This window comes from Vulpes vulpes, chromosome 3 (assembly GCF_048418805.1).
Source record: "Vulpes vulpes isolate BD-2025 chromosome 3, VulVul3, whole genome shotgun sequence".
Classification (NCBI taxonomy): Eukaryota; Metazoa; Chordata; class Mammalia; order Carnivora; family Canidae; genus Vulpes; species Vulpes vulpes.
The window spans coordinates 122298011-122586368 of record NC_132782.1 but is presented as its reverse complement, the minus strand read 5'-3'; the positions used below and the strand labels follow the sequence as shown (position 1 = coordinate 122586368).

Genomic DNA, 288358 nt, shown 5'->3' with positions numbered 1-288358 from the left:
AAACTGAGGAGCTCTGGTGTGGCCTTCATGAGTGCTTCAAAGAGGCTGATGAAATCCCTTTGCTAAATTTTGGACTGAGAGACAGATAAACGAGGTTTGTAGATGGAAAACAAAATACCAATTGTTACACAGATAAAATCTAGATTAGAGAACATGCCACAGTTTTGATACTACTATGGTACTTTTAATTCAGCATACTGCTGTACCACTTCACAGTACAGCACTGAAAACCAGCATTTTCTCTGTAAGGACATAGCTCTTTTGCTTTGAATCAGCAGATCCTCTTCCTCAAACTAAAAATTTGAAATTCACCAGTAAGATAAGTCACTCTTCTTATCCAACAGAGAAATAGAAAGAGGGCAACAATATTCCTCCAATCAAGAGTCTTTCATATGGAAGGAGACATTAAGAGTAGAAAATTGGCTAACAGAGAGGTAAGAATGAAGAGGACATTCATCAAATACTAGTGACCACCTATATTCTTCACCTAAAGCTGAATTCATCTCCATTTCTACTTGCCCCTGAGTTCCCCAAGCTCCAGTTCCCTCCAATCTTAGCTCATAGCTAAAGTTACATATCAAGCCTTTCCTGATTCATACTTCCCTGTTGGCACATAAAACTCCTTATATCCTGTGCACTTGGACTTATCCTGTCTTCTTATATGTGTTTTAAATATGTTTGATATATTTTATACATATGTTTGGTATATTTTGGGCACACATGTGTCTGAGCTCAATGGGCCCAGAGAAAATATAATGTAATGATTAAGAACTATGGATCCACATCCTAGCCAAGATCACTTCATAAATATGGGATTTCAAACAAATTATTTGTTCTTTTGTGTGTCTTTTTCCTTATATCAAAAATGCCAATGAATATTAGTTGTCAGGATTTTCATGGGTATTAAATGAGAGCATGTATGTATAGATAACAGCTTTCTAATATTCTAATATGTAACTATTGTGATTAATATTAGATTGCAAATTTCTTCATATCAATATCAATCTTTTATATTTCCTTGTAGTGTCCCCCCCTTTTTTAAGATTTATTTACTTATTGGAGAGAGAGAGAGACAGAGGGAGCATGCCCGCACAGGTGTGCACACACAAGCAGTGGGTAGGGGAGTAGAAAATCTCAGTAGACGTCCTTCTGAGCTCACAACCTCATGCAGGGCTTCATCCCATGACCCTGAGCTCATGACCTGAGCCAAAATTAAGAGTCCTATGCTGAACTGCCTGAGCCACCAGGCACCCCCATAGTGTCTCATTTTTGTATACAAGGAGACTTGCTTATGGAAAGTATTTATGAAATATTTTCTAGAGTTAAAAATATCAGAGCTTTAAGGGTTCATAGGGGCCTTGAAATCTAGTACCCTTATTTTATAAATTGGAAGCTTATATACTGAACATGCAGTTTACTTGCCCAGTGTAACACAGTTGATTGATAATACATGCAGGAATAGATTTTTGGGCCAAGACCTACCAGATCCAGATTTTAATTAATGATTTACCTAAGAAAAATCTGGCAAGTTGCAGATAACTCAATGTTTTAGTTTACTGCCAAAGTAAGCATCCCTCCTGGTATAGGGGTAAATTGCAAAAACGGCCCCCAAATTCTTATGTCCACATCCTCTGAGTAACTTTTTGTGGTTTCCCACAATCTTGCATCAGCCATGTGACATGCTTTTAAAAATAAAATGTTATTAAGTACAAGCAGAAGTTTGAAGAAAATTTGAGAGTAGAACTTTTCTCTCCTCAAAGCTCTTAGAAAATGTTCACACAAGCTTGGTGAGATATGAGAGACCACAGAAAGCAGAAATGAAATGTTCCAGTGTAGCCCCCCCCCCCCCCAGAACAGCCTGCCCTAGCCAACCTGTCGACCAACCAAAGAGCATGAGCGAGTGAGGCAGAGGATTCATCATTTGAGCCCAGCCCACATTTCTGACCAACTGAATCATGAGGTAAATGAAAGGTTGTTTTAAGCTACTAAGTTTGGGGGTGGAGTGTACACAGCAAAAGTAATCCAACTGAAACTACAGTGTGGATTAGTTAGTAATTAAATGTTTTATGAAAAATAGGCAGATACTAAGCCTGCTCAGTTCAAGTCCCCTCATACACAAGAAGAGGTTACTTTCCTCTAAACAAAGTTATTGGGAATGGGAAATTCCCAATAGTTAATGGGAATTAACATCGACCCAGATATCATAAAATTGAGTATTTTTGTCCTCAACACTTGTCAGTTGTTTCTTCCATCAGAAGATTTATTGTCTTAGCAGCTGGGACTCTTTGTTGGTGTTCTCTGTGACTAATTTTTCAGTTCACCTACTGACTCTGGCACGTTGTGTACCTTAAATAAAGTGTTCTATGACACAAAATATTTTTTGACAGCGGCCATGAAAAAGTAACTGTGGCATTTGAAAGCCATCTAGCACATTCAGAGAGGTTTATAATACAACATTCTACCTCTAAGAAAAAGAATCAGCAATTTCTCCCATTCCCTAAACAATAAAAAACTTTTTACATCCATATTGTTAAGCACCAAAAGGTTACATCATAGCTTTACACAAAGAAATTTACATAGATTTTCATAATGCTCTTGGTAGGTAGTAAGATAGAGAAATATCATTTGAAGCAGATAAGGGATTATTTGATTTTTTCCATTTAACTAATATCTCCATGAAAGCCTAAGAAACATTTGCTTAAAATTAGCATTGATTGTATTGATGAATGCTTACCAAGGACTCTTAAGGTATATTTGAGAATGTAATTTATTCTTGAAATACATATATCACAAAAATATCTAGTCTGTATTTTGCATATTGTTCAAAATACATACATATATATAAATGGAAAATAAATGTCTCTATTATCTCCTGAATTTTAGACATGCTTATTCTTTCCCCATGAAATTTGTTAAGCTATATATAAATATATAGGGTGATATATTTTTCATTGTGCCCAATGAAAGTATACAATTTAACTTTGGTGGTAGTCAGAATTTATAAAATCACTCAAGAATTTCTGTCAGTCTTATGGCTGTGGATTGCATCAGGTAGCAGAGGACTGGTGAACCAAAGCTATGAATAAGAATAGACAGGAGAATTTTTTAGCTTTTGGATAAGCGATCAAAAACAAAGAATATAAAGACGCCAGAGACAAACTGTACAATCGTTTCCAGTTATACAAGCAGTCACGAAGTAGGAGGGTATATTCGCCAAAGCAAGTAAATAAATGACAGAGAAGCAAAAAAGGAACAAGTGACCATCAGGTGAAGAACACTCAGACAAGACAAATAAGTGAATATGTATGAGACACTAGTACCAAGATGATATCGATTCAGAGGTAAGCTTCTGTGTACTCTTGAATTTGTATCTTAAGTGATGTATTTTGTCAGGAGTGGAAGCCAATCTTCATATTGCAGCCATTATAGGAAGATTACAGGATATGATCCTAAAAGTTTGGACTACATTCGGGCTATGTGGGAAAAAGTATGAAACAGGAATGCAGAAATAAAATGATCGAGAATAACTTCTTTGTCAGTTAACACATCTTTATGGAGAGCCCACCCATATACAGGGACATCACCTTGTTGACTAGCGGAGGACTATTGCACACCATCTATAATGGACAAGGAATTAGTTAAGAAATAGTAAATACAATAACAATTCTTTTTTAGCCTTTACAGTTCAGGTAGTTATTTCACTATATGTAATTATTCATATTATGCTAGCTAATTACTTTTTCTAACTTGGTAGACCTGTTCAGTATTGACTACTAAATTCCTTAATTGATATATCTTGGTTCATATATTGCATGTGAAATATCCATCAACCTCCTAGCATTTTTCTCCCCACCGTTTATGGAATCCAAGAAACTAAAAACTAATAGATTTCATTTTGTTTTCACAACTCAGTGAAAATAAAACCCTCACTGTGCCAAAGTCACAAGCTCACATTCTAAGGTTTACCATTAGAGTAAACCCTTTCTTTTCCAGAAAACAAAACAGGATATTTCTTTGGGTCATAGAAACTATTAATTGGAAATTAGACTATTTTGTATACTTAAAAGGCTGATATAAATAAATAAATAAATAAATAAATAAATAAATAAATAACTGATTCTTTGGTGGAATTTGAGCTGTAGGGAACAGAATCAATGTCATTTAATTTCGGTATCTGCAGAGTCTACACTTATGTTTGAAACACATTGAATGGGGCAGTCCCAGTGGTGCAGCAGTTTAGTGCCGCCTGCAGCCCAGGGTGTGATCCTGGAGACCCAGGATCGAGTCCCACATCAGGCTCCTTGCATGGAGCCTGCTTCTCCCTCTGCCTCACTCTCTCTCTCTCTCTCTCTCTCTCACGCACAATGTGTGTGTGTCTCTCATGAATAAATAAATAAAATATTTTAAAAAAATAAAAAAAGAAACACATTGTTCTAAAAATTTGTGGAATATATAAATTATGGATAAATGAACCGTAAGGCTAGCTCTGAGTACTCCCTATTTTCATAATGCTATCAACTCCAAAAGAGTAGACAAAGATAAAGCCAAAAGGAGAAAAGAGAAAAAAGCCAATTGTCTTTCTTTTTTTGGACTCAAGAGTTAATTACATTCAGTTTTGTTATCAGGACTGTACGGTGACAAACACAAGGCTAAATAAATAAAATCACATCACATGGTAAAGAATATAGCCAGCAAACATGTTGATTATCCAGAACACTCAATTTAAGAAAAAAAAATAGGTAACTTTGCATAGTATAAAAGAGTTAATTTGGGGGGTACAGTGGACATCTATCAGAGTTATTTTTTTTTATTTTTATTTTTATTTATGATAGGCACACAGTGAGAGAGAGAGAGAGGCAGAGACACAGGCAGAGGGAGAAGCAGGCTCCATGCACCGGGAGCCCGACGTGGGACTTGATCCCGGGTCTCCAGGATCGCGCCCTGGGCCAAAGGCAGGTGCCAAACGACTGCACCACCCAGGGATCCCTGTCAGAGTTATTTTAATTAATTTTTTAAAGATTTTATTTTTAATTAATCTCTACACTCAACATGGGTCTCGAACCCACAACCCTGAGACTTGTGTCCAGAGTTATTTTAATTTAAACTCCTCTGATTTCACTAGCTTGAAACTTGAATGTCCTTATTTTCCCAGAACTAACAAAAGTTCTAACTGTAGGTCAAGGTTGATTGGCAAAAATGCTTGGCAACAGTTGAGAAAACTATAAAACGGAATTAAGCTTCAGTTTTTTCATCTTGGTAATGATATATGTACCCAATGCCAAGTATTTAGCAATATTAGTTAATCAGGGAATCCATTGTGAATGATTAAAGGCACATTAAATATGTAATTCGTAATGCAGGCTCAGGGCTACTATTGCATTTTTGCTCTAATGAGTTAATGTGTTTAAAGAAATGATGGTGTTAAGCTAAAGTTGTTTTAACTTTCAAAGAAAAGGGTTTTTAATTAAAATAATCATAGACTCTCCTTGAAAAACTCATTGTCTTTGTAAGGAGAATTAAAGAATTGCATTTTGTTCTGCAATTAAGTTTTCAAACCACTAATGAAAAATGGCACAAAATGACCAGTATGGTCATGGAAAAAAAAGCTTGATTTCATTATAGCTGATTTGGAATCTGTTCAAAGTGGAGAACAAGAGGGGCAGCAGGAAATAAACATCCTTACAAGTCATGCACAAGCTGAAATAACGACATTCGGCAGAGTGTTGCACAAATTAACTAATACCTGTACAAGGAGAATATGTTAGCTCCTTGCATTCAATTCAAAGAGGGAAAGACCATGTCACCTTATGAATTGAAGTGCATCTGACACATAAAGCTATTTTAGGGAAAAACTACTTTTAAAGTTTCCAATATCATCAGGAAACCCAGACATAGGTACTATCAAGATCTGACTTGTGTTTAAGATAGTCTGATATGTGAAATCTTATGAGTTAATACTTTGGGATTATTTTTTATCAATTCTTTGCTGTAGGTAAGCTACCTGAAGATAAAGAAATAAACATTATCTATCTCTTCTGAACTAGTGATTTTCAATACCTACCAAAATGATATTTTAAAGCTTCTTTATAAATGATAGGTCAAGGGCTTTGTACAGAAGGTAGATCATATTTTAAAAATGAGCCCTCATTGAATAGTGATGCTATTTCTGACAAAAAGAAAAGGACACATCAAGAGAGAAGGTTTTATCTTTATTATTATCTTTATTACTGTCATCATGACAATCATCCAAAGTATTTTTCACTATAATTGTCCACAGCATTTATACTCAGTGCCTGTCAGTGTAGGTTGCTCTTCTAACATTGTCATAAACAAGATAATAAAGGTGTTATTTCACTTTCATCCAATCTAAGAGTTGTCATTCTTGTTTGGCTTTAAAATATAGTAAATGTGGATGATAATCTGGAGAAGAAACTAGAGAATAAAATATTAGATCATATCTTAATTTTCCCTTCAAATTTGATAATTCACCTTTTTACCTATAGCTATGAATAAAATTAGCACTTCTTCAAATTTGAATAACATTCAGAGGAAACAAAATATTCCATAACATTTGCAACACTTTTTAGAGGTATGTTTATAGTAGGTATTTATTACCATCTCATCTGATTTCAACCTGAAAAGTCATAGAGAAAATCATTGGAAAGTGCATTTTATATTTAATTTTTAAATAACTTAATTGAAAATTCAAATAAGATAATAAAATACAGAATTTATATATCTAGAAAAGCAAATATATTTGGTTTTGATATTGTCCTCGAAGAGGTATTTCTCACACATCTGACTGATAGAAGCCAGCTGGCAAAGGTGAAGGAAAGCACAGGGGGTTTGTTTCCTACAAAGGCAATGATGACAAGGGGCAGCAGATATCATTATTTCTTACGCTTATTAACTGGAGCTCAGAGAGAATTTAGAAGACCATGAATTCCTAGGGATGTAAAAAAGCAGAACAGCCATTCTCTATCCTATTGCACTCCTTTTCTAGAAATTCTTCATGTGATGGGGTATTTTTTCAACTTTCTTATATGTTATATAATATTTTAATGCCTCATAATAGGAAACCAGGATCTTTGAAACTATGGACATTTTTAAAATTTTTCTTTTTTAAAAAATTTTATTTATTTATTTGAGAGAGATAGCACATAAGTGGGGGTTGGGGACAGGCAGAGGGAGAGGGAAAAGTAGGCTCCTACTGAGTGAGAATAGCCCAACTTGGGGTTTGATCCGAGAGCCCAGAACCTAAAACCCAGGATCATGACCTAAGCTGGAGGCAGATGCTTAACCAACTGAGCTACCCAAGCACCCCAAAACTATGAACATTTTAAATATTCCCTAGGACTCACTCAGTTAATAAGCAAACAGAATGCTTCAATTATTTCACTTGAAAAATTCAACTTTATAAAATTTTAGAACCAGCACAAAGTGTTAAATATGACCACATAATACAAAATAAAGGGGAGAAATCATAGACTGAATGATTTTTCAGAGACATTAAAGGTAGATTCAGTGAAGCACTGAGCAATGATGTGAGCAATGATCACTGAGCAAACAATAAGATAGAGATTAGTTTAGCTAGATAAATAGAGGCTTGTGGTAGATGAATATAATAATCTGCAAATTATTTTTCTATTCTGTGTCTATAATAAATAAGTAAGTACATGAGCATTATCAATTACAGCAATAAAGAAACATCAAAATATTCATAACTAGCATTGCCACTTGGCAGTCTAAAAGAAAATGAAAGAGGTAGTAGCATATAAGGAATTGCAAAAAAAAAAAAAAAAAATGAGGCACAATTATTCGCAAATGTTTGATTCTCAGATGCAACATCATAGTGAACTGTTAAAAGAGAAGCAAAATTTAAGGGATCCCTGGGTGGCGCAGCGGTTTGGCGCCTGTCTTTGGCCCAGGGCGCGATCCTGGAGACCCGGGATCAAATCCCACATCAGGCTCTTGGTGCATGGAGCCTGCTTCTCCCTCCGCCTGTGTCTCTGCCTCTCTCTCTCTCTGTGACTATCATAAATAAATAAAAATTAAAAAAGAAAAAGAGAGAGAAGCAAAATTTAAAACGGGGACATTCTTATAAAGAAAGAAACAGAGTAAAAGTTTTCATTATAATTTAAGCACTTCAGACAATACAAGCAATAAAGTTCTTAGCCTGGGAATCATGTTTTATTTTTCCACTTGCCAAGTTGATTTTTAAATTCTATTCATAATAATAACACACCAATAATTTTGGCAATGCCTATAAATCTATAAATAAATATATCCACCTCATTTGAGAATTTAAGTTTGATAATAAATAAACTACGTTAGTACCATTTCTCAAAATGTCAGGACATTTAAAATAGATTCAGAAAGAAAAACCTTCCACTAAACTCATAAAGCAAGAGTTTTTTGCTTCATAAACACAATTTAATTATATATTTATTTGATCATGACTGTTAATTCAGGTATTTTTAAAAACTTTCATCCAAGAGAAATTTTCCCCTAAAGACATTTTTTTTGGTAAAATTAAAAAAAATATGATGTACTTCATTTCTCCAATTAAAATGTCTATTTTTCTTTTTTTTTTAATTTTTTAAATTTATTTATGATAGTCACAGAGAGAGAGAGAGGGAGGCAGAGACACAGGCAGAGGGAGAAGCAGGCTCCATGCACCGGGAGCCCGACGTGGGATTCGATCCTGTGTCTCCAGGATCGCGCCCTGGGCCAAAGGCAGGCGTTAAACCGCTGGGCCACCCAGAGATCCCCAAAATGTCTATGTATAAAAGTTTAATGACTTTTATTTGCTAAACCTTATTTCTTAAGGGAAAACAACTAAGAATTCTTTTTAATTTAACTATCACATACTTTTATTTTATTTTTCTTCAAATAATTGTAAGAGGCCTGACTCTCTTTCTTTTTCACATGGTACAATTTGACTCCTCTTGCCTAATTTCATAAATGTATGGCTGATTACTTAGGGAGATTGAGTGTCCTCTTGAAAATGTGACCAGACCTCTCTATTCCTTTTTCAATGTCATACTGGAAGTCCTTGCTAATGCAAGCAAGAAGTCAAGAAAAGGAAATGAAAGATATACAGATTAAGAAGGAATACATAAAATTGTCTTTGTTCTCAGATGACATGATCATCTATGTAGAAAATCTAAAAGAATTTCCAAAAATAAAGACCTCCTGGAACTAGTGTAAATGATTTTAGCAAGGTTCCAAGATACAAAGTTAATATACAAGTCAGTTGCTTTCCTGTATGCTAGTAATAACAAAGTGGAATTCGAAATTCAAATCATATTTATATTAGCACCCCTCCCAAAATAAAATACTTAGGTGTAAATCTAACAAAATATGTAAAAGATCTATATAAGGAAAACTACAAAAATAAACAAAATCAAAGAGCTAAATAAACGGAGAGCGATTTCATGCTCATGGATAGGAAAACTCAATGTTGCCAAGATGTCACTTCTTCCCAAATTACCCTATAGATCCAATGCACAACTTACTCTAAAGCTATAAAAATCAGGAGAGTGTGGTGTTAGTAAAAAGAACTAGATAAATAGATCAATGGAACAGAATAAAGAGTCCAGAAATAGAGCCACATAAATACAGTCCCCTGATTTTTGACAAAGGAACAAAGGCAATACAATAGGGCAAAGATAGTCCCTTCAACAAATGGTGCTGGAACAGCTGAATGTCCACATGCTAAAAATATAAATATTGACAAACCTTATAACTTTACAAAGATTAACTCAAAATGGATTATGAATTTAAATGTAAAACCCAGAATTGTGAGATTCATAGAATATAGCATAGGAATGACCAGGATCACCATAGGTATGATGATGCCTTTTTAGGTACAACAAAAAAAAGCATGATTTGTGAAAAAAACAATTAAACTGGACTTCATTGAAACTAAAAACTTCTGCTCTACAAAAGACAGTATCAACAGAATTAGTAAACAAGCCATAGCCTGGAAGAAAATATTTGGGAAAAAAAAACCCTCATCTGATAAAGAACTATTATCCAAAATATACAAAGAACTCTTAAAACTCAATAATAAGAAAATAATTAATGACCCAAAGACCTTAACATATACCTAAGCAAAGAAGATATGCAGATAGTAAATAAGTATATGGAAAGATCAGATGTCACTAAGGAAGTGCAAATCAAGACAGCAATGAGATACCACCACACAACTATAAGAATGGCCCAGATCTGGAACACTGACAGCATCAAATGCTGATGAGGATGTGGAGGAATAAGAATTCTCAGACATTGCTGGTAGGAACACAAAATGGATCTCTCTAGAAGACAATATGATAGTTTCTTACAAAACTAAGCATACTCTTAATAAGCAATCTAGCAATCACTCTCCTAGGTATTTAACCAAAGATAGTGAATAATTATGCTCACATAAAAACCTGCACGCAGTTTATAACAGCTTTATGTATCATTGCCAAATCTTGGAAGCAACCAAATGTCCTTTAGTAATGAATGGATAAATAAACTGTGTTATATCCAGATAATGAAATATTATTCACTTCTAAAAAGAAATGGGCTACTAGCCATGAAAAAAACATGGAGGAATCACTAATGCATATTACTAACTGAAAGAGGCCAATCTGAAAAGGCTATTATACGATTCCAACTATATGACATTCTAGAAAAAAGCGAAACTATGGAGAAAATAAAAAGATCTGTTGTGGCAGGGGGTGGGGGAAGGGAATGAATAGGCAAAACAGAGGATTTTTAAAGACAGTGAAAATACTCTGTGACATTACAATGATGGATATATGTCATTATACTTTTGTCCAAACTCATAGGCTGTACAACACCAAGAGTGAACCCTAAGGTAAACTATGGGCTTTGGGTGATTATGATGTGTCAATATAGGTTCATCCTTGGTTAAAAAAATGCTATGGTGACTAATGTTGATAACTGGGGAGGCTATGCACAGGTGAGGGCAGGGGATAAAAGAAATATATCCATGCCTTCCTCTAAAATTTGTTGTAAGCCTAAAACTGGTGTAATAAAACTCAAAGTCTTAAAAAATAAAATCTCCATTTACTGTAGAGAACAAACTGAATGTTGTTGGAAGGGAGGTGGGGGGGGGGCGGTGGTTTGAATGGCTGATGAGGATTAAGGAGGGCACTTGTTATGATGAGCACTGGGTGTCCCATGAAGTGATGAATCACTAAATTTTGCTCCTGAAACTGATATTACAATACATATTAACTAACTAGAATTTAAATAAAAACTCGAAACAAACAAAACAAACAGAAAAATCTCCAGATACCTTAACCAAGACTTACTTTTTACCTTTCATTTCTTTCCCCTTATTATTATAACTTTTTTATTATTAAAAATACTGAGTTTTTTCTTCAAGGCTGCTTTTCCTTAAGCATGCCTAAGAATTGCCTAGATGGATATTTTGAGATGTTGTTTTTAAAATACAATTAAATCAGGAAATTGATTAATATTTCAGGAGCCATTCAGGTACATGAATTATGATTAGTGGGGTCGTAAGTCAAAATAGAATTTGTTGTAATAAAGAAGGAGAAAAGTGTCTATTCGTCTCAACTTTACCTATTAAGGCAGGTCTTCTGGAGAATGCTCATGCAAAGACAGGATTTTGATGCCCATAAAAAACTTTGAACTTGATTCAGATGATATGGGACATTAAAGCAAGTCTGAAATATTTGTTTTAATAAATATTAATTTCCATTTTTCCTCTAGATATAGGTCAATTCATTATATGGAAACAGAATGCAGTCTTTTAAATTCCATTGCCCTCAAAAAAATTCCATTGCCTTCAAATTTCATTATCTTACAATTTTGATTTTTGATTATTTTTTCTTAACAAAGTAAATGAGATGCCATCAATGCCACCTTGCATTGAATCTCCCTAACCTTGGAGATGTTCATTCCCCCATTTGCTCCACTTTTACTTTTTCCAATCACACTTACTAATTCCTAGAATGTAATACAATTTAACTGACTTTATTACTTCTTGTTTGTTTTTTCCTATTAGAATGTAAGCTACTTGAAAGCAGTGATTGTGTGTGTGTGTGTGTGTGTGTGTGTGTGTGTGTGTGTGTTTGGTAATTAATGTATCTGTAGTTCCTAGGGACTCTGGCCCAAAGGAGAAATATACTTAATGAATAAATATTTATTGAGACTATGTTTAGACAGTGATCAAAATAAAACTAATAATATTTTCTATTTCCATAGGATGAAAAGTTTCAGTGTGATATCAAGGATCAGGATACATTTGCCACCTACTCAGCACAACTTAAATTATGTGTCAAAAAAGCTTTAGCTTTTTTATTGGTTATGTTGTTGCTGTTGTTACCATTTCAGTGATGATTGCAGTTTAAATCTCATCTAAGTTTGCAATAAAATTCCACCATCTGGCCACATTCCTAAATCTGTATTACATGTTTGGATAGCATAGAAATTGGTCATAGTACAATCTGAAAAAAAATCAATATTATGGGTTCTTAGAATTAGAAATGATAGTTGAAATCATACAATCTCTTATTTACCTGTGGAAAAACTATATTTACATAGCAAGTTAGGGACAGATAAAAAAGAATGAAACAAATATATTTTCTGTATGTATAAAAATGTATTTGGTTTTATTGTTTCACTATAAGTTTCTGTAATCTATGTGACATGTGTGTAGCTTATATCATACAAAGAAGTTATGTTTGATGACTGTACAAGGTAATTTTGAACTTTAAAACTGAAATTTGTATTTTCTTGCAGGTTCTTTCACTACTTGAAATTTATAAACCATTTCTGTAAATTATAAATTCAGCTTATTAATAACTCCCTATCAGACATTAATAGAGCAGATCATCTTTTCATAAACGTCTCCTTAAATATCACAGTATCATTTTGTAAAGAGAATTGTGAGACTATTTTGGCATTATTTCTCACATCATTGCAAATCTATAGAACATTAACTTATGGATCAGTAGCAAGAAAAACAACTTAAAGTAATTCTTGTGTTTAGTCACTTAGTCAATTTTATCCAATTAAAAATAGTCATGAAAGGAGTCTAGTGAATATAGGAAAAATGGAATACAACTTACTTTGCCAAATAACAAAGTCTATATAGTCTATGTATTTAACGTATTTGCCAATACATAAATAAGTAGTAATTACCTTGCCCAGGGCTTTCCCACCTTTTTGAGGGGGAAGTGGTTTAGATGTTTTACTAAGAGACATTCATACTCCTGACAGATTCATAGTCAGAATAATGATGGGAATACAAAGTAAATCATTATTTTATGCCCCAGACTTGTTTATTCTTTACATAAGAGAGAGAGTATATGTGATTGAGAGGGTGGAGTGTGTTCTTGTCATTGTTCCTGAATCATTTTGGTTAAACTTCCAGTAGGAAAATTGCACATTCTCTGAAAAATAGGGACCAAGGAAACAAATAATGGAAGAACCCTTGTTTGGAAAATGAAAAAATGGTCAAAGAAAGACAGAAAAAGAAACAGGGAGATAGAAATAGAATCAAGAAGTGCTTGTAGCAAAAAGTAGAAAGTGTACCACTCAGTCAGATACACCATGAAATTAAATAATCCATTGTGGCATTAAATCTCCACATGACTGGTTTTTGTACAATCTAGTTTATAGTTGACATTACTAAGTATTATGCAAGAAATAAGCATACATAATGTAACAGGCTCGCCAAACATTTGTATTATGCAGAAACTTTGGTTTTGATTCAAAGTTACAAAAACACAAAACAAAAATAAAACAAAAATGAGAATTCTAGTACCCACCTTATTTATTTCTGTCAATGTGAAGATAGTTTGATATGCCATTCATAATCTGGCACTGTTGAAAGTTTTTTAGCCTTGAAATACTTTTGGAGCTTTAGCAGTAAACTACTTTTAATATTTTTCATTTTTTTTTTCTGTGTAACATATCTTCCAGCTGAATTTTTAGGTATTACTTTTTTTGTAAATTATTTGCTAGAGGGGCAGCCTGGGTGGTTCAGTGGTTTCACGCTGCCTTCAGCCCAGGGCATGATCCTGGAGACCCATGATCAAGACCCTGCATGGAGCCTGCTTCTCCCTCTGCCTGGGTCTTGGCCTCTCTGCATCTCTCTGTGTCTCTCATGGATAAATAAATAAAATCTTTTAAAAAAATTATCTGCTAGAAAGTGCACGAATTAAATTTTGAGGCCTTTTAAGATTGTTAGATTATTTCCTTCTCCACATACTACTTGTGGCTAAATTTAATGGTCTGACAAAATTCAAAAGTGATGCTGAACACTTTTCTAGAGAGGAAATGGAAATGTATGGCTCAATTCAAACAAACATAAATAATGTAATTGTTCAGTCAGGTATTAAAATACTAGCCACCACTCAACATCTTTTCTTTCTTTTTGCCTCAGAAAAACAGTTTATTTTGGGAAGCAAATCACTCAACCTAAGGATTACACTTTCCAGGCTTTTTTGCGATTAGTGATTTCCACATTTCTAAGTTCCAGACAAAGAGATGCAAGTGAGAGTGTTGTATAGGCCTTCACAAACTGGTTAATAGAATCCTGAGGTTCTTGCATGCAATCTTGGGCTTGGAGTTTATCCTGCTGATATCTGATGACTTTCTAGCCCTAAGATCTGATGACTTTCTTGAGTAGCCATATCACCAGAGAATGCTTTCACTCAGGGTTCTCTTAGGTAAGAGGATACAACTTTCTATGTGTAAGCCACAACTGATATATTGTGCATAAGCCATTGTATATAACACATTGTGAGTCACTGTTACAGTTCTGAGATTGCCACTCAGGAGGACTGCACTAATAATTGCCTTCAGTAATACTTTATATATGATATATTTATTAGAAAAATAAACGTGTTTTATAGAATTAATAGCTAGCAATGTATACCTTAATTCATTTTTTTCCAATTATATACTGAAGATGTAATTAACTATGAGGAAAAGAAAGTTGAAAAAACTTTTTAAAGATTTCATTTAATTAATTAATTAATTTATTTATTTATTTATGAAAAGGCAGAGACACAGGCAGAAGGAGAAGCAGGCTCCATGCAGGGAGTCCGATGTGGGACTCGAATCTGGGTCTCCAGGATCACGCCTTGACCCAAAGGCAGTTGCTTAACCACTGAGCCACCCACGTGTCCTGGCAGTTGAAATTTTTAAGAACCTTGAAATATTATTTGTGTAACCTTTGATTCAAAGACTTCCCAACTGTATATAATGTTTAAGTAGTATAAATCTATCTTTATCATATAACATGTGAAAATAAGTAAAGACCTAAGAGTCTTTTATTTATATCTGATAAACAATTCACTGGGAAACATCAGTCAACAAATTTTTTTTAAAAATCCTTTTTATACAAAGCATATGCTATCTCTTTTGAATATATAAGACAGTAGGAGGGTCATTTATTAATTTAACTGCTTTATATGTGAGATTAGGGTCAGATTTTAAATGGATACAAATAAAGCTCTTATGGAAAATTCAATTTCCTAATATGAAAAAAAAAAAAAAAAAAACGAGTACTTTGAGGCCAGTGGTTAAGTGGATAGTTTCTTTCATGGATGGGTCCAGATTCAGATTCCAATAATTAATTTGCAATGTAGAAAAAGCAGGTTTGAGGAAGCAAACTAATGAGTTTATTTTTACACATTCTGAATTCGAGGTGACTGCAGGACACTGAAGGTGATGAGGAGGCAATTGATTACACAAGTCTAAAAGCCTTGACAAAAGAGTCTTGAGGACAAAGACTGCCACAGAGGTTTGAGAGTCATTAGCATATAGATGAGAATGTGGCTATCCAAGCGGGCTGTAAAGTTGAAAGAGCAGTGGGCCAAGAATTGCATCATGGAGATTGGCAGGTGAGGAGATACCCATAAAGAAAAGTCAGCATGGGCAGGAGAAAACAAGGAGAGTTGAGTCACCTCAGGCAAGAGAGCAGAACTTTTCCAGAAGGTAGTAGCCAGTGGTGTTAAACATGCCAGGGAAGTCTAGTAGTACAAGATCCAACAAAAATCTATTGGCCCCGAGACAATTGAAGTTATGGGGGAAACATCTTGTGTCTGAGAAAAGCTGAAGATTGGAGACAGTCAATGATTAAGTGCATGATGGGAAAATGGAGGTATGTAGTTGATCCTGTCACTTATGAGTAATGTTAATTTTCTTCTTTATTTCTAATTCTTATAATTCATATTTCTTGTTCTACTGACTGCTGCCATCAGGGTAATACTAATAAAACTGCTTATATCCACGGGTTTTGACTTGTTTTCTACTTTGAAAGAACTACTTCTAAATTTTCATCATTTTGCTTGAAATTTTTTTTGAGTTTTTGATAGAAATCTTTGTTGGCCTATGATACCCTGTTCAGATCCCCATTTGGGAATGAGTGGCTCATTTTCCTAGCCTCTAGGAGTGTTGCTGGCAGATTAGTCTCACCTGTCAAACTCCTATCTGGCTTGTCTGGTTTATGAAAGCCACTTGGCCCAAAGTATTTCCTCCTGGAACATCCTGCACCAAAAGTTACATTATAGGGTGAATCATTATAGGGTGTAGATGTTAGACTTGCTCACGTTCCCATCAGGAAGACCTTGACAAGAGATCTCAGCTTCAGAACTCATCATACGATCAGCTGAAGCTTCCTTCAAGATTCCACAGCTCAATTTTTCCCTTTGCCTGATCCCAGTTTCTTCTCTTCTTTCTGTAAGAACTAATTATAGGAATTCACCCCTAACACGATCATCTCTGTCCTGGAGTTCGCTTCCTAAGGAAACCCAAGCTACAACAATATTCTTTATCAGATTATCAATTTTTCTGTTATTACTAGTTTCCTAAATACATCTATTATTTCTTTTTTACATGTTAAAAACTTGTGGGTGATTCTTAGACCAACCGGCAGTATATATTCAAACTTCGCTTCCTGTTATGGTAAAGTTCTGGAGTTGTGCTATTTCACAGGAAATAAATAGGAATTGATGAAAGGGACTCCATATTTGCTACCTAACACTTATGGGTTTAAGGCACGCACATTTCTTTTTTTAATTTTTTATTTAAATTCAATTTGCCAGCATATACTATAAACAACCAGGGCTCATCCCATCAAGAAGGCATGCATATTTCTGACATGGGAATTTTCTCTTTGCTCTTTCATGTACAACTCTATATTTAAATGATTTTAGTTATATTTGATCCTGTATGTTCATACTAGGGCAGAAGCTTCTGAATTATTTCAGTCCACCATATGTTTCAAACCATAAGTACCAATATTCCCTCCTGGTCTGTCTTTTATGTGAGAATGTAAACACACACACACACACACACACACACACTCAGTGGGTTATCTATATAAAAACATTTTTTTTTTTCTGTATCATGGTAAATTTTGAATAGTTATAGAAAACTTTGAATAGCTACTCCTTGCTTTAGGTGAGATTCCGTAGAAGCAGATCCTGATACTGGATATGCCAGTGATTTATTAAAGCAATGCTTCCAAAAGAAATTGGGAAGAAGTGGGGAAAGCAGAAAAAGGAAGCAAAAGTCAAACAACTGTGAACTTTCAGGCAAAAATCTCAGCTTCAACCTGATTCCATGCTGAACTCTGAATTACCCCACATTGTTTGAGCTGCTCAAAGCAATAGAGTCAGTTGGACTTTCAAAATCAGTAACCTGTTAGTTACTTAATTGAAAGCCATCCAGAAGGACACAAAAATCCCAAACTCCCAAACACTATTCACTCTCTATAGCACAGGAGTATTTCTCCAAGAAATGTGCGGGTGTAGTCCAAAAGGAAAGCATACAGAAGTTAGCAGAAAAAAAAAAAAAGTTAGCAACAATAAGGTTAGATAGATAGATAGATAGAGATATGATATAAAATAAAATCTAAGTATATACATAAATATAAAATGCAATATAAAAATGAATATATATAAATTTATATAAATAAATATATATTATATATAAAATACCAAATTTTACATATAAAAATGGAGCTCATGTTTTCTAACTAAAGAGAATATTAGTGATCTTAAGATGATGAAGAAAAGAAATTAGGTGTTCTTATCTATATAATATAAACTGCAAAACTGTAGTGGGAAGATTAAACAATTATTAACATGCTCTCAATATAATCTCTGTCTCTCTTTTAAAAAATGGGAGTAAGATGAAATTCAGAATATTATGAGAATGAGATTGTGGCAGTAATATATACCCAAATTTCAGGTCCTGTATGTGAATAGTGCCTGAGGGGATAGGGTGAGCACTATGGCTGCTTCGACTGCTTTGGAAGTTTCTAGGAAAGTGAAGAGGAGATATCAGAAACAAAATGGTAGGTCGACTGACCCATGGTTTGATCAGTGGTCTGCAGGTGTGGCTCAGAGTGTAAAAGTATGATGAGCAGTAACCTTGGTCTCCCGACTGAGGTCGTGGAAGATCCATACCTATATGATCACATAACGAATTTACAGAATGAGATCATTGATTTCTCATCACTAAAAGAAATCAACAGCAACACATGTTGGCTCTGAGTACTTCTTCCATATGCAATATTTAAATTAATATGTTTATTACTATATACACGCACACGAACTTAATAATTTAATGAAGTTTGTAATTAACAAAAAATTAACAAATAGCATCGACTATGGGGATCCCTGGGTGGCTCAGCAGTTTAGTGCCTGCCTTTGGCTCAGGTCATGACCCTAGGATCCAGGATCGACTCCCACATTGGGCCCCCTGCGTGCAGCCTGCTTCTCCCTCTGCCTGTGTCTCTGCCTCTCTCTGTGTGTGTCTCATGAATAAATAAATAAATAAAATCTTTTTAAAAAAAATAGCATTGACTAAAGTACCCCCTGCAAGTTGTGATTTTTGCTTCTAGAAAAATATTTAAAGAAAAGTCTGCATTACTGATTTTATATTGAGATGGTCTATAGTCAATATCTATCATGTACTACTGAAATGAAATGTATTGAATTTTCTTCAATAACTTTGAACATAATAAGGTCTTTTATTTTATATTATATTTTTTAAAGATTTTATTTATTCATGAGCAACACAGAGAGAGGCAGAGACACAGGCAGAGGGACAAGCAGGCTTGACGCAGGGAGCCCCATGTGGGACTCGATCCCCAGACCCTAGGATCACGCCCTGAGTCAAAAGCAGATGCTCAACGGCTGAGCCACCCAGACGTCCACATACTAATGTCTTTTAAATTAAGGGTTAGTGGGCAGCCCCAGTGGCCCAGTGGCTTAGCACTGCCTTCAGCCTGAGGTGTGATCCTGGAGACCTGGGATCGAGTCCCATGTCAGGTTCCTTGCATAGAGCCTGCTTCCCCCTCTGCCTGTGTCTCTGCCTCTCTCTCTCTCTCTCTGTCATGAATAAATAAATAAAATCTTTAAAAAAATAATAAATTAAGGGTTAGCTATATCAAATGTCCAAAATACCAAGTGTTCCACAAAAAAATTTAACTTTAAATCTCAAATTTTTCTGTGATAGAAATACATGTTTCCTCAAATAGATTAAGTGGAGTAGAATATTAAAATTCTAACCTCATCTTCCAATCCCTCAAGGTTCCTGAGAATCGGCTCTTTAACTAATAATAAGACAGAAAATAAATCATCCTCTTTATATATATATATATATATATAAAAATGAAAATCATATTTTAAAATGAGATAGCTGAGAAAAGTCTGTCTTAATTTTTAAGCATAAACTCCTAACAGAACCTTTCTCTCAAGGTCACTCAAAATTATATCACAAGAAGTTAAAAACCATATTTAAACTCTTAAGAAATCTGAGAGCAAATTCTTGTCATCTTATTTGATATAATTTCATAAAGCAGCAGTGCCCCCTGGTTGCTATTTCATCCACCACTTCTGGCTGGAAGTGAAACATAGTTGGTCTTTGAACAATATTAGGGCTAAGGGCACTGACCCCCTGCACACTCAGAAGTCTATGATAACTTTTGACTTCCCCAAAACTTAACTGCTAATAGCGTACTCTTGACCTTACTGATAGCATAAACAATTGATTCACACATATTTTATATGTTAGACATATTATGTTCTCTGTTCTTAAAATAATGTAAGCAAGAGAAAAGCAAATGTTATTAAGAAAATCATAAGAAAAAGAACATGTATGTACAGTAAGGTACTGTAAAAAATTCCATGAGTAAGTGGACCTGCACATTAAAACCCGTGTAAAGGGTCAACTATACTTTTAATCCTACATATTAGATAAGCTTCATTAAAAGAGACACATTGCATTGGAATGAATGCATTTGGATTATAAATGTTTTAAAAGTTGGCAATAGTCTAAGCATTATAGCATGATGGCTGGAAATTATTGGTTCATTGCATATTTAATTTTTTTTGTATTGGAGATAGTTTGCTTTAAGTATTGAATTTCAGAAAAACAGTTGTTTCCAATTTTACTAATGACTTCCACATTGATGAATACGGATTACTGTAGATTTTGGACACAATTAAAGCACTGATAGTTTTCAGGATAATTCAGTTCTTATTTTACTTTGAACACCTTGTTTTATTCCTAGAATATGAGAAAGATTAACATCACAAATAGGGACTGATAAAAAGAGAAAAAGTATCACTTTTTAAAATTGTGCATTAAATACTTGTATTGTCAAATAAAAATAATAAAGTAATGCTTCACATAAAGTGAACAAATAAAAAAGTAGACCATTAATATGAATTCTGTTAATCAACAGAATTCTAAATTAATAGGGTTAACCATAAAGATTATCTGAAAATGTGTTAATGAATTAATCATGCTGTCCATTAAGATAAAATAATGAATTGAAGAAATATCAGATGGATTATTGTGCTCATTTTTCATGTTAAATAAAATATTGCTCATTTATTAACATCTCCATTTGAATGATAGAAGAAAGATAATTTTAGTAGACCTCAGGAAAACAAAAACAGAGTAAAAGATTCATGCAACCTTAAATTAAAGCTATTCTTACTATCACACACACATACACAAACACAAACACAAAGTAAGCTTTAAAAACAGAATTCAATAAGCAACAGACAAAAGTAGACTGCAGATAACTGTCTCATGGACACTTATTTAACATTTGAAATGTTCCTTTCTGAAAGTATATATCCAATTAAATCAATATTATATCTGTATTTCCTTTTTGATTTAAAATCATAGCAATAAATATGTCAAAGTTGTTAAAATATAAAAGAGGCCATATTCAATCAACTCCATTTCTTTAGGACCTTAGTAATTTCAACATGAGCTTATATGACTAATTAAACAATAATATTCATTGCTAAAAATTCACCAGACTCCAGACAATAAACAAAGAAACAAACTAGCAAACCAAAATCCCAGTCAACAACCTGTTCTACTTCAGTAATTTACCCTCCTGGAGTTTGTAAACCCTTTATTGAAATACCTGCAATTAACCAGTTCTCGCCCAATGACACTGATCAGAAATATTAATGACAACAGTAAGCATGCAAAAGAACCCCAATTACTCATCTGTAGTATAGCAGATATCAAAGTGAAAGATTCTAAAATGAAATAAAGATAAATAAAATAATTTATTATAAACCTTGAAAGTATGTGACTTGAAAAAACTTAAATTTCAGAAAGTTTGCTATGTACATTGAGCATATTAAAAAAGAAAACTTTTTACTTGAAGTATCAATTAATTAATATTCAAATCCTATTCCTGAATGTTGTATTTTCCTCCAGGGTTTCCTTTAGATGAAAAGGCAGTTGTTAGACAAAAATGCTAACAAAGTGTTATGATAAACCCATCTGTGAGAATTCCTCAGTCGCTAGTACAAGAACAATTAGAAGAGCTCACGTGAGCAGCTCTGCATCATTTTTTGGCTTCGACAAGCAGCCGTGCACACAAGATTTCAACAATATCCTCAGAGGGAGTCATTTCAGAAACAACTGGGAAATACTCACCAAAGATGAAAGTCTGGCAAGAAAGTACTCCAATCAGGAACTTGCTGCTTTAGACTTTGAGGCATAAAACATTTTCAGGACTGGTTTGACAATTATAGCATCAAAAAAAGGAGGGGGACATGTAGGAGAATACTTTTACCATGTCATTCATCATCTCCAATTAATTTATTCTCCTAAGTCCTAAGTTATTCATTTCAAGGTGCATAAGAATAAGAGAAAAAATAATCGATAAATTTATTTTCCCCCAAATCAAACTCCAATTGTGCAATGAATTATAAAGAGTAGTGATATGCTTAGGACCAATGAATAATAGAAGTGTAATAAAGTGAATAAAGAAGTTTTTACAAATGAAATGTTTATGGGATCATGTGGTAGAGAGAAATTAATGCTTTTTCTTGATCTGAAATGGCTCTGCTGATTTTTTTTCAACTATCAATGGAGTTGCTCATCACACCCTCACCTTGTCTCATACGTCCTGCTCTGGATTTTGCAATTTACTAGAATCGGGAATATCATCACCATAATCAGAAGGTGAAAATAATTTCATTTCATAGAGTGCAATAATATATTTTATAGAGGATAAAGTACAGGGTCAGTTTTGTGTTATATGATGAAGAGAAAGACTTATAAATTCATAGAACTGTAAATTGAGGGTCAAAGCCAGAATAAATGAGTAAGACTAAAGTGCTAAAATGAGCTCTGAGGTGACTGAGCATATTATGTTTGCTAAATTTTCCTATCTCAGTTTTTTAAAATGATCTGATAATAAAGCCAGTCTGTAGTATAATATACACATCAAATGCAGTAGATAATTCCCATTCACATAAGCCCAATTTATTTAGGCCAAGATTATACTCAATCCTCTTGCTTAATCACCCAGACCTCTTAGTCAATAACTAGTATTATAGATAAGGAAATAGCAAAACCTAAAAATTGTAGATCTTTCCACGATGAGTCTTGGGTGGCCGGTTTCCTGAAACATACTATATAGGAAATGGAACATTTGTATTTCATTGGAAAGTTCACTTCGATTAAATTTTATCCATTACTTGCATTTGTCATTTCCATGATGACTTCTGTTATGTTTATGTATTTTCTCTCTTTGGCTTCTGTGCCAGCTCTCCCTGATTTCTGTTGACAGTGGATTAAGGTAGCCCACATTCTTGTTAGCACCAATAAGTGCTACAGGCACTTGGGGGCAGCCTTAAATGAAGACGGATCACCCTCTGCAAATGCAGTGTCTCTCTAATCTGCAAAGCACAAAACTGTCTTAATGTTTCAAATTGAAACAAGAGAAAGTTTAGGTAATTTGTCTGCAATTCAACGTAGGTGAACTGACTGAACTATCTTAGTGTTTGCTTAAGGTACCATCTTATTACCATTTCAGCTAAGATGACACTTTTAAAGGCTGACTGCATTCAATATCCCTAAGTGGAACTTATGCCTGTAAAACATAATTTTACCTCTAGATATTAATTCAGTTTAACTTATTTCCTGTAGGATCTGGTCAGTAAAGAAAATACATACATTACACATTTGGTATATAAGTCGTTTCGAAAAATCAATTTCTTAAAACTACTATTAAAACATATCAGCCAAAAAAAAGAAAAAAACATAAAAAAAAAACATATCAGCCAGATCATGAAAACTTCACACACTGATTTTCAGTGTGATCTGAAATATTTCATTACCTTCATTAAATCAAAATGGAATTTTAATTTATCACATATTCATTGCTTTTACCACTTAAAACAATCGTAATCTAATCCTTGAAAAATAAAATATAATAAAATCACAAAAGATTAAAAAAAAGTGACTTTGGTTTATATTAGTTTTTTTTTCCAAAAAAAATAGATCAGATTCTATTGATCTACAGAAAAAAGCAATGGCTAGAGGGAAGACCCTGCCAATGTAAAAGGTAAGAAATTAAGAACAACATCTTTTTCTACTATTTAGCTAGTATCTGGGGACAGGAATGAGAAGAGTTTGCTGTGGAAATTAACAAAGATTAGGAGAAGGTTTCCGGAGAAGTAGAAAAACAAGGTGCAAAGATTAGGAGAAGGTTTCCGGAGAAGTAGAAAAACAAGGTGCAGTCATACAGTAAGACACAGAAGTACGTTATAAAAAATTAAAGAAAAGCAAGAAGGCAGAAAATAGTTAAAAGCTTTTTCAAAAAAATTCTATAATGATATATGGTGATGGATTTTAACTAGACTTCTTGTAGTTATTTCACAAATATCAAATCATTGTTTGATATAATAATATCTATTACTGATAATATACTATTAATATACTTTTTGCATCTCAATTTTGTCCCAATTTTTTTTAAAAAAGTTTTTATGTGTGATGATCCTATTGAGGAGGATGAATGGGAGTAAATTTTACTCAATCTTTCAAAATCATTTCTTCAGAATGTAGTTTCCAAACTTGAGTTAACTGGATTAGCCTGCATTATATGCAGCTCTTTGAAGGAATGGGCTAAAAATTCTGAAGCTACACTATATGTATTAAGAAATTAAACAATTGCTTGGTTGATATGATAGCCAGGATTCTCAATGTTAGAAAATAGAGTTACAAGTATGGAAGGGAAAAAAGGTTAGAATAAATATTGTCCAGTTGAACATGAATTAGAAATATGAAATTATGATGTGTGTGTATATGTATGTGATACATATATCATATATACCATACATCCATATTTAATATAGATATATGTTCCTTTTAATCAAAGAATAAAAGAAAAAGACACAGAAGTCAGCTTGTAAAGGACCCCATTGGTTAAATATAGGGTGTTGGAGCAACAAAAATAATTATAGTGATATAATCCATAGAATAAAATAAGTATGTGTGAGTTTACATTGATATAAAAGATAAATGGAGGATAGAGAATGCTCTTATAGAAAGCACAATAGAAACAGAAAGTTGTAACTTGGGAACCACTAGGGCAGTATTAATTGTTTAGATCAAAATCAGCAATGGATGCTAAGATTAGTGGGGAAAAGCATGATGAAAATGGAATATTTGCAGGGTTTTATAGTATCTCCCCACAAGATAATTATTGACATAGTAATTTTACATTAGAGAAAGAGGGTGGATACCAAGTTCACAAAGTATCACAAACATTTCAAGTGATGGGACAAATGAACACAATGTGTCTCCTAGAAAGAACATTGCACCACTTCCATGACATTCTTGGCAAATATGCCTCTACTGAATGTAATTATAAACACACACCCAAATTGTGGGGCAAAATATCTGCTCTGAATTCTCCCAAAGTTCAAGGTTATAAAACACAAAGAAATGTCGAGTAATTCTTTCAGGTTAGAGGAGATGGAGACCAGACAACTAATATGATCCTGAAATAATTGGTGACATTTTAATAAGGCTGGTGGATTACATATAATAATGTATCATTGTTAATTGACTGACTCTTATAACGAACGTCACTGTACTTAAAAAGACAATACTCTTATTTTTTAGAAAATCACACAAAAGTGTTTGCAATTTGCTCTGAAGTGTTTCAGGAAGGAAAAAAAGCCAGTGTTTGCCAAGAGTCAGAAAACAAATGCCCTTGGCAAATCCGTGCCCTCTTTATTTTATTTTTATAAATTGAAATTAGTTTTTACAAAAAATTTTAAATAAATAACATCCTAGGAGAGTGGAATGGTTGTACCTTGGACCCTGATCCCTTGGCAGAATTAGGACATGGTTGGGGAAAGTCCTGAATGACAGTGTCCCAAATGCCACGTAAAATGAGTTCCTGACGGAACACGTATGAGTAATTATCAACGAGTAGAGCAAATGACATTTCTCAGGCCAGATGGCAGATGTCTCCCATAGAGAAGATTTCTTGACTCAGTAATTTGGTGATCATTCTCAAGATAAACTTGTGGACAAGGTAAGGAAATATATTTACAGATAAATGCCTATCTGCAGCTTATTAAAAACAGAATTGTAATGGGCGCTGTTTCTTAGAGCAGTTGTTATCTAAATGTAGCCTAAATTTAGAGGAAGACTCTTGTCTGTGAGAAAAAAAAAACTTTGATTTTAACACAGAGCTGTGGAAGCATTTTTACAATTTTGATGACAAGAATGAAGGTACAGCTATCACAGTGGCTTCTGACAAAAGTTTGAGATAGCTAATATGTTTGATGACAACACATTTTAAAGAATTAGAAGATTGAAGTGTTGAACAAAAAAAAAGAACTATGATAATAGAGATTAATTATTGTTTTCACCTTCAGTGTAAGAATAAATACAGATAGGACTACTCACGAGATCCTACTACAAAGATGACTCAGGAAGAGAGAAGAGGTTTTGAAGAGGTTAATGTGGCTCATTTTAGAATACCCAACAAGGCCATACACATTACTCTTAGTTTCTCTTACATACACTCATGGCCTCCTGGATTCCCGGAAAAGCTCCACAAAAGACAAAGGCCGACCTGGCTTCTAGATGCAAGAAGAGCTTATTAATCTTAATGTGTTTCTACTAACCTTGTGAAAACAGCCTGTTTCAGAGTGACTGATTGCATCTGAGTTCAGATGGTGCAAACTTTTAACCCTCAGTTCTATCCTCTTTCACTTTTCATGGAACTGGTCACTTAAGAGCTTCTGTACTCTGGCTGTCTTGGCGGGAGTCTAGGTATTTGAATGCAACATACAAAATGGGAAACAGGTTATACAATGTTTCCTCTTCTCACCTGATTTCTTGGCCTTAGCCCAGATATCTCCAAAGTTTATTAATATTTCCAAGGCGGAAAGGGTGGATGTGAGGTAAATGTCAGAATAAGTACCAGGAATTATTGATAAGTAGACTCAACTTTCAGCGGAAACTTTGGAAAGAACAAGGAACACAGCCTTGTTTAAGCCTTCACATCTGATGATGTGCGCACGCCCCCCACACACACCCACACACACCATAGATTTAGCACCAGATAACCATACCAAAAAAACCTCTGTTTATTCTATCTCACTAAGGCCAGTTATCTCATCTGCTGTATGAGAACTTTTTTTTTTAAGATTTTATTTTTTTTTATTCATGAGAGACACAGAGAAAGAACTAGAGACACAGGCAGAGGGAGAAGCAGGCTCCATGCAGGGAGCCCAATGTGGGACTCGATCCTGGGACCCCAGGATCATGACCTAAGACAAAGGCAGATGCTCAACCACTGAGCCACCCAGGTGCCCCTGTATCAGAACTCTTTAAAGGCAAACATTTCTGTCCTAAGATATAGCTACTGGAAATAGTCGCAAGATGCCTACCATTATCAGCTTTTAATAGGAAGTCACTGTCAACATAATTTAACCATTTAGGAAATGTTATTTATGACATTTTTTTTTCTGAAATGCCAATTCTGGCAGCCAGAACTTATATTAAAATTTATATATTATCATACCAGACAATTGCTATTTACCAACCTAATGTTTAGTGATATTCATATTAAATGAAAGGAAGAGGAGAAATATCTCTATCTCCTTAGCCTGAATAGGACTGAATTATTTGTTTTGTAGAAGTGATAACCTCTTAGTCTGTCCTTCTCTAATATCCTGATAATGACTCACCAATGCCCAGATCTGCAGGCATCCTGGTAAATGTTTGCCTTATTGTCACTGTGAACTTGCTCTCTGCTAAATCCTAGGTCATATGATATTTCCTAAAAGTATGATATTTTTCTTTTTTTTTCAGTTCCTCTATTTCCAACTTCAATCAGAACCACAGATTTTAACAGCCTCCTTCTTCCTCTCTCACTATCAAAAGTGGGAGAAAAAGTGTCACAAGTGGGAGAATATGACTCATTAAAAGTAAACATTTAAGAGCTTGGTACAGCAATTTTCTATTTTTTCACAAAAGTTATGTTTCCTTGGAGTTTAATGGACAGAGGTATAAGCAGCACTGTGGAGCCCCTCCTTTGAAGATCGATAACGTACAACACATTAGATGACCTTCTACGTGACTCTGTCCAAACATCAATAGAGATGGAACCCGGAGTATTGTCTAGTTGTGACAGTTGTGAAAATGGAATAGATTATAATTAATGCCACTGAAATCATTCTGTCTTCTGCTAAAAGCCTGCCAGCCTCCTAAGAGTGTCACTGATTCTGAGTGTTCAGATTCTCTCTTCATTCAAGTATAGAGATATTTGATGCTACAGATTGCTATCCAACCAATGTGATGGAAAACTATCACCGGACCTCCTGAAGACATTAACATATTATAGAATGCTTACAATTTAAGGATAAATATGAAGTTTATAGCTCAAAAGCATTTACCTTTGGAAGCATAATTTATGGAAATCCACACATCTCAAACTTTGAAACCCATTTGTGTACCTAGGAACTAATTAATGGAACTAAGATAAATGAGTCCAAGAAAAATGATATTTTGATCTCTTGCAATACAGTAGTCCACTCAAATCCATTAGAAAATGTTTTTGCCCCAAGAAAATGCATCCAGCCAATGACGTAGCAAAGTTATGATGAGGAATAGTTATTTCTGAAATTATGTAACAATATACTCCTGTTTTGCTTGTAAATAAAAGATAACATAGCACAGCTGATGCTTGTTTAAACTTTGCATACAAATATGCATGATGCCAACTGGATTCAATTTATCCTGTCTTAATTTGAATTAACTTGACAGATCTTTTGACACATGCTGAACAGACTAATTGTTGCTTATTTGGGTGCACTGAATCAGTGAACATGGCAATCAGAATCCAAGCAGATGTTCATAGTTTCTGTGATTGCCCGGAGCCTGAGGGTGGAAAAAGATGGAGAATCATTTTGCTGATTTACTTTTGTTAGTATCTGTCAAGACATGGGCTGCATTACAAATACTATTGTTAAAATAAGCAGACTCTGCTAAAGACTTGTGAAGAGCAGATATGAATGCTAATGATAATTTTACCTTTAGATGCATTTGAACTTACAAAGTCCCTGTAATCAGAATTCGCTAAGGGTAAGATTGCAATAGCACATTTTTCTTCTTCTAGCCTTTCCCCCCAATATCTTTCTTTTCTAAATGTCATTAATTTGTTATGATTAGTTTCAGGAACACAGAAAATTATGGGGGAATAAAGCAAACAAAAGTATAGTTGCTACCCTTACTGCCCACTTTGTCAAATCTTGTGTTGTGCCCTATTTACTACGTTATTTTTTAAGAACAGGAATGTTACAGATCCCACTGAATCGTCCTGTGAGTGAATGGAAGAGGTAACAAGAGTTGGATCAACTTCACACACCCTCTAAAATTTTGTTACATTGTTTTGTGTTATCAATTTTCAGTAAAATTTACCACATACATTTTCAAAAAATAACAATGAATTAATGGAGTAAAATTTAACGGAGTAGAAGTCTAGAGTTAAATAGTTCAGAGATTTTTTTTTTTTTTTTTTTTTTTTTTTTTAGTTCAGAGATTGTTAAATGACTTCTTAAAATGGTTGAGGTTCCATTTTGGACATACTTCTGGTTCATTTGTGTTTCCTATTCTATAATTTTTTCTACATGTCTTGTCTATTTTCTACTGGAGATTCCATCGCTTTGTTTAGAATTGATTTGTAGAGTATGCACTTTGGGCACTAATCCTTTGCTAGCCTACATGCTACAAATACAGTCTTCCAGACTATGGGGTTCTAATTTTTCTTTGCATAGAAATAATAAATTGCCCTATCAACGTTTTGTCACTATTTATTTAACATTGCTTTTTGTTTTCTTTTCTCTATCCTCTTCTTCTAAATTTCCTATTAAAATATATGAGATTGTCTCATTCTTTTTCTCCATATCTATTGGCATTTTCTTTTTTCTCATCATTTTACCTCTCTATTCTTTATTCAGTGTAGTATTATCACACCTAATTTCTGGCTCATTGATTCTTTTTTTCGACTGTGTTCATCTGATTATCTTTCTATCACTACATAAATATGTGAATTATATAATTATATTGAGTTATAGAATTAATTCTCATGACTTGTGTTTCTAGAAGTACCATTAAGTCCTTTTTCAAATCATTTTTGTTATATCTTGTTCTTTCTTTTTCCTTTAAGTTTAGGCTTGATTTTACTTCTTTTTTTCCTGGGAGGAGAAGGAAGTAAGAGAAATTTATTTGGCATCAGTGATCTATTAGGAGGTCTCCATCTAAAGTTGATTTTTTTTTCTTTTGTAATCACAAACTATAATTGGCTTCTCATTATTATCTAAACCCACACTACATTCTCCTTGGTCCTCTGCCTTTTTTAATATGTGCAAATTACTGTCACTTAAAGTAATATCTGAGAAAAAATTTACCTTAATTTCCCCAGAAATGTATCCATTTCTCTCCCCTATACTGATTTCACCCCTGAAACTCTTCACAAAACTACCTTCAGAATTAAGTCCTCAACCCGGTAAAGGCCACTTGGAGGCTATTTTGGGGGCCAGTCAGACACAGAAAGTCAGGCCCCAAATCTATAAGGCCCCTGATGAGGGGAAGTGGCCGCAACTCTAAAGGAGGCAGATCTAGGAGCCTCCCCAGAGTCTGGGCCACAAGACAATGGGTCAGTGGCTTATTTGCTGTGCTACGTAGCCTTGTAGTTTTTGCCAAGTCATCTACACACTATATACCTATTTCTTCATTGATAAAATGAGGATAAAATCACCAATCTCAGTGATGATATGAAGGTTAAAAGAAATGACAACAAAGTGTACCGGCATATAAGAATCCAAAAGTTATAACTTTATTTCACTTTTTTATAGCCCTGCCATCTTAGTTCTGTGGCACTAATTCTACTGTTTATTTTCATTTATGTCTCTCACTCATCTTGGTATCTTTCAGGAAATTTCTCTCTCTTTTTTTTTAAAGGATATTTTTATAACTTTGGAATGACAAGTCATTTTCCAGAAACTCTTCCTTGTGAGAATCATGTATACTGAAATGAGAATGTGTCCCATAAGTCAACTGTTGTATTTCTTTTTGGCAGGTCAGGTGAATTACTGGTGTAGATCAACTCAATAGTAATAAATCCCTACTGGGGAAAGTCCATGGTTTAAAGTCTCATGAAAGGTTTTTGTTATTTTCCTTGTCCTAACCAAAGCTCAAGCCAAGACAGACAGCTTTCTGTATGGGATGCTTTTGCCAACAGGACATTTTTAAATTGTCTTCTTCTCACAGAAGGTGTAACATTTAGAGAACCTAACTTCATGTAATGATCTCAACTCTAAACCCCTAGCTCAGACTGGTCTAAGTCTGTATTTCTTGATTCCAAGTGAACATTAAGACTGTGTTACCATTTTAAAAGAAACAGAAACAACTGACTTTATGCTGATATAAAAATGTGCAACACATTTTCTTTATTTTGGAAACAACATATATTGTTTCCATATCTTGGCTCTTGTGAATAATACTGCAACAGGCTATAGAAGAGAAGATGTATCTCTGAGATCCTCATTTCAGCTTTTTTAGATATCTGCCCAGAATAGGATTGCTGGATAAAATGGAAGTTCTATTTTTAGCTTTTTGAGGAACCCTTAAATACGGGTTCAAATTTCTCTTCATCTCACCAACATCTCATTATTTTTAGGTTATTTTTAGAATTGCCATCCTAGCAGGTGTGAGGTGATATACCTCATTGTGGTTTTGGTTTGCATTTCCCCAGTGATTAGAGATTTTGAGCATCTTTTCATATACCTATTGACCATTGGTATGTCTTTGTTAGGGAAATATTTACTCAGGTCCTTTGCCTATTTTTAAGTCCCTATTTATTTATCTATTTATTTATTTATTTATTACTACTGAATTGGGGAATTTCTTATATATTTAGAATATTAGCAGATATGTGTTGGTCAACTGACTTCCAACAAGGGTACCAATAATAGACAATGGAGAATAGTCTTTATCTTATTTGTATTTTAGTTGCTTTTATAAATAATATTATTTGTGTCTCTATGATATATATATATATGCATATATACATCTCATAGAGATGTATACACATCAAATATATATATTTGATATATATACACATTAAAAATATAAAATTATATTGCACTTATTTCTTTTAAACCTTGCTTACTATAGTCAATACCATGTGTATAAGATGAATCCACAATGGGATACCTGGGTGCCTCAGTGGTTGAGCATATGCCTCAGGTCAGGGCGTGATCCAGGGTTCTGGGATCGAGTTCCGCATGGGGCTCCCTGCAAGGAGCCTGCTTCTCCCTCTGCCTATGTCTCTGCCTCTTTCTCTGTGTCTCCCATGAATAGATAAATAAAACCTTAAAAACAAAAGATAAATCCACAATGCTGTGTAAAGGTGTTATTTGTTTGTTTTTATTGATTTATATTATTCCACAGCATATTTATTTACTCTATTTTTAATGGTCTTTTGGGTTGTTTCCCACTGGAAACTAATATGAACAATATTAGTATAATTTTCTGGTAAATTTTTCCTGGTTTCACTGGGGAAGAGATTCATTAAGATTTATATACAGGGCTAGAATTGTGGGCTATATACATTTCCTGAATTTTATTTGATATTACAAGATAATTTTCAAAGCAGCTGCACCAATTTTCACTATCACCAATAGTGTATGAGTGTTCCACATCCTTGCCAATAAGTTAATTGGATATCTTTATTCATGTTTATTGAAAATTTATATTTAATCTCTTTTTGGAGAACATATTTAAGCCACTGGCTTATTTTTCAATTTATTTTTCCACTCTCTTAATGATGTTTTGAGAATTGTTTTATACATTATGGATATGGGTTCATTTTTGTGTCCAGAAAGAAGAAATGAGTTTTAGTCCATAGATAAGACAGGTCTCACCAATCTTTTCATTTAAAATATTATTTTTCCTCTTTCCTCACTTCAGGCACACACACAATTGTTTATTTTGTTTCTTTGTTCATTTTCTTGGGAAAATAACATCATTAAACCGGTCTTAAACATACCGCTGAATCAATTGTTTAACTTTAAAACCTTAATATCCTTGGCTTTCTTTGTCTTTAAAATCCTATTTCCCCCTATTTGGGGGTACAGAAGGAATTTGGCAGAAGGAATTTGTGGTTTCAAATCTGCAAGATCCCAAACTTCAGAACTCCACCTTTGCATTTCACTGAAAATCAGTTACTTCTCTCTCGAATTGCTTAATTTCTTAATTTCTTCATATAAGTAGTAAAGAACAACAATTTGTATTTTCATTCTGAGTCTTCCTGTTTCTCTTGGAGATATGGGCTTAGGGAGGACTTGATCAGCTTTCCAAGTCATCTCAGGCAACATGTTATTGAATAAGTTGACATCATCATATTGCACAGCTCTCAAGCTTGCCAATCTGTTGCTTTGTCCCACCACGCACACCCATCCACTACTCCAGATGCTCATATTACTGTTAGAGGTCCCTCAGTCCTGCATCTTTGTTACAGTTTTGGTAGTTTTTTTAGGACAGGGATAGCTGTTGAAAAGGACCTCAAACAGATTAGTCAAACACAAACATATTATCGGTTGCAGGCAAGTTGGTAGGAGACTTTTCTCCACTTGGTGATTCAGAGATTCAATCTCCTCTTACCAGTGGCAAAATTATCTGGTAGGAACTTGTTATTTTCTGCATCTGGCCTGCAAAATGACAAAGAGCATGTGGTGAAGAGACAACACTTCTCAAATTTTAGGACCATAATTGATGTGCATTAATTTTGCTCATGTTCCACTGGTGAGACTTCAGGCACAGAGAAACATACAAATGCAGATGAGATGGAAAATATAATCTGTGCACCCAGAAGGAAGAGGAAATGGATTTTGTGTCAATGGATAGCAGTTTCTGCCATAAATTTCTCAAAACAATTTGTTTGTTTATTGGTCTTTTGCTGGCGGTTTGCAATTCTTCTTCATATGTACACAGGGCTGTTGAGAGTTCACTTTTATGTTCCATTTGTCTATTTGCCTATACTCTAAGCCAGAACCACATTATCCTGTTTATTATACTACTTATTGTAAGTCTTGATAGCTACTAGGACAAATTTTCCTATCTTCTACTGAATTAAACCCTAGCTATTCTCAAATATATTGCTATGTGAAGTTAGATGAATATTGCTAAGTTTTACAAGCAAAACAAGTTAGGGTTTTAAGTGGACTGTCATTGAGTTTATAGATTATTGAGAATTAAGAAATTTCAAAACATTAAATAGTTCTTTAAAATATTGGCTCATCAACCTAAATGTTATAACTCTAAATTTGTTTAGGCCTAATTTGAAATATCCCAGTAGAGTTTTATATTTCCCATAAATATGTCGCACTGCTGTTGTTGCATTTATGTTATTTTTAAGCAGAATGCTTGTTTTATTTTCTAATTTTTGCCATTATATAAAATACAGTATTTTTGTATATTATTTTATATGCAATGACCTATTATAATAAATTAATGGTGGATTCATTTGATCACCTAAGTATAAAATCTTATCACTTGAAACACTGAATTTTTTTTATCTTATGTGTTGTTTGCTCATTTATTCAGTTTTTTAAAAAGATTTTATTTATTTATTTATGAGACACAGAGAGAGAGAGAGAGAGGCAGAGACACAGGCAGAGGGAGAGGCAGGCTGCATGCGGGGAGCCCAACGTGGGACTCGATCCCGGGACCCCAGGGATCATGCCCTGGGCTGAAGGCCGCGCTCAACCCCTGAGCCACCCAGGCGTCCCTAGTCAGTTTCTTCTATAATGTGTCCTGGCTTACTTGCTGGGGAATTCCAGGACAAGAATAAATTGTATTGTATATGCTTTGACAGGTTAAGCAACATTCATTCCATTCTTAATTTGCAATATATAATTATTAATAGACCTTAAATTTACAGGAAATGAATTTTTCTTCCTCAGATTGAAGAAATCATATGGGTTTCACCTCTAATATGCTAATGGTATTGATGCATTAGTGGATTTTGAGTATTAATAAAATCTTGATTTCATGAAATATAACTTATTATGCATATTACATATAATATGAATTTGGTTTTCTAAAATTTTCATTCGGGATTTTGCATTTATATTCATAAATAAGATTGACTTGGAACTTCCTTTTTAATGTTTTTTGTCATATTGTTGTGGTTTCAAAATTTTGCCAACAATTTTTAGAATTACTACTTCTATATAATAAGTATGGAAGTTTTGGCTGAATAATCTGATTCAATTTAGTTTCTTTCATTGTTATTTGAGTATCCTCATTTTCTATTCTTTATTGAGTCATGTAAATGTATGCATTAATTTTTATTTTGGAATCTGATTATTTTGAAATTTTAAAATTAATTGATAAAATATCCCATAATATTCTACTAATGAGTACCTGAAGCATCTGTATTTTTTGTCTCACCACCCTGCCCTCTTTTCTCTTTCTTGAGGTTGATTATCAGAGGCTTCTTCATTTAGTTGTTCAAAACAATAATGTAGCAATCAGTAGATTTTATTCATCCTTTCAAAGAACCAACATTTGCTTGCATTGAGCGTGAAATCGTCAAAAAAGATAAATATTGGTCTCTGCCCCTGATTCCTGACACACAGTCCTTAAGACCTTTGTAATTTCCTGAGTGACAGGGTCTGACACAGAGGTCCTAAATCCCTTGGAATTTTTTGGGTGATAGGAATACCTTTTTTTGTAAAGAGGCAACCCATGGTGTATTCCTGGATGTGGGCTGGTCACCAGAAAAACTAAGCCATAATGAGAAGCTTGAAACTCTTAGCCCTATCTCCCATTCTCTGGAGAGGGGAGTGAGGCTGGTAATCAAATTAATTACCCATCATTCCTATGTGATGAAGTTTCTATAAAAATCCCAAAATATGGGGTCTGACAGCTTCTGGATTGGTCAGTGCATCCATATTCTGGGAGAGGAGAGCACCCCAACTCCACAGGGACAGAAGTTTCTGAGCTAAGGACCCTTTTGAACCTCACCTGTGAGAATCTTTGCATCTCTCCATTTGTCTCTTCATCAGTATCCTTTATTATATCCTTTATAATAAGTCACCATTTGTCTCTTCATCAGTATCCTTTATTATATCCTTTATAATAAGTCAGTAAATGTGTTTCTGTGAGCTCTGTGAGTCATTCTAGCATATTATTGAATCCAAGGAAGGGGTAATAGGAACTCTAATTTATAGCCAATTAGCTATAAATTAGAAATACAGTTGACAACTGGGGACTTGCCATGCCAAATGTTTCTGGAATGGGACAGAAACCTTAAATGGTGGGATCTGACACTAACTCCAGGTAGTGTCAGAAGTGAGTGTGAACAGAGAAAATTGTTTTCTTCATATGTTGAAGAATTGCTTTTTAATTAGTCAAATTGTTTCTTTGCTTATTTGTTTTAACTTACTGCTGTTTTTTGCTAACTGCTCAGATGGATGATTGTTCATGGATGATTGTTCATTAATATTCATTTGGTTTTTTCTAATATAACTAATATACTAATATACTCTACTATGCCTGGGTAAGATATAAATTTTTCTTAAATATAACACTAGATATACCTCACAAGTTTTGCTATGTAATATTTAAATTATTACTCAATTTGAAATATATTTTATTCCTTATAATTTCCCCTTTAGCCCATGGGTATTTTAGAAGCGTGTTCTGATTCCAAATATTTAATCATTTTCTAGGTCATCTCTAAATTAATTCCCAGCTAAATTTCATTTTAGTAAGAAAATGTACTCCGTCCGTAGGTATCTAAGTGTACTTAAAAATAATGTATATTCTGAGGTTGTTTGTGTGGTGCTTTATTAGCATCCATTAGGTCAAATTTCTAGCGTATTCAAATCTCTTTACTCTTATTTTTTGAGAGCACGCTTCACCTTACAACTATGGATGTGTCCTTTTCTCCTAATTCTGTCAAATTTTTGCTCTCTGCATTTTGTATTATGTAAAAGCAAATTTCAAAGTATTGTTGCTCTGGTGATTTTAAATTTCTGTCATTTTAAAATAACCCACTTTATCACTAGGATGCTTTTGGCCTATATCTATTTTGTCTGAAACTAATAAACTAATTCCTACTTTTTTTGGCTAGTTTTGAATTGTTTATATTTTTCAATCATCTACTTTCAACCTTACCATTTAAGAGGGTCTTTCACCTCAATATACATCTTAATTTTTCACTTAGTTTAACTTCTTTCTGTTTTTAAATGGAACATTATATCAATTCCAAATTGCCATAATGAGAAACATACTCATATTCCATGCTATTCCTTCAAATCTCTTCCATATTTCTTTTTCTCTCTTGGGCTTTCTCCATCTTTTCCTCTCTAACTAACATGGAATTTACATCTATTTCTTAGGGTTATCTTACAAATTAACAAATCTCACTTGTCTTATCATGAATGAGATTGTTCTATGATTTTATATCTTTTAATTGTTTTTGCCAGGTTGTTTATATCAAGGTCATACGGTCTCATCAAGCATATTGGCAAATGTTTTTCTTCCCCCTTGATTTTCTTAAAGCCTTTGTGTAAAAGTTTCTCAAATGTTTGCTAGTGTTCAGCATTAAAAAATACCTTGTTCTTGAGATTTTGTTTTCATTTTGAAATTAAATTTTCATTCAATTTCTTTAATTAGAGATAAAAAAACTCAGATTTTGATTTACCTTAGGTCTGTATTTGTAAGTTTGTTTTTCAAGGAATTTATTTCCTAAGTTGGTGAATTCATTGGTTGGTATAAAATTGTCCTTATATTCCCTTGCTTTCTTTTTAATTTCTGTAAGATATGTAATGATGTTCCATTTAACTTTTCTAATGTGTGTAATTTCTTTCTCTACTAAAGTTTTTAGATTTATTTAATATCTTCAAAAAAACTTAACTTTGCAATCTGCTTATTTACTCCCCGGTTTTTTGGCTATTTTCTAATTGATTTATACCATTATCTCTAGTTTGTCCTTCTCTCTACTTGCTTTGGGTTTAATTACTTCCTTTCTTATTACTTTTTAAGGTAGAGACTCAGGTCACTAATTTTTATGATTTTCTTTTCTATTATAGGTATTTAAAACTACAAATTTCTCTCCAAATCAAGCATCCCCAGAATAAATTCCACTTGGTAATGATGTGTATTATCCATTTCATACATCACTGGATATTGCCTGCTAATATTTTTCAGAATTAAAATGTATATTTTAATCTCTGTTTACAAAAGGAATACATATATGTAAATGTAAATATGTACTTATTAACTAGGAGTGAATAAAAGGAAATGATAAGCTTGTAATACTTAAATTTTAAAGTATAGTGGAAAGTAATTAAAATCTTCATCTTGTTCAAGAAAAACTGATGATAAGAAGAGTATGTTTTGTTTTATTTTTCTCCAGGGACCATCACTAGTCTTAGGTTTCTTCATTTAAAGAACATTTCCAGGGGCTCCTGGGTGGCTCAGCTGGTTAAGTATCAGACTCTGGGTTTCTCATGATCTCAGGGTCATGAGATTCAGCTACTTGGCAGGGCCCCGGCTGAGAGTGGAGACTGCTTGAGATTCTCTCCCTCTCCCTCTTCCTCTCTCCCACCTCTCCCCTCCTCTCCCATAAATAAATAAATAAATAAATAAATAAATAAATAAATATTTTTCTTTTAAAAAGTCATTTCCAATCTGTCCACCGCTGGAACCCAGGAGGTACTAGCAGACTAAAAGTTTCATATGTCATCCTTCATGTATTTTAGAAATGGGCAAAAGAGGGACAAAAAGAATTGTCCAGGAATGTATACAGTGTTACTTTTTCCAACATTAAATGGACTATCAAGTTATAAAGCATTAAAAGTTGCATAATAACACTGATTTTCCATACATCTGTTTATATCTTTAGCTTATGATTTCAAGGAGATCTAGAGCACCTCTGTGATGCTTTTTGTAGATAATTTTAACATAATAATTAGAGTTAATGTGTAACTACACCAGATCTCAGCTGCTCCTACATGGTACACTGGTGTACCCTGTAATTACAACTTAAACACGCCAAATGAACACATGAAAAATTTATATGTAATTTATTATACAAATTCCATTTAATCAATTTTTTTTCTAAAACTAGGCAATATCTGTTTCTAAAAGAAAATCAGGGAAATAAAACTATCAAATGATATAGTTGCGACAAGTGGAATTTCCAATTGTGAGTGTTTAATAGTTTTTTTTTAAAATAGTACAATATAGTCCTTTGTGGTTACAAAGGTAATTGTGGTTACAATGAGTAATTGTTTTCCATATACTCCCATATTCTGGGTGTCAAGAAAAGCCTTTAACTATATTTGCACTACTAATGCATTATAAATATTGGTTACCTAATTATCATGTCAATTAACTATATGGCACTTCTTTATGGTACGGAGCATATTTTTCTCATAATTGAACACCCCTATCCCCCAATGCCTTGCTAAGTGCTGGCAGAAATTAAGTATTGAATAAGAGTCTTGTATGAAGGAGGAATTAACAAAACAGGAGAAGGTGGTTAATCATGTCCTGAAAGCCTAGAAACTCTTCCAGGCAGAGAAATGGACCAAGGGTACTTGAGGTAGAGAAAATTGTTTGCAAAGGCAAGTAGATTTTATTCATTTAGTCAACAAATATTTATTGAGTCTATTACACATGCTAGGCTGTTGGGATATAATCTAAGGCAATTACATATATGGTCCCAGCTTCCATGAAGCTTATGGCTTATGAAAAAAATGTGTTCAGCTAATAAATCACTCAAAAATGTGTTCCTATAAGCCAAAATAAGTATATAAAGCAATATAAGTGTATGTAATAAACAGAATTAATGCCTTCTTCTGAGTTAATTGAGCATGTTTTATAATCCTAATTTGTCTCTACTCTGGAATTATTTATAAACTTAAAAAATTAGTAGTCATTCCTATGGTTGAAGCCCTTGCATATAGTGTTACATTATATGTTATGTAACATTAATGCTGTCTACTTATGTATATTATATCACTTAATATGTAGAGCAAGATGCTTATCGCTAAAAATATCAATTCTTCCCTCCAATCCCATGTACTATTTAGGTCATATATTTTACTTTTAACATATGCTTTAAGCATACAATATATCACTATTTTTGCCTTAGACAAAGCTATCTGTTATAGCTCCTAAAAGTAAGGGAAAACAAACTGAATTCAATGTTTTTATTCATTTATTCCATATCAGGGATCATCCCTCTTTTTAGTTTAGCCACCTTTATGTCTAGTTTTATATTCTTTCTGCCTAAAGAACTTTGCTTTATATCTCTTGGAGTGCAAGTCTACTATAAATAAATTGTGTGTGTGTGTGTGTGTGTGTGTGTGTGTGTGTGTGTGTGTGTGAAAGCAGGTATTTTCCTTCACTTTGACAGCTATTGGGGCGAGGTATAGAATCCTATGTGGGCAGTTTCTATTTATTTTTCAACCCTCTAAATACGAATATTCATTGTATCTGGCTTGCATGATGCCAGATGAGAAGTGTGTTGTAGTTCTTTGGTCCTCTTCATGTAATGTGTCCGCATTTTCATGTATTTTCAGTAGTTTGAATATAACTGGGAGGCATGGGATGTGTCTGTTTGTGTGTATGTGTCCCAATTTCAGAAAACCTGTTGCCATTATTTCTTCAAATATTTCTCCTCTTCTTTTTCTTTTTCTTCTCCTTCAGGGATTCCAAGAATACATTTATTAAACCAGTTGATATTGTCCAATAGTCCTTTAATTCTCTGTTACTTTTTTTTGTTGTTTTTTACCTATCTTTGAGGTCATTAATTTTTTTTCTTTTATTCTTTTTTTAGGGGAGGATATATTGAGCACAGGGAACATTTTTAATTGGCTGTACTGGGCATAAGCATGTTCAAAGCATTCCTTATCTTCATTACTAATTTTTGTTTGCTTCTAGCATTTTCATTTGTTTCTTTCTTATAGAGTCCACTTCTCTGCTAAAATTACCCATTTCATCTTGCATGCTGCCCACCTTTTTTTCATTAGAGGTTTTATCACATTACAGTTGAATCTTGAATAAGTTGAGAGCCAACACCCTGTGCAGTCAAAAATCCACACATAACTTTTGACTCCCCATAATAGTGTATTCTGCTTTTTTTTTTTTTTGTAAATTCTTTATTTTGGCTAATATTGACTGCAATCACTACTACCACAGACTTATAATGGCTGAGAGGACTTATTCACTAGATATTCTGTAGTTATTAAACACTAAAAATTAAGAAAAGACTGGAGGGTATTTAGAATGGAATATGGAGAGGAGAGCAGAAGCTCAAGGGAGAACATGACGTCCTACCCAGCCTTAATGAGTAACCACATCAAATATAACTTAAATGCCAGCCTCTACAAAAAGGTTTTCAGAAAGAGGTCGTATAACTATTACTGACAAAAAAAAGTCAGTGTTTCTAGAAAAGATCTTGACATGAAAGACCCAGCTTACGAACAATTATACATAGCACCATGACACAGCTGGGATCACAGCAGCCTGGCACCAATTAAAATGCTGTTGTGGACACATTAAACTGTAGAGGCTGGTTCCCATTCACAGATAGGTGTGATGTTTTCTAGCGTAGAGGTGCAGATGGTTCTCTCCTGTGTATGTAGATGTCATCTGGAGGGGACTTCCTCTTGCTGCCACATTCAAGGAATTTCTTAATTGTAGGAATATTACTTATTTTCACTGTGAACTCTTGGAGGTGCAGGGAGGATATTGGGGATATTCTCTTTTAGAGCCAAAATGGTTTGGAGCAGAATCACGTCCCCAGAGGCTCAGCTGATTACCAGCAAGAAATCTTTTGCCTGTGATCCCTTAAATCTTTTCAAACACAGGCAATTATCTAATTGTAGCCTTCTGGGCCATGTTAATCACTTGTGTTTGTTTTTGTTTTAATTTTTTTTTGATCATCTGGTTTTAGGAATGGACATATGATAATAATTTCCAGCAGGTCTAGCATCCCCTACATATACATGCCGGCAGCTAAAACCCCTCTTGCGGATTCCATCAGGCGTCTTCTGCTCTAATAGAGGAGCTTGGGCTTCACAGCCCTGATGGGCTTTTAGGCTTTCTGGCACTCATTTGGAGCACCGAGAGTCACCCAATGTGTTCTGCAAGCAGCCTGTGGCCCATAGCCTGTTGTTGACTGGAAGTCTTACCAACAAGGTAAACAGCTAATTAACACATATTGTGTACATTATATGCCTTATACGGTGTATTAGAATAAAGTAAACTGAGAAAAAGAAAATGATTTAAAAAGATCATAAGGAAGAGAAAAATATCTATAGTACTGTACTGTATTTTTTTTAAAAAGAAACCATTTAAGTGTTTTTGATCCCTATAGTTCAAACCCATGCTGTTCAAGGGTCAACTGTATGACATTGATTTTAACATTCTGCTCATAGCTTTTCAATTTATATGTCAAATATGAACCTAATTCTATTGATTATTTTTTGTCTCTTGGCAATGCATTGTTCATTACTTGCTCTTTGATAAACCTTATAATCTTTTGCAGAAAAAAAACTAGACATTCTATATAAGACAGTAGATACCGAGGTAAACAACGTGGGGGGGGGGTTGTTAGAAATTGGCAAACCTTTCCTTCTACTAGACTTTTATTTTGTGGATTTGAAGCCATCTAAAGAGAAGTGGCTTTGGTTTGGGTTGTTTAGTTGCTACCCTCAGAGCACCTTGGTCACCTAATTTCTCTGGAGATAATGTGTTTTCAGGATAGGGATGGTTTTCTTTAAGGTTTTATCATTTCTGATTCATCCTCAGCTTTAGTAGATCTCCTTGGCGTGTGCCTGAGAGAGCATTTTTCTCCAGTCTTCCTCTATCCTGGTCCTCTTCCAGAAGAATTGTTCACCTGTTACTCATTTAACTTACAGTCTGGTAGTAGAGTGTACTCACCCATTCTCCAGCTGTAGTTCTGGGCTAGCATGCATTTTGATCCTTTCCTCACTGTGTTTTCACTAGTTTTCACTAATGCCCGATGTGTATTGCTCTTCTACCACACTAAATAAGTATTGTGAGCAATTTGCAGAGTTTTGTCTTGAAATATTTATCTTGACTACACCCAGGAAAATTAATTAAAAATCATGTGGGTAGACCAATGGGGAGATATCACAGTTGTCCAGGTTGGACAAGATAGGCCCTTGGAATGGAGAAATAGGGATGGATATGGAAGAAAGACATCTTCTGAAAATAATAAGAGAAAGAAAGAAAATGAAAGAAAGGTGGACTTTTTGAAGAGTCTGACACTTACGGAGAATAATAGTGAGGCATTCAGGGTGGCTATCACACGGGATCATGATAGGACTTTAAGGAAATTAGGCTGGAAATGAATTATGATGAGACCGGAAAGACCATGTAGGCCATGCTAAGAAGGCTGTATTGATTTCTTCTATATGTACTAATTAGATCACAGTAGGCTTTAAGCTGAGCTGTGACATGATCATATTAGATTTGGGTAGATATGACTTAAATCACTAAGTCATGATCTATGTAGACGGGATATTATTACATTCTTAACCATAAATGCAACATCTCTGTTAGTATAAACATATATTAAAATGGTAAAGCTAGACAATAATAATCTTTACAAACAAATGAAAAGAGTATTACAATGAACAAAATTTGGTTTTCTTATCACCATCCACTGAGCAAAGTAATCTGTCAGTAAAATATATCAGTCATGAAACAGGAATCATAGTCAACATAAAAGTTGATTTAAAGATGAAGATGAACCAGTTGATAGATCAAAAAAAGTGGTTATATTTGACAATTTACCTTTTCTTTTTATGGTTCAGGTAAAGTATAAATGAAAAATTCATTATATCTTATATCATAGCAAATTTATAAATCCTGGTTTAAAGGACAAGCATTCCTTACATATAATTTTCCTAATTTTTAAATGTCATATTAATAGAGTCAATCATCCAGTCACTTATGTGTTTAAGTTCTCAATGAGCACATATTGGGCACCGAAAGGCTCCGTACGGTGCATGCAGGGATTCCAAAAAATTAGATGACATGTGTTCTCAAAGAGCGTCCAAAAAAGAAACAGACATTGCTCTGCAGTGGAGTTAAAAGCTGAAGAGTGCAGAATAAGGATGGAAGTACCAGTGACCCTATGAGGCAGGTTGGGGGGCCTTATAATGAAGTAAATAAGGCAGGACTTTTTGTTAGGCGTTCAGTTCAAATCATTTCAACGAAGCGTTACTCAGTGCTCTGTACCAGGCCCCGTGCTCAGTGTTTGGGCTGCAGAGATGGATAAAATACAGTCACTGATTTCAAGAAACTAATAATCTAATGAGAAAGACTGACATCGTAACAACCAACTACGGTATCGAATTCTAGTAACAGTATAAACTACATGGAATTAAGCCAAAATGAGAGTTGGAATGAGGGTTCACTGAGGAAGTGATCAGGAAGGAGAAGTGGAGAGTAACTTGGGGAGGAGTGCGATGTTAGGTCAGTACCTCCTTGCAGAGGACAGGACAAATGGCTAAGGAGTTAGCCTTGACCTCCTGCTCCCCAAGACAGGCTCTCATGCGGAATTTCCATGCACCGCACACCAATCTTTTTAAGGAATAGGCATCACCAACTGCCCTTTGTAGGTGTGAAATCTCTGACCCGAAGAGGTAGGTAGCTTTTCTCAGATAATGGCAGGCTGCTAGGTACCACCTACAGCTATTCCGTTTAAACATCCATGCGATCAACCATGGTGTGATAATGAGTGAAATTACGTGGTGTATCAGAGGACTGTAAGCAGCTCAGCACGGATGAACCACATGCAAGATTACACATATTTCTTTTCTTTTCATATCTTACCATTCCTATTTGGGTTCTTTGGATTTACTGGATCTACTCCTTCTTTCAGGCTTATCATTGGAACTTCAGCTCCACCAGCCTGCCACATATTGACGGATAGCAAAGCTTACCTAATCTGCCTTACTTGGGGTCACGAGTAGCTGGATGAAACCCCCAGCAGGCTGCTTTATGGATCTTAGATACTGCAACCATTGCTTCTGGTCCCTCCGAATGTTGCCTCCTCTGGCTCTCGTGAAACTTTGTTTTTCGGATTTGGAAAGGTGCCTTGCTGCAGGCTCATGTTCTGGAGCCCAGTGGTTACTCTTGCTATTTCCAGATCCTTTTCCTTACTAGCCTGCTTCCCTGCTGCCCATCCTTTTCCGCTATTCCTTGTGACACTGAATTCAACCAACTATTTTCCCAGCTCAATGGGAAGTTCCTTTCTATAATTATGTCATCTCAGTAGGGATAAAGGACATTTTCTGTTTCTTTTTTAAGCCATGAATTAATGTTAATAAATCCGAGCTATAACCTTGGTGATTAGGCCCTATCTTATTCTGCTTTTATAGGAATATTTACAAACTGCAGTTTGATCCGTAATTTACCATTCCCCATTTAGCTCTGTATGGTCAAATCAAAGAGTATTTTTAACTTAGCATTTTGTCCCTCTAGATTTTGAAGCCTGAAATGATCCTTTCCTGTTTTTAAAATCTGTCCCATCTGGCCCTCAGTGGACTCCAGAGTCTGCAGAACAAGAAGACATCCTACTCACTTAAAAATTAAAAAAAAAAAAAAAAAAAAAAAGAGAAAGAAAGAAAGAAATTTTACCTTTCTTACCATCAAAATTTTTTTTCCTATTAATCAGAGAATCTGTGTCATAGAGCCCCTAACTATTTAATAAACTTTCAAATTTTGTTAAAAATTTGTCTTTCTCAGGCAGCCCCGGTGGCTCACGGGTTTAGCGCCACCTGCAGCCCAGGGCATGATCCTGGAGCCCCGGGATTGAGTCCCACGTCAGGCTCTCTGTATGATGCCTGCTTCTCCCTCTGCCTGGGTCTCTGCCTCTCTCTGTGTCTCTATGAATGAATAAATAAAATCTTTTAAAATTTGTCTTTCTCTATTTGGCCTGCACTCTGGATTCATTTCTGTTTTCCACATTACATTATTTTTTTCCTTAACTAGGACCAGTGTTTATTGCTTTGTCACTAGCAGCTTTATCATTAAGTACAATATTTGTGTGTGTATTTGTGTGTAGGCTTTTCACAAGCCAATCTCCTCAATCTATCAGAAAGTATCAGAAAGCATAAAAAGTAATATTCAGAATCGTCAAACATGTCATACATTATGATTTTAAATTTATTAAAAAAAAATAAAGAACAACCTTGATGTGACTTGTACTACATGTGGCCCTGCTACTTGAGAACAAACATATATTACAAAAACCCAATCAATATATATGTTAAAATTCTGCAAATGCTTAACTTTTCAATATTCTCCCCATAATGTGCTCTTGGACATTATTTTAATATAAAACAAACATACAAAATCCATAAAACCATAGCAAAATTGGGATTTGTTGTAAATTTTCAAATATCTGAATGAAGTAAAACATAGTTGGCTGGTAACTTCCCATTTTGCATTTGTTGAGATTGAATGATCACCCTATAGATAAAAGCCTACATTCACTCACAACAGATTAAAATTATCAGAAAACAACCTAGTTCCCTGAAGTTCTTTTCCTCCACTCATTCTGAAGCATTTTTATATCTTATAATTTTCTCAGTTATGTAATAAATCTCCATCATCTTTTATTAAAACATTTAAATACATACATATATATAGTTTCTCTAAATAGCAAATATAGCCAATTTCAATTGTAAATCTGAAAAATGTCTTTCTGACAGAAAAAGTAGAAGGCATTCCATCAAGACCTATTAACAGTTCAGAAGTCTCAGAAGCTGGGATCTCACGATAAAAATTCTAATAAAAAAATTGAGGGATGCCTGGGTGGCTCGGTTGAGCTTCTGCGCTGGGCTCAGGGTCCTGGGATTGAGCCCCGGGGCAGGGTCCCTGCTCAGCAGGGAGTCTGCTTCTCCCTCTGCAACCCCTCTCCCATTGTGTTCACTCTCTGTCTCTCTTTCTCTCTCCCTCTCTCTCTCAAATAAATGCATAAAATATTTTAATTAAAAAATTGAGAATTTCAGCTTTGGGGAAGCTACTCAATAATCAGCTTTTTTTTTCAGATTATACGGCCACATGAATGTACTGTCCTCCTCTACTCTGTCGTTGGAGTGTACCCAGTCTAGAAAGAACATTTCTCACTAATCAATTTTATGCCAAATAATAATAATAATAATGAAAGCAACCTATTTTATAATAATGCTTTATTTCAGTTTTATCAGGACTGATACCATTCTGCTCTCAGCAATTATGACTCATCCTAGACATGCTGCTGCATAGCGATCTATCACCAGTTTAACAGCTTATAATAAAACACATATCTTATCTCATGATGTCAGTGGTTCAAGAGCTGCGGCACAACTTTGCTGCATCCTCTGCTCGGGGTCTCACAGGCTGCAATGCGGGGGGGCAAATAGACTTCATTCTCATCTGGAGCACTGACTGGGAAAGAATCCGCTTCCAAATTCATCCAATTGTTGGAAGAATTTGTTTCTTTGTGGCTGTATGACTGAGGGCCCATCCTTCTTGCTGGCTGTCAGTGGAAGATTCTAGAGGCTGCTGCAGTACCCTACCACGTGGCCTTCTTCACAGGAAGTACACAGTGTGCTTGTTCACCTCCTCAAGCCCAGCAGGAGAGTTTCCTGTATACTAATCTGCTAACAGAATTTCATAGAACGTGATGTAATCTTGGGAAAGACATCTCACCACCTTTGCCGTATAAAGTAACTTAATCAAGGGGTTGATCGCTATTACTTTTTCCATATTCTGCTTTCTACAAGCAAAACAGAAGTCCTGTTCTACTCAAGGGGATGAGATTATATGGGATTCAACACCAGGAGATGGAGCTCATGAAGCCATCTTGGAATTTCTCCTACCACACTTTTCTAACAATCCATCAATTTCCCTTGGAGAGGTCAAAGCCATACCCTGTTTTAAGGATGAATTTTTATTATTTGCTTATAATTGTACTAGTAGAAAGATCATATTCCAACTTACATAAACCCTGAAATTTCACAATAAAATCTTACCCCATTGATCACAGTGTATTTTTATAAACAATAAATCTGAGCAGTGAAGTCTTTTATCTGTAAGTAAATGTATTTAGCAAAGTTATTTTGGAAGTATTTTCACTTTGAAATTTTAACTTAGGACCAGTCTCCCCCTTGGCTAATTTTTAATGGTAATACAATGAAGACAAACTTTTACAATGGGATGATCTCTTACATTGGAAATGTTTGTCATTTATCTAATTCCCTTGGTTTGGAGGCCTTAGAGATCTAATTCTTTCCAATGATTTCTTCTATCTCGGAAGGTAGAGCTACTCACAGAGGTATCATTTTCTCTTCCTAATTTCCCTCTTACCCTCTTAGTCTCTCTGATCACATTGATTTTCTCAACTGAGAATTGGAATCAGGACTCAGGTCAAGTGCTAGAGATTTGTCTTCACTCACCACTAGGCCTCTTACACCGCCCCATTGGAGAAAGATGGAAGCCTCTTTACTGCCAGTTGGAAGTGGAAATTCAGGCTCCCGTGGGCTTCCCTTGACAACACAGGGGAGGTGGGGGTGCAGTAAAGGCCTCATTACCAGCCAGTAGAGATTAAAAGTTCAAGTTGCCTGGTTGGTCTTTTCTGACACTATTCCAGCAGGGATAATGGGGACCCCAACCTCATAAGGATAGGAGTTTACCTTACTTGTTCCTTATTCAGACTTTCATTGTGTCAATATGATATAGGGCCAAAGGTTTTGGTTAGACTAGAGCAGTTATTGTTGCAAAGTATTGTACCTTGCTAGACTTCCCCTTTCCTATTCCTCTGGGTGGAGAGGACAAGCTTTTTTTGAGAGGGGGTACTGTTGCATAAAATCCATGTTCACTTAGAACCTCAGAATATGTCCATATTTGGAAATAGGGTCTTTGTAGATATAATCAAATAGGTGAGTTTCTCTGGATTAAGGTGGATCCTAGTTCAATAAGACTGGTATCCTATAAGAAGAGGAGCAAACACAGACATGAGGAGACAGATTGAAAAGGAAGAAATAAAATTGTCCTTCTGTACAGATACGATGATCATGCAAGTAGACACTCCAAAAGAATCTGTAAAAATAAAAATCCTAGAACTCATAAATTAATTCAGTAAAGTTGAAAGATAAAATATTAACATACAGAAATCAACTATATTCCTATAGACTAGCAATGAGCACATGGATACTGGAATTAATTTAATCTACTGGCTGGGAATGAGGCCTTTTCTGCACCCTCACCTCACCTGTGTAGTCAAGAGAAGCCCACAGGAGCCCGAATTTCCACTTCCAACTGGCAGTAAAGAGGCTCCCATCTCTCTCCAGTGGGGTGGTGTCAGAGGCCTAGTGGAGAGCGAAGACTTTCACCATTGCACAACAGTAATTAGATCACTGCTTTGCCATATCAGTGGAGACTGACGTGGAGGGGGTCCTGATTTCTCACCCCTATCCGGGTAACATTGTGTATCTTCTAGATAATTTCTTCTTTTGACCCTTCACAATCTCCTTACATTTATTTTACATAAAATGTATAGGGTTTTTCAATTATGCTTAGTGGGAACAACAGGAAAAAGTAGCTCTACTCCCATCTTTCTGGTGGCACACAAGTCACTCCAAACTAAACTCCAGAGGAATTTCAGAGAACTTTTCTGTTTAACCTCCTTTTTAAGTTTCTTCTTTTCCTCAAGAAATTTTTAGGGAAGACATAGTAAAAAATAAAATAAAATAAACATATAGTAGACTACATGCGATGCCCCCTTTCGGATGTTCGGCACAAGTGGTCTTGCAGAGCACGGTCCCAGACCGGCTGCATGATACTCCATGCCAGTCAATGATGCTTGATTTCTCAGATTATTGGAGAGGTCATCTGATATGCCATGATGCTGTCTGTGCTCTTTCCTTCTTAGAAGCGCAGCCCTCCAGCATGATGGTAAGGGCAGAGAGAGTAGTCCAGGCAGTTATATCTAGATTGGTCCAAACTCTTACACAGGAACCCCTGAGAGGATCTCTTTGTTTCTTTCTAGTTCAGAGTTTTATATTTCTGAAGTTTCTTTATAAACTTGGTGATTTTCTTCATAAAAAAATGGTGATTTTTTTTCTCTCTCTTTTTACTTATACTGACTTTATCTGAGTCTAAAAGAGTAACAGCCATTCAACTGTATCACAAAACCCTATGAAGGGCAGATACTCAGGTTATTCCTTATGTGTGAAAGTAATATTTTCTCCTTCATGATATTGTTTTTTGTCTCTGGCAGAAACTCTTTCTAAAGTCTTCTTCAGGTATTTAATGCAGAGCTAAATAAACTAGGAATGGTCCAATTTTAAATTCCTGATCACTTCATTTGCAAAATATACTTTTGTGATGCTTAATTTTATATGTCAGTTTGACTAGATCCCAGGTGCCCAGATAATCTAGTTAAGCATTATTTCTGGGTGTATCTGTGAGGATATTTATGGAAGAGACTAGTATTTGAATAGGCAGTAGACTGAGGAAAGCAGATTGACTTCCCTGGTGTGGATTGACCTCACTGAATCTGTTGAGGGTCCGAATAGAACAAGAAAGCAGGGAAGGGAGAATTTTTTCTCTTTGCCTGTCTGCATGACCTGAAACACTGATCTCTTAGCCATGGAATAGGACTTAACACCATCTCAACTCCTGCTTCTTGAACCTTTGGACTTGGACTAAAACTTATGCATTGGTTCTTCTGGTCTCTTCCTATTGGTTTTATTCTCTAGAGAACCCTGACTTACACAGTTTTCATTATAATGCCATTATCATGTGGGGTCAAGCAGGAGAAGGCAGTTTTGTAAGTGTAGCTTTGATGGAGACTGTTATCAACTGAATGTCCTTCCCTCTAAATTCATGTGTTGAAGTCTTAACCTCCAATGTGTATTTAGGGATGGAACCCTTGAGAGGCAACTAAGGAGTGCTGAGCTCATGAAAATGGGGCCCTTGTGATAGGGCTACTGCCCTAATAAGAAGAGACACCAGAGAGCTCCAGCATATAAGGGCACAGTGAGGAGGCAGCAAGTCAGAAAGAGGATCTTCACCAGAAATCAACAATGATGGCATCCTGACCTTTTACTTCCTGCCTCCAGAGCTGTGAGACAATAAATCTCAGTTGTTTAAGTCACACAATCTATGGTATTTTGCTACAGTAGCTGGAGCTAACTAATACAGACTTCTACTTTGATAAGCTTTTCTAGGTGCTTGCATGCCTTCATTCTGGATGAGAGCATAAATTATCCCACGCTATGGCCTATTTTATCTCTTTGCTTTATGTCTTACTTCTTGTGAGATCTTATTCCCTTTCCTTGATATTTGAGTAATCTTTCCTATGTCTCCTGAAGTAACTAATACAACTATTTTTGGCCTTTGCTTCTTGTATGGACAATGAACTCCCTCTCCGGTCAAAATTTCCTAATCTCCATCTTTTATTACCTCTTCTTGTTCAAAATATCAGTAGCAGGTTTAGGAGTCAAATGTCTTAGAAGGCCAGCCCATGTGAAGCAAATGAGATAGCACCAAAACATCGTGGAGTGCTAGCAAATTAGTGAATGTATGCCCCCATCGAGAAGACGAAGTGGGCCCTTATTCACATTTCATCAGCTCCTCTAAATTTTCAAGAGAATATAGAAATTCAAGTTTTTAAAGGCTAGCAACTAATTAAAAAAAAAAAAAAACTTAAAAGGATGGGGGCACCTGGGTGGCTCAGTGGTTGAGCATCTGACTACAGCTCAGGTCGTGATCCTGGGGTCCTAGGACTGAGTCCCACATCAGGCTCCCTGTAGGGAGCCTGCTTCTCTCTCTGCCTTTGTCTCTGCTTCTCTCTGTATGTCTCTCATGAGTAACTAAATAAATCTTAAAAAAAAAAAAAAAAAAAAAAAGGTTGGATGTGAACCAACGTTATTCAGGCCAAACAACACAGGTCTGGGGGACAGATTTGGCTCTTTGGCCCCAAATGAGGACTGCTATTATAATCTCTTTAATGACTCCTCCCAGGAGTGTATTTTCTTGGTGGCTCCTGTTAATATCCCTTATCTGGCTTGGGAGACCAGGCCAATTTAAGTCCTGCTGATGGTGGAACCATGGCTTATGTCCTTTCGCAGCTCCGTCTGGCAAACAGCTCCCCCTGGCTCAAAGAAGCACTGCCCAGCTGACTGCTGGCAGTGGAGCTCGGCTCCTCCAAAGAACAGGACACAGGAGAACTGCCCAAATCGCTCTGTCCTGGGGATGAGTCTGTCTATATTGAATAGTTTATGATGCCACAAGCTGGTATATAGCTCTGCAGCCACCTCTGCTGCGGCGGGCGAGTGCATCTGTCACGCAGAATCTGCAGACATCAATACTATTGTTATCTTAGGCACCAGGATTTTATTTTCCTCAATACTTTATTTACTTCATTGAACAATATTGAATTTTCTTCTGCCCGAGTTAGGCTCTGAGACTAAATCATCGGCAGGTGCTTTAAATCGTTCTCTTGATGATTGCCTGTTTCTATTTCTGGTATCGTTTTTATCTCTGAAGTACTGGGTTGGATTTTCAATTTTGGTGGTCAGACCTGTGTGCTTCTCTTCACTGCAGAAGTTGAAGCAAGTCTCTGAGGCATGTCTTACTATTTTATTCCTTGTTTCTAGTGTGTCAGTCCAGGTTGGGCAGCAGCCTGTGGGAGGTGGGGCGTGTTTCTTGCAAAAAGTTTCAGAACCACACACTAGAACTTTATGATGTGGGAAAAGGAGGAAGAAAAAAAAAATCAGTTTAACCATACTCAAAAAAAAAAAAAAAAAAGAATTATGTTCAGATGGTTTTATCTTCCAAGATTTTTTTTTTGTCCAGATTCATGATGTAATCATTCAATTTCCTTCATTTAACCCACTCTCTCCCTTTCACTGTCATTGAGATAGACAATTTCTGTATAGAAATTCTTTGGGTCGTATCTACTCACAGGTACTTCCCTGGGTTTCTATTAAAGGTTAGAACCCCTGCCGGGGATGACCTCTCCTCCCTACATTTTGCCTATCATGAAATTACCCATTAGTATTAATTTTTTAAAAGATTTTATTTATTTATTCATGAGAGACACAGAGAAGGATAGACACATAGGCAGAGGGAGGAGAAGCAGGCTTCCAAGGAGGAGCCCAGTCCGGGACTCGATCCCGGAATTCCGGGGCAAAGGCAGACGCTCAACCACTGAGCCACCCAGGCATCCCTACCCATTAGTATTATTATCATTGTTATTCATTTTTAATTTTGTTAACATATGACTTAACTTTAAGGTCTCAAAGGCAAGGAGGTTATGTTGGTCTCATTCAGTGTATCTCCCAAAGAAGAAATAAGTAACATTATGTCTCAGCTGAATCTATTCCACGTTCATATAACTGTATCCATATTCAGTTTTTAATTTCATTCAGATTCTGTTTGCCAATCATTATTCTATAGTGGCACAGAGCAAAATAGCCCACTTTGCTTTCCAAAAGCATACTTGCTGTTCATCTTTGCTCTTTCCATCTGCATGTGTTTCTTCTCATATCTAAAATATAAGGTAGAGAATTTAGTTTAACAATTCAAAGTTTAATATTGGATGATGCACCCTGAAAACAAAATCCCTTGGTTTGTATATGGTGAATGTGTGATCCAGAAAATTTTAAGTTCCTGGGAATTCAGTCGAAATTTCTCTTGTCCAAGAGCAGGGAATTAATAGATTATACTTATGAATCTTTCATCTATTCAACTAATCAAACTACTTATTTTATACCTCATTTTAGATGACTAAGCCTGTTCAAAGAAAGTGCCACAGACTGAGTAGTATAAATAACAGGAACTTATTGTTAATGGTTCTGGAAGATAGAAGTCCAGGTGGTGGTTCCTTCCAATGGGTATGAGGGAAGGATCTGATCTGGGCCTCCCACCTTGGCTTGTAGATAGATGGCTGTCTTCTCTTGTGTCTCTTCACATTGTCTTTCCTCTACATTTGCCTGTCTCTGTGTCCAAGTTTCTTCTTTTTATAAGGACAATGGTGATATTAGATTAAGACTCACTTTAATGAGTTTTGTTTCAACCTAATTACCTCTGTAAAGACTTTATCTCCAAATAGGATCACATTCTAACGAACTGGGGGTCCGGAGTCCAAGGTATGAATTTTTGGAGGACACGATTCAACCCATAACATACCAATTGTATGATTAGAAGTAATTTTTAGACTCCTGGGGATATGCATTTCATACTCTTGTGGGGTAGGCCAAACCAAAACTCATGAATAAAAAGTATGTGATACAAAAACTATGTAACTAGGGCTAAAATTGTGTGGAAAGTATGTTATGCTGTAGGGGCTCAAAAATAACAATAAATAAAAATACTAATGTGTACTGGAGTAATCAGGAAACAACTGAGATTCTATAAAAAAAAGGGCTTAGTAAAGAAAGAAAGCTGGACTTTAATAAAATGGAATTTAGATAAGTATAAGGATGTAAAAGAGCATATAAGGTAGGAAGTAGGGGTGACAGCACAAAGGTTTGAGTGATTAAAAGTGCAAGACATATTCACGTCATAGTAGGTAGAGGAACTGGCTCAGATAGAGCGAGCATGTTGAGGAAAAATAGAAAAGAAAGTTAAGTTAGGTGGGAAATGAAGGGTCTGCTAAATGGAAGCACTTAGTACATTTGAAATATTGGTAGCAGAGTTGACAATTGATCAGTTATGAAACAGGTAGTGGCTGAAAGTTTCTGAGCAGGAGATTGACAATAATTGTGGTAGAATGAAGAAATCTTCACAATCTCTCACTCCTTCCCACATTCATGAACTTTGTAATGTGACTTGGCAGGCCCTCCCAGAAGGAGGTGAAGGCTGCTTTCTCTTTGCAATGAATACACTAGTTTGTGATTTACTTTTACTAATAGAATGTGGCCCGATTGACATTACAGCAGTTTTAACCCTGGTCTGAAATTAATGGTTGTGTACACCTTCTCCCTCTCTGTCTCTCTCTTTCCCTCTGTCTGTCTCTTGCTTGTGATCACCTTTGAAGAAGCCTAGTATAGTCTGTTGAAGGATAAGAAACTGTGTGAAGGGAGTCCACCACAAACGAAGTCATTTTTCATCATGAGCTCTCAGAAGACCATTCAGTTCCCTGTAGACACACGCATGACCCCAAGCAAGTGAGATCAGCCTAGCCAGATCTAGCAGGTCAGAAAATTGTCCCATCTAACCCATAGACTCATGAGCAATAATAAATACTTAATAATTATTCATTAAGTTTTGCAGTTGTTTGTTAGTATTATTGTAGTAGAAAGCTCAAACTGTGACGTTTGAGTAAAAAAGGATGAACCTGGCAGCAATGGCAGTAGGGAGAGGAGTTCCTGTGTGAGTATACGGGAAGTAGAGGAGGGCAGTTAGAATAAATAGTAAAAGGAAATCGATCTAAGAAGGACCTCAGGCTAGGATACTCCTAACTGAGCTGTACAGTAAGGGAGTCATGAGAAACATTTTGAGGAGAAAACTGGCAAGCTTTGTGAATTTTAAAAAAATTGACAGGGAAGAATTAAGGAATTTTATTTGAGTTTCTACCAAATGCTTAGATAAACTTTAGCCATTTCCTTTAAAAATATTTCTAACGTGATTTTCTAGGCTCAAATGAGAACTTTCCATAAGCTATTTCTTTCATCAGTTTGTCTAAATATACCTAGTAATTTGGGGGGTTCTAAAAATGGGAAATTCTATACAATATATGGCCACTGTTAAAGGTTTCACAAAAATAAAGTATTTGCTTGAGATGATGGGTTTAAAATATAAACACCAAAGATACCCTGCTTCTTGGGAGAGAAGCTTGACTTTTTGCTAAGAGGTTGCATAAGAACACTTAGGTCTTTCAGTGAGAAAGATTTCCAATTCTTCCAGTTCCAAGCATGTTCACAGATAAAACCAGATTAAACAGTCCTGCTGTCCAGCTGCCAAACTCATAGTGCTTATTTATACCCATCTTCTAATCTAATCTACATCCTTGTTTCAAAGGATGTGCCATCCTAAGAAGGAGGGATCTTTTAAGACAAGCATAGGAAGCACATGCCCATAGATAACAGCAATGAAGACATGAGTCTTTCCTTCCTTCCTTCCTTCCTTCCTTCCTTCCTTCCTTCCTTCCTTCCTTCCTTCTTTCTTCTTTCTCTCTCTCTCTTTCTTTTTCTTTCTTTCTTCTTTCTTTCTTTCTTTCTTTCTTTCTTTCTTTCTTTCTTTTCTTCTTTCTTTTTCTTTAATTGTCAAAGCTAACAAGAACTGAAGATAAAATTTTGAACATTTGGTAGCTTAATGGTCATGACTATGTCAAGGCCAAAAGAATGTCAATCTTAGATTATTTAAAAATACCTATCATCAGATGATTATTTAATTGTATTTATACAGGTCTGTGTTAATGTATATAATATAAATTTTCCTTCACCAAATCTCCTTAGAAAATTATATTTTGCTTATAAAAAGCTCTTCTCAGACAAAGCATTGATTAAGAGAGAAGACATCAGGAGTACCTGGGTGACTCAGTTGGTTAAGTCTTCCTTAGCTCTTCTCAGACAAAGCATTGATTAAGAGAGAAGACATCAAGAGTACCTGGGTGACTCAGTTGGTTAAGTCTTCCTTGGCCTGCCTTCCGCCCAGGTCATGATCCCAAGGTCCTGGGATGGAGCCCTGCCCCACATTGGGTTCCTCTTCAGCAGGGGGTCTGCTCACCCCACCAGCTTGTGCTCTCTCTCAAATAAATAAATAAATAAATAAAAATCTTTTAAAAATAAATAATAATAAAGAAGTATAAGAGAAGACATTAAATTTAGGTAAAAATAATTGAGTGAAGTGGAACAGATACAGAAGAAATGATGTCTTATTTGTCTCCCCTTGGTTCTTTAGTTCCTGGGATGCTCTGAAGACCTGCATCTGTATGTCAGCTTTACTTCTGTTTAACGGGCACGTTCCTTAATGGTGGCAACAATGTGGAGACATCAGGAATCCTAGTGTTCCAGATGAGAATGCATGTAACAGATACAAATTTGCGTCACTGTGAAGGATTCTTGCTGAGAAGCCTTACATCCTTAGTAACAGATGCCAGTGTGCTTGCTAACCTAGCACCAAGCCTGCCTCCACACGCTCTAATTGAATGAAGTCGCTAGAATTAGCTTAAAGATCTTCTGGTTTTAACTTTGGTGTTTATGAGTCATCTTGCCTTTTACTTACAAATGAGAATTTTCTGTGAAAGTAACTAACTGCCATGCCTTTTGCTGATGACAGGGCCAGGGTATCTGTGCGGCTTGCTCCCAATATATAATGACTAAAAAAAGAAACACAGAAAGAGTGGGAGCTCCATTTATCTCCAATATAGGAAAGATCATCTATCAAAGTTGATGCTTTCTAGACTCTTTGATTTTTTTTTGTTTAGAAATACATTAGAAACAGCATTTCATATCATTAGATCTTCAGACACTCCCTTTACCAAATTTCTCATTCAATCGACAAATGTACTTTTACCTTTAAAAAAAAAAAAAAACAGCCAATTCCCTAATGGTATTCATTTAGATTTTTTTTCCACTTTTCCACTGATATTGGATAAAGTATTGCATTGAACATGCATTTTAGGTAAAATCTTGGTATATGTAACAGGAAAATAAAATGTAACTTACATGGTGATGTCAAGTCACTGTGTCCTTAGACGGGAACAGAGTGAACCATGGTGGACAGACCCCAGGTATGGTGATTTCCCTGTGCTCAGCTCTTGCAGAATGTGGCTCTTTAAGAGGAACTTATCCAAGGATGAGTGCAGAAAAATAGGGAAGCATCTCAGCGGGTCTTGCTCAACGAGTTAAGGTGTTTGACCTTCATACCATTGATGAGTATTTTCAAGAGTAAATAATTTAGCATCTTAATGGATACAATGGATATTTTCCGAGATGAAATACAACACCATAAAATGGAATACTATAAATCAGGGTGCACCAATAAGAGTTTGAAAAATGTTATTTCAGTTTTATGTGAGGTGCCTGTGGATAAGAGAGAGAGAGAGAGAGAGAGAGAGAGAGAGAAACAGAGAGAGAAAGGTTGAAATGTGGTTTACATGTGTAGTAAAACAAAATAAAATTTAAAAAAAGAAAGGCAGTGTTGTCAATCATGGAAAGCCATGGAGAAATTTTATGATTGGGAGTAATCTGTCTGTATTTGCACTTCTCATGAAGAAGTCTTTTTCTTTTTTTTTTTTAAATTTCTTTTTTTTTAAATTTCTTTCTTTTTTTTTTTTTATGATAGTCACAGAGAGAGAGAGAGAGAGGCAGAGACACAGGCAGAGGGAGAAGCAGGCTCCATGCAGGGAGCCCGACGTGGGATTCGATCCTGGGTCTCCAGGATCGCGCCCCAGGCCAAAGGCAGGCGCTAAACCGCTGCGCCACCCAGGGATCCCAAGAAGTCTTTTTCTTAAGGAGGTTAGATCTGGGAATAAAGATACCTTGGAAATAGGCAATTATATACCAAGCTATGAAAATTTTGTGGTGAAAAACCATCACTACCCAAACTGAGGCAGTGATAATGAAGATGAAGGGGATCCACAGTGTGATCTTTAGGAAGGAGAATTGACAGAAATAGATGACTGCCTAGACAGGATGGCAAGCAATTCATTATGATTCTGAATGTCTTTGGCTCAGGTGATTGTGTGAACAGAGATGTCATTAACTGAGATTAGGAGCACAGGAAGGAGAGCCAGTTTTGACAGAAAGAGTTATCATTTCTGAAAAAAATATAATATTGAAGTTGATGGATATTCTATTCTTTGTGATGTTGAGGAGTTTCAATATAGTGCAGGGGATGTCCTGAACTGAAGCCTAAATGCCAGATAAGAAAGTAGAAACAATGTCTACAAGCTACCTATAAAAGTTTCACCTTGAGGGGCGCCTGGGTGGCTCAATTGGTTGAGCATCTGCCTTTGGCTCAGCTCATGATCTCGGGGTCCTGCAATCCAGCCCTGCATCGGGCTTTCTGCTCAGTCGGGAGTCTCCTTGTTCCTCTCCCTCTGCCCCTCCCTCCATTTATGCTCTCTCTGTCTCTCTCAAATAAATAAATAAAATTGTTTCTTAAAAATTCCATCCTAAAAGGCAGGCAATATAGGATATATAGATATTTCTTCATTTGTCTATTTACATGTTTAAATATATACAGTTTACCTACAATTCCCTGATCTTTTTACAGCTAGATGGTATTTTCCACATAAAAGATATATAATTATTTCCATACATTTGCTTATTCCTTGTCCTAATTTTTACTTATGAAAATTTCAATACCAGAAGATGCAATTATATAATAAATTTTAGCAGTTGATTTCTCTATAGATGTGTATCTTCTGTGGTTGATAATGTACCTGAACTTGTATTTATATAGGAGACTGGTGCTTGCCTGTGGTGTTGCAAGCACACATTGTTTAAGCATAGCAAGTTATTTTCATATGCACTCTGCAATAGTGTATGAGGTATGATAGGAGATGCAAAGCCATTTGATAGAGGAGTGCCAGATGTCATTTGTTTCACTGGGATCCATTGGCTCTTCAGGTTTTAGTAAATATAACTTTTCTTTTCTCTGATTTTATGATTTACATACTTAAAGGCTAGGCAAGTATAAATTATTTTAAGATGTATCAGGTAAATGGCTCTAGAAGATTTTGAAGTGGTAAAATATAGTAATTTCTTCTTTCCGATTGTTTTATACTTGTCCCTTCCTTTTAAGTCATGCAAGTATTATTATTGTAATACAAATCTGTATTATTGCCCACTTATATTTCAGCAACAGCCTTATGGCACTGGGTCCCTATCATCTGTCTCAACTAATAGATCCATCCAGCATAGGATGCCCACTATGCAGGTTCTGAGAAACTGCCAAAGTAGTCATTCTAAACATGACAGTCATTATGACTTTGCTTTACTCAGCAACCAATGTTCGTTCTTTATTACCTACTATGTAATATCCAGGCTCTTGTGTATGACTTTCAATCTATTGTAACCCAACCCTAAATATAACACTTGGCATTACACCACATGACTGGGGTTGTATTAGACTCTCTGTCCTCTTCATGTTCCACACTCACCTATGCCTCTGGAATTCTCTCCTGGGTTTCCTCCATAAAGTGGAATTCCTTCTCTGCCTCATCTATGCACATCCAGACTCTACGGACATTTTGTAGACCTATCATCTTTCTCATGAGGCACACTAACAAACCAACTTTTGTTGTTCTTTCAGTTCTCCAACATCTGTAGAGTCAGAACCTTGATTATAAACTGTTCTTTTAGATGTTATGGTTTTATTTCTTTTATTAAACTGTATATAAGAGTATAGTGCAGATCCTTTATGACATAATTCTTTTGTAAAGTTGATGTATATAGAAACCCATCCTCATCATGGTGCTAAATTATATACTTGGTCATTGATTGAAAATTAAATGACTCAAGAGTTCTGACATCAGTATTGGCTCAAAACCACTTGACTCTATCTTTAGAAAAGATCTACTTACAAATTCTACCCCTCTCCCCTACTTGATCACCTTCCCTCTACTCTATCATGTTCTACCTACAATCACCCACTCTCTTCCTCAGGTGGGAGTTGAAGGGCCAGAATGGGGGTGGCAGGGTCTGGAAGCCAGGCAGGCCCCTGCACAGAGAAAAAAAAATCTGGTGAGACTTTCAACTCTTTCACCAAAAATCTAAAATAAAATATAAACTTACCTAGTCATATCAATTTTCTACCTTTAGTTAAGTATTTAATACCTTTAGGATTTTTGCTGTTGTCATCACTGGTTTTCTTTTTCCACTCTTGTTTTTCTCAGTAGTGAGGTAAAAATCTCTACAGCTATATGGAGATAACTAGGTAATACTTTATCTAACATGTTAATGTTGTTTATAGTTAAAGAAACTTTACTGACATAAAAATGCAATTCGAGTTTCTTAATAGATTTTATTTATTTGATGGAGAGAGAGAGAGAGAGAGAGAGTGCATGAGCTGGGGGTAGGGGTAGAGAGAGAGGGAGATTAAGGACTTGATCCCAGGACCCTGGGATCATGACCTGACCAGAAGGCAGATGCTTAACGGACTGAGCCGCCCAGGTGCCCCCAATTCAGAGTTTTTAACATATCTTCTAGTAATTAGCTAGGATAATTTTTACTCAGTAATTTCATTTTCCTTAAATAGATAAGATGCCAAAACTCATGCCATTAAAGAATTGGTTACACAGATCTTTCCACCATGTTGATATGAGGGACCTGTAAATCCACCTCTTTCTTAGAGGACTTGTTCGTTTCATTTCATTCCGTCTGGCTGTCCCCTTCAGGGTGAGCACAGAAGTGTATGTCACTACAGGGAAAAGTTTCTTCATGCCTTGAAGATATTTATTTCCCTCAATGAGCTGAAAAATAGCAGGCAAACATTTTATTTATACCAGAGACCCTAAAGTGATTGTGAATCAAGCTGGAAGACTCATTAGCTTACTTCATGCCCTCTGTTGTCACTAGAATAAGATCTGTTACTTATATGGCTCGCTCTTCAAAAGTTTCCATTATGGAAACAAAGCATACTTCCTTATAGGCATATATAGGTAATTTAAAAATAGGAAAGTATTCTTCAGTGTTTTTCTGTAACTTCATATGAATAGTATATTATACGTAGAAATGCCATCATAGACTCATTATAAAATAAGCCCTAGTTATTGTTACATAAAACATTTTTGATGCTATTTTAATTTATATTTTTAGAGAGTTAACAGTGATTCTGTAACTCCTTTTTAACCTCGGTTTTGATCATTATCAGTCTCCTTATAAATATTGACTATGGATTTACTAGATAGAAAAAAAATGAGGATCTGCAAGGGTTGCTATGTACTAATTACTGAACATGGAATGCTTCTAACTGGATATACTTCTGCAAGATTTTCAGCTGTAAATAATCATGTCATCTCTGGATCTCTGAGAGGCAGCTGCATGAGGAATTATTAGTTGTATAACCATTACACTAATAGAGAATGAGCAATGGGTGAAATTTGAAAGACTCTAAAGCCTACTAAACTCATCATTCTGGAGAGCAAAACACATCCTAGTAAAAGCGGATTTGAGAAGCTGTGTCAGATGGATGTGCCATTCCTGGGTATTTACATGGCTTATGCTGCTGCTCCTATTTTGTATCCTTCATGACTCATTTGTAAAGCTTATATTTTATGGGATCCTATTTGCTAATTTGGGCCTCTGTGATCGTGCAATTTGTATACTGCTTTACATTTTTAAAACTAAATCTTTATATAAGTTTGGTGGTATAAATAGTGCATGTGTTACCAGCTGTTTTAGAAAGGGACTTAGTCTAAGGTGATGATAGTAGCAGTAGAAAATCCAGAGCAGTAGCAACTATTTACTTAGCTTTTGGTATCAGTGTGCTAGGCCCTTAATTCATTTACTTTACAATTAGTCAACATACAGAAGACTAAGCTTCAGGATCCTTGTCTTTATTGGACCCCATCTAAGCCCTGAGAAATCTGCTAGAAATATGTTCTCAAGGTCATATAATTGGTAAAATTTGCCCAAGTGAGATCCCTTAATTATAATCTTTTAAGAATATTATCTTTACACTCCAGCTTCTCTTTGGCATTTTTTTTCTCATGTTGGATGGTATGGAAGGAGGCAGCATCGAGGAAATTCAATTAGGGATTCATTTATTCAGGATTTATAGAATAGGTTTACATGATGAAGTATAATTATATGGCTTGCAGTTATTTATATAAAATTATTGCAGAAATCCTAGTGTAGGAATGTCTTTCTGGAATAATCCTATCACCCACTGTGTTATAACATAAAAAGTATGAAGACAGAGTTTGTATCATGGCATGCATGTGTCTTTGGTGCCCAGAGGCTGAAATCTATTGGTAGTAGAAAGAAAACAAGGTATAAAATGTGCAGAATCAGAAGCCAGCCTGTGAAAAATTCTCACAAATTTATAGTACATAGATGAAATAAATGTAGAGAGATTTTCCTAGATTTAAAATAACCTGAAAACTTAAAAATACTTACCAATGACAAAATGTAAAATTGAAAGAAACGGCTCTAAGCTATTGATAATAAGAAACATTTTTTTTTTATCTAACATGTAAGAGAAACATTCTTTCTACTGGAAATTAAAATATAAAATTCTCATATGATAAGACACTCAGAGATTGAAGCCAAAAATAAACAAATGCACAGAATAAAAAGATTACAAAAGTACTTCAGAGAACTAGTGAAAACATTGATTTTTTTTCCAGATTTTGATACTTTTGGCATGGGTCCAGTTTTTAAAAATTAATAATTTGTTGAAAGACCTTTAGTTATTCAAAATAGTAACTTCTGTAATATTTTTGTATTTATTTTTTTTTATTTTTTAAAGACTTTATTTATTTATTCATGAGAGAGAGACAGAGAGAGAGAGAGAGAGAGAGAGATGCAGAGACACAGGCAGACGGAGAAGCAGGCTCCATGCAGGGAGCCTGACGTGGGACTTGATCCCGGGTCTCCAGGATCACACCCTGGGCTGAAAGCGGCGCTAAACTGCTGAGCCACCTGGGCTGCCCTGTATTTATTTTTTAAAGAATAAAGCCAAAATTTATGTGTATCAGGCCCAGGATCCACGCATGCCAGGATCTATCCAGAGTCAATGGTATTCTCCAGAGTTTATACACCCTTGGGCCAACACTAGATAGAATGTCCTATAATATGCTTTTTTCCTTCCCACTGAGCTTTTCTTTGTTCATGTTAAATCATTTATGTAGGGTGCCTGGGTGGCTCAGTTGGTCAAACATCTGCCTTTGGCTTGGGTCCCTATCCTGGAGGCCTGGGATCAAGCCCTGCATTGGGCCCCCTGCTCAGCAGAGTCTGCTTCTCCTTCTCCCTGTGCTCCTCCATTCTGCTTGTGCTCTCTTATTCTCTGTCAAATAAATAAATAAAATCTTAAAAAAAAATCCATTATGAGGGAGGGAAAAAAATCCAATGCTATGCAGAAGACTATATCCATATGTGCAAGGAATAGAAAAAGTTAGGCAATTCAGTTATTTATTCATTAATTCTACTGAGTGCTAAATTGGAGGCTGTTTGTTTAAATGGGCAAATAAAGAAGCTTCCCCAGGGCAGGTCAATATGCAAAATATTCTCTATGCCTGATGTATAGAATTTCTCTTGATAGAAAACGTAACTTTCTATATAATTTAGAAACTATATCAAAGTTCTGGAAATATTTCTAGTGCTGAAATTGTGAACATATGTTTGAAACTTTGCAAACTGTTTAATTATGAAAAATATCTTTCTGAAATTTTAAATATAGCCTACCTTAATTTTGTAAATAGAGTATTACCATGTGGTGTTTTTATTTTAGACATGTGGGGAATTTAAACAACTTATTTCTGAAGGAGAATATTCTTTTCCAAAAGTGTAAAACTATTCCAATCTGGATGGTCAAGAAACAGAATTGAAAGCCTTTTCAACAATAGAGAGTAATTTGGAACCTATTTAAGAAAGAGAATGACCAATCCAGGTAGACAAGACTTGAGTTTATTTATACGATTCATATCTCCCTTCTTGAAAGGACATTTACAAACTTGATTTCAAAAATAAAGAACTTCTGAATGACAAGTGTTCACGTTTTAATTCCAGTATTACAAGTATGCTCTTTTGTGATAAATTATCAGTTGAAAATGTTCCAGTGAAATCTGGTATCAGTTAATTTAACACTTCATATAAGAAATAAAACATTTATTTTCAAGTCTTACATATATTACTTAAAATAGATACAAAGTTCAATTTGTAACTTTCAAATTTTACTGCTATATCAAGCTACCTGGGAGAAAATACCTTAGTGGAAAAAAATGTTTTGATTGTTTTAATAAGTATGACTTTTAAAACAAGCACTGTTAGTAACAATCCACCCATATGTTATTTAGGAATTAGGCAGGTCAAATAATGTATAATATTATTTTGAAAGAAAAGAAATAGTATTTGTTGGGCAGGTGCAGGTAAAATAATATTTGAAGACTATTGTAATATGCAACTTGGAATCAAATTCAAGAAGTTGATTGATTAATAAGAATAACATTGAACAAATTCATAAATAACTGCTTAGTTCCCATCTTTTAATATTAATCCGCACGACTGAAGCACACTGAAAACAATGAAATGAGATAAAGTAGTAAAAAAATTGTACATCTGATTGTTTCCTTGATGGAGGCATTGATTTGTTAAAATAGCTTGTCATACACATTTTCCTGTCCAATAATAAAAACTTGTTGTTTTCCATATATACAAGTATCCTGTGAAATCCTGGACTCCAAAAAGAAAAAGGTTGAGGTATAGCATTGAATAAAGCATCAAAATGCATGATATTTTTGGCTGAAATTCAGCAAAGTTACTGTCAGTAGAGCAGAGCTGATCCAAGTGTGCTTCCAAGAGTCTTCTAGGTTTTTGCCCCTCTGAGAAATTTGTTGGCGACATCAAATAATTGAACTCTTCAACATCAATATATACAAAGGCATTTTATTATTAATCAAAGAAAGGGAATTAGAGCCATCAGAAATTACAACTTTATTTTTTTCATAATACATATATTTATTGCCATCATAGTTCTGCAATTGTCATAAAATTAGAGTCAGATGGAATTCAGAGACACGTGCAAGTTTTGGAAATGGACACATAGATAACAGTATAGAACTGTACATAAAATAATTACAATTTATTAAACACATTGTTTTAGCACATCCTTGATGGATGGGAATGAGCACCATATCTTTTATGAATATATATTTTTCTCTTCTTTTTTTCTACAGCACCAAAGAAATCCAAATAGGAAAAGGAGAGATGAAAATTGGAAATCAAGAATAAGGCCTGTTTCCATCTCAGCCACACTATCTTGTATTTTTATGATTTTCGAAAGTTTTTTCATATAAAGATTCTGGCCCCCTCACGGGCATCAGTATTTTTAATCGGAACATATATATGTAGCAAGTTGCTTTCTATACCATCCTTATTCAAAACTTGCATGTGGCATAAAATGGGTTGGTGGCACCAAGGTATTTTTTTTTCTGTTGATTTCATATGTTCTTTGTCCTAATCTTAGCCAAGGAAACAAACAGGACCAACTTCAAATCCAAACTTCTGATTCTGATCACCAAAGTCATTGATCATTACATCAACGATAGGTACTTGATCAATTTTCGGTGTATTGATTTCAATCACAGTTTTGTCATAGCCTTTTCTGGACTGTAAAATGGAGCAGAAATAAAAAGTTACACAATCATTTTATAGTTTTAATACGTATGCTATTTTTTTCTTACACCTCTGAATGGAGACAAGAAGGCAAGAAAGACAAGAGTAAGAAACAAATTTGTCATTATCTACGTGTAATTAACTCTTGTTTTTATCACTGATGTCATAGATAGTTTTAAATTTTGAGTGTTTAATATTTAGCTGTTATAGCTGTTACCCAACTATAATATTTGGATATATTGCACAGTTGAAGAGAATATTACTGAATTGAAAAATACCATTTAAGATGAAGACTGATGCTAGTATTGAGTCAGGCTCCTACATAATAATATATTCCCACCATTGTAATCATACTAGGTATATATACCAGGTTTCTTAAGACACAGTATACAAGTTATAGTGCACGAGGTCACTTCTACTGTTATATATTAATTTTGTGAATGATTATCAGTACATTACTATTGGGAAATCCAAACACTTGCTACTTTTAATATGTTTTATTTTCTCTTCTTTGATCTGTGGATACCCTACTCATTGGTGAAGTCATGTGCTTATTGCTTTGAAACTATGACTTCTTTAGTCATCAGCTAAAACAATGAGTTTTTTAGTGTGTTCTCTGGGTCACTTTCTTAAATGGAATCCCCACTGTGTGAAAATGATAGTTCCAGAGGATAGAAGTAACAAAAAATGATAGTAACTGCCTAAACCACTAGAGTATAGAATCAACAGACAAGCTCCTTACAAACAAAATACAGAGGTAAGAATTATCTATAGTATAAATGGTATAATGCCAATTCCTTTACCTGTCATTTTAGATCCATGGATGAAGGAGGCAAATGAAATATTTTTTTTTAAATTTCAAGAATAACTAGCTATAATAGTATTCAAATATCAGGAATAATTCCATAGAAGTAGCATATGATCTAAGATTAACTTCTGCTACGGCTTTTAAAATATGCATGTTTCATGGTTTGTGTGTGTGTGACTGTGTGTGAATATTAGTGGCTTCTAAGACACCGTATTTCAATGCCAATGTTAAGCATCAGATCTTAATAACAATTGCTATTCATTTCATGCATTTCATGAGAGAAACCTGGCTTAGGGCCAAACTGAGGTGGTTACACACTGCCTCCCACCCTGCGGAAGAAGGCAAGCGATTTCACTCACCGCACAGCCATCATACAGTGCTTTGATGTAAGGGTTGTTGTCGTAGGACATCTCCTCATCATTTGATCCCAGGAATCGAAGTGCTTTGTCGTAACTTCCTGATGACACATCATACCAGGCTGCTGATTGATGACAGGTGTAGGTGAAATTCTGCCGAGCAGAGGCAGTCAGCAGTTTCAGGAATGTCATTTGCACCATATTAATGGAATTTCCTTCAACATCTAAATAGGAAAGCTGGGAATAAAAGAATAAAAAGACATATAAAGATTCTTTTACTCTTTTATGTTATAAAAGGATAAAATCGCTATTGACGTTGAACTGTTAATCCAGAAGCATTGGATGAATCAATCGATGGGCCCATTTTCAGTTAGGAAAAGAAAGTGGGCACAGAGGATCAGAAGACCCCGAGACAATATTTTCTGAAATTGTATTCCCACCTGAGTTACTATAAGCACTATGTATCTTTGAAAAAAAAAATCACTTTCTTCCTATGCTTCATTGTCCTAATCATTAAAAATTTCCCAAAAAATGCTTTTGTTTCCAAGAGAGCTTTCATTATATTTGTGTATCTTTTTAAATTATAAAGTGGAAAAATAGTGAACAATGGGAACTGAGGAATCTTGGTGCGATGCAAAGGTGACCAATTTAGCGGGGTTTTACTTTTTTTTTTTTTTCCAGAGAGAAAGAGTGTATATGCACTGCTTGCATGGGTGATGGGGGCAGGAGTAGAGCAGGAGCGAGAAAGAGGGATAAACGATCTCCAGTGGAATCCTGCCTCTATGAGCACAGAGCCCTAGGCATCTGGATCTCTTGACCCTGAGATCTTGAGTGGAAACCGAGTCATCACTTAACTGACTGAGCCACCCAGTGCCCCTTCATTTTTTTTTTAATATCACCTACTTCTTTAAAGAATTTCATAGTATAAGCACTTGACCCACATTTACTTAAATATTTTATTTATTTATTTATGAGAGACAGAGGGAGAGGGGCAGAGACACAGGCAGAGGGAGGAGCAGGTCCTGGGCTGAAGGCGGTGCTAAAGCGCTCAGCCACCCAGGTTGCCCTTGCCCCACATTTTAAAACATGTTCCTGCAGTTTTTTATTTTGGGGCCATGGTTTTCTAAGGTGTTTGGTCTTTTATTTCCAGGACAGACCTGCCCGTTTGTTCATTCTTAGATGATGTACTTATTCAACACTATGTCACTAGCACTAAGCATAATGTCCAAGATGACACAAGTGAGTATTTGTTGGTCAGTAAGCACTTATTTTGAATTTACAGCAGATAGATAGTTTTAATTGAAAATTATTAAAGGTCTTTATTGAATTCATAAGTCTATTGGGTGTAATTCAAATACTAGGGTCAACTGAAACATATAAACCTAGAGTTTTTAAAAATTGAGTAGGAAATTTACCTAAAGATTTAGTCAATGTAAAGGTAGTTATCTATGGCTCTCTTCTTTATTGCTGAATCTACTCAATTCTTACTGATTAACAGCTTAGATAGTGAGGAAGCTTGTTTGGTTGAAGAAACAAAGACCACTTGGGAAATGCACACGAAGGAAAACAAACCAAAACAACAAAAAATAACACCACATACAGAATTCTGTGTATGTATTTTAACGTCTACACTAGTAAGAATGTCACATGGATATTTAATGGAGCTTGAAGACTGAATAATTCTGTCAAGTGGAGAACTTCACTAAAGTTGTTAATTAATACATGTAGGTTCCCCTAGGATGATAACTATAAAACAGCCATCAATAGAAAATAATAGCTTTTTTAAGAACATCAAACAATTGAATAATTATCTGGGAAAGTGAGAAACTTTCATTTAAATACATTCTTATTAATATTTTAAACACATATATTTTTAAACAGCTTTTATAATACAAATTTAGTTTTGGCACCTAATCTTAAAATACCTATAAAAAATTATCAATAGTGAACTGGTAATTGTATGAAAATATCTAAATGAACTTGTGCTATAATCCAAATGAAGGTTAGGTCAGTCAGTTCACTTTATTTCCAAATGTGACAATCAGAAAAAAAAAATTTCACATTCTAAAAGTTTTTACTGAAATAGAGAAATGAATATATATATTCTCTATACTTGATATTTCTAACATAATCCATTTTTATGATGTCTATCAGGTGCTTAGTGGAATGCATACTTTATCTGATCACATTATTTTAGTAAATTTAGTATATTTCCATATGCTATTAGCATACTAGCATAGCACATTTAGACTTCTCTAAAATACTACAGTGATCTAAGATAGATGGAGCCAGCCGGAGAACACTTGGAATCCTTGATAGTAGAATTTGGACATTCATAGTCAGTGTCTAGAGATATAGAGAGCTTCATTTATGAAGTTTAAGATAAACCATTTCATGGTAAGTTAATAACATACCAGTTTTCCTCTCTTAAATTCACTAAACCAGCTTCCTGGTTTCTCCTTTGGCCAAGATGATATTCTCACCTGTTGCAAAGGAACAGGAAAATTAGATAAAAATTATGAACAGCATTGTTTAGGTATGTATCAATAATTTTCAGTAAGACTAAGATGCCAAAGAGGTTTTAAAACAGCCTATCCTGAACTACAGAAAATGAGATAAAGAGCAAAATTTGAGAGAGATCTTGGGAATTCCTATTTAGTGAAGATGGGGTCATTTTCTTCCTGTTTTTTTTTTAATTGCTCAAAAAGAAGGGTGGGTGAGGGGGATAACCTACAGATGGCATAATAAGAGCTGTAGGGGACATTGGTGGAACTCTTAGGTAACCCCTTGGAAAGGAACACTTCACAATACCAGTTGGAATCAGCCAGCAAGGCAAATACTATCAGCATTGCACAGTGAAGGGAAGCATCTGGAACACATTCAGCCAGTAACTAACTATTCAGCCATGCTTTGGAAAAGTCACCGGCAGGAAGCAAACCTAATCATCTTCTGCTGACAAGAATGTTTAGAATCTCCTATAGATCTGCATTTACTGTTTTTGCTTTGATAACATCAGCAAACTATAAGGGTATATAAGACCTCGTGGTAAGGAATCTGAGTTATCAGTGTAAGGGGAGGCATTTTCCACATTCCCTCATTTCTTTGGGGGCTACACGAATTTTATTATGCTTCACCACATGCCATGTTTGGGAAACAGAAGTTGCTTTGTCTCCTGCCCCTACTACCCATCCTTTTCTCACAAATTTAACTTCTTTCCTGAAGAGATTAGCCACACCTAAAGCTACTTGTCTTGCCTTAAGGACTTTCTTTGCCTCTCTATACCCATACCATTTACTAAGAAGAATGTCATTTATTAAAAGATTACAATCAAAGACAACATTTACCACCAGAAAATAGTTGGAGAATATAATTAGGCTAGGGGAAAAAATCTTTCCCTATATTAGTAGTTTACCTTTATAGCTTTAAAGATAGAACTCAAATATATTGATACTGTTGGGTGAAAATCAAGAGATGTTTTTGAAGGGACTAAATATTGTAAAACTATGCAAAAAAATTAAAACTACGCAAATGCAGACAGTGCTCTTATTTTATGTAAGAGATTATAAATTGTGTATTTTGAATATCATATACAGCTGTGAGTTCTATCTCATGGTAAGTGGAATGAAGAATACTATGCATGCACTAAAATTTGGGAATCAGCTGTGCTGTGTCATGGAAAGCCATAGAATTTTAGAGCACAAGCAGGTGCATAAAGAATACATCTGGGTAAAAAATAAAGGAGAGAAGTATTTGTTAACTCTGTGCATCACTTTGGTGTCTTATTCATGTTTATGCAAATGAAATGTTCTAATTACCCTGTAAGAAAAGCAGATAAATGAAAATATGACAGTATAATTTTCCTGTTTAGTTCAATATTGCAAAAACATGGCAAGAACTGTCAACAGTCACCACCAAAACAGACTGGTACTTACTCCTTCAGATTTTTTGTCTGGATAAATGCAAGTCTCACCACCAGATGTGAAATTACAGTAAACTTTGAAGGAATCTCCTGAGCAACCTTGGTTTGGGTCAATCCAATATTCACCTAGAAGTAGGAAAAAATATGTCATATACAAATACATTTATATAAAAAGTCAATTGCATTAAGTATCAAATTTTATCAGAGAAAGAAAAATTAATATTGATGGATCTTCTCCCATGAGAATCACTTTTATGCTTTTTGTCATATTGAGGTATGTGTTTGAATAGTTAAAGAGTGACCCTTTATCTTCTCTGAATCAAAGCTTTGCCCATAAACTCTTGTGGAACACACTTGTTCCTAGCACATCTGTTATTTTTAGATTTCAGCTTAAATGCCACCTCCTCAAATATTAACATTCAATTTACCCATCATAATAAATTGCATGGATAATGGAATCAGATAAACTTAACCCTAAATCTCACATGTATTACTACTTAAGTGGTCGGAGTATAATAATCACTATATTTTCCCTTGGTTTATTCATCTGCAACAATGGAGGTGATAGTATCTACTTAGCTTCAATCGTACTTTTGCATTACTTTATAGCACAAACTTCTTGTAGTAAAGAATATTTTACTACAAGAGAAATTCTAATTCCCTTTGAATTAGATTTTAAAAAGAAGGTCCATTTGATATATTTAAATGTAGTTTTCTATTAAAGTCATTATCCTGTGGTACAGGGCAAATTTTATCATGTGGATGACTATGACCATTAATTTATTGTTAGATGAGTAAAGATGGTAAGTAGTAGAAATAACATAAAATTATTTAAAAATAATTGACAATACACCAACAACTATTGGGAGACAGTACTGGTACACATACTTTGGTTCCCTCTTAACCATTTTTTATGCTGTCATTTATTTTATTTTATTTTATTTTATTTTATTTTATTTTATTTTATTTTATTTTATTTTATTTATTTATGATAGGCACACAGTGAGAGAGAGAGAGAGAGGCAGAGACACAGGCAGAGGGAGAAGCAGGCTCCATGCACCGGGAGCCCGACGTGGGATTCGATCCCAGGTCTCCAGGATCGCGCCCTGGGCCAAAGGCAGGCGCTAAACCACTGCGCCACCCAGGGATCCCTGTCATTTCATTTTAAATATTAGTCTGAATTATGTGAATCTACTGGTTATTAACTTTTAACATTCTGAAATCTCTAACTGCTTAGTACTAGAACTCTTGAAAATCCAAAACCAATCTGCTTTGCCTTTTAGTACTACTGTATATAAACAGGGAAAGTACTCTTATAGTCAATTAGCTTCTACTATATGTCAGATCACTTGAAACATTTATTTAACAAAATCATTTACATTTTTTTCTGATTGCATCATTTATAGATTCACGTCTGGAATGAACTGAAATTCTCAGGAATAAAATATACAAAAAAAGTTAAAGATCATCCAGGATTTCACAAACCAGGATAACCACTCTTACTGTTTGATATATCTTATGGTTTTTAGAAATATGTAATTTCAAATTCTGTGGTATTTTTACCTTGATTTATTCAGTTAATATTGTCATTAAATTTTCTTCAAAAACACAATAATAACCTAATTACTAAGACACCTTCATCGTCCAATAAATTCAGTGTACTATTGGTACCATGTACAACTTATCTCTAACTTATTCATTTCCTGCTTTTACTGTCAGATCTCTAAATCAAGTCATCATAATTTCTTGACTAGATTAATCAAGTTTCCTTTGATTCCACCTCACTTCCCTCCAAATTACTTCAAGTAATTTTCCACTTTGCTTACTACTGTTTAGCCATAGAGATTTTTCAGTTCCTTGAAGACACCAAGATCTTGTCTTCTTCAAAGCTTTACCTATATCCTCTGCCTGTAATACCCTTTTAATTCTTTGCATGACTGGCTACCTCCTTAAAAGTTTCAGCTTAAATGTCACCTCATCAGATATTAACACCCTATATATCCAAAATGGAATCATCCTTTGCTTACCTAAATACTCATTTTTTCACAGTACCTGTCATAATATGCTATTATTGATACTTGTGCTTTTTCCTGTCTCTATCATTTGATAACAGCAGCTCAAGGGCATTATTCCTTCTGTGTATCTGTGAATCTCTGTCCGAAGAACAGTGCCTGGCTGTTAATTAATTAATTAATATTTGATTAATTGATTGACATTTAATTAATTAATATTTAATCACAATTAATTAACACATTGAAGAATTACTAATGCTAGTTTATTTATGAGGAAACCACAGGGAACTGTAGCCCATGGTGAACTTCCCATTCCCAAAATTTACAAAACTTTTTCTTGACTTCTCAGGTTCTAAGTCATTATATGTTGTCTTATAACTCAGTACATGTTGTAATCTTTCACAATAGAATTTCAATTATGTATGACTATCTTAGCGAAATGAGAAGTCTGAATCATTCTTATAAATCACTGAATTACTACTGAATTAAACTTGCATTTCTCAAATATACATACTATAAACTTGAAGAACTTGGATATCAGTTTCTATGAAATCCTTAATAGTTTTAGCCTGTTTTAGTTTTAACAGGCTATTCTTGAATAAGATAGGAAGATTTTATGATATTCTTCTTTTATGGTGGTGACTGTTTCTGAATCACATTGAACTTTTCTCTCTGAACTGAGTTATTTAGATCTCGGTTATAACATTCTTGTATGATTGACAGTGCAAAATTATTGTCCTAAAAGTAAAAAGAATGACAAAATATTTCCACATAAAATGGGAGATTTAAGATCACATAAAATCTGTCCCTTGTTAGGTATGTAATTGTGAGAGTTTATTAGCTAATTCAGGATACTTGAAACTCTTGCTTTCTCAGGATGGGTATGTAAAAGTTTGTGTTAAATGGTAGGTATAATAAATTATCCTTATTATTACAAATAAATTGTTCATAGTTCCAATTATTTGTGGATCAATGACATAAATTTTTGCCCCAAGCTATCCTAATTCTCAGTCTGTTCAACAAATCATTGCTAAACTAATGGGTCAAATATGATGCAGTATGCTCTTAATCATGTTAACTTTACTCATATCAATGTAAAATAAGTTAGATTATAGGATATAAATAATTATACATTAATGTGTACATGCACGGACACATAAAGCCCCTTCTATCATAGTTATTACATGGAAAATGCATTTATGTTATCCATAATCATCCAAAAAGATCTTGTCATAATTTAATGAAACCTTATGTAACAGGCAAGGATTCTCTGAAGCAGATCTTGAATTGCACAGTGTAAATGACTTTTTCTGTCTACAAGATTGGAATTAAATCATCTGCTTTAGTTTTATTGAGATTCTATATTAAACATTTAACTAGAATTAATGAGCTGACAATGCACCTTCATAACGTAGAGGTTCAGTACACTTGCTGTGTCATGTATTATTAACATACCATCTGGGAAGTCAGGATGGCTGAGTTGCAGGTCTTTGCAAGTTCGGGCTGGGTTAGTCTGAGTACCCATTGGAAACTTCATATGCTCGATGTCTTGTTTCAGGGAATTGAGGGAACCAAATATTTCCTCCATTCCATCCGAGTAATCAAGAATATTATCCCCTGCATCTGCTTGCATGTTTTCAGCATGTCTTCTTGTTTTCTTGGGTGACAAGATTGGTAAAGGCTGAATGACTTCCCCAGGTGGACCCTGTGAAAGAGATAACGTGCATGTAATTGCTTCTTAAGGTAAAATATTCTGTATAATTATTACTGGTTATGTTATTGTTAGGAGAAACTTAGCTAATTTAGCTTTTCAATGTGTTTCCTATTTTCAATGTTTTCTATACACATATACATATATAAATATTTATGTAGAAACTGTGTAAATTCTATTCTAAAGAATCTAGTGAGCATATGAGGTAGATACAAATCAGATAATTTCTCGACCTTTTTTCTATATAAGTAATGTAGCACAGACTGGTGTGGACATATGTATGCTACTTTCTCATTTATTAATTAATCCTCATTTACGTGTCCTATCTCTGCAACTAGGTTTTAGTCTCTGAAGATTAAAATATCATTGTAAAGTTATTATGCTACCTAATGAGTTGTCTATTGTGCTTGATAATAATTTATATTATGAAACATTAAGCTCTTAATAATACACAAGTTAATACACATTAACTTGTTTCAAATAGAAGTTAACATTGTATAAATTTTAAAAACTTAAAAAATACAGCCAGACTTGAATTTGCAAGAGTAAAACTATGCCCCACAAAATTCATATGTAGAAGTCCTAAGCCCCTGTACCTTAAAGTAAGACCTTATTTTGAAATGGGATTACTGTAGATATAATTAATTAAGTAAATATAAGGGCATCCTTATCAGTCATAACCTTATAAAAGGAGGAAATTTGGGAATAGAGACCCACATAGACAGAAGATGATGGGAAAAGACAGAAGACAGCCATCTATGAGCCAAGGAGAGGGTCATGGAACAGACCTTCCTCCAAGACCTTGGAAGGAGCGGATGCTTCCCATAGTTTGAATTAGGACTTGTGGCCTCGAGAACTGTTGGACAATGCATTTCTATAATTTAAGCCACCTTGTTTGTGGTGCCTATTACGGCAGCCCTAGCAAAGCAAATCTATCACTTAGTAGTTACGTGAAGACTGGAAAAAGTCCGCATTAATAAATATTAGAAATTATTGTTGCTTTTAGGATGATCATTATATTTAGTAGGAAAAAAATGTCAATTTTCTAAACTTTTGTCTTTATTCCTGTGTGGTCAGACATATATGCATCTTTGTGGCATATAATCAATTGCTTTCACAAAAATGTGACATAAGAAAGGATATAATATTCTTCAGAAACAAATAAAAACAAGATTATCATAATATGTAGTTAATGTATCTTTTCATTCAATCGAAAGAAAAATATTGGCATGTGAACCTGATCATGTAATTAATCTAGTTGCTATTTCCTAGAAAAATCAGCACAAAGACATTTGACAAAATGTCTTTTTTTTTCACCCTTCTTATAAATTCAGATAATTCATTGGCAGTCTCAGGGTGCTAATTGCCAGAACATTACTCTTGTTACTCTGCACTTACCGGAGGTCCTGGAGGCCCTGGAAGACCACTGTCACCCTTCTGGCCGGCAGGTCCCTTTTAGGAAAACAAAAAGGAACAAGATAAATAGAGAACAAGGCATTTGAGTGGTCTTCCCCCAAAAAATAAAAGTCCAAAGGCAAAAGTACTTACAGCAGAGCCTTTGGTTCCCTTTGGACCTTGAGGACCCTAGAAAAAATGCAAAGGCAAAAGTACAGATAAAATATCTGGAGAATTTATGACTTCAGTATATTTGTAAGTTTACATTAAAAAATTATTTCGTCTTGCACTTACTGGTAAGCCTGGAGGACCAGGTGGACCTATGGGACCAGCAGGACCTGGAATTCCCTGTAGAAAAAATCATCCAAATTAGAGCTTTCCTCAGCTATTCTATTTCATGTTTTGCATAACAGCATACACTGCAAACTTTAGATTATGCAAGAATATGTAAGAATAACCTAAAACTTTCCACTCTGAATCTAACAAATAACTTTTCAAGATAATCTGTTTTTTCCCATGTGCTTCAGTGTCTATACCTTTATAGGTATAAAGCAGCTTCAGAATGATTTGTATGTTTTGGGGATTCACTAAATTTTTGTGTAATTAACTGTTGAACTGTAGTTTTTATGATTTCTAACTTCTCATATTATTAATTTATTACCTTAAGGTTAAGTAAACCTCTTTTTGAAAACACCATTGACTTAAAGAGGTTAAAGATGCTTTAAATCACCTCGTTGGTCACGTTTAATGGAATGTGTGCAGGTGTGTGTGTGTGTGTGTGTGTATGTGAGTACAACTGGAAAGGAGTAGGAGAATAATTTATATCTTTACTCACTCCATCCCCCTTTGCTCCTGGAGATCCCTGAGTTCCAGGGAGTCCTCTGTCACCTTTTTCACCTTGTTCTCCTGGAGGTCCAATCAGGCCAATTAAACCAGGATGTCCCTTTAAAAGGCAGAGAAAAGAAATTTAACAATATGTAAATTACAATCATCTATTATAGTCATAAAATAATTACATGCTAAATTTATGAAACCTAAAAGTAAAAGAAAAAGATAAAAAATTTAACCCTTTCTGAAGGATATTTGGATTAAGAACCTGCTTTCCTCTTACCTAACAGGATCATTTACTGCTTAAGTGAGATTTTTATCAGTGAGGAGGAGTATTAGGGAACAAAATGCTTTCTGAAAATATTTTCAGTGTTTCATTTACTTAAAAAGAATTCTCTCAACTAAGAGACTAATAATGACCATATATAATATTGATGAAATAAACTGACATTATTTTAATAAGCACCATATTTTATATGAAATGATTTTTACTCTTGAGACTTTGTAGTTTTTCAGAGACATTTAGAGATTAAAAATAATCCAGAAACTTTAGTGGCATTCTAAAAAGGCTTATTTTCTTTCATTATTTGGTGCAACTCAGCGTACATTCTGGAAAATCAAGTTATTATTTCAAAGGTATTCTAGTTTAAATTTTTTATTTTCATGTTTAAAAACATAAAAGTGGACATTTTGTTATTCCATCTGTTTATTTTCTGAAGGGTTATTTTAGTATAACCATATGCTTTCTCCGTATGGTTCCTACAAGGGGACATTGAAAAAATATAACACTGAATTCTGATACATTTTTCACTATGACTTTGTATATTTTCTCTTCTCTAAATTCATCTGGGAAACAGAGGATTGACAGCTTTTTCCTTGGTTAGAAGGACAAAGATATTCACTGAAATTTCCTTTTGAGTGATCTATATCCACAAAGTTATTGTCTCTACTATTAGGATGTCAAAATTGTAAAAACTTGTGCTTTTATTCTCACCTTCTCACCCTTGGAGCCGGGGTCACCTTTGAGACCAGGTAAGCCAGGAGGTCCCTAAATAATGAGAAATAATAAACATATATAGAGTAGGTATGAGTTAGAGGATCATTACTCTCCACAGGGAATGTTTGGCTTTGGTAATCTGACAGTTTTCAAAAATAATAATGATTAGTGTTTATTTTTCAGGATTCTAAATAAATTTGCTTATTTAAAATTCCATGGCTTAATATTTAATTATAGTTATAAAGCATAGTATCAATAGGTTTGACTACATAAATATGAAATTAGGAATAAGACATGGTTTATATGGTCTTTAAATCGAAAATGGAGGATAGATTTTTAAATACCCTAATTTTGGAAGTGATTTCCAAATTATACATCAAATCAACCAAATATTTCTGTGCTAAGCTCAAATACATTACAGTATTTCCTGTAAAATTAAAAAAAAAACTCAGTAAATTTTTAACACTCATCTGACTTTTGGTAACTACTTTTCCTAATCAAACTCCCAAGATGGTATTTTAAACTGTAATTCCTGAACAATCTTTTATCTAAATGACCTGTAAATTTAATAATAAGGCAATTGGTTTTTTCATATAATCATCTTTATTTTACTAATTTAACCTTTTTTATGGTCCAATGATAAGACATTTACTCATTTATGCTGAATTATATTTTGATGAAAATCATGGCATGACTTCAACTTACTCAGTCCTGACCCCTACCCATGGAATTATTCATATTGATGACTTTTTAACAATTTTTTTTAAGATTTTATTTATTTATTCATGAGACACACACAGAGAGGCAGGGACACAGACAGAGGGAGAAGCAGGCCCCACGCAGGGAGCCCAACGTGGGACTGCCCTGAACCACAGGCAGACGCTCACCCGCTGAGCCACCAGGAGTCCCTAACAAACGTTTTTATATAAAAGTCAGTGTATTCCATATCAAAGGCATCACAAAATATGACCCTTCTTGTGAAATTAATGACAAATGAAACTCTGCAGGCTAGAGATTCTGTCAGAAGAAATGTAACTGACACTAAAGGATGGATAGTAAGGGTGTGATTGATGAAATCCAAGTCAAGATAATGCTACAGAATGTAGGTCACTACTACCTGCAATAGTGAGGCATCCAGAAAAACAAAGCAAAATATTTCTACAGTTTCTCTATTTATATTGAATTGAATTTCAGAATTATAATTTCAGTAACTATTTTTAACATGGCACTTAGAAAACAAAAGGCTTTGACTTTTACCACACTATACCATGAGTGTTCACTTTTTGTTGTATCTTCTTCAAGGCTACCATGAGTAATTTTTTTTCCTTTCTATCCAGACACTTAGAATCTTCAATGTGAGAGGAGCATGTAAGTCCCAGTCCAACATTTTTGTGAATTTAAAGTATGAAGAGCCATGGATCTGATCCAAGTTATATGATGTAATATAAAAAGTATGGGCTCAGGATAGGATAAATTTAGGACAGAAGCCCGTGTCTCCTATTAGCAATTTAAATTAGCTAACCAAAAAAAGCTGCAGTTATCTCATCTGTAAATTGAGGATTATGATTCCTGTTTCATGAGATTGAATAGATGAGCCTTTTCCACTCCTTAATTTCTCACATCTACATCTTAAACTGAATTTCTGGTCATCAGGGGAAAGTTAGAATGTGGCTAGTACAATTAGTACTGTGTAACAACAGTATTTTGGACTATTATTATATATAATTATATTTGTTTTAATTCCTGAATTAATTTGAAATTCTGTAAGTATTGATATAAAAGTGAACAATTTCCCTACATCATTCCATTAACAATAGATTCAAATTATTTTCATAGAAAATACATGCAATTTTAAATGTGCCTAATAATATTTTTCTACTAAGGAGAAAATAATTAATCCTCAGACAGAAATTTATTTTAATTCACCTTAGACCTTCTTTTGTGTAAAATAATCATGCTACTTTGTTCAAAACCTGACAGCCAAAATGTAGATGACAAAGAAATTACCAAGGTGTTTTTTTTGAGAATGTATTTTTTTTTTTTGAGAATGTATTTTTTATTGGAGTTCGATTTGCCAACATATAGTATGGATACATACTATATGTTGTCAACATATAGTATGGTTATACATATAATATAACTTCCAGTGCTCATCCCGTCATGTGCCCCCCTCAGTGTCTGTCACCCACTCACCCCATCCCCCCACCTACCTCTTCTTCCACTAACCCTTGTTCATTTTCCAGAGTTAGGAGTCTCTCACGTTCTGTCTCCCTCTCTGATATTTCCCACTCATTTTCTCTCCTTTCCCCTTTAAATCCTTTCACTTATTACCAAATATACTTCCAAGTATGTTCTAGGGCTGGGTTTGAAAACTGGACTTTTATCTTATTTACTCACACCCTATCATAGTGAACCTCAAAGTGTGGTCCTTAGACCAGTAGCATTAGCATTCTCTGTGAACTTTTTATTAGAAAAGCAAATTCTTGGGTTTCATTCAGACCATCTGAATCTGAAATTCTGAAGTTAAGAGACCAGCAATCTGTTTCATAGATTTGATAACTCATTACTGTTTGGGAGATATGGCTCTGTGGCAGTAGGTCCCAGATCGGGTTAAATCAATATTCAAATCAGAAGCGTATAAAAGATCTCATATATGTTAAAATATGAGCATTACCTATTTGGTTCTACTAGTTCAATAATTTTTAAATTAAGAGAATATATTTCATATTTATTATTTTCTGATCGTATCAGAAATGTATGATGAATCATCAATTAGGGAAATAATGTTGCCCAACAGCACATTTTAAAAGGATAATATCAATGATTAGTGGAAACACTCAAATAATTTCTTGAGACCACGTCACCATCAGGATAAATGCAAAAGATTCTATATGTTACAACAAGGTAGCATAGAATAGTAAGAAAAAATAGTTTTAATAAAAATATAACTGCATGAAGGAACCATATACTTGTAGCAGTAGCAGAAATCTTTTAAGAATATTGGTTAAACTGACATATGTAAATTAAAAGTAAATACATTCTCTAGACTGAAAATGTAAAACTATGTACAGGCCAGACTTTCTTCATGTCTCATTTTACATTCAAACTTTCTTAGGCATGTAATATATTACAGAAATTTTGGTCTCTGTGAGAGAATTGCTAAGGATGTTGCTTGCTGGACAACAATATCCTAATCACTGCTTCACTCAGAGTCTTAAATCTAACCACATATTAGTTGGGTGATCTTAGATATATTACTTACTATTTCTGAGTTTCATTTAAGAAGGTAATATGTAATAACTGTCATAGTATTCTAATAATGGAAGAAAAATCAGACCTACAAAAGTACTATATAGACAGTGAAGTATAATATAAATTATTAACTTTCATTTTTGAATTGTCACAAATAGTTCTCAGCTTTCTCACCACATTTTAATAGTATAAACTAAAATGGGGAAAAAAAAGAGAAGGAGGAGGAGGTGGAGAGAAGGAGGAAAAGGAAGAGGAGGAGGAAGGAGAAGAAATACTGGAAGTCTAATTACTCAGGCGTAATGAGAAATACACTAGACATTATTTGTGTTTATACTGCATTTTAAATCATTTCTATAAATGTATATAAAAGAGTTCGAGGAAATGAGGACTAATTCCTCTAAGCTAAGAATTTCTTATGAACTTGCAAACTTTATCTGAGGACGGATTTATCAGGCAAAATCAGTTTCTTATCATTTTCATCAGTTGGAAATAGAAATTGGTGAAGTTATGATATTGATAGCAGTTATAAATAACCCTCTGAACTTGGAACATATCAGAAATATCAATTCTGCATATAAAAATGTTATTCCAAGTACATATTTTCTATTTCCTATTTAGGATATTGTAAATTGGAAAACCCCAGGGAAATGCATAATTCATAAGTAATAAAGTGAAAAGGAAAACAGGGATGATACATTCTTAAGTGTCTAGAATACACAATCAAACATTTACCCCTGCAGTATTATGCTTTACAGAATGTTTGCTTTGATATGCATCTCAAAACTCTAGTGCATTGAAGTTTAAAGAAACTGTAAATCCTGCACTTTATTTAGAATGTAATATTGTGAAATAATTTTTAATTTGGTGAAAAGCAAATGCTTTGTTGTTTGAACCTGGTTAATCATTATGGAATGCTACACATCTCAATCTTGTCTACAGATAGTTCAAATATAGCATAAAAAATCAGAAACTGCAATTCAGTAATCCATCCTACCATTTTTTCAGGCCCTGATGGTTTGGAAAATTATGCTATCATCTGTTTTATTTATTGGTATGTGTAAAAGAAGGCATGCATGATTATAGTATGGAAAATTTCATCTCTTTTTCATGTTGACTACTCAAAAATTTTATTCAATTTTTAAAAACCTTTTATTATTCTTTATATTATATCATCATTGTCCTCGGCCTTCTGTTAGCTCCCCTATGTAGTATTTATCCTCAGTTCCATATGGTGATTCTAAATATACAGGTACATAAAATTTGTGCATATATAGGAGTTTAATTTTTACCATGAGAAATGTCTTTTAAAGTGAAAAATAAATACTTTACCATATCTAACTCTAGTAGAGACGATTACATTACAGGTGGGAAAACACATATCATTTTAAAAGTTTTGTTATATTTATTTATTCTTAAGGTTTTATTTATATTTTCATGAGAGTCACAGAGAGAGAGGTAGAGACATAAGCAGAGGAAGAAGGAGGCTCCCTATAGGGAGCCCGATGTGGGACTCGATCCCAGGACCTCAGAACCTGAGCCAAAGGCAGAGAGGTTCAACCACTGAGCTACCCAGGTGCCCTGCCCCTTTTTAAAAAGTTTTAAAACATCTGTTTCACTCTCACCCCAAAGAATTTCCACTCCAAAGGTTAACATGATTATATATAAAATACCTTTATAAGTACAGTAAGTTTATAAGCAAGCATAAAAATATTCTCTAATAAAAACAAAAAGCCACAGGAAAAGGAATGGCACCCATACTGCTAACTGCTCTGTTAGATAGAGTGCAATTGTCTAGTTAGTTAGCTGCCTGTCTGGAGCAATGAAAGTTCAGTAAGTTGACAGCTAAGTTGTATATAAAAGTTGGGGAAAGGGGAATGTTGTGGTTTTGTCTGACTAGTGGACCCTACAGCAGGAAGTTTCAGGCAACTTCGGGAAGGGGAAAAGAGACCCAATGGGTAGCTGCAGAAATGCAGTGATAAACAGGCTTCTGAAGCATGTGTAGACTTGGATGTGGGTGTGAATACATTTATAATTATAATGAGGAAAAACACATTATGGAGAGAATATTCAGATGAATTTCACGTGGATTAATTTCAGAGACTAATTCAAATTTGTATGAGTTTTGAAACCTCTTACTTTTACCTCCCACATTTTTTTAAGCCTTCCAACCACCTTTAAACCTCTCTTTTCCTTCTTTAGTAAACTTACCATATTCCTGATGAGGGAAAGGTCCCCAGAGGAGATGGCATTTTAACAATCTTGCTCTGAATATATTTAGCATTCTTTGCTTAATTCTATTATAGTACTTACTTACTTACCTTAGACTCTAACTGCTGTAAGTCAGCATAATTTGTTAGTCCTTTTCATTTGCTTTAATCGTCAGTGTCTTTCAAACAAGTTTATTGATGATATGTATGTATGCATGAATGAGGTCAAATTTAGTTACTTTTTTTTAAAGTAAACTCTACCCCCAATATGGGGCTCATGACACCAATATCAACAATATTCTACGGACTGAGCAAGCCAGGCATCCCAACTTTAGTTACTTTTCACTAAGAATATGAAATTGTTTATTTTTCAAAACAGTATTTCATTCAATTAATCATTCTTTATTTGATGCACCTGGTACCAATGAATGGTCTAAGTGTTTTACATATAACTTATTTAATTAACATAAGAACCCTAATGAGGTAGAAGATATTAATATCTCATTTAATTCATTTAAATTTCATTACTTCCCAAGAGATAGATGCTATTGGTATTTTAATTTTACAGATGAGAAACCTAAAGCTTAAAAAGAAAATAAATAGCTTTCCTAAAGCCATCCAGCAAGTAAGTAGTAGTGTTTGTTTTTGAAACCAGGGAGCTTGGCTTGAGAGCCAAAGACCTTAACCAATAACCATGATCAAAAACTGCCTACTAAAATAAATTTTTCTTGGCTGAGTTGAAAAGCTCATTGAATTGCCATAAAAAGCATGGTTTCTCTGCTCATCCTCACTTCATGAGGATCAACTAGCATTTTCATTAAAATTAGATATCGTCAAACTAATGGATGCTATGAAAAAGCTCCAATATATTCACATTATAAGTGCTCTCTGATAAAACAAGTAGCCAGAGAAAGGCATGGCACTCATATTGCTAAATCTGATGCTTTTCACTTCACTCTGCCTAAAAGGGTTTGAGTTTGAGATGTTCTGTCCCTTGCTCTGTAAACTCACATTTACCTAAGGGTCAAAAATATAAACTTTTACAAGCTGGAATCAGGTGATACATCTGATGGTTTTATTTTTAATATTATCTGAAGGAAATCTCCAGTATGATGTTTCCTTTTTTTTTTAATTTCATCTGGATAAAGGTCAGAATACTTATTGGAAAATCTGAAATAACAAGAAAAAAATCTCTGGCAAATTTTAAGGTGACATTAAGGCGAATTATTATTTTTTCCAGACTCTGACTCTAGAATTAGGAACTTACCATATCTAAGGAGAATATTCCCTAAATAGTGGCACAGACTTGAAGCCCACTTTGCTTCAACCAGGGCCCTGTGCCTATGCTGATCGGGTCATGTACAGATTTGATAATCTCCTGATTACGGTCATTCAAAATTTGGTGACTTTTATCCTCATACTAAAATAAATGCTATTTAACTTTTCAGTGAAAGTTTTAAAAAAAAGTCTCTTGTAATATGAAATACTTGGTATATTTTGTGGCATTTTTACTAAAAGGAACGGCCAAAATTTCTCCTCAATAAATAAGATTATGAATCCCCGGGGTTTTTTTAATAAATATTTTTTAAAAACGATTTTTAAAATTTATTCATGAGAGACAGACACACACACAGAGAAAGGCAGAGGCAGAGGCAGAGGGAAAGGGAGAAGCAGGCTCCCTGTGGAGCAGGGAATCAGATATGGGACTCAGATCCCAGGACCTCAGGATCAAGACCTGAGCTGAAGGAAGATGCTCAACCGAATGAGCCACCCAGGTGCGCCTGAATCCTAGTTTTGATGGCTTTCTGAGAATGCATCTTTGAGGTAATTAATATATTCATGATAAGAGGTACTTCTGTAAAATATGAATTGATCTACAGAAGCATTCGACTTTTTGAACCAACTTGCATCCCACGTGCATAATGGTATGCATTATTGACTATTTTGATTAATCCCTTTACAGGCAACCATTTCTGGACAATGAATTTCAAATACCTCTATCATAAAATAGAATCTGTCACCCAGAAAACAATGATATTAAAGTCAAGACTTGGTTTCTCACCTATGCCAAAATTCAGTTGCAAAGATAGCCTTGGCACCTATAATACACTCCCATCCCATACACAGTGTGCTGGTCAACTAAATGCTCTGTTGCATATCTCAAGCATGTTTGCACACAGGGTTTATGATAGTAACCAAGCTTCAGTTGTAGTAATGATGCCTTTCTTAACTAATGGAGGTTAATGTTTTATCTTCCAGCATGTATGACTCATTGAAGAGAACAATTTATTTGGTGAAGGAATCACTATATGCCTGTGCCAATGTCATTCTTTTAAATGAAGTGCCAGGAAACTAAGTGTAATTGCATGCATTTGGGGGAACTGTCCACATTTAGAAAAGAACTGGCGAGGCTATTAGTGGCATTTTATTCAGAGTGGAAATTTTTTTTTTTTTTTTTTTTTATCCAAAGGACATACGAAAGGAAAGATTTGATCAAATGGCACATTTTCCAAATAACCGATCAGGATTACTTTCGTCTTTTTAGATCTAAGTAATGCACTTCCTTGAATGTTGGACAAAGTATAAGCTAATTTATAACATAAAACTTCAGAAATTCTTGCTTATAAATAAATTTGTTTCATGAATTCTCCCTTTCTAAATAACAGAAAAGATCATACTCACCATAGGACCAGGAGGCCCATCCTGGCCTGCGGCTCCAGGGAGACCTTGTTCTCCCTATGGAAAAGAAACAATTGATTTTTTTTTAATTAACAAAAGGATACATACATTTTTTCTTTCAATTTTGGAAATACAAAAAGAAAGAAAGCAAACATCACATGGGGAATATCTATGGTATGTTATAAGCAATTTTCAATCTCTCTATTTTGTGTATGTCTATATGGATGCATGTATAAAAACCGAACATCTTAAGTTCATAGGATTTAGTTTTCTATTCTGCCTTTCTGTGTTGGAATTTCACCTTGAACTTATTAAATAAATGACATATCTAAATATCTTAAGAGTATCTGACTTTAATTATTGCATAAGATTTAATGAATTCCCATAAAACATCCACAAAATACCTCCTGAAACAATGCTGGCGTAAACCTTTTCATTCTTAATTTTTTTGGAAATAAAATATTTTCAAATGACATCGTTTAGCACAGATGCTCACCACTGGGCCAGGGATGCCCCGAAGACCCTCTGGCCCAGGCTTTCCGGCAGGTCCCTGGGGACCGACTGGACCAGTTTTTCCAGGAGGACCCTCAGCACCTGCTTCTCCCTGTTAGAAGAAAAAATATGTGAATGCATTAATAATGAGGAAAGATAGTTTCATATTATTAAAAGTATTGCAATAGATGTTGTTCAATTTATGCATAAGCCATTCAAACATGTATTTTACCTTAGCACCTTTTTCACCTTGTCTTCCCTCTGCACCTGCAGCTCCAGGAGGACCCTATAAACATAAAATTACACTTAAAATATATATTGCATATAAAAATAATATAACTGAGGAATTGCTCACAACTACTCCGGCTTAATTTGTAACAGAATTCTAACAAACAAAACAAATTCTGACAAACTGTGGTTGTCTATAGCTATTTAGTTTAAAGCATGATGAGAAAAAAAAAATCAAAACCCTTTTATATAAAAACTTTCATTTAAAATATTAAAAATAAATTAAGCACAGATTGACAGATAAGCACATCATGTCAGTGTAAAGAAACAGTCAAGATAATTTTTTTTAAGAAACTGATGACTTAGTCACCTTAGTATTTTAAATTCTCAGGTATCATGTATTATGTTGTAGAATTAGGATCTAAGTGCATCTATCAGATTGCACTTCCATCCTAAAGTGTGGTTCAAGATTGGCTCCTTTCACAATCTTAGAGCATCCATATGTTATGCATTCTTATAGGATCATCTTCAAACTAGGGCAGCACAACATTTAAAATCTTGACTATCAGCAGAAATTTTCATTTTCCTGAACTATGCAATTCACATAAATAAGTTACATAAAAATAGTTATTACTTTTTAAAACCTAATATTAGAGCCAGAGAGGAAAAAAAAAAATCTTCACACTCCATATGTTATCCAAAAGCTTATGAGATATTCTGGTGTTTGCCTAACTTTTGCAGAGCTGCATAGATTGCTATGCAGAGATGCTAATTATTAATCTGTTTAAAGCTATTCATAATATTGCTTCTCGACCATATTTGTATTTTTGTAAGATATCTGTCAACCCAGTTCTCTTTAGTTCTTTTTTCATTGGCTTTTTGATTTTTTACAATTTATTGGTATTCCCAAACTTCAGTTCTTTCATCTGTTAAAATATTACCAAGAAAAATTCTCTTGCTACAGAACTGTTGTTAAATTTAAATGAGATAACATGTGTAAAAGTATCTTTCAAGCTTTCCAGTGTAGTAGTATCAAATACAGATATGGAATCTGGTGCTTTAAGAGCATAAAGCCTGGACTTAGACTGCCTGACTTCAAATCCTGGCTCTGCCACTAATTAGCTTTGTGATCTTTAGGAAGTTATACACCATGGCAGCGCTTCAGTTTACTTCTATGCAAAAAGTGGAGAACAATAGGAGCTATTTCCCAGAGTTGTCATAAGAACTCAATGAATTGAGAAATGTAAATGGCGTATAACAGTGCCTGGGATATTTAAAAAAATTTGAGCAAACATTGGCTATCGTTACTATCATTACTAAAATTATTAGATATTCTTTTATACATTAAAGCATTTTACCTATATTTTTCACCATGTTGGCAACCTAAGAGTCAGGTCAAAGAAAATAGTCTCTCAAACTACATTTGTAGGCACCATGTCAACAAATTACTTTTTCTACCCATTCTGTCTATAATACCTGAAAAATATAAATTCCATGTTTGAAACTACTTATTTTAACTGGAAAATTTTGAGTTGGCTAAAAAATGAGATATAATATAATCCTGTAATATATAATCAGATTTTGAAATCTGATACTCATATTTCCTTCATGCATTTGCATAATCATCTGTGAAATATAACATGACATTTCTAAATCTTATAGCAAAATGAGAAAAGAATCATTTATAGTACATAATATAACATCCAAGGTATCAAAGAAATAATGAATTTTTCAAGCTAAGACATTATAATTCTCGGTATATCTAAATTTTATTTCTATTAATTACACTGGATCATCACTTATGCCATTTCTTAGTATCTTTCAAATCAACAAAAAAGGGCGCATTCTATTGTACCTGTACAATAAGAATGCTTTTAGCTTATAAAGCTACCCCCAATATATATTTGTAATAATTTATTCTAAAACATAAAATTTACAATTTAAAATAATTATAAAATATAAAATAAGATATTTCACTTCCATTAATTAACTGAATCTTTTATTATTACTTAACAAGCATTAAAATTCAATCTAGTGTTGAAATTTTCTGCACAAGTTCAAACAGAAGTACAGTCTAAATAAGAAACTCCATGATCTCTAAAAAATTACATTTCATTTTCCCCCAGTCTCTCTTGTTTTCCATCTGTTTACTTCAATTTTTGCAATGCATTGTACTCACAATCAACAACTGTGATTGAGGTTGGAGGTTGGAGAGGTGGTGTTAATTGGCAAAAATAAGGTGAGGCAGGAGAATGACTTTCTTTCAGATGCCATATTAATATGCTAATGGTGAGCACATGCTAGTCTTTCATACGGTCTGGTCTTTTAAAACCACATTGAAATGAGTATCAAGCACTTCATCAAACTCAGAGCATTCTGTGAACTCATTTATCTCAGAGAGAATCAATGAATATAGCCTTGGTCATTATTTTCTCAATATCATCACTGTAATGCCATATATGATTAGACACACATTGTGCCTCAACCCAAAGGAAGAAATGTACAAATTCTGAAGCAGTCTCCTGAGGCAGCAGCATTATGTTAACAATAATACATGCTTAAAACTTAAGTGCTTCTTTTTAATTTTCTGCTACTATGCGAGAGGATTTTGGTATAGAAGCATCAGTTTCAAATAATTCCCAGTGTTAAAAAGTTGTCATAAATTATTTTGGTGTGATGTTTGAAATAATAACATATGCAAACCTAAACAACCATAATGATTATGATTTTGGAAATAGAAATTATGAGATTCAGCTGAACAATGAGCTTTTCCTTATTCTATTAAGGTTTTTCCTTAAACTAGTGGCATAGAGATACGGAGTCTTTCCAAAGAATTGCATTTACACAGCTGGACATATAGAATAGAAAATTTATAAACATCTAGCTTTACAAATAAGCAAGTCATTGGCTGTCTAAAATTGTAACACAAATATTGCTTTTACTGTGAGGAAGAAAAGAAAATCCAAGTTTGAAGAGCCTAGATAATTTAAATACAAGTAAACTACAACACAAACACAAAACTGTGATTCAAATAGAGTTTCTCCATCCCAAAAGAATTTCTTCCCTCTTTGAATGAATGCCTATATCTGTCATGGTAGAAATCCATATTAAATGGATTTTCTCTGTTCTTTATCTCATTTTTCCCAATTTCATTTACTTATATTTTTTTCCAGATGGCACAGATTCTTTTTTTAAGAAAGACTGGGATGGAAACAGAAAAACACACTTTTTCTAGGAGAACAGAAAAAAATTAATGCATATGGACAAACTCTTGTTTTAGTCATTTATTTTTCATATATCTACGTAAACAGATGATCAAGGACTTAACCTAGCAAACATTACACTTACTGTACTTTCATGAACTAATGAGTGTTCTGATTGGAAAATGACTCCTAAAACATGAGAAAATAAAATGGGCCTCCCCATTAAAATCTCTACCAGTAGCCACTGTTACATGGATTTTCTTCATCATGAGAAGTATACTTCATATAAAATACAAAGCATAAGTCTCTCTCCACTATTCACATTTTGCAGTATTATTCTATAATTTGTCTATTCTTCCATTCATGTAAAAAATATTTAAGTTGTCTTTACATGCCAGAAATGTTCTGTGCATGGAGAATACAAAAACAAAAACAAAAAAAACATGAAATCCTAAGGAGTTCATGAAGTTTAGTTATGAAGATGGACATCAAAATTAACAAAGACAGTACTTTATAAAATATGCAAAGATGAAGTAGGCATGTTCTAGTTTGACAGTAGGGAAGGCTTTTCTAAGAATGTCATCTCTGATCTGAATCGTAGTGTTGGGTAAATGTGGAAGGGGTGTTTCCTTCTAGTTCTTTATTTTTGACCATTCACATTCACGCATACAGGTATAGGGATAGAAAGAATATTTAATAAGAATATATGCACAAACATAATAACTTGTGTATGATAAGAACATATATGCATTACATGGTGTGTGTATATATATATATATAAAAATATACAGATAGTTTTTTTTCTGTATTTCTACCGGTTAATACTGATGATTTTAATTTTTTATCATGGACTTTCCACTGGCAATATGAGCTGAAGTCTTTAAAATTCCATTTAAAAGGTACATTTTGTGCATTTCATAATGTTTAAATTATTTTAGTGATCTCTAAAATTTTTTCAATATAAGAGCATGGAACTAGCTCTTGGTTTCTAAAGGCTATAATGATAACTTGTATTAAAATTCCATGGTTTATTGACACAAACTGTACAATATTCAAGTGCCTTGAGGAAATGTACATTTTTCCCCAGTATTACAAATACACGACAGAATGCTCGTGTACTACAAATGACAACTTAATTTTCCTACTTGTTCAATAACAGTTAGAATCTTGTTTCTCAGTATCACTGCCACTTGCAACATTCTGATCAATATTCTATTAGGAAGGTTTATTATCATCTACTCATCCATCTAGAAAGTTTTAATGGCATTCAGACTGCAGGCAAAAGTAAGCAAGAGATCTCAAAAATCATGTTACACTTTGTAATTACTTTCTAAGAATAACAGCCCAATGGTTGTTTTGTAATGTATTTTTTTCCCACCCAGGCCATGCTTTGGCGTTGCCAATAACAAAACAAAACAAAGCAAAAATAATAATATTATTTAGAATATTGCCAGAATCTGTGGTCACTTCAGCAGCACATAAACTAGAATATTGTTAGAATGTAAGAAGAAGGGGGAAGGAGGAAGGAAAAAAAAAGCACTTGGTCAGTGAAGAGAAAACTGTATTCAGAGATGATGTTTAATATAAACTAAATTCATTTCTGGTAAAGACAAATGCTTATAAATATTAACTCAAATTTATAGTGCTGAGGGACAAAATTAAAATCTGTTCATACAGTATGTATATGAGGATGCATAGTATGCAAATCCACCTAAAACAAACTACCATTAGAAAGCTGGGTGTATATGCAACTGATGAATAACTGAAACTAATATACTACATCTGAAACTAATGATGTGCTACATATTGCCTAATTGAATTAAAATCTAAAAAAATTAGAAAACAACAGTGATCCCAGGTATTCTGTGCCTTAGGATTACTGAAAGGAGAATGAACCTAAGAAATATATTTTGATGTTTACCACATATTTTGTTTGCTGGTAGGTCACAAAATAGACCAAAGGTGGTGCAGAAGAACAATGTACATTGATGTAAGTGCTGCAAGAGGCAGGTCAACAGAGTTTTATAGTGAAAATAGTACAATCTTAAGAAAAAGGCAGTTGAAGTAAATCTCCCAAGATCCCCTGGAGCCAATATTTTGAACAAGATCTATTTATTTCTATTTTACTGTCCTCTTTTGTTGAAATCCTGCCATGTTTCCAAACCAGAGAAGCTGGACCATGTGAAAGCAAGCTAACACCACATGGTAACTGAGTCCTGTGCTCTTTCTATTGATGCTTGCATTTAGGTTTTTACAACGGTTTTAGCCAGTGCTAGACTTCAGCATCTCATCTTCCTGTAGCCCACCAAGAGTGGGAGTTCAGGATTCCATACGTCTTTTATAACAGCCTACATTCATACAGAGGGAGACCTCAGCTCAGAGGAGTGGGAAACTACTGTTCATTGTGACAGATTAAATCTGTCCATGTGTGTTCTATTTTAATAAGAATTTTGACAAACAAAAGAAATTACCCTGTTCTCCATGACTTACAACTTTCAGCATCATTGTAATGTACTGCCTACAGCTTACAAATATTAAACAAATGTTTATACACAGTAGATAATGAGTGGATGTTTCAAATAAAGAATTTCAAAAACTTACCCTTTTTCCAGGAGGACCTGGTGGGCCAGCCTCACCAGATGGGCCAGGAGGACCCTTGAAAATGTAAAAAGTACCTTTTAAGTAATTGAGAATTGTTTTATGGTTCATAGCATTTTTCCACACCTGGACTGAAACTACGCTTCTTTCTTCTCCCCTTATCTACCTTTCCTGGATAATCTCATTTCTGTTCCAAATACCTAAACATTCTCTATATATCCATAATTAGAGTCTGTACATTCAGATGGCAAACTCTTCCAGAGCTGGAAGAAAGTGAATCAAATTTCTTCTTCTTCAACTGTTCTTTTAAAAAGTGCTAACATATCTGACAAGCAGCTAGTAGACCTACTAACGAACTGAATCATATGATGAATAACTGTACTCTTATCAAATATATTTGTGAAACCATAGAATAATTACTTCTAAATTTCTTCTGGTACAGAAGTAGCATTTCTTTTTTTTTTTTTTTTTTTTTTTTTTTTTTATTTTTTTTTTTAGAAGTAGCATTTCTACGCCAAGGAGTACTCAGCACGTTAGGATATAACCCATAAGTCCTATCTACACAGAATAAGCCTACAAATATTCAGTGGGGATGGTACCAGAGACAAAGTTATGTTAGGGTTGTGATTTGTCTTTGGCCCCTACTTAAGTTAGTGCCTTCCTTTACCTCTCCCTAAATAACCATAAGTGCTTAAAGCCCCTACTCAGTCATTCTCAAATTAAAAAAAGAATAGAGGGCAGCCTCTGTGGCTCAGCGGTTTAGTGCCGCCTTCAGCCCAGGGTATGATCCTGGAGACTCGGGGTCGAGTCCCATGTCGGGCTTCCTACATGGAGCCTGCTTCTCCCTCTGCCTGTGTCTCTGCCTCTCTCTCTCTCTGTCTCTCATGAAAAAATAAATAAAATCTTAAAAAAAAAAAGAGTAGAATAGAAATGTAGTCCAGTACAATGCTGAATTTGTTTAGGTTAGTAACTGAAGTACAATCACACTAATGATAGGCTGATAACATGGCTGTCTTAATTTCAGTCTTATTTGTGTTTTTTAAAAATATTTTTATTTAATACAAATAGTTATATTTGATATAGTATGATAAAATAATTAGTATGCTATTATTACTTTTTTTTATCACAAAGGTGCTTATATTTCTTAAATCACATCAAGTAACAAACTCCATGTAAGTTTGACTTTAAATTGAAATTCAAATATAACTTATAATCCTTTCAGAAAAACATGTACTCATATAGTTATGTTTTTGAAACTCTGATTATTTCTTTAAAATGTCTTGAGACTATGTAAAGATCTAATAAAAATAGTGTGCTTACTTACCGGTTGACCAGGATCTCCATCTTCACCCTTGTCACCACCAACACCATCTTGACCCTGTAATGGGCAATAGAAAGTGATCCCATATATTTCTCACTATGAGCTCATTTTTATTAAAACAAAAATGTATGATATACTCTCTGAGTCCTTGAGATAAATTATTACTAAATGGACAAATAAAAGTATTACAAAAATTGTTCAGCTCTATTTTAAGTATTGTGGTATATCTCTCACTCTTTCAATAAAGATTTGTGAAAATCACACCCCATCAAATTTAAAATACAGTATGCTGTTCATATAAGAAAAGGAAAAGGATGTAATTAGTATACAAGGCCAGTGTATGCCTGCACATGAACAAATATGGCACAACTGGAGATAGGATTTACATCTTAGGAGAGCCTGAAATAAAAACAAAGATGCTGTAACTTTGAAATCATAGTAATGCTGCTACTTAGATAGTACAACGCAGCAAAGTGTGGAAAACTGACCCAAATGAAGAAAATAATCATGCAACATAGATCTAATTGTTTTCAGCTATATGGATTTTATTGTTGTAGTTGTGATTGCAGTTTACATTTTCTTTTCCTTTCTATTTTTGGGGGATCCACTTAAGTCACCGAGAATTTTCTTTATTAATAGTAGAGACACTGGGAACCTCCCCGTCAAAATAGTTCCCTTATTTTCCCGTAATACTTACTGCAGGGCCAGGTTCTCCAGGAGGACCGGGATCACCAGGAAAACCAACAGGACCCTGGAATGATGTTTTTAGAAGAAAGAAGATAAATAAAAATATTTTTTATAAAGTCATGATATTCTGATGTTCTTAAGAGCTAGGTTATGGCAAAACCAAATGAGAATATTTCCCTTCTGCTAGAAATTTTTTAAAATGAAATTAATGGATAATGCTTATGGATATATGAAATGATGAAAAGTCAGCTTCACCAGCTATGGGCCAGAGTTTTATGATTTCTAACCTTTCTATGTAAAAGCTGAGTGGCTTTGACATAGTTGTCACTTCAAAGGGGACCAAGCTCACTTACCGGGTTACCCTTAGGGCCATCGTCACCTGGTGGTCCCTTGGCACCAGGAGGTCCAGCAGCACCAGGTGGGCCAGCCTCTCCTTTCTCTCCTCTTTCCCCTTTGGGGCCCTACAACAACATAAGAAAAAGAATGATTATCTTATAAGCTTTAAATCAGAATTTCTTAGCCTCACAGCATATTGGATCAGCAACTCTGCTGTGGGGGGCTGTCTTATGCATTGCAAGATGTTTAACGGCATTTGGTCTCTACTAATTTGATCCCTGTGTGTGACATCAAGTGTGACATTCCTCCAAGTGTGACAACCAAAAATGTCTCCAGACATTGCCAAATGTTTCCTGGTGGTCAAATTCAGTCCAAGTTAAAATCAAACAAAATTAGAATGAATACAATCTTAATTCAATTCATAAATGCTTATTTGATTTAGCAGGGTTTGCTCCTTTTATGAACAGTCCACCAAAAAAAATGTATACACGGCTTATAGTTTTAATGCTCTAACTTAGGCAAATGTCATTTGTTTTTCACTTTCTATGTAGAGCAAAATATACACAGGATATGCAAAATTATTAAATGAAAAGGCTCTGCATTTGTGATTATTCTTAATGGGTTGGAAAGGAAAAGTAAATAACTGAATTACAGCTAGGATTTAAGTTACTAGTTTAAAAGACTCTAAAAGGAATTCTCAAACTGTTAACACCCTGTATGGACAATAAGCTAGCACTTACGCCTGTGCCTGCTTCCCCAGGAGGCCCCGGGTTCCCTGCTTCTCCAGGTTCACCCTAGAAGAAAGTAAATGAGCTTCAAAACTCAGAAATGACAAAAACAACAGCATAGAAATTACGTTTTCGCAGCAGTAAAATTGACTTCAGTGATGACCACCATGACATTTTAGACTAGACCTTAAATCATTATATTGTTTAGAAGGTAGTAGAACTGGGTGTTAGACTATATGTTGGCAAATTGAATTTAAATAAGATATTTTAAAAATAAACAAATAAAAGGCAGTAGAAGACTTTATTAAGAGGAAGGAATTTTTCTAATTATTGGCTTCAGTATTTTTTTTCTCAAGTGAGGAGCCAGAAATATGTAGGCTGAATATGACAATTCTCATCAGCGACTTAATAGTTATAGCCTTAACCTCAATTTGCCACCACACCACACAAAACAGACATCTGCATGTTTCCTAACAAATTTTGTGTTTGTGCTGCATCGGTATTCATACTATAATTTAGTTTATTGATTAAAGAACCTTTATTCTTAACTAAGACATTAATTTGCTTTATCTTTATAGTAGCAAATAAGCAAATCATTTGGCGGTATTTTGAAAATCCTATGAAACACATTTAGTAGAGATCTAAAGACATAGAAAAATACTGTATTTCTAAAACACATAAAGATACTTAGATAGTAATTGAAATTGCTCCTTTTGAGAATATACACATTGTAAGTTCATTAGCTTTTAAGATCTCCCTATATAAATATGGATGGATAATTTCTACCTCAGCAGATTAATAAATAAACCTCCTAGATTAGTAGGTTTTAGTTATGAAGATCTGTCACTAATTTTGTTACACTGAAAAATGAATAATATTTGATTCAGCAATCATCCAAGTGAAATAAGACAGTGCATTCACGTGGCATGTTTCTACACAAAAATCAGTGGAACCTAGAAATTCTGAAGTGGAAATTGTTTTAAATTTCAAAAAAAAATGGGAGATCTGAATTCCCTTTAATTTTTAACTCTGCTATTTCCAATAAAACTGGTATAAACTTATTGCTAATAAATTAGTTTGAAATGCATTATATTAAATATAAACTCCAGAGGATGTACTATTCAGTGTACATAATTTTTTATTCTTTGAGAATATTCACATATTTTAACTTCTTGAATTATCTGCATAATGATGGAAGATATCAAGTATTTCCTGGGAATTTATTAGTAGTACTATTGTGTGTAAATTATTTTCTCTCTCAAGATGAGTAGCAAATATTACCTGTTATTTTAGATAAATCTTACAAGTAAAATATTGCATTTAAATTATTTACAAAGCAACGGATCATCTATCTCAGGTTGATGGAATTATATATATATATATACATATATATGTAATATTTTAGTGATATTTTAAGACCTATTATTCATATCTCTGAAATAAAACTAAAGCAGTTTGCCATTCAAATCCACTACAAATGTCCATACTAAATGCTTTGTATTTTAAACATACACAGTATACTGCATGATCTCACTTATATGTGGGACTTAAAATAGCTAAACTCATACAAGCAGACAATAGAATGCTAGTCACCTGGGATTGAGGCGTGAGGTACATGGGGAAATGCTGGTCAGAGGTTACAGAATTTCAGACACACAAGATGAATAAGTTCTGGAGATCTAATATTAGCAATGTGAATCTAGTTAACAATACTGCATTGTATGCTTGAAATTTGCTAAGAGAATAGACCTGAAGTGTTCTCACATCACATTCAAAGAGAAGTAACTTGGGATGCCTGGGTGGCTCAGTGGTTGTGCATCTGCCTTTGGCCCAGGTCATGATCCCAGGGCCTGGGATGAAGTTCTGCATGGAGCTACCCAACCCTGCTTTTCCCTCTGCTTGTGTCTCTGCCTCTCTCTCTGTCTCTCTCATGAATAAATAAAATCTTTAAAAAGAGAGAGAGAGAGAGAGGAAGTAATGTGAGGTAATGAATATATTAATTAGCTTGAGTGTGGGGGTTACTTCACATTGTATACTTATATCAAAACATCTAATTGTACACTGAAGATATACAATTCTTATTTGTCTTTTATACCTCAATAAAGCTGGAGGACAAATAAGGGTCACCTATTGACCAAGTACAAAAGGTCTTCTTATGAATGGTGGTATCACAGAAGTTGGAACTAGAGGGGAAATAACTATACTTTTTTAGTCACACCTGTGTATTTTGTGGTTCCCTTTTAATCCTTGATCATTATAAAGAAAAGTTGATTCCACGAGGACTGTTTCCATTTTAGTGAGGAAAATGATAGGTGATAAAGAGATGGAGTTCAATAATTGTCTTTTTTATTCTTTTATTCTTTTTCCTTCCTCCTGTATGTTCATGTTTTGTTTCATAAATTCCACAGATGAGTGAAATCACATGGTATTTGTCTCTCTCTGACTGACTTATTTCACTTAGCACAATAGTGATGAAATCACTGAATTCTACTTCTGAAACCAATATTGCACTGTATGCTAACTAATTAGAATTTGAATAAAAAGTTTGAAAAGAAAAATAAAGAAAAAAATAAATGTCAAGATTTAAAGACAAGGTTTTAGTACAAAGTATCTTCATTTTGAGAATAATGCATTAATATTCATTTGTTAAAAATACATTTGAAAATAACCTTTGAGTATATTAGAGCCAGTGTGCACAATATAAATAGCAATTACTTAAGATGAAATTGGTATTATTTAAAAATGTTCCATATTGAATCTCTTGAAAGGGGGTGGGACAATATTACAAGTAAAGAAAGAAAATATTGCAACAGACCGCTTATATAGATTGAATCTGTATTTCTAGCATCACCAAAGCTACACTATATTCATTTGAAGAATAATAACTGATAATCAATGATATACATTCTGTGAAGAAAATGGCATAGGAAGGAGATTCTAGACTATAAATTTATTATTACTTATCATGCAACTATTTTACCCCACTCAATCAGTTATTCAGGTTAAAACTCTTTTCAGAAGGAACAGCAAATTGTATGCCCAAAGTCATAAGGTATACATTATATCTTAAGGTAATCATCTTTGTTAGGTAATATCTCCTTGTTTTAAAGAAATAATTGAAGTGCAAAATCCATCTATAGCAAATATTTATTACATGGAAAGCAGGTTAAACATATGTAAGAAAGTGCAGCATGACTAAAGGCTATTAGTTTTCTCTCTCTTTTTTTTTTTCATTGAATTTCATTGGATTTTTTTTCATTGAATTGGTGACTGGGAATATATTTTCTAAAATAGAAGTGGGGAAGCATTCAGCCAGAGTCAAAGTTGATATCAGAAATCTATAATCTACTCCAAATTATATTACCCTCGATTCTGAAGACAAAATTAAAATTAGAATTTTATTTCTATCGTATCACATAGAAAAACAATTTTAATAGGAAAAATTAAGACTCTGTTTTTCAGTTTAACAAATTTAGATCAGGTGCATTTTAACTGTAAGAAGTTAAATCACCATCTTGATTAACTGAATCATTTTCTTAAGACTCAAAGTTAAACAGGTATTACCAGATAGCCTTTATGCAAATGGAAACAATATGGAAAAATAATTTTCCCAAAGTCCAAAACTCTGGCATCCATGTTTATCTTCAAGAATAATACAAGATAAAACCATAATTGTAACTGAAGTACTTAAACCTGCTCCTACTGTACCTGGGAGCTTTAGGAAACTGTAATATAAACTGAAAGGGCTTTTAAATTTAGGATATGTTTATTAAGGATTATTTCATATATTTCCAGGTGGGCAAAACTAAAACTAGAGACCAGTTCTCACAACCATCTAGTCAACATTACAGCCAAAAGGGGATGGCGCCAAGGGAAGAAAGAGCAACGAGTCTGTCTTCATCTATCTCATAGCTTTGCCATCTGAGACCAGTTATCTCTGTTGCTACTCTTCCTATGACAAATCTACTCAATGAAAAATGTTCTTTGAATCCGACCCCAACTAACTTGCATGTTTTCAACACAAAACATTACATTTAAAAATATAAACAGAGCCAGTAAAAAAAAAAAATACTTGACTATTTATGTAGTAAGAATTAGGTAATAATTTTAAAATGCTTCTAATTTAGTAATGAAGAAATTATTTGAATAGTTGACCATATAGGATTAATTATAACCAAAATTGTAGACTGTGTTTAGCAGATATACACATGAAAATACTACATTCTGGGCAGCCCAGGTGGCTCAGCAGTTTAGTGCCGCCTTCAGCCCAGGGCGTGATCCTGGAGACCCGGGATCGAGTCCCACGTCAGGTTCCCAGAGGGAGCCTACTTCTCCCTCTCTCTCTTGAATAAATAAATAAAATCTTAAAAAAAGAGAAAGAAAATACTACATTCTAATCCTATCGCACTTCTTTTATCTGAGGGTTAAATCTTTTACTTCAAATAAACGCAATATGTGATATGTCAAAACTCTTTGAGACCAAACAACAGAATCATTTTTACAATTAGGACAAGTCTTCTGATATCATTTAGTTAATAACTAGAAATTTCAGGAAATACCTGCATTTTTTCACTGTATAGTATTTATGGAATGAAATTTAATTTGTATCTCTCAAAATTGGTAAATAACTATTTTTTAAAATTAAGACCAGTGTCAATTTTCTTAAAAATTCTATTAAGAAATGAGCATGAATGTTCTTTCATAAATAAGAATTTAAAGAATCATTTTGACATTTTCATAATAAGAAAGAGAAGATATTTTAGATGAAATCATTTTCATGAAAAAAAAGAAGCTATACATATGAGCCCAGATGTTATGGCACATGCCAAGTATTTTGAAAAGTGCCAAAGATGGGTTATATTATTTCAATGAAAATGCAACTCCAAGTATGACAAAATGAATGATTATTTCTTTTGTAATTTGAAAAATTCCTTTTTACTGTTTAAATCCATTATATCAACCAATCTTCTTTGAGTGTTATTAGAGTGTTATTAGAGACACTTAGTCTAGTCAGACTTACATGGGAGTAGTAAGTAGTAAGTAAGTCAGACTTACTTTCTAATGACAAAACTTTGATGAAATTACTGAAATTCTTTAAACTTCAGCTGTCTCAGCTTAAAAATGTGGATAATAATACTATCATCAGAGGTGATTGTGTTGATTAAAGGAAATAATCTAGGGATCCCTGGGTGGCTCAGAGGTTGAGCATCTGCCCTCAGCTCAGGGCATGATCCTGGAGTCCCAGGATCAAGTTCCACATCGGGCTCCCTGTGAGCAGCCTGCTTCTCCCTCTGCCTATGTCTCTGCCTCTCTCTGTGTGTCTCTCATGAATGAATACAATCTTAAAAAAAAAAAAAAGGTAAATAATCTATGTCCAGGAACCAGGACAATACCTGGCAACAAAAAAATGTGGTGTCTCAAAATCACATCATCACTAATATTTAAGTACTGGAGTGGGTTGGCTGGGATTCATATAACTATGTGTAAAATACTTAGTACTATTAGACGTACTTAAAATATTATCCAATATCATCAAAGTCTTTACTTCTTGCTGGGTCAAACTGTATATCACTACATTCCTCACCTTTTCTCCAACACCACCGACTGAACCAATGGATCCTGGGGGTCCTTGTGGTCCCTACAGTGTAGAAAAAACAATATAGTTATCCTCATTCCTGTAACAAATAACAGATTCATAAACATATATGGTAGTTCTCAAAGAGGGAGAAGCATATGCAAGAATATTACAAGTCATTTGAAGGATGGGACAAAATGATGTCCATTATTGTCAAATTTACTGGATAGCAAATAATTTAATTACATTAAATTGTTTTTCAAATTCACCAGAATTTCAAAGATATGCCAGAAAACTTTCCAACTCTAGTCATGTTGGTTGATATGCAGAAGATAATTTCAAAATCCTTGCCCATTGCATAGGGAAGAATAGAGGGTGATTCTGTAAATTTTTGATGTGGATCAAAGTATGACTCTGGTTAAGAGTTAGGTGATCCATGCAGAAAACAGTATGAACCCTCGTTTAACCTGTATATTACTTAAGGAGAATTAAAATGCAAAAGCTCGGTACGCCTGGATGGCTCAGCGGTTGAGCATCTCCCTTCCACCCAGGGCATGATCCTGGAGACCCAGGATCGAGTCCTGCATCGGGCTCCCTGCATGGAGCCTGCTTCTCCCTCTGCCTCTCTGTCTCTGTGTCTCTCATGAATAAACAAATAAGTCTTAAAATAAAAACCAAAAAACCTAAAAGTTCTTTTAGTACATCTATTCCTAGTCTATTTTACCCCATTCTGGCCTGAGCTAATTAAAAGCAGGCATAACAAGAGCAATTGAAAACAAGAATAAACTACTTTTTCATTGTGAAAAGTCGAGATCAGAGGAGAGATGACATCACATTCTGTACATTTGCTAATGGTAACAGTAAGATAAATGTGGCATTACATTTCAAATCCTGTAATATTGTAGCAGTGGGTCAATTATTAAGCATGGGGAAGACTGTCTACACAATTGAGCAGAAACATCTTACATGGTAAGAGGTGCACATACTATCTTGCATATAATTCTCTAATATATCTTATATTGAATGTGAACTATGAACCTCTTTTATATGTGAGGTGACCAGTTCCCTATAAAGCCTATTTATTTTCCTATAAAATGAAATGTAGTGAGTAGATGATTTTTGAGCTCTTGTCCACTTACACATTAAGCAATAGTGCAATTATCTTCATAGTGTTTTATATACCATCTGTCATTAAATAATACTGACATTTATACAACTTCAAAATAATTAACATATATTTCACAGTTCTTACATCAGCTCCATTGGGACCTTGAGGACCTCTTGGGCCTGGAGGACCAGGTGGACCCTGTAAGAGATGAATATGAAGGTTTATGAGGACCAAACACACTATATTTCTGACATCTTCATTTTACAATCAAGAAAATGAAACGAAGTTTCATGCTATAAAATCATAACTGGTGAACCATAGCAGGGTTATAAGTCATTGTTGATGGATATAATATCATGTTAGCAAATGAGTCTCTACCCAAAGCTAGGAGGAAATTAGGACTGCGGGCAAACAATTTGATTAAAAATTAGAAAATCAGGCTATTGCTACTATCTGGTACAATGAATTCATAATACAACAGAAATATGTTATACTAGAATATGCTAGAATGTTGATTTAAAAAGGAACACAAAGTTGGAACAAGAAATGGTGCTTGATTAGATTTAGAATTTATTAATTCTATAAAAGTATTTTTTATTTGTATACTCTGCTTTCTTTGTGTGTGTGTGTGTGTCAGCTCTTATGTTCTACATGTTAGAACAGAAATAAGATTAACCATTTAGTTGTCTTCCTAAAAGAGATGTTCTTTCTCCGGTTGTTCACTAAAAAAACCTCAGGGCACTCCTTACAAAATACTGATGTCTGGAACCCCTTACCTCAAGGTTGTGATTAAATTAGTCTGTAGTGAATACCAGGGCATTAGAATTACTTTTAAAAGTCACAGTTTATTCTAATATCATTGTTGAAAACTTCCTTACTATTAGCTATTATTATTAGTAATGTCAGAGAGAAATCTATTAATGATTGAAGGAACCTTAGCAATCACATCTAGAAAGGAGCTATGTACCCAATGATGCTCAGAGTATTAGTTGAGTCAGCAATGTTTATTATGTTCCCTGTTTTTAAGTTTGCTGTGATGTAAAGAATATTTCCTTATTTGAAGAAAATAAAATCTAAAATGCAAGTGTAAAAATTTCAAAACATGTATTCTGAAGGAAGTAAGAGATGGGGGCAATATTTATTGAAAGGAAGGAGTGATTAGGAAATTTACTCATTACATTTCATTATAGATCTCAGTTACCTTGGATAATTGTTTCCTTATCCAAGGTAATGCTCAAGGAACAAATATGTGTATTTCAAAGTTTTAGTGAACTCTTAGATTCATACTTAAGAGCAGAAAGCCAGAATCAATAAGTGCAAATTATCTTGTCATATCCTTCTAATTCAGATAGAATTCCTTATTAAATTAGGAATTTGTTACAAAGTACAGTTTTGTGCTAACTTTTGCTAATTATCCAAATCATAGGTGACTATTTCCTCCTCTTTACCTGGTGCACTTCAAAGTCGGGAGCTAAAAACTAATAAAAACCTGAAGTTTGGCAGTTTATATAGACAAAAATAGTACATATACTGAGAAACAAAAGTGTAGATAACCACATATCAATCAGTAATGCCGCATGTGCATATACCATTACTGCAAAGTGAAAAAGGGAACAGAAAGAGAGGTATTTGCTGAGAGAGACTCCAATGGTCACAGACATAGGTTGGGTGGGAAAAGGGGGAGGCAGCCATCTGAAAAATCATGGCCTTCAGGACTACTTTGTTCATATTACTAGATCTGAAGTAAGATATTAGTAATAGGAAAATTCACAATAACCATAATATCCTAAAAGATACGAACTTACCATGGGACCAACATCCCCATTTTCACCTTTTTCACCAGGCGGGCCTGGCAGTCCCTAAGAAAACATAATAGGAAGACAGGAAAAGTCACTATGTATTTAAAAGGAAACTTTTGGCCAATTTCTAGTATAAAATCAAAATTAGATATAATGCCAACAGGAACACAAAATTAAGATTTAGAAACTGTCACCTGTCGAAATACATACAATGCAAGTTTTAACTGCATATAATAAAATCTCATACCTACGTTTTCAAATAAAATTTATGCTTTGTATAATATTATACTGTTTTATTTTAGTTACAAGAACTAAAACCGTAATTTAATCTGGGAATTCATGAACACTTAATCATTTGCTTCATCTTTTATGAGAAGTATATAGGACTGCCATTGCAAAGATTTTTCTGAAAAATCCTGTCCTAGATGATTTTAGGACACCCTACTAAAGTGAGGTTTTCATAGTTATGTACCAATTTGACAAAACTCTTTTGAAAATAAGTATTCCAGGGGCGCCTGGGTGGTGCAATTGATTGGGAGACGGACTCTTGATTTCCACTCAGGTCGTGATTGCACAGTCCTGGGATCAAGCCTCATATAGGGCTCCCTGCTAAGCGGGGAGTCTACTTCTCTCTCTGCCTCTGCCCCTCCCCCTGCTTGTGAGCACAAGCGTGCTCTTTCTTTTCAAATAAATAATCTAGTATAAGTTTATCTGTGAAATATGCTTCATAGCACATTATTATTTCATACTGTGAAATAATTATTCGACAGAAATAGTAAAAGTGGCAATAGGTTTTAATATGGTAAAAGTATGGATCGTTTAATTTTTTAATGTTTTTAGTATTATTACCATCATTTATTTACACCTTATACACCCTATACATATTTTATTTTAAATATGTGTATAGTAGTATTTCAGACACAATTTTTTAAGAAATAAAAATACACAGCACAAAAGCTATAAATCTGTGCTGGTATTTTAGTAAAATTATTGACTTGGCACTACACTGCAGTGGCTGCAAATTATTTGACCGTGACCCATAGTAATAAATATATATCACTTATTACTCCCTAAATGTGCACATGCAAAATGGCTGAAAGATGAGTTTCAAAAAAATAATGTCCTAATGCACAGATGATGATCTTTGATATTTTTACCTTGTCCTGTTATATTTCACTTTTTTAAAACCCTGGTAATAACCCACTAAACTATTTTTATGACCTCCTAATTCCACATGATTCTCAGTTTGCAGAGAGGCCTCTTTACTGACTATATCTGTAAACATTTTTTAACATGGCATTTATTTATTTTTATGACAAAGTCTTAATTACTAATTTATAATGGACAACATACACGAAAATTTCATTTCCTTGTTCTCAAATGTCACTTGGATGTCTAGGAAAATAATCAGTTGCATGTACGTCCCAAACGGTTAATATTATTTGATAGTAGCTTCTAGAATTACTAGGGAAGTTCCTGGGAGGACATAGCCAGGTAGTATTTTAGATTTTAGCTTGCCTAAAAACGAGCTGGGAAAGATTGCTAAAATTTTAGAATCCAAGATGTGCAACCTTGGAGATTATAATTCACTGATAGAGCACACAAACTCAAATTCTTGAACAGGCAAGTAGATTTTAACATTTAATATTTCATTTTAAATCCATGTTGCTAAGTAGCACACATTGCAACTTAAACAAAAGTAAATTCTTATAAACACCATATAAAATAATAATCACCTTCCTTATTTTTTTGATCCACATTTCTACCTCATTTTAGCATACAGTGAATCTGATTTGGAATCCTCAAATTAAATAGTATATAAATAATAGCTTTCATACTTTTCTTTTATTTCTGTAGCAAGCACAGCTCTGTATTACCAGCTTCTTTTTTGTGCATGAGTATTCCTAATATTAGCTCAATAGGGACCTCCCAATAAAAAACACTGAAATATTTCTTTCTTTCTGATGAAATCTGGTTATAGCATAAGTTGATTAAGACAGAATGTTCTTATCATTAAAATTAATAGAGACATAATGAGTCAAATTCTTTTGTTGCTGGAAACTAAATGTGCTAAATGGTACTACAGTGTTAATCAGTTTTCATATCCCCCAACTTTCTTCTAAGGAATAATTTATGCATGGAGATATTCTGTTTAAAGGTCTGTCAACTTAAAATCATTTGTCACTTAAGTGATAAAATAAAAAAAAATGAATTTATGCCAAGAACTATTGTTCTATATGTCTCCTTCATATGCAGATAAATTGTAAACCCCAAGTTGAAAAATCAAGTCACTTAACCAGAATATTAGATTATTATTATTTATGTATTATAATTGCTAATATCTATTCTGCTATGAAGACTCAATTAAAGGATGCAGATGCAATTGTGAACATGTTAATTACATTAGCATCTTTTCAGATTCCTGATTTAAAGAGGTAGCTGTGGGGAAATATAATCAATTTTGCAGTGAACTAATTTCTTGAGTCACCCTCATCAAAGAGCACATTTCTTACATTGTGGAAATGAAGGTAATTTTTCATTTAATATTTTATAAATATAAGCTACAAAGCATCTTCTTTAATCATGAAGAACTAAACTCCTAAATTACAACCTTATAGAATCAGAGTAATCAGTTAAATGAGAAAGAAGAAAATGAATGGTAACATATCCACTAGCAATCTAATTTTGAACGCCTTGTTGTTTTCAAATAAGTGTGTTTCTCACACGTGTTGATATTTTGTACTCAAGATTGCTCATTTATTTTTGTCTAATAAACATAAAGGAGGTAAAAACAAATATGAACATGAAGTTTTTGCATTTCCCAAGTCTAAGAAGAATCATTTTAGCATTAAAAGCAGAAAATTATAAAATAAAAGCATATTCATTGGATGTCTAGGAAAATAGCCATTTGTATGTACTTCTCAAATGGTTAATACCATCTGATATTGTTTCTAGAATCTACTATCGGGTGAGTGTTATGACAATAATAACTATGATAATAAAATTAATTATATTATTTAAACTATAATCTGTGTGATTATGTACATAATAAGTTATTTGATATTAAAAATCAGTATTCAGTGACTTTACTTATGAAAATAAAGGTAAAAAATTAACTTTATATAAATTCAACTTTTATTTATTTTTCTACAACTTCACAAATTGTTAAGGACAGTGAACTAGATGATTTAATTTAACCATTTCTAATTGCTAATATGGCATAACTCATATCCCTATGGTACCCAAATATCATTACAAACAAAATTTTATAATTTTCTGGAGGATCACTAGGTAGGTATAGAATAAGCATGTGAAAGAAGAGAGCCAGATGTTTTCAAAGTTTGTAGGAAGCCGTAAACATCACAATGAAGAGAATGGAAGAACAACTCAGAACAGGGGATGTCTACTATGCAAAGAGTTACCTAAGAGTCTAGTCATAAGATATATTTGAATGAAACTTTGAGTGATTTACAAATCCATATCTCTTGTCCTGGATATGCCTCACAAAATGCAAATAATTTAAAAGAAGTTATTTTAAGTGATCAATCTATTGTTAATTATTTACCTATTGTTGTTTAACATTTGCTCTTGGCAATGCTGTTGGTGATTGGGACTGGCAGTTTGCTCTTTCTCAAAATGCTTTTAATTTTTCTTAGGCATCTGAAGTATCAATTTTCCCACTTATGAAACCTGCAAGAGCATCCGTCCAAACTCTCACTTTTAATGATCAGTCTTCAAAAGGGTTGTCGTTCATTTTTAAGCAAAAGGAGAATGACAAAAGGAGGCATAACACCTAAGGTGGGGCTAACATTTAAGTAAGTCAGTTACTAAGGCTAAACATTGTATCCAGATTCCTACATAGAAGGAAGGGAGGCTACTTGGCTTGACATCCACCAGAACACCTGGTGTGAGAAGAGGGTGGACATGATAGAGTGCACGATGTGGAGAGCATCTTACCTGAAGACCTATGGGACCAGGAGGTCCTGGGAAACCTCTGGCACCCTCATCACCTTTTTGTCCAAACATGCCCTGCTGACCTCTGGGACCTGGCTCGCCATCACCTCCCTGGAACAGAGCAAGGAAAATGATCATAAACTGCAAAAATCATGATACTGATACAGGTCATAAAAATATAACCATTTCTAATTTAATCAGAGCTGGCCTATTTATAAGTAACACATAATCTTTAAATCTTAAAATTTAATTGAATCTTTTAGGATTAAACTTCCATTATCTGCTACAAATACACCATTGTTTGATTTACAGCCTTTGTTTCTGGAGTATGACTGAGTTTGATTTTCTCATGTATGCCAAGTAAAGTAAAACCTGCCTAACCAGGGGAAAACAATGTTCAGAATTTACTACAAATTAAGTACTTTCAACTGTTGTTTGTTTTTTTTTTTTTCAAATGAAGTCACAACATCTTTTGTTTATAAAGATCAGCTTGGTTAGCCATATTAGATCATTTAAATTTGATTCAACATTAAACGTACGGACTCATCATGACACAAAATCAACTGGTTATATGACAGTTCATAAATTTTATCAGGGAACCGTGAGGACATAAATTTGCTGAACAAAGAGGAATACTTACAGCAATTCCAGGGGCACCAACAGGACCCTGAAGACCTGGGGGACCAGGAGGACCCTGCCGTGAGATAAAAATCAGTAATTTTGAAACTGAAACCTGAAGAGTCTCAGCTATAATAGCACAGAAGGTTTCGTTGATCACAATCTATTATGAGTCTCTACACTTCTATGGAAAAGAAAAGAAGCCTTTTGCATTCAGTGCAGCCAACCGTTATTTGTTTTACTTCTTGAGACTCAGACTTGCATATTTGCAATCAGCTTTAAATTGGTAGTTATTGAAAGCACTCTCATTTGTAATGTTGTGGATATTTAAAAGTGGATTTTTATGCTAAGGCATTGAAGTTTCACATTTGAAATTTTTCAAAATGCCAGATTCCTTTAATGAGATATGCATGAGTCAGAAAGAGCACTTAAAAGATTTGTCTATACACTATCTTCTAAATGAATATTGGGATTGGGGGATTCTGTACAGACAGAATGTGGTAATATATACAAATCTAAATTTCCTTCATGTGAAATACATGCAAACTTAGTTTATGTATACCAGAACTCCTTATTTTGAGCAGATCTCGATAAGTCTTACATGAATAAACATTTCTTCTTAACAGCCTTTTTTTTTTTTTTACATAAATAACTGTTCAGTCACTATAAAAGACCTGAGCACTAAAGAAAAAGTTATTTTTTGTGGCAGTAACTGCCACATATTGGGAAGAGTATTTAAAGCAAAGGTTCTGAAAGCACAGTTCATAGACCATCAGGGTACCTGAGACACTGTCACCATTTGACCACCAGGTCAAAATCCTTTCATAACCACACAAGACATTATTTCTCTTTAAATTACGGGGGTATTTGAACTAATGATGCAAAAGTGATGGAGCTTTAAGGTTGGAATTATTGCGTAACTTAATATGTAATGTCAAAAAGGGGTTTAATTAGAATTGACTGAATCCCAACTGAATATCTGCCAAAGAGGTAATATAGCAGCATATCATAAGTAGGTAATGCTATGGAGAAATATCCATGGTTAATAGCAAAAAAAAAAAAAAAAAGTTGAATGAGCAATGCTCCTCAGTAAGAACTAGGAAGCTTACATTTTCTCCTTTGTCACCCTTGCTGCCCTTCTGTCCGGGTTCACCGATTTCACCCTGTGTTGAAAAGATTTAAGTTAAAGTTTATGTCTAACATGTCATGCCCGCATTGCAATTGTCATCACTATCATCCCATTATCAAATTTTACTTTAATATAATTGTATGCTAGTGTTTAATGTCACTGTTTAAACTGTAAAATCCTGGGTTTTCTGCTTCTCTCTTTCTAATGTTGACTAATAGACAACCAAAAGTCAATTGAACTTTGAGGAATATTGAAACTAGATTTTTAATTCACAAAATCAGTTTTTGTCTGAAATATCATCATTGTAAACTGATAATGGAAGTACACTGCTTCATTCAAAAATATAATTATGCATTAATAAAAAATTACTTAATTTTTTCTCCTGGTTTTCCAAATGCTAAAATGTTACACATTATCAGATTACTGGTTCACAAATCGTGTTATGTATGGCATTTCACAAGAATATTATAAGACACATTAAATTCATACACTTAACAGGGCAGCCCGGGTGACTCAGCGGTTTAGCGCTGCCTTCAGCCCAGAGCGTGATCCTGGAGATCCGGGATCGAGTCCCACATCAGGCTCCCTGCATTGAGCCTACTTCTCCCTCTGCCTGTGTTTCTGCCTCTCTCTCTGTGTGTTTTTAATAAATAAATAAAATCTTAAAAAAACATTCCTACACTTAACAGCCCTACATTCAGAATCAAGAGCTTAGAATCTTTACTTAGAATCTTGGGCAAAAGAGAAGTACAGGATTATCAGATAGGTAAGGGACCCGTTCTTAAGTCTTCCTTTGCTGTATCCAAGATACCTGAAGTATATACAAGCAATTATTTAAATTAGTTTCACATTTATTTCAGAAACTATATATTTGAAAATAAACACACAATTTTGGCATCTGCTATTTTCCCCCCTACTATTGTGTTTGTGTTCCCTTTTTTGGTTTATATCCCACATACTATTTGTGGATAGGCAATATTACTCAAACTAAATTAAAACTTTGGAGCACATGGAACATGTATGAAACTTCGAAAAAGCTATCTTAAGATATGGTATCTAATCTTAAGAAAACTTCAATCTAGGATTCTTGATTAAAAAATTAAACTTTCACAAGAGGTACTAACATGAATAGAAAATACTAACCTTGTCTCCATCTTCTCCAGGGGAGCCCGCAGGCCCAGCAGGCCCTGGGAGACCCACAGGACCTTGGACTCCATCTCTCCCTGCGGGGCCTTGGGGACCTTTTTCTCCCTGTATTGAAAATCCAGCAGACCATTACTTCACTGTAAGAAATCTATAAGGTAGCTGTTTATTATGATTTTTATGTGCAGCTGCAATAGTCATACTCTGGATTCCATATTTGATACCAAGAAACTATTTAGTGTTATTAAGGAAAAAAAATGTGCTCAAGTAGCAAATGATGGCACGAAAGATCCCCACATTCTTTCTTGACTGCAAATACCATCCTTGTTAACAATTTATAAATCTCAGGCTATGGTCCATTAAAGTAATTAATACTCAACTTAGAATCTTTCCTTCGAACACACATTTTCTTTCTTTTTTTTTTTCAAACACACATTTTCTAATCAAGAATTATATATTGACAAATCAGATGCTAAATGTTTACAAAAATTCACTGAGCTTTGATTCTTCTTTGGTGGAGTTACTGAAATAGCTGTGGACTGACTATAAAGCCAAAAAAAAAAAAAATCATAAAGTGCATTTGCTTATATACTCAATTTTAAAATAGGCTTTATGTGTCAGCTTTTTCTCTTTTTAACAAATGTGTCATGGATTTTCCTAGATTTTTATATTTTAATTCATTGTTGCTTTGACTGATTCAAAATGACAAGGCCATTAGTTTTCTTTGTTTATTTTTTGAGAGTGGCATTATTTCCCCATTTTTAAATTTACCTCTATCATGTAATTTAAGAAGATAGTGCCTTGATAATGACATTATTTTCCATTGAAAGTTCTTTCAGAGTTTAAAATAAATTATATCCTAAAAGTCAAGATTTCATCAGTTTTGCATAAGATCATATACCTGATTGCTCTCAGTGACTCTCATTTCTCTCATTATAGGGTTTGAGAAACCACAAGTCATTAGCTCCCACCTTTGTGTTACCTGCTCCCCCGCCTCCCCGCACCACGTCCTGTCCCTTCACAATGACTAAATTTTATCTGTCTTATCTCCTGAATATATTTACTTCACTTTATCTCTAAATACTGGTAGCCTTCTTTTGAATGATCCAAATAACCTTTTGCCTTTCTCACCTCTAGTCTTACCTCCAAACTATTCCCCACGCTGTAACCAGAGAAACAATCAGATCATCTTACCAACATTCTTCAGTCAATTTACTTGTCTACTATTCCTAACATAAAGACCAAGCAGTTAGTGTGGCCTACAATTGTTGGCCTCCTCCTACATGCCCAACAGCATCTAGCCTGCCTTGCACTGGCTCTCTACATTCCAATCCCTCTAGACCTTTCTTTCAGTTAAAGTTGTTTCCATACCCTTCTTGTTACCTGGCCTGAATATGCCTAGGAGGACCCTTCACCAGATAATTCCTCTTCATCTTTTACATTCCACCACTGGCATCCTGTCTTAAGGAAAAGACCTGACTCCAGCTCAGTTCCCTCTGTTACAAGCTGACATTTCTTTCCTATTACTAACCAGGGTTTGTAATTATACACGTACTTAGGGATTCTTTGCTTATTATCTAATGACCCCATCAGACAATAAATCTTAGGAGGGCAGAAACTATGTGTGTTTTTACATTCCACTGCATCCCTTTGGCCTGTGGCCCAGAATAGCCAGTTAGGGAATATTTGTTGAGTTAATTACTTAATGACAACAAAAAGAAGAAAATATCTATAAAGCAAAGTTAACTTGTAAACTCTAATTTATTAATTTCCTAGATTCCATATGCTCTTTCTTCCAAAACCATGTCTCAATTATCATTTAAGACATACCTCTGATGTCAGCTTGTGGATCTTTCATTTCCTTTAAGTCAAATATCTCAAACCTATTTATACTTGTAAAATGTGCTGTGTTATTCAGAGTGAACCTTATGGTTTTAAACACATCAGCTTATTCAGATACTTCTTAAATTTCCTTTAGAGCCTAACATCCAAAAATTGATTCTTTTATACAAGAGCATCCATAAACAAGACAGATTAATTCTTATCTGCCTTCATTATAGTACACATGATCTCCAGCCAAGAATCACCTGCCATTTATTTCTTCTGATTCTAGTCTGTGTGGAGTCAGGAAAAAAAATCTTTCAACTGCTCTATACCACACTAAATCTAGATTCTTCATTTACAACTGCAAGATGACAAACTCTTCCTCCATTATGTATGCATCTCCCCGCCTGCAATCTATAGGACTATCAGAAACATCATCCATCTTTCCTTAAGCAGTCTTTATTTCATCCCTTCTATCTCTTCACCAATGTCAATAGCTGAATCTCAGCTTACAATTTTGATAGAAGCAGCTACTCATCCCATGTCCTATGTTTGACTTGGCATAATCTTGTATTTAGCTTGGATCCCTATCCTCAACTTGTATCATAATTCAGAAGCCAAACTTATTGGCTTATTCAAAAAGCCAAACTATGCCTTTATTTACTGGCTATAATCCATCCTTTTTTATGACAACTCTGATCCACACCCATGATGGTGATGATGGTTCACTGAAGACTTATTATCACAATTCTACAAAGTAATTCAGAACTACAGGTTCATCTAATCCTCACAAAATATTGTGGTTACTTTCTTTTCAGAGGCTTTGGGATATTAAATAGCTTAGCCAAAATCTTGAACTAAACAAACAGTAGACCTGAATTCCCAGCCCAATTCTGATTGGCTGAAGCTGGAAGCCCTAGTCTACTCTGACACCCTTGACTTCCTCACTCTTCACTGATACTTTCCTTATTATTGGTGAAGTGAATAAATATATGTGCATTATCTAATAAGAAGCAATGATTCAATTCTGCTTGTACTTCTACCTACTGCTCCACTGTTTTTTAGTCACATGGCCTACTGGGTTGCTCGCCATGTACCTAGCCAACTCCTTTATCATCTGCCTTCTTTTGAACCCCACTGTAATTACCCAGAGATCATAAATGCCCAACAGGCCAAGACTTCATCTCTCCTTTTGCTTTTATTTGGTTTTCCATATTCTTGATCTTTTACAACATTCAACATAGGAGACTCTTACTATTGGGCCTACATGATGGTATGCCTTGGATATATTTTCTATCCCTCATGGGCTCTTTTTTTAAAGAGCTTTTATTTAAATTACAGTTATTTAACATACAGTATTAATATTAGTTTCAGGCATACAATATTGTGATTCAACACTTTCATACATCACCCAGTGCTCATCGTGACAACTGCCCTCCTTAATCCTCATCATCAGTTTAACCCATCCTTCCCTGCAACCTCCTCTCTGGTAACAAGCAGTTTGTCCTCTAGAGTTAAGAATCTGTTTCTTGGTCATGGGCTCTTTTACTCTTTCTCTTACTTGATTCTTTCAAAACTCTCACCATTATGATTCTCCCTAAAGGAGTGTCAGACCATTATTCCTTAATCCATTTACGGCTACTACTTTGTCTTTATTGTGTTTTGGATCTAGCATTTTCTCTCCATTTCTACAACTGCCTCCCAAATATATACGTTACCAACATAGCTTCTTATATGTACTTTTTGAAACCAGTACCTCCTTAACCAAACAGTTTTCTTAAAGAATCATTTCTCCCATCAAAGTATTTCTATTAGGTGAATGGATAAAGACGATGTGATGTGAATGCATACACACACACACACACACACACACACTCACACATAATAGAATATTACTTAGCCATAAAAAAAAGAATAAAATCTTGCCATTTGCAATGACATGGTGGAGCTAGTGTGTATTATGCTAAGTGAAATAAGTCAGTCAGAGAAAGACAAATGCAATATTATTTCACTCATAGGTGGAATTTAAGAAACAAGACAGATGAACACAAGGGGAAAAATGATGGCGGCAAACTGGAAACAGACTCTTAACTATAGAAAACAAACTGAGGGGAGGTAGAAGTAAGGATAGGATGGGTTAAATAGGTGATGGGGATTAAGGTGGGCACTTGTGATGAGCACTGGGTGTTCTATGTAAATGATGAATCACTAAATTCTACACCTAAAACTAATATACTGTATGTTAAGTAACTGGAATTTAAATAAAAACTTGGAAAAATATTTTTATCAGGTCAGGGAGAATAGATTTCAGCTTCTGGAAAAGAGAGTATTCGACGTGCTTCCAAACCCCCCATGCTCAGAGTTTCTAGTCTGATTGATTAATTTGGGGATAGAGATTAGGCCACAGTTGTTGCCCCAAGTAAGTCATGTGGATATTCCTGGCTATTGTTTTCCATTTTCTTCCTTCCAAGGAGGCAGACTGGTGGTTAAGTCAGCCAAGGACTTGCCTTCCACAGACCCCCATCTTATCTTTTTCTTTATGCAAACCCCCATCTTATCTTTTTCTTAATGCAAACCTTAGCTTACTAATAATCACGTAACATTTTTCTAACACAAGTTGCTCAAAGGAGTTAAGATCCCAAATTTATATTGGGATTTAGGAAGAAGTAAAAGACTGTACTTACATCTTAGCCAAAATTTTATCAGGTTTTGCTAAGTTTCTGCATGGAGGTCAATGGGTACTTTCACCTTTTATCATCTTTTAATGCTACTATTCCTAGACACCTTCTTCAAAAATACTAATACAGTGCCCAGTACTTAGTTGCTGTCAATAACTATTTGTTGAACTAAAGAAAAACAGAATGACATCTTCGAATTTTTGCTCGTGGTAGGTAAATTTGAGAGAGGACAAATGGGAAGAGCATCTTTTTCCCCTTCTTAATCAGGGCATTATCAGTCACCAATGAGACCCAAGTCCAAATCTTAGCCCTTACAAGGAAGGCCTTCTGTCAAAAGTATCTCCTCTATTTCACAAAATTAACTTCTTATTATCATTTTCACTACTTTTCCATATTCTTCACTTGGCTTCAATAGTTTCCTTTTTTTCTTCATAAAACCACTTTATTTATTTAACCACTTTAAAACCCAGCATTTCAGTATATTATCTTCACAGAATCATAACTTCTCTAACTAGTATATTCTCAATTTGTGTAAGAAGAAATGTATATTCTTTTATTCTGTATGTATTCTTCACTGTGCTATGCCAAGATATGCGTACCCTGGATTTTTTAGTGAACTTATATGAGAAGGCCTAAATCTGTCTTTTCTATCCCCCCTTCATGCACTGTATACTATAAAAGTTGGTGAGAAGTTAGAGTTTGTAAAAGGGAGATAAAGAATAGTTTTCTCATAGTTGTTAACATTTCAGAAAATAATGTCTACATTTTCTACATATTTACTAAGCTGGAATATATTGCTTTAAAAGTTTTCTAATTAATATTGCTTTTTTTTGGTCACCAAAATATCTATGTACAAGTGGTATGGCTCTATTCTAATATTTTAGATACTTCTGAAAGGTAATATTACACAGAGCATTTTAATTTGGATATAATGGAATAATATCACAAACAGTAATGAGAGAAAATGCATGGACAATGAAAGCAATTCGCTAAAACTAAAGTCTTAGTGATAAAGACAGTATTTTATAAATTATAGGTTTAAACTAGATTATACATTTTAAGACTTAAATATAATAAAAAGTATTGAACTCTTATTTTTATGTATTATGGTCAACCATATACCATTTATTGAATGAGTTTGTATTTTATTCTTGGAAGATAAGAATTTTTTAAAAAAAAATTAATATGATTAAATCAAAACAAAAAATCTGAGAAGAAATTTTGACAAACATATGCCTAATGAATAGAATACAGCCTACAAACATTTAAAAATAAAAAAATTAAATCCAGTAAATATAAAATAAAATAATTGGTTGGATGTTTTCTATCTCATTCACTGCAGATCAAAACTCAAATTACATGAGAAGGGCAGCCACTTTCTATAGGTTTCATTTACAGACTTTGAAAATACTGGATATGAAGTTGTAATACAAGAGGAGTAAAAAGTGCACACTTTTCTAATATAAAGCTGCAAAGTGTAGTTTTAATCAAAACTCCAATTTTATTTTTTAAAAGGAGCAAAATCAGAAGCTTTTTACATTAATAATATCCAACTCCCTCACAGGTCTTAGAGTTTCATAAAGTGTGGGAAAATGTCATCTTATTTAATTGAATTTGAAATTTTCTCTATTATAAATATAAAAAGAAGTGTGTTTATATGCCAGGCACATATGCAGAGAGAAGGCAGTGGAGTATGAAGAGCTAATATCCTTGAATAAAAAGTAATAACTTGTGCAGAATGGCAGTATAATATATTTTCTCCTTGAAATTACTTACAGGAGCACCTTTCTCTCCAGCTGGACCAGGAGGACCCTGGGGTCCTGGACGCCCTGGCAAACCAATTGGGCCAGCTGTACCTGCTGATCCACGTTCTCCTGGTGAACCCTGGTACGTGGGGAAGAAAGTATTCTGTTATTAGTAATGGGAAAAAGTCATACTGGCTTAAGAATCATTTAGTTAATAGTGGAATCTTAAAGTACAGTGAATAGTGTAAAAGTCACTTTTAGACAATTGGGAGTTCTCTAATAGGAAGAGTTGTACTCATTATTTGAGTGATTAATTTCAAGCCCCAATATTAACCACAGATATTGAGTTAGAAAATATTGATAAGATGAAAAATTTTAATTTGTGTATCTTTAATACTTTACAGATATCATGCTTTTTGAAGTGTTCACAACTGTTCATAATGCTTTCTAAAACATAAATCCAGTAAATCAGTTATATGATTTTCTCCCTGTATTATTATGGATTGGCAGAAAATTTTTCTAGACTAGTGTTTCTCAAAGTGATTTCTGGGCTTCACCTCAAACTTGCTGAATCACAATTTCAAAGTCCTAAAAAATGAGTTCAGATATTGCCACTGCATTAGGTTACAAGTATAACCTGTTAAAAGTATAACTTTTTTTAGATAATAACGTTTGATAATCACCATCCCAGAACTTGGACTTTTTCCCAGAAAATAAGTCCTTAAATTTATCTTAGAGTCTGACAGGGATCATCGGATTTTATTATGAACACTGGCAATATAATTCATATAATTAGGTATGTCCAATTGAGTTTCAAAGAAGACACCATATATTTTCAACTAATTTGCTTTTAAAATACTAAATATGTAAAACTTAAAAAAATAACAGTGTGGATTCTACCTTCATATTAATTACATCTATCAACAATTTAAGAAGAATTATTTAAAGGAAGAAGAAAATAAATGCAAACCCATTTACTAAGTCATGTAAAGCTCAAATGTTACTTATTTACTATTTCCAATTTTATTTTAAAAACAACAAGAATGTTGCCTTTCAATTAGATTTCTAGATGGGTGGTTAAGTTACGATTTATCATTTTCTTTCACGATTGAACTAAGTGTGAAATATTAGGAAACATGATTTTTCATAGTTCTCCTAAAAAAATAAGATGTTTAGATAATATCACCCTTTAAAAATTCATAGAAGAAATGACTTATAAAATCTGTAAAATACAATACTTTAGCACTTATTTTCTCATATTTACTTCCCATATATTTGAAAATCTTTTTATTATACAAATATGAGTTAGTGACTTTGTTCTAATTTATATTTTATGAGGTAGATAACCAATTACATATAAACACAAGAACAGTGATAAAAATGAAAATACTTTGTATTGACACAGTTCTTGACAATTTATAAATCCACTTCACATTCATTTTGTCACTTTATTCTCACAAACATTCCATAGCATTGATAGTGTAGTTGTAGCCTGTCAGTGGTAAAGGTGAGAAACTGTAGCTAGTCAACAGAAACCCTGACCTTGGGCTCCTCTCTGTGCTTTTGCCACAAAGCCACCCATTGCTTCTCTCTAATGGAGACATCAATGATTCCCAAGGGATATTTAATTATCAATTATTTGAATTCAATGTTTTTGAAATATTAGTTGATTACAGAAAATTATAAAAATTTTTACTATTTAATTTCCTGATATTATTTTTCTGGCTAAATTCACAAGGTATATAGAATAATTTTTATTTAGCCAGGCATCTGAATGTTAACATAATTAAATGAATTAAGGGAGTATAGATTTGAGATTATTGGTAATAATTTAAGAGTGAAACTAGAAAAAGTGATTTTATATATTTTTGTTTTATTACAACTGTTTTTTTTTTTTATTTTAGGGTATCTTAAACTTAGGAGATAGAAATAATTTGGAGAAACTTTACCAAAAACATGGTTAAAGAAATCATGAAACAACTTGATATAAACAAAAAGTGGTATTTTTGCTCTATAAGTATATATTTAAAAACAAACCCAAGAAATGTTCCTCATATTGCATGATAGTTAACCAAGAATTTTTTGAAAATTAAATTTTACCAATTACATATTTCAAACACTAAATAAGAAACAATAACAAAGGAAAATTGCAGTTAGTATTTTTTTTTAGATAATAAACACCTAGCCCTCTGTCAAAACGTTTTTTGAAATTTAACAAAAATTTTTTATGCAAAAAAAATCAACCACAAGTGGTGTTATTGTTAAGAAGGTAAAAGACTTTGAATGAGTTATTTCAGAAGCCAATGCAGAAGAGAAAAATAAGAGTAGAGTCCTCTAAGTGTTTTGCATTCAGGACCACTGCCCTAAATGTGAAAGGAAGGTAAAGACTTGTCCCTATTTATAAGAGCAAAAGAGGTGAGAAAGGAAGCCTGGAGGGTGAGGGTGAGCACAAGGAGGAGGGAGAGAAAGGCAGTGAAAAAAGAAGGACAAGACAGAGAGAGACAGGAAGAAGGAGGAAGACAAGAGGATTAAGAACAAGAACTCTGAGACAAATGCAAAGGTGTTTCTTGAATCACAAAGAGATAAAGAAAAAGTTCAGTAAATCAAATACTCTCTTTTTATGTAATATAAAAATATCAAATGAAGACAGCATACAACGTGACATCCTTAAAGATAAATCTCTACTTCTCCGAAAAACCAGTGCATACAACATCACTGCATTACATTTCTGTTTTACCATTTCACTTGTAAAAATCTAAGAAAAGGATTACTACCCATTAGCGTTATCAAATCTAAAGCATCCAATTTAAGTGCTGAGATATTTTACTTGTAATTGACTATACAAAATGAGATGCAATTTTGACTTTAGGCCATGAAGTCTCTCTTTATTTCTGTTTTACATTTAAACACCAACTGTTGGAAGACTACCCGAGGAAGACAACACGTAGACTGTGTTGAAGGAAACAGCTATGAAACTAGGATGATAAAAGGGGAGACTCACTAGAAGCAGAAACATATATTAAAAAAACGTATTATTTTCCAATTATCAAGCCTATTAAACAAATAAATTGTGCTTAGTACTCTGCGTATGCAATATAATTTAATACCAATACAGTTTGCTTATTTTTCTGGTAAAGGCCATAAGAGCTTGATGTGCCATGATTCACACAATGATTCTAGGTTCTGAGGATTTCATGAATAAATGGTGAAAAAAAAAAAGAATCCCCAATTGTTTGTACCACTATAATTCATACATATTGTGCTAAATTTTAATAAGAGAAACATAGCCATATAACACCATTTCTACCTGAATGAGCTTATATTCATTGAACATTCTGTAAAATGAGAAAACTTCAAAGAATTTGTGGCAATACTTATGTCCTTTGTCCAAATAGCCACTCTCTGTCATTGACATAGTTTGTCATTGACATAACTTTGTTAAACAGAGTTTAAGCAATTCATTAAAATCTTTACTTTTTGTCACTGTGCTTACAAGTTTATTTTTAATTTTCAATAACAAGGAATTGTTTTTAGTTTTGAGAACAATTTAACACATGTGTGGGACTTTTTTCATTATGTTCCACCTTTGGTTTTAGAAGCTAACTCTTCTTCCTTGTGTACAGAACTCAGTTTGGTTTAATGCTTCTTTTTGAAAATATATTTATCCTTGATCACCCCTCCACCAAATACTCATATACACACACTCAGAAATTTTTTACTTTATATTTTAGTATTGCAAATTATTTTCTCCTAATGCATCATATCTCTCATTGTCCCTCTAATACAATACGCCTGCTGTTACCTCTGGGTGGTTGGTCACACTTACGTACATTCTATCTTGGAAAATCTTTAGTCTTCTCCTGTACTATTAAAATTTTAGCCATTCTTTAGGCCCAGGATAACAACCATCTTTTCTAAAAGTTGTATTATTCTGAGAATTTAAACATGAGCCATCTTTCTAAATATTCCTTACACAACTTACCATAGTATGCTAGGTTTTCTACCATTATTTTCTGAAGGAATTAATGTAGCATTTGACATACTAAATTTCGTCCTGCAAAGATCTCCACGATTTCTTTACTAATACTTCCAAAGCATAAAATATTTACTATATGCATCAAATAATTACAAATAACAGTAATAAATATAAGAACATGATAATAGAATTAGACCTATACACTGGTCTTTCTACAAAATATATGGACATGATAGATATGTTAAAAAATTTATGATCTAAATGTATTTATGTGTAGCCAACAGAAATTTCCAAAATTTTCAGGAGAAAGAGCATCGATTGAATACATACTTTCCTTAGAAAATGTGTTATAAAAATTAAGAGAAATATATATTTCCTTAGCTGAATATATCATGCCTGAGAAGTTATATGAAAATAAGTAATGGCCTTTACTTAAAAAAAAGATGCTTATTAATTTTCTAGTATTAATTTTCTAGATGCTATTAATTTCTAGTAAAGTATGTTTAATTTTTAAAAGTAATCAAATAAAATGTTCATGTATATCAGGTAGAGAAAGAGAGCTGATTTGAATCAGTGACAATGTGTACAGTTTGCAAATACTATATGCTATTTTTTATGGCAAAGCTTAACTATTTTAATTACTCCCTTGGAGCATTCATAAGATTAAATTTCAGATTGCCATCTTGCTTGTGGAACCTGCATTAAAATTAACAATAAAAACATATTACTTTCCTGCAGTTAAAATATTGCTCATGATCTTGTCACAGCTCATTAACTTTGAAACAGTGGATGAAAACAATAAGAGACTTTTTGGATGTATATTTGTGACTTAAGCATAACTGTGATTTCTTTGTCCATTAGTTATTTCAAACATTCTGTAAGTCTAGATATTTTTAATAACAGCATGCTCTGCAATGATTTTTTTATACTTATACAAATGAAAAGTGAAAATCTCTGATGATATCTACCTATTAAGCAAATGATCTTACAAACATGAAAATCTTTTAAAAATATTCCCAGGCCAACTTTTCAAAGAATAAGCCTTATGAATCCTTTGGTCCCAACTGAACCACTGGAGAAATCTCATTAAAAAAATTAAACCCCATATTAAAAAGAGAACCCATTTTCACATTCTACAAAAATATAGTTAGAATCTACTTTCTCTTGACACTAACTGGGAATACAAAATGCATTATCATAGGTAGCAGCCCTTGAGAGACTCATGTTATAAATGCATTTTTTCCCACAAAGAGTAGACATTTATCATGATACAAATTATTGCATAGCTCTGTAACTGGCTATAGTAAAGAGCAGAGGGTTTTATAATTGTCAGTAAAGATTTACATCTAAAACAAATACGCTTGGGTTTAAACACAGATTAAATGGATAATGATCAGCTCCACCAAGGTACGATTCTTATTTATTTATTTTTCACTGGCCTCCAGAACTTTGGGTAGTTACTTGGACATAGCAGACCCTAAGTAAATAAATGTCTGTTGTATGTGTGATCTTTCCTTTTCCAGGACTGGAGCCACTAACATTCCCATCTTGAGCAAAATGACTAACCACTCGATGGCTCACATTTCTCACCAATAAGGTGGGGACAGAAATAGTTTGTCACCAGGTTTTTGTGATATTTAATGTCGTGATACTGCTAAAGTTCTTTGAGCAATGTCTGTCTTAAATTATGAATGTAAGAAATCTCAGAGAACTGTACTTGAACATTCCTATGTTTCAAAAATAGATATGCAATTTCAAATGAATATAGAGGTAAAATTTTATAGAAGAGAAAACTAAGATCCAGAAGTTTTATGTGGTATATTAAGGATATACTGTTAAAAGAAGGATGGAGATATTTCCACACTGTTTGTACTTAGTAGCATAAACAGCAATTTTTATGAACTAGAGCTATTCAAGTAGAAGGAGGAAAAAAAATCTGCCCTTTCTTTTAGGGTCAACTGGACCTTCCCAGCAAAACAAATTTGAGGAAATTCCCACTCCCCAGATTACATGTATTTTAGATCATAAAAGCCAAAAATTCAGATAAAATATCAAGCATTACCAGAATTTAAAGTATAAATACTGAATGATTAAGTCAAAGTTCTATAGTAATATTCAATCTTTGGTCATTGATCTCTACCATCCCAATACTCTGCTCATACCTGGTTGGATGTCATAATAGATTACCTGGACTCCAACAGGCAAAACGTGCTCTATCTTAAAGAGTATAGTATACGATGAATTAGTCAGTAGATATAACCCTACTTAGAATTTATCTATTCCATGGATTGAGAGCTAGGTAAAAGTCAATGAAAAGAAGCTTCTCTGAAATAGAACATAAAAACAAAATTAGAAAAAAATAGGAATTATAATAGAAAAAACATATAAAATCCTAAGAAAAACTATGACCAAAATAAATAATTAGCACATAAAGAGAAAGAGAGATTCAGAATGATCAGAACATAGTCACGAAATAGAGAAGTCATAGGAAAGGGGTAATGTATGTATGGCACAATTTTGAAATCTTGGACATTTAACTTTTAGAAGCTATATGTTTGATCCCCCTCATACTTTCTCCTTATTAACTCCTACCACTTTCAGGGGGAAAAAAATGTAGTTGTAAGAATATAAGATTCTTTCTGAATGCACCATTCTATTTTAATCTCGTTATTTTTAGAGAAAGAACTATTGGCAAAAAGGTGGTTCCATAAGAAAAAAATATACAGAGGAGAGATTATTTAGAGAATATATTTTCCTTGATTTTGTTTTATGAAAATGTAGGTAGTAGGTACAATCTGAGAATTTGGTTACATAATATTTTTATGTATATTGTGTGTTTACATAAATATAAAACGTTTACTAAATTTTACGTTCAACATGTGAGAAAAATGCTTCACTGCCTTCCTTTCTTCTTTTTAGTCCTTTGTTGCTATCTGCTTTGTGTGTGTGCATCGAGACTTCCACTTAGTGGGTAAACCCCCTGAGATCAGAAAACATGCCTGTGCTTTGATTGGCATCTATTACCAGCTCTTGTATACAACATCTTGCACATAGAGAGCACTTGGTTTCTGCCAAACTTCAAAAGCCCAAAGTCACAGCACCCTGTTAGGGTCATTTTGTTTGTCTTCAGTGGGAGCACTAAAATCCATTTCTTAATAAACAATCACTTCAAGTAGCACAATCTTTAGAAGACTTGCTTTTCATAAATAGCACTGATTTTTATTTACAGGTATAATTAGAACATTAAAAAAAATCATTGTTCCCATCTTGTCTGCTTTGTGCTATATTTTAATAGATTACTTATTATTTATTATGTTATTTTATCTATTTTATATCTGTCTTCTTCAGTATACCATAAGCTCTTTGCAAAAAATATCTATTTAATGAATCGATTTAACTTTAGCTTAATAGATTGGTATATTCAGATATTTATTTAATTATAGTTTTTCTGTCAGAAAAGATTTTAGCAGCTTGCAGGGAAGACATAAAATATAAGATCATATAAATAAAAAAACAGACAAGAAAAAGAGGAAAGGGAAGAAAAACAGATATGCAAGTTAAATTTTCATTGGCAAAAGATAGAACTGATAATATTAGTAATCTAAAAATGCAAACAGGGATCCCTGGGTGGCGCAGCGGTTTGGCGCCTGCCTTTGGCCCAGGGCGTGATCCTGGAGACCCGGGATCGAATCCCACATCGGGATCCCGGTGCATGGAGCCTGCTTCTCCCTCCGCCTGTGTCTCTGCCTCTCTCTCTCTCTCTGTGACTATCATAAATAAAAAAAATAAAAAAATAAAAATGCAAACAATAGACCAAGATTTTTCCCAACTTCATGGGTTGTGAAATCAATTTAATGGGTCCTGTCCAGCACATTTAAAAAATAATTATAATAAAAAAATAATAATTATTATAATAAAACATAATAGATGACATTAAAGTATATCACACATATTTTTTTTTATAGAATTGAACTCAGAAAGTTACAAAAACAGTCATAAAGCAAAACGGAGTTATCTTTTTTATTGGATCTCAATTTTAACTCCATGATTTCTGTAAGTCAAAGCCAAAAGAGAAATTCGTTTCACAATTCCTAACAGTTAAAAGGAAAAAAAGAAAAAAAAAAAGCTAGCTAACTGCTCAATAAATTACAAAGAGTTTTAAAGCTATGATTAAAAAAAAGATTTAAGGATATTCATAAAGGGCCCTGCATCAAGCAATCTCCCATATCCTCAAACAGATCCTTTTGGTTGATATAAGGCTTCACAATATAGTTTCTCCAAACACAAGCCAATGACATCCCAGCTGGACCTAGCAGAGTTTCAGTAAATTCACTTCAGTAGGATGTCATAGCAATGCGACAATGCTAGTTCAGAGTATATTTCTGACTGAATGGATTATGAATAAAGAGAATGGATGTCAAAAATATTTATAAATAAACAAATGGGCACAAAGATGGATGGATGACTATGAAATATTATATTTCACTTTATATGGATAAGCATATATAAAAATAGTGTATAAGGTACATAGTTGTGACATGTACAAACTTTAAAAATCTCACTGTGAGGAAGAACTGTTAATCGATTAAAGCTCTACTTAGGGCTTTTAGTTTTAGTTCATCAATATCGTATGCAATGAGGGAATTTATTTTTCTAGTAATCCAGAAATACACAGCACACCTAGGCTCCTTGAAAATTGTATTCTAGGATTAAGAAGCTAAAGATTCAATAGTGTTCTGAGAAACATCTATAGTCATTAAAGATTCAGCCGGTACATCTGTTTAAACAGTTTGAACTTTCATTCATTTAAATTAAGCTATGGTTATAAAGACCTCATATAGGAATACTAAAGCCAGTTAGCTGTGATACTAACTCCTATAATTCTCTTCCTTTTGATGAAATTGTTCACACGGTAGAGAATGATCAAGAGGACTTGGGAAAATGCAATTGAGAGAGAGGAGGGTAAAGAGGTGAAGAAGTAGAGAAAAGGAAAGGAATGGAGACAGAAGGAAAAGAACACTTATTTTAGCAAATGTTGCAGAGTGAGAGGCATACACATCTGGGAATGAGTCTGTATAATGTGTTATCATGACGTTTCATCTCCTTTTAAGGGACTATGAATTCGGGTAAGTTGTTGACCTTCTCTAAGCCCCAGATCTTTTGCCTTTAAAAATGGAATAATATCTACTGGATCAAGCAACAAGAATCCAATCAAATAAAGATTATAAAGTTCTAGCATTAAGAGTTGAAAGAATCAACACTTTTAACATTAATTCATTTCCCTTCCCTATTTATTTTACCCTTCACATTCTTTATTCACATTCTTTCTGCAGAGAATTCAACACTTTAATATTTTTTCTTTAATATGAATAGCCAAAATCTCCATTCTTCTCTCTTCTTAGGGATTTCAGTCCTTCACTTACCATGACTTAGTCAATATCTCAAAGGCAAAGTTAGTATGAGATGGATATAAACTCAGATTCATCTACTATAGAATCAAGAAGTTTTACAGGATATTTTTATACCTTTATCCCTCATGACTTAGAATTTCATTGTCTCTCACCAAATGACCAAATATTTTCCTCTGATATTTTGACATTACTCTTTGATCAACATTGCAAAATAGAATTTGTGATCTTTTTGGCCAAAGTCACCACTCCTGAATCCTTGTGTTTACCATCAATTGGAAGGTAACACCATGCAAAGTCTTGAACCTCAAGAGGTAAGAATTAACATGAACAAATTTTCTGGGTAGGTTATGGTTTATGTCTAGAAAATCAACAGTTTTTTTCTTTTAATCTTTTCATTCGGAATAAAAACTTTTCCAATCAAATTTCAAGCGCACCTAATTGCTTTAGATGGAGCAAAGCAAGGCTTGTTTAAAACTTGTTATTGGAGGTACCTGGGTGGCTCAGTAGATTAAGCATCTGACTCTTGATTTCGGCTCATGTCATGATCTCTGGGTCACGAGATTAAGCCCCAGGTGGGGCTCCACACTGAATGTGGAGCCTGCTTAAAATTATCTCTCCCTCACCCTTTGCCCCCCCCCAAATAAAATGATAAAAATACTTGTTATGAAGTATAAGTCATCATCATGAACCTTTTTACTATATTTTATAGCAATTATAACAATAGCACAGTAAACTAATAAATATGAATGATGTCTTTAGTTGTTCCTCTTGCATCAGCTTTGAGGAAGAATCTCAATTGGTTGATGCATACAGAATTGGATATGTGAATCTATTATAAGAAAGGGTGTTAATCCAAAATAAATGAACTCATGGTGAGCATCTGTGAAGCATTTCTATTAGCAAAGTCGAAAAACCTTTTAAAATTTCTTGTGACTGCTGAGAGGTTTTGGGTTTCCATGTGAGAGTGTTTTGTCTTTGTTGTTATAGATCCTGACCAGGTAAAATTGCTCCAGGCATGGAAGGTATCACTAAACTGTCATTCTCACAAGGACACAAGCTTGAGGTCATCGCTCAGCTTTCATCTTTCCTCACTGGCCACATCCAATCTTAGTAATAAATCCTCCTATCCTGCCTGCCCAGTGTTTGTTACATCTGCACTGTCCTTCGACTTCCCACTGGCCTCATCACTGGTTCACTCATATTATGACTTTGATCACTGAGCTCTTATGCTCATCAAGTCTCTCCCATTTCTGTCACATATTACATACTAATAATATTTTCCCTAAAATTAAATTTTTTACTCCACCTGCTCCAAAAACGTCAAATCCTTAAATTACTTCAATTCACCATTTTAAGAACTTCAATAATCCATGCCATCTTATATATCTGCTTTAGCTTTAAATTATGTAAATAGATAGCAGTGTGCCTGGATCCTCGTGAGACTTCATCAAATTTTAGTCCTCCCAATGTACTCCACTTTGGTAAGATCAGATTTTCCCTAACACCTTATTTTTTTTTCTTGCTCTTAAATGATGTTGCAATCTTTTGCCCTCTGCGAAGCTACCTCCTGAAAAATCTTTTTTTGCTGCTTTCTCATCTCTTCCTCCACCCTTACAGAATTAACTTTTTTTTGTATGTCATTAGGCATTTAATCATGGACTATATTACACTGCTGTTTAGTGTTTTCTGGTTTTTGTTTTTTTTTTTTTTTAGATTTTATTTACTTATTCATGAGAGACACAGAGAGAAATAGACAGAAAGAGAGGCAGACACAGGAGAAGCAGGCTCCATGCAGGGACCCGGATGCTGGACTTGATCCTGGGACTCTGGGGTCACGCCCTCAGCCGAAGGCAGACACTCAACCGCTGAGCCATCCAGGCATCCCGATGTGTTTTTTTTTAGAAATGGTTTACCTTTAAGTCACTCTAAGGGATATAGTCCATGGAACCTAATAGTATATAGGGAGATAAGTAGTAATTGCCAAATAAATGGTGTTGAAGCCAACTAAATAAATATTCGATTTTTATATCACATTTAATAGGTGATTCTACATATGACAATTGCTGATTACCATTCTGTTAAAGTATACCTCCTGTATACACTATTCACTCTATAAATACACAAATTGTAACTATCCCAAACACCTGGGATAGCCTTATTTGGCCCCTAAAAAATAACTTTAAACAATTTAATCCTTGTAGTCATGATTCAGGTTTCACACATATGATAACTTGATCTAAAATATAAACATACATATTCCTAAAATAAAATCACTTAAGATCATGGAAGATTCTATGCTCAAATAAACTTCTGTCATATTCAACTGTTGTTTCTGCTAGTGCTACCAGCACTAACTAATGAGGATATTTTAAAATGTTCTACATAATTTTATGCACAGAGAAAATCAAATATAGTTACTGAAATAATTATTTTCCTTTCAAAAAATCTTTACTGTATTTACCTTAATCACTGTAATATTACATTTCTGTGATCTGTAAATTAAATATGTTAATCAATCTCCCAAAGATTATAATGCCATGTTCTCTCTATTGGCTATGCTACATACACTTAACTCCAATATCAAGCTTTCTAATATTTCAAATAGGAAGATATGGAGGGATTACGGTGTGTCAGGCACTATGCTATGAATGTACTAAAATAACACAGAAACTTACAGAAAATAATAAGAGAGATACCAATTACATTCCAAAGTAATTTATAAAATGCTAACCATAACAAAAAACACTAAGGGTGAAGAAATATCACCAATAAATGAAATGGAGGCAAACTGGCCAGGTATGACTATAGAGATTTAACATTTAAGCTTCATCTTTTTGGGTGAGTAGAATTTTTGTCAAGTAGAGAAAGGGAAAACAGATTTCCTGGAAGAAGGGGGAAAGTCAGTAGTATTCTCCCTGCAAAGTATAAAAGATGGTGGCAATTTGAGAAGCATGAGGTTCAGTACATTAAGTTAGGTAGAATTAGAGGAAGACAATAAGGTGAATAAAACAGGCTACAGTGACTGGGACTAAGCTGTGAAGATGACTCGTTGGTTATGATATGAAGTGTGTTTCTTAAGGCAGTGTAGAACCATGAGATGCATAAAAGCAGAAGAATGGCATAGTTAAGGGTGTGCACCTGTAATTCTCAAACCAGTGGGCAAACCTGAGCTAAGGAAATGGAGTCAGGGCCATGAGTCAGAGCCATGAGTTAAGACACTACTGAGCAAGGAGAGACAGAAGAATCTGAATGCAGGTGGTAGCAGTGGCAATCAAGAAAGGGGAACAAATTAAAGAAACATTTTGGAGGGGTCACTGATCTGATCATTTTGGAGGGGTGACTTCAACATTTCGTATCAGGAAGTTGAGAGAGAATTTAAAGCCACTTGAAGCTTTTTGCCATGATGAAAAAAATGGCGAATGAGATGAGGCCACTAAAATTGGCGAATTGGCTGCTATTGGTAACGTTTTAGTGTACAGGTAAGAATAAAGGTGAACTCATGGGCAAAAATAAAGGCTGTATTCAATTGCTTTCAGAGGGCTTGATCTGTATCTCAAAAAATAAGAGGTGAAGTAAAAATGTGATATTTGCTCATTTATCAATTATTTCATAAGGTTATGTTAACTACATAAAGCGATCTGGAGAATACATAAATGAATATATGCCTTTCCTGCTTAGGAGGGTATTTTAAAAGCAATGACAAAATTCAAGTCTTATCAAGTATTCACAATGAGACAAATTATGATTTATTTCCTTGGTAATTTAAGAAGCAAGTTGGCTCCTTTTACCTCCTGACAGCAACAGTGGAGTAAATATTTCCAATCGTCTAAACTCTTCTGTTACTGCACTCATTAGTGCATGCAATTAGTAGAAACCAGGCATTGACTGATTTGATTGACGTGTGTTTATTTTCTCTCCCACACACTGTGGGATCACAGCATGAGAGTAATGAAAGAAGAGCTATAATTTGCAACCAAGGGTAGCATGGCTATTTATTATAATCATACTTACAACTGGACCTGGTGGGCCCTGGGGACCTTCTCCTCCTTTCAGTCCAGGTGCACCCTGGGAAATGAGAATAAAAACAAAGAAAATTAATGGATGTGAACTGAATATAAATAAGAGATGTATGATTGATAAAATGAAGATGGTAAGAAGTGTTTTAGACACAAATATACATTGCTATACAGATTATGATAATCAATGCTTATGCTTACATATTTCCCCTCAATTACTCATGAATCTTAGTTAAGTCCTGAGAAAAATGCTTCTGATAAGTAATCTCATTCACATGCTTTATCTGTATGCTGATTATACCTGAGCTCCAGGAAGACCTCTTTCACCTGGGAAACCACGTAGTCCTGCTGGTCCGTCTTTCCCTGAGATACCTTGAGGACCTGGGTCACCCTAAAGAATGTAATACACGTCAATCATAGAGAGTAATTTCTACATGTTTCTATAAGCACAATTGTTATTGCCTCTAACCTGAAAGTAGAGCCTAAATGTCATTCAATAATGAGAATATTGTGTGGAATGTCATATACATTAAAATGAACTGATCACTACCTCTACTAAGAATGTGTATAAATGGATGGCTTTATGATCAACGGAGCTAAGTGATCTTATGTTATCATTCAGTCACACCTTGAAGTAAAATGAACTGAGTATTTTACTTTTGTCTTTCTGATCCATTTAAACACTGTGCTAACATCTGAAGATCCTCTGGACAAGTGATGAGAAGTGATGGTGAAAAGCAAATGAATGTCTCAGGCCAAGAAAATTCCTTCAGCGTGTCTTACCTTTGCACCTTCTTTTCCTGCAGCACCAGGAAGACCTTGCTCACCAGGTGGTCCAGGAGGGCCAGGATGTCCTCGTTCACCTATTGGACCAGTCTCCCCAGTTGGTCCCTAAATTAGATAAGCAAAACCTCATTAGCTCGCTCTTTTACTTTTGGTAAGGATAACACAAATCCCAAATAAAATATTACTCCCTTTCACAGAGCTTATCATTCTCATTTATTTCCATAATGTCACCCCAAAACATAAAAAGTAGTTTTTCTGGGAGGAGTCTGAAAAAAAGTATAATTCTTGGTTAGGGCCTGATTTCCAGAGGTAAATTCAAAGAGCTGGTTTTCTTTGTTGAAAACCAGAAGCGCTTCAGGGTGAGGCCAAAGTACTCTGAAAAACTGTGGTTTTTAACTAGTTTCATCCCATTCCCTCTTTTTATATAAGATGCCAAATGAGTTTAGGAGTCAAAGAGGCATTGGTGCCATATTGGTAGTTACTCAGTGAATCACTGCTTGACAATAAGCCCAGGTTCCCTGGAACCCAAACAACCAAAGTAGTTCTCCTTGGAATTTCCATGACTGGAGACCTCTCTATAGTTAATCTATATTCATTTGACAGAGTCTAGGGAATGTAGCTGGGAGATCCTGGAGACTGTGAGTTTGGGCTGGCAGTTCCTCCTGGCCAAAGGCTGTAACAAATAGCCCGCTGCCTTAAATTGCTGCAGATGCCAAAGTGAAAAATGTCAGGTCATTTATGTGTCCCCTGACTGGTGCTGTTTTGTGGTGCTAAAGTTTAATGAGCTTTCAAGTGTAAATAGAGAATGGTGACCAGTTGCTCTCTATCTCCACTTAGAATAAAGCAAAATGAAGGATTTAAGTTAAAGACATATAAAGGGAAAGTTTTCAGATACTAAGGTTGTTAAACAGTGGAATATGTTGTGAAAGTTGTTTATGTATTGTCCTCCCCTGTTATTTTTCTAAAAAATGCAACAGATTCTTAGCCTCTGGTCTTGGATAAAGAACATATCTCCCTCATATCTGAGTGTAAATTTCTACGTTTAAATTCTTTTAATTATGTATTGCTGAAAGTCCCCAACTTATCATTAATGTACACACATTCCTTCACAAAGGAATTTTTTCTTGAATATCTGATCACTGGAATTTCAATAGTAAGCAATGTAAAATTGGTCCTAATTTAATGGCTATCACCATTCAGACAAAAGTGAGCAGTGATTCACATGACTACAAAAAAATGCAATGAATATCAAATATCAGAATCAATATTGTCCCTTTAAATCACTTCTTTTGTCCTAACATGAAACTTAGGTTACTGAAATAGGGAATTGGATTTTCTCTCTTAAAAAAAAAATAAAGAAAACTAACTCAATGGAAATGCATTCTCAGTAAAACTCCTAATACTTTTCAACAGCAACAAAGATCTCAGAAGCCAGATGTTTACATTAGGCAGAGATGAATTTTCAAAAAGGGTAAGGTCCTGAAATATTCAGTTAAACCCCTTGATGTCTACATTGTAGTTGGCCTTTAATTCTATTTCTATTCATGGATATTCAACATAATAGGAATCATTCTTTAAGTTGTATTTTTTTTTCACAGAAAATTGCCATGAAGTTGGATGAAAAGAAAAAAAAAAGAGTAGCAAATTATTCAGGGAGTATTTTTAAAATTAAAACTGTTAAGCAGTTAAGAGTTCTTCAGCACAGAGGCACCTGGGTAGCTCAGTCAGTTAAGCAACTGCCTCTTGATTTCAGCTCAAGTCATGATCTCACGGTCATAAGACCAAGCCCTGCTTGGGGCTCCAGGCTCAATACGGAGTCTGCTTGAGATTCTCTCCCTCCCTCTGCACCTCCCTCCTTGCATTCACACTCTCTAAATAAATAAATAAATAAATAAATAAATAAATAAATAAATCTTTTTAAAAATAGTTCTTCAGCATATACACAAAAAAGTATGCAAAAGAAATCATACATATTACAATTTTGAAATAAAAGAGTAAACAGTATTTCCCTTGGTTCAGGATTCATCTCTGGAATTAAAGGATTGACCAATCCAAGAATTCTTCATTTTTGCCTCTGTTACACATATTCCTAGAAAGAAGATATAGTTTTTTGTTTCTCTGGTTATATGTGTGTTTGGAAGTACTGTTTGTGTGTTTGTGTGTGTGAGTGTGTGTGTGGGTGTACCTGAGTTATAAAGTGTTAAGAGCCAATTACAGGCTGAGGAAAAAAACTAAAGTGATTAAATAATTAAAGCGCTTATTCAACTGCTCTTTTTTGCTATAATTTGTTATTAACAGGAGTAATATTCCAGTTTAAATGTGTTCTTTCCATTTAATACCACTTTGCCAGAATAAATATTTTCTATTCCCACAAATTATTCTATAAATCAGTAAACTGCATCAATTTTTGAGATTCTTTCTGCCACCTATGCTGAAAAAGCTATTTGTCTTTGTCATTATTTAGCCATACTCAAAGATTACAGACTAATATTTTATCATTGATGGAAATCATTGGTGTAAAGACAGAAATCTTAAGAAACATGCAATATACTAAAAATGTTATAATTTAAGAAAAAAATCTGTGTTCAAAGCTTTATATATTTCTAATATATTATACATCTAAGTCTAACTTATACTCAGGAATCTGAAGTCATTTTGTAACCTGAAATTCTGGGAAAAGATGATGGTCAACCTTTTTAATAAAGCATTTTAGCAGGTAGTGCTGTGGTCAGACTTTCACGTTAACTTCACTGTCAATCTTCTGACTTGACTTTCACAATTTGTTTTATTCTCTTCTATTTAAGGAGCCAACTGAAAAATTTCTTCATCTAAGAGTAGTTTGCTAAAGTTTATGAGATAGGTCAGTTGCATTTATTTAAATGTGATGTAAACTATAAAGTACAACATTTTGAATCATAATAAAATGGGCAGATTTTATATAGCATAGAAAAGATGAAAATATAAACAGGAAAATAAATCTTATTAGAGAAAGAAAGTAAAGGGACATACCTGTGGTCCAACAACACCCCCTGGCCCTGGGGGGCCAGTCTTGCCTTGAAATCCCTAAGGACAGAAAGCATAATCTGTTAAAGGTATACATGACAAAAGTATAAGTTAAAATTTGGTAAGATAACTCACATTAAAACAAGGACACTTTTTTGTTAAAAATATTTATTTTTGGGATCCCTGGGTGGCGCAGCGGTTTGGCGCCTGCCTTTGGCCCAGGGCGCGATCCTGGAGACTCGGGATCGAATCCCACATCGGGCTCCCGGTGCATGGAGCCTGCTTCTCCCTCTGCCTGTGTCTCTGCCTCTCTCTCTCTCACTGTGACTATCATAAATAAATAAAAATTCAAAAATATATAAAAAAAATTTATTTTTAAAATTTATTTTATTGTATTATTTTTCTTATTTGTTTTTGAGGGGGTGGGCAGAGGAAGAGAGAGAGAATCCTAAGCAGGCTCCACACCCAGCGTGGAGCTGAACTGAATGTAGGGCTCAATCTCATGACCTGCGATCACGACCTGAGCTGAAATTAAGAGGCAGATGCTTCACTGACTGAGTCACCCAGGCACCCCTGAAAATAATTTTTTTAAATGCTTAATTATGAGTTATTATATCCCAGTTTTCTTTAAGTTCTAAATTTACTCTCCTCACTATTTCACAGTATGGCCCAATGATTACTTTCAATAAACGTAAAAAAGAAAATAAGACAATGGGATGAAGATGGAAGGAAAGCGTATTCGCAGCCCTATTCCACCTGGTCAAATGACAGTGAGAATCGTAACATAGCAATGTTTATGGATGAAATAAATGATGATTTAGACATCCTTGAAACAGTCCACCGGTTCTATAAACAGAGATAAATCTATGATCTGTGATATTAATGCATTTCCCTTTCCTGCATTCCAACATAAAATAAAACAAGAATAGAACCAAAACAAAATAAAAACAAAAATAAAACAGGATGTAGAGTACCTTTATAAAAAGGACACTTTGCATGGTTAGTAATCATTTCAACATTTTGTCACTATTCTTTCTTAAACCCCTCCCTACCCCAATACAGTTACAAATGTACCTTGTAAATAATGCAGCCATTAAAATAAAATCTGGTAGATGTAAGCAGCGTAGTCACTAAACAAAGCTTTTGAGCATATATTTTGGTGTCTATATTTCTCTAGATTCCTGGGTTATTCATTCTGTATGACTGTTTTATAGTTGGCAAATTTCTTTTTCATGTAAGTTAACTTACATTAAACAGTTGGAGAAGTAGCTTCAAAACATGGGGAGAAGAACCTTCTTAACTGAATTAAAGCAAATAGTGTTTGCAAAAGCATTCATGACAACATGAGACTGGAAATAATAAGATTGGAAAGCAAAGGGCAGACACTGTAGTCCTGTGTTTGTATCACAACCTTCTAGATAACTGATTAAATTATTTATAGCAAAATTTTATAAGTAGGAAAAAGGAAAAGAACTTGTATTTGTAATTACTTGACATTACGGGGAAAGAAAACAGATTTCATCTATTCTTTTAATATCCATTAATTCTTATTGCCACCAAGATTTGTCTTGAGATACCAATTTTAATAGCAAAACAAAGTAATACAAGGGCAATACATCATAGAATTTATTTAGTATTTTATAAACAAAATAGCAACTTGACTGCCTAATTTTAACTTTTCATCTATTTTTTGGTTTGGAAATTTCTGCACACATAACCATGTATATATACATATATAATCACATCTATACCCATGTGTGTATGATGTGTATGTGTGTGTATATATATATATTTCTTTCTCACCAAGACATAACAGCTTACTGTTACCAATTTGTTCACAGGGTTTAGTCCCACGCCTCACCTACTCCTAGATTATCTTAATAACCCTCATGACTACGATCATTTTCTATACGCTGATGAACTCCTCTACAACATACTATTTCTCAAACTCTAATCTGCATCGTGCCCTGAAACTCTCTCCTAAGTGCCTACCAGACATTCCCAATTGTACCTCATGCTTCTCTCCTCAACTTAATATTCTCAGTATAAAGCTAAATGAACACTCTCCTCTGACTCTCCCCCTGTGCTCTCTTTCCTAAAGGAGAGACTAGGTCCAAAGCTCTCCTTCAGTCCTCAGACTCCATCATGTCATCCTGCTATGTCATTAGAAAGAACTCTCTCAAGTGTGGCTTCTTGTCCTTTGTGTAGGAGACTCTTTTATCTAAACTGTAGTTGCCACTTTCCTTGACCACCGCAGGTTTTCAGGTCAAGTTCATGCACTCATCCACTTTGGCTACATTCACGGTCTCACTAAAGCAAATCTAATCAACTCATTGCTAATCATGTATCATGCAACGTCCATTCCAGTTTTTTTTTTTTTTTTAAGATTTTATTTATTTATTCTCAGGAGCACAGAAAGAGAGGCAGAGACCAGCAGAGGGAGAAGCAGGCTCGCTGTGGGGAGCCTGATATGGACTCAATCGCAGTACCCTGGGATCACAATCTGAGTCAAAGGCAGGCACTCAACCACTGAGACACCCAGGTGCCCCCATCCCTTCCAGGTTCTATACAATCTGGATCTAGGCTGTCACTCCAGTTCTTTCTTTGCTCTGAAAATATGTTTTACATTCTAGTCATGTTGATTTTCTACCCTTTCTCTGAATAGCCATACACCACATATTTGTATAGCCTGTTGCCCCTCTCTGGATTATCCTTCTCCCAATTTATGATCACTAAGTTTGACATAAAGATATAAATGTAATACTTGAAAAAAAATTAAAATCTTACAAGTTTTTTTTCTTAGTAACTGAGAGCAAGAACAGTACATAAAAAATGACTGTAATAATAATTAGTGATGAAGATCAACTGATTAAAAATCAATGCTTAATTGAGGAAATTCCGTGAAAAATGTGGAAAGAGAAAATTGTGGGTGCTAGCACATCTGCCTGGGTGACAGATTTGGACAGCGTTGTTAATATGTCTGCTCCTTTACTACATTCAGGGTGTCTGCAAATATCCAATAAATGTGACACAAATAAACCATGTGCATGAAAACTTTCTAATTTACAATGGAGTGTGCTTGTTCAAAATTGTCATATATTAAGACTACACTTGCCATTTAATTTTAGAATAACAAGTTAAATTATGTTTTTCAGAGTCCCTGAAAACAGCAATTTGCTATGTTGGTTCTGCTGTTAGACTTAATAAAAATGTTAACTCCTATTCTGATCATCCGTAAGAAACTAAGTTAATTTTAGGATCACCGTAGGATTTGGCAGTGTGTTCCTGAAACAAATTTGGGTTGTTCCAGCATAACAGAAATTATTTCTAATTATTGCCGGTGGCCTTAAAAAGCTTTGAATTGTAAATGTCAGAATGAAACTTCAAGGATTTCTAGCTGGGGACAAATCCCAAATATAACAAAAGATTTTCTTTTTGAAAATAAGATGACACATATATAACAACATATAGCTGCTCTAGATTCTGATGCTTTCTTGCACAAGGCTATCCTTTGAATCCCAGTCGTCACAGAACAAGGCTAGAAAGGTTCCTGACTATAGGATGATTCACTCTTGCTCTTAAGAGTGGATCTGAAATCAGGAATACAATTTTCCAGAAATAATTCTAGCCTTTGTCTATGAGAACCGCTAGAGGAGAATGTCCACCTTAGAATCACTAGTTAATATGATATTTAAATATGCTTTGTTTAAATTTAAATGTTATATATAATAGAGTTCCTCTGGGTACAAGAAGAAGGTCTTGATTAAATTGAAGACAAAAGGGATTTCACAATGGTGATTCTCTAGGGATCTCTTCCTCAAAAGACATTTTGAAAATATTCTAAAGTTCCTCCCACAAAGCTACACAATGACTTAGTTAAAAATGATTGACTGCAAGATTTGCATGAGAGTGCGTTTGCAAATCTGAGTATGGATTCTCTGCTAAAGAGTTTATTTTATGCTCCTCATGCAGATGTAATTCCCGGGAGGAAACCCAAACAATTTTACTCTTTGGTCTCACTAAATCATATTTGATTCTGCTTTTGAAATCCAAGACTTTGAAGTTTACAATCTGACTAAAATGAAGAAGCTATTACACTAAGAATCATCGCTTGGTGAGCAAAACAGGAATTGAGTTGCTGCTGATAGATTGTTTATCCTACGCAAAAAAATCGTCCTGTTTTCACATCTGCTGCTGTGTGTGCACTACAATGCAACTCCAAATATGTCTTTGCGCTGGCTGCATGCCCTAAAATGACTTTGAACTACATTGTCAAAGCTAGTCTGTGTTATGATTTCCTTAAGAAATCTGGATAAAATTAATCAACAGTGAGATCCAAGAATCAAGTCCAAGGAAACATGCTAAGCTATGATAACTTCTGATTAGACTAACGTCCCCCCGGACAAGCCAGACACATGGTTCTGTAACAGTGGCAGGATAAATAAACAAACCCACAGGGATTCTTAAGCCATACTTAGAGCCCAGTTCCACCCCACCCCCCGCCCGTACAAATTATTGTTATTCACATAAGCTGTTCAGACAATTTGTTTAATGTTATATTCCTCATAATTTAAAAATAAAATTCAGTTGTATATTTTCTTTTACATCTTGTTACTTGAGGTGAAAAGATGCATTGAGCATAGTTTACCCTTATAGTTCCAACATCAGAAAATATTTCATCTCTTTGTTCCAGATAGAAGAAGGTATTAAATGCATAGCTTAGTGTAATGTGTTTCCTTTAGAGAGGGTATGGGTAATAGAGTTGGATGGAATATATCTCTAAACAAATACTTCTGTGAAAGGGTCAAAGCTGCCAACCTTGTAGAGGTGTCCAAAAGATAATGGGATCTTCTCTGTCAGCTCATCCTTAAAGTGTTGTTATTGACAATAAGGACAATCAAATCAAGTAACACTCTATATCAAGTATATTCATGGGTGGTTAGATAAAAATTTGGGTCTATTTATTTTATATATATTTTTTTAATAAAAGTTTCTTTGAAATTAATTTCTCCATTGTCCTTAATCTAGTAGAGGAGCTGTTAATAATAAAATAGCTTTCTGTGAAATGATGAGGTTCCAGAGATGGAAAATTTCAGTCAAAAGAATGGAGTCACTTACAGTCTCTCCACGTTGTCCAGGGTGTCCTGGCAGGCCATCCTTCCCAGGGGGTCCCTGAAATCACAAATATTAGATACCACATGCCATAAATATTTCTTGTTTTATACTTTAAATGTTACGTGTCAGACAATTTTCGCATCATATTTTCATTAGGTATCATATTTTGATGTTCTGTTGATTATATATATGGTATTATGTGTATATATATATCGCTTTAGGAAAATTCTATCTGTAACTGTGACCAAGAGAAAATTGTGTAACTCCGTTAAGAACATTTTACATTTAAATGATTTCATTAGCATCTGTTTTTTTAAAAAAATATTCATAGAGATTTGTATTTTTATTTTTACAAAAAGGTTTAGTTCTTCAGTACTTGACAAATGACTATTTTCCCCTCTTTTTTGGGATCTGCTCCTAATTCAATTTCCTGTGCATCAAGATTTGGATAGCAGAAGGATAGTGTCCTCTAGTGGTGGTCTGAGCTTCTAACTGATAAGAATGAAATACAAATAGAAACAATGGCACTTTTTCTCTCAATTGCTTCAAGTAAAGTGAACAAGGTAAGGTGCAATGTTCAATTTCAGAAGTCATCAGGTCCAAATTTTCCCAGTTGGTTTTCTTGAATATCCTCTTGGGCACGTAATGTTTATTAAGCACTGGACAGCAAATCTACTCTGTTATCACTTTCTCTAAAGGATGCTGTCTGTGTCAAGACTGAAGAAATAAATGAAGCAATTAACTAAGTACTTAAAGTAAACAACTCTGTGTGGTTTCTGTGTTTTAGATACTTAGTAGGAATAGATTGCTTCTTCAGTCTGCATTATGGATTATTCACCCCACTCAGAAATCATTAAGTATCGGGGTCAGATTTCAAAACAGGTTTAATGATATAGGCAGAAATATTCTCACTCTCTAAATAAATGAAGAGAAATGTTCATTTTAATAACATTTTTAATGATAATAGATATACCTCTCACGATATGTTAATCATTTAAACAAATAAAATTATCTTAGAAATACATTATTTACAAAAATCTATTTTCAAATATCATTTATTTTTATACTGAATTAGAAAAAAAAAGGCTTTGTTTCAGAATAAGAAAATTTTCACTGACAGTTTTATTCTGCTGGAGTTAAAAGTCTTTTTTTGACATTGGCTCCAACGGTTCAGGAGAAAGGCCTCCTGACAGTGCCTTGTCCCAGCTCCACTCCCTGATCTCATCATGTCTCTAGTTGCCATCTGAATTAACAGCTCTAATTAATGACTGCTATTATGACATTTCACAAGATTATTGTTTGCTCAGGAATTTGCTCATGTTTTCCAGGATCACCTGAGTGATTCTAGTGTCATCCTCTGAAAAGACCAAAACTGGAATGTTTGTAACCAAGGCCCCAAAACATTTGTGGCCATAATTTAACCACTTCTTCTTTCAAAACCATATATTACGTATTTATGTGCTAGGCACTAGGTATACAGTGATGTAAGAGTTAGCTCTGCCATCAGTTTAATATTGAAACACAGAAATAAAAAGTTGATTGCTAGTAGACTCCATTAAGTTCAGTAAATCAAAACAGTAAATGAAAACAAATTCTGTAGTTTATTACTAGTTTGGCACATACAAGAATAAATGTACTGTCAGGTGGGGACAGTAGTAAAAGTTTTAACTAAAAACACACAGTGACAGTTAAAAGATAGTAAATATGAATCAGACTTTTTTCCCCTACCATACTAAAATGCCTCTCAAATGATGTGTTTTTCCATCAGCATAAACCATTTACATATTTTCTAACAAATCTGTAAATATAAACTTCAATATGTCATTATATTTGCTGATTTGAGAAGCGTAGGTTTTATACTTCCATTGGAAAATATTATAACCCTTTAAAACTGGGATCTTAGATCAAAATGACGTCACCTTGGTATGAATGCAACATGATTTTTAATGACTTTCCTACATATCCTGAGGGAACAGTGTTACGAGACTACATAAAGAATTCATAGCATCATCATTTTTCTTATTTAAGTATAATTTCAAATATTGAGCGATTAATCCTAAATAATTATAATGGTTCCACACTATCCAATAAAAAAAGCAGATTAATTACCAAATAATTTCATGGCAATAATTTTAAAATAATAAATTTACTGGTCAAAGTAGACTGCCCTTTCATGTTGTTGAAAGGCAGTGGATTTATCTAAATTTATCTAAATGAGGGTGTGCATATACAGCAAGACAATCTGTGAAAAGACACTTAAAAATAAACGTTAAGGGTATTTTTTCACTTCCTTTGGAACTGAATTTTTATTTCTCCTCTTCTATAAATAGAATGTATCTCATAATAGTTGTATCATATATCTTAGTCACCACACGTTAAAATTTTTCTTACACGGGGTAACTATATGCTGACATTGGCATGAGATTAACAGACTCTAAACATGAACATTCCAAGCACTCAATACATAATACATGTGTGTACGTGCATCTGTGTGAATCTATATATAAAACCATATACATACACACACAAACACATATACATTTTCTGGATACAATGAAGATGAACCAATTAATTTGTAGAGAAAAGAGCTTGACTCTATCCCTCTACCCGAATTTCTTCCTTCCATAACAAAGAGATGAAGGCATTTCTGTCCTAAATGTTATAAAACTGCATACCAGAGAAATAATAGGTACTTTTATTTCATGCTTTAATGTTTCACTCGTCAGAGAAACAGAGTATAAAAATCATTTTGTTTAGCAGTGAAAGCAATGTTCCTTAACAGTGTCATGTCTCTCCAACTAGACTGCATGCTTCTCAAGTGTAAGCATTTATTAGACTTCTAATACTTCTTAGAGACAAAATGCATGCATGATTAATGGCTTAAAACTTGTTGAAAGATACATGAGAGAATGGACTGAAAAAGTCTGAGGAAAAATGGGTCCAATGGGTTTCTTTGACAATAAAATTACATTACATGAAGGAAACAATTCTTAGCAATATGTACAATACGTACAAATATAAATGGTATGATAATGCAGAAGTTATACATATTACTGGATTTTATGTTGCTAAACAATGATCTATGCATATTGCTTCAAAATACTTACGAAAAAGAAAGTCTTATATATACAATCATTTTGGGAACTGTGTTTTTACTTTCCTACATGTGAAATTTTGCCTGACAATATTATATTTGGAAGGAAACTGAGATAGTGAGTAAACAACCTTATATGCAGGTAGTACTGATATTTTCTTATTTTTAATACTAGCTACTTGCATTAATCCTTTTATAATACTAGAATATAGATAACAACCCTTTTTTGTTATGTTTGCAGTAATAAATCAAAACTGTATCAGAATAATATTTTAAATGGTGCTTTAAAATTGTTACCAAAACAGATTGCTTCAACATTTAACATTTACTGTAAGTTAGTATTTCATGACAAATAATTCATTTTCTAAGGACATGAGCTAAAGTCACATTTGAAAGTTATCAGTGAAATTGAGGGTTATTCAAATCCAATAAAAAATTTAGTTATAAATTAGTTATATTATTACATGAAAAAACATTTGGTTCTCAAATTATTGGCTGATAGTTTTAACTATATTTAGTTTCCCGCTGAGTAGATCATATTTAAACTTTGTTGGTTTTATTTTCAGGCAAAATATTTTTTGCTTTGTTGTTTAAAATATGGCCCATGCAGCAGTCACATTGGCATCATCTGGACCCTTGTCAGTAATGTCAAGACTCAAGACTCACTCCAGAGCTACTAAATCAAATTCACATTTTTAACAAGGTACCAACACAATTTGCATGCACATTTAAGTTTGCATAGCATTATCTAGCATAGACTAAAAGAGTGGCTCACAAACTTTAGCATGCATTGAACTATCTGGAGAATTTGCTAAACACAGGCTAGGCCCCTCTGCTGGAGTTCTGATTAGCTGAGTGAGGTGGCATATGTTGAACAAACCCCAAGTTGCTGATGCTCTGATCCAAGGACCACACTTTGAGAATACCTTTCTTAGACACACGGGTGCTATGGCCTGAAATTCATGTTGAAACCCTAAATCATACGTTGAAATTTGTATGTTGAAATCCTAACCCTCAAGGAGATATTATTAGTAAGTTGGGCGTTTGAGAGGTACATAAGTCATGAAAGTGGAACCTTCATGAATGAGATCAACAACATGAAAGAGGCTTCAGAGAGCTCCCTAGACCCCTCTACCATGTGACGTTACAATAAAAAGTCTGTTACTGGAAAGAGGGGTCTCACCTGACCATACTGACACCCTCATCTAGGACTTCCAGCCTCCAGAACTGTGAGAAATAAACTTCTGTTGTTTATAAGCTATCTGGTCTCTGTGTGGTTTTCGGTTTTTGTTTTTGTTTTTGTTTATAGGAGCTGGAGTGGACTAAAACAGTGGGTAGGTTGATTCTAGTTCTCATAAATAAACTAAGTAGATTGCCAAGAAAAGAAACAGAGAATAATCGAGTGAGCAGTAAGCATATCCTATGTTCCATGAATATTTAAGTATGAGAATAAAGGATTTCAATTAACTTTATGAAGATATTTGGATATCTAAGCAAATTTTTGAAAAGGGGTCTAGGTCAGGAAGGGTTTTAAAAGAATGCATTATAGACACAAAAATAATAAATGCAAATAAACAATTATAATGAGATGTAAGTAAAGTCAATGTAGAGAATGTTTAGGAAGTGACATTTTGAAGGATACATTGGGTGATGGGAGACAAAAGAGAAATTCTGATACAACAAATATTTAAGAATCAGTAACAATTTTTAATGCCATCAATAATATTCATTGCAGTAGAGGAGCATTTGAGAGAATAACATTCATGCATGCTGTTTCTGTCTGTGATATATTTTGAAAGGGTATTTACTAAGATATTTGAATTACATCAGAAACACTCAATAAACTGAAACTGAATAGTTTGAACAAACTGAAAAATGCACATTCTTTGAATTATTCATTGTAATTTTGTTTTTATTAGAACTTTCATCAATATTTGTATCTAAAAATTATTTAAAATATAAACTATAACTGTCAAATTTGAGAATACTGTCCAGTGAAGAAAGATAAACTATGGCACTTACAGGAGGGCCTTTGGGTCCAGGGAATCCAACTGGACCCTGAGGTCCTTGAGGGCCCTGTAAAGAAAAAGTGGTGGAGAAATTTAAGAATATGTTTTGAAAAATACATTTTTGTACCTTGTAGTTTATTTCTACAGATGAACCAAAGCTTGGCATACAGCTTCTTCATTATGGCAATGAAAGAAGATAATCTAAAAGCCAAATGCATGATTTTTCACATTATTCAGTACTCAAAGCCACACACCACATCAATGATCTTTTTTTTTTTCTTTTAAAGATGTTATTTACTCATGAGAGACACAGAAAGAAAGTGGGAGACATAGGCAGAGGCAGAATCAGGTACCCTGTGGGGAGCTCGATGCTGAACTCTATCCCAGGACCATGGGATCATGCTCTGAGCCAAAGGCAGTTGATGCTCAACTCCTGAGCCACCCAAGTACCCCCACATCAATGACCTTAAAATCAAGATCATAAATATTTAGAATTCATATTAAAAGTGAATGGAACATAGATCTATCAAGAAGCTCCACAGATGCTGGACTTTCAACATTGGTTAGAAACATTCCTAAAGAAGACTATTACAATTCCATAGCCTTCCGCCCAAAGCCTTTTTAAAATTGATTCTATAAATGTTCTGGTTCCAGTCATACAAAACTAAAAGAAAAAAAATAAGTGGCTAATTTAGAAAGACCTTCAACTTCTATATTTAAAATTTATATTTGAAGATGTCAATATCTCATTTTACTCATATAGTAACTTATTTTGTAGACAAGATGAAAACACTTTATTATATAATCGTTTTCATTAACATTCAACCCAAATATACATTTATAATATTGTTCTTAACTTGATGCTTAATTAACTATATTATGCAACACTCATATTTACATATCTTTAAAATACAGAAAGTAGACATTATACTGATAGCAAAATAATTGGTAAAGTTAATCCTTTATGTTCCCAGAACATAATAATTACATTTCTAGAATAAACATATGTAAAATGGAAGATAAGAAATAAGATTTCTTAAGTAACTCAACTAGAATAGGATTTATTTAAACTTAAATAAAAAATAAAGTTTACTGAAATTAGTCTTTAATAGAGTTTACTCTCCTCAGTTTATCAGTTTAGCCTTTTCAAGGGAAATGTCATTATCATTTTTAAATCAATACTAGTTCAGAGATCATCACAACTTATCGCTATTACCAGCATCTCATCTTAAAACCAAAAAAGAAACATCAAAGTAAGATATGTCACTAAATAAATAGATAATACAGTTACCAAAACCCCTGGGCAACTCTTGAGACTCACGAATTTTGGTACTCTTATTATAGAAGGAAACTATCATTTTCAATATCTATCATAATAACCTAAAAGTTATAAAACAGTTTTATTTATATTTTATTTTTAAAATATTTTATTTATTTATTTGAGAGAGAGAGAGAGAGAGATAGCGAGACAGAGCATGAGCAGAAAGAAGGTGGAGAAACAGGCTTCCTGCTGAGCAGGGAGCCCTACATAGGCTCCATTCTAGGACCCTGGGATCATGACCTGAGCCAAAGGCAGATGCTTAATTGACTGAGCTACCCAGGCACCCCTGGAAATACCTATTTTTGTCCATTTTAATGTACTTCTTTAACAATATGTTTATTTGTAAGGACACCTGGGTGGCTCAGCACTTGAAGGTCTTCCTCTGGCTCAGGGCATGATCCCGGTGTTCCTGGGTCCAGTCCCACATCAGGCTCCCTGTGAAGAGCCTGCTTCTCAAACTGAATGTTGGACACCCAACCAACTGAAAGTCCCAGGTGCTTCAAAGTTTTATTTTAAACACAAAATTTTTAAAATGGTATTTTTTTAGGTTATGTAGCAAACTTAATTTTTCTAATTTCTCAAAATATCATTTCTTTGCTTTCCAAATTTTGGCTCCTTTTCAGATAAAATTTGATTTTTGAATTTAAGTATCTTTATGGATAACATCATCAAAACATCACTTTTCTAGAGAACACAAAGAAAAGGTGGGTCTTTATAAAATTCCACAAAGAGCATGGACATGTCCTGTCTGTATTTATTAAAATAGTCTCCAAGTGAAGTGGAAAATACATACTCAGTGTAATGATGGTGCTGGAACCCAACCAGGGTTGACAGATATAATACCCAGTGTCAGTGAAATTTGAATTTTAGATAAATAATGAATAGTTTTAATATGTCCCGAATATTGCAAGGGACATGCTTACATCACAAACTATTCTGTTGCATACGTAAAACTTCTAACTTTATTGGGTGTCTTAGTCCTTTTGTTTGTTTTTATTTTGTTTTGTTTAGTTTTTGTTAAATCTAATAATCTTAGACCCAACTAAAAGCTATGAACTAAGTCTTTAATAACAGACATCTGTGATCTGCAAATCATGAGTATGAGGAATTATATTTAAGTTGCAGAATATCCTAATGAGTAAATATATAATCATATATATATAATATATCAAGGCATGTTTATAATATGTACATGCAATAATATGTACATTTATAAACAAACATATGGTGGAGGTTTTTTTGTTTTTTTTTTTTTAAGATTTTATTTATTTATTTATTTATTTATGAGAGAGAGGAGGGCAGAGACACGGGCAGAGCAAGAAGCAGGCTCTTCACAGGGAGCCTGATGTGGGACTGGACCCAGGAACCCCGGGATCACACCCTGAGCCAGAGGAAGACGCTCAAGTGCTGAGCCACCCAGGGGTCCCCAAAATACACTTTTCTTATTGTCAAAGTACTTTTACAATTACAAAGTAATCATACTGTAGGGCCACAGTGTTATGTTCCAAAGTTGTAAATTCATATGGTTAATCATGATATTTTGGAATGCTCAAGCAAAATATGAAAAAGAGGAACAGTTTGTGCTTTAAAGACAAAACTCCTGGTTTTGCTACTATTTATGAAATGGTTCTACTCCATTTAATGAATTAGCCATATTAATTAAACTGCATCTTATTAAGACAATTTTGACCATAAAATTTTTCAAATGTATATATTATTCGTGCACTCGGAATGTACAGAATGGACTCAATTTGGGGCTAGTTCATCAAGAGTGACAAACAATAAAAGTTTAATTTAATTAAGGATGAATCAAAGCCTTGAAATAACTGTAATTAAGTGTTTTTTTCCTCACATCTTATGTACTGACGTTTCTATCACAAATAGAAACTTTGTTTCCCCCCCCAAAATTACTTATCCTCAGTTTTTTGGGGTGTTTTGTATAAACATCATAGATGTTTCTGTTTCTCTTTTGGTGAAATACCTACTGTAAATTTCAAACAATTATATACAAAAATAAATTACTATGACTGCATATACTAAACATTGTTATAGAATATTGAGAAGTGAGTTTAACTTCTTTAACAGTAGTACAGAATTAACATTTAAAATTCTTTCAAGAATATAGCTTTCAAAAACTCTTGCTACAAAAGTGTTGTATTTTGCCAAAAGAAAACAAATAAAGGGCATGCTTACTCATGTATATTTAGCTTTATTTTATATCAGTTGAAAATCAATTTACTAAATAGTTTTTCTATTTACTGGAATAGATGTTTTATCTTGATTTGAATGTATATCGATTGTGACTTAATGGCTACTGGGAGCTTGCATTTTACCAACATAATACTGCTTCCAGCTCCATGGACAAAATGAATATCGATAGGGAAAGCAAGGGGAATGAAGGAGACAGCCTAGCTGTTACACGGATATTAAAATATATATATTTTGGTTTGAGTTTAAGAGTGACATCATAGGGCAGTTATGCACAATATTTCTCTCATTTCTATAACAAAATTAGTAGCACATAACTGATGACGCATTTTTTTTTAAGAAGCAAATTTTTAAAAAATAGGAATTTTTAAATTCTGGCTAGATATTGCAAATTACTGTGTGCATGTATTTGCAGACACACACACCTTTTCCCAGAAATTTAAACACTTGTAAAACATTCATATTTATTTTATATTACATTACTGAAGCATACTCACTCTTTCTCCAGGAGGGCCAGGAGGACCGTCACCGCCCGAAGTACCCTAGCAACAACAACAACAACAAAAAGAAAGAAAAACAGGAAAAAAAGAAAAAGAAAAATCAGTTTTGATTCCTTCTCCTAGCATTTGTCGTCTTCAAGAAGAACTTAGAGCAAACTCAAATGAAACAACTTATAATACCTTTGGGCCAGGTTTCCCGGTGGGACCTCTCGCACCTCTTGAACCTCGAGGACCCTGCAAGTGAGAGCGAAAGATGAAACTGATCTAGTGCCAAGCCCATACAAAAGCACAGAATCAGTTTTTAGCTTTGAAGAAAATGATCTTGGGAAATTAAATACAAAACAAAACACAAAAATCATTATTTTAAATTAAGGCACCCACCGTTGGACCACGCTGACCCCGAGGGCCTGGTTTGCCAGCTACACCCTGCCAAAGACAGTTCAAACAGTTTCAGTATGTAGCGCATCACAGTGAATTGTGAGTCTGGTGCTGAGAGACAGGTACTCATTCGAGAACATTCATAGTAGATAGTCCAAGGCAATATGTTTATATACCATACCCGTGCACCTTTCTCTCCATTGGCACCTGGAAACCCAGGAAATCCAGTGGAACCCTACAAAAAATAAAAATAATAAACAATGAGTATGGTAACTAACATTTTTAGCCATGAGCTGTAAGTCTTTTGGAACACACTGAGTCTCACAAACTGGTAATATTTAAATCAGAAATATAATTTTAAGATACCATACAATCTATTTGTGTAATTGAAAATGAACTTACAGTGACATCTGAAATCCTGGAAGCATTGAAAGCATTAATTGATAAAACATATTTCAGTTTTTAACTTTAAAATAATTAATCAAATGTCATCATTTCTCATATTAGAAAAATTGCAACTAAAGGACATTTTATATAAAATAATTTTGACTTACAATTCTACATACTTGCCTCAACCTGAAAGAAAAAACCTATGTTCCATGAGCACAAATAATTAAGTATTAAAATAGGAATTTCATAAAACAGTTTTCCAGAATTAACATTACTACATTTGTATGTTTATCACTTTTTAGTTTATTTTTATATACTGTTAGAACTAAATAAAATCATAAAGACTAAAAATCTTCCTCCACCTTTTCTGTTTGATGCTTGAATGAGGTTAGATCTAGCTGGGAGTCAGAAAATCTAGCATTCATATCCTTTTTTTGGAATTCCAAAGTCATAAATTCAAGACTTATGTTTTATCATACACTCACCTAAGTAAGTTGGGTACATTACTTATCCTCTTTGAGCATAGCCTTTTCTTCTGCAAAATGAGGGCACTCACCCAAATTTTATAGGCATTTTGAATGTGTGGGAGGTTAGAATAAAAGAAGCCAGGGTATAAAAATGATAATAATAGATTACAATGAATATTGGTTATTTAGAGATGCAACAAGAACAGTAACAGCATCATGTCATTTCATCTACAAACCGCCACACTTTGCAGATGGAAAATAATTTCCCCACTTCACTTTTTTGCATATGTCCAGATTTTCAGCTGCTCAGAGATTCCTTCGAACATCACTGTCATTGGTTTGCTTCATCATCGTGTCATGAATAGAAGAAATTAAGGTTCAGTTCCTTTCTCCTCAACTTGCTAACTATGAGACTCTGGAAAGTATGGGAGGGCTTCCAAATACTCACTTTTCCTATTCAGACCACTATATAAATTAAATCCAATAATGTGTAAAGTATCTAGCAGAGTAGTAGACATTCAGATTTGATACACTTCCCCTATGTTAATGGAGATATAACAAAGCCTTCTTTAACTTCATACATTCCTTGCATTTTTTTACCCATTCACTTGGATTGGATTATCCCTAAAGTAATATTTTTCTAAGTGATATGTGGTCCCTCTGTATCAGAATAATCCAGAGTGATTCTGTCTTATTAGGATTTATATCTCTGGCAGTAGGATCCAGGAATCTGCATTTTTAACAATTTCTCCAGGTGCTATATTCAACTGATATCAATTTATATTTCCTCCTCAAGTCAGGAAAATCATATGTGAAGCCTTATGATAGTCAAAACAATAACCCATAGTATGCACTGCTAATCTTTTTCTTATGATTCATTTCCCAATATAGTTTAGTTCGTATCTATAGAGGTTACTATGGGATTCACCTGAGGACAATTGTTAGGTCATGCAATATTCACATAATGGGGGAATAATGTCTGCAAATTACATTTTTTGAAGGGCTTTCAAAGCCATTGCTCTTTCTCTCCAGAGAATCAGATTGTTAAATCTGGTAGAGCATTACTATGTGACTACTCTAGGAATTTGACAAGTGAGTATAATCCAATATGGAAATAATCTACTCTATCAGATTTTATTTGAGAACAAATATTCTTTTCTGTCTTGAGAAGAATAGACAACTAATCATATTTATAGAGACTCCATTCAAACAAATTGCTCTATGCATCAATTTTATTTCTCATAAATTCATTTTCTTCAATAGTTTCTGCTCTAAGAAACTTATGGAAAAATAACAAAAACGCCCAATCCACCAACTAAACCATTTATAATATATGGACATAATCTTCCTCTTCTCTCACATACGGGGTTATCACCAATATATAGAATTACCATGAAAAGGCATTATAATGCTTTAAATGGAAAGAACAAACAGTAAACGAAATGCCCCAAAGTCAAAGGTTAATGGTGAGATTGGCTCACTAATGGTGAAACTTTCAAATTTATTTGAATGCTGTTTTAAATATAAAGAATTCTACATTAAAATGCATTTTACTTTTTGAAGTAGCTATCATTGTATAGTACTTATAGTGGTGTGACTTGCAAATAACCATTGTGATTTATATTGCTAGAAAGATAATAAATAAATTATATTGTCTAATTATAGTCCTTAAACATCTTAGAAGAGATTAGCAGCCAAATTTCACTTTAAGTATAGATTTAAATCTATTCAAAATTCATTGGCTCCCACATAAGGAAAAAAAAGTGAAGCTATTTTTGATCTTTAATGAGCCTTTTTTTTCATTTTAGAATCAAGAAACATAAATCATTTTTGATCATACAAAAATTGTTATGAAGAAAAGTAATAAAAAAAGTTTCAGACATTTTGGTTAAAGGTTAAAAAACATTTCTCTCTAGTCATTCTGGTGTGTCTTGTTAACAAAAATAACTCAAAGAATATTGAACAGAGTATTGTCTCAGGAAAAACAGAAGAAAATAAGAATGTCAAATAAAAGAATATTGTGTTCATTCAAGTAATATGACAGTTTTATGTTTTTAAATCAAAACACCACAATTGCAATTCAACTTTGTAATTAGATCAAGAACTCTGCAAGAGATCTAAAGATACCTTAAGGTTGTGGGTTATACAGTGAATGTCCTCTTCTACTCATAATACTTTTGAAAATGCTTGATATTTGAAAGGGACTTAGCTAGGAGATAGGGCAGTATATTAGGGACAATATTTAAAAGGTAAAACTCATTAATCAGTGTTCTAAATGTAGCTAGAAACCTTTAAATGATGCTCATATTATTCTTAAATCACAAATGAAATGGATCTCATTCTAGAAGGGGCTTACAGCATTATGTTTACCTCCTATTATACAAGGAAATGTGTATTTTCTAGAGACTCAATGGAAAATTATAAGGCAAAACCATGTGGTATGCCTAATGTCATCACATGACAATGAGCAAACACAAGTGCATGTAGTTCACATGTGTCAAAAGGAAAGACATTTTGGCTTCCCAATGATTTGGGAAAGACTTTGGCTTTCCCAATAAGTAAAACTTATTAACAAATGTATGTTTGGGAATTATTATATAAACAGGATTTTTCCTTGTGTCTGATACTTGACAAGCCTAAATGGATCAGAGATAGATAGATGATAGATATAGATAGATAGATAGATAGATGATAGATAGATAGATAGATAGATAGATAGATAGATAGATAGATAATCTAGGTAGTCTTACGGGCATATACCCACTTTAATAGTAATAACAAAATGCATATATTAATTTTGTAAACCACTTTACTTAACTAGGCAACACATGAAGTGCAGCCTTGACAAAGTTTTATGATTAGCTTGAGGAAAAGTAGTACACCAAAGTAAAAATATATTTTAAAAATCATCAATTTTAAAATATATATTTTAAATAGTTAAAAATGGAATTCGAGTTCTATAGTGGATTGAATAGTGGCCCCAAGTCAATATATCCAATAGTCAAGTCTCTGTAACATGAAATGTTGCCTTATTTGGAAAAAGAGGTCTTTGTAGGTGTAAATTAAGTGAAGAGTCTTGAAGTGAAACCATCCTGGATTACCCAGGTGATTCCTAAGAGCAAAGATAAGTGTCTTTATAAGTGATGGAAGAGAAGACATAGAAGAAAAAAAAATGGTCATGTGGAGAAGGCAGCAGAGATTGCAGTTAAGCAGACACAAACTAAAGGACTTCCCTGGACTACCAGAAGCTAGAAGAGGCAAGGAGAGACTCTCTCTCAGAGCTTTTGAGGGGACTAGAGGCTCTGCTGACACCTTGATTTTAGGCTTTTGATCTCAAGAACTGTAAGAGAATAAATTTCCATTGTTTTAAGTCACCAAGTCTGTGGAGATTTGTTACAGTAGCCCTAGGAAACAAAATACTGTGGAAATGAGGGAAAATAAAGATGATGAAAGATGTATTGTAATTCTTTTTTTTTTAAGCAGCAAATAGAAATTCCAACCCTTAGGGTACCAGAAATGAAATTGAAAGCTATTCTCCATCACCTATCATCCTCATTATAACTTCTAGATATACTACGATGTCACCCTGGAATAGTCCTTATTCCAATGACAAGGAAGTAGTTGTCTATGCCTTCCTTTCACGACCTCGTCTGATAAATACTCCAATCCATAATCACCTAGGCTCTCTGAGCTCCCTGCACACTAGGCTCCCACGAGCTCCATGCCTTTCCCTTGTGAAATTATATTTTAAGGATTTATCATCTCTATGTTAGAAACTGAAATGTAATTATGTGTGATTAATTTCTTCAAAATGTTGATACACTATAAAAATCAAGCTAATTGTTTTACCTTTGGGCCTTGTCTTCCTGGGTATCCTGGTAATCCTGGAACACCAAGTTTCCCCTACAGTTAAAAAAATAATAATAATAAATAAAAATTCTAAATTGAATTAAGTTTAAACAATGAGTTTAGTTTTCTGAAAGTTAGGACCACATATTTGAATACTTAAAAGGAAGAGTTGCAAGTTTTCACCACACTTTATTTACAATATATTTCCTCATTTAAATAGGAAAAACATTGCTTTGGACATATTTCTAATTCTATAACGTTTGCTAACTTTGTCTAAGTAACAGTGCCCTCTTTGAGGACACAGAACTCTGAGCTAAAGAGAATTCTAAGACCCTTTCTGAACTCTGAAGCATTAATAAACTGCCTAAGCTTTTTCAGCATTAAAACTATTTAAAGTTAGTTGATGTAGTTAGAACTACATTTAGATTTTATCATTCCAACTAAAGTGAATCATCTTTTTTAAAAATCATTTCATTTCTCATTGTAAATATAAAGCAAGCAATCATGAGTTATTTGTTTCTCACTAAATAGTTTAAATAACCATCCAAGAAATTCTGACCTAATTTTTGAGCAAAGTTTTTTCTTTTATTCAAACATCTGGATAAATCTGGGTTAATAGATGTATCAAATGTTGAGAACTATAACTAAATAACAGTGACTTTTGTGGAGTGTTAATTCCTGCAAGTGGGGACTTAAATAAGCCACAATTTTGTTCCAGCGCAATGAGATTACCTCTCAATCTAAAAGTGCTAAAATAGGGACGCCTAAGTGGCTGAGTGGTTGAGCATCTGCCTTCCGCTCAGGGTGTGATCCCGGAATCCGGGATTGAGTGAGTCCCACATCGGGCTCCCTGCAGGGAGCCTGCTTCTCCCTCTGCCTGTGTGTCTCTGCCTCTCTCTCTCTGCATCTTGTATGAATAAATAAATAAAATCTTAAAAATAATAAATAAAGTGCTAAAACAAATGGTAAATTACAGCAAAGTCCAAAGTTCTGTAACAATACCAAGAGATTCAAAATGTTATACTACCAAAATTGCCCCCTGAGCAAAAAAGCATTAATTTAAAAATACGGGGAGAGAGAACATTAAATTAAATTGAGTGAATTGAATAAAATATGTTTGTGGAATTTTACTAAGACTTATTTTCCTTAAGATTTTATAAAGCACACTTCATATATATTATTTACCAAACTCTTAAACATTAGGAAGCACATAGTATCATTATTCCCCATGTACATTTAAACAAAATAAGAATAGAAACAAAAACAAATCCAAATTACTACATGCAACAATAAAGGATGAGCAGTAACTTTATAAACAATAAATATTTTACTAGATGAATCAAGGCAAGAATATAGGAATATAGTTTATGACCTTGTTATTAGAGATTGAACTAAAGAGTTGTCTGATTCAAGATCAACGCTGCATAGGTAAGCAGTCTTCAGATGGAAAATATGCAAAGTAGCCCTGAGAAACATGCTTATAATGATGTCCCTCTAGATACATTAAGTTATCATATCTGTTTTATGCCACTGATTTCAAGGTTAATGAAATGCTCTAATTATGATCACAAAGCCTTTGTGTTTTATGTTAATTACTGTATTATAATATAAACTCTTATTCACTTTAGAGTCATTTCAAAATCTAGACAGAAAATTTGTTTGCATTTTCAATATGGTGATAGGCAACTTCAGTAAAGGGAAAATACCAATAAAATATTGAAAATGAAGAACTGTGGGGTAAAGTCTTGATGCCTCTGAAGAAATGGCGGAATCATTTACACAGAGTAAAGTGGAGTAAGGATGAGAGGATGGTCCAGAATAGTCTAAAACCACTGGTAAGGGAGTACTTGAAGTCGAAGGGTCATTGAGCCTAGAAAGCCCTGATTCTCTCCCATTCTTTCCTTCCCCTGCCTGAACACGATGACATATTCATCATTTCCCAATTGGCAACTGGGAGGGTGAAACTGTAGAACCACTCCATCAGGATTCCTAACGACATAAGGAAATGTTTTCTTATTTATCTAGTCACAGTGCCTATATAATCCTCATATATTTTTCTTCTGAGACAGGATGGCAAGAAGGGAAATTAAAATTTTCTTAAGTAGCTTGGAATTCCATATTTTATAGAATTACGGCATGTTCAATATAGAAAATTCGGAAAGTGAATATACATATTAAAAGGAAGGAAATCACCTGAATTATACTACCAAGAAATAATTATTATTTATATTTTCCTTTAGTGTACATAATAGTATAATACTTGTCACAGATATTTCTAGCTCTTTCTTAACTTCATAGTTACATTTATAAGCTGTTTGCCACATCACTAAATACTCTATGAAGGCATGATTTCAATGCTGTATAATACATGTAAATATAATGGTTAAAAATATTTTTTACATACTACATATATAGCACAATGGCCCTGAAACCAAAAAGTATTAGAATTACCTGGGGGTTGTTTTAAAACATAACAATGCTTGGGTTAGCCCCAGACTAACATTAAAATCTCTTGAAGTTGGGTTTGGACAATGGTATTTTTTTAAAAACACTTGTTTTGCAAACATGCATGTTTATATGGAAAAATAGAAAGTGTACATTTTGACTTGAGGAGCAAAGATGACTCCACTTCTCCCAAAACAATAAGTAGACCATCTTTCATTGAATTTTTGATCTTTTGTTAATCACATACAAATTCTTAACTTCTAATGTGCAAGAGCCTGAAGAGCTGTTGACCCTGCAGGGTCAAAGAGAATAGAGGGGATAGGCAACAAGTGAGAGTGAAAGTGAAACAATCTCATGGTTATACCCGTGACAGTATATGGGTATGCTTGAAATGTAGTGAATCCTCTAGATTTCTGACATGGATGACTATAAGTATTTTTAAATGACAATGAAATGTCATCTGCAAGAGCACCTGTGAATTTAAACTTGTTCACTGACCTTTTCTCCTGCTTGACCAGAAGGACCAGGGTCTCCAGTAGGACCTGCTCGACCTTTGGGTCCTTCAGGGCCATCTTCTCCTCTTGGACCTACTTGACCAACTTCTCCCTGAAACACAGAGTAGCAACATTCTTTTAATTTAAAGTATATTGGAGATTGAATAACAGATTATGGTCTATAAAAAAAGTCATATTCTCCAACTCCTCACTTGTTACCTCATGCTTTATTTAGGACAAAGAGGTTGGAAAACATTTGACTTCATCAATCTTTCCATTAGGAAATGAACAACTGAATATAGTCTGACATTTGAAAACCTACAGAAGCCTGAGGTTACCATGTTTCATATTAAAGTAATTTTAACACATCTGTGTTGTATAAAGAAAGAAAAAAAATGAGAATCAAGGTTAGATAGTGTAGGGTGGCAGAATAATCAACCCCAAAATATGCCACTTGGGAGTGAGGATTATTTTGAGCTGAAGGCACTTGAAAAGTAAATGCAAAGGAAGTTGCTAAAAGCAGGTTACAAAAAAAAAGAGCAGGATACAGATTTGCTTAGTTTGGAGCCAAGGCAGACAGCAGAGGAATCTAGATAACAAACTTTATTAACTAGCCTTTGTCTGCAATCACTTTGCCATATATCTACCTTCCCACAATTTTCAGCCATAGAAATTCAATCCTTTTTGTAGTCATGTCTCTAAAAGTTTATTTTTCCTTTTTAAAATGCCATATAAGCCCAAATTCTAACCACCCCTTTGAGTTAATTATCACGGAGTGCTCCCAGGTGTAAATGTGAGGCACAAGCTAAAAAAACTTGTTTGTTTTTCTCTTGTTAATCTTTTTGTCAATCTAATTTTACAGGGCCCCAGCCTAAGAATGTAGCAGGTTAGCAGGAAAAAGTAATTTTCCTCTCTGACAATAGCAATTTTGGAAATCACTGTTTGGAACACAAGAAAAATGTCTCCATTTTAGTCTTGGTTTTCACCTTTATAATATTAGGGACTGAAATGTGTAAGTTACTGCTCACATTCTGGAAACAGGCATTATGTACTTTTTAGGGAAACAAAAATATTCTGCAGTATGCTTCTTTAATTGGATAGATATATTAGGTATTATTATGTTAGATATAAAATAAATCTTTCCAATGAAACATTTAGTTTAGTTGACTTTAGGTAATTCATATTTTTGTTTATTTTCTAAACATTCATTACCAGAAAAAAGTGTACCACTTTTACGCTCAAAAATTCAAGGTCACTAATAATGGAAGTACAAGAAAGTTGCAAATATATGGTTTCCAAGCAGCATAGCTCACTACAAAATTTAGAAGAAAACTATAAAACTACTTCTTTTAAGGAATTTGATCATCAATTTAGAAAATATCTATAAAAAATATTACTCATATTTATACACACATGCACACAAACATAGGCTATAGAAAACATGTAAATTTAATATAATATCTGGAGGACTATCTTATTCCACAAAAAGTAACATGTTTAATCTTCTTATAAAAACCAAAGTCAGCAAAGTGTCAGATAATACGAACATCTTTATTTAACCTGTTCTTGCTATATTTAAATATAAGAATATACACACACATGTACACACATGCACACACACATACACAAATGTATGCTCTGATATGAATTTTCTTCTTACTTACCCTATCACCTTTAAGACCCATATCACCTTTGAATCCTGGAAAACCATCTTCACCCTGAAAAACAAAAGTAATAAAATAGGTGTTTAATGATTTGTTTGGATGAATCTAAAATGTGACTATAAAAATATGAACACTGATAATTTAGGGAAAATCATTCTGAGAATCCTGTTGTGAAACTTCCTTCTCCCTATTCTAACCTTTATCACCTCTATCTTCTCATTTTCTATTATTATTGGCTCTAACTTACTCTAGGAAAATTTTCTCAAATGTGTCCTTTAAATCTTCTCCATCTTATGGGGGAAAGAATCATTCTCTTATAACCACATATGTCTATCCTATGCCATTTGAACAAAGAAAGAGTAAATATTTAAATAATTATCATCTTAACTTTGGAATACTAGAACTGTGACTACCAAATAAAATGTCTTTACCCTTAATTTGCTAATTCATATCAAAGAATATCATATCATGCATTTTGTATCATGTGCTTTAGATAAACGCCTTCTTATTCAACTTCTGCTCCACATTACAATTTCTTTTCAGATGAAGAATAAGCAAACCAATATTATCCTTTACACATGCATGGAAAATGTTCATTATCTCAACAGACCAGTAATACTGAAAACTGGGCCTCCTTTAATAAAGAGAGCAGAAATTTTGACTACGGAAATGTTTCATACCATTCTTAGTGAAATCTAGACTTTTAAAAGTAAGCTTCAAGAACAAACTTAATGTCTCTTAATTTGAATAAAAAATTTAAATTCCTAAGGAATAACCATTTAATTTTTCAATAACGTTAATTAAGCATTACTCTGTTCAGAGTATATGGAATATTTTGAGATTTTTAACCGTGAAAACTGAAGGTAGTATATTTGCATTAATTTTGGTACTAATGGGAAGAATAGGTGTTCAGATTAAGAAAGATGTGATGATGATGATGATGATGATGATGATGATGATGACTATGATGGTGGCAGTGGTTCTGGTGGTGGTGGTAGTAAAGCTAGAAGTTAATTGAAGAGGGTTTGACGGGGGAGTTGGTATCTTAATTAAGAGTTAGAGAATGGGGATCCCCAAGTGGCTCAGTGGTTTAGCGCCTGCCTTCCGCCCTGGGCATGATCCTGGAGTCCTGGGATCGAGTCTAGCATTGGGCTCCCTGTGTGGGGCCTGCTTCTCCCTCTGCCTGTGTCTCTGCCTCTCTCTCTCTCTCTCTCTCTCTCTCTCTCTAATGAATGAATACATAAAATCTTTAAAAAGAAAAAAAAAGGAGTTAGAGAATGGATGTGACTTGCAAAGTTTGAGAAAAGGACATGTCAGGTTGAGTTTGTGAACAGAGCTAGGAAGATTGGCACATATACTTCCACATCCTGCTGCCAAATGACCTCTATAAAAAAAACAAAATTGATCACATCAATTTTTACCTTAAAACACCTCAGTGATTCCAGATTGCTAATAATGAATATAAGGTGCCAACTCCCCTCCCCATCAGACCATGATCTAGTCCTTGTTTGTTCACTTTGGCAGTCTTATTTTTAGTCTGGAGTCTCCCATCAGCCCCCACCCAACACCCTGAGTTGAGTACTAGAAAAATTGAATTACCTATATTTCCATTTGTAATTCTTTTTTTTAAAGATTTTATTTATTTATTTCAGAGAGAGAAAGAGAGAGCTTGAGCAGGGGAGAGGGGCCAACTCCTCACTGAGCAGAGAGCCCCTCGTGGGGCTCAATCCCAGGACCCTAAGATCAAGACCTGAGCCACCCAGCCATTTGTAATTCTTTCACCGGTTGCCATTGTCATACACACACCTGCAAATCTTTTACCTTCTGTGTCTCTCTCTGTCTACCTTTACTCTTCTTTCAAGACTCAGTTCATAATTCCACTATGAAGTTCCTCATGACCTCAATCTTACCACTCCCCGCTCCCCCTCCTTAAAATTAATCCCTCTGTCCTATGTACTCCCACTAAGCATTTATTATTGTAAGAACATGCCATCCTGCACTCGGTAGATAATAGTTTTTTTCTTTTACTAAATGGTAAAAAAACAAAACTTATGCCTAATTAGCCTCTGCGCTTCCAGTGCCTAGTGCATATTTAATCCTCAATAACCATGGCATTTAATAAACATCTATCTACCAAACGGATATTTACTAAGTGAACATGTCTGTGTGTCTTTAGCAAAGTATGTTAAGGTCCACAAAATATCAGGTAATTTTGGATATATGAGACCTAAACCTGGAAAAGTGATCCAATCTGGTATCTTGTCCTAACGTAAAACTTCTAAGAGGTCTAGAAATTTCTGCTAAGACAAAAACATGAAGTTTTCAACATTCTTGCTATAAAGAAGCTGTGTATGTAGCATTCTGTCTGAACTGAATGCAACTGGGCAATAATAGAGGCTTAAAAGCTGAAAATGACCATTTAACTTCCTATTGACTATTGTCTTCATTACCTTTCTCCCTAGAGAGAAAGGTAATTACACAGTTGCCAAATTTAGTTTAAAGAACACTGCAATTTAAGTAAAAAAATCAATAATAGTTTTTGGTATTTTTCCAGGAAGAATTTTTTGTTTCAGGAGAGAACATAGTGGGTGATATCCTATTTCTGTTACATTTTTGCTTTCAATACATTAACAATTAGAAAATAAACTAGAGAAACAAATTAAAAATAAATAAGATGACTTAAATTTTTAGGTATATCCTTACAAGTGGAACTATCAAGTTACTAAGCTTCCCGGTCCTAAAACTATTACTTCTAAATTAATATTCAAAAAAGGAAAAGAGGAAAGAGAGTTTTAGGAGATGCATAAGAGAAGAATTCACCTATGCCATTTGGTTCATTGGATTATGTTCCTTTAGGTCTAAAGAATTTTGTTTCCTTTAGGTCTAATGAATTTTAATACTAGTTAGGATACTCACTTGCTATTTCACCTTTAGTTAGCACTTAATGTTGATATGTGGAAAAAGAAAAAAGTTTCAACTTCCTTATCTCTTTTGAGATAAATGGTCAATTATAATACATACTCAGAAAAAAATAAATAATAGGTATTAAAATTCATAAATATTTAATGATTCTTCAGAGTCTGAAAATAGGGAGAACTCATTAGAAAAAAGTTTCCATTAACTTTTATATAAAATTTCTCTAAACTAGATTAGATAAATAACAGGTATTAAATAAAACAAAAGATAAAATAAATATGATATGAGCAGTTTTTAAGGACAATGTCCTCTTTTTAACAGACTCAAAATTAGATAATCTGTCTCAATTTACCAGTGTAGTTAGTATGAGAATAGGATTGGAACTCAGAACTTTTAACTCTCAATTTAAAATATTAATTCTTTTTCTCTACATCTTCTTGTTGCTTCTGAGACAATACACCATTCAAAACAACAAATAATCTCAAATTATTTTTCTACATATAAGCAATTTACATTTTTCAATGAGTTTATCTCACATGTAAATCATCATCTGTAATTTTATTCACCTCTGTCATTTTGCCACTACCTTTTTTGGTAAGTTCACAATTTTCCCATCTCAATTAACACTTTTCCTTTAAACAGGGTCAATCCTAAGAATCTAAAAAAAGACACTTATTCCAGAGAAAAATTTGAATTGATACTTAAATATCTTAATAATAAAAATTCCAGAGATAATAGATATATGTGTGCACATAAAAAAATATATATTTTTTCGCATAAGCTATCTGCAAATAATTACAAGTTCAACTCTCTCCGATCAATCATTGTATTCAGCTATCAACTTAGTAAGACATTACATTCTGAAGTTCCTCTCTGAGGATAAGAACTGGGATTCTCATCAAAGTAGCTGAGTTCATTTCAAATGCATGACATTTTTCATACTGTAGAACTGAATATAGTTATATAATGTGACAATGCGGCAATATGTTACTCTACTTTTTCAGAAAAATAAATTACAGTGGATGTAAATCCATCCCTTCTGTTATCCATTCCTTATTGATAGCAAGTCGACACAAAGTGCTTTATTTATTCATTTATTTATTTATTTATTTATTTATTTATTTATTTATTTATTATTTATAAATGTTATTGCTTTTAATAACATGATTATGGAAATAAAGTTATCCTTAAAATCAAAATTTATGTTCCATAATTTCTCAACAAAGCTACATTTTATTTTAAGCCTTATTTTTTGATGTAATATTATAGTAAGAATTAACAATACTGACTGTGGGAAATGTCATTTTATTTTAACATAATTACTGAAGGATTTAGGGGTTCTACACTGACAAACATTTACATTAAAAAAATCTCGATTTCAGTTTCTTTGTCCAAAGACAAGCTACAAAAGCTCTATAAAAAATCCCACATTCTTTCATCCCTTTCTGCCTAGTTTTAATCTTTATTTCCTTCTCATTAATAGTTTTGCTTTGCATACAGTCTAATGTATAAAGACTTCCTCTTCCTCAATTGATTTAGGGTATTTCTAACTCTTGCACTGCATTTCAGCTTAAGCACTTTGGAGATTTTAGTAAAGAAAGAAAGGAATAAACATCCCTCTGTTTTGTGTACAATTGGATATTTTATAAACCCTGTAGCTAATTTATTCATAAAGGAACTTTATGATTTATAAAAGGTAAACACATGTAAGAAAAAAGGGATATAGGATTCTGTTTATGATATATCTTTGCTTCTGTTCTATAATTCAGTCCTCACTTGGAGGTATATCTTTTTTTCAAAAAAGTTTCCAGGATACACGTACAAAATCAAGCTTGCATTGTAATGTATCAAGTAATCACTTAAGGGGCCTCTGGGTGGCTCAATGGTTGAATATCTGCCTTTGGGCCCAGTCGTGACCCCGGGGTCTTGGGCTTGAGTCCTGCATCAGGCTCTCCCTATGGGGAGCCTCCTTCTTCCCCTGCCTATGTCTCTGCCTCTCTGTGTCTCCCTAATAAATAAATAAAAATCTTAAAAAAAGGGCAATCACTTAATATATTGGGAAATGAAATATCTGTTGAATAAATTTAAATATATGGCAATTAAAATCACCTAAATAAATTGTATTTTACCTTTTCACCTTTAGAGCCCTTGAGGCCTCTGACGCCATCTGCTCCCTATGGAATAAATTAGAAGAATTAAATGATTATAATATTTTGCATTGAAATTAAATGATGTGAGAAAGAATAACATTTACCTTTACTCCTCGGGGACCAGGGTAGCCAATAGGACCCTGTGGACCAGGAGGACCCTAAAAAAGACCCATTGCAATTTAAATATATAATACATGGAAAGCACTACTCATTCACACACTATAATTTTACCGAATAATCTACAAGAATATGGTATTTTTCTACTATTGATAAACTTAGGGAGTTTTTCACTTGTTCTACAGTTGGATGTGATGAACAAACTATGAAACTAGCTCTACCTACTCCAAATTTTTTGTATCATATATTCATGCAAAACTAATATAAACATTATATATAATGTGAATGATTCTATAATTAATAACTAATTTTCTAAACCTGAAAATATCTGGTGTTCTCAATGTCTACGATAAACAAACATTTGTAACAGAAAATTGGCATAACTTTTGTAGAATTCACTTCATCAAAAAGATGATCAAAATTATACATTTTCCATAGCTGGTTTCATTTAATTAGTTCACCTAAAGGAAATAATTTTCAAAATATGACATAAAATTTCTATAGTAATTCTGTCTTTTAATATTATGTTAGTAAGAAGCTAAAAGTAGCAACTCTAAACAAAATGATCCTACCCCTTTCTCTTGTAATCCAAAATAGTATTAACAACAAATAAGCTCTCATTTTAATAATTTTTTTAGATATTTTGATAATCATTGCTCTTACAATTAAATCTCCTCTTGTTTATAAGTTACCAGAGAGTGATAAGTAAAGATAATATAGGAGTGACATAAACAGTTTATTTAGTAATTCTTAACCAATTTCATTATTATCATTTATTCCACATTTACTACATATGCAGAATTTGGATTTATCTCTGATCATGAAAACATTTATTTAAAAAATAAAGAATGTAATCTAATTTATAAAATTACTAATACAAAATTAAAGAGATCTAAGACATCTCTGTTTATTATACCTTACACAAAAAATAATTACTAGGTCATGATTTATATTTAAATGATAGCAAAACAATCTTTAGAAAGTAAAGACATATTTCAAGGCAGATACAAAGTATTTTCTGGTATTTACTTTCTAATATTCTTATCCCTAAGTGATCATAGAAGATATATATATATATATATATATATATCATAAAGATGACCAAAGTAAGGTATTTTCTCTTAGACATAAAGTGACAGGACATCTACATGGATACTTTGTAACATACCAGAGCACCTTTTTCTCCAGACTGGCCTTCTTTTCCAGGATGGCCCTATATTTAGGAAAAACATAATAATAGTAAGATGCAATATTAATGGTAGTTTATATCACTATGAAATTGTTCCCTTTTTTTCAAATCTATTGCGTCAAAAGATATTGAACATTTTGAATCAGGGCTTATGGCTTTAAACAACACTGAAAATTGTATCATTTGGAAGGAAACATAATAAGCTTATATTTAATGGATATAAGTTTCAGCAACTACATAATGTATATGTAAGTTTGAGAAAAGTACACAAAGCAATACAGATCCTTCATTAACAATTCAATCCCAGTATTAATTATAGTTCTTACAGAAAGTTAATTATTTCAGTCTGACTTCTATTTTGCTTACTGATCAAACAATCAAACACACATCTTCAAAAGGCAGCTAAGCTATATGAATGGGACATTTGAAAATATACCAAGATCATAAAAACTAATAGCATTAATAATAAAATTATGGAGAGTCAGTAAACAAAAATGTATAACTCTGTCACAATTACATCCAGTCAAAATTTTGTATTCTAGCTCAACAATCTATGCAGTTTGAGAAGAATAAATAACAAATTTTTAAAAATAATAACTGCAAAGATTACATAATTACATTATGTATTATTATGCACTGGTGTACAATAAACATTGCTATATTTCTAGAAAAGGTAAAAATCTCTGAAGGTTGAGGAATTTTCATGGAAGATGTTTGAGGAAATTTACTTGTGAGAAATTACTTCTGGACCTTCAGGAAACATACTTTGAAAAGTAAGAGAGAATGGAGAACTGGTTTCTATGGAGAAAAAAAAGACCACAGGAAAAGGTATAGAAATAAAGACATTTTGAGAATGCTGAGAGAAAAGTGAGTGGATCTGTTTGCCTGGATCTGATGGTTCATGAGGAAGTAGGAAGATCTTGAGATTCTGATACCAGAGTACTAGAATGAGTTTATCCACTGCATGATCCTTAGACTTTGCAATATGGAAATGACATGATGAAATTGTATTTTAGAGGTGTCAATGTTTAATTACTGGCTCAATTTGTTTTTATTACTGACTTAAGAAAATCACTTCTAAAACACACGTAAAATCTATTTTTGAAGATAATACAAAATTTCAATGATGACTAACTATGACTTACAGGAGGCCCATCAGCACCAGGAAGTCCCGCAAGCCCTGGTTTTCCTTGTGGTCCCTAATCAAATAGAGAAAGAGAATATTTTATTTTAAAACATGAGAATAATGAAAAGTCTGACTTTTACATAGGAATATACTATTAATAAAATTCTTAATGAGTCATTGGCTTTTATCTATAAGCAACAAACTGACTTTTAAATGTATGTAGAAAATGTTATATTGAGATAAATGAAAACCAAATTTGACATATGTCAAAAACATGCTCACTTTTGGCCTGCTTAGTAGTCCTAAATGTATCTTTTAAAAAAATTAAACAAATCAGTTTTTGCATACCAATAAACTAGAGCTTAGAGATTAAAAGAAAAACGGTATAGGTCAGGAATATATGGATTTATACCATTGAAGAAGTAAACACTGCACATTTCCATCAAAGATATTAAGGAGTGCTAATTCAAATAATTATATGGTAACTTCAATGAAACATAACTAATTATTAAAATATGTTAAGAAATATGCTATATTGTGACAGTTATTTATGGGACACAAAGGAAAACAAATCCAATATTTTGATGTCAAAGACATAACCTAATATGCAACTATTAACACTAAGTATTTATTCAACCCATTACTCCAATTTCTTTTTAACCATAGAAGATTTCAAATGTCTTTCAACATGACATTAGTAAAATTGGAACTAAGTAAGAATGAGCACCAAATTCTTGTAAACTCTTTCTTGATAGGAAGATGGACATTCTTCTGAGAATAATTAATTTATCAAGCTTCCAGAGTCCAAATAATTATTACTTACTAGTGATGAAATTAGGCAGAATTTAAAAACAATTGAAGGGTAAAAGATATATATGTGAGGCTAGATATTGGACACAATATTCATTTCCATTCTCAGAGAGTATTTAGGAAAAGTGTTGTATATATATATATATATATATATATATATATATATACATATACATATATACTGATAATCTAGAATTTACAAGAGATGTAACTTAAATCACAACAGAACAAAAAAAATCAAAATAATCTTTAAATCAAACAATAAGTGCATCTCATTTAAAGGTTCTAAATGTTTCAATTTGCCCCTCTGCAAAGTCATTTTCAGTCAAGTAATCTAACATTATATAATAACCATTGCAAAACACTATATTTTTAACGGCAGTGTCTGGCACATAAATTATCTTCTGCTCTCAAGACTATGGTCTTATTTCTTCAAAACAATATGTAGAGCACAAATGCAGAACTATTGCATTAATTTTCTTATCAGCAGTGTGATATTCATATGACAATGACTTATGGTCTTTACTACATGGCTTTTTTTGTTGTTGCTATATTTAAGGGACTAGGAATGTTAAAAATCTTGAACTATTAAATGACTTTTTATAAAATTAAGTTAATCATCCTGGCTGGTGTGAGGTGGTATCTCATTGTAGTTTTGATTTATATTTCCCTGATGATGAGTAATGTTGAGCATATTTTCATGTGTCTGTTGGCCATCTGTATGTCTTCTTTGGAAAAATATCTATCCATGTTTTCTACCCATTTCTTAACTGGTTATTTGTGGGGTTTTTTTTGGTATTTGATAAGTTCTTTATATATTTTTTATTCTAACCCTTTATTAAATATGTCATTTGCAAATATCTTCTCCCATTCTGTAGGTTGCCTATTAGTTTTGTTTATTGTTTTCTTTGCTGTTGCAGAAGCTTTTTATTTTGATAAAATCCCAATAGTTTATTTTTGCTTTTGTTTCCCTTGCCTCAGGAGACATATCTGTAAGAACCCACCCAATGTTTATAGCAGTATTATCAACAATAACCAAATTATGGAAAGAGCCCAAGTGTCCATAGACGAATGGATAAAGTAGATACACACACACACACACACACACATACACACACACACACACACACTAGAATATTAGCCATAAAAAAGAATGAAATCTTGCCATTTTTCAATGATATGGATGCAGCTAGAGAGTATTATGCTAAGCAAAATAAGTCATTCAGTAAGAGAAAGACAAATAACATATGATTTCACCCATCTGTGGAATTTAAGAAACAAAACAGATGAATATGGGGGAAAAACAAAGAGGCTGAGGAAAAGACCCTTAACTATAGAGAACAAACTGATAATTACTGTAGAGAAGGTGAGTGGAGGATGGGTTAAACACATTGATGGGGATTAAGGAGTGCACATGTCATGGTGAGCACCAGGTGTTGTATGTAAGTGATCAATCACTAAATTCTACACCTGAAACTAATACTGCACTATTTATTAGTTAGCTGGAATTTAAATAAAAATTTGGAGGAAAAAAACAAGTTAAAATCAGTCCATCTGTTTTATAATGGAAGTTCCATGATAGCATAATATTTTATCTTCTTTCTTAACTACTTGCTGTTTCTCTGGAGGAGTGGGAATAAAGTTGAATGAATGAATGTCATATATTTTTAGATTTTTTTAAATATTTTTTTTCTTTATTTATTTATGATAGTCACACAGAGAGAGAGAGAGAGGCAGAGACACAGGCAGAGGGAGAAGCAGGCTCCATGCTTCCATGCACCGGAAGCCTGACATGGGATTCGATCCCAGGTCTCCAGGATCACGCCCTGGGCCAAAGGCAAGCGCCAAACCACTGCGCCACCCAGGGATCCCCTATTTTTAGAGATTAATAAAATAATGAAAATTACTGTGTATTGTGTTTCTATGAATTATAGTGATTTATAGATAGGTAGATAGTCCTTTTTTTTGATATATAGTCCATTTTAAGTCTCAAACAATTCCATGAAATATCATTATCTAAAGAGTTTGGGCAAACTAATGTTAGTAAGTGACAGAGTTGCAGTATAAATGAACGTAGGTCCATATCTATGCTTCAATGTCCTTGCCTTTAATATTTATTTTGTGTCTTGTTATTTCATTTTTAACTCATAGAGTTATATAATACTATTTGTTTTCTCTAAAGCAATTAATATATGAGTGATGTAAAGTCTGACATTATAAATCAAATAACAGGAAGCTCAGTATATTTAAGTTATCAAAATGTGAGGATAAAGAATATAGCTGTTTTATCCAATTTAGTTAACTAACAAACTTTATAAAATATTTTATCAAAAGTAAAATAAAAGCACATATACATCATACAGAAATGTATGATGAATACATCATAAAGAAAAGTAATATAGATGTAAAATAAAAAATACATCATAGATGCAATATAAATAGAACATGCTTCTCTCATGTTCTTGAGTTCCTTTCTTCTTTTGATAAAAGCAGACTGTCTTTGAACCCACAAACTATATATGTTCAGATTAGAGAAAAAAGATTGTGCTCTCTTCTTACCACAAATACAATGAACCAGTTCCCATATTTTACCTTTGACTTTACAAAGGGAATTCAGATATACTAGTTTACCTAAGAAAATTCCTTTTAGGAATCCAATGCATGGGCAGCCCCGATGACTCAGCGGTTTAGCGCTGCCTTCAGCCCGGGGCCTGATCCTTGAGTCCTGGGATTGAGTCCTGTGTCAGGCTCCCTGCGTGGAGCCTGCTTCTCCCTCTGCCAGTGTCTCTGCCTCTCTCTTTCTCTCTCTCTGTGTGTGTGTGTGTGTGTGTGTGTGTGTGTGTGTGTGTGATGTGATGTGTCTCATGAATGAATAAATAAAATCTTAAAAAAAAAGTTTTAAAAAAAAAGGAATCCAATGCATGGTAGAAAATTTAATAGGCCTACGCTCAAATAATAGTATGAATATAGTAGGGTCATAATGAACTAATCTAAAGTATGGCAAAAGAGGCCCAAGATAATTTTTCTGATCTAAAGTAAAGATCTGAAATTGCTTTTGGTACATCTTTATTTCAAAGGGCACTTTCCAATAGATCTCTAATACCATACCATACAGATAATACACACAAAAGAGTACTTTAAAGGCTACTTAAATTTGATGTTAACTCTCACAACCTAATAATAAAATAAATAACTCAATCAGCATATTACCAAAATATTTGAATAGATATTTTACCAAAGAAGATACAGAAATAGCCAATAAGCACATGAGAAGATACTCAACGTCACTAGTGACTACAGGCATGCAAATTAATACCACAGTGAGATACCATTTCACACTAAGAAGAATGACCATAATCAAGAAGAAAAGCCAACATTCATGAAGATCTGGAGAAACCAGAATCCTCATACCTTGTTGATAGGAAGGAAATAATGGTGCAACTACTTTGGAAAACTGGTTAGAAGCTTCTTCAAATATTCAGCATTAAATTCATCATAAAACCAGATATTCCACTTCTATGTGCTACCCTAAAAAATTCAAAATATGTCCAAAGACCTCTATGCAAATATTCATAGCAGCACTTTCATAACTGCTCAAAAGAGCAAACACGTAAGTCCATCAGCTGCTAAATAAGTAAACAAAAAGTGGCATATTTCATTAATGAAATGCAATAAAAAGGAGCAAAAGTGTTGATGTATGCTGCAACGTGAGTAAACCTGAAAACTTTATGCCAAATGAAAGAAGCCAGACACAAAGGTCACATATTATATATTCATTTATATGATTAAATTCATATTTTAAATGCTTTCATGTATTTCCTTCTAATATCCAGAAAAGGTATATCAACAGAGAGAAGATTAGTGGTTGTCTAAATCTGTGGGTGGTACAGGGAGTACAAATCAACATAAGATTTTTTTCTGGGGTGGTATAAATCTTCTAAAAAAATGTATTGTGGCACAACTCTGTAAATTTATTAAAAATCATTGAGCAGTACACTTAAAATGAGTGAAATTTTATGATGCAAAATTATACCCCAATAAAATTGCTTATTTTTTTAAATTATACGTTCATAGAAATCAATGAAAATAACAGGAAGAGATATTGAAAATGAACCAGCTAATATTGTACAGTAACTACAAAGGACAGAAACTATTACTTAAGGAATCTGGACGAAGATATCAGGGAGAAAGACATCTCTTTAATTAAAGATTTATTCTTGTTTTGATACAGACACTGAGATATTAACAAGAACATCCTTTGCCATTCATACATGAAAAATGGTGGGAATGATAACTTCACAATTTCCCTTAATCAGATCTTGCTAGAAACCCTTTGTTACAAGCAAACCTAATGACATTTTTTTTAAATAATGAGAAAGAAAAGGAGAACCAAAATGAAGAGAAAACATTCATTCATAACAGTACATTTCTAAAATTAATATAGCTGAGAATGTCACATTTGGAAGCTATCCAAATGGAACTATGTGAAATCTTATCATTTATGAATGACTTCCCCTACACACTGTACTCTCAAGGTTTTACTCCAGATTAATTCCTTATGTGCTGAGCCATCTTATCAAAAACAGAAGGCAGACCTCGCTTCTGCCTAAGGCTGACAACCCAGAACTGGTGAGCAGACATTGCCAGAACAAGAGAGTGACTTACTTTCTCGCCAGGAGGACCGATTGGACCTTGTGGACCAGGAAGACCCTATTTTAAAAGAATTTATTTCAAATGTCAGGAATCACATCACAAGAATACATTTTCAAAACAGAAAAATAACCTTCTATTTCACAAGAAATGAGTTATGAGAATCTATATACATTCCCCACATTTCCCAGAAAGTTTTGGAACACTATGAGGCATTTTACACAGGCTACTCTTTTGGCAGGGTGACTGTAATGTGATCCTATTCAGAACCCTTCTGCAGGTGTGGCTATTCGTCCTGGCATTCCATGAACACTGAATGACTCATTTTATTCTTGGACAAAAAAGGGGCCTCTGCAAATTTGCTCAAATTAAAAAAAAATTATCTTCCTACCGTCGCATTGCAAACATTTTTAATCCTACACAGAAAATTTTTAGGCTGTCAGTTTTCTCATGAAAAGATAGCATCTTACCCCATTACCTCAAAGGAGCTGTGGCGGCTTAGACTTACCTGAGGTCCTGGATTCCCTTGCTGACCTGGAGGTCCAGGCTCCCCTTGGGGACCCTGCCAGAGAAAAATATAAAGAGTCTTTAATAGAGCTATTTCACATATTTTTTTTCTTCTTCTCAATTGAAAAACAGTCCCCAAATCAGTTTCCCTATGGAGAATCTGGAAAATTTGCAAAACATTAATGTTAGCAGAAGCTAATGGGCTTTGCAAAACGTTGCAAGAAATTTTTATTTTAGATTTAGCAACAAAAGTTGTTGGTTAATACCTAGACTGCAGAAATGAGTTATGTTACAGATGTTTTCTACATACCATGTTTCCTTTTGGTCCTGGGGGGCCATCAACACCTGCAATACCCTTCAATAAAGAAAAAGAAAAAAATATAGAGAGAGATGTTTAGAAATTTAAATGCTACAACAGAAAATTAAACCAACCTAATAACATGACATCCACTAGCCTAGGGTATCTAAAAATCATTTTTGGATTTAGAGATGAGGAAAAAGGCAGTGTCTATACTTTCCTCTCCATGTCCACATTGGAGACAACCTGGCAGCATTTTCCACTATGTGCTGGAAATTTGACATGAAATAATAAAGTAGATAAACTCAAAGGGAAAGAAAACAAAGAAAGGGGTAGAGTGGAGAATAATCCATCTAACCGACGGACAGAATCATTATGTATTAGAACCTAATAAAGCAGTAAAGACCTAGCTGTCTACTGAATCCTGCCTTGGCCTTGAGCTTTAAAGTGTCTGAACAAGCTTTCCCTAGAAAATTCTGAATATTTCCAGCAATACATACAGGCTGCCCGGTAGGTCCTGGAGTCCCCCTTGGTCCCAGCAAACCTCGTGGACCCTAGAAGGAAAAAAAAATAGCATGTCCTCATAAGAAATGCCCTCAAAATATACTTCCTCCTCTAACGAGATTTTAATGTAATGTTGAGAGTAAAAATATCTGTACATCTTCTATTAACACGCTGCCAATTGTGTTTAAAATGCTATCTTTATGTAACACAAATATCTCATGTCTATACTGATCTAAAACCCAGAATGGATAACAGGTAGTTTTAGCATATAAACTGTGTACCTTTGATTCTATAAATTTACATATGAATCAGTAGGGGAATTTTCAAAATGGGAAATAGCTTAATATTTTATGTCAGTTTTGTGTCATTTTCTGATTTAAATGGCAACACTGAAAATTATTAAATCTCATTATTCAATCATATAGAAAAATCCCGATTTTCTTGTTTTGTATTAGGTGAATTCCTTTCTTTTTAAAAAAGATTTTTATTTATTATTTATTTATTTATTTATTTATTTAATTTTTTGTTAAGATTTTTATTTATTGAAGGGGAGAGAGAGATTGAGCGGGAGAGCACAAGCAGCGGGGAGGCTCAGAGAGAGGGAGGGAGAAGCAGACTCTCCACTGGAGCTGGGAACCCAAGGCACACAGGGCTCAGTCTCAGGACCCTGGGATCAGGACCTGAGCCAAAGGCAGATGCTTAACCAACTGAGCCACTCAGGCGCCCCTAGGTAAATTCCTTCTTGGGACAATATCATGAAGAGAAAAAAGCAAACTGCTGTTTAGATAAACTATATATGCAGATTATACAAACCATTTCTCTGAGAGATTTTTTAAAATTATTATTCTTTAAACTTAATTTCTTCTCTTCTTTTTTCCCCCTCCTTCATCTGCTCCATCTTCTTTTCCTTCTTTAGAAAAATGAGTACAGTAATTTACTGCCTCTCCCTTGAGCTCTTATGCCTTTGAGTTGACAGGCTCTGTAATGTGACAGGCTAGGACTGAAATTAAGAAGACTGGCTCTAGTCTGGTTAGAGTCTGGCTTGGCTAGTTTTGATTAGCTAGCTTTAGCTAAACTTTCCCAATTCAGTTTCCTCATTTGTATAATTCGGTAGAAAAAAATAATATAATCTAGCATATTTTATCCTTATATCTGACATAAGAAAATCAAATAAAACAAGGACACAGCAATAAAAACTAAGTTTTTTTTTGCCTGAAAAAATATTCTATTCTACTTTTCTTTCCTCTCAATTGTCCAAGACTTTCTCTATATCAAAGAGTGCTATGTGCTCTTCTTTTAAAATGGTTTCCCATAACAATTACCTGGTTAGTTAGCTTATAATTACCTGAGTTTATCATTGACTTTATATGTAAAACACCAGTCACTATTCTTCCAAAACAGGGTATTATTGAGAAAGAAAGAAAGTTGCTTACAGCTTCACCTGGAAGACCCCGTGGTCCTATTTCTCCATCTTCTCCCTGTAATTGACAAGAGGAATGGGAGGGAAGTGTAAGCAGACAACACATCAATTCAACATGACTTTGTTCTCTTATGTTTTCATTTTAAATATTTCTTAAAATAAATGAAGTTTAATATACCCTCATTCCATCTTCTCCAGGAGGACCAGGAGGGCCTTGGGGGCCCCGTTCTCCCTATTAAATAAATACAAATATGATTAGAAAATGAAACAAGGCAGAATTTTTAGAAGTGTTTCCTATAGCTATCCAGTTTGACAGGAAAACTTATACTTTCTTTGTCCTCCTCAGAACACTGCGGAGATAAATCATAATTTTACATTAAATGACTTTATATATTGCTACGCTAAAAAAAAAAGTCCCTTCAATTTAAAAAAAAAGGTTTGAATAAAATACCTAAAATAATCTTCAGACACTTAATATAAATTAAATCATTTAGAAAATTATTTTACTGAAGATTGTCTTAAACAGGGATACACTTTGGTAATTTAAATTTAACTTAAATTTTTTCTGTTTCTAAGAGATTCATAATAAATCAGCACAATTCAAAAAAAATAAATCAGCACAATTCAAGATAACTAAAGACATTTTTTAATTTTTTAAAAAACAAAATTGTGTATTTCTCCTGACATATGGTAGGTATATACTAAATACCTTGCTTGACATCTCTGGTATTTTCTTTTCTTTTACTCTTGTCTTTTTATATTATTTGTGTAAAGTTTCTCTTATCTTCATTTCTTACTTCTGAAGAAGGGAAATGTGAAGATCCAAAGCTGTTCTTTGCCCGAGAGACAGCCTCTTTGTTTAATTTCCCACTAAAAATATCCACTGGATTCCTGTTCAGCATGGTGCTTTGTTTAGCTTTTGCAAATTATAAGCTCTTGCATTGCACTGCAAACTCATATTATCACAAGAAATAGCTTGTGGTGTCTCTATCTTTGGGCACCATGGAACAGGATAATAAAATACAGTGCCCAGTATATTGTTAGAGCAATGACAGACTGTCTAAAGGGGCCTTTATTAAGTATAGTTCCATAGACAAATTATAAGAGGAAAATTAAGGTGATTGGCAAGAAATTAGAGGCAAAATGCAATCTCCATGCTTGGCTTTCTATAAATATAATATTTTCCACATACATGTACATAAAGATTCTACCTGGATTTATATTTACATGATTAATGTCTAAAAATAACGAACTTCTATTGATACTGTGTGTAATTTTATTTATCTTTCTTAAAGTAGGTAGTAGATGCAATACTTTGCTAAATTACTGGATTCATAAATATTTAAATTAATTTTCTTTTTTTGACTTCTTAAAGTCTATCAATTTTAATATATTTAATAATATCCCTGTATTTTCCCTATATGCAAAGTAACAGAATGGTATATCTTACCCTGTGACCTTTGTCACCTGGCAGACCTGGAAGTCCATCAAATCCCCGATCTCCCTGTAAAATAATCATCATCATCATCAGCATCATCATCATCATCATATTCCCAATTTAATTATATACTGTAATTTAAATGTGAAAGATTCATTCATACAGGAAACTCTGTCATAAAATATAAAATTTTCAGGAGTGAACTAACATACAAGATCCAAATATAGAAATGTACAAGCTCCTGACCTTTGCTCCAGGTTCTCCTGGCATTCCTCTTCCTCCATCAGCACCTGGACGACCCTGGTAATGCCAAGAACATGACTAAGTATAAAGGATTCCTATCGGCACAAAGTAAAAGGAAACAAGGTAACTGATGATTTCAGATCATAAATATATACAATGAAAACCAGTCCTACCCTTTTTCCAGGTTTTCCCGTTGGACCAGGTGGACCTTGAACACCACGAGGGCCCTATATCAAAACATCGAAATTTATTCATTTTATGGAATTTTTGGTCAATGCACTGAATCACATTGAGATGGTTTTAGAAATTTCTATGTTTTTAGCTTTCCTTTAAACGTTTTGGCATAAGAAAATTATTTCTTACATAAAAGTTCACATAAAGCAGAAGAAAATCAATTTTTCTAAAAGGTTCCTCGCAAAAAAAAGAGGGCCACATTATCTTCTTAAGTTTATGGAGATCTGATTACGTTTAAACAAAAGAAAGTCATATTTTAATCTTTAAAAAAAATCCTTATTCATTTTGATCTCGAAATCTTGGGTTTTACATTTCCCTTGACTGAAAACACTCTTAACCATCCATCTCATTCGTCTTTTCTTTCCAATCCTCTTTCCTTCCCCTTCCCCTTCATTTTTTAGAGATCCTCTTCTACATATTTATTCTTTTATTCAACTTATCACATGAATTATAATTGCCTTTTTTCATAGTTGAATCTCCCACTAAATTGCGATCTGCTGTGGTTTTAGACTAAATCAGCCTTTTCTCCATTATAGCCCTACACCTCAGCATAGTGCCTAGCACATGTATCTTTCTATCATCTACAAAATGCTGGAGGATTATTTGGGATCTCTAATGCAAATTATTGCCTGGCACCATGCCATATCATATTAAAGGTGAAACATTCTCAATATGCATCTTTCTTGAAGTACTGCAATGTGATATTATGTCAATAAACAATGTCTTATGTGGGGATTGATACACATGTTTTTTTAAATAAAATTACACAGCTAATAATAGATCAAATATGTAGTCCTAGTATAAACATTGCATAGGCCTTTACATTTAATTAACCATATCCTTTTTAAAGTTAAACAGTATGTATATAAGGAGTGTGGTAGCAAATGTAACATGCATTCAAAATTACAAATAACTTTTATCTTCACTGTACAATGTTGATTATGGAAATATGAAATTAAAGTTTTCTAATAAACAGGGTTTAAAGACCATAGCTTTTTTAGAAAATTATTCTTGCATGATGACTTTACCCCGTACTCCAGCTGGAAGGCAAAGAGCAATACTAACAGCACAAATCTCAGTTTTAATGAAAATGATCCTGCTTCATCTAATACTGTATCTCTTTGGACTTGAGTCCAGGAAAACCACAAAATCCATGGCAACTACTACAAAATGTCTTTAAATTCAACTATTTTGTAAAGAGATGATGAAATAAATCATAAATTTTTCAAAAGCTTAAACTCTCTAGATTTTCATATAGTGACATTTCAGTAATTTTATGCAATTCTCAGTTAAGTTGCAATGCTTTCCAACCATCCATAGCAATATTAACCAAGAATGAAAGATAAGACTGCCATAATTTGAATCACCCAATTATGTTTCTCAATTTTCTTTGATTTATTTTCTAATTCCAAAATAAACTGTGATGTATCCGTATAAAGGAGTACTACTAAGCAATAAAAATGAACGAACTATTGATGCACTCATCAACTGTGATGAATCTCAAGGCATTATGGTGAATGAAAAAATCAGTCTCAAAAGGTTACATAATACATGATTTCTTGAAAAGATAAAACTGTAATAATAAAGAACAGATCAGTGATTTTCACGTATTAGGGGTGGTGGGGAGGATATGACTGTAAAGGGTTGGCTCCAAGAAATATTTAAGGTTATAGAACCATTCTATCCTGATGATTATGGTGGTGATCACAAATAATACATATTGGTTTTAAATTCAATTTCACCTTGTAATTTTGAAAAAATAAACCCAATTTTATTGTATTATTTTTTAAAGATTTATTTAATTTTATTTGAGAGAAAGAGAGAGTAGGAGCAGCAGAAGAGGAAAGAGAATCCTCAAGCAGACTCCTTGATGAGCAAGAGCTGCCTGCAGGAATCGATCCCAGACTTTGAAATCATGACCTGAGCTGAAACCAAGAGTCAGCCACTTAACTGACTGAGCCACCCACATGCTCCAAATAAAACCAATTTTTAAAAAAGAAAAAAAATAATCGGTGACTGGCCACTTGAGAGTTCCTGTAGCCAATCTGAATTTCTATTTATTGAGTATATCAGTAAGTATTTTCACTTAAAAATAAATTATTTTTAGGGGCTTCTGGGTGGCTCAGTTGGTTAAGCTTCTGACTCTTGATTTCGGCTCAGGTCATAATCTCAGGGTCCTGAAATAGAGCCCTGCATTGAGCTCCATGCTCAGTGCAGAGTCAGTCTGAGATTCCCTCTCTACCCCTCTCTCTGCTGGCATTCTCTCTCTCTCTCTAAAATACATAATTAAAATCTTAAATTGATAAATTAATGTATTTTTTAAATGTCACATTTTTACTATTTTCTAGAATAAGCATACTTCACAATGTTCTTATGTTGAATGTTTCTACTTATTATCATTCAAGAAAACATAATACTTTAAATTTGGTACCATGTAAATATAATCTAAAATCTTTTTAAAAAATTTCAGCTCAGCTATTCTCAATTCTGATAATTTTCTAGTTCTACAAAATGCTTAAAGTAGCTACTTTTAAGTATGTTCAATATTGTTTTCTGAAAGTATATGCTAAATTCACTCTCCACAGAAAATATCGTGGGTTTGAAGCAGGGCCACTAAAAAGTACCATTGCAGTAGTTCTGCTCTGCTCTGTACAATTTCAAGCCAATTTAATATTCTAAAGGCCTATTACTATCAAGCCTTTCCCATCCTAGCTTATTATCTTCTTTTAATATTGTTTAAATTAGTCAAGTCGTTGGCAGTCAACTGGTCAGTAGAGATTTTTCAATTGAAGGAGGTGATATGAACTTAAAAGTAATGTAAGTAATTTCTTTACTCATAAAACAGATGGCAGATACTTCAATTACCTCTACAAGATAAAATAAAGTCAAAAATAAAAGAAGTAAAATAGACTATTGTTTTTACCTGAGGACCTGGGTCACCACTCTCACCTTTGGCACCAGATGAACCAGGCCCCCCCTGTAGAGAAAAATTAAGAATATAATGATTTAACTGAGTAATAATTCCCTAACTACTTTAATCTTACCATTTTCACATGAAATAGTTTAACACTATTAAAAATATATTTCATCAAATTAGTATAATTTTAATACAATAAGATTTTCAAGTCCTTTGAAATACATCTCTTCTCAGATTTATTGTATTCCAGGGGGTAAACTATATTTAAAAGTCTCTATTTTACACATAACTACACAGAAGCCAATTTCATCAAATCACATTGAAATTTTCTTTACTGTATACCATTGCAGTACTTATGATGATATACAAGGCATTATTTATTATTATACAGTGATGTAGTACTAGAGGCAACATATTTTTACTGAGTCAGGTATACATTGAATCCATTTATACAGCAAGGACGTGGCAAAATATCGTTGTTCTAATACTCAGAAATTTCTCAGACACTGAATTCTATAGCAATAAAATGTCAAGAACAGATGCTACAACTATCATTTTAATTGTCCTGAAATAATGTCAAAGCATTTTTCCCCAAAGTGGTTTATTTCCCACAAGAATAAGTCCTTATGACAAAAACCTCTTACAAATGTTTACATAATTCAAAAAGTGCCATAAAAACCTGGCACATTAACTGGAAAAAATATAAAATCACTTTATAAAGTGTTGTGAGTTTTAAAATAAATACTAGGCTGTTCATTCCCCTAAAAAGCTTTAGGACATTAAAATTGAACATGGTGATAATAATTACTTCAAACAGAAGAAGTATACTTTGTGTTTAAGAAGTTTCTGGTTTATTTAAATCGATACACATTCAAATGATGGTGCATTGTATCATTATACAAAAAAAAAAAAATTGTGCGAAGTCTGGAAATGTTAGCTATCTAGAGCCTCCTGGTGGCTCTAAAGGAAAATAACTATTAATCTGACTCCTAAGAAATATGGAAAATCAAGTAAATGAATATTCTAACCTTGAAAATTAAAGAATAGCCTTCACGTTTTTAATTAAGATTTCTTGCAACTAAATTTTTTCAAGAGAAAACCTAGGGTTCTATATTAAATCAGATTATAATCACTGAATTGAAAACAATTATAGGACAGTCAATTTGTTTTTAATTAATTTACTGCATTACATTCTCTCTATATAGCACTACCTACTCAACAAATTATAATTACTCTGTCCAAACACTTTAAAAATTATCATCTCATAATTGACAGTAACAGAATAAAATAAATAACCATAATATTTTCTACATTTCCTGTACATTTTATAATATAGGCCTCCATTTGTCTAGAAAAGCAATTGGAGAAAACAACTGAATAAGGAATTTTTCATTGGAAGAATGTATATGTTTGTATCTGAATATATTGATGTAGATTTTGTTCCTTTTATATAAAATAGTTTTAGATTCTAGAATGAACAGATATTTGAAAATCTATCATAATTTGACATTTTGGAGAAAGAGATAATAGAAGAGAAATGGTGAAAAGAAGTAATATGATGTTTTTCTCTCAACACCTACTTTTAATATTTAAGGTAGCTAAAAGTTCCTATAGCAAAGACTTAAGGAGTGAAATCAAATAATCTTGAATCCAACGTATGACATTAAAAACGTGTGCACGTTTGCCAATTTTTGCTCCTTGCCAACACGCTGAGAATGACTGACCCTCAAAGACTGGTGAAAACACAAACTGCTGATGGAACATGCTTCTGTTGCTTCTGCTCATCGCTGCCCTGACCCTCTACAGATCGACTAGGCTTATGCTTGTCAGGATGATGCATAGGAAAATTCCTTTGGAAAATGGAGTTTTAGGGGATCCTGGAGTGATATTTTTAAATTAAGTAACATATTGTGGTATTTCCCAAGCAGGCGTGACCATAGGAATCAGGTGGTGCGTTCATTAAAAATATAGTTTGCCACATCCAACCCTGAATTTCATCATTGGAATCTCAAGTTTGGAGCCCAGGAACTATTTTTAATAAAACATACAGATAATTATTTTGCCCTCAGATTTATAAAACATTAGCATGCTGATGATTTTCCTCAGTTGTATAAATATGAGTTATAACTAACAATTAAATATTAACTCTATTCTTTCCTTTGTTAAGTAACACAAACTCTTCCATGTTTCTTATTATTTTGCCAGAACATATGTTTTGCATGAGCCCATACCACTGAGTTGTATACCCCTTCAAAATATGCAAGATGTCCAAACTTTTGAGACTGAGTTAGGAGTACCATAAATGTATGTAAACTACATAACAAATCCTTGAATAAAATACAGGAAGAAAATGATTTATCACCCTAATAAGATCCGTAAAACAGATTAAATAATTAGAGGACTATTAACGATTCAAACTTGAATAAAACTGTTTTGCTGTGTTTACTCAGTAAATAAAATACAAGATTTTAATGTTCATAGTAATAGTTTCTATAAACATCGTTATTTCAATAAATGTATCGAAAGCATATAAAATATCAAAGATTAAGAGGAATAACTTTTTCTATAGAAAAACAAACACTTAAAATAGAAATTTTTTCTCAATTCTAAAATCAATCATAAACAAGGTTGGACTCTTACCTCCTACTCCTACTTTTCTTAAGAAAAAATGTGATTTAAAAGGATTCTTTGGGGTTTTTTTTTGGTTTTTTTTTTTTTTTTTTTTGGTGAATTGCTACACTGTTTAACATTTGGTAAAACTTTCAAAATATTTGAAGATATTTTTTAAAAACCACTTGGAAAATATTAGCTTGTTAGCAAGCTTGCATGGAAAAATAAAACACTGTCATTTTCCAAAAGTCTCCAAAAGACAAATTAATTTCTCTAATATCTGAAGCACTTTGTGGAATATTGAAGGCAAACTGAAGTTTAAGCCAAGCATCCTGCTTGCTCCCAGATTATGGAATAATTTAACTGGCCTCAAATAGTTTTCTTCTTTAATGAAAATCCTATTTAACTTAAGTCTCAATAATTTAATATCAAATTGAATTTTAATAACTTGGAATGTTATGTAAATAAATTATATTTATAATTTGAAAAATTAATAGATATGTAACAATTATATTTTTCATTGTATTTATTCGATTTGAAAATTCATCATTGATACTTTTTCATTGAAACTCACTGAGTTCTGAATTGAAATAGACTTAAAATGGAAACAAAATCAAGCATAAGTAGGCATATGTATCCTATTTTCATTAGCTGTAAATATGAACAATGCTTGGCTAAAGTTGCACAAGAAACTACTAATATGTGGATTTAAACAACATGATCTTATTAAGTAACCTACCACAGGACCCGGTCTTCCAGTTAGACCCATTGGGCCAGGTGGACCTCTCAAAGCAATCTAGAAAATAAAGTAGACCAAACTCAGGCAAGCTCTCCTGGATAAATATATTAAACCACAATATTCATTTGCACAAGCTACCTGTAAGTAACAGATGATTAACACAGGTGTAATAGCTATATGCTAGAAAGAGTGCCTGATTACTGAAGAATTGCAAGTTTCTAGAATGATAAGTGACCTAAATAAGAATTGGATGTTCTTTAAACTATTGTATCTTGTATACAATCTTGTACCATGTTATTATGACTTATTCAATGATAAAATTTAAAATAGATTTTAGTATAAGCTATCTGATATTTTATAATTTTTGTACTCTGAAATATACTTCAAATAACATGTAGATTCAAACATGTTGGCATTAATTATCTTCTTTTAGAGGTCAACAGTTTGAGATACTTTAAATAAAAAGTTTCTACCAATATTGTAGGAAAAACTATGACAATTAAAGCAAGAAAGCAAGCAAAACCGATCAGAAAATATGCTAATACACTTATTTCTAACAAATCTCAAATTTAACATTATAAGAAAAATACATTCATTTTGTATAATCATTGGCATGATAGATTGATTACATGCACTATCGATACTGAATATTAGAAATGTGAAATTAGCATACTTGAAAAGCTGGAACAAGTGGAGTACAAAAGGTAAATATTTGATAGATGTTAAATTAGTATGGTGAGCTATTTTTGAATATTAGTGATTCCAAAAGATGAATATTTAGATTATCAAAACAGATATCAAAAATAATACTGTAATAGAAACAATATGTAAAATCATATTAGAAAAGTGCACAAGATGAAAACAGTAGGATCTCCAAAGTGCCACTACTGACTCACCATGAGATTTTTGACAATATACTTCTTAATCCTTGAGATTAAATATCTGAAAAATTGGAATTATAATGCTTGCTACCTATTTCCAAATAGCTTAAAAGGACTAATAAAATGAGGAATTTAATGATCTCATAAAACATTTAAGTTAAAATAATTACCTTAAATTTGTTGAAAGTAATATAATTTACATGATTAATTGTAGGAGTCATTAGCAAATTATTTTAAATATTTTTAGGTAAGTGTTATGCCAAGGTCTAATAAACAAGTGCTTAAGTTTTTCTGTCTTTGTACATGATATAGCCAAATAATGGCATCTTTTCAGAATAACAGACTTAGTAAATACATAAATAAATGAGTAAATTATAATCTTCACTTATGTTTTTTCAGATATTTTATACATTCATAAATTTATAATGATAGACTTAGAGATGTTAAATTTTATATACTCATAAATTTACACAAAGTTATCACAGAAATGATTTATATAACTTAGAAAGTGGGCCCATATCCATACCAAATGTAAGTCCTTTTTTTCCTTTTTCCTTAAAAAACCCCCGCTATATTATGAATAAAAATATTATATGACTTTCAACTCTTCTCTAGTCCATTCTTTAGACTTTTTAATTGCAATGAATTTAAAAATAAATATAATTATATGTCTTATAAGATAGATAGTGGAAACTGCCAGCTGATGAAGGATTATAAACTAAATGGATTTTGTAAAAACATTATAGGTTTGATGATTAGAACTGAAACACATATTGAAGCTTTCTTTCTTCTATGAGAATGCTTAAAAAACTTAATTTGCTAGATTATTTGGATATCCTGATTAATTTATTAGATTAAAAGAAAAATAATTATTTCAAACCTTACTCTTATTTTTTTTAATCATTAACTTCTGTCTTAGCAAAGAGAGACTATATGTGAGAAATAGAGTGTTAGGTATAAATCCATCAATACTCTGAAAAAAACTTAGAAAATTTGTGTTACGGTTTGTGTGTTAATGCCAGAATTATATATGGCAGTACTACAAAGGCCATTTAACTTTAATATTCAATTAAAGAAAATATTCCTACTGGAAAAAATAAGATTATAACCTCAACATTTTTTCTGTCTAAATTCAATGTACTATTCAGAAGTATTTTGTTTATGATAGAATCCTCCAGATGCAGACACACACACACACACACACACACACACACACAATCTGACATAATCAGCTCCTGGGAATACATGTTTTTTCTCTTTTACCCGGGCCTGCTGAAGAATCGCCTGAGCTTGAGCTTCCTGAGCAGAGATGGTTGGTCCTTTGGAACCATCGCCTCCATAACGAAACTAAGAGAACATAAAGATGCTCAAAATTAAGCTTTGTCAAATAGGTGCTTTAATCACTCACTAATTTAAAACTATTTATTGAAAATGATGGGATTTTTATAAAAGTACAAGGTAACTTAGACTAATCAAGATATCTATTTTTTTTATTCTCCTGCCCATAATGGAAGTTTTCTGAACCATGTTTCAATTTGTAGAAGAGACTAGAGATTTCCAATTTTAAATTTCATAATATCTGAAAAATCCAAAATAGGTCATTATATTTTTTACCTGCACAAATGCTACCTATTTCTATTCACACATTTGTAAAAATTGCAAATGTATTCAGTTAAGTGGTAGTTATAGAACAATTGCCATTGTGTTGAGCAAAACTTTTGGAATCTGTATGAATACAGAGGAAATCTTCCTGAGATATCTTCATTTTGTTTATCTTTTCTTATTATAGGAAATTAATGCTCCCTCTATCCCTCCATAAAATACTAAAATTCTAAAGCTCCTGTTTAATTTTAACTAAAAATGCAGATGAGTCCATTTCTTACTCTACTTGATTATTACTTTAAATTTTATTACATTTAAATAAATAAATCGGACTTTTTCCCAGAGGACAATGGCAACTTTAAAAAGGCAATCCTATGGTAAAATAAATAATTTTTGAGCAATGAAAAATGACAATATAGATATGTCTTTAGAATTATCAACTGTTGTCTATGGTGATAAATAGCATATTAATGTTAAGTAACACCTGAAATGCATGTTAATCATATGATTCAGGATAAAGGCACACTATCAGAAGTATTAAAAACAACCTCTAAGCTTTGTTGCCAAAGTCTAAACAAATAATGAAACCTTAGTTCTAACGCAGAGATTAATATTTACCAGAATTATGTCTTAATAAAATTTCCTGTCATTTCTAAAAGCTGCTTGATTTCAAGTATCTCTAACTCATACAATGGTTTTCAGCTAATTGTTCTGTAATATGGTTCAACAATATTTTTCAGCAATAAGATGACAAAATATCAAGTCATCTTTATAGCAATAAAATAAAAAAAAAAAACATACCGGCAACATTAACATGGTACCGGGAGGACCGGGTAGACCATCAGCACCTGGTAAACCAGGACGTCCTGGGGGACCCTAGGAAAGCAAATCATCAAAATTAATAATAAATTAAATAATTAAATTTATTAGAAATATAATAACCTTTAATAACATTAGTCTACGTTAACTAATTTGCATTTGTCCTCCCCTCCTTGGTTTATCTCCTTTTGGTAACTATACCTTTCTAGAAAGAGTTGCTATTTTTTTTTTTAAGGAGGCTCTACACTCAGCATAGAACTCAATGCAAAGCTTGAACTCATGACCCTGAGATCAAGACCTGAGCTGAGGGATGCCTGGGTGGCTCAGTGGTTGAGCATCTGCCTTTTGGCTTAAGTCATGTCCCTGAGGTCCTGGGATCAAGTCCCTTCATCGAGATCCCTGTGGGGAGCCTGCTTCTCCCTCTGCCAAGTCTCTGCCTCTTTCTTGGTGTCTCTCATGAATAAATACAAAAAGTCTTAAAAAAAAAAAAAAAAAGACCTGAGCTGAGAACAAGAGTTGTATGCTTAACCAACTAAGCCACCCATGCGCTCTGAAAGTGTTTTCACTGCACTAGTTTTACAGGATTTTAATAATGCACAAAGTTATTGGTTACTCATGAATAGAGGGGGAAAATAGGAAAGAGATTTTGCAAGGAAAGTTTCGACTTAAAACAAATGGTCTATTTTACCATGTGACCCAGGACATGCTCTTCAAATTAGAACTCAGGCTTATTAACTCAGTCTATCAGAATCCAACTAACTACTCATCTGAGTTCATAGAAAACATGTCTTAATTCAGACTAAAGAACTGAATCTAATGTAGCAGGTTCATCTCATGGACATTTATTGAAAACAAAAGTTTTCTTATTAATTATAGCACAGATAAGCCCAAGTTCTTTATCCTCACTTCTGAAATTATAGTTACAAAAGTTAACCAAAATATTGCACATTGAATTCACAGACTTCTCTCCCTTTCTAGTGAGAAGGATAACATGTTAAACTTGTGGAATATATTGTAATTAAGTTAATCTATGTTTTACTATTTGTTATAAGAGTCCCTTCACTTACCCTCTCACCAGGATCACCAGGGGGTCCAGTGGGGCCTTGTAGACCGGGAGGACCCATAAGACCCTACAGAGAAATAAACCATGACCTGAGTCAGAACTCATTGTCATTCGGGAGAATTCTTCTTACCAGAACCAAAGAAGAGCTCATTTTATATATCATAAATATGCACTTGTCTTCCAATCAAAGGCCTATTTATCATCCTATGAAAAGAAAACATACAGGAACCACTCTGTAGCTAGCTCAATGCTTCCTCCATGAAGCTGCTCTTGGGGTGGAGGCAGACATTCCAAGGAAAAACAGTAAAGGAGAACATGCCAATATAAAGTCCCTGAAATAGAAGCTGGTTCCCAGTTCTTAATGAAGAAATGGTACACTCAGATAATTAGACCTCAAAAATGTGATAGCAAAGTTGAAATGTAGTAATCATTTCACTTGGAGGCATTTTCACATTTTCTTTTATGTGTAAGTATTTAAAGGCATCAGCATAACACACCTCTTTCAGATGACAAGAACTTAATTAATTCCACAAAAGACAGAGATTTCTTACAAAGTCAGAGCAGTACAACTACTTGAGAATAAGACACACCAAGCAACATCTGCCTCGGTAGGAAGTGACAATGGAAACTGACAATCACGGCATTTGGAAGTACAAATAAGGCAGCTACTGTCTACCTAGAATTCCAACTCCATCTATTGAGATATATCTATTCCTCTTTAATAAAAACAAAGATGGCTTTTTTTCACTATCTGAACTTTCATATAGAAAGTTGAAAATGAGGCTAGGGATCTAGAGATATTTAAGGAAAAACAAAACAAAACAAAACAAAAAGAAGAAAGAAAAGAAGACTAAACAAAATTTAATTTCACTGCTCTTAAAAGAATAACTTGTGGAAAGCCAAATCAGACAGCAATTCAAAGATACCAGGCCTTCTGAAAAAAAAAAAATGTTTGCCTCTATCATTCAATACTCAAAGGAGTATCAGATATATAAACTTAATAATGTAATAGAAGTTCTATATTTGATAATTTAAAAAATTAAAACAAAAATAATCTTAACATATTTACATACCGCAGGTCCTGCTGGCCCTGGTGGTCCTTCAATAAGCATACCCTATAATAATAATAAAAAAGACAAAGAATCATTACTAGTGAAATGATTCTAATCCCTAACCTCTTGTCTAAGCAGTTCTAACATAGCACCACATCATTGCTATCTTAAAAAGTAAATTCTCTATTTCTTCCATATAAAACCAGTTATGAAGAGTTTTGCATGGGGAAGGAAGAGAGTTTAAAATGACAGAAAACACAGTCCCTGTCTTGGAGAATCTGTGAACTTATCAGAGAAGAAATAAAATTCAGAAAAGTAATATTAAAAGGAGTATATGCAAAGTGCTCCCAAGAAGGACAAAGCAAAGAAATTTGATCAAGTTTTCCCTAGCACCCAAAATAATGCCTGGCACAGAGCAGGAATTTAAATATTTACTGCGTGAATGAAACAATGGAAGCTAAGTGGCACCTAAGCACTTTAATTTAGGGAAAGGAGAAAAAAGTCCAAGCACAAGAACTGGGGATAAATATGAGATATGAGATAAATTCTTCAACAGACAAGAGAATAGAACACTATTTCAGGATGAGAAACTCATTCCACAAAGTAAACTATTCTACTGCCAGAGACTGTTTCATCATTTAAAAAACTGGTTGTAGGGCAGCCCCAGTGGCTCAGCGGTTTAGTGCTGCCTACAGTCTAGGGCATGATCCTGGAGACCCAGGATCAAGTCCCATGTCAGGCTTCCTGCCTGCTTCTCCCTCTGCCTGTGTCTCTGCCTCTCTCTGTGTCTCTCATGAATAAATAAATAAAATATTTTTAAAAAATTGGTTGTAAATTTTAAAAATAAGGGCAGATTCTTCTGGAAAAGTATTTTTAAATTCTTTGGTAAGTGACATGATTTCTCAAATTTTGGGGTAATATTGTAGATAGCCAGCAACGTCCTAATAGACATATTTTTTTTTAACCTTTAACCCACCCACTCCCATTTAGTTTTGCAGTTTTTGTGTCCTTGGAATTTCTGAAATGTTTTTCATGATCTTGAGGCAAAAAGTTAAGCATATTGTCTTTAGTTCGAATGCAAACAGTTTCCCCAAAGTTGGTGATGAAGGAGAACAAGAGTAAAATTGCTTTTCCTGTAAGAATTTGCTTTTACCAATATCTTGAATAGTAATAACATTAAGATAAAGATAAACCGTAAATTTACTCACTTCGGGAGTAAATTAAGATCTTTTCTTCAGTAGAAGAAAGGAAATGAATTTTAAAAAGAATATTTTCATATCATTACATGGTATTATCTGAATAGGCACAAGAAAGTATCTAAGTCAAATAATATATTTCAAATAATGTCAAGTTCGAGAAATTGAAGGAAGTTAGAAAAGCTAATGTCTGACTATGTTTCAACCACCGACATCTGAACTTTAGCAAGTTACCTAAACTGTAGGTCTCGGTCAGGTTCCTTTGTTGTAAAACAAGAGGATTACAATAGAAAAATTTCAGCTACTATCAATTCCAAAATTTATGTCTCTGTTTTTCCTGATTGATTGAAATATCACTTGCCAGAAATGGCCTCACTAACTCATTTATTTGTGGCACATTTTAAACTTCGGGACATTAGAATCTTTAATGGTAACACATAAACATATATAATAATTTAAAGTTGTATGATGGGTCATACAAATTAAATAATTGTACCAACCTTTAAAATATAGTCTCACCAATACTTACAGGTTCAACTACTGCTGGTTCTCCTTTCTGTCCCTTTTCTCCATATCCACCATGGTTATTTATCTGTTGAGTGAAAAATTCAAGCAGCCTGTCTTTAAGTAAATAAGGCCATTTAAGTATTTTTATAGAAAATTTAATCATCTAAGTGCATTTAAAAACAACCTATTAAAATGTGTTTTTTAAAAAAGAAACCTATTAAATGTTTAGATACCGAAAATATAAAAAGGAAAACATAATGAACATTAATACAATTTTTGAATGAAATTAAGTAATTGTTTCTTAAAGACATATTATAGAAAGATAAAGACATCTGTAGACCTCAATTATTATTCCAAGGCATAAAGAAAAAAGTGTCATCAAATTAAATTTAACAAAATAAAGGTGGGGGTGAGGGGTGGGAGAAATGGGTGAAGGAGGTCAAAAGGTAAAAAAAATAACAAATATGGTACCATACTGAGCATCACCAAAAAAATTTTTTTCACAATTAAAAAAATCAAATAATCTAAAAATCAGAAATTAGACTTACTATCCAAAATGAGAACTATTTTAATCTTATCAATAACAAGACAATTTGAATACAATTCTATTCAAGACTATCCTTTCAAATGAAGACCCAGGTAGTGTAGGCAAAGCTATACTGCTGAAGATTCCCAAGAGGAAGAATCTATCAAGACATCCTAACAGTGAAAAATATTCACAATTTACATATGAACACAGCTTGTATTTTACACCTGAGAAGACATGAGGATAAATGTGAAAATACTCCAAAAATAAGACATACAATGACACAGAGCGTAATACTGACTTACGCTTGTTTCTGTGATATCTGTTTCTGCTGGAACACCTGGACCAAATTCTTCATTAGTGGGGCTTGTTGGTTTATCTTCATATTCTTTATATTCGTAAAAATCATATTCGCCTAAATCTCCATCTACCAGAAGGTCAGAGTCCCTGCCGTCTATTCCTTTGTTTTCATATAGTGTATCCTCAGAATTTTTCCTCTGGGAATCATAATCCTCTCCAGTTAGATATTCTTCAGTAAATACTTCTTCAACTGGATTTGGCTATTAATTTAAGTTGCAAGGAGTTGAAGAACATGAAGTTTACTGTTAGTAAAGCAAGGTAAGCATTTGCAATTACAGTTTGATGGAATGTGACGGGAAGCAATTTAAATGCTACTCAAGCAAGCCTGAAGGCCGAGAAAGATAGCCTTTCAGTATCATTGAAAGAAATATTTTTGTACATTGGTATGTACAAGGAAATATTGCTTTCAAAGTACTTTTCCCAATAAACTGCAAATATTCACATGGTTCAGCATGTGTATTTGCTTGTTCCATTGAAAAAATAAAAACTTGTTAGTCAATTTTATATTTACTTTATAGTTTAAGATTTGAATAATGAAATATGCATGATTATTAAAACTTTGCTTAATTTTTAAAGCTCACAGATCATTATGAAATACAACTGCTACCAGAAAAATTGACTAGCCTAATAGATTGGTTAATTTACCATGTAAATTTGACTTTCAATCACAAAAATAAAATATTAATGCCAATGTTGAGACTTATCATTGCAATTTTTATAGAATATCAAGTATATAAGGAAATATTTTATCACCAGATTTCTATAAAGCAAATACAGTATAAATTATATTCCTCAAAATTCAAGACAATGAAATAAAATATATCACTGTACAATCTCATAAAGAGTAGAGAATAAATGTACACTTTCAAGTAAATATATCAATAATATTCCCTGAGATTAAAAAATAAGCCTAAAAAAAAACTTGTGTACTTTCTTTTTCACATAAATAATTCTTTATTTATAGCATAAGTCTAAACCATATTTATTATGCAATTTTTATCCATATTATGATTTTGATGAGTTTTAAACTACATAATTTATCTTTCTACTCTTCGAATTTCATTGTAAGTAACTTAATTTCTATAAAATAGTGAATCTAGATAACAGAACAGTATTGAATAGTAGTACACAGAATCATGTAAGTAAAAAAAGTGGCTAAATGATTAATTTAGCAATTGGAAACCAAAATAAAATGTCCAATAACCATAATATTTTTGTGTTCTTAGACAAGGAGGACATTATTTACAAGGGGTGCATATTATCCAAAATCCAAATATTACTATGTTCACAGTTCTGAACTAAAAATACTAGGTGATTTGGTTAGACAAATAGACATCTTGACTAAAGATAACTATTTCTGGAAAATGATTAATTTGGACTACATGAAACTTAAAATCTGTTCTTATCCTAAATATTATACTAAAGTATGTGTCTGCATTTAATGCACCACTGGGTTCATTTGCGTCACTGGGACACATGTTATATAAATGTTCTTACAGGTAAATGACTCAGGTATTCTTCATACCTAGCATGACAAGTATTTCACAAAAGTAAACGGAATTGTACACTTAGTTTTTCATGATAAGAATGTATGCATAATATGAAATTCAGAAAGACTGGTTTATACCTGTATGTGCTTAAGCATTTTCATAGAAAAGAATGAAAAAGGGTAAGATATATTAATTTAATCATAAACATATACTCCTAACAAGTTTGAAAATGTAAATAGCTATTAAAGTCCACTAAGACTACATTTTCTCAAGAAGTCTGTTGTCATAATAATGCATGTTTATTGGTCAGATGAAATAAATTCTAATTGTATCATTTCATGATACAATTTTCACTTTAGAGGAATCTCCTCACAGAAAAATCATGCTGTGAATACCTTTCATCACAACATGTTGAAAAGCTTGCTCAATCCCAGGAGCAATCAAGAAAGTGATAGCAGCCAATTCAGTTTAATCAATTTGCATTTGCATGAAGCAAAGAGTCATGCAAAATCTGAATTGACTGATTGTCAAAGACCTGTTTCCAGTAACAGTGAACCACTGCTATTGTTCCTCTTACCTCAGTAAGGGGATAAAAAGAAGGAACTTCTCACAGGTTATAGATTCTCCCAGAGGGAAGTGTATTAAGAAATATTACATATGTAAAAAATTTGAACAAGGACTTAATAGTGTCAATGACCTTACCTCATTTGGCCCAGATACATGTCTAGGAGCTACTGTCTGATAACTTTCCTCTGTTCCATAGTTGTATTCTTGAAAATCATCAACAATATTTGCCTAGTGATAAATTCAAAAGAAAAGCAATTATAAAAATGTAAAGTAATCCCAAACTGAGGGAAATCATGATTTAATTGGGTTATCAGATTAGCCAAATGAGCATTTATCTAGTTGGGTTAGGACAATGACTCATCATCAGAGATCTTCCAGCTTATCTAGGACAGATCTTGATTGCTTTTTCTTTGCTACCTTTACCCCTAGTTTGGCTTTTGCTGCTGCTTGATAACTTTTCTTCTTCTTGGACGCAAATTTTTCAGATTTAGGGGGTGTAAACTTTTTGGATTTTTCCTTTGAGTTAGTGGCCACTGTCCTCGTCTTCTTTTTGAAATTGGATTTCTTTTTCTGTAAAACGTGGTGAAAGATGGAATGGGAAACATAAATAAAGTGGAAAGGGAAATGAAGAGCATGGATGAAAGGAAGAACAAGCAAAGCAAAATGAGCAACATTCCTTCAGGACGGCTACTGTCAAATAAAAATCACAGTTATTGGTTCATAGAAATCAGGTGAATGAAAGGCTCATGATGAGTTTGAAGAACAGTGGACATAGGAAACCACGGAATAACAAACAGGACACCATACACAGAGGTGCTTCTTTGTTTTTACCTCGGTTTGTGCTATTGTCTCCTCAGTTACAGTGGGTGTCTCTGTTACAAATTCAGCCTCCTTATACTCTGCTTCCCCATACTCATAGTCATATTCCATTATATCCTCAGGTGCATACTACATTGCAAAGGAAAAAATATCAGGCGACTTTGTTAGTTGCAAGTAATACTAACAACAAAGTGGTAACTGTCTTAACTTTTACTTGTGGTAAAGGTTAAGAGGCAAGGAAATGCTGTTATTTAAATGTTATTTTGTATTACAAGAAGTATTATACTTTCCTATACAGAGTATAATAACATAGGAGTGACAAAGCAGGTTTTTTAAGAGCGGAATTGTGATTAGGATTGTGATGAAACTAAAAATTTTGAATATTAATTCAAAATTAATTAATATTCAAAACCTATAGCTAATGACTTATTTTGAACACAGTAGTTATGTACATGGTTGCAGTGGTTAAATATTCATGTTAATTTTTATTTGTAAAAATTGTTGCACAAGGCCCCTCTTTAAGAATTTTACTGTAATTTCAATGGGTACTTCCCTCTCCCCCATTAAACTACATGCTTAAAATTTAAAATATGGAGAGTAGTCTTTCCACGTATGAAAGAATGTGTATGCTGTGAGTCAAAAGGGGAGAGGTAAGGAAATGCAAGGAATAGGAGCCTATACAGAATACTGAAACTAATGAAAGACTAAAATCTAAAATTTATTTAGAATCTCTAAATAAATCTAAATAAATTCTAAATAAATTTTAGATTTTATTTTTCATTGCTAGAGATTTCAGATCAAAACGAGCACAGAATACTTGTGGAACATTAAAAGATTCAAAATTAGATCTGTCTCTGGTTAATACATTATTTTTGCTTTCAAAAATATTGCTTTTTTTGCTATCAAAAAAGCATAGCACTTAGACCTTGTAAACTAATGAAACTGAACTCACACTGGAAAATAGTATTTTATACTAGATCCTTCTGTATTAAAATAATTGAGTCGGAAAGAGGTATGTTTCTTAATAGAGGGATGTACAAGACTGTCATACATATTGAATGACATGGAAAATAATGTAATACTTCAAAGTTAACTATCTCTATCAAAACTTTAATTTGTAAACAAGAATATAGCTATTGTGAAATATATATAAATCATTTTCACAAAAATAACTATAAGTAAACCAAGGTCATGTATACATAAAATATTAAGCAGCAAACTCAATAAGCTGAATCTTTAGTATTTATATGCTAAAGGCAACCTATTTGGAATTCCCTCAGTATTTTATCTGGTGAAATTCCAATTATACCCCCAACTGGATTTCTTGGCATTTCAAAAATGCCAGAAAAGCCTTTTGATCTGCCAAAAAAATAACTGTTGACTATGTGTCTTTTAAAAATTGTGATCACCGTGCCTTCTAATAAGCTCTATTAACTATAGTAATGCAAATGAGTACAAATTCCACAGACCTATAATGAGACATGTCCAAAACTGATCCCTTGGCAACATTATACATCTGGCCTTTGATGAAATATTCTCACTAAAGTGAACTTTCTGGATGGTTCTGCCAAAGGTCATATTGAAATATAAACATAGACACGTCTTTAGTTTTCTTTACGATTGTCAAAACTCTGATTTGATAAAATTAATTCAAATGGATTCATAATGTTTTCTACTCATTAATAACTTCATTATCAATGAATATACATACAAAGAACTTCAACAGAGCTTTATTCTAATTGAATTCGTACAGAATTTGGTAAAATAGAAAAATGCACATATAGAACACTGAATATTTGTTTCTTCATGACTCTGCAATCAAGATATAATGCCAACTACTTCTAGGAAAGTTAATGTAGACATTATTAATAACATCATTAAATAAATAAAATGATTAAATATTTAATTTAGATACATATCAAAAAGACATTAATGGAGATTGAATATTGTATAATGAATATTTTTTCTGTAGTTATGGTCAATCATGATGGAATAAGAAATATTAAATTTATATAGCTATTACCTGACAGATTGAAGTAAATCATAAAAAAGATTTGACAGTTTATTTTATGCTGGAGATTTTTAAAATTAAGCATACTTTTCAAAACCAAGTGCATTGATAATGAGTTTTAAAAACAAAAGACAATAAGCAAACACACAAAGGGCAGATTTTTCAAATGCACAGTTTAATGCATCGTAAGTGGAGAATGGTATTCAGAAATGTATCAATATATGCCGACTTCATGTCATGTTTTTGTTTTTGTTTTTTTCTTGTAGGTGGAAAAATCTAACCTCCATAAGTTTCTCCTCTTTTTAAACTCTTTCCAAATGAAGACCAACCAGACTGGTCTTATCTTTCATTTTTCTTAAAGATTCATTTATTTATTTTAGAGAGAGGGGAAGGGTGGAGGGAGAGAGAAAGAATCTCAAGCAGACTCCCCAGTGAACACGGAACCTAAAGTAGGGCTTGATTTCATAACAGTGAGATCATGACCTGAGCCAAAAATCAAGAGTCAGACACTCAACAACTGAGCCACCCAGGAGCCCCTGCTCTTATTTCTTTATTTAAACAATATCCCCTTGGTGATGGTATTGAGTTGATGTAGCACTAGTATACATGAAGCTTTATAATCTAGTTTTGAAGATGATTCTCTATTCTTACTAAGGGATTTTGGGGTGCCTTAAAAGAGAGAGAACTAGTTGTAATAAATGAGATGAATACATGCAAAAAGACACGCAGTGATGGAATGATTTTAGTTTTAGTATGTGAGTATCCTAGCATTAATTATAGTATGTGAGGAGATAGGGTCTTCTAGCAATGTCATAATCTCTTCTTATTTAATTTGTTAGAAAAATCTTTGAGAACCAGAATATATGATAAATATTAAGTACAAAAAAGATTAAGGTGATACATATGTGGAAGTCAGTTGTTTTTTAAATCTCTCTATAAAATATTACCTTACCTCTGCTTCACTTTCCTTGTTCACTTTTTATAAAAAAAGAATGTCATTTGCTACTATGTATAAGATACTATAGTTTGCATAATATATTAATAAATAACCATATATAGATTTCACATTTAATTTCTTATAATAGAATAATATAACTTGAGAAAATCCCCAAACATCATAATTTTAATATTAGTTACTCTTCTATATAAATGGTGTTGTATAGGTTCAAATAAAATTAAAGTTTGATGATATTATGACTATATTCAAATCTAGCTACATTATGCATTTCACTGTATAATGAGGATGTGATGTTGTGTAACAATAGAATCTTAAGAATGACTTAAAAGATGTTATTTAGAGGGTATAAGCTAGACAAAATTTAAGTTGTCTTAAGCATACTTAAGTTAATTTGGAAAAAGCATACTTGAGTTAATTTGTAAAGAAATTGACACATCTATTAATTCAAATTAGAATAATGAGTATGCAATGTCATGAATTTATTAATGGAAAAGTAAGTGCTATAAAGTGTGACATGTATGGTCAATGCTCTATACTGTATTTTACATTCTTTATTCACTGGAAATAACATCACTCCCTATGTCATACAAGAAGAATATCTGCAGATCAATTAGTAAAATGCATATTTGAAATATAATGACATGTTAATGGCTAATATAAGGACCAATACTAATATAAGGACTGTTTACTAATTTGGTTAACCAGTTTATTTCATAAGTGTACAGAATGGTTTTAATATTGAAGTATCAATGTAATTTATGATAGGGAAAAAAACTTCATTGCAACACAGTCAATAATAGAAACGAGTAAGAAATGCTATATCCATTATAGCATCACCCAACAAGATTTCCATGCAGTTTTTATTAAAGCAATACATTGTTTTTCTCTTCAAATTCCTACTAAAAACAAGTTTGACTTAACAGAATGTTAAAAATACATTATCAACAGCTAACGTAGAAAAGGGCAAATTTGCTTTTAAAATTTACGTTTTTATCCAAGTTAAACTATTTTGCTTTAAAATAACTCAGTTTAACTGACATGATAGCATTAACGTATTGTAATAAAACACCTCAAGGCAATATATTAAGAAAGCATACCTTCATTCTTCCAAAAAACAGAGCCATATCTGTTGCTAAAAAGAACAAAACTTATCTTTCTTAAAATAGGAGCAAAATAAATCTCAGCAATCTCAAACATGTATAACATGTATAAATGTTACAAATTTTAATACTGAATCATCACATAATGTCTAAGGTGTAAAAGCACTAAACCTGATGGTATATTACCTATCCTCTTGAAATTCACACACACACACACACACACACACACACAAACTGTTTAAATAAATCCTGAGGGGGAGGGGAAAAAAAAGAGGTACTGGAAAACTGTGGAAAAAGAAACACAACTACCCAACCAATTTCTCTTTTCTCTCTCATATTTGCTTTTCTGTCAGCTTCTTAAGACTTTATCCTGTTTTAAAACAAACATTAATAATAAGTCATGGAAAATAGTGCAATAGAATTCAAGATCATACTTTAAAAAGTGATGTCAACAAATAGATCTCAAGTGTTTAGATAGTGGTTAGTAGAATACTAACCGAACTCACATGCAAAAATAACAATAAATTAAAATAAAAGATAAGAACATAACTTTTTATAAATAGTCAAGCTCAAAAGATGGCACCAAATAGTACATTTAGAAAGTAAGAAGAATGTTATTTGAGCTTTTTTCAAACATAAAGGCAGCCTTGATGTTTTCAAACTTCGAAACCCCTCTTCTAAAACTTAACACTCTTCACCTTGAGGGAAAAAGAACCTAAAAAAAAATTATTTTGCTGCCAACTAAAGACTAAATTCCTTCCAGTTTGCTTGTTTTTTAATTTCCAGAAGGTCCACATCAAAGGATTCTACTAAAAAATCTGGATCAGAGTATACTATGCTGTATTTTTTTTTTTTTGGATATTCAATTCTGAAAAAATTGCCATGGCTATGCGAACTTATTCTTTGGTCTGAAAGAGAATAGGGTCAAATTTTATTATGATAAATTTTCTTGCAAAAATAGCCTGGAAGAATGGCTTCACACCTGGATTTCAAATAAAGTGATATAATATGAATCAAAGGACATGGATAGTTTTAATTATTGTATTTAGATCATACTGCTTTTCATTTAATTGCTCTTTATATGAAATTTTGTGGGAGAAAAAGAAAACATACATATAAATGTAGCATAGTCCTGTAAGAAACAGAAAAAAAAAATTCTCTCTAAATACTCATCACAGAAAAAAAAAAGGAAAAAATTTTAAAAATTTAAAAAAATAAATAAATAAATACTCATCACTGAAACACTAAGATAGCTCTAATGTCACTTTCTCACATGCTTGAATTGCCAAAGGCAAGTACACCAGAGATTATGTCACCTTATCTTGAGTCTGTTAATTATTTTACTGCCAAGGGCCAAAATACAGCTTTTAGATATTTATGTTGCAGAAATATAGCTTTTAGATAAATATCTTTTTCTCACCCCCCAAAAAAATGAAATATGCTTATATACACAGTATACAAGTGAGGTATCTCTATTTTTAAGAAGTTTAAGTAACAGAGTACTGAAGAGGAAAAAACACCAAAAATCTTAATCACTTCTTCCTATTATTAAATAGTAAAACACTATTAAATACAAAGTATAGTGTAATTGAAATTGAATAACAGAAACAGTCTCAAAACTGCAGGACTAGGTCCATACCCTCGAAATGAGAAAATATGCCCTGATCTTATGGTCCTCACCTCATCAATCTGCGGTTCCTGAGCCTGAGCGGCCTTGGGCACTGAAGAGTCACAGTCTGGACTATAATGCTCACAGTAGTCATATGCTGCTTTGGGGTCACCTATGATCAGCAGCTGCTGGATGTCACCCTGACAAAATATAAACATAGGTATAGTCAGCGTATTTGGATATACATATATTTAGAGCAAGAGTTACCCAAGACCATGGGTAGTTTATTTTTAAATACCTGAAGAACTATCACTTATATTTCAATGTTAAAAATAGCCTTATAGAACAAAACAAACAAGCAAAGGGAAAAGACAAAGAGTCAGAAAAATCAAGAAACAGAGTCTTAACATAGAAAACAAACTGATGGTTACCAGAGGGGAGGGTGTGGGGGGGATGGATGAAATAGGTGATGGGGATTCTAGAGTGCACTTGTCTCAATGGGCACTGAGTCACGCACAGAATTGCTGACACACTATATTGTACACTAGAAACTAATATAACACTGTATGTTAACTATACTGGAATTAAAATTAAAAAATTAATAAATAAACAATAGTCTTATAGGATTAAAGAAAACTCAGAGATGTTTTACAAATCAGCTGTTAACATTAAGCAGTTATTCTGTTTTTCTGTGGTTCAATCTTTACTATATGCATCCATTTGTTAGAACTTGATTTTACTCCATTCACAGTTTATATTGCATACAATAAGATAAGTGAAAGGTAAATAAAAAACTGATATAAAAGGTAAACAAAATTTAAAAACTGTAGATACCTAAAGATAGTAATATATTTTCAATGTTAACTGAAGTTGTTCAATAAAATTAAATGGAATTATTATTATTAGGTAAATTTATATGAGAATTTTTAAATGAAAATATAGATCCTACTATGTGTTCTGGTAACGGAGTCAGTATCAAAAGGAATTCCTACTTATAAAGAAATGCAGAGGTCAGAGAAATTCAAATTATGAATAAAAAGGCATAAATTTGCTATACTTTTATTAAGAAAAAATGGAGCATCTAAGCATACATTAAAACTTACTTATTTGATTTCTGCATAATCTTAATAAAAAACATTACAAATAATTAGTAATAGGGTTATCTAAAGAGTTTAATTTCAGGAGATTCTGGAAACTGGTTCTGGAAAATGTATAAACAAGAGAAAAATTATAACATTTGAATATTTCTGAATATTTCTACAGAATCTAATTTAACATGAAACTAGTTTCATAGAAATCTATGGGTCATGGACATTTTAATTCAGAATTATACTCAGGCCCAAAAGTATGTCTGAGTTAATATCCAATTGACATAATGATTGTAAGTTTGAGCACGTAAGTCTGATTCACAGAACTTCTGCTGGCATTTTGAATAATTTCAAAGTTATTCCAGTTTTTCTGCATGTCATTAACAGAAGTTATATAGCCTATATAGTCTAATGAAGTTATATAGCCTATATAGTCTATAGTCTATATAGCCTATATAGTCTAATGAAAATATAGACATTAAATTTTAAAAAGTCTCTAACCATGAATACTAGGAAATAATTCCTAGCACTTCTGTACAACAGTTGTTTAGTCCTTTCATTCGGACACTCATTCAAACAGTGCTTTCACAAACCATAAGAGATTCTTAACTATAGAGAACAAACTGAGGGTTGGTGGAGGGAGGTAGAAGGGGGATGGGCTAAATGGGTGATAGGTTTAATCAGAGGATCCTCTGATGAGCACTGCGTGTTATATGTAAGTGATGAATCACTAAATTCTACTCCTGAAACCAATATTATACTCTATGTTAACTAACTAGAATTTAAATAAAAATTTGAGAAAACCTCATAAAAACTCCAAAAAACCCAAGTGCTTTAAAAAAGTGCATTAGCATGTTAGTATGGCCAGGTAACACCCAAATAAGAAAATACTTTATTACTCAGTAAAACCTAATAAAATAAGACAGAATCAACAAATATCCATCTGAAAACTATAAGGTTTATAATAGTCATACTATTATTAGTATTCCAACCTCAAAATTGTTTATTTCTACATGCCATGAGGCAATATAATTAACCAATAAAATTAGATTGTTTTTGAGATATTTTTTCAAGATTCTTTTCTGTAAATAGATAGGAATGTCTCTCATATTTCTTTTATGTCTGCTGATTTTAAACATGCTCACAGTGAATTAATGTAATTTCTTAAAAATTTTGATAGAACTTCTCAAACATTAATTGATCAGCTTAGAACACTGAGTAGCCACAACTGAATAATACATAAATAATTACATAGTTAAGTAAATGGATAATAATAAGTAACAAAGATAATTTTGAATACACAATTTTTCATCCTGCTGTTAAAAAATAATAATAATGAGGAATCATTGTACATCTTGAGTGCTGACATCACTGAGGGTTTCAATTAAAAGTCCTGACTCTTAATTTTTCTCCCAACGTTGTCATTAACTATGTGGAATTATGCAAGTCACTTAACCTCATTCCTCATTTGTAAAACGAATATGTGTAGATTATATCTAATGTTCTCTCCAGAACTCCAGAATTCCTTACTTAAGTATAAGAAATATAATGAACCAAGTGAAGCGGTTGCTGAAACAGAAAAAAAAAAAAAAAAGCTGCCTATCTTATAAGCATATGGTATTTTTAAAATAGTATATTTTTTGGAAGAATTATGGTTTTCTAAGTTCTTACTTGACTTCATTAAATGGAATCCTGCCAATCTTTCCACTATAAATTCTTATTTCAGGTGTTTAATATTTAGCCATAAAATATACTACTGGAAATAAATTGAAAAATTCAGTTAAAAAGCTATTGTATAATTTTCCCCAGAAGACATTTTACAATGTTTTATGTTAATCATAGGACATGTTGTGAGACAGTCTGTAGATAAACAAAAACACCCTGACAGGTTGAATAAACTGTAAATATTTAGATTCAATAGTCATAAAAATTTCCACAGGTGGAAAAAAGTGAAGTTACCAAGTAATATTGGCATCTACAGCATACAAACCATGAATAAGACATCCTCCTCCCCTAATGATCTACAAAGCCAAAATTAGAGTTGATGCAATTACCTTGCTATCTACAGCTGTGTCAAGTAGGTCTCAACAGTAGTATTTGTGTATAGACAGGATGAGACTAAGGTGGAAAGCAAAGCAAATGTAAGCAAATGTAAGAAAGTCAAAATGGCACCTGTCTATAAAGATAAGGTTCTTTTAAAAATCATATGCTTTGCAAAAAAATCCTGCTACATTTTTATCAGGACCAATTTAATAAGTAATAGTATATCTTCCTTTTAAAACTAAAATACAGGGGATCCCTGGGTGGCTCAGCGGTTTGGCGCCTGCCTTTGGCCCAGGGAATGATCCTGGAGTGCCAGGATCGAGTCCCACATCGGGCTCCCTGTGTGGAGCCTGCTTCTCCCTCTGCCTGTGTCTCTGCCTCTCTCTATATATATGTATATATTTATCATGACTAAATAAATAAAATCTTTAAAAATAAAATACAGTGCACATATTATAATAATTTTTTGTTTGGTTTGTTCTCTTTTTTTGTTTATGTGTGTGTGTGTCTCTCTATACAGCCTACCTATGTCTATTTCAGTGTAATGAAAAAATTACAATGTGCTCTATGAAATACATAGGTTAATACACATTTAGCTTTTTCCTCCAGGTATAAGCAATCAGATTTATTGAAAAAATGTGGTGTAAGAAATTGGTTTAATGTCTTAAAATCAAATGTCAATGTATCGATGTTAAGTGTCTGATTTTTCAAAATCAACTCCTCATCCAATGTAAAACCAATCAGTGCTTGGTTTAAGTCAGTTCCTGATCTAAATATTCACTGAATTGAACAGCATAGGAACCGATTCCTAAGAATGAGCAATGGAAAATTAAGCTGTCATCAGATTCAATTCGCTGTGACCTATGAATGGATTTTGTGCTTGGAACATAATAAAATTACATGAATGGTTGAGGAAATTCAGGTATAACCAAAATAGTGAAGGAGAGGCTGGATCAATGTTCAACTATAATTGGTCAAATAAAGAGATCATTTTTAAGCAGTATAACTATAAATAGTCTCTTTTTAATGTCAGTCTATCAACTAGTAGCTATACAATACCATGAAGTTTTTAATTCCACCCATAATCTCAGAAGACTTAAACTCTTAGTATTAAAATGTGGGTGTTCTTTATATTCTAAGAAAATGATATTATCAGGAAAAATAGACTCCAAGCACCTATTAACCATGTACCTCAGAAAATTTCATAAGTTTCTAGAATTAAAAACTTCATCTCCCCTAGTGCTGAAGTAAATCGCACAACTGGAATCGTGTTTTCTTTTTTTAAGATTTTATTTATTTATTCATGAGAGACATGGGGGGGATGGGGCAGAGACACAGGCAGAGGGAGAAGCAGGCTCCATGCAGGGAGCCTGACATGGGACTCGATCCCAGGTCTCCAGGATCACGCCCTGGGCTGAAGGCAGCGCTAAACTGCTGAGCCACCCAGGCTGCCCTGGAATTGTGTTCTATAAAATCATCTAGACTCCATATTTCCCATAGCACATTCTTGTCTCCATTAACTTGAAACATGCAAGTATTTCAATGGGAATGAATGTTTTTATGAAACGCTTCTTGGAAAAATCTTAATGATATATCATAAGCAAATATGAGTTATCTTGATGAAAAAGATGCAAAGAATAAAAGCACTAAATAGAAAAAAAGATCTTAATTAAAACTTTAGAGGCATGAAACCACATGACAAAGTCAGAGAATTAATCCATAGTGCTCCACAGTTTGAGGGAAGGCCCTATCTGATGATAATGAGCAGAGAGGGTTGAGATTAGAAAGAGGTAAAGAGGAGGAACAATTTAAGGAAAACCTTGCATGTGAACTGAATTCTAGAAGTTATGGAGTGTCATTCAAGGATTTTGAACAATAGAGCAAATGGACCAATGCTGTATTTAATGAAATCATTGACAACATGGGGAAGAATGATTTGGAAGCCACCAGTTTGGAAGCATGGGAATCTGTTAGGGATCCATATAGTTAAGTACTCAAAAATTAAACCAAGCAGAAGCAGGAATGGAAAAAGGGGACATAGAGTTGACATATTAGGGAAAAATATCTGCAAGGTTCAGAGACTGGGTGCTGATGATGAGGTGAATTGGGAGTGGCAGGAAAGATGGAGAAAAGTGTGTTAGAGAGGAATGGAAAACAATTCTTTACTTTCTGGATTGAGCAATAGCAGGATGGTAAAATCATTTACTCAGTTAAGAAACATAATAAAAGGAAATATTTGGGGATGATCCTCTTAAGTCTACAAAATGGAATAATTAATCATTGTTTCCTGAATTTCAGTTTTTCTTCTAAGCTGCCTTCATTTACTTTTGAATTGTGTTCTACTTACAGATTGTAAAATTGTATTACTAAAGCCAAACCAAGCTATAGGAATCAGTAAGAATCAGGGCAAATTCCCCTTCATCTGACAGTCCATACTTCTTTTTTCTATAGCAATTTATGCCCATTTTCTCATTGTTAATCAAGGATAAAATGAACTTGCCTAGACTTAGTATTATGGGCTCAACTGTGTTCCCCAAACAACCAGAGAGAGAGAGAGAGAGAGAGAGTTATGTGTGTGTGTGTGTGTGTGTGTGTGTATACAAACTCTTAACCTTGTAATGTAACCTTACTGGGAGATAGAACCTATAAAGAAATAATTAAGGTAAAATGAAGTCATTATGGCAGGTCCTAATTCAATACAACTGGTCTCTTTTTAAGATTAGGACACAGACACAACCTAAAAAAGACTACATGAAGACATAAGGAGAAAAGGGTCATCTATAAGCTAATGAGTAAGGCCTCAGAAGAAATCAGTCCTGCTAACAATTTTATCTCAGACTTTTAGCCTCCAGAACTGTAAAAAAAATAAAGTTCTATTGTTTAATAGTCAATCTGTGATATTTTATTATGGCAGCCCTAGAATACTAATACAGACTGAATTACTACTAGTTTGTTTTTATGTATACCCTGTAAATGTTGTCTTTATAACAGAATAAAGAACACTTTTTAAAAAGTAGTTTTGTTTATTTATAACTAGGGTAATATCTGACTATGACCAGGAACTGGTATTAAGTAGATGCCATAGAAATATTGACTGATTTAACTTGGCAAAGAGCTAAAATTCAGGGTAATCATAGATTATCATATATCTATCAGTATTACTCTGTGTAAATATCCCTTAGTCCATTGGAGATAATATAAAGTGAAAAAGATTTTTAAAAAGTACATTCCAAGTATAAATAAAGAATTGAAGGGAGCAAGGTTTTTTTTTTTTTGAGCAAGTTTTTAAGTAAACTTACAAGAGGTTTAAAAAAATTCATCAAATTAAATTATGCTAGAGTTCATACTGAGTTTAAATGTCCATTTATAAGACTATGTCAAAATGCATTTCAATTATTAAGTAAAAAGGCAAAAAAGTAATCTAGATATAATGCAATTCCTATCAAAATATCAATGACTTTATGGAACACAAAAGAACCCAAATGGAACAGATCAATGGAACAGAATAAAGAGCCCTAAGATAAACCCATGCTTAGATGGTTAATTAATCTACAACAGAGAAAGTAAGAATATACAATGGGGGAAAGACAGTCTCTTCAGTAAATGGTGTTGGGAAAACTTCACAGCTACTTATAGAAGAATGAAACAGAGCCACTTTCTTACTCCATATACAAAAGTAAAATCAAAATGAATTAAAGACTTAAATGTTAAGACCTAAAATCACAAAACTAGAAGAAATCATACCCAGTGAACTCTCTCACACTGGTCTTGGCAATATTTTGTGGGATCTGTCTCCTCAGGCAAGGAAAACAAAAGGTAAAAACAAATGGGACTACATCAAAACTGTAAAAAAACTTTTGGACAGTGAAGGAAAACAACAAAATGAAAAGGCAATCTACTAAATAGAAGCAGGTATTTGCAAACGATGTATCTGATAGATTTAACATCCAAAATATATAAAGAACTCATACAATTCAATATCAGCGAACAAACATTCTGGCTAAAAAGGAGCAGAGGAATAGATATTTATCTAAAGAGGATGTATAGATGATCAACAGATACACGAAAAGATGCTCGTCATCACTAATTATCAGGGAAAGGCAAATCAAAACCACAGTGAGATGTTACCTCATACCAGTCTTAATGTCTTAAAAGGTATCAAAAACAGGGCAGCCTGGGTGGCTCAGCGGTTTGGCGCCACCTTCAGCCCGGGGTGTGATCCTGGAGCCCCCTGGATCCAGTCCCACATCAGGCTCTTGCATGGAGCCTGCTTCTCCCTCTGCCTGTGTTTCTGCCTCTCTCTCTGTCTCTCATGAATATATAAATAAATAAATAAATCTTTAAATAAAAAAGGTTCTTAAAAAAAAGTATCAAAAACAACAAAAGAAATCCCCGAGAAATAATAAGTGTTAGTGAAAGTGTAGAGAAAAGAGAACCCTCATGCACTGTTGGTGTGAATGCAAATGGGTATAGCCCTATGGAAATCATTCGGAGGTTCCCTAGAAAATTAACTAGAACTGTCATATGATCTTGCAGTATCACTTGTGGGAACTTATCCAAAGACAACAAAAATCCTAATATATATAAAGAAGATGTGTGTGTGTGTGTGTGTGCACTAGTGTGTGTGACAGACTATTACCCAGCCACAAAAAAAATGAAATCTTGTCATTTGCAACAACATGGATGGAACTAGAGTGCATTGGCTAAGTGAAACAAGTCAGGGAGAGAAACACAAATACCTTATGATTTATTTGCATATGGAATATATAAAGCAAATCAAATGAACAAACACAACTAAACAGAAGTAGACTTACACATATAGAGAACAAACTGATGTTTGCCCAGGGATAGAGGGTGAAAGGCAATTGATGAAATAGAAAAAGGGGATTAAAAAAGCACAATCTTCAAGTTATAAAATAAATAGGCATGGGAATATAATGTACAGCACAGAGAATACAGTAAATAACATTGTAAAAACCTATGTATGGTGACAGATGGTAAGGAGGCTTATTGCAGGGTGTCTGGGTGGCTCAGTAGTTGGGCATCTGCCTTCGGCTCAGGTCATGATCCCAGGACCTCGTCAGGTTCCCCTCAGGGAGCCTGCTTCTCCCTCTGCCTATGTATCTGCCTTTCTCTGTGTGTCTCTCATGAATAAATAAATAAAATCTTTCTTTTTTTAAAAAAAAAGGAAGTTTATTGTATATCAAGTTGGTATGTTGTATACTGGAAACTAATATAATATATCAATTATACTTAAAAAAAATTCCTGATTGTATCGCTAACTCCATATTAATGAAATTATGTTCGAGTTCAACTTCATGTAAACAATGGGAAAACAACCAAAAAATACATTCTCATAGGAATTATATATATATATATATATATCCTCAAAATTTATACTTATATTTTCACAAGGGCCTTACCAAGCATATAAATCTGTTTTTGAATTATAACTGTTAATTGAAATTGCAAGTAGGTATGTGTTTTCCAGTGTAGTTAATATATAAAATACTGGTTGGTCTTTCAAGTAGAAGTTGAGCATGGACTCTAATGCTTAACTACCTTTACTCTAAAATTACTATTGCACATTTTAAATATTTTTCTATATTATTTTCTACTTTCACAGCCATATTTTAATTCTTTATTACAGAAATAAATTCTATTTTGAAAATGAAAATATATATACACAAATATATATATATATGTATTCAATATCAGAATTGTATATCTTTTGTAGTTTGCATTTTATTTTACCTGTCAAACCAATGCAAATCGGAGAGTAAAATAGCATCCTTAGTACTTTCTTGATTTAAGAAAACACATGTATAAATTTATTTTTTTAATGTATAAATTTAAATGTAAAAATACTGAGATGATTCTCAGATCACAAAAGGATTCATTTCAAAATTTCGTAAAATACCGAGCATTTAAAATGTGTATCACTACAATGTAATTCCTCTCACCCAATAAATGTATCTGATATTTTTTACAAAGATCTTTTTTCTTAAAAAAATATAACTGAAAATAATATTTAACATCTAAGAAGAGGACTTTAAAATAAAGTGGAAATCATATTGAGACTTATTTTAAGATAAGAAAAAAATCATCTGTATGAAAGAAAACATCAGGCATCATTTAACATTTTTAACTTGTATTCTAACACAGACTCAAAAGACAAATTCATGTAACTAATGCCAGCAGAAAGGCCAAATATGGCTTTTGCATGTATATGGCCTTTGTATGATTTTCATTGCCTGTCTCACAAAGTTAAGAGCAGAATTTAACATTTACTTTGTATTTCAGAGCCTTTGACTTGGCAGTAAACTTTGGACTTATTTTTAAAGTAATTATCATCTTTTGAATATGAAAGAAATGATAGACTCTTTTCATCATTCCATAAAGAGTTTAACAGTTGAGCTGGTACATCTACTCCTCTAAGTAAATAAGCCTGATACTTGGAAATGATTTGTTTTTACACATCAATTTAGCATCTCCCTTTTTACTGCCTATTTTTTTTTTAATTTCTTTTTTTTTTTTTTTTTTTTTTTTACTATTTATTATAGTCACAGAGAGAGAAAGAGGCAGAGACATAGGCAGAGGGAGAGAAGCAGGCTCCATGCACCGGGAGCCTGACGTGGGATTCGATCCCGGGTCTCCAGGATCGCGCCCTGGGCCAAAGGCAGGCGCCAAACCGCTGTGCCACCCAGGGATCCCTTTACTGCCTATTTTTAAGGCTACAGAAAATACTTCTCAGTAGATGAAAAGAAATCACTGGTTCTAACATTTCTACACACTCATATTCTTGTTCTATATACCGTGATACTGTCCCAGAAAGAACAGAACTTTTAAAAATATTTCCTTAGGCTTACTGTGTTCTACTCCTCTACCTGTAACAATGAATGATATATTTCCTTTAGTTAAGTAAAGTTTTATTAAGTCAAAATTAGCTGTTTTTGGGGATCCCTGGGTGGCTCAGCGGTTCGGCACCTGCCTTTGGCCCAGGGCGTGATCCTGGAGTCCCGGGATTGAGTCCCGCCTTGGGCTCCCAGCATGGAGCCTGCTTCTCCCTCTGCCTGTGTCTCTGCCCCACACCACCCCCACTCTCTCATGAATAAAAAAAAAAAAAAAAAAAGGCTGTTTTATAAGATATATAAGCCTAAGAGGATTTTAGAATTACGTATATAAATATATAAAACAATAAATAAAAAAAAAACAATAAATATACCTTTTACTCTTTTCTTTAATTTTTTAGAAAAAGATTTTTTTCCATGTCAGTGTGAAAACTCATGACAGAGTATAGCCAATCTGTCTGTACGCCTACTGAATGGTGAATAGGGGGCATGTTCTCAAAGTTGAAACACAGAATTCCCTATTGAAATGGGAGTATTCGGAAAGAACTTTTTTCTTGAGTGCAAAAGCAAACCTGCTATTCAACATTCCTAATTTTAGGAGGTACCGTATACCTCTCAATTTTAGGACAAGTTACTCTTTTTTTCCCAAGACAAAATATTTTTCTTCGTTATATACTAGGATACATGATAATTTGTATTAACAGGCACAGATACTTTATCAGCCAGATAATAATTGCTTTTCTCCTACAACTTTTAATTGTCACCGACACAGGAATTGAACAGCCAGATAACTCTGAGAATCTTTTTTCCTTGTCTGTTTATCAATCATTCAACTATGCATTCAGTCAACAAATATGAAGGCCAAGTAACATGCTGGCTGTCTGAAAAGAAGGAAGAGGAAGAAAGAGGGAAAAGAGACTCACAGCCCATTCTCAGATAGTTTATAGCTTGGTAAAGATTAATAGTACACAAAACATAACACCTAAGAAACATATTTCTGGGGCCCCTGGGTGGCTCAGTGGTTAAGCATCTGCCTTTAATTCGGGTTGTGGTCCCAGGGTCCCAGGATCGAGTCCCTCATCAGGCTCCCCGCAGGGAGCCTGCTTCTCCCTCTGCCTAGGTCTCTGCCTCTATTTGTGTGTCTATCATGACTAAATAAATAAAATCATTAAAAAAAAAAAAAGAAACATATTTCCTTGGTACCTACTATAGTGCACTTATGAGGAACAAAGAAATTGGCAGCTAAGGGGTAAAGAGCAGACAAGTTCCATAGGGGAAAATTAGAGGAATGATCCAGAAAGACTTGGCATATATGACACAATTAATGATAAAGCACCCAGTTTCTCTTTTAAATATAAAAGTGAAAAAAATAAATAAAAAATTAAAAAATTATAAATAAATAAATAAATAAATAAAATAAATAAATAAATAAATAAATAAATGTGTTCTTTATTCTCTGTTGGCCCCCAAATCCTAATTATATGTATTTCTCTCTCTTACTCTGTGCCTCCCAAATCTGACCCTTATAGCTCATGCCGTTATACTATTTTGCAGGTTCCAATTCAGACAATGAAAGTTACTACCAAGAGTTTGAAAGGTTGGAAGAGAAGGAAGTCAGGTCCTTTTTGTCACATTTCATGGGCTTATCCCAGCAGTCTGGCCACCTTACCATTACTGCCATTGCTGGAAAACACTTCTGCATGCTTCCAGCTTTCAGAAAATTGTACCACTGTTTCTGCTCCTTGTATCCTTAGCCCTAGGGAAGTAATGCTTATTACCAGGTTCCCCAGCCTCCTTGTTCACACCTCTGTTGTAATCACCTGAGTAGAGATTTTTTAATTTTTTTCCTGGAACACACTGTAGACTCACAGAGAATGTGAAAAGTTAAAAAAAAAAGCCATATACTTGAAAGCCTTATAATGCTAATTGGCATCTTCCTTTTATATATGTACTAAGTTTAAGTATTCAAACAATCAAGATAAAAGGCACAGTTTCTGGTCTAGGCTCCTTCACTTAATCAGCCAATCTATATTGTTCAATTAAAGCCACTGGAATATAAATTTAATGAGAGCAAGAACTCATCTGTTTTGTTCTCCTAGATTTCCACAGTTCCTGGAATAGACCTGCACATTGTGGATACACGATAAATGTTTGTTCAATAAATGGATCTCTGGGATATTAATTTGTTCATTTCAAGACTTGAGTTCAACACCTGTAAATTGAGAATACTATTATTTTTTCCTGTATTTCCTAGAGATTCTCTAAAAAATAATATGCATTTAAACAGTTTTTAAAATGTAACATGTTCACAAATATAAGGTATAATTATTATAGTGTTTGAGGACAATTAAAGGAAAACACATCTTTGAATGGCAAACTTCTAGACAACGTGTCTATGAACACCATAAAATCTAAGAAATGCTGCTGGAGAACTCATTTGTAATTGTTCCAATAACAGATTCCAAAGAAGTTAAGTTTCAGGAGCCTTAAAGTCATTATTCTATAAGTAAAGCCCATCAGGAAAAAAAAAAAGTAATAGAAGAAAAAGAAAATACATTTTGCTAAGCAGTTTCCAGGATGTGCCACTGTAAAAGCAATAGCTTTACAAAATTATATGATGTCACCTGAGTAGACATACTGAGTAGTATACAGTGAGTACTATAATAATAATCAGTAGTATATACTGAGTAGTATAATAGACCTTGTGCTTTATTAAAGCACAAGCTATCTTTGTAGAGGTTTTTGATTGTATATCCAGGAACAAAACTGACATTAAATATTAAATACAGCTTAGGATTCTCAAGAAGTAATTACCATTATCAAGATTAATTGAAAAACTAGGCTTCTTGTCTACTCCAACTTCTGGATCTGCCAAAGCATTAACTCTCATCACAGTTTTTTTTTTTTTTCCAAACATTCCATACAGTTAACGATTCTTTCTCAGCTATTTTGTGTGGAAAAGGAAAGCTGCCAAAATGCTTAGAATTTTAGTGTAATTGAAAAATGGATCAGAGATTGCATCTGAGCTATACTTCAAAGGAAAGAATGAGGGAAACCACATAATCATAGACAGAACTGCCACCCACATGAGATTTTACATTTCTTAGTGTCCTCAAATCAGCTTAAGAAATCAGTTTTAAGAAAATGAGTAGTGTTCTTAATGTTACTTGAATGTAGTACTTTTTGAATGTACTAGCGATGTACCTAGTAATACAGAAAATGCCTAAAATTGTATGAAACACTAGCATAAAAAGTGCATATTTATCTTACACTGTTCTAACAAAGTTTCTTTTTTTTTTTAAGATTTTATTTACTTATTCATGAGATACAGAGAGAGAGAGAGACTGAGAGAGAGAGAGAGAGGCAGAGACACAGGCAGAGGGAGAAGCAGGCTCCATGCAGGGAGCCCGAAGTGGGACTCAATCCCAGGTCTCCAGGATCACGCCTTGGGCCCAAGGCAGCACTAAACTGCTGAGCCACCTGGGCTGCCCACTAATAAGGTTTCTTACTGAAAGATAACTATCCATGTGGCTCTGTTCAACACCAAATAATGAATAAAAAAATAAAATAGAAAACAGGTAATAAACCTTGCCTCCTACTTCTTTGTTTGCTGTAGGCAATCTATATCCCTTGAATTAATACATGCTAGAAAGTATACTTATTTCACTCATTGAAAGAAATATTAAGTTTCAGGCAATATTCCTAACTCTGTAGAGACAACATAGAATCCCTGCTCTTTTGGAGGTTATGTTCCAGAGGAGAAGAGAAAATAAACAAAATATAGTACATCAGAAAGTGACAAGTGTCATAAAGAGCCTAATGCAGGACAAGGGAGATGTGTCAGAAGGTAGGATGCTACATTACAAAGAGTGATCACGAAAGGTGTCACTGATAAAGAGATACTGAGGCAGAGACCAAGAAGGACTGAGGAAATAAGAAATGCAGATTTCTTACAGAAGATGAATGGATGCCGAGTCCCCAAGCCTGGAGCAGGCTTGGTGTGTTCAAAGATAGGATGCCTTGCCGACCAGAGAGAGCCAGGGGAAGAAGAGCCATCCATGAGGTCAGAGAAAAGGAGGAGAGTGGGGTTGGATCTCATACGAGCCTCTAGAATACTGAAAGAACTTTAACTTGTACAGTAAATGACATGAAAAGCCACTGGATGATCACAAACAAAAAGATGACATCCCTCATTCACTCATCCATTATTTCAATCAGGTGCTATCTGACAGGAATAGGTTTTCTCTTTTGTGCTTAAAGTTTAAAGAACAGACTAACAGTTGGGCAGGACAGAAGCAGGGAGATCAATTAAAAGGTTCTTGCAATTATCCAAGGAACAGGGAACACTGACGGTTGTAATACTAGATGATACTTAGTTGATACTTACTGTATACTTGCCACTCTTCTAAAGACTAAGCCATATTGTAAACAGAAATGAACTAGGTGGTGCCTTAAAAAGATTTCATTTCTAAAAAAAAGCTTACTTAAAACATAATTTAATAGTCTATCGCATTCTTATATTCCTTTGAGTGGGTAATAATTTCACATTTATGGTGTGTTTTCCATAACACCTGAAAAGTATAGAAATATGGAGAGAAGATTATTTTGTCCGGGATAATCCTATGGCCATTTAGCCAGTGTAAAGCTTTATGTAATTCATAAATCATAAAAAAGAAAATGGAAGGCTTTTAAACTTGGCTAAAATTCCAACCAGCTCATGATTGTGAGAAGGAAACAGCAACTATTTACTATCTATGTGAAACTTAAAGTACTAAGTTCCTCTCTCCCTTAACTCCACATAATCAATCAGTCCCCAAGTCCTGTCAGCTCTGCCTACATGGCATCCTGAAGCAAGACCCTTCCCTCCCCATTCTTCGGTCAAGGCTTTGTCATTACTCTAATATCTTTTATTTGAACTAATCTTTCAACATATTAGGGTTTGTTGGTTTTTCCTTTTTTTCCGCCAGTTTCTCCTGATTCTGGACGAACTCCTTCACTGCCACGCATGTGCGCGTGCACTCACAAACACGCTTTTTAAAAAAAACAAATCTGACGGTTTACTTTTTCTACTTAAAGAGATATCTCATGACCTACGGTTGAAAAAGCTTTCCACAAACAGGCCCTAACACATTCAACCAGGTCATATCCCCGATGCCCCCAAACAAAATTACATTTCTCAGATCTGCTGTGCTCACTCCAAACTTTCATCTTTTGCTCATGTGCCCTCATCTTGAAATATCTTTTTATTTTTCAACATTTTGAATATGGTTGTTATTCCCTCACTTGAACATTTCTCTATCTTTATTATAGACTCAATCATATCTTATTACAATTATTTATTTATGTCTCTATATCATTTAAGCACAATGGTTATTCTGCTTCAACAGGGAATAGTCAACTATTTAATAAACACCTAACTTTCAATTGGCATATGCTAGCCTACAGCTACCCCTGCCCCTTTTTCTTCCAGACACTTCTAACAAAGCCTTCATCACCACCAGGTACAGCACTCATTTATGAATTTACTAGTCTTCAGGTTCTATAAACACTATGTCAAACTTTGTGCTTGGTGGTGCTGCTGGAATATCTAAATAAATAGACTATAAATCTTACTTTCAAGAAATGTATAGTCTAATGAGAAAGCTACATATTAACAGGTAATTATAAAACAACATAAGAGAGATATAGCGACAAGAACGGAATTCAAAATGGCTTATTAAAAAAAATGGCTTATTCTCTAAAAAGTTAAATGCTCAGACTAATAATAAACATTAAAAGGAAAAAAATTAGGAAGACAGGTTACACTTTTCACCAGGGTAATCAGAGATAAAGTTTTTTGAAGGACAAAATAAAATGTGACATTTTATTGTGCTCTGTTGGCAGTGGAAAATCCAGTGATGCACTAATCGAAAAGTAAAAAACTGAATCAAAATGGCAATGTTCCTTTTAGAGGACCAGAAATATCCTGTATAACTGGCACTTTGCATCTTCTATAGAACTCTGAAATCTAAATCCACCTCAAATGAATGCTACATTGAGTTTCTTAAATCAGTTTCAACCATAAATCCTGCTAAATATAAAATTGTACTAAACTATCAATGAAGTCCCCAAACATAGCCTGCTATCTGCATATCACACTATAACAGTGCAGATCTCAATACAGTCTGAATGGCAACAGCATACTGCACGGCTATTTTATAATAATGTACAGTGATATCTAGAGAGAACTGCAGAGACGTCCCACAGCATCACAGAAACTTGGTCATAAATAATGTGGCACATTTTTGTGTGTTGACCCTCACCACACTTGTCATACCAACTCAAAGTGAAGCAAAAAAGAATGTAATTACACATCAAAGAGCCAAAAACAGATGTTCCTTTCAGTCTTGGCTATGGATAACTCTCAAAAAAAGGATAAACTTAATGTTGTACTTTGATCTACTGGTATATGTGGTAAGTAGTTAAAAATATCTCCTAAAAACAGAAAAAATCAAAAGGTGAATATCTTATTTGTCATCACAGCTTTGTAAATAATTATTAACACCAAGTCTAAATAAAATCTGACAAATTCTAAATTTGTTCAAGTAACAAAAATGTATTTGATAAAGTTACTAGTATAAGATACTGTTATGCAAATTTATTGGACTATTTCTGCATGAGAGCCATAAGATCTCCTTTTAGAAATAACTGCACAGATATTTAGTTTTTATATATATTAGAGAAAATCAACATGTCCATGAATACAGCATGTCTTTAAAGCAGTGTTGTTGCTGAATCCTAATGTTACATGAGTGATTAGTGTATGCCTTGAGATTTTTTGCTCTATTTTGCATTGCACTTGTGTTTGTTACAATCAAGCTTTACTTGGGCCATGCTTGAGTATCAACCCTATCAAATTTGTGCCTCATGTTTGGTGTCCACATTTGTTACTTCTCTTAAAATTTTACATATTTACTGAAATTTAGAAGTTAAACAATTTTGATGTCTTACTACGTGACACAGACATTAATCACGAAACTGATTCCAGACAATGCTTTCAACAATTAAAAAAGAGCCACATTATATTCCCAAATGTACATGTTAACTGAAGATTCACAGAAGAACAAAACTAAATAACTGTGGTAAATTCAAAGCTTTGTTGTTTTTCTGTTTTGCTGACTCTGTGTTACTTTGACAAAGAAATACAATTCCACTCCAGGATGACATTTCATTTTTCCTTTCAGTTTTTGAAATCTTCTTTGAAATAGCACATCATAAGCTGAAGTTCTTTACAGTGTAGCTTCTATGCTAGCTATGTATCTGCTGTTTTCACCTAATTTCAGAAATAATCAATAGAAGAAAGTTTATTTTTCTTTTTTTTGAAAGTTTATTTTTCAAACACTTATAAAACACTAAGTATTACAAGATGCAGATTAAATGTTTTATACATGTTAACTCACTTAGTCCTCCAATGACTACATGAAAGAAGTGCCCCAGCTATCCCATTTTACAGATGAGGAAAAAGACACAGAGAAGTTGGGTGTCTTGCCCATAAGATCCAATGTGATTAAATTCCAAACTCAAAAATCACACCGGGGCTCTCTGGCTCCAGAGTCAATACTGCTAAGTACTGTAAGTGTGGTTAAAAAGGCAAAAACATCACTATCATCATCACCTTTTTCATTTAATGAGTTCTGCACTTCTCAGTTGAGGAATGATAACTTTGCCTTCATCTTTCATTCCTCAAGTGAAACAATGGAAATGACTTTATTATCTGAGTTCACTCACATCCACTTTTTGGTTCTTAAAATTCATATTTTCTGAAAGATCATCTAAATATATATATAAAACAAAAATAAAATTTAAAGAAATGATTAGTGAATATAATGATAATTTTAAAATATAGGAATAACTTGCTTTTTTCCTACTTAATTAAAGAAGATCCAGGGATGCCTGAGCAGCTCAGTGGTTGAGTGTCTGCCTTTGGCTCAGGGCATGATCCTGGGGTCTGGAGATGGAGTCCAGCATCAGGTTTCTAGCAAGGGGAACCTACTTCTCCCTCTGCCTATGTCTCTGTTTCTGTCTCTGTGTCTCTCATGAATAAATAAATAATTTTTAAAAATAAAGAAGACCCATACAGAATTGGAAAAAAGGAAGTACACAATTCCAGCCCCCTTCCATGTGGCAGAAAGGAAAACACACATCTACAGCCTTATATAGTCATTCTACCCCACCGGGTGGGGAAAAAGAACTGAAAAGCACTGGCAAACTTCACAATCCAAGAGTACAAGTTCACTAAAAGACCGAGATCTATCATAGGACTATAGCATGCCTCCCCTCCCCCCGCACCATACCAACACATTACTGAAGTCTTCTTTACCAAATTTCTTTTACCCAATACACAAAGTCCACTTTTCAATGGAAAGTTAAAAGGCATACAACAAGGCTAAAATCAGTTTGAAGAGACAGAACAAACATCAGAACTACAATCAAGATTCTGGCAAGATTCTGGAATTGTCCAGCAAGAAATTTTTAAAAATGACTGCTACTATTCTATAGACATTAATGTAAAAAAAAAAAAAAAAAAACAGACAATATGCAAGAACTGATGGATAATGTAAGCATAAACATGGAATTTCTAAGTATGAACCAAAAAGAAATGCTAGAGATTGAAAATGAAGAATGTCTTTGGGGATCCCTGGGTGGCGCAGGGGTTTGGCGCCTGCCTTTGGCCCGGGGCGCGATCCTGGAGACCCGGGATCGAATCCCACATCGGGCTCCCGGTGCATGGAGCCTGCTTCTCCCTCTGCCTGTGTCTCTGCCTCTCTCTCTCTGTGACTATCATAAATAAATAAGAAAAAAAAAAAAAGATTTAAAGAATGTCTTTGATGGGCTTATTAGTAGACTGCCCTACCTGAGGAATCTCTGAGCTTGAAGACATGACAATAGAAACTTCCAAGAATAAAAAAGCAAAGAGAAAGGAAATGATGGGGGGAGGGGGCACAGAATATCCAAGGAGTGTGGGACAACTACAAAAGATATAGCACATATGTAATGAGAATATCAGAAGAAAAAAAAAAAAGAATATCAGAAGAAGGAAGAAAGTAACAGAGAAATTTTAGAACCAATAACAACTGAAAATTTGCTCAAATTAATGTCAGGCCAAGTACCCAAGAAACTCAGAGAACCTCAAGCAGCATAAATGCCAGAGAAAAACTAGTTCAACTTCAGAAAATCAATGATCAAGAAAAATCTTGAAAGAACCCAAAGGAAGACACCTAAACTGTAGGGGAGCAAAGATCACAATTATACCTGACTTTTCTTCAGAAGCTGCACAGCAAGAAGAGAATGGAATAAAATATTTCAAGTGTTGAGAAAAAAACCACCAACTTAGAGATCTGTATCCTGCAAAATTATCTTTCAGAGTGAAAGAGAAATGACTTTCTCAGAAAAGCAAACACTAAGGGAATTGGTTGGTGTGGGACTACCTTTCAAGCAATTTCAGAAAAGTTCTTTTGAGAGAAGAAAAATTATATTAGTCAGAATTTCAAGTGTAGATAATGAAAGGAATAGCAGTGGAGAATAAGTAAAAGTAAAATAAGAATTTTTATTTTTCTTATTCTTAATTGATTTAACTGATCATATTTTGTTTAAAATAATAATAGCAAAAATGTATTCAATTCATATGCATAAATATATATATATGCTTATGAAAAAGTGAAATGAATGAAAGCAATGATACAAGGTATGAGAGGGACGAATTAGGAATATTCTGTTATTATAAGGTACTTGCCCTACCTATGAAATAGTATAGCATAATGTAAAAGTGACTTAGGGATTAATTGAAAATTACTGCTAGGGCACCTGGCTGGCTCAGTCAGAAGAGTATGTGACCACTAATCTCGGGGTTCAACTGCTGTGGGTGAGTGAGTTCAACTGCTACGTGGGTGTAGCGATGCTAAATTAAATAAATAAACTTTTTAAAAAATGTATACTGCAAACACTAAGGCAACAGTTAACATTAACTTTAAAAGGTAGTGTAATTAATATGCAAAGAGTGAAGTGTAATAATATAAAATTCCCAATTTATACAAAAAATGCAGAATTGTAGAAGACAAAAGGTGAACAAAAACAAGGTCAACAAACAGAAAACAGTGCCAAATATGGTGGATATATATTCAATCATATCTATAATCACTTGAAATATCAATAGTCCAAATATACCTATGAAAAAGCGGATTGTCAGAGTGGATCAAAAAACAAAACCCAACTATTTGTTATCTACAAGAAATCTACATTAATATAAAGACACATACAGACTAAAAGTAAAGGGATGGAGAAAGATACACTGTGCCATCACTAGTCAAAAGAAAACAAGAGTATGTCTAATAACTTCAGACAAAGTAGACTTCAGAGCAAGGAAAGGTATTAGTGATAAAGAGATATTACATAATAATAAAGAAGTCAATTGTCAAAAAGAGAGGACTGTCCTTAATGTGTATGTGCCTAATAACAGAACATCAAAATATGTAAGGCAAAACCTGACACAATTTCAAGAAGAAATAGATTTATCCAGTATTATTGTTGGAAACTTTAGCACCTTCCACCAGAAATCAACAGATCCAGCTGCAGAATATAGTAAAGACATAGTTGAACCGAACAGCACTATCAATGAACTGGATATACAGTTGACCCTTGAAAAACCTCAGAGTGAGAGATGCTGACTCCCCACACAACTGAAAATCCATGTATAATTTTGACTCCCTCAAAACATAGATATTAGTAGCTTATTGTTGACCAGAAACCTTACTTATCAGAATAAAGTTAAATTACATGCATTTTGTATACTATATTTATTGTATGATGCATTCTTAATGAAATAAGCGAAAGAAAAATGTTATTAAGTAAATCATAAGAAAGATAAAATGTATTTATTTACAGAACTGTATATATTGAAAAAATCTGGACCCATGCAGTTCAAATCTGTGTTGTTCAGGGACCAACTGTAATTGACATCCATCCACTACTTATTCCAAAAACAACAGATTACATATTCTTCACAGGCTCACCCTGGAACATTCATCAAGATAGAGCACATTCTGGGCCATAAAACTAACAATTTTAAAATAATAGAATCATATAGTATCTGCTCTTAGAACATAGTGGAATTAAACTAAGAATCAATAACAGAAAGATATCTGGAAGGTTCCAAAATTCCTAAAGAATTAGCAACATAATTCTAAATAACACATGAATCAAAGCTGATATCTCAAAGGATATGTAAAAGTATCTTTGAACTAAATGAAAATAAAAACACAACTTATCAAAATGTATGGGAAGAAGCAAAAGAAATTCTCAGGGAAATTTATGGCATTGAAGACATAAATTAGAGTAAAAGAAAAATCTAAAATCAATCACCTACACTTCCACCTTAGGAGACTAGAAAAAGAAGAGCAAATTAAATCCAAAGTAAGCAGAAGAAAAGAAATAATAAAAATTAGAGAAGATATCAGTAAATTGGAAAACAGCAGTGTATGTGTGTGTATGTCCAATATATATGTCATATATATATATATATATATATATATCAAATATATAGATATTCTATATATATATCAAATGTGTGTGTGTATATATATATGAAATAAAGTCATATATAAATACATGAAATAAAACACATATATATGTGTGTATATATATATACATATATGAAGCAAAATCAATGCATCTTTAGCTAGGCTAAGAAAATAAGAGAGGAGATGCAATTACTAATATTATAAATGGAAGAGGGACATCACTATGGATCTCATGGATATAAAATGATAATACAAGAAAACCATGCTCACAAATGTGATGAACTAGAAGGAATAAACCAATTTTTTAAAAGACATAATCTACAAAAAAACTCATACAAGAAATAGATAATTTGAATAGGGCTTTATCTACTAAAGAAATTAGATCATTAATAGCCTTCCAAAACAGAAAAACTGGACCCAGAGTAGTTCACTGATGAATTCTATAAAACATTTATGTAAGCAATTATACCAATCTTCTACATTATCTTTCAAAAGACAGAAGCAAAGGAAATACTTCCTACCTCATTCTATGAGGATGCTATTTCCTAAACCAAAGCCAGACAAAGACTTCACAAGAAAAGTACAGACCAATATGTCTCAGGAACACAGATGCAAAAATTTTCAGTGAAATATTAGCAAACTGACAATGTATAAACCAACAATGTATAAAAAGAACTATATACCATGACTAAATGAAATTTACCTCAGGTAAATAAATAAGGCTGGGTCAACATTTGAAAATCAATTAATGTAATTTATCACATCAATAAGCCAAAAAAAAAAAAAAAAACTCCACATGATCATACCAATAGATGCAGAAAAAACATTTGCCAAAATCGAACATCTATTTATGATAAAAAAAAAAAACTCTCAGCAAACTGGAAATAGAGGGAAACTTACTTAATTTGATAAATTAAAAAAATCTATGAAAAACCTAAAACTAATCATACTTACTGGTGAGACTTGAAGCTTTCCAACTAAAAGCAGGAACAAGGCAAGGATGTCCCCTCTCACCACTGCTTTTCAATATTGTACTGGAAGTCCTAGCTAATGCAATAAGACAAGAAAAGGAAATAAAAGATACAGATATGGAAGGAAGAAATAAAACTATCTTTGTTCACAGATGACATGATTGCCTATATAGAAAATCCAAAAGAATAAACAAACACATAAACCAAAAACAAAAACAAAAAGCCCTCCTGGAACTAATTAGTTATTAGAGCAAGGTTGCAGGATATAAGGTTAACGTACAAAAGCCAGTTGTTTTTCTGGGTACAACCAATGAACAAGTGAATTTGAAGTTAAAAACACAATACCATTTGCATTAACACTTAAAAAATGAAATAGGTCAAATCTAAATTTACAACATATATATGAGAAAAATGACAAAACTTTGATGAAAGATATCAAAGAATTAAATAACTGAGAGATATTCTATATTCATGAATAAGAGAATTGATATTGTCAAGATGTCAGTTTTCCCAACTTCATCTAGAGATTCAACATTCTCAGTTAAAATCCCAGGAAACTATTTTGTTGTGTTTATTGTCAAACTGATTCTAAAGTTTATAACAAAAGGCAATAGATACCGGATAGCCAACTCAATATTGATTGACTAGAATAAAGTTGGGTGGACTAACATTGCTTCAAGATTTATTATAAAGTGACAGTAATCAAGATAGTGTAGTACTGTTGAAAAAAAAAAAAAAAAACAAATAGGTCAGTGGAACAGAAATAGACCCAAATAGGTATAACTGATCTCTGACAAAGAAGCAAGGCAATACAATGGGGCAAAGTTAGTCTATTCAACAAATAGTGCTGGAAAACATGTGGGGTGCCACATGTAAAAAAAGTGAATCTAAACACAAACCCTTCACAAAAATGAACTCAAAATGGATCACTGAAGTAAATGTAAAATGCAAAACCTAAAACTCATAGAAGATAACATACAAGAAAAACTAAATGATCTTGGGTACAGTGATGGCTTTTTAGATACACCATCAAAAGCATGATTCATGAAAGAAATAATTGATAAGCTAGACTTCATTAAAATTAAAAACTTCACCTCTGTGAAAGACAATACCAAGAGAATGAGAAAACAAGTCAAACTGACAGAAAGTATTTGCAAATACTCATCTAATATAGCCCTGTTACCCAAAATATTAAAAAAAAAAACACTTAAAACTTAACAATAAGAAAATGAACAACCTGATTTTAAAAATGGGCAGAAGACTGTAACAGCTTACCAAAGAAGACACACAGATGGCAAGTAAGCATGTGAAAAGATGTTCAACATGTCATCAGGAAAATGCAGACTAAAACAATGAGATGCTACTACACACCTATTGGAATGACCAATATCCAAAATGCCCAAAATACCAAAAATGTTGAACAGGAACTTTAATTCACTGCTGGTGGGAATGCAAAATGGCTAGCTCTTTTGGAAGACAGTCTAGTCATCTTTTGGAATCATTCCAAATCATCTTTTGGAAGATTGCTGATATGGTAAACACATTCTTACCATATCAGCAATCACACATTTTGATATTCACCCAAAGAAGTTCAAAACTATGCACAAAAACGTAAACACAGTTTTTTATAGATGCTTTATTCATAATTACCAAAGACTTGAAAGCAACCAAGATAGTCCTCAGTAGACGAATGGATAAATAAACTGTTACATTCAGACAATGGAATATTATTGAGAACTAAAAAGAAATAAGCTCTCAAGCCACGAAAGACATGGAAGAAACATAAATGCATATTGCTAAGTGAAAAAAGTCAACCTGAAAAGACTATACCTTTATGTTTACAACTACATGACATTTTGGAAAAGGCAAAACTATGGAAACATTAAAAAGATTAGTGATTGCTAGGATTCAGAAGAGAGAGAAGGATGAATAAGGGGAACAGAGAGGATTTTTAGGGCATGAAATTATTTCATAAGATAATACATTGGTGAATATGTATCATGATACATTAGCCAGGATCCATAGAATGTATGATCCAAAAGTGAATCCTAATGTAAACTATGGACTTCAGTTGATAATGACATGTCAATATAGGTTTACCCATTGAAACAACTATACTGGACTGGTGGGGAAATTGATAGTAGAAGAGGCTGTATTTCTTTGTATGTGAGTGTGAGTGTGCTCACGCACAGATATACATGCACAAGGGTATAGGAAACTGTCTACTTTCCTCAATTTTGCTCTGAACCTGTAACAGCTCTAAAAAAAACAAAGCATGGGATCCCTGGGTGGCTCAGTGGTTTAGCGTCTGCCTTCTGCCCAAGGTGTGATCCTGGAGTCCCGGAATGGAGTCCCTACATCAGGCTCCCTACATGAAGCCTGCTTCTCCCTCTGCCTGTGTTCTGCCTCTGTGTGTGTGTATGTCTCTCATGAATAAATAAATAAAATTAGAAATAAAAACAAAGCATATCAATGAATAATTTTAAAAAGACACTAAACAACTCAGATAACCCACAGACTTTAAGATCTCTATTATAACTATAAAACAATTGGTCCAATTATTTTATGGCACACTTTCTTTTTAAGGGCATATGCTACATTAACCAAGATAGACTATATCCTGGGCCATAAAGTAATTGTCAATAAATCTACATGGAATGAGATCATATCTAGTTCATTTTCAGAGGAAAATGGACATCTACACTGAAAACTAGGAAACCTTGTGAAAGGAATTAAAGAGCGAAATAAATGGAAAATTATACCATATCCAGGAAATAGAGAACTCAATGTTTGTTAAAATATGGATTCTCAAAAAAAAAATATGGATTCTCTTCATTCTGATCTACAGCTTAAATGATATTCCAATTAAAACCAAATTTTATTTAAATTAAAACTCAATTTTACTTTAGAAATCAGTAAGCTTATTCCAAAATTTACATAGAATGCCAATAACCTAAAAGAGCTAAAGCAATGTTTGCAAAGAATAAAAAGTAAGAGCAGTTACCCCACGTGATATCAAAACTTTCTACTAAACTACAATAATCAAGATAGTTTGGTATTGATGAAAAGATAGACAAATCAATGGAATAGGGTACTAGTTCAGTAATAGGTCTACTCAAATGTAGCCCTGATTTCTGACATAGAAACTACAGCATCCCATGCATGAAATGGAAGTCTTCTTTATAAAGGATGAACTGGATATCTTTGTCTAAAAACAATCAACATTAACTCTTACCTGATACCATACACATATATTGACTCAAAATATGGCATGATTTATGTGTAAAACCTAAAACTACAATATATCTGATAACAGAAGAAAATTTTTGTACTTTTGGTGTAGGTAAAGGTCTCTTAGAACACAAAAAGTATAAACAAAAAAATTGACAAATTATAACTTTATCACAATGAAAAGCATCTACTCTTTAAAAGGCACTGTTAATGAAATAAAAAGGCAAGCCACATACTGGAAAACTATTTGCAAAACTCCATCAGACAAAGTATGAAGGATTTATTTTTAAGACTCTTAAAACTCCATAATCAAAATAGAGCACCCAATTTTTTAAATGGACAAAAGATAGCTCGTGGAAGAAGATGCAGAAACGGCCAGTGAGCACCTGAAAAAATGCTCAACATCACCAGTTATGAGGTAAATGTAAACTAACCCCACAATGAAACACTAGTACACAACCACTGAGAATGGCTAAAATTTAGAAGACTATAATACGGGTTGACAAGGACACAGAGCAACTGCAACTTTCATTTACTGCTGGAGGGAGTGTAAAATGATTAATGTCACTTTGGAACACAGTTCAATAGTTTTTTTGTTCTTTTTTAAACTTAAATATGCACTACCAAATAAACAAAGCATTCCATTTTTCGGTATTCAGTCAAGACAAACAAATTTAAAAGATGCCCACAAAAAACTTAAAAACAACAACAACAACAACAACAACAAAAATAACTTATACATGAACGCTCATAGCAGCTAAATGCAGGAGCCAAAATCTGGAAAGGATCCAAATGCCCACTAATAGAATGAATGGATGAACAAACTATGCTTTATTCATACAGTAGAATACTGCTCAGCAATTTTTTAAAAAGCAAAATAATGATATACATGAAACACAGATAAGTCTCAAAAACATGCTGAGTGAAAAAAGCCAAGCTAAAGAGAATAGACTCAGTATCACTCTGTTTATTAAATTTTTAGAAAAAAATAAGCTATAGTGATTTAAAAGCAAGTGAGTAATTTCCTAGGGTTAGGGGAGAAGAGATAGATTATATAAGTCCATGAGGAAACTTATGGGTGTGATGGCCATGATTATTTTCTTCAATTAGCAATAACTGTGCCTCAGATAAACCTTATTGGCTACGATACTGCCACTGCGCAAAGCTCATGATTATTTTCTTGATGATTATGGTTTCAGATGTGTAAACATCACAATTGATCAAAAAGTTACACTTCTAATATTAGCAGTTTATTGTGCTTCAATTATATCTCAATAGATAGATTTTAAAAATCTCAAGTATTACTAGGTAAATGCATCTAGACTGGGAAAAGTAGATAAATGGGAAAGCTACCTCCATCCTGTTATATTGTTCTATAGGAAAACCATATCCACTAACAGTTTTTTAAAAAGCATACACTTTGGAAAATATACATAGTAAAAAGATACATAGGCCTCACAAAGTAGTAATCAAATTCTTACTGGAACATTTGAGATGGCTATTATTACTTTAAGGTAAGTTTTCTGGCCTTGTAAAACTACTGAAATTGTGTAACTTTTATAAACTATTATTCATTGATTTCTCTCAAGAAACCTGAATCCCAAAATTATGCTGAGAAGTTTGAAAAATTAAAAAATTTCATCAAAGAGCGTTTCCACTTAAATTGTCATTATATTCTTCTCATTGCTTCAAACAAAATAACAAATCTGCCCAAAGATAGAAAATTGTTTAAAAAATGCTTTCATCATTAAAAAAGATCAAAATAGCAATATTTTGAAAACTTGGGTTATAATGGCTACAACTTGATATGTACTAAAGAAATTTCCTGTTTAAAAGAATACAAAATTAATTTTATTGATAATGAATACAGGCAATGTAGTTATTTTTCTAATTTAGCTTTTCCTCCCATCTTTGAAGTGTATTATCAAGCTAGGAAAAAAAAAAAAAAAACAAGGTTGTACATTAGTGTTGGTTAGATATATTGTGCCTGCTTGAAAGTATTCATCTACCTCGACCCTGTTTCCCCCTGCTAAGTTCTGTACCCAGGTGCTACCTGTATAGGAAGGGAAAATCTATCTAATCCCTACAAGATACCTTGTAGACAAGCAGTAGCACAGGAATCAACTACTTCATTTACAAGACAAAATGCCACATAAAACCTTTGATACATGGATCTCTATTGCTCTCCCATATCAAAAATGTATAAGAATATTTGACATGTCATAGTTGTAAGATGATAAAAAAGAAAGCAAGTAATTATAAGAAAACTACACAGTAATACATAAATTAACACATAATATTATACCAGTATTTTAAGCACTTTACATAAATGAGCTCACTTTTATAATACATATACTTACTAGGGAGATAACATTACTATCCCTTTTTGAAGAATGAGAAGTTAAAACTTACACAAAGTAAAAATAAACAAATAAGTAAAAAATTTCTATAAAGTAATTACATAGAGAAATGTAATTAAGCTATTCTGGGATTCAAAATTAAATTTTTCTGATTCAATAATGAATTTTTATATTCACTCCACTATGCTGAAGTTATATAATCTGAATTATGACTCCATAAATTCATTTTGGCATTTTTATATAAACTAACTTGTCATACTTAAAAAAATTCAGTTTGCTTTTATCTGTTTAGTGTTGAATTCTTAGAAGTCTTCAGGCTGTATTTCAAATATGGCCATGTTTAGAATTTTTGCCATTACAGTACCATTCCATAAATGTAGGGTAATATACAGATGAAATTATATACTAAACAAATTTGCATCTAAATTGGAATGACACTATTTCCAAAGAAGTGATATTTCTAGTTTTCAAAATAATGAATCACTGATTTTTTGTCATCTTCACCATCACAACTGTTTATCAAACATTAAAATAATGCATATATGGTACCATTCCTATCTCTTATCAGTTTTAGTTTAATTTCTACCCATTCACTTGCAGAGATTCAAAAGTCTAGACAGATACCATAACGTGAAACAAAATGAAAAGAAAAATATTTGAGTAAATTTTTACAGAAAGGTATATTAACATCATATTCAGATAAGTTGAAGTAATTTCACAAAAGGTATCAGAAAGTTTTATTGTGATTTTAAAATGTGTTGAATTATTTATTTTCTTCATATTCTTTTTTCATGTGGGGAAGACTATATTGTTTTTGAAGTTTATATGCCTATATAATAATACAATTTAGGAAATAAGACTTGAGTATTATGTATAGTGACTATTTTAATATAGGGATAAAGATAAACCTTATAGTGAAGTGTCTGCATTTATTTACTTTTTCAAGACTAATTACACTTCATATTGAATAAATGTTCTTTTTAAAGCTCCATAAGGTTTCATGAAACTCCAAGATGGAAAGTGGCATAATAAACTTATTTTTGCTGCTTACTGTCACACTCACTAAATAATTCATTGAGTCTTTTAAAAATTATTTTTCTTAATAGTTTAACAGTTTTTCCAAATAAACAACTGGAGTTACTCCAGCATTTAGAATGTGGTTTATGGATTAGAAAATTAAGAATTAATCAAAGAATTGTATATTAAACTTTGATTCTAGTACTTCTGTCTTTGGTAATTTACTAGAAGCCCTCTTGGTCAGAGGTGTTTTGGTCAGCAGTAGTGAAAACATATGGAAATGTTTTAGGGAAATAATTTTATATATTTCTAGGAGTAGATACTATAATCATTCTGTGAAATACAGAAGCTATTATTACATATTTTAAAATATGTAACATTAGAATTAAATATTTATCTTGAAAAAAAGAACATATTGTGATAGTCTAAAACTGTAATTCAAAACTCTAAACTGGACCCTGGTGAGAATGAATGTAATATATGGGAAATAAAGTGGGGTACAGTCTGTGCATGGGGGATGGGCAGGCAGTGGCAAGGGAAGGGCTGTTTGAACAAGACATCTAATCAAGTACCTATAACAAATACATTTCAGGGCAGTAAATGTTGAGAATATTAATAATTAATTTGTATTTTTAATACATATTATTTAATTTAAATTTTTTTCTCTTCTGTATTTCTTTTTATTTTTTAAGATTTTTATTTATTTATGAGAGACACAGAGAGAAAGGCAGAGACATAGGCAGAGGGAGAAGCAGGCTCCCTGTTGGGAGACGGATGTGGACTCCATCCCAGGACCCCGTGATCACAACCTGAGCCCAAGGCAATCACTCAACCACTGAACCATCCAGGTGTCCCTGAATATCCTTTTTTTTTTTAAAGAATTATTTTATTTATTTATTTATTTGAAAGAGAGAAAGGGAGAGAATGTGCTCATGCATGTGAGCATGGGGAGAGGGGGCAGGGGCAGAGGGATATCTTAAGAAGACTCCACTCTGAGCCAGACAAGGGGCTCAATCCCTTGATCTTAAAAAAAAAAAAAAAAAAAAATCCCTTGATCTTGAGATCATGACCTGAGGCAATATCAAGAGTCAGATGCTGAGGCAATATCAAGAGTCAGATGCTTAACCAGCCAGGTGCCTCTTTTTATATTTCCTCTTTATATATTCCTACCTTTTATGATGAGCAAAGTTTACTCTTAATTTCCATTGCTTAAAGTTCCAAAGGCTCTGTAACTATGTATAGCAACAGACTAATGTATGAAATGAAACCATCCACTGATACAGTTCTTCTATGTTATTCATTTATGTTCCCAGAAAATAAAGCCGTATTACAAAAATAAATTTAGTCTGTTAAAATAAACTGACATTCATAGTTTAATTTTAAAATAGAATTATTGTTAATTTGTTTACAATATTCATCTAATAAATATTTATTATCATTTCTGTGCAATCAATACAAGATATTGGAAGATATTACTGTATGTTGCCTGAATGAGTTTATCATTTAATTTAGTATGATATAATGTGTTAAAAACATTTTGTTTAGAGTTAAAGGCTTAGGTATACACATGCTGAGAAAAATCAGAAACAATCAATTAAATAATCTGAAAGTTTCACAAATGTTAATTATAGTTTTAAGTTATGTATATAAATGCAGGAATGCAATATTCTCCTGCACTGAATGTACATTGTTCTATGAAAAATACTGTCTGTGTATATATGTGTGTATATATTCAAACATCAACCAAATACAGAACATCTTCTAAGTAAACCCTGTCTGTTAACCTATAATATATTATAGAGCTTTACTTTATTATACTTTTAAAAACAAACTACTTCAGAAATTGTATAAAACCAATGATCACAGTACTGAATAACATCTCAGGGGTGCATCCCTTTATGGGATCAGGACCCAGGTCTGTTTGTTCTGTTAAAAATTAAATAATTAAAGGACAAATTACCAGATCCAATGATTGAAGGATTAAAAGAAAGAATGTGGTTATCATAATTGGTGAATTATAATTGGAAGGAAACTTCTTACCATGACCTTCACATTAATAAAAAAGTGATTTTAAAGACGTTAAGTTCAGCTTTTGCAATATGATCTCTATTTTATACCTTGGAAACATTAACAAAGAACAGAGAAAGAATATCTGACTTGCACATTTCCCTAAATTAATCTCCCAGAAAAGGAAGTGAAGAAAATGTTCTTTTCTCCAAAGAAAATAATACAAAGTACCAAGAGTAAAGCCATTTGCCCTTCCCAGGAGAATAGCATGCCTGTGTTCAAATCAACCAATCTCTGTAATGTTTCCCAGTCGTTACAGCCATCATTGTCTACTCATTCTCTCACTGAACAATAGAAAACATCACCGCTACACCCACAGGGGAAGAAAGTAGGTCACCCTTTCATTTTCAACTTTGCTTTATGGCATATATTGATTGTTACTGTTATTAACTCAGTTCATCTGATTTAACAATATTCAGCTTCAAATAAAATTTGATTAATTTTTACCTCAAAAACTTCTTCATCCAAAATTCTTGTTCCAAACACAGTGATTCCATTGGTGTCAACGATTGCTCTCTCACTTCTATCAAGTGGTTTTGTGGTTTTCTTCTTACAATCCACAATCATTGTCACAGTTTTCTTCTCCACACTGATTGCTACCCGATGCCACCTAAAAAAGCCAAGTAATTCTTTTGTAAGCTTCAAAGACATTGTTGCCACATCATTATTCATGTTAAAATACACTGTATTTTAAACTGTGAAAGTGAGCTGAAATTGTACAAAATGTAAGCTCATTTTTTAATCAGTCGGTTAACAGGTGACTACGTATTGCTTACCCAGAAGGGCGGTAGGTACTAAAAAGACACAAACAGTTTAAATTGCACACCAGTGGTGGCTGTCTATGCTGATAAGAAAGTGCCCATCCTTTGCTTCACTTTGTGCTATTGCAACAAAAGCTTAATCTCACCATGTCATGATGAGTGTATTTGATAGAGATCGGTGTGGGATATGGGGTAAGTAATAGTTTCTACGTACGTAAATGCTTTCTTCCAAAATGGAATTCCACTTAATTTTTTTTTCTCTAGAGATCCCCTGAGATGAACTGTAAAGGGTATGTCTACTAATTGAATGGCTGCTCCATCTGGAACTGAACGTTCTAATTGTAAAACACAATGTGCTTCTCTGTCTTTATGCACATTTATTTCAAGTGCTTTCGTTTTCTTTTTCCACTTTAATTTCAAGACAGTTATAGATCACTCCTGTGGGCAGGATCCAAAACTGAGACACAATATCTCTCCTTCTTCCCAGGGTTGGCAGGAAGTGGGAACACTGAAAGAAACACAGTCAATGCATGTGTGGAATGAGAGTCTCAATTCACTCTGAAGCTACTGCTCCAGCTAATTCAGGGTGGCGATGACAGGCTGAGGGGGTAGACATGGCCAGCCTTTTGGAAACGTATATACCCTAATCTTACTATAAAATGGTGGGTTTTATTAACAGTATCTGGTGCTAACATAAACCACTGAGTGAGGCTCACTTGGATTTTGTGAGCCACTCTGGTTTATATTTTTTTTTCCAAATGAAAAATGCTAGATTAATATTGCAGAAGTGTCTAGGACTACATCCATAAAATAAAATGCCCAAAAAATTGCAGGAGCTTTCCTAAAATGTCTGTTTCATGTGACTTGGCATGGGTATTGATGAGGACCAAGTATATTTCCATATACACTTAATCTTTGGTCTTTCCATAGCACAGTCAACTAGCATAGGTGTCTGCTTAGTTTGAATTGAGCAAAGATTTATTTTGGAGGCACTTAATACTGTGAGAGTAAAATTTACACATATTTCTGCCAAGAAGCCTGTGTCTTAACTTAAACCATCTCCACTATTGTACATATGTGCTTTTTATTAACAGAAAATAAAAATGATTCCAATTGTTAAAAGCTGATTAGGACTCTAAACTTGATCTTACCATTGATTAATTTTAGCTCTGATAATAATGCTATGTCATAACCATGCTATTATGCATTATAGTCAAAATACTAAGCCACCCCTTAGTTCTGGAGTCATTCTTAATTTATTCTCTTTCTTGTACAGTATACATTCATATTATCAGAAAATCCTTATATTCAACGTATATACAGAATCCAATGTCTCTCAACTTTATCCCATCTGCAAGCTCCCTCATCTGGACTCCTAACTGGTCTCTACTTTCACTCTCATGCAACCAGAATGACCATTTTAAAATACAAGTCACACCAATATTCGCCTTGCGAAAAACCACCTCGTATTCCTAGTAAAAGCTGAAGTCCCTAGTCTGCCTCATGGGACTGTGCCTTGGCCCTCTGACTTCACACCAAAGTTTTTCTTTCTCACTCCCTGCAGTACAGCCACACTGTTGCCTCTTTACCATTTTTTGTACATGTTCTTCACTCTGCCACAAAAGTTCCTCTTCCATATCCCAACATGGTCTACTTCTTCATTTCCAACTTGCCTTTGCTCAATGCAACCATGTCAAAGAGATATCTCATCGAAAACATTACATCCTTAAATTCCTTACCCTGATTTATTTTCATATCATCACTTTTCATATTAGTTATTAAGGACAGTATGTAAATTGCTTACAAAAGCCCAGTTTTTCCTGCCACTGAGATAACATTTTCTCCATGGTCTTGTCAAAGATACACTGAGTGTGGATTATTTTTTTCCATGTGCACGGCTATTTCTTTCTTATACCTCTAACTAAATGTTATATTTCAGATAAGGCTAGTTTTAGAAGCCCAGATTCAGCAATAAGATGCCAACTAAATTTAATAAACATTTATTTGTATTTAACTGCTCCCTAAGTGAAAGACAATATTCAAAATACAGAACTCAGAATTCAGCATGATTTTCAGAAGAGTGTGATGGTTATTATGGAGTCTATCTAAATTCAAACCCTACCTTGCCACTTTGCAAACATATGACCTCAGGCAAGTTACTTAAACTTTCTGTGCCTCAGTCCCCTTATCTGTAAAATGGATTTATTGACATTATTTGCTTCAAAGAGTTGTGAAAAATTAAATGAGTCCACTATGTGGACTCATAGTACTTCAAACAGTATATAGCACATATCAACTATTATAAAGAGCTTCTTATGATTGTCAATATTAACATGCTTGATGATAGGTCAATCAAATCAGGTCATTCCCCGTTCAAAAAGTCTATAGTTGCTTCCTACGTCACTCAAGATAAAACCCAAAATGTTTATATCCATCTACAAAGTATTATACCATTTGGCCTCCCATGGCTTCTCCATCCTCATCATCTCACTCTGCTCCTGACATGCTGGTATTGTTGACATTGCTTAGACCAAATCAGCCATACCTAGAATCAGAGGCCATGTAATTGTTTCCCCTCCTCCTGAAATAGTATACTTTTAGTTATCGGCAGGGCACATACCTCAAATCCTTCACCAGTCACCTTCTTAGTGAGATTTTCCCTAACCTCACTCCTTAAAATTGTACCTTCTACCACCATTCCCTAAACTCTTCACAACTCTATTTCTTTCTCTCTCTCTCACTTATCATCACCTAATATGCTCTTTATTCATTTTTAAAACTGTACATCATTTGTCTATCCAGACAAAGAAACTATGTAAAATTAGATATTTTATGTTTGGTTCATTTTTGTGTCTTCAGTCTTTAGAAAAACTGCATCATGCTTTATGAATATTTGTTAAATGATTAAATGAAATCATTGCTTTCAATACAGCTACAGCATTGGACTATTATATTACTTACTTCCCATCAGCGATGTTAACAGTTCTGAAGAGGGGATAGTCTTCTGGGGCAGGTTTTCCAGTGTGGTCTTCAAACAGGAAGACAGGTGATCTTCCAACCTCAACACCGATTTGCTGAATACCGTGCTCATTATATATAGATAAAAGGAAAGACTGAATTCCTTTTTTGGGTTTTATTGTAAATAGTATTGAAAAATCTTCTGGAAAAGCTCCTCCTGAGAAGAGAAAGATCAGAAATTCCAAATTCCCAAATTATTCTTGGATTACCCTATTTTTTTTAAACTTTCCAGGTGGCCTTAATAAGTCCTATAAATAAAGAGTAATTATAATACAGATTAAAAAACAAATGGGAAGGAGATGATAATAAGCTTTCTCTCCAATAATTGTTCAAGCTATATTCAAATGTTAAAGCCACTCACTTAAAGCACAATGGTTATGTAAAATTGAATTCAAAGTTAGGAAACAAGATGACCATGGTGCCACTACAATATTAAATACACAGTAAGAACTTTTAAAATATGAAAGTACCACTTCTGGTGTAAGATTTGTATTTTCAGCCTTGTCTGATCTATGGCCATATACCCTCTTTTTAAAGAAGGCACTGTAAGGACACAATATATGAAGGTATTTTTTAAGTCATCTTTCAAAAGCTAAAGAGTTTTGGGGTTTGTTGTTTTTTAAGATTTTATTTATTCATGAGAAACAGAGAGAAAGAGGCAGAGACACAGGCAGAGGGAGAAGCAGGCTCTATGCAGAGAGCCTGATGTGGAACTTGATCCTGGGACTCCAGCGTCACACCCTGGGCCCAAGGCAGGCGCTCAACTGCTGAGCCCCCCCAGGGATCCCCTAGCTAAAAAGTTTTTGATCAGTTTTTCCTATCACATGAAATGCAGTTTCACTAATAAACAGCTTGTCATTATAAATCACAACTGTTAGATATTTGGTTAATTTGATTCTAAATTCAAGAAGGTAGACTTTTTCTTCCCCTCTTACCATCATACTCCAAATATCCAGTGTGGGGCCAGATCTACATTAGTACTTAGTATTTATTAAATAAATATGTCAGTTAAGTGATGATCACAAATATATCTCAGATAGTTAATCAATGGCTACTCATATATTTTTATAAAAACACTGTGAATTAAATTTTGCATTTTGGTCTTCAAAAATGCTTTTACATATATATCTTACTATCCTGAAACATAAGTAAAGCAGAGATTTTTATTTGAAGGGTGACATTATTTCAGTTAAAAGGTTGTCCAAAAAAAAAAAAAAAAAAAGGTTGTCCATATGTAAAACAGGTGTAAATGTGCACGTGTAATCAATGATATCTGGACCAGGAGCTTCCATATTCGATCCATTCATTTAAAATTCTATCATTTTAAATTTTATACATGGTAGTCTACATACAAGACTATGACTGCCATGGATTCAAATTCATAAGATTATAGGAAACAAGCAATCCCACCTCTAAGAATTTATTGGAAAAGGAACAATGCTTATGTGTAAAGATATGTCAACTCACCAGAACACTATTAATAATGCTAAAATATTAAAATGGCCTACAACAATTGGGACAGCCTAAATAAAATACAAAACATCTATATAATTTAAGTAGCTACTTAAAGTAGTAGGTGATAATTTATGAAAATGAAATTATTTAAAATGAAGAAATTACATAAGAGTATGTCGTAGAGAAGGTAGTCCATTAATGTTAACTATTTGGTTCTATAATATCTACTTATATCTGCATCTATATCTATACCTACATCTTTATCCATATCTATCTATATTCTAGATAAATATCTCCAAACCAAAAAGTGCTTATTTAAAATTCTTAATTTTAGTTTTTAAAATAATTTACCAAACAATTTTGTTATATCACAAGTAGGTCATAAAAGCTTTGCTATCAAAAATAAAAAATAATAAAATAAAATAAAATAAAAGCTTTGTTATCACAGGAAAAATAAATAAATAAATAAATAAATAAATGTGTGTGTATAGTTTTGTTTCATTTAAACGTCTTAAGACATCTAATTTTATATTTATGTAAATCAACACAAAGAAAATAATCATATAAATAAAATGGAAAGATAATGAAATCCTATCAATTAATACAGCAAGTTTTATCTGCTTATACTATAAATAAAAATCTAAGTAGGTAATTCAGCCTGCTATTGAAGAAACTCCATAGAAAATAAACTTTCTTCAAATAAGTAGCTCAAAATGTTGAGAATCACAGAAACTCTTTCCCTAAATGTACTTTAAATTATTTAAATTATTTAAATACTTAAATGTATTTAAATGTACTGTAAATTATTCAAATGTTTCCTACATTGAAAAAAGAAGATGTTAAGATGTTATGTTAGGGGAAACCAGTATTTTTTTCACTTTTGCAAAAACGCTATGAATTCATGACTACATAGAGATATTTAGGGAAAAAAGAATTTTAAGAAAGAATATATTCATACAAGACTAAATAGATTAAAGCAAATTCTAATTATCAACTGACTAAATATATCGGACAGATTCACCATAATATTCAACAAAAATGCAATCACTATGTGAAATTTTATCTAAAATAACAGTGATCAGTATACATGATAAAGTAAAATGTGAAACTTTTTAACTAAAAGATATATGTTTTGAAATATATAAATACAAACTAAAAATAAAGCATCCTCTCTGTTGAATGATTGTTATTAAAGAAAAAAATGCCATTACTACCTTTGATATGCATGTATACATAAATCAAACATATGCAATAATCATAATTCACAGTAAATATATCAAGTTCAACAATGATTAAAATGGCCTTTTAATATCAATAGATATTGCATGCAGGAATAGATTTTGTGTGAAAAAGGCACGAAACTCTATTATTTGATTTTAATTTTTTTAGGTTGTGGTCAATAGATTTCCATGTGGAATATGTCTCCCTTTAACTAAAATTCTTTTTTGATGTAGCTTGGTGTTCAGCAAGATTTTGAAAATGAGGAGGGAAGGCCACTTTTGCTTAGTAGGAAAGCTCATTTTACTCTAAAAGAGGCAAGGACTGTCTCTTTGTCCTCATCATTCACAGGTTCTGTGATTATATGCAAATACTTCACATTTCTAACCCCTACTCCATAATTTGAGTTTAAATATTCTTTTTCCCAGATGGATATGAAGATAAAGATCAAATACACCAAGTTTCTTGTATTGTATCTGTCCTATGGCAGGTGTTCTAAAGAAAACAGAGGATTTGCAAATTACAGCTTCTATTCAGGTCACATGTATAACGTTTACAGACAGTTAAATTAAAGGTCTCAGATTAGGACTTTAGAAGACCCATATACCTTAATTAAACAGAATTTTACAGTGACTGTCTGATAATCCTCCACCCCTACCCAGTGCTGAAGTTTCCACTATCCCTGCTTAATTTTTTCATTAGAAAAGAAGTTGCTATTATGTCTTCCTATAATGAGAGAAAAAGCATTCCCAAGTAATTTTTCAAAGATTTTTTTACTTATTTGAAAAACAATAATATTCAGTCTTTGGATTTTTTTAACTTTGAAGATGCCATTGATCATTTTTATTAACTGCCATTGTGCATTATTTGACAGGAAGCTCTACCCTGTAGAAGATTGTTTAAATTCATTTGTGTGGGGGTAAAAATGAGGTCGCTATCAAAAAGTGTCTCCTGCAATCTGAAATACTCATTACTAGAATCATATGCCTAAGGCAGAATGTTATGAGAAGGTGGAAAAAAAATTGACATAGGGGAATTTTGTTAACTCTCATGGAAGGAAAGCTCAGAGGCATACATTGTATTCTTTTTCCATGAATAACAAAGCAGAAGTGATTGAATTAATCAAACTACCAATTTGGAAGGCAGAAAAACTGACCCTGAGATGATGAGCCAAAGCATAAAAAAATTAAAAACTAACTTCTTATTTCTAAAGCTTTTCCATTAGTATATTTTTCCCCTGTTATTTTCTCTGGAAAATTGCCATCTTTTTCCTATTTCTGCATTAGAAGGCAGATAAATAGAAAAGCAACATAATTTTTCATTTGCAACTTTTAAACTTGATTTTTTAAGAATATTTTATGAATTTAGTAAGTTTTAACTTTTTATTTTCAAAGTCAGAAAAATTGTGCATTGATATTCTTTGTTTTTGCAGTTTGTTACTTTGGTGCATCATAAATTATGGCAAAACACGAAATATTTGGGAAAACAACAATTTAATCGACATAAATATGTTTTCAAAAATACTTTAAAATGTCCATCCATGAAAAATACACTATCTCATTTTGTAATTCTTTAGTCCTTTGATTTTAATTTTTCTATGGTGAGAAAATACTTTTATGTGAAAATAGGCAATCCAAATCCCTTCATGTAGAAACAGTAGACAGGATAATATGAAGAATTTAAATGATAAATTATTTCTGAGAGGATCCCAAAGCACCAAAAAGAAACACCGGATATTATAAGGAATATTGGCTTTGGCAACAGATTAGACCTGGATTAAATATTGACCCCTTGTAATCTGGACAACTCCAAGAACTTCGGTGAAACTCTATTTCCTCTTCTGTTAAGTAAGGATGAGGACACTCAATTTAGTACAGTTACAAGAAAAAAAAAATAATTGACATGTATCCAATAGCCAACTTGTAATGAGTTACTTGCTTTAATAATGTAATGCTCAGAAATTGGCATTTCATCACTTAGCTCCCTTTTTCTACATTATAAGATTTGGAGATAATTAGTGCTATTAGGTCAATCGATGCTTTCATGGAAAGAAAGAAAATATGCATGGGATCCCTGGGTGGCGCAGCGGTTTGGCGCCTGCCTTTGGTCCAGGGCGCGATCCTCAAGACCCGGGATCAAATCCCACATCGGGCTCCCGGTGCATGGAGCCTGCTTCTCCCTCTGCCTATGTCTCTGCCTCTCTCTCTGTATGACTATCATAAGTAAATAAAATTTAAAAAAATTTAAAAAAAAAAAAAAAAAAAGAAAATATGCACCAAGTAGTTTTCAATACCATTATGAAAACTTTCCAGGTGAAGATTTACCAAATCTCTAGTCCCAGATCTCCTTTTAATTGCGAGATGTGACTAACTTTTACTCTATTTGAGATAAGAATAGGATCCAAAGAAATACAGAATAATCTGTCTTATAACATCTTCTGAAGTATTTATTTCAACAGAAATTTATCTTAATTTCAGAAAGACACTAAGTATGTCTAAACCCACATTGTAGTCATTAAGGATAAAGTTGCCATGTTCCCAGCAATAAATAAATTCTACATGATTTTATACAAAACTAAGCTAGATAGAATATCATCAAGTTTTGTCATCTTCAATAAAATAATATTATTAAATTTTCAAACGAGCATATCTCCTGTGACTGTGCTGAATTAAAATTGGCAATTATTAGTTATTTTCCTCAAGTCACCTTAGTGACCACAATGTATTCAATGTCCCATATATGAAAGAATTATATCTGCCTCAATAATAGTATACATGATATACATGTATATGTATATTATACAGCATGATAAAAAGAATCAATAATAATTTGCAAAGCAGTAATTGTTGTAATAATAACGTGAACATACCTGAAAATAACTGCTTTGTGGGAGCACTGAGTTGTGCTTGCTTTGAAACTCTGTAAGCAGTGTCCGAATCTTTTGAATTCTTTCTGTTTGTGCAAAAACCCGTTGTTTTTGTTATTCCCTCTGGAGAGTTGTGAAAATCTAGAGCTTTTAGTACATCAACTGGAGCCGCTGAAAAATAAGTAAAAAAAATTTTTTTAAATTGAACAAATAATCTAATATAAAAAGAATTTTTTAACAGAGAAAACAGTTTCTTGTTCTACTTCTCAAATCTGTCATTTGCCATGTTTCCATAATATTTGGGTGGGAGACTGAGGAGTGCGACAGCAGGTAAATTACAACTATAAAATTCTCTAATACAAGATATCTCAACTTAAGAATAAAATTATAGAAAAGCAAACAGAAGATATCCATGTGTGGGGTGGAATATGTAGATTTAGAATTGAATATATATATGTTACATAGCACATATTATACATTATACATACACATATTACATAACATATATTATATAACATATAATTGAATATATGTGAATTTACAATCTGTCTGATGCATCTCAATAACCATTTAGAAAGTCTTTAATCATTCTAAGTAATTGCATTATTTGGAATTAAAGTGAAAGCCAGCATCTAGACATATTCCATTAATTTCTAATAGATTTATGATTTAAAAAAAGATTTATAATTCAATTATTCATAATCTAAATAAAGGTAACTTTGATTGACCAAAATTTTGAAGGTAATTTTGTATAACAATGAATGTTATACATAATTATTATAAAATCTGCAGTTACTCAGCCATATTGTACACTCAAAAAAGTTAAAAGTTGTTAAAAAGAACAGGTAACAAAACATAATGCTCTGGTTTTGAATGTCTTCCTATGTTAGTTATTTACAAATTATATATAAGCAAATGCATGTGTAAACAGTATATACTGTGTACATATGTATATCTGTGTATGGTGCATGCACATATGTATCTATGTATAATCTGTTGAGTTTTACCCTCTAAATTTGCCAGAATGTCCTCATGGATGGTGCTTTATGCCTCATGATTCAGATTGACTTTGGAGACTGGAAATTGACTGGAGACTTTGGGTAAAAGTGTAATCTTTGGATAAAAGTGTAATAAGGTGTAATACTTTTGGATAAACTTGATGTTTTAAACAGTTTTATTGGAATGTTATTCACTTGCCATGTAATTCACCCATTTAATTATGGTAAAATACATACAACACAAAATTTGTTATTTTAACCATTTTATGTACAATTTAGCAGCATAATTATATTCAAAATGCTGTGCAACCATCACCTCTATCTATTTCCAAGACATTTTCATCACTCCAAACAGAAACTAACCACTGAGCAATAGCTCCCTATTTACCACCTCTGCCTGGACTCTGGTAACTGATAATACACTTTCTGTCTCTATGAAGTTGCTTATTCTAGAAATTTCATATAAGTGGAATCATATAATATTCCTAAGAACACTGAACATACAAGTGCCATATGACCAAGCAATTCCACTCCTGGGTACACCCAAAAGAATTGAAAGCTGGCACTTAAACAGATACCTGTGTGCCAATGTTCATGGAAACATTATTCATAACAGCCAAAAGGTGGGAACAACCCAAGTTTCTATCAGAACATGAAGAGATTAACAAAATGTGATACATGTGTACAATGGAATAGGATTCAGTTATAAATAGCAATGACATTCTGATACATGCTACCACATGGACGGAACTTCAAAGCATTACACTATATGAAATAAAGCAGACATTAAAGGACAGTGTTTTAGACCATCAAATTCCCTGATCCACAACTTAATACCTACTTAATTCACTAAGCAAGTCAAAACAGGAGTCATATGGTGTAAGCACTATTATAAAAACAGACTTTAGACTCCATATTTCTCAATATACCTACATTCTGTTAACTTTCTCACTTTATTAAAAAATAAAAATATTCAGAGGAGGTCATTGTTGGGCCTGTATTACTGAGCATTTCTGAGATATAAGTTCTTACTGCAAGAATTTGGATTCTAATTCAGAAGGAAAAGGGATCACTTCTACTTAAAAGTGAACCAGTATTACTTTGAAAAGTTCAGTCATTAGTTAAGAAAAAACAGAATTGCCATCACATTTCAAAATATATTGGGTTTTATAAATATACTGTTTCTGGGAAAACGTAATGAGAATGGAAATGGGACTGATTTTAGAATAAGAAAATACCATCACAATTTATCACATTCCATAGAGTCACCTGCAACAGGCTGCTGTCCTTTGAGAATTATAATTTCAACTAGTATTTTTTTTATAATAACTGTCAGTTCATTATAGAATGCACACACGAATGAATGAGTGTTTGTAAGCAATGTTTACCTGGTCATTTCCTTAAGTTAATTAAATTTTAGGGGTATTGACTTCATACGTACAAATATATGTGGATGAAGCTTTACATAACTTTCCTTTTAGAGTATAACAATTATACTTTCCTTTAGCAATACTCTATCTCTTTCATCAAGCCTCTAAATGAAAATCAACATAGCTATTCAGTATAGTCCACATGGTTTCAAATTATTAAAAAGAAAAAAATCTTTTTCTTTATGGAAATCAGACATTTCAACAGGATCATTAATTTATCAAATATGATACTCTCTAGTTCAGCCTTGGACTATTTAAAAGAACGATGACATTCAACAACCATTTTGCAGGAGTCTTGCTTGTGATGATCAATTTTTCTAGACCAATAGGAACACCTGACCATTCTTAGCTTCCTTCTTTTTCCTATCATAAAGTCCAAGAAGAAAGTAATAATTGTAATGGCTTCCATGTCTAGAAAGCCTAATATGTGTCAGTCACTAGGCTAAGCTCTTGATAGGTTTGCAAAGCATATGTTCTTATTCCCACTGTGCAGATGAAGGAATTGAAAACCAGAAAGCAAACTGAGGACACCCCTAAGATCTGGGCAAATATCAAATCCAGGCTCTTTCCACTTCACCACCTTCATTGCTATACCCTGTAAAAGAAACTGAAAACATAAATATAATATACTAAAATTATCTTGAGACAGCTAATTGATTCCTGATGTTTTTATTTGTTTTAAATTAATTTATGTTTCAGGGTATAAATGACTCCGAAGGAGACTGTTTTTAAAAGTCACAGCATTTTATCTGCTTATTTTATCTTCTTGCTCTGAGGCTGTTAGCAAAAGTAGATGAGGGTTAAAGACTCAAGGACAAACCTGAAAACAGCTATGAAAGCTGTAATTCTATGAGGTAAAGGATGAAGTCCCATGGTCATGGTTCCAACTGCTCGTAGGTAAATAAAAAATAAAATAAACCACATGTCCCTTCTCTCCAGAATATCTTTTCACAGTATGACCTCTTCCAAGAGCACAGATTTTGTCACATTTGTTCCTTCCGACTTTGAAAGTAATGTGGTAAAAACACATTCCCTCTATAGGATTCAAAATAAGGGCTCTATTTTTAAAGCTTCAAAAAATTCTTTGTAGAGACACATTTTAAGAAATAATTCACTCTTCAAAAACCAATTAAAAAATAGGGATACAAAGTAAAGATTTCAACTAGGTTTTTCCTTTCTCTAGAAAACCATATCAAGTTATAAAAATGTAAAACTTAGATACTCAAGTTTTAAAGTTTTTTCCTTCAAGACAACTAAATAATAAATTAAGCCACTTTGAAATCTATCTGTTATTTGATCTCATAATCATAGCATTTAACAAATTCTCATAATATAGATTCTATGATTTTATGCATACACACACACATACATTATACATACAGGGAAATTATTCTTCATATTTTATTGACCAGTTTGCAACTGCTTAAAGATTAAAAGTAGGGGCACCTGGGCACCTCAGCGGTTGATCACTTGCCTTTGGCTCAGGTCATGATCCTGTCCTGGGATGGAGTCCCACATCAAACTCCCCACAGGGAGCCTGCTTCTCCCTCTGCCTATGCCTCTGCCTCTCTCTCTGTGTCTCTCATGAATAAATAAATAAATAAATTCTTTTAAAAAATACAATGAAGATTAAAAGCAGTAGTTCTTGGAGCTTAACTTGATATATCTAAAAAAGTGAAGTTTCCATATTCAAAGCAATTCTTAAATGCCCTTAATATTGGAATTGTTTCCATGTTGCCAATAGCTGATGCCACAAACCATGATTAGAATTTCAGATGTATCCAATTAGTACCATATTTTGTTCAACAGTATTTTTCCTGCCTTTTACGACATACTGTTACATTTTATTAAATGGGAGAATAAGATATCAGAGCCCAGTGCATTATTACAATAGCCACTTGACTGGTTTCCATGTCTTTTCTCATCAGTCTGCACACCACAACTTGAGCAAGCTTCCAAAACTCCAGGCTTTATGTCACTGTCCTGCTTAAACTCCTTCAGTGAACCCACTAAAATTTCCAGATGGTATGCACAGACCAGAATATAAAATCTTGAAGATCTGAACATATACATTTGTCCTCCTGGTACCACCCTAACTGTACCTCCACCATTTTTTTTCATTGTCATTTCCCCTAACTCCTTCCTCACTCACTGCTCTAGCTATACTGAATTTAGACAGCCCAGAACACCTCGGCCCCCATCTTCATTTTCCTGTCTCTGGATGTTTCTAATTTCTATGCCCCCCATCTGAAACATTGAGCTCCACTTCACTGAGGGATATGTAGGCTATAAATGATGAGTAATCTGCTCCAGAAAGCATTTCCTGGGTTATCTGGGTTATACTCACTTCTAATATAGCACTTTCCATACTTAGTTTTAATTATTTGCCTATTCTTGAATTTTTCCCAAACCAGAAGACAACAGCTATACACACACATATACACATGAGCTCTATAAAATACTGGCTGAATGTGAAACACAATAATATAAAAATACTAGAAGCAACTTTCTCTGAAGTCCATAGAGCTCACTTATCTTAAAACAAAAATTTTTGAGGGCCTACTATATATTTTCTATTATGTTTTCCTGAACCTCTTGAACACCACCCCCCCAACTCATTCACTGATTAGTCTGTCCCAGGTCTTTAAACCTTTCCCTCTGTTCCTTTCAGTGTCCACATGGATTACTGATCTAAAGTCTCACAGTGCTTTTTGATTGTTTCATCTCTAATTAATTCCTCCTTTAAACCTCTTGACACACTCCCATTACCAATAAGGAGTAAATGACAGCAATACATAGTGCTGAAGAGCTGGAATGATTCTGGAATCCCATCCCTGGCACTTAGCATCTGTATGATTTAGACTTGCTTTAGGTCTCATTTTCTACGTCGGTAAGATGAAAATAATAAAAATATTTACTTAAGAGAGTTTCTGAGAGTATTTGTAACAATGTCTTAGAACAGTGGTAGGAGAAACTATGCCTATGGGTCAAGACCTTGTTGACTACCTCGTAATGGTATATAAGATATTAATGGTTTTATTTTTACATCATTAAAAATTTAAAAGAAGCACCATATTGTGTGAGATATGGAATCTATGTGAAATTTAAATTTCAGCATCCACAAATAATATTATTAGACTATAGCAACACTCATTCATTTATATATTGTCCACAGCTGCTTCCACCCTACAACAGAGTTGTATAGCTCTGATAGAGCCCGTATAGCTCAAAAAGGCTGAAAGATCTACCATGTGGTGTCTTTTAAGCTGAGTCCTGAAGGATGGGTAGAAGTTTATAAGCTTAGAGGAGGCTGACAGAAATATCAGATATGCAGCATAGATACAAGACAGCACAGAGCACAAGAAAATGAAAGTAATCATGGTTGCCTGATAAGATATCAACACTAAATAAATTGAGATGTCCAAACTCTCCCTGGGTGCATCATAGCTATGGAGCACCTCTTGAGAAAAATCAGATCTCCACCATGGATATTCAGAGCCACAATCTCCAAGTGAAACATCTACACTAACTTCTATCCATTTCCCCAACCCCAAATGAAGTGTTCCAGCTGAAATAAACTTCTCTAAGTTTCTAAAATACACTGTTTCCTTTATTGAGGATTTAGTTTTTCAATCCTTTCTCAATTGGCTAAGGATAGTTGACTGTTTCTCAACCCTGTCATTAGAAGCTTCTGGAGATCTTTTAAAACATAAGTATGCCTGGGTTCTATGTAAGAACCAATAACTAGAATGGAGGAAGCAGGGGGGTGGGGTGGGGCGGACAAGTATTCATGATTTTTTAGATGAATCTAAATGGGTAGCCAGGATTAAAGCCACATGACTGAGACCTAACCAACCTTTTTGATCTCAACCTAATCATGACTTCCTTCAGGAAATCATTACTTATCTCTCCCAGGTTGGGTTATGTGACCCATTCATATGATCCCAAGTGCCGTATATTCCCCTTGGATAACTCCACACTCTATTTTGCTTGCTCAATTATCTCATTTTCACTCAGGCATGGTGTGTGTCTAAGATCCCTGTTACAGACTCATCCACCTAATCTCCCTTCCTCTCTCTCTCTCTCTCTCTGCTAAGCTTGTAATTTATTGTTTGGTGTCTGCCTCCCCTGATAGACTGTAAACTCTCTGATAGCAAACATCAGCACCACTGATGTTCACTGCAGTATTGATAAATAACATAGCAGCTGATGCATAATGAATAATCAATACAGATATGTTTAATGAATGAATGAATACATGAATCAATAAGCAGCTACATCCGGCCTCAGAGCCAGAGTTTCTTTCTCACCAGTCTGCGGAGGAAAATGGAGTGTCAGAAATGGCCTTTATAATCAGCACCTTGAAGAGCTTCCCAAATCTGATTGTTTCCATTTGATTCAAGTGTGACAAGAACACAGTTTGTTTGTTTGTTTGTTTGTTTATATTTTATTTATTTACTCATGACAGAGAGAGAGAGAGAGAGAGAGAGAGAGAGAGAGAGAGAGAGAAAAGCAGACACAGGCAGAGGGAGAAGCAGGCTCCATGCAGGGAGCCTGATGTGGGACTGGATCCCGGGTCTCCAGGATCACACCCCAGGCCAAAGGTAGCGCTAAACTGCTGAGCCACCGGGGTTGCCCAAGAACACAGTTCTTAAGTGGCCTTTCTAAAGTAGATGCTTTTTCATTTCTAGGTAGTCACTTATCCCCATCCCTTGTGACCTATCACAGGTCACATAGAAACATATCATTCTAGGGAGAAATAAAAATAAAACACAGAGTTATGAACCATCTCCTGGGGAGCCTGGGTGGCTCAGTCATTTAAGTGTCTAACTCTTTGTTTCAGCTCCATTCATTTTCTTGAAGTGGTGAGATTAAGCCCCACATCAGACCCTACGCTCAGTGGGGAGTCTGTTTGTCCTTCTCTGTCTGCCTCTCCCCTCACTTGAATGCTCTCTTTCTCAAATAAATAAATACAATCTTTTTAAGAATCTCCCACTCAGTCATGAAATGCTTTGCTGCTCTAGATAAATATCAAAAAAAAAACAAGAGTGCTACTGAGTTTATGTAGTGGTGGGATTTAGGACTGACAAATGAAAAAGTGATAGTGAAGTGACTATTATAATTTAACTATAACCAATATTTTGCTATATTTTAAAATTACAAGAGCTCTTAATAAAGAGTCTGAAATGTAGGATAGGACAAGTGAATAGGCAACAATTAATAACTCCATTTCTACGGTTGGAACCTACTCTGTGACTTAGTTTCTCCAACTTAACCTTATTTTGAGAATTAAATAAAATAAGGCATTTTAACCTCTGAGGAAAGTGTCCAACACATAGTAACACTTAGTAAAAATAATATCTAAAAGCACTATGTCCTTAAATTTTCAATCTTTTTGAACATCTTTAATAGTGCCAGTGAGCATCACCCATGTTTCCTCCAGAATTATAATTCATTTGATTCTTGCTATCCATTTCCCCTACTTTTGGAAATCTCTTTACAGAAGAGCAGAAAACTAAACAGGTTTCCACCTCTAAAGGTCCATCAGATATCTCCATGAAAATTATGTAGTGTTAAGCAACCTCTCCAGCACACTACTATATTATCCCAAGAACATACAACTCCAGGAAGTTGCCTAGAACTTTGTCAGTTTATGTAACCAAATGAGTCTTGAATTTATTTTTTCATATAGATTTCATTACCACTCTGTAGCACAACTTGGCCTTAATATGCTTTCATTAGGATTTTCCCCATTTAATAATTTCTTTTTGTATAGTGTAGATATTAACATAACTATAGATTAAATATAGCAACATGATGTGAGTTATTTATTAAAAGGTTTAAAAAAAGCTAATATTTTAGAGATGCCTGGTGACTCAGTTGGTTAAGCATCCAACTCTTGATTGCAGCTCAGATCATGATCGCGGGTGATGAGATAGAGCCCCACATAGGACTATGTGCTCAGTAAGGACTGTGCTTGAGATGCCTTTCCTCTGCCACTCCCTCTATTCATGTGCTCTCTTTCTCTCCACTTCCCCCCCAAAATAAAAAAATAAATCCTTTTAAAAACCTAATATTTTAGTTTCTTTCCTCTGATACCATTTCTCCTATTTATTTCAAACACATATAGGATATACAGCAATGTTGTATTACAAACAAACATGAAGTATTAAAAAACAAAACCTATTGATCTAAACTCTCCCATATTAAAAAAAAAAAAAAGGTTTGAGAGTTCATCTTTAAGTGATAATGTGGGACAAATAATGTTAATAGAAATCACATAAATTTCCTATGTTCCAACACAACGCTTTAACTGAAACAATTAGACTTTTTGTCTATATTTTGTAATCTAACCTTTATACTCAAAGTATAAGATGGGAGAAATGAACTGCTTGAATACATTAATAAATTGTAAGCTTACAAGATTAGAGTTGTAGTATTTACACTAAATACTCCTGGACACGGGAAGTGTTTAGAGTCCATTTTACCCAAGGGATTCTATAGTACACTTAAATGTTTTGTCATTTTAAACCTATGTGTAGAGAGTATATTTCCCTTCAGGAAAAAAAATGAATAAAATAAATACAAATATCTCAAGGCTCAAGTTTTTGATGGGCATCTTGCAAAAACTGGATATTTGATATTCAAACAAAGAATAGCATCAAATTAAGAATGACATGGGCAAAGACTTGTAAAATAGTAGCCTGTAGCTTCAGAAATTATATAGTTAATTTCATGAAAACTAAGCACCTAACAAGTCAAATGGTAATACCATTTCAGAAGACAGAAACCCAGCGATTAAATGTAAATATACTTCCTTATGATCCCATGAATATACCAGCTCAAAAAAAAATCACACAGTGAAATTCAAAATTGGAAAGGAAAAGGTAAAAGAAATACATAATTAAATATTCTGAAGTAGAAGAAATGGAAAAAGTGTGGCTCCCACCACAATCCATTGTATCCACATCCCACTGTTGACTGTTTATTCTAATTCTGACCTACCCAGTGGTTGAAAGAAATGTGTAAACCTTGTGGTCCTAGCATAGATTTAGCATTGATTGTAAATAACAAATAAATTTGTTTTGAATATTTGTATGTGTGTACATTTCCTTAACAATATTTAATCTATAGCTGCTTTTAGGTCTTCACCTGCAAATATCCATCTACTTTTTAAGTAACCACGATTCCCACATTATTGCCCTATTAAACCAGCTAAGCAAAGTACAAATTTCCATTACAATTTCTATACAGCTATAATCTCTTAAAACAACTGGACCAATATGCATGATGTCCATCAAATAAGTAAAATGCTTTACCATGTGGAATTTAAGTGTCACAGTGACTATGTATAAATATGCAAAATAAGTTTAAAAACTATGGCAATTATGTGGACAACAATCGCCTAGAACCTGCCCAAATACTTTAAGGCAATAGTTGTACTCCTTGTACTCCAAAAATATCTAATTCTACATTTGAGATAAAGACTTAAAATAAAATACTCACCTTTAATTTAAATAAGCCATGACTTTTTATACATGACAAATATTTGATTAGTACTAAGAAGAAAATAAATCAGGAAACAAGGCATGGATTTTAGTATCAAATAAGAAAGACAGGAGAGGCCTCAATAAGGAAATAATGTCTGAGCGGTCTAGCCAGGCATAAGAGACTTTTCTATCCTGATATTTCGACAAAGTAGCATTCTAAGCAAAGGAATAGCAAGTGCAAAGAGGCTGAGAGATGAGTTGTCCCAAATGGGAGGAGGTGGAGGAAATGCAAGGAGACACTTAGGTCTCCAGCAGAGAAAATCATAGAGGTGGAAGAGATGAGGTCAGAGAAATAAGGGTGAGGCAGGTTAGAGGCAGATTGTATAGGTCCTCCGGGATGTTCAAGTTAAGGTTTTATTCAAAATGAGACAGAAAACTATTGGAAGTTAAGGGAGAGAAGTAACATGAACCAACTAGTTTTCCAAACCACTGTGGTTGCTTGCGTTGAAAACAGACAGGGACACTAGAGTGGAATAGAGAGCAGAGAGGAAGTAATTCCTATCCTCCAGCTGCAACATTTGGGCAATTTTGTTATATTGGACTGGGAGATGAAGTACTAGATCAGATTCTGGATATACTCTGATGACAGAGCAGACAGGGTTGCTGATGGGTTGGATACAGGGTATGAGATAAAAGGAGTCAAAGCTACTCCAAGTATTTTAGCTCAAACATCATGACTGTGTTGCCATTCACTGAGATGGAAAGATTGTGAGAGGTACAGGTTTCAGAAGGAGTTCTCTGATTCAGTTCTGGGCATGATAATTTTGAGATGATTTAATACATTCCACTGGAAATGGCTGAATAGGCAGTTGAGTATATGAGACTGGGATTCAGGGAAGTTACGGGGTAGAAATAAAACTGGGAGTTGACTCTATTTGATGTAACTTTCTGTGAAAGAAATCATTATGGATTAACAAATGATTATAATAAATATTTTATTCTCTCAAATAATCAAAATAGATATCTTGGTCCAATATATGAATCCTCAGAAACAACAACAAAAAAATAACCACTTCCAATTTATGTCCTAAAACATGCTGCAAGTTGGGTAATGACAAGAATGATCACATTTAAGGTTTAAAATGTTAGACTAAATCTTTGTCTCACAGCAGATTTTATAAAACGTGCACACATTTTGTTTCATGTACTCCCTTATAAAATAGGAAGATTATTCATTCATGCATTTTTCAAGTCCATAATGGGCATAATCCTGTATCAAGTGTCACTTAAATGTACTAATTACCGTGGAGAACCCCAAGAGACTTTACAGGAGGTTAGCTATTCCAGAAAAAGCAGCATGGTCTCAGTTCCCTGGTTATTTGTCAGAAGATCCAGTGGTTGCAATCAAGTGGAACCACCTAGTATGGATAGATATCAAAGTATGTACTGATCCTGCCAACTTAGCAGCCTCCCTGTATTTTTTAATTAGTCACATGAGTCTGCACTAAATAAAAATATAATCCACACAGTCTTGTGTTATGTGGTCCTAGCCCATTCTCCTAACCCCAGCACTCTCCTGATAATACACATACCCCATGAGAATAGACACTAGAAAGTAGGCATACTATCTTTCTAGTCAGGGCACCTAACACTGACTACACATAGAAGAGAGTCATTTAATTTTCACAGTTATTGAACAGCCTCAATCCTGAACTTTCTTGTATCATAAAAAGCTTCTATGAACTGAAATTGAAAGCAGAAATAATATCACAACTCTGAGGACGGCAAGGGAAACAACCAACGCCAGTTGAGGGTGCGTGTTGATAGTGTGATACTTAAAAAGCTTGGCATTTCCTACTTACAAGTGGCCAAAGCCATTAAAATGTTTATTATAAAACTTAAATTATAGTTTCAATATAAGCAGATGACTTTAATGTTGAGAAAAGCAATTTTTGCCTACATCTAGTTTATTACATGCTATGGAGAGGAGGATTAAAAAGAGCACAATCTATACCATAATTCAGTTGATCTATCCAAATCACTTTTTGCAGACTCACTGCTATTGGGTAATTGAGTATTTATCAAATGATTTGCATGCAGCAGATAAATAACCTTTTACTTGACTTGCAGTGCTCTGTTAATACAAGCTAGACACATTCCTATTTTTGTGTGTATTTATTTCCCGTTACAAAATATTCATAAACCCTTGGATGTGTATCAAAATTATCTGTGGGGCTTTATAAAGTACCTATCCTTGGATTCCATACAAAATCTACTCAATCAACATCCACGGAGATGGGATTGGAAATAATTGTGATATCAAGACAAGGCTGATTGCCTGTGTATTCTTGACTTTAGTAAAATCTCTTGCTTATGAGGTCATTAATTCATATGATAAACATCTTTTGGCCACCTATTTTGCCCCAGGTATAGTGCCAGAAGCCAGAATTTCTAACATGAATGAAAAAAGATGCATTATTTGTTTTCATTTTAGCATCAAAAATATTCTGTGATAAGGATGGAAGAAGCATAGTGTGCTTTAGGATGTTATGCAAGGTCAACTACCTCAGTCTTCATGGTTGAGGAGAGGTATTCTTTTAGGGGATAATATCTAAATCCTGAGTAAAAAAAGCAATGGTAAGTGGCTTGAAATAGTGTTCACAGTGGAGATAATAGCTTGCCTGGAGGTAAAACAGAGACAGACATTCTCAGGAAATCACAACAATATCAGCAAAAATCTGTTCAATATTACTTCTTTAGACACTGGCAATAACTGACATATAGAACCTTATTTCATATCTCAGGTTGTTCGTTAGGTTATTCATTAGAGCTTCAACCGACCCTTCCACTTCACTCAACGAAGATTTATCTATCGAATACCATGTGACAGGCTCTGTACTATGTGCTTGGGACACACTAAAATGATAAAGATACATATCCTAATGATTTTGGTGTAACTAAAAATAAATATGCAATGGATAAGAATAGAATATAAAAAGTATGTAGCATTCTTCCAAAACAATTCTACAACTACTGTCTCTTAATCTTATTAAGGACTTGAAACTATAAGCTCCTTGCTTAAAGATGGTACTTCATAATATAGTAAGTATATCACACATATATATAATATGTATATATGTACAATATATGTATAATATGAAAATTAATTTCTAGAATGAGCTTACTAAAATAACCATAAGGTGATAAATACAGATAGGTTACTCTTTTAATAGTTATTAAGCAAAATAAATTCCTAATAGCATACAAAACTGAGATAAAAGTTTCAAAATGAATAAATGATGGGAATTTCCCAATTATTATTTTAACAGATTGATACCACTCTTGTCTTAAACTTTCTTGTTCACCAGCAGACAGTGAAATTATTTATGTTGCTGTCAAAGCAAAAATACCACTTCATATGGTGTTTTTCTCTATCAGATTGCTATGTTAAAGAAAACTACCATTTTAGAAGTAATGTAGGCAATTAGTAGCTTCAAATATTTAGCAGTGTTTTGGAAGAGAATGTGCAAAATGTGTTCTCCAAATGAGGAAAGCTAAAGGGATATCCCAATTCATTCACTTACAGAGAATAAGTAAAGAAGTAAAGAGGGAGGGATCTAATTACAGCTATCGACATGACATGAGTAGGTCACTTCACACCACTCCAAATTAGCTAGATTTAACCTTGTTCCAGTCCACTGGGCAAAGTAAGAAGATAATTTATAATCTAAAACTATATTATGTACTGTGCATTATGGCATCTTGGTAGACTCTGAGGACAGAAATAAAACTAAATCATAGTGATTATCCCCCCCCCCCCAGCAACTCCTACAGGAAGACTAACAGAAAAATGAGTAATTTCTTAAATAATGATATCCTTTTTTTTGCAACCTATGTATCTTTTAGTTACATTATAACAGTTGATTGCATTCCAAACAGCTTTAGACAATCAGATCTGACACTTTTATAATGAAGGTAATAAAGCACACTACCATATATCAGTCTCCCAAAGTGGAATAAGACCTGTTATTTCTTGCAATGGATCCTGATTAGAACAGGCAGCAATTTGTTAAGTGTCCTTATTACTTAATGAAACCAAGCCAACTCCAATCTGAACTGTGAATGCTAACAGATACAGCTGTCAACTTCCCCTTAAATAAGTCAAGGGAAATAAAGTAACACTTGCTGGCTTCCAGCAATCACCCTTAGTGGCCTCCAACATTATTAGGGCTCAGGATTGTTCTTAAAATGGTAAGAGTGGTATGGTGTCCACCACTGAACTTTAATGCAGGCTGAATTAGAACATTGTCTTTTGCCAAGTCCTCTTTATATTTCTCCTTAGTGGCATTCAAGTTATTCATACAATTGACATGATGCTTACTGTGGTGCAGTTGTGTGTTCTGACCATTAATGTTGCACCCCAGGGTACTATAATCATAAGTCAGGGCGGCTGTATGGAAACATTAGAACACATGATAAAGTAAGCTGGGACAAATGATCAAACCCACGGACCCTGTAACATGATTGTCTAGGTTCAAATCCTGGGTCTATCACATAGAAGCTGTGTAACCTTAAGCATGATAATTAACTTCTCTGTTTTTCAGTTCCCTCGTGGTTGAAATGTGTATGTTAACATTAGCTTACTTCCAGGGCAATTGTCAGAATGAAATGAGATTCTATATGAAAAGTGCTAACTACAGGAGCTGGCACATAATAATAAGCAGGTACTGAGTGTTAGATCTTACTATTTTATCTGCCTGGAGATATGAAGCCTGATCTAAATCCTGAAGTAGGAGAAGACATCTGCTAGATGGATGAGAAGGGAAGAGATATTCCAGAGAAAGAGAATGGTGTGTCCCAGGACAGGGGAGAACACAGGCAAGAGGTTTAACACAGCCGAAGTGCAGGGTAAATGGGGGCAGATTTGTGGCAGTGGAGGGAGTGGCTGGTCAGGAGCCTGGGCACACAGAAGAGTCCCATCCTGAAGGCCACCCTACATCAGGCTAAGCCATTTGTACAATATATTCTCAATTCTCAACAATTATTCTCAAAACCAGTGAAGTTTCTTGAAGACTCATCAGCATTCAAAAAGAAGAGTGCCAGCTAGTAGGGTGTGCTCCACTGTTGACTCTTGCCTAAAGGGAGAAGTCAAGGAAAATAGCGACATGTATGACTCTTCTGTCTCTGCAGAGTTCTCTAAGAGCACAAAGTGCAAAAGTGTTTTAGAGTTTCTTATTAGCTTTGTCAGGAATTGCAACCACTGCCCTTTCTGGCAGTCATCCTTTTGGGAAGTTGTTTGTGAAGAGCTGAGTGAGGAAGGAAAGCCAACCACCTCACACAGTGGAAGGTTCACGCCTGTAAGCCCGGATGCCAGCTTAGCAGTCAGACAGAGGAAGGAAGCTTCCACTGACACTCTATGCGCTCAAGTTCTATGAATAGGGACCTTCATTTGCCTGTACAGTACAGGGCCATTCAAGAGCAATTAAATTTGTTTAAAATAAGAAAGAAATGCTTTTTAAGGAAAAAAAAAGGAGGTTTAGAAGGGATTGCAAAAGTTGATTGTGCTAAAGCACTTTTACACAGGTTTGTTTTAGTTCTCAATTGTCAAGTTGTATTTAAGCTGGTCTCTTACTCTGAAATATGATAACCTTTCTTTTCTCTGAGTTCTTTCTCCTAAATTAATAGCACTGTCTCTAATTCCATGCGCAGCAAGCAAAGAGTTTATTTTACCAGATAACAGTAGGTCTGGTGATCAGCCAATGTCTAAAGAACCACTAGCCAAGTCAGCAGTAGGCCAAAGACTGCAACCAATAGATACTACTCACTAAATCACTTTAAAATCGACTTTCATCTTCTCTACCAGCTAGTATTATTCAGGTTGAGTTTTGAGACAACAGAAAGCAGGGGGAAAAAGGATTATAAAAATGACATTTTATTAGGGTTTTGCAAGAAAAAGACATACATTAGTCACCTAATAATATAGAAAACAGTTTAAAATGAAAAAAAAATAGAACTTTATGTTCTGAATTAAATTGCAAGAGAAATTAGAAGAAGAAAGTGCAAATTTAGGCAAGTCATTATAGTATACCAAAAGCTGCACCAAAATCTGCATTTAAAGTTGCCTCTTTGGTGAAAGAATTTAGGGAACACTGCAATTTTTTATAGCATCTGTGTACACCTCTCTTTCTTCTTTGCTAAGGAACAAAAACTTCGATGGTCAAAAACAAAGTTGGGTTTCCTCTCACCACTCCCAGCTCAGGTCACATTTCCCCAGTATCAAATGAGGGAAGTGGAGGAGTAAAAGCAGAAATACAGATCAGCTCTCAGCCCCCACTCTGTAGTTGCCTTGAATGCCTAATGATTACACCAACTGCCCTTAATTATTTCTCCAAAGGTAGGAGGAAAGAAAAGTGTGCTTAGTATACAATGGAAGTCTGGCTTTTGAATACCTAAGTATAATCATTAAAAACTATTTAAATGATGTGGATGGCTCGGTACTTATTAAACCCTATATTCATATAAATTGTTAGAGTTGATCATGAATATAAATATTAGTTTCCACAGTGTCTTCTTCAGGACCCTAAGGACATGTACTGCTTTCCCTAAAGACAGGAAAACTCTTCATTTGACAGAAATACTAGATCTACCATTGTTGTTGCCAGCAAGACAAGTATCATGGTCATCTCTTAAGAGTGTCTACTTCCCGATAGACTAACTGTCCATTTCTTCTTGAGGTGGAAGTTATTTATGTAGTCTCAGATGTCTTAACAATCCAGAAGAAAAATCAATTAGAATTTACATTACTAAGTGCTCTCCTATATCTTCCCAAGTTTGCCACTTGTTTGGCAAAAGATTATCTATTAAACAAACAAGCCATGTTGAGTAATAATCAAATTATTATCTGGTTTAGTAATACAACCAATATGTGTATATATATATATATATACACATATATATACATATATATATATATAGTCTATATCATCCAATCAATCTAAAATCAACTTGGAAAGCATAAAATCTGACACTATATGCAATAAACACAGATATATTATTAACTGAATATATTCTTTGAAGTAAATATATCATATATATTTATATTATATAAATATATAATTTCTTAGATTCTTAAAATTCAAAGTGTGACTGGCCCTCCAGTAACAACTTTACAGTGCATAATAAAAAAAACTATGTTCCTAATCCAGCAACAAACATACACAAAAAATATTTTACAAACTACTACACTGTCTACTCTGATACCGATAATCCTATAGAATCACATAATTAGGTGTATTGGCAATACAAATGATCAAAAATTACCTTTCTCCAAACTTAGAAAATTGAGGAATTTTTAAATGCATTCTATAACTCTGTTCCCTAATGGATTTTCTTTAAATCAATCCTTTTCACTTAATCCATCTTCTCACTAAACTCCAAGAAGTACAGTTAGGCAATATTTGGTCATTCCATAAAGTCTCAGACCTATTATTATTTATAGATATTTTTGTCACTATCGCAGACCTTCACTATATTTACTTAGAAAAACATCAAATATTATGGAAATATTTTTATTTTCTATGAGAAAAATCATTTAGCTAATACTTTTCTATGCCTTGGTTTCTTCATTAGTCAAGTGAGAAGGTAATAAAGAGAAATAATCTCTACAATAATATCTCTAGCTTTCTCTTTTAAAAATCTATACCCTTTTTTCCCTTCCCTTGAAAAATTCAGCTTTTTATTACAGGCACTCTCAACCAAGCTTGACTTGAGTCCATTCTCATTATCATTCATTATCAAATAGGCAATGCTTCAATAAATTAACCAGAGTGAGTAGAGTTTTTCCCAGAAAAAAAGCAAAATTTTAGAAAAGAAAGATCACTATTTAGTTTGGGGTTCTGTTTTATGTTTTGTTTTGGTGTCTTATCAGAAATGCTACCCAAAAATCTGAGAAAGAGATTCATGTTTGCCATGCTATATTTTAGGGATAACTTAACTTGAATAATACGCTCTATCTACACTAGTCATATTGAGCGAAACACAGACTCTAAAAAATTAATTAAATAAATTGTAAGAGATATATACATTTCTCACTTGCCACTTCACAATTTTGTCAAAAAATATGAGAATACCTCTTACAGAGTAATTTTATAAAGTGGAGTCTCAGTTAAGTACTTATTATGAAGTAAATTGTCACTTTAAGATATTAATAAACTTAATTTCAAAACTAGTAGACAATTTTGTGAAAGTGTCTACATTTACTTGAATATATATGTGCCACCTAAATCTGTTTAAAACAGGCAGGAAAATGCTTCTCATAAGATACCCGGTTTTCTTTATTGTTTCTCTATTAGACTTTGTCAATTAAAAAAAAAAAAGAAGAAGAAGAAAGACACTATAAATAATCCTAGCAGACACTGCATTTGTTATCAGAAGTGTATCTGACCTTTTAACTGATTTCTGATTAAGGACCCACAGGGACAAACTTGATCTCTTTGCAAGGTTTGATTAGCACATACTCTGGAAGCCAGCACCATTTCACCTGCTGATCCTGGGCACTCAAAACACTCCAGCAAGGCTCACTACCCATTGCTGACAAGCTTTGAAAAGCGCTCATAAAATTAATCAACTTTTTGCAAGACACACTCTTGGTTTTATCACCAAAGGTTGAATAGCATTTCAACTAGTGGAAAAAAAAAAAAAGATTCAATTAAATACTATTTTTCTTAGTAATCACTTATAGCTTAACTGGTTTTAAAAGTCTTAAAGCCCTCACCCTTAATGCAATCACAGCACTGTCACTATAAATTCCAGGTAAATATCAGGTTCTCTCTATAACAAGCAATGGACTAATTGATAAATCTATAAATTTCTGAGATAAAACATTTATGTTAACCACAGGGAAATATAGGAGACTTAAAATTGAAGTTAATGCAAATGAACACACTATAAAAATAATACTCTTTTAGGCTAAATCATAATAAATGCTAAAAAATTGTAATAGGCATGTTAAAGATGTCCAAGTTACAGGGTTCAGATTTGCAAAGCAAAACAATATGATTCTGTGTGAGATTATAAATTTTCTTCTAATCCATTCAGGCCAAGAACTATTCTTTGTAAGGCAGATGCTTTAGGATCCTAACTACACTTTCTTTAGGATTTAATTTATTAAAAAAAAAAAAAAAAAAGAATTTACCAGAACTCTTTAAGTCTTTGTTTTAAATCCAAGAAATACAAATTTTAGGTGAAAATAGGCTGTTTTAAATTACCTTTTGATTTAGCAATCAAATCACACCCCTGCATCTCACCAACATCAGTAAATTATACTACATAATAATACCTTTATTCAGAAACTGGAATGAAATCATATTCATTCTTACTTCAATTGCAAGTCTAATGGCTAGCATAAGAACCCGAACACTGGGTTTATTTTTTCCTTGTGTGATGATTCAGGCCAGGGTTTCCTTTTTAAGCATTAGTATACTATTACTTCCTTTTTGAAGTTTATTAAGTGGCAAAAATGCCTACAAGAGTAGATTTGTAAATATTACTTAGTGGGAATAAGCACCTAGCAACTTGATGACAAGAATACCAAATCTTACAGTGTGAGTATCCAAACAGTCTTGTAACTTTCAAGACATCTCGTCAGAAATGACAAACAAAAACAACAAATGATGCTTAAACTTTGCTATTCGCCACATTAGTTGGCCTTATAATAACAGTCAGGGTTCCTTTTCCACCACTTACTTGATGTGGTACTGAGATGTTTGTTTAAAAGTGTTTCAGATCTGAAGCTAGACTGAAAAGAGACAACTAATGCAACACAAGTATAGAAATCTGATCTTTCGGATAGCCGTAGAGCTTGAAGGAAGGCCAAGTGTGGAAGAGAAACATAAATATCTGCACTGAAATAATCCCTGGATGTCTACAACAGTGTCTCTTGAGTTTATATATCTCATCCATCTTCATTGAAGAAAATTTGGTTTCTATATTTTTAAATCAAGAGCTGGCATTGCGATACATTGTCCAAATGTGTGTGTAACCAGCTGAAAAAGAAATAGTAGATCTGCTCTTTCTTAACGGAGTGTCTTTTGCCGGCATCACCGCAGTTACAAGTACTTGAAGAGGCCCTGTGTTCTAAGGCAGATGCTTAAAAAAAAAAAAAAAAAAAAAATCCCAAATAATAAATAAAACCAGCAGAGGGCAGAACTGCCGACAGAAACTGACCAGCCCAGCTGGGTGACCAGGTACCAAAGGTAAAAAGCAAACTTTTGATGGATTCCACTTTCAAAGGCTCTTACTATTTATCCTCGAACACATCGACATGAATGAATGAATCCAAGTGATTGGCATGACTTGTAACAAAATCCAAGCACAATTTACAATTGAGGCTCTGGCTCTATCTCCCCGGGAAAAGCCAAGCAGAAGGATCAGCCGGCGGCGCCCGCCGCCCGGGAAGGTGAGCGCCGCCGAGCTCGGGAGGAGCGCGGCCCGGCTTCCAGCTCGGCCCGGGAGCGCCGATCCCCATCCGGGAGATCGCAGGTCTGGGCGTCCAGCAGGGCCACCCTCAGGTTCCCGCGAAAGCCTGCGCATTTGGGGTTGACAACTGGTCTCGCCCGCAGCCAATCCTCGCCACCCTCCTTGCTACCCCCACTTGTCTGTGCACCCGACAAAGCTCGCTCTTCTCCTCCAAGCGCCCCAGGCCTCCGCCCGCCAGCCGGGGCTGCGGCACCTAACGGGCCGCCGCAGCCCGAGGCCCGGGGAGGGGGCGGGGAGGGGCGGGGAGGGGCGGGGGGCGGGGGAGGGGTGCGGGCGCTCTCCCTCCTCGGGTCCTGACGGGGCTGCCGTCCTCCCAGCAGGTCGGGCCACGGAGCGGCTGCTGGTGCCACGTAGAGCCTTTTCCTCACCTCTCCCCTCCCACCGCATCCCAGGCCCCCTCCTCTCCCCTCCCGAAGCCTGGTCCTCCTCCCCCGCCCCCCTGGCTCGGCGACTTTCATCCTTCTCCAAGGGAACTGCACGTCCAACCTGCAAGAAGAAGCGGGGGTGGGGGCGGGGGCGGGGGCGGGGTGGGGGTCGCGGCGGGAGAGGTGCGCTCCCCATCTTCAGCCCCTTCTTTAGAACCTGCCAGTTTTTTCTTCCCTTAAGATCTCTTCCAAGTGCCACACACACACACTCACACTCACACTCACACTCACACTCACAGTGTGCTCAGTCTTCTAGATCCAGCACCTCTGCTTTCTCTTCTCTCCCGAAAAGTAAAAGAGCCCGTTTGTACTTTGTTTCACACAAAGAACTTCATCAAGGTCCCAGTTCTACCCTTTCTCTAGATTTCCTCCTGCGCTCAGCCCTACAAGGAGCCCCCCTAGGTGGGCGGTGAGGAGAGCCGCAGACGCTCCGGGGCAGCGCGGGGGCCCGAGTCAGGCCAGGCCGGGTGCGGCTGCCGGCGCCCCAGGTGACATCCCCGGGCCGCGCCTGACAGGTCTGCGCCGCCGCGGCCTCCGCCCCGCTCGCGTCCCGCCTCGCCCGGGTCTCTCCGGCCGCGCTCCGGCCCGCGGGCGGCAGCATCCGGACGGTCTCGGGGGGCCCGGGGGCGGGGGGCAGAGGGGAGGGCCCGGGCGACAGAGGCCGACGCCCCCCCCCCGGCCGGGGCTTTGTCCTTACCTCCGCCGACCCCTGCAGCCTGGAAGAGGCAAGTCAGCGCGAGGGCGGCCGCGGTGAGCCCCCAGGGCCACCGCCGCGTCCTCCACCGAGACGGCCTCCGCTCCATCTCCGGCCCCGCTCCAGCCGCGACCTCGACCCGCCAACTGCGGCCGCGCACCGACCTCGTCCCCTGCACCGCGTCGTCGGGGCCCGCTACGCGGCCATCGAGGAGGGGGCAGACGGCTCCTCCCGGGCACCCGACGCTGCGCTGCCTGCCTGCGCCTCGCCCCCTCCTCTCCCACCGCCGCCCCGCCGGCCGCGACCCCGAGGCTCCTCCGCGGGGCCCTGCGCTCACACTGCAGGCTCGCGCGGGGCTCCCGCCGACGACCCGACACGACTGCGCGCCCCTAAAGGCTTCATGCCGTCAGTGGGCCGGCCGCGGGGCCCCGGGCAGCCCCCTCCCCCGCCCACTGCCCTCCGCGCCCCCCTCGGCCCGGCCCGCCGCGGGGCCCACCCAATCACACGCGCCCGGCGGCCGCGACCCCGCCCCCCGCCGCCCCGCAGGCCCGGCCCCCGGCCCCCGGCTCCTCGCGCCCCCCGCGACCCGACACCCCCCGGACCCCGCGCCCCCCGCGACCCGACACCCCCCGGACCCCGAGACCCCCCAGCCCCCAGGCTCCCCGCGCCCCCCGGACCCCCGGCCCCCGGAGGCCCCTTGCCCCCCCCGGGTCCCCGCCACCCCCGTGACCCCCCGCGTCCCCCCGGCCACCCCCCCGGCCCCCCGCGCCCCCGGACCCCCCGGCCACCCCCTCCCGGAGCCCCGCGCCCCCGGACCCCCCGGCCACCCCCCCCGAACCCCGCGCCCCCGGACCCGCCAAACCCCCCCAAACCCCCCCGGACCCCCGCGCCCCCGGACCCCCGGCCACCCCCCCCCCGGACCCCCGCGCCCCCGGACCCCCCGGCCACCCCCCCTCGCGCCCCCCCCCCGCGCCCCCTCCCCCCCGCCCGCCCGGAGCCCCGACAAGAAGTGGGAGGGAGTTACGCGGGACGCGTGCTTGGCTCCTGCACCTCGGGAATGAAAGGAATGGCAGGAGAGCCCCGGAGCCCGCGGAGTTCTCAAGGAGCTTCTGTCTTCAATAAAAACAGCTACTTGTCCGCCCGCGGCCGTCCGCGAGGCTCGTCGCCGGCGGGGGAGGGAGCAGCGCGGCCGCGGGGCCGACCCGGGCGGACACCCCTCGGGTGGCGGGCGTGGGACCCGCGACTCGGGGCTCCCCTGCTCCGGAAGGGATCTGTATTTTTTACTTCGTTTCATTTTATTCATTTTTAAACTGAGAATTAGAAGAAAGGGATGAAGGTGAGTCGCAGGGACCCAAGAGGTCACCCCCCACCCCACCCCGATCTTAGAGTGACGCTGGCCTCCCTTCCAGTTCTGAACCTGACAAGTTCCTCTCTTAGATGCTTAAGCTCTGCACTACCTGCATTCAGTCTCGTCTCTTAAAGAGCCCAACTGTACTTTGAGGCAGGAGGAGAAAGAGATGTATGGGAGCTGACATTGAGGGGGTGAGTGATTGGATTTTCCAGCTGATTCTGACCTGGTCTCCAATGAGGGGGCCAAGCGGGAGGAGGAAGGACAAGCAAGGCAACTAGCAGAGATGCCCAAGCGGTTAGGCCCACAGCTCCTGTAAAGGGCCTCAGGGGCTGAGAGCCTGGGCCCTCCACAGAGGAAATAGTAAGGGGCAGGTATCTAAATTCCTTCTATTTACTCTCCCCCAAAGTAATCCCCTTAAACCTGGAGTATAGATTCCCTGGTCATTTTTTCCAAGCTTAAATTATGCCCTCCTCTTGGCTCCTTTGTGTTCTTTAATATTTCCTGAGATGCCTCTTTCAAAAATTTTCTGGAACAGATCCCAACAGGGTAGCCAGCATACATACATTAGGCGCTCAGTAGAGATGCGCTGAGTGAATGAATACATTTTTCCCGTTGACAAAGACTGGACACTTTGACCGGGACCTACGCTGAGTATTTAAGACCTCTCAGTGCTTAAGGATTCTCAACTAAGTTTATGAGGCACATACGTCCACTAATCTCTAGGAACCTAGTTTTTCTGTTATCGAAACACACCTCATTAGATCCATTAGACTAATCAGATAATCCATTTACTTGGTGTAGAAGTTGGAAGGAAGGTTTACAGAGACTAGGTGGAGGTCCAAGATGGAATTGTTTAACAACATAGATGAGGCATATAAAGTGAGGAAAGCAACTAATACTAAAGCCAAAAATACCTGCAACATGACTGTCACCGTCTGTGACAAAGACATTCCCACATCAAGAAGAAATTTACCTCTTCGATAACACTTTAAAACAAACAAATGAAAACCCCACTTTATGCTAGAAATGCTACCGGCGAATGTTTGGGATGCCTTATATTGGCACCAACTAACTTCTCCAACCTCTAGTTGCTAATATAGTTTCATAAAATGATTAAATATCCAATTGTGTTTAAACGTGGCAAGTGCAATTACAAATTAAGCACCTTATGATGGAAATATAGGTCAATTTGCCATCTTAAGTATCCTTCATTTTCTCAAAATAAAAAAAAAAAAAAAACGGAAATTTTCAGGTGCCAAACTTTCTGAAACATGACTTTTCTGTTCGGCTCTTTGTGTATTTCTGAACTTGTTTTATAGGTCTTCTCCTAGAAGTAAAAGAGCAAAATAAATGCAAAGTTTAGAAATAGGTATTTGTGAGGCTACCAGATTCCTAAACCAACTCAATAGCCAGAGATAGTTAACAGCACCTGCAGCAACCTGTAGAATGATATTCCAAACTGTTTCTCAGTAGCTCTCCTGATTTACTGAGAATTCCATGGCCTGATACTGCTCTAGAAGGTGAGAAATGATGCAGTCAGTCAAGCAAGCCCCACCTTCTGGTCACATCTCAGGCCTTCTCACTAGGGTGAAAGGGTCCTTTCAGGCAAAGTGTCTTGGGTGAATAGAGTTATTTCTACTCTATGCTTTCTGTACTCTGTGGTCTAAATTCCTCTGGCCACCGCCCAGCTAGGCATAACCTGGGTCTGAATTAACGCCTCTGGAAGGAAATATAGTAGATTCATGGTAAGGAGCCGGTATTTCTGTCTAACTCCTGTAGTCTGCAGCCAGCTGCCAGACCTAGAGGCTCCCAGAAGCAGGCTCATGCATTTACAGGAGATGAATTTGGCAAAAGAAAGGGTAACACTGAACAACAAAGGGTATATATAGAGGAAAGCTGGAAGATGAACACTTCACGGCCTTCAACTTCGCAAGAGATCACTTCCAAGGACATCACTTCCTAGGTCACCTTTCATGCAATCCTTGCTGTTCATACACAGATTCAGAATGTAACAGAAAAACAGTGTCCTTGACATAGACCTTTAATTTGGAGCACCATTAGCTAGATAGCATTTCTTATCTTGTCACATTAAGAAGCGTTGGAGATATTTGCCTAGCTTTGTAGAATTCTTTCGGATTGTAAATCTTTCAAAAGCAGGGAAAGTTTAGAGAGTAAAAAAAAAAAAAAGAGTCGCTTCTTTTGTAGGAGTATTTTAGGTTGATTGTCCATTCTGGCTTCTCAGAGAAATAATTTGATAATAGATTGGGAGGTCAGATTGGGGGAATTTAAATGTTCTAGGCAGTCTTCAGAATTCGTGGAGCTTTAGTGAACATTGTGAAAAGTTTCTATGTCCCTTAAGCTCCTCACAAATCCCTAGGAATCAGGGGATACGGATTGAGAACCAGTGTTTTAAATATGGAGACCTCAAAAGCCAACTGGGAATGAAGAAACCTGGTCCAGTGCTGGATGGCCCTATTACAAATAGTAGTAAAGTATGGGAGTTAGAGATAACTCTTATATAATAAGAGCTAAATCGTTACAGGTAGAATTAGGGGAAAGAAGAAATAGATTAAGTAGCAAGATTTTAGAAAAGATGCATCATCTTTTAGATCATCTGACATTCATATTTTCTCATTCCTATTTTTGTTATATATAACATAGATATTGACATATATAATATGTATATTATATATAAAATACATATATGTATATATATGCCTAGGATATTTATATACATTTTCTCCAAATATTTTACTATATAACTAAAATCATTGCATCAGATTTGACTTCTTGAATGAGAAATTATTACGGGGGTGGGAAACTCTTGCACACATCAGAAATACTTAAAATGTTTCAAAGAAAATTGCTGTTGAATATAATCCCTCTCTTACTGTGCCTAATGGTTTGTCTTTCTTGCCCTTTTCTGAACTTAGGTCAATTATTTTAAGAAAGAAATGACTAAGCAGTTTGACATTTATTTTACAGTTTTTCTAATACATGAGAGGCTGAAAATTAGGCTCTGTTTAAAAATGGTGTTAGTCCCTCTTACCTCACAGATGGGCCATTGTACTGCAAAAAGTGGGAGTGGGGAGAGGACAGAAAAGTTTATTTCCATAGTTCATCCTACCTCACAAGTACCCCACAGTGATGACTGGGTATTTTTTGGCACCTTTCCTGTGAAACAACTTACAGAACTTCAGAGAAATCCAAATTTAGTCCAATTTCCATGATCAAACATACTCTGCAGATGAAAAGTTTGGTCTGTTGGAGTGTTGAAGGAGTCAATTCAGAAATGATTGACCCATCCCGTTTAAAATATCCTAAAGAAAACAAAATATAAGTGAACTCACCACAACCAAGGAGCATGGCCTTGTACATGCATGTGCATCTCTCTTAAAAATATCCTTTCATTAGCTATATTTGTCATCCTAGTTCTTTCTCATAATTGTCCAGAGTAGAAAAGAGGAACCAGAATAGAATGACTCAGAGTAAAAACTGGGATATTTTTTGGACCTTTGTCAAGATATTTTTACTCTCTGTATCTTTTTTTCTTCTTAATTGAATAAGTTTGGCATTTACTAAGCTCCTGTGTGTCAGCAAAAATATAACACGACTTTTTACCAAGGACAGCATCAACATCTCTATCAGTAAAAAGTAGAAGATGGGATTTTAAACATTTTAATGAATCACGTGTCGTGGCCAACAGAAGTGCCACACCAATGGTGTTTCACTGTACGTGGCGCCCCAACTATCATTAGAGTAGTATTCATCTTGATTCACACTGGCTGCTCCTAATAAAATGAGGTTGCTGAAGGTAAGGATTTTAGTTTCTTTAAAGGGATTATTTCCTCTTAAGAATGTACTCATACAAATAGTTTTTTTGGACACATCATTTCATAATATAAATAATAAAAGGAACCACAATGATCGTTACACCTTCTCAAATAAACAGACTCCTTCTTTCCACCTCTACCCTGTCTTCATAGAGTTATCTACCCCACTGGCATTTGTCAGTATTTTCAACTTAAAATGATTATTATTTCCAGACAGCCATATGTAGTCTGTTTTGTGCCTCTACCGTTTGTAGCAATTCATTTCATTCTGGAACCAAATGCATGTGCTTTGGAAACTGAAGACTCACATAAGACACATTTCTGAATTATATACAATATTTCGGTTGTTTTTATATGACAGTCTTATACATTCTCTTGATGCAACAACAAATGCCAACTACAAGATTTAAGGCTGGCAAAATATGGTTAAATATCAAAATAGATCTGATTTTTAAAACATCTGTGATGAATAACTCCAACTTAATTTGTTTTGCAGAAACAGTGTTTAATAACCCTCCCAATATTGTATTTTCTGCCAGTACTGGTATGGTCAAATTATTGCACATTCAAATGCTGCACAAACAGTAGATCTTATTTCAAAAGTTTTCACAATGTAATCTGTTAAGACTGCAAATCACATATGGATTTAAATGGTTACAGAACAAGCAATACTTTATATGAAGGTATACTTTTAAATGTAAAACACTCTTGTCATTATAATGACTTTTATTTAACATTCTTAGTTTTGTTCCTGTTGGTCTTCATATCTTCATGAGGCAGGGATGTGGCAATTTTAATAGTTTCATTTTAAGGACGAAGTTAGGCACACTCAGAGTTCAAACTAGGAATCCAGAAACAAAATATGTGACAAAAACTTTATTTCACACCTGTTCTCATTATTTTTTCATTATAAATAATGAATTTGTAGAATATGTATTTTTTTGTATTTTATAGTAGGCATAAAAAGTAGGAGAAAGCAACTAAGGTACAAAAGACACTGGAAGACCATAATGCAATCAGATCTACAGCTCCTGGATAATTGCTTGATTCTCATCAGAGACTGTCAATATTCCATTCATTGCCATTACCAATAAATCATTGCTTTTGTTCGGATGGTAAAAAAAAAATTTCTTGGATATAAACCATTAAAATGAATAAAATCTCCAGCATTACAAATCTTAAAATAAGGAAAGGAAATGTTATTGACCTTACTTATAGCCTTAAAACAATACATATAAATCTAACTCAAGATTTATATGTTTGAATAAATTTCTAAGAAATAAAAAACCTATTCTTAAAGATTAATGAAGATAAGTTCTGTGTATCTCAATGCCAACTCTCAAGTTGCACTCTCTTCTGGGATTTTAAAATCACTTTATAACTTTACACACTGCTGCAGACAGGAAACACTACTGACATTAACCTTGAGTCATTTTATGCTTTCTAAGAAGAGAAAGGAAAAAAAGACATTAAATACGTTAAACAGAAGAAATATCATAATTGTATTAACATTTTGTAAATGCATGGCACATGTGGAAAGTTACAAGTATTACATATGAACTTCTAACTCAAAATTTTGAAACTTTGAGGCTGATGATATATCATGCCTTAGATAAATATTTCCTTCTAGACTACACATTTCCTTCTGAACTACATGTTCATTCTATGTTGTCACTTGAATGCCTTGGTTTCCTCTTTTCATTGAACTCTGTATGCTTTTGTTGACACGTAATTGTGCACTTTAATGCAGCTTTAAAATGCAACAGAGCCTGTTTAAGTGATTTTGCCCATTATTTTATTTTGTTTCATTTTTCTATTCAAATTCAGTTTGCCAACATACAGTATAACACCCACTGCTCATCACATCACGTGCCCTCCTTAATGCTTGCCCCCCAGTTACTCCAGTCCATTATTTTAAAGCATTGGAACTTTAGTTATGAGTCATTATATTCCTGAGACCCATGCTAGGATTAGATTCCCAGGAAAATACTGGCAATAACCACGGGGCTCTTACCAACCTGGAAGGAAGACAAAACACCAGCACCACTGATGAAACAAGATTTTTGAGGTCTAGATAATCAAGACAAAGTTTGACACATTCCTTGAAGCACAGTTTAACTGGGATATTTTACCAAATCAGTGTTCAAACTTCAGAAGGATTTGTTCCGCCGATAGAGTCCCATCAAGTTTAGATCTCCTCCTCATCTCTACCATTTCATGATAATAAGGATCTTGTACGCCTTGTGTCTAACCTCTGTGAACTTTGATATTGACAACCAACCAGCACTGCTTCCTATAGTCTTCTCTTGCTATTCCTATCCAAAAATTCTGAAGCAGGATGTCTGAGTAAATTCTGATGAATGGGTAAGAATGAAAGAAAGAAAATGTCAAGGAATTCATATAAAAATGTCAAATCATTGGTGACAATTTCTTAATTCAGATGCATACATATTCATATTGTACTGCAAATACAGACCAGCAAAAATAGTGCCATGAGTTATTCTCAAAAATATGTCATATATATGGATAGTGATTTCATCATATTTGAATGGGATATTGGCTGAAATCCTAGAATCTTAATGTTTGGGTAGAGAAAGACAAATCTATTAATAAGTCACTTAATTAGGAAATAAGGCATCCTACTTTGGGAATAACTGTTATTACTTATAGAAAGTGATTTATTTTTACAAGATCTCCATTCTTAGTACTGCTTTAAATGGATCTTTATTTAAGATTATAACTTACATAAAATTTAATCATGTAATGATCAGAAATATTTTAAATACACACATAAATACACACCCACAACATATATATCTCGGTATCTCAGATAAATAACTTTATGAATGTAAACATTATCCAGAGATTTTGTGATGTATATTATAGTGCTCTGAACAAATATGTATTTATTTAGCCTCTGACTACACCAGGAAAGATACTTCTTACTACTTCTTGAAAACCTGGCTCAGTCTTCATCATCCTTGTCTTTAGCAATATTCCTGGGAAATATTTACAAGGAATGCCTAACCAGCCTATTATTCTGGTAGCCTGTGGACATCTTTGAGTCCATTTACATTCCATATCTATTACTAAGACATTTTCTTGAATCTTCCATTGCCAGAGAATTTTATTCCTCAGAATTTTAGGGGCTAGAACAAGAATAAAAGATGGAGTATTTTTGCAAGAAAAGCAATCAGCAGGGGAGAAAATTACATATCTTAAGGGAGAAACTCACAGCAGTAGAAGAAAGAAAGAGATGATGAAAGAACACAATGGAAACAGGAAAAAATAGACTTTTAGCAGTCATTGTAAGTGAGAAGTGTTAAAGATAGGGAGTTGTCTAAGAAAATATTTGAGTAAGTGTTTTTCCATGATGCATTTTCTTACTTTTCTTACCCTCTTCTGTTTTTTTTTTCTTTTTTAATATCTTTAAGCAATCTCTACACTCATCCTGGGGCTCAAACTCTCAACTCCAAGATCAAGAGTTGCATACTTCACTGGCTGAGCTGGCCAGGTCCCCCACATACCCCTTTCTCCTGCTTTAAGGACAAACATTTAGCTGAGACATCTCAGCTCAGCTCATTGCCTTTTGCTCTAGGACTGAGACTTATTTATACTCTTGACTTCCCTGGTTATCAAACCTTTGGACTCCAACTGAGTTATATCACTTGAGGCAGATCATGAAACTTCTCAGCCTCCATGACCACATAAGCCAATTGCTTACAATAAATAAATAAATAAATAAATAAATAAATAAATAAATAAATAAATGATTTATAAATGTGTATATTATATATACACACATATATATGTGTATATATGTATATATATGTGTGTATATATGCACACATAGGCTTTATTTTATCATTTTGGACTGCTCAACTGTTCTTGGAGCTCTCTCAGAGAAATTTGAGATTATTCTCTTCCCCCATACTATACTAAATATTTGTTTTTAAAAGACTGTTATATATAAACATTGTTTGTTAAATAATGTAAAATGAAGAGCACATGCAGAGAAATCAAGATTTATATAAGAAATATTAGAATCAAGAAATTGTTATTCTTCCATGTATTTCAACTATAATAATAGTAGAATCTAGAGAAAATATTATTATACTGGCAAATTTGGTATAGACTGATTTTTCTACTTTCTAAAGTGGTATTTTAGGAACGATACAGAGCTGTAGGACATAAATTTACCAATATATGTCTTTCTATCACTAACAAAAAATGTAACAAAAAGACAAGGTCAGGGATGAGTTTATTCACAGCTCTAAGAAGCAGGGATGTGTACACAGCTTCAACTAGGGCAGCAATAGCCTACTTTACTTTTATTGATCAGAATTGAGATACTTTTGAAAGAAAAATAGTCTGCTTGGGCTATCATAACAAAAATACTATAGATTGGGTAACCTATAAACAACAAAAATTTATTTCTCACAGTTCTGGGAGCTGGGAAGTAGAAGATCACAATGCTATCAGATTTGGCATCTAGTGAGGACCTGCATCCTGGTTCATAGATGAATATTTTTTCACTATAACTTTACATGACACAAGGGGCAAAGAAGCTCTCTGAGGCCTCCATTATAAAAGCACCAAACCCATTCGCAAATGCTATACCTTGTAACCTAATTACCTTACAAAGGCCCCACCTCCAAATACCATCACATCAGGGATTAGATTTCAATATAAGAATTTGGGAGGGATACAACATTTTGTCTACAGTAAATGCCATTCACTGCACCTATCAGATAGCAAAGTAAACTCGTCATGTTTTGGTTCTTGTGTAAGATATCCTATAGAATATATATAAAGCAAATTAATTGAAATCTGTATTTACTACTCTGAATGGTGACCCACACTTACAGCAAGTCTCAGTAATCTCAATTACAAAGGTGTGATAAATGAACTCCTTCATAAGTGGAAGAAAAATTTACTTTGTGACTTAACCTAGCCAGAAGAGATTCCTATTTCTCACAACCAAATGAACTTTACTAACTAGGACAAGATGGTGGTCAGGTTGGATAGGGAAGGATGGGCACAATTTCTATATTTGGTAGACACTAGATATGGTAGGTTCCAGAGAATATTATGAGGACAAACCTGAAATAAAACATTTTAAGGATTATGCTAAAAACAGTGGGATCAATTTAATGCAAGTCTCTGTTTCACTTTGCTTTTACTAAGACTCCAGAGCATTCACAACACCCAGTTGTCAGATAGGCAAACCCATATATGACCATCTAAGCAACTATCACAAAACCACAGAATTTGCCAGGGATTAAGTCAGAAATAGAACTCAAAAAACTGAGCTACAAGTCCCACTCTTTAACCACTAGGACCACTCCCTTCCTACAGTACATTTAGTGTGAAATAGTTTTTTGGTTTCTTTTCATGCTGTAGTCAACTGAAGGAGGTTGGAAAAAATTAAAAACAGTCCATGCACTAAAAATGCATTTTTCCTCTCATTTAAGTCCCTTGATTTTTTTTAAAGTAATTTAAGAAATTTTATGAAAATTAGAAACCCAAAATGTCATTTTCTACTATTTTAGTAGTTTTATTTTTTATTTTTTTCATACTGGAGCTCTTAAATAAATAAGGGTAGACACTTTTCATCCACGCATGAAACTAGACTATTTTCAGAAACAATCTCTGAGATTAGATTCCCTAAGAAATAGCATCTTTTAGAGAGGGGTTAATAATAAGGAGCCTATCTTTTTCAGATGATTCTTTAGCAAGACAAACTTTGACAAAGAAAGATCATCAAAAAGATAAAAGTAACTTTTACATGTTAAGTCATATCAGACTACTAATTTGTATCATATTTTTTTTTTTATTTTTCCAGAGTAAAGGTGAATTAGCATTTTTACAAGCAGAGAATTCAGAGGTAAAAGCAGTTTGGTGTCTAGAGAGTCAGTAATTCGTGAAAGAACCTCTTTTTCCCCTTTCATTTCCTGTTTTTGAACTCCCTCCACTAGCACCATTCAAGCAAAGAGTAGTACTGTGCTTCAGCACAAATGACTAAAAGTGACATTCGTTATTTTATTTATTTACTTTTTGTTTGTTTGGGCAGCCTGCCTGCAGACAGTGGGGCTTGGCGAGCTGCGCCGCCTTGCAGATGTGCTAGCTTTAATTTTTTTCTGACAGAGATGATAGCTTTAATGACGCTGATTTAAATTAGACAGGAGATTTGACTCCTGGAACACTAATTGAAAATATTTGTCTGACTCAAGGCTAAGCATTCAAAATAAAGTTCTCTATGGTCATGTGTTTATCACGTTTTTAATGCTTAGGTGGAAAGCAAGGGATTGAATGTATTTTTAAATTTCAACAAAAATCCCCATTCCAATAAAATTGATTTTGACATTCAAAAAGACAATGATAGTTTAAAATGTTATTCATTGTATATTGCTGCTTTTCTTCTTAAAATGTGTGTCATGTTCCTGTAACTATGCTTATGCTAATACTAAATAAGGATCCAGAGTTTTGTTAAGAGTAAATTGTAATGAAATCTTTTTTTTGAAAAATAATGAAGTTGTTTCAAACTAAATATTTTCATCCAAAAAGGATTTAGTATAAATGAGAAAGATTTTGATTAAAGAAATGCCTTGAACTTTAACAGTCATAAAGAGTAACATTCAATAAATCCTGACCCCGGAAAGGGTCATTCTAGGGTATGGTCCTTCATTTCCCAGTGTTCACTCTTAGAGTAATTTACTTTGGTGTTTCAAACCCCACATTCTTTTCCTCACCTCAGACCAGCTGAGCTTTCAAACCTTTGAATTCCTCTTTCATAATTTCAGCTCTTCATGGTGCTTTGAAATGCATATTTTCCAGAAATAGAGTATTAGTCACAAAGAAAGGAGTCAGTTTGGTTTCATGATCAGATTTTTTTTCTCCCATATTTACATTGTCCCATAATAACTGATCTTTGAAGCAATGGAACTGGATTTTTAGACTCACTTCATCCCAGGTGGAATTTTCCATACCCCTTTACCTGCTTAGATTCTATAGTTTATGGTAACAACTTCTAAAATATGAATTTTGTCTTACCCATTCATAAGGATACATTTAACTTTCAGATCAAGTACTTTTTCCATTGCAATTTATAATTTTATAGTATTTTCCTCTGTCACTTGTTTTGAAAAGGATTTTCTGAAAATGGTAAAATTAATTTGCCAAGCAGGATATCAAGAAACTGAACTCATTAATGACAATACTTTGTTTTCCTGCTCTTTTTATCTCCAGGAGGTAATTCAACATGTATACTAAGTCTGCAATGAAAATTTGCTGAAAAAAAAAAAAGAAAAGAAAAGAAAAGAAAAAAGAAAATTTGCTGAATATGTGAAAAAATAATGAATCAAAGTGTTTTCTATATATTTTTTTAAATACACATTTCCCAGAATGTAGCATTTGACCATAACTGTGCTGGTTGCTATTGGAAACATAAAAGAATTTAAATTTTTACAGAGCATTAAAATTTCAACAAAAAATCAACATGCCAACAAAATTCATTTTAAAATGTTCTTCATTACATGTTGTTTCAAAGAATATCAGACCTAAAAGAAATATTGAAGATTTAAAAATTCAATCAACCTATTCTATAAATAAGGAACTGAAGATAAACTAGTTAATGGCGTTACCTGAATTCACATATATGTTGGTGAGCTTGCTTTAGAATTCAAATCTCCTTAAAACCATGTTAGTATGCCTTCTACCATGGGAAAAATCATTCTCTTTCATACTATCCAGAAAAGTAAATATAAAATTATTTCAGATACACCTACACACTCACACATTTATAAGAAAAAAGTTAAACATTTATTATATTTAAATCATACTTTCCTAGTGATTGTATGAAAACAATAACTTTAAGGAAATATAGTTACTTTCAGTTAAATCAGGTGTGTAAATCACTGTTTCTCAATCATTTCAGTCTAAGGTATGTCTGTGAACTTATCAAGGTAACTGAGAGAGAGGTACCTTTATTCTTAATATCATTAAAACATAACTATGATATTGATAGCCCCAGCTATAAATGTCTTGTTCATCCATGAGTACATATCATATTTCTTTCTCCCTGTCTCCACACACAGCTTCCAGCTTGTTTTCCCTTTCTCCATCAAATATTAGTAAAAGGAATGGGAAGAATCCATAATATTATTGTACGCAGGTTAATTTGAGATTTTCCTTAAGTGTAGTTAGGAAGCACTGACACCAGTTATTGACCTGGAGATGTGTTCTGACCAAAAGGAAAATAGTGACCTCAAATTTACACCATAAGAATACAGTAAATGTTTTAAAATACACTCATGTAGAGGAGTAGTACTTTCTCAAAAGTGTGATTAAGATTCCCCAAATTTAGGGCATCTGGATGGCTCTGTTGGTTAAACGTCTGCCTTCGGCTCAGATCATGATCTCAAGGTCCTGGGATCTAGCCCCACAGTGGGCCTCCTTGCTCCCTGGGAATCTGCTTCTCCTTCTGCCTCTGCCCACCCCCACATCCCTCTCGCACACCCTATCTCTCAAATAAATAAATAAAATCTTAAAAATAAAAGAGATTCTTCAAATTTGCTAGCATTATGTGAAACACTGGCCTCTCTTAGCCTAAAACTACAGGGAAGACTTGACTTTGAATGAATTCTTTGAACTTCCTGTAAACATAAATTTATTCTGCTTTCTTCTCTGAAGGATCAAATGTGATTTAACCCTTCCAAGTATTAATCTTTGTTTTAAAATAAGCTTTCCACTAAAATTTATTATTTATCTAACACATAATTGTCTATGTGTCTTAACATCACTGGTAGTATTTTAAAGGATGTTTGATACTATTGATTTATCTAGAAGAGTCAGAATTCTTTCTTGTGAAAAAAAAAAGAATTCTTTCTTGTGTACACACACTACTAGCTCTTCATTTAAGTTGCAACTAGTATACTCTCCCTCAAGTAGTTAATAAAAGTTTTTATGAATAGTTTTTTATTTTGTTTATTTAGATTACAGACCTTTGGAAATACATTATGATCTTTTTTTATTATACTAGAAGGGTAGCATAATCAGGATGACTTTTGATAATTCAAAATCCTCAAGTCTTCCAGTAGTGACATTATACTTAAATATTCAAATACAAGGGCACGTGGGTGGCTCAGTAGCTGAGCTTCTTGCCTTCAGCTCAGGGCATGATCCCAGCGTGCTGGAATCGAGTCCCATATTGGGCTCCTTGCTGGGAGCCTGCTTTTCCTTCTGCCTGTGTCTCTGTCTCTCTCTCTGTGTCCCTCATGAATAAATAAATAAAATATTTTTAAAAATAAATAAATATTCAGGGGATCCCTGGATGGCTCAGCGGTTTGGCGCCTGCCTTTGGCCCAGGGCGTGATCCTGGAGACCTGGGATCGAGTCCCGCGTCGGGCTCCCAGCATGGAGCCTGCTTCTCCCTCTTCCTCTGCCTGTGTCTCTGCCTCTCTCTCTCTCCCTCTCTCTCTCTCTCTGTCTCTCTATCATAAATAAATAAATAAATAAATAAATAAATCTTTAAAATAAATAAAAATAAAAAAATAAATATTCAAATACAAGGATTATTTTCTTGCTTGTACATGCAGTTGGAAGGTTGGGTACTCTCCAGTATTTTTGAATGGGCAAGGGTGGAGTGTGGGTGGGACATTTCATCTAGTCAACCTCTTTCCAAAGCTTTCTGTATTCTCAACAGTACTCTAAATCCTGTGACTTTTTTCTACCTATCCAGATTATTTTCCACACCAGTACTCCTTGGTTGCCTCCTATAATCAGCAATTTTCTATGGAATACTGGGTTTTTCAAATTGCAGTTGAATGTTAGATATCCTTGTCTTTTTAAAGTTCCCAAAACACTTCCTGCCTGCCATAATGTCACGAGGCTTCTACAACTCCTTTTAGCTGTCAACTGCACCTTCTATTCTATATCCAACAGGTAGCCAAGGAAGACCTACTACCTCATTCTGTGGATTTATTAAAGAAAGCAAGTTAACTCTCTGTCTAACCTTTATCTAAATTATATCCAGGGGTCTGACTTCTGAAACTAAACTTTATCTTTATTGTTTCTTCCTTAAGAAAGGAAACAACTTTATATCAGATTATAAACATGGTTAGTTTTTCTAATGGCAAATTAAAGGAAAATAAACACTAAAGAGTAACTGAAATCATAACTTAGATACATTGAAAGGCTGTTAGGAGTCCATTGGTTTACATTCTTTCCATACTATGTCCAACAAGTCATTTCAGAAATAATTTGTTAAATCAATGCTTAATGATTCCCAGCATACATTTCATATATTTTAATGTATTATAATGTTTCACAACTTTTAGGTAAAATTTCCCCTAAATTTAAATCTAATTTTGTCTTGTGGTTTATGAAAGTGGAGAATAATTGCTCAGCAATATTGATAAAATGCTTCATAAACCAGTTGATCCTTTAGAAGGTTGAATTTTACTGAGCAGATTAGATCAGTGGGTTTCTGTTAACATTTTTTTTTTTCCACACCTGGACTAAGTACTTAGCACTTAACTACTTTTCTCTGTGTTTAAAGAATATTCACCTGGCTTATGAATCCTTATGAAATTATATATATATATATATATATATATATATATATATATATATATAGCATTGCCTCTATCATTACCTATAGGTGAAAAATTAGAAATGATATGGTATAAGCTATTGACAATATTAAGAGTTAAACACTACTAGATATTTTATTATTGCTTTGTTATTGTTCTTGTTGTTTTAAAGCTAGGATAGAAAATCCCAAGGACTAGAAAATTCTGTTTCTTTTCTTAGTGATGTATTTCCAGCTCCTAGAAGAGTATCTGTTACATAGTAGGCACTTAATTTATATTTGAAGAATAAATGAATCAATGACTAAAACTTTGGGGAAAAAGTGAGTGGTGAAGGAGTAAAAATAAGTTATAAAACACTATATAAAGTCTAAAATACAGCTACTTTTTAAATAACAGTTATTTGAAAATCATGCTTTATCATTATGAAGAATTATTACCAAATCTATGGAGTTAATGATCACTTTGATTACTTCTATGGTACAAAGCACTTCGTATCTTATATTGTTTGGATTATGTGCAGTCCCTTTATGAAAGTTGCCTAACCTTGTTGGTGGTTTTATCTTCCAAATAAGAAAAAACTGTGGATTTCATCAACAGTGTCTTATTCTCTACTTATGGAAAGATTTTAGTCACATATACATGAAATTTGACTAGAAGTCATCAACTTTATTTTTTACAATCATGTATTTATAATTTCTCAGCCACTTACAGAATGACTGAAATAATTTAATTTTAAGTAAAACTTAACACATGACTGTTTTGACCTTTAAAGAAGTGTTTTCATTCACACCTAAAAAAAGGAAGTGTTTTGGTTCAAATACTGCCTATTCTAAAAGGGATTGAGGCATCCAATGTATTCCTAAATATTTACACATTTCCCTTAAATTTTCTATAAACTCAGCATGGATAGAATGTTGTCAATATAGATGTTGATATGAAAATCAGTACATTTTTTCAAATGTTCAAACATTTCTAGCCAAGATAATAATACACAAAACCCCCTATCAGGATCCCACTAGTAAGATAGTGGGATTTTAAGCACTTAAAGCTGAGATAATTTAATTCAGGAAATGACTATATGAAGGATGGAAGACATATGAAGCTAAATAGTTATCCCAGAGATTGACAGCCAAACAGTGCCAGACTGTAAGGTGGAGGGACCTAAAGAAAAGTGGGATGAACTCATCATCTTGTGAATCAGAATGAAAGTAGCTGGAACCACAGAGGAGAAATTGCTAATTCCAGAGATATCTGCAGAAAGGAAAGGAAAAATTCCCAGTTTCTCCCTTTATTTTATCCTTCAAGCTTGGCTAACACCTTGCATTGGCCATACACATCAAAAGGGAAATGACTCCTGCACAACTTGAAACAAAGATGAGTCAATGGAATGGATCTGAGGGCAAGCAAGCTAGAACCAGCACAAACATAACGAATTATAGCATAAGAAAAGATGAAACAATGCTACATCTTCAGAAAACCTAAGATATTTGCTGAGAAATCCTTAGAATTCATAAAGCAGTTATTAGAATTCATAAAGCATAAATCTTGAAGCATAAATCTTGAGGTTTATCTGAAAAAATAAGAATAAAAATATGATATATTTGTTTTAACTGAAGAAGTATGATGGAGGCTTATTCCACATGTTATTAAAATGAGTGTTTATTCATTCATTTGTAAAATATTTAATGAAGCCCTTCCTATGTTATAGGCGTTTCTAATGGCAGCAAACAGGGAATCTGTTTGACAGGATAGAAAGTAGACAAGTAAGCACATAAGTGAACAAAATAGTTAAAAATTATGGTAATTTCTCTGAGGTTGACTGTAGGAGTAGACAATAGATGGAATGACCAGGAAATGTCCTTTTAAAGAAGTGACATTTGATCAGAGACTTCAAGATGAGAATCAGCCAGTTCTTTGGACCGATGAGGGAACAACATTCCTAGTTCAACAAGATGTGTGACCTCAGGCAAGTCCTTTAATCTCTCTCCCTTGTTCTTTATCTGAAAAATGGGAATACTATAGTATTTACCTTAATAAATACTATACTTACTTAGTTTTAAGTACTTACTTAGTGTTAAGAAAATAAGTTACGTTGTGTGAAGTACATACAACAATGTCAAACACAGGAAGTATTCAATGAATGTCGACAAGGTTTTGATAATACCTGAAACTCCACTAAAAATGGATAGACATGAACATAAAATCTACCCAAAAAAGAAATAAAAAATTACAAATAACCACATTTTATATACAATTTATTCTTACTAAGAATCCAAAAATAAATGTGAGTCATATGATTTTGTTGATTACACCCATTTAAGACCATTCTATTTAAATTAACATTAAAGAGTAGACTTACAGAATTCAAAACTATTAACTTTTAATTTCAAATATTGTCAGAATGATTGAAGGTATTTATCTTAGAATCTTGGAACAATTTGTATTTTTAATTGAATTTAATGTTTAAGAAGATATAGTGGAAAGCAAAGAAATTCAGTTATCAGAACTTGTAGGTAGGAAACAGGAAGTCTGGGTTCCATTATGAACCTTCACACCAAGTTTCTCCACCTGCCACCTTGAAGCGTATTGAAGCTTTCATTTTCTTATATGTAGAAAAAACTAACATGAAAAAGAAGTTTTAAAAACTCGAAACATTTCTCAGTGTGAAATATTTTTGCATACCCCAAATCTGAACTTGTACATGAGTTATCAGTAATGTTTTTATAGTTCTCCAGAAAGAATTGTGGTATATACATTTGGGGACACCATAATAGGCTAATGTTTTGTTGGAAGTTGGGCAAATAAATGTTAACATGCTACAACAAATGCTGAGTCGATATCATTGGAGACCTGATTTTAACATTCTTAGCCTTTGAAATTTCTTTTCTTTTTTTATTTTTTTAAGATTTAGTTATTTATTTTAGGGAGTGAGAGAGAACATGCAGGAGAGAGAAGCAGAGGGAGAGGGATAGAAAGAATCTCAGGGAGTCTTCTTGCTGGCAAGGAGTCCAACACAGGGTCCAACTCATGTTCCTGAGATCATGACCTAAGCTGATATCAAGAGTCAGACGCTTAACCAACTAAGCCACCCAGGCACCCCTGCCTTTTGAAATTTCTAAAATAATGACAGTAATACAGATATAATAATAATGATTACAATAATAAATCTTTTCAGGTGTACTTGAAAAATCAAAAACATCAAAAAGAGATACATACAACCTATATATTATTTGGAATTTCTAAGACCTGGATCCAGAATGGGGTCTTATGGCACACCCTGTGAAAATCACATGTTCTTTGAAAGATTTATGCCAATTCCCAAGGGTTGCCACTCTTCTGATCGACACCAGGGAAAGATCTTCTTCGCCTGGGCACATCCAGTGATGCAACAGAAGTGTAAATGCCACACTCTTCCAATCCCAAGCAATTTTTAAGGTCTATTCCAGCTCCAGAGCTCCCTAGATTACAGTTTAACAACTGTATTAGACAGTCTTACTTTCTTCACTCTTTCACAGGTATTTATCTTAAAGGCAGTCTTCAATAAATATTCTACAAGCAAATCTCTATTTCCTGGAAACTTTACCTAAGAGGATTCGATGTCAGAAGTGGTTTAAGGAAGCAGGAACTATAATGGGATGTTGGAGTTGAATTATCAGTTGGTCATCTGGCCACGAGGACCCGCTCACTGGTAGTAGATAAAATAGGATTAACCCCTGTCATAATGTAAATGTGCAATTGTTAAAACTTTCGTCTATGTTAAACTGGATTAGGAAACTGCTGAAAGCAAATACATTAGCAGATGCAATATCTCAGCCATAATAGAAGCTCAAGAAGTAAGAGCCATGAAATTGGATAGCTTCTGTTGGAGGTAACTGATATATTGGAGAAATGAAAGGAAATTCTAAGTATGAAATGATTAACCACCAACTAAAGACTATGCATAAAAGCCAGAATGCCACCTGGGTAGTTAATACATAACTTTCACTTTTTTTGCGAGTGATTGGCAGCAAAAAAAAAGCATCAGGCCCAGAACATAATTATAACAGAGCTCCAGAGACTGAATACATAATCTAGAAAAGTCTGGACCAGCAAGAGCCCTGATTGGAGAAATGTGAAGGGTGAAGACAGAATGGATAGATCTGACTCAATGCTCCAGAGAATCTTGAATTAAATAAGATTCCTCTGAACTCTTTAGAGATATAAAATTATCTTACTGTATTATGTCCCAATCTAGAGCATCTTGTTTCCTGAAGATGATGCAGAAGTCTCTTCCTCACAAGAAAACATACATACTACTCTCCTCCTTTTACAGGTACAACGTAACTTTTATATTCCATTATAACCCAGTCAGGAAATGCTGGCCCTGCTAACAGAGGAAAGCGATGATACCTTCTTTGAAGTGGCTGCAAGATCTGATAAGATGGAAGCTGGAAGAGTATGCATGATACTAGACTTTGCTAGATGAAAGAGGCAGAGCATAAAGTTGAAGAAGAGACAGTTTACCTGTGTAGGAGCACTCTCCTGTATTACAGAATTTAATCCTGGCTAGAATTCAAGGAGTATTCTAGAATAGAGCCTGGACACCTGCAGAAAGCTATGATCCATACTAAATGAAATAGAAATGCTAGATCTTCTGTGGAAGACAATAGAAGACAGTCGAAGAATGCATCAGATAACTCAGAGAAATGGGCATACTAAAATGGAGGTGGGGTGCAGCTCTTTAGTCATGTGGCTGGCAAAGTGTTTATGCAAGACAACCATTGCTGAAGTGGATATTTCTGCAATCAAAACTTAAATCAACCACTTGCATTACAAAACTTTTTTTGTATGACGGAAAACCCAACACTCAGGGAATGCTACAACTCTTATTTCCTTTGCTGTACAGGATTTTTTTTTTTTACTTTGATGTAGTCCCACAGGTCAAATTTTGCTTTTGATGCCTATCCTTTAGGTGTCATATCCATGAAATCATTGCCAAGATCAATGTCATAAAGCTTCCTCCCTATGTTTTCTTTTGCAGGTGGATATTTAATTTCTCATCATTTGTTAAAAAGATGACCAACTTCCCCATTGTGTATTCTTTCCACTCTTGAGGAAGAACAGTGGTCCATATATCCATGGATTTGTTCCTGTGCTCTCTATGCTATATATCTATCTTTGTGCCAGTACCATACATACAATTTTAATTATGGAGCTTTCTAATATATTTCAAAATCAGGAAATATATTAGCTTCAGTTTTGTTCTTTCTTTTCAAGATCACTTTGGCTACTTGGGTCTTTTGTACTTCCATGTGAATTTTAAGTCTATTTTTTTCTGTTTCAGTAAAAATGCCATTGGAATTTTGATGGGAAAACCATTGAATCTTTAGATTGCTTTGGGTAGTATGGCATTTTAACAATCATGAACATGGATGTCTTTCCATTATTTCTGTTTTAATTTCTTACATCAATGTATTATAACTTTCAGCTTAAAAATATTTTATCTCTGGTTAATTTTATTCCTACGTCGTTAATTGGTTTTTTTATACTACTTTAAGTGGAATTATATTTTTTCAATTTCTTTTTGGATAGTTCATTGTTACTATATAGAAACACAACTGACTTTCTATGTTGATTTTCTGTCATACAAGTTCACTGAATTAGTTTATTAGTTCTGACAGATTTTAATGGAATTTTTAGGGTTTTCTATTTATGAGATCATATTGTCTACAAACACACAGTTTTACTTCTCTCCCCGCAACTACTTTTTTTACTTGCAAAACTGCTCTGGGTATGACTCTTAGTACTTTGTTAAATAGAAGTGGCAATAGTGGACATCTTTGTCTCGTTCTTGATCTTAGAGGAAGAAAGTATCAGCTTTTCACTATGGATTCTGGTGTTAGTTGTGAACTTGCCATATATGGCCTTTAATATGTTTAGTGGTAAGTTCCCTCTATCCTCAATATGTTAAGAGTTCTTGATCATAAATGGGTGTTGAATTTTGTCAAATGTTTTTCTCACATATATTGAAATGATCATATGATTTGTAACTTTAATTCTTAATGTGGTGTATCATGTTTACTCATTTGCATAATACTGAACCATCATTTCATCTAAGGGATAAATTCCACCTGATAATGGTGTATGATCCTTTTACTGTCCTATTGAATTTGCTTGCTAAAATTCTGTTGTGTTTTTTACCGTTTATATTCATCAGGGTATTGCCCTATAATTTTCTTTTCTTGTAGTATTATTATCTCAGTTGTAATGTCCTCTCTCATCCCTAATCTTTCATTTTTGCCAGTTTCATTGATTTTTTTTTCTGTTGTCTTTCTAGTCTGTTTTTCATTTATTTCAGCTCTAATTTTTATTTTATTTCCTTCCTTCTATTAACTTTGAGCTCAGTTTGCTCTTCTTTTTTCTTATTCTTTGAGATGTTTATTTGACGTCTTTTTTCTTCCTTAATGTAGGCATTTTTCATTACAAATGTCCCTCTTAGAACCACTTTTACTGAATCCCATAAGTTTTAGTACAGCGTTTTTCACTTTAATTAGTCTCAAAATAGTTATTTCCTTTTTAATTTTTCTTTGAGCAATTAGTTCCTCAGAAATATGTTATTTAATTTCCACATATTTGTGAATCTCCCAATTTTTCTCCTGTTACTGATTTTTAGTTTCATGTCATTGTGATTAGAAATTAGAAGATATTTGATTTGATTTCAATTTTCTTAAACATTTTAAGACTTGTTTTGTGTCCTATCCTTGTGAGCTATTCTTGATAGCATTCTGTGTATATTTAAGGAGAATATGTATTACCATGTTGTTGAATGAAATAATCTGTATATGTCTGTGAAGTTTATTTGGTCTATAGTGTTGTTCAACTCTGCAGTTCCTTATTGATTTTCTGTCTAGTTGATCTAACCATTGTTGGATGTGGGATATTGAAGTCTCCTTCAACAATTTTTAAAATAGTTTTATTAAAATACAATGTAACACAAAAATAATAGTTATTGTAGATAATAAAAATTATTATTATTGCATTCCTGCTTATTTCTCCCTTCAGTTCTGTTACTATTTGCCTTATATATTAGGTACTCTGAAGTTAGGTGCATAAATATTTATAATTTTAATAACTTTCTAGTAAACTGACTCTTTCATCATGATGTAATGGCCTTCTTGATCTCTTGTAACAGTTTTTTTACTTAAAATCTATTTCGTTTGACATAAGTATAGCCATGCTTGCTCTCTTTAGATTACCATTTGCATGAATATCTTTTGTAATCCCTTAACTTTCATTTTATGTGAACCCTTAAAGCTGAAATAAGTCTCTTGTAGACAGCATGTTGTTAGAACTTGTTTTTATCCATGCAGCTACTTTATGTCATCTGATTAGGTAATCTAATCCATTTACATTTAAAGTAATTATTGGGATGCCTGGGAAGCTCAGTGGTTGAGCCGCTGCCTTTAAGGCATGATCCCGGAGTCCAGGATCACATCCTACACCAAGTTCTGCATCGAGTCCTGCATCCAGGTCCTCGCGGAGAGTCTGCTTCTCCCTCTGCCTCTGACTCTGCCTCTCTCTCTGTGTCTTTCATGGATAAACAACAAATCTTTTAAAAAAGTAATTATTGATAGTTGAGGGCTATTGCTCTTTTACTTATTGTTTTATATCTGTTTTGCAGGGGTTTTGTTCCTTTCTTCCTCTCTTGTTATTCTTCCTTTGTGACTTGATGATTTTTTATAGTGATATGCTTTCATTCCTTTCTCTTTATCCTTTGTGTACCTACTGTAAGTTTTTTTGTGTAATTATCATGGTTAAAGGGATTCCTGGAGTCAGCTCCAATGCTTGGGTGGGTGGGGGAGTGTTCCCACATTATCCACAAGCTATTTTCTGACACCAGGTCAAAGTTTTATAATTCAGTTCAATTCTGACATTACCTGGAAATAGCATTAGATCCCACAGTTTAAAGGTTTAGTCCTATAGGACTGCACCCCCTCTCACTTCAGGTGCCAGTCACAGATCGAGGTTATTACCTGTGGTTTTGGCTGACTGGCTATAGATTGGAGGTTCCAACAATCCCCTCCTTGGTTTGCTAAAACAACTCACAAAACTCAACAGTATTTTTTTTTTTTTACTTACAAGATAAGATCACCAGTTTATTATAAAAGAACATAACTCAGGAACAGACAAATGGAGAGGATGGACAGGGTAAGGTTTGGGGAAAGAGTGTGGAGTTTCCATACCCTCTCCAGGTATACCACTCCACTCCCCAGCACCACCATGTGTTCAGCTACCTAGAAGCTCCCTTTCTTTCTTTCTTTTTCTTTCTTTCTTTCTTTCTTTCTTTCTTTCTTTCTTTCTTTCTTTCTTTCTTTCTTCCTTCCTTCCTTCCTTCCTTCCTTCCTTCCTTTCTTCTTTCTTTCTTTCTTTCTTTCTTTCTTTCTTTCTTTCTTTCTTTCTTTCTTTCTTTCTTTCTTTCTTTCTTTCTTTCTTTCTTTCTTTCTTTCTTTCTTTCTTTCTTTCTTCTTTTTCTTTCTTCTTCTTTCTCTTTCTTTCTTTCTTTCTTTCTTTCTTTCTTTCTTTCTTTCTTTCTTTCATTTTGGATTTTTACGGAGGCTTCGTTGTGTAGGCACGATAGATTAAATCATTAACCACCAGTGATTAAACCAAATCTACTCCCAGGGATAGAGGAGTGGGATTACAGTTTCAATCCTCTAATCATATGATTAACTCCACTGGCAAGGATCCCTATCCCTAGGGTGAGTTCCCTATCCCTTTAAGGCATGATCCCTATCCCTAACTCCTAGGTGAGTTCAAAAGTCATCTTATTAGCATAACAACAGTTACTTTTTTGGTGCTCATCAGCTTCTTAAATTCCAAGGGTTTTATGAGCTTTGTGCCAGAAATGAGGATTAAGACAAAAATATATATTATTTATTATTAATCGCATCATAATAGAATTAAATGAATCTCATATTAAGAACAGTATTTTTTAAGCCAATGACAACTTAAATTCACTTGAATACAAAAACCCAATACTTTTATCCCCCAAAAATACTTTAAGCTATTGATGTTGCTATTTACATATTTTATATTGTTTCAATTAACTAGCTATTATTATAGTTATTATCTTGTCTTTTAACTTTTATACTAGAGTTAAAGGTGAGTTAGGGCATTCTGAATTGATTGTATATTTGTCTTCACCAGTGATTTTATACTTTCATATGTCTTCATGTTAGTAATTAATGTATTTTTGTATCAACTTGAAGAAATTCCTTTAGCATTTTATATAATGTAGATCTAGTAGTGGTGAACTCCCTCAGTTTTTATCTGTCTGGGAAAATTTTTATTTCTTCTTTATTTCTGAAGAACAGCATTGCCAGGTATTGTAACCTTAGTTGGCAGGTTTTTTTTTGTTTGTTTGTTTTGTTTTGTTTCGTTTTGTTTTCTGTCAGCACTTAGAATGTATCATCCCATTTTCTCCTGGCCTGTAGGATTTCTGTTAAGAAAGCTACCAATAGGCTTATGGGGACTTCCTTCGATATAATGAATCACTTTTCTCTTGCTGCTTTAAAAATTCTCTCTTTGAGTTCTGACAATTTGATTTAATGTGCTTTGGTGTAGGCCTCTTAAATTCAGTCTGTCTGAGCTTCATAAATCTAGATGTCTATTTCCCTCCCCAGATTTGGGGAGTTTCCACCTGTTATTTCTTTAAATAGACCTTTTTCCCCTTTCCTTTACTCTTTTTTTCCTTTAGGAATCCTATGATATATATATTAGTTTAATTTTTTTAAGGGAATATGGGAGTTTTTTTTTTAATTTAAGATTTTATTTGTTTATTAATGAGAGACAAAAAGAGAGAGGCAGAAACACAGGGAGGGGGAAAAGCAGGCTCTCTGTGAGGAACCTGACATGAGACTGGAGCCCAAGACCCAGAGATCACAACCTGAGCTGAAGAGTCACCAATTCAACCACTGAACCACCCAGGCATCCCAAATTACTTCACTTACTGATTCCATAAACCTCTTAGGTTTTCTTCACTTCTTTTCATTCTTCCTTTCTTTGCTTCTCTGGCTGAATAATTTTAAATGACTTGCCTTCGAGCTTGTTAATTTTTTTTTTTCTGCTTGTACCAATCTGTTGAAATCCTGTAGTGATTTAAAAAATCACTTATTGTATTCAATTATTGTATTTTTCAGCTCCACTATTTCTATTTGTTTTTGATTAGAATTTATGTCTTTTTGTAGATATTCTCATTTTGTTCATGTGTCATTTTCCTGATTTTATTTAATGGTCTGTTAGTGTTTTATCTCACTGAACTCCTTTTAGGCCATCAATTTAAATCACTCATCAGGAAATTCATAAATCTTCATTTATGGGTCAGTGCTAGGAGTTTTTTTTTTCCCCTTTGACTGTGGCATATTTTCCTGATTCTTCATGCTCCTTGTAGAATGCATTGGCAACTGCACACTTGAAGACATGGCACCTACTTCCAAACTTCTACAGAGCTAACTGGTTTAAGAGAAGAACTAATTCAGACAGGGTTATTTTGTTTTCCTTATCTATTTTGGTGTGACTTTTTACAGCCTTATGTTCCAGAGGTGCTGCAACTTTTTTTTTTCTTTCAAGTTCTTAATTGTATTCTGGATTTCACATAAAGCCATTTTGATCCAAGTATAATTGTATTAGTTTTTCTGTGGAAGAAGGAAGGCTAGGACTTCTTGTTCCACCATCTTGATAATGTCACCTTATCACTATTATATAGATATTTGTTTTCTCTAAAGTATAAAATATTAGCAATATTGTCAGTGAGAGACATATAATAGAAATGAATTCATTATTTTTAAAAATGTTGACTTTACAAGTTGCTGCATAAAATATAAAATACATGGTTCTAGGTTTAATTTATCTTGATACTTTATTTTAATTGCTGTAAGTGAAAAGAGTCTACTCTAAGTATTAATTATATTTACTCTTCCACTCTACCCATGACTTAGGTGAATGTTTTTCTTGAACTCAGCAATGTTCTTGCAAATTTCAAAAAGTGTTATGTTCTAAATGTTTTTTAAAGATGACTTCAAATTCACTGAAAATCTTTATTTTGAAAGGTTAGATAGTTAAAAATACATATTTCCATTTTTGATGAATGCAGGTATGAAAGCTTTGTAGGTAATACAGGTGGGCTTTGGCACTGATTGCATGACAGAAGTATTTCCATACATATGTTTTCAAAAAGTTTCTCCATAGTATAATTTTCCATTCAAAAGCTATTGCCAGAGCACCTGGGTGGGTCAGTGGTTGAGCATCTCCTCTGCTCATGGCATGAACCTGGGGTCCTAGGTTCAAGTCCCTCATCAGCCTCCTTACAGGGAGCCTGTTTCTCCTTCTGCCTATGTCTCTGCCTCTCTCTGTGTCTCTCATGAATAAATAAATAAAATATTTTTAAAAAGCTAT

At 34.0% G+C, this 288358-nt stretch overlaps 1 protein-coding gene, 1 long non-coding RNA gene, 1 other non-coding gene and 1 pseudogene across 6 annotated transcripts; 1 reads left to right on the top strand and 3 right to left on the bottom strand.

The window, feature by feature from the left end:
• The first annotated feature begins 25739 nt into the window (after nt 1-25739).
• Nucleotides 25740-29070, top strand: LOC140598141 (uncharacterized). Its single transcript, XR_012000265.1, has 2 exons — nt 25740-25873; nt 27664-29070. It is a non-coding gene; the product is annotated as an uncharacterized lncRNA (long non-coding RNA).
• A 35398-nt stretch (nt 29071-64468) lies between these two features.
• Nucleotides 64469-261554, bottom strand: COL11A1 (collagen type XI alpha 1 chain). Of its 4 annotated transcripts, none has more exons than XM_072754482.1 (67): nt 261153-261554; nt 239580-239747; nt 233981-234194; nt 230706-230868; nt 199147-199275; nt 193410-193526; nt 192714-192806; nt 190467-190721; nt 189658-189720; nt 187954-187995; nt 186885-186947; nt 185800-185874; nt 184660-184743; nt 182516-182572; nt 179173-179226; nt 176189-176242; nt 176019-176072; nt 175785-175838; nt 174513-174566; nt 174348-174392; nt 172911-172964; nt 172423-172467; nt 172114-172167; nt 171621-171665; nt 166165-166218; nt 164999-165043; nt 163818-163871; nt 163693-163737; nt 158648-158701; nt 156988-157095; nt 154045-154098; nt 149520-149573; nt 149342-149386; nt 149141-149194; nt 148958-149002; nt 144945-144998; nt 139832-139885; nt 134720-134773; nt 131708-131815; nt 131226-131315; nt 130920-130973; nt 117553-117660; nt 111275-111382; nt 110112-110165; nt 109025-109078; nt 108388-108495; nt 104437-104490; nt 102776-102829; nt 101533-101586; nt 95961-96014; nt 95238-95345; nt 94895-94948; nt 94201-94254; nt 92880-92933; nt 87080-87133; nt 86852-86959; nt 86359-86412; nt 78215-78268; nt 77228-77335; nt 76687-76740; nt 76546-76581; nt 76396-76449; nt 74742-74991; nt 71288-71400; nt 69770-69838; nt 67359-67592; nt 64469-66185 (listed from the first exon to the last, which is right to left on the bottom strand). In XM_072754482.1, exons 1-67 carry the CDS (start codon nt 261256-261258, stop codon nt 66039-66041), a joined length of 5421 nt encoding a protein of 1806 aa, XP_072610583.1. In that variant the 5' UTR covers nt 261259-261554; the 3' UTR covers nt 64469-66038. The 4 variants fall into 4 exon arrangements, with proteins under 4 accessions (XP_072610583.1, XP_072610582.1, XP_072610585.1 ...); XM_072754481.1 differs by lacking the exon at nt 193410-193526 and adding an exon at nt 192996-193148; XM_072754484.1 differs by lacking the exon at nt 261153-261554 and adding an exon at nt 260693-260996.
• Nucleotides 225837-225981, bottom strand: LOC112918484 (U4 spliceosomal RNA). The gene has a single exon (XR_003234700.2). It is a non-coding gene; the product is annotated as a U4 spliceosomal RNA (small nuclear RNA).
• Nucleotides 253357-260084, bottom strand: LOC112918357 (superoxide dismutase [Mn], mitochondrial pseudogene; annotated as a pseudogene).
• Nucleotides 261555-288358: the final 26804 nt, after the last annotated feature.

Coding starts and splice junctions, on each gene's coding strand:
- COL11A1 (XM_072754481.1), bottom strand. CDS start 261,258: ATGGAGCGGAGGCCGTCTCGGTGGAGGACGCGGCGGTGGCCCTGGGGG. Junction 110,166..111,274: donor CTGGAGAAGATGGAGACAAG/GTTAGTATTTTC, acceptor TTTTCAACACAG/GGTGAAATCGGTGAACCCGG. Junction 66,186..67,358: donor CACTGTATGATGGCTGTGCG/GTGAGTGAAATC, acceptor TCCATTTTACAG/TCCAGAAAAGGCTATGACAA.